The sequence below is a fragment of the Lissotriton vulgaris genome, chromosome 1_1, assembly GCF_964263255.1.
Source record: "Lissotriton vulgaris chromosome 1_1, aLisVul1.2, whole genome shotgun sequence".
In the NCBI taxonomy this organism is placed as follows: Eukaryota; Metazoa; Chordata; class Amphibia; order Caudata; family Salamandridae; genus Lissotriton; species Lissotriton vulgaris.
In genome coordinates, this window is record NC_141685.1 from 38590633 (window position 1) to 38878990 (window position 288358).

The 288358-nt window shown below is 46.6% G+C and overlaps 2 protein-coding genes across 2 annotated transcripts; both read left to right on the forward strand.

The window, feature by feature from the left end:
• The first annotated feature begins 18251 nt into the window (after window positions 1-18251).
• On the forward strand, window positions 18252-161353 carry LOC147737100 (uncharacterized). The gene is given in 11 exon segments (XM_086922841.1): window positions 18252-18383; window positions 60669-61667; window positions 64572-64726; window positions 67608-67667; window positions 67823-67882; window positions 157550-157650; window positions 157653-158995; window positions 159081-159412; window positions 159414-159517; window positions 159520-159861; window positions 160836-161353. Coding segments are annotated over 11 exon segments (4146 nt in total).
• Window positions 161354-279449: 118096 nt separating this feature from the next.
• On the forward strand, window positions 279450-281566 carry LOC147737101 (uncharacterized). Its single transcript, XM_086963589.1, has 2 exons — window positions 279450-281170; window positions 281255-281566. The coding sequence occupies exons 1-2, from the start codon at window positions 279465-279467 to the stop codon at window positions 281496-281498; spliced, it is 1950 nt and encodes a 649-aa protein (XP_086819715.1). The 5' UTR covers window positions 279450-279464; the 3' UTR covers window positions 281499-281566.
• Window positions 281567-288358: the final 6792 nt, after the last annotated feature.

Consider the following 288358-nt stretch of genomic DNA (forward strand, 5'->3'; position numbering starts at 1 on the left):
GAATCAGTGCAAATAACATGGCCAATAGGTTCTCGGTGCAATAGACAATTAAAATAGTAAAGTACAGTGCATATGTATCATAGTTGTATTCCTAAAGGTACTTGTGCCCCTTATATGTTTATCACAGTAACAATTAAAAAAGGAAATAAGAACTACTATAAACAAAATACATTATAAAATATTAAATACTATATACAATAAAACGTTTCGGCGATTCAGTCCTGCAATACTCAATTAATGTTCTTTTATCCTCTACTGCAGAATCCTAGTTAAAATTTCAAACCCTTCTTCATTCTTATATAGTTGATAGCCAATAAAAATCTAAAAACTCCAAATACAGTAAGCTGGGTGTTATCTGTTTTTAAAATGCGTAACATATCATTATATCTTCTGACACCCTTATTCCTGCCCTACGGCACAATCCATTTTTGTCTAGCTCTCAGGTAAGTGGGGCAGAAGAACAAAACATGTCCTATATTTTCCTGCATACTCAGCTGGCACATTTTACACTCACTATCTTCCCCCCCTTTTCGGCAATTTTCCCATTTGGTTGTAAAGGACTTAACACGGAGGGTCCCATACCTGAATTTCAAGTGCAATACTTTCGCCAATTGGGGTTCGATTTGGTCTAAAAATGCCTCAAAGCGGGGTGTTGGTTTAACTATCAGAATATTGTTTGTGAGTGAGCCAACTCACTGTGCACAAATTTTGTAAAACTTTGTGCACAGTGAAGTTCCAGTAGACCCTTCAGAGTTCCCTTTTTGATTCTGCGGTCAACCTTTCTGGGTGGTGCCGGAACTCACTAAGCCCCAAGGTCAAAAGCCATCTACGTATATTAGCCAGCCATGGGAAAGTAACATGGGTATCTAGTGCGATAAGTTCACTTAGTGTCTGCCTGTAGATATAGAGTTCATCAGTGGCCCATAACCTAAACCAATATGACAAAGTCATCCACACAGCCCTATGCTCGATGCATTTTAACCCCAGATCGTACATGTAGGGGATCACCAGTGTATTTTGGGGGAGGGGGACCATGGCTCTTAAAACCCTGTTTTCTCCCACGGTTAAGGTGGAGATTTGCTCTCCGCTCCACAGCTCTGAGCCATAGAGAGAAGCGGTTTGGGCCCTAGATTCATATACCTCCAATGCTGGGGTGATTGACTTGGTACCAGTTGCATGGAGCTTTTTCAAGATGGGCACTGAATTTTGCATTAAAATGGTCCCAGATTTTCTGACATGCGGGCACCATGAGAGCTTAGAATCTAGGGTCACCCCTAAGTAAACAAAAGTGTGAACCCTCTCTATCACTACGCCATTCAGCATCATCTTTTTCTTAAAACTTTTGTGCGGCCTGATGGACATGTATTTTGTTTTTGATGGGTTTATTTCCAATCCTTTTTGTTTACAGTACACCACCAACTTATTCAGAAAATTTTGCAGTCCCATTGGGGTCTGTGAGAGGAGGATGGTATCATCCGCAAATGTCAGAGCACATACATGAGAGCCACCTAACTTTGGGGAATCGTGGTTTGTGTCTAATAGGAAATCCACCATATCATTAACATAGAGGAGAAACAGGGTAGGCGCCAGGACACAGCCCTGGCGGACCCTCTCCTCACCGGTATCTCCTCTGTCAACTCCCCGCCCATACCCCAGCGCACTTTTGCAAAATTATCTTCAAGTAATTTTATGAGTTGCACCAGTAAGTTTTTTGGGACCCCTTGATTTAGCAGATTTATCCACAGCAGATCTCTTGGAATTGAAACGAAAGCGGCCTTTAGGTCAATAAAGGCCATATACAAGTTGTCGGATCGTAGTTTAGTATACTTCCAGGCAATGGTTAGCAGCCTAAACACCTGATCTATGGGGCTGATTCTTTTTCTGAACCCTGCCTGGCATGGGGATAATATGTCGTTGTCAACTAGCCAGTTGTTTAGCCTGTCCAGTATCTGCTTTGAATAGACCTTTTGGGTAATGTCTATCAAGCTGATAGGTCTATAATTAGCGGGATCGTCCCTACTGCCCTTTTTGTATATATGGACGATCTCTGCGCCCTTACATGATATAGGGATAGGCTGCCCTCTGCTAATTGCATTGCACAGTAAGTTTACGTACAGTGCCCATACCTCTGGGTCATGTCTAAAGAGGTCTCCCGGGATGGTATCTGGGGATGGCGCTTTGGGCGGCTTAATGGCGGCTATTGCCTACCTAGTATCTAAGATACTAAAATATAGTGGTTCAAACTCCTTGGACATTGTCAGCTCTTTAATTATGCATAAGTTCTCGCTTGAAGGGGAACCCGGACATGCATATAAATGTGCTAAGTGTCTGAACCATGTTTTAGGATCTAGATGGTAGTCCTGGGCTGGCTTGCTCGACTTATTGCAGTTTGCAACAATCCCCAAAAAAGTGATTGATCTCCTGCCCTTGCTGCGGCTAGCAAGTCTTCCCAACCAGAGTCCTCCCAATTTCTACGTTCTAGTACAGTCTGTGCTTGAGATTGTGTTCCTTTTGCCTGCTATTTGTATTTGTTCCATCCTGTAACAGTTCTCTCATGTAACGTCACTGGTTCTATTGGTTCTATTGTACGGTGCTGTGACACCTTCGGGTAAAGTCCGCGCTTTATAAGAATGCATAAAATAAATGACTTCACCTGGGGTTTCATGTGGGTGCTGTGCTCTCTTGTGGGTCGGGTTAAAAGAGGACCTGTGGATAAACAACTGCGCATGCGCCGAGGACAGACACTGCTTCCCACAGCGTGGGCTAAAGAGGCATTGGATTAGGTGCGCATGCGCTGAAGACAGACTCACCTCCCGCTGCGGAGCGAGGGTTAAAGAGGGCCTGATGGATGAACAACTGCGCATGTGCTGGGGACAGACACAGCTTCCCACAGCGCGGGCTAAAGTGACATTGGATTAGGTGCGCATGCGCTGAGGACAGACCCACCTCCCGCTGCGGAGCGAGGGTTAAAGAGGGCCTGATGGGTGAACAACTGCGCATGCGCTGAGGACAGACATCGCTGTTACTACAATTCAACTCCAGAAGTCGATGCAAGAAAGATTTCTTCATGTAGTTCACAGCACAGGCCCCGACAGCACGGAGCGCAGTAAAGGACTACAGCTCAGAGCCAGCACAGGTAGGACGGGGTCCGAGCAGAGATACAAAGAAGCACAAGTATAACAGTGTCCGCGCAGGGACACAATGAATGAGATACACCCGCCTGCCGCCGCGGAGCGCGAGGCGCCTCGCGCCACAGCACAGGGTGAGAAGTATTTAAATGCAAAGCTCCTCGGTCCGCTCCTCTGAGGGAGGTGTCTTTCCTCTGCGCATGCGCAGTGAGGCTGAGTGTTCTCTGTCCAGGGCGGTTCACAGTCCGTACCCCGTGCTAGGTCCTAACTCGGCGATAGGACGTAGTGTCTTCGCTCCGCACGTGCGCCGCTGTGACGCGCGGTCCTGCGCGTGCGCAGCAGTGAGACGCTTTGTTTTATTTTGTTGAGCTTGCCCGTCACTCGGTGGGGAATAACACACCGGGCCCCACTCCTCACAGGCAGCCGGCCCCCGGTGCCTCCCTCCCCCCAGACCCTGCAGCCCCCACTGAGCGGGGCTCCAGCAGAGGTGAGGGAGGCCTCTGACCCCAGGGTGACTCTCGAGCATCTTAAGGACACTGAGAGGCAACATTCAGGGCAGGGGCTGTGCAGTGCTTTCCAGACTCTGAACTGTCTCATACATGTGTGAATTAAGAAAAGAAAGTGCATTCACAATGAATAGTTCCACCATCTTTATAAGGCAATGTACATATGCAAGCATAGAACAACTGTATGTAGCGTTTTCCTACTATGCTTTCCTGTGTGTGTGTGTGTCTGTCTGTGTGTGTGTGTCTGTGTGTCTGTTGGTCTCTGTGTGTCTGTCTCCCATTCCCTGTAGGGAGAGTATGTAGCTTCCTGTTGTAGAAGAGTCTGTCAAGAAGGAGCACACTGCATTGAATAATTTCTTGGTATGCACTTTTTATTAGTATTACAGGAAATCACAATGATTGATTGTCTCTGTTATATTCTTCTTTCCCACAGGGTCTTCCTCTTCAGTCCCTTAGGTGAGCCTCGGCCGCCGTCGTCCCTCGGACAGAAGGAAAAGACACAGGTAAGTGTTTTTGCTTTATGGTTTGGTCATGGGAGGATGTGAGGTTAGAGCAACCATAAAAAAAAGAGTAGCCGATGATTTCTGCTCTTGTAATTTATGGGAAAGGGGCCAATGAACCTAGGTTTTAGTTTCTTGGGGCCTTCAATCTGGATATTTCTGGTTGATAACCAGACGAGATCCCCTACTTTATAGGGTGGTGCTGGTGCTTTGTGTTTATCGACTGATAATTTGACCTTTTTGTTTATTTTTGGCTAAACTACGCTTGGCTTGTTCTTGAAATCTCGCAATTCTGTTAATCTTTCGGTCATAGCAGGCATAAATCTGAAAGGATGGCAGGAATAGATCGTGGATGTAAGCCAGTTATAAAAAAGAAAGGGGAACAGCCTAAAGCTGCATGATAGCTATTGTTGTATGAAAACTCTGCCAATGGTAGGACCTCATCCCAATGAGCCAATATAATGGAGGTTAGGCACCGTAGACTTTGTTCAAGGTATTGATTAACTTTTTCTGTCTGTCCATCAGTCTGTGGGTGAAAAGCGGAGGATAATGCTATTTCAATTCCTAAATGTTTGCACAACTGACTCCAGAATTTTGAAATAAATTGAGGTCCCCTGTCGGAAATTATTTTACTGGGAAGGCCATGTAGTTTTACGATATGGTTTAAGAACACTTCACTAAATTCTGTAGCTGTTGGTAGTTTTTGTAAGGGAATAAAGTGCCTCATTTTAGACAACAGATCCACAACTACTAAAATTGCAGTAAAATTATGGGATTTAGGCAAATCTGTGATGAAGTCCAGACTGATAGTATGCCAGGGAAGCATAGGTATGGGCAATGGTTGTAGAAGACCTTTAGGGGATAAATGGGAGGACTTTTGTTGTGCGCTCACTGGGCAGGCTTTTATATATTGTTGGGCGTCCTGTCTGATGTTTTTCCACCAGAAATGCCGCTGACATAACTCTAAAGTTTTATTGACCCCTGGATGTCCTGCTGTACTAACATCATGATTCCAGTGTAATATCTGTTGTTGCAAGTTTTCCTGAGGGATAAACAGTTTATCCTTGTGGAAGAAGTAACCCTCAAATATGGTGTTTTGTTTCTGAGCTAGCCATTGCTGTTCATTTAACGTCTGAACACTCAATTTAACTTGGTCTAAAAAGGTGTCCTCTTGTGTGACTGCCACTATTTTTTCAGAAAAAATGATAATTTATGAATTCTTTGTTTTGCTAACATCCTTTTCACAAACTAATCTAGACAAAGTGTCAGACAGCAGTTGCTTTTGTCCAGGGCAGTATGTTATGATAAAACCGAATTCACTAAAAAAAGTAACCAGCGCATCTGTCTGGGAGCGAGTGCCTTAACTGTGGTGAAAAACTGGAGATTTTTATGGTCTGAAAATATGGTAATTGTATGCTTTGCACCCAATAAATGGTGTCTCCATTCAAGAAAGACTGCTTTAATTGGCAACAACTTGCTTTCTGCAATGGTATAATTCTGTTCAGCTGGTAACAGTTTGCGCGAGTAGAAGGCAATTGGATGTAAATGTCCAGTTGCAGCACCGTTTTGCATTAACACGCCTCCCAATGCAGTTTGGGAAGCGTCAGCCTTGACAAAGAATGATTTATCAGGGTCTGGTTGAATCAAAAAAGGTACTGATGTAAAAGCTAGCTTCAATTTAAAAAAAGCTTTTCCAGCGTCTGGGTTCCATTGAAATTTCTCACACTTTCAAAGTAATTGAGTGATAGGTGTCACTATCTCAGAAAATTTAGATATGAAGCTCCTATCAGAATTAGCAAAACTTTGTACTCGCTGCGTGTCTTTTACAGAAGAGGGAGTGAGCCAATTTAAAATTGCTTCAACCTTTTTTGGGTCCATGATTATTCCTTCGGGAGAAAGCCAATAACCAAAACATTTGACCTTCTTTGTGTTAAATACACACTTTTCAAGTTCCACATACAAAGAATTGTCTCTTAATCTTTGTAGAACTGAGAGAACATGTGTAGTATGCTCTTCCTCAGTCTCGGAGAAGGCCAGCATGTCATCAATGTATACGATGACACAGATATCAAGTAAATCATGTAGGACTTCATTGATGAAATTCTGAAATGCTGCCGGGGCGTTACAGAGACCGAATGGCATTACTGTATATTCGAATAGACCATATTTCGTGCGAAAGGTGGTCTTTCATTCCTCTCCCTCCTTAATACGAACAAGGTGATACGCACTACGTAAACCCAATTTAGTATAAATACTTGATCCTTTGATTTGATTTAGAAAGACTGAGCTAAGAGGTAATGGATAACGATTTTTAATCGTTGCCTTTTAACTGCGCGGTAATCTATGCATGCACTCAGATCGCCAGATTTTTTAGCTCCAAAGAAAAGTGGCAAAGAGACTGGTGACGTAGAGTGTCTTATAAAACCAATCTCTAACAGTTTGTTTAAGTATGTTCTCAAATATTGGTTTTCAGGCTCAGTTAAGGCGTATATCCTACTACAGGGTAAGACTGCACCAGGGATCAAGTCTATCCTGCAGTCGTACACTCTGTGTGGTGGTAATTTAGTTGCTCGGACAGGATCAAATACATCAGCATAGTCTTGATATTCGCTGGGTAACCGTGGAGAATCTTGTTGTAAGGCTGAACTAAATAATGGAGTTATGGGATCTTGAGTTTCCAAATAAAAACTGACTGGAGAGTATGTTTCGATTTAGAGGACTACGTCATAGGAACAAGGTGACTGTGCCTCTGTCTTGTCCTGTTTTATTTATACGCAAGGCGTGTGGTCTTTATAAGCACCCCTGCACTTTCCTCCCTAATGTATGACCATATATTCTGTAAAATGTTCCTATGTACCTTTTCACCCCCTCCCTCCTTGCACATACCCCTATGACTCCCTGCCTACCATATGACCCTTGTTTCAGTATATCCCCCCGATTTATTGCTATCATTTGTCAACCGATCTTTCTGTATTACTCTTTGAACCTGTAAAGCACTCTGATACCCTCACGGGTCAAGTTCGCGCTCTATAAAACTTTAAAATAAATAAATAAACACTGATTCCTGCAATAGGAGGAGTCTAAAGTGACAGTTCTTTTAATCCAATCTATTTTCAGATTATGTAGTTCTAACCAAGGAACTCCCAGTATGACACCAAAAGTGGGTGTATCAATTTGATCGAAACAGTTTCTTCAGTGTGCCCATTTTCTCCAACTGCGGCCAAAGGTTTGATATGAAACTTAATTAATCCAGAGGCTAAAGCTGAGTTGTCTACAGCTCTGACTGCTTCTGGTTCAGATTTTGCAGCTCGAGTTATTCCTGATTTACTAGCTAATTCCAAATAAAAAAAATTGCCGGTAGCCCCAGAATCAATCAGAACAGCCAAGCTGTGTCTTTCTTGAGTTGTTATAATAAAGGTTACCCTAATTGTAAAGTGCTTCAGAGTACGATTAACAACATTAGTGGCATACTGTGAGATCTGTACTGAAGTTGTTCTCAAAGAAACAATCTCTTTTTTTTCTCTGGGAAATCTAGTTTTCCGACTCGCTCAATGGTTTGTCTGTTATTGCTATAGTTTTCATTTTGTTAGTTTTAACTGGATAATCCTTAGCAAAGTGACCTGCCTTGCCACAATGAAGACACAAATTGGTTCCACGTGTGTGTTCTTTTCTTCTGTTTCTTTTTTCTCAACTCTAAAATGCCAAGTTCTTAAATCAATTCTAGGTCTTTTACTCTATCGCTCTCCCAATCTGTGATCTAACTTAACCACTAGATCTAAAAATTCTGCGTAGTCCTCAGGCAAATTAACAATGTGTGCCAAAGAATCTTTTAATTCATCTCTAAGGCCCGATGGAAAAAAGATATTCTTTTCTCCTCCGGCCAGTGTGTTTCTGATAACAATCTGTTGAAATTGGTTGCATAGGTTAAAAGATCCTTGGACCCCTGGCATAGATTTAAAAGCTTGTTATCAGATGCTTGAATAAAAACATGTTTGGCAAATAAACTGGACATGGCTGTTTTAAAGGCAGCTAGATTGTGCAATAAAGTATCATTTGTGTCAATCAAAGGCACAGCCCAGGTGTCCGCTACGCCTCCTATATAAGAGATGATGAAAGCTATCTTGGAAGTGTCAGTGGAAAAAACCTGCGGGTTACATAAAAAATGTAACTGGCATTGCTAAGGGAACTGGGGTTCGAGTTACCACGGTGACTTGCAGGTTCTGATCAGTGTTTGGGCCTTGTGTACTAGGGGAAAAAAAGATGATGGACCAAATTTACCGGGAGCAATGATAGGTTAATTTTCTCCTGGTTGTGGGTCTCTCCAATTAGTAAATTCTGTTTGGGTTCTATCCAGCTCTTGTCTAAGGGCCTGGTTTTCCTACCTTACTTCCTACATTTCTTCGGTTAGCTCCCATACTGAAAGGGTTAACTGAGACGAATCCATGTTGTCCTGTAGTATAGTTCCAATATTTCCAATAGGCCGACCATGATAAACTTAAGGACAGAGTGAAGTCCGTGGAGATCACAGTTAAGGAATTAGCCCCGGGCCATGCAGCGGTGAAGGCGCAGATGTCGGAGGTGATGGACCGCTTGAAGGTGCTGGAACGGAGGGCCGAAGATGCGGAAAACCGGAATAGGCGCAATAACGTACGCCTCGTGGGCCTGCCGGAAAAAATTGAAGGCGACGATATGGTGGGCTACCTCGATAACTGGTTGCGGACGGAGGTGGCGCCGGAGGGACTGTCCCCCTTCTTCTCCCTGGAACGGGCACATAGGGTTCCGGCGCGCCCACCGGCCTCAGGCCTCCCACCTCGCCCAGTGGTGTTCAAGTTGCTCCATTACCGGGACAGGGACTGGCTTTTGCAGAGGGCGAGAGAGGCAGGGCCCTTTCAAGTGGACAATAGCAGGGTCACTATGTTCCCGGATTACACGTTTGAGACACAGCCGGTCAGGGCGAACTTTCTATCCCTTAAGCGAGAGCTCCGCGATGAAGGTATCAAGTACTCTCTGTTGTTCCCCGCCAAGCTGAGAGTGGTGGTGGATGAACAATCTCTCTTCTTTACGTCCTCTGCGGACGCTTGGACCTGGTGGGACACTTATAAAGCGGGAACGGACGGTGCTAAGGCCAGGGAGGAAGAGGCTAAGGTGGCGCAACCGGTCAGGAAATCCCAACGGATCAGGAAGAACCGCAGGAGAACCGGCAAACCATCGGTGTCGCAGACTGAGGCGGAGAGGCAGGCGGCCCTACAGGCGGTAGCGGACTTATCCAGGACCAGGAGCCAGTCCGGGAAGGGTACGGGCTCGGAGGACCCCGGCACGGGCTCGGAGACGGGACAATCGGAATTTGGTGGAGCCCGGGGCCCTATTGTGACGCCGCAGACTTCGGAGGAGATACTTGAGACTTGTTGAACTGAACTACTGGAGTGGACTCGCTGGTTGGACACCGGGGCACTGGGCCCGTGGCAGAGGAACGCTGCTACTTGAGGTCTTGGGGCGCTATAATGTGGGGATTGTGGGGTGGAGTGCGCGGGGTTGATTTGCTTTGAGGATCTAGAACATCGAGCCACGCCTTACTGGCCCCTAAGGTCACCGCAGTGGAGACTGCGGCCATTACTGCCTTTCTTTGAGGGGTGGTTGGGAGTGTTGGTTTGGATGGGGGTACTTCCAGTTGCGGGGGGACCTGTCCTGGGGGGGTGGGCGTTGCGAGCAGTTGGGGTTGCTCAGGGGGTAGTTGTTGTTGGAGGGGTTTGGCTTCCAGTTTGGAGAGGGTGGGTGGGGTGGCCCGTGGTCGCGGGACATGCGAGGACATTGTTCTTTGTTGTCTGGTCCAGTTGTGTGGGGAGGGATGGCTAATACCGGGGCATTGAAATGTGTGTCCTGGAATGTGCGGGGTATGCAGTCAATGACACGCAGGCATAAAGTTCAGGCATACCTCAAGCGTAGAGGGGTTCATATAGCGTTCCTGCAAGAAACGCATCTTAATAAGCAAGAGGGGGCTGCTCTGCAGAGACGCTGGAGGGGGCAGCTGTTTTACACAACGTTCTCAGCTTTTGCAAGGGGGGCACTGATTTGGATACGGGCGGGGGTCCCCTTCCAGGTGACAAAAGCATTGGTGGACCCGGAGGGCAGATATGTGGCGGTGGAGGGGAGGCTGAGAGGCAGGGTGATATCTCTCTGCAATGTGTACGCCCCTAATGTAGATCTGCCCGAATTTCTGTCTACAATCTCGGGCAAACTGGCGGGTTATCTAGCAGGGCCGGTCCTCTTGGGGGGGGATTTCAACTCAGTCGAGGATGTGTTATTGGATAGGTCCCATCCCCCACTGCGCGCGTCCCCAGTGCATAGAGTCGCCAAGCGCAGGATGGAATGGCAGGAGAGCTGGGTCCCTCAGGGATGCATGGAGGGCGTTGCACCCCACTACTAGGGACTACTCTTTTCACTCGCCCCTGCATGATCTGCACGTAAGGCTAGATGCGTTTCTTTGTTCGCCGTGCGTGCTCCCTGCAGTGGGTGGGGCGGAATACTTGGCCAGGACGCTATCGGACCACAACCCATTGTTGATATCCCTGAACTGGATGGTGACTGTTCACTGCGTGCCAACATGGCGCCTGCAACCCGACACCCTGGATGATCTGCTGTTTAGGGAGGCTTTGGGAGAACGCATTGAGAGCTACTTTGAGGAGAACAGTGGTTCGGCCTCCACGAGGGCGATAGAATGGGATGCGTTTAAGGTGGTAGTGCGGGGACACTGTATTGGGCATGCGGCTGGGGCTCGCAAGACTTTGATGGACGATTTGGATAGGGCGGAAACACGGCTGAGGGAACTGGAGAAGGGTCGCCCGAATCACCCTGAGTTACAGGAGGGGCTTAGTGGGGCACGGGAGGGGCTGGCTGTAGAGCTGGAACGGCTGCGCAGCTTTGACCATAAGGCGTACATGACTAGAGCGCATGCGGAGGGCGATAAGGCGGGGTCTATGCTGGCATGGCTCGCTAACCCAGTCGGGAGGGGCATGCCGATCATGATGATCCAGGAGGTGGGGGAGGAATTTGAATTTTAACATATTTATTAAGCGCGCTTATACCGGGACGGTTTCATGGCGCTAAACAGCGGCAGACCCGTGGAGGCAGAGAGAAAGGCTAGACTGCTAGGGATCTGGAAAATAGAAAGGTCTTAAGATGTTGGCGAAATTCCAGATAGGAAGCAGAAGCTCTGAGGGCAAAAGGAAGCGAGTTCCAAAAAGATGGAGCTAGAACCGCAAATCTCGTTCCCCCGGACCTCTGCTTCCTGAAGCGAGGAACTGACAAGAGAGCTAGGTGAGAGGAGCGGAGCTCTCTAGCCGGAAGGTAAGAAGATATAGCTTCACAGAGGAAAACGGGGGCAGTCCCTGACCTAGCCTGATAAGTGATGCAGCCCAACTTGAAAAGAGCCCTCTCCTTCACCGGTAACCAGTGCAAAGATTGCAACAGAGGGGTGGCATGGTGAAATTTAGGGAGACCATAAATCAGGCGGGCGGCCTGATTTTGGATCAGTTGAAGTCGGCGGATTAGGTAGTCCGGGGCGCCATTGTAGACCACATTCCCATAGTCAAGGCGCGATAGCACCATGGCCATGAGGATGAGTTTAAGGGCGGGAACAGAAAAGAAGCGGGAAACCTTGCGAATAGTGCGAAGGGAAAAGAAACAAGAAGACACCACGGAGTGAACCTGCGTGTGAAGAGAGAGGTGGGAGTTGATAAAGATGCCTAGGGTTTTGACCTTAGGAACCGGGAGGGGAGGGGGACCAAGTGAATGGGGCCAGAAAGAAGGGGACCAGGGACTGCAACCACTCCCAGTCAAAACCAACTCGGTTTTGTCTGGATTCAATTTAAGGTGGTTGCAGTTCATCCAGTTTTGTATAAAAAGCATCACCCTTTGGAAGTTCTGGGCAGAGGTGGGGGAATGGGAGAGGTTAAAGATGAGTTGGAGGTCATCGGCGTAATTAAATACCGAGACCTCCATCTGCTGTAAAGAAAAAATGAGGGGTGAGATGTATAAATTAAACAACAAGGGAGACAAGGAGGAGCCCTGGGGAACGCCGCAAGTCACTCTGCGAGAAGGGGCAGCAAAGTCTGCCAGATGGACGGCCTGCTCCCTGTCCGTTAAAAAGGACCGGAGCCAGGCAAGGGCCGTGCCCCCGATGCCCGCCGCCTCGACACGGGTCAACAGAATGTCATGGTCCACCGTGTCGAACGCGGCGGACAAATCTAAGAGGACCAGAGCCTGAGGGAGGCAGGTGTCAATGCCCTCCCTCAATTTGTCCATCACCGAAACTACCACCTTCTCGGTTGAGTGCAGCGGGCGAAAACCAGCCTGACAAGATGAAAGGCGGCCAGTGGACTCCACAAAGGAACTCAGAGTCCCGGTGACATGAGCCTCTGAGACCTTCGCCAGGTAAGGGAGAAGGGAAATGGGACGGTAGTTAGCCGGCAGGGTTGGATCAGCACCTGCCTTTTTTAGAATTGGAATAATGACAGCTGATTTGTGGGCCTTTGGAACAATACCAGTTTTTAGGGAGTGATTGATTAATGTGAGAGGAGGGGAGGAACAGCTGGAGAAGATCTCTTTCAGGGCAAATGCCGGCCCGATGTCCTGGGGTGAACCTGATTTTACCCGGGCCAGTAGGGGAAGGAGGGTTTCACGTGTCAAAGGGGGGAGCTGGGTGAGGGAAGGAGCAATGGGGGGCGAGTGAACAGTGATCGATGTCGGGGATGTGGGAGGAATATTGGCCTTAATGAGGAGCCCTGCCATACTCAACCCGGGATCCTGAATAAGTTTCGAACTTATTACGAGGGGCTCTATGAGAGTGGTGAGACAGGAGGGGCGGATGAACTAGGAGAGTTCTTGGACGGCTTACAACTACCTAGGGTGGAGGACTCAGAGGCGGAAGAGCTGGGTCGGCCCATCACTCTTGGAGAGATAGGGTGTGCAGTAAAGCAAATGGCCAGAAATAAGACCCCGGGACTTGACGGGCTCCCGATCGAATTTTACAGTAAATATCTGGAGTACCTAGCTCCGCGGCTGCGCGAGGTATACAATGAAGCTCAGACGAAGCGTAGGCTCCCGACCTCCATGAGTGAGGCCCTCATGATCCCGCTCTTAAAACCGGGCAGAGAGGGTGCGGCTTTGTCCTCGTACCGTCCGCTGTCCATGCTGACGACGGACTACAAGATCCTGAGTAAAATTCTTGCCAACAGACTGCTGGTGCACATGACGGGCCTTGTTCATAAGGACCAGTGTGGTTTTATTCCGACACGCAACACTACCCACAATATTCGTAGGCTTACGAGACTGATGGGTGCGGACTGGCCGTGCGCCGTTTCCCCATTTGTCCTTTCCATTGACATAGAGAAGGCCTTTGACAGCCTTGAGTGGGGTTACCTGTATGAGGTGATGCGACGCTTCGGACTGGGGGACGGATACATAAATTGGACTAAGGTCCTGTACACTGACGCGGTAGCGAGAGTTCGAGTGGGTTCTCTGATCTCGAGGCAATACCCGGTCAGGCGTGGCACCAGACAAGGATGTTCCCTGTCTCCGCTCCTGTTCGCCTTGGCGATGGAACCCTTCGCCGTGGAGGCCAGGCAGGGCCGCCACTATGCCGGATTATCATTTAGGGGCAGGCCACATTTCATTTCTATATACGCAGATGACCTGCTGATGTTTCTGGCCGATGCGGGCCCCGAGCTCGAGGGGGCACGGCGACTACTAGGGCGGTTCGGCCGGTTGTCGGGCCTGAGGGTCAACTGGCCTAAATCCTGCCTGTTCCCCCTGAGGTCAGGAGAACCATGCCCACTCACTGCGCAAGAGCTTAGATGGGAGCCGTGCTGCCTGCATTATTTGGGGGTCTATGTTTACCATACCCCGGCTGATTTACTGGAAGGCAACATCACCCGCTGTATTAATGCCCTACGGGGGTCCATGGACTTCTGGTCGACCCTGCCATTATCCCTGGCTGGTAGGATCTCCCTGCTCAAAATGGTGGCCCTACCCAGACTTTTGTATTATTTTAGGACACTTCCGGTGTGGATCCCGAGCTCTGTCTTTAAACGCCTGAGATCTCTGGTCATAGCGTTCTTATGGGGCACGGGAAGGAGGCGCATAGCACTCGACACTCTGCTACGCCCCAAGGATGAAGGAGGGATGGCAGTGCCGGATTTTGAAGGGTATTACCTGGCTGCGCAGCTCCAGATTTTTACTCAGGAGGTTGCGAGAGTGTATAGAGGCCCTGAAGACGCGAGAGAGGATGGTACCCCGCGGCATGTTCTGGCGTACATCACTCTGCACCAGAAGCTCCGAGTGGGGGATTTGACGGTCGAGGAGCAGACGTTTCGACTCTGCTGGGACCGGGCCCGTAAGCGGGCGGGAGTCCGCCGTATGTATGCCCCTGAAATTCCGTTGGGAATGGTCACGGCCCTCCCGCATGGAGGGGACTGGTCGCGCTTGCTAGGTTGGGAGGAGGCGGGGATACAAATGCTGGGTGATCTATATGAAGATGGGGTGCTGCTGCAGTTTCAGGATTTACAGGAGCGTTTCGACCTCCCGAGGGGCGACTACTTGTTGCACGCAGCGGTAACAGGCGCTATGCAAGCCCACTGGGGGGAAGGGTTGCAGGAGCCGGGCGTCTCTATGGCCTGTGAATACACGATGATGGCGGCGGGGACCTTTAAGGCTGTCACTTGCTTGTACTCTAGGATGCAGCGGGAAGCCTTGCCACCATTGACGGCCCTGAAGGCCAAGTGGGAGCTGGACCTGCAAGTGGAGATACCTGACACGACCTGGGGCCAGTTACTTAGGCGAGCGCGGAAGAGCTCGAGAAACGCCAGGTTCCAATTAATCCACTTCTATGTCATCCACAGGGCATACCTCACACCTGGGAAAATACAACAGTATTTTGGGGTAGACAACGCTGCTTGCCCCAGATGTAATACAGTCGGGGCGGACCTGGGTCACATGCTATGGGACTGCCCCTCTCTGGGAGACTACTGGCAGGAAGTTGGGCGGGCCCTCAACAGCGCGACGGACAGAGATATCCAGTACACTAAAGCGGTGGGCATCCTCCATTGGTTCCCGCACACGCCTAGAAACAAGAATACTAGCAAATTTATAGACCTAGGACTTATTCTGGCCAAGCGGGAGATTACGAGGAACTGGAAGTCGAGAGTGGGGCCCACATATAAAAGGTGGTATGGGGAATGTCTGAGGTGGGCCGCATGTGAAAGTACCTTGAGATACCAGGTGGCATGGAGGATGAATGACGAGAAGGCTCTGGAGAGGGCAACTGCATGGGAAATGATGGTGCAAGCGCTCCGCGACATGGACGCTGAGGAGTTGGAAGGCGAGGGTGAGCTAGACGGGGCAAGCCCTGTCACTGTACAGGAGAGCACACCTTAGCGAATGTTTGGTCCTCCTACGACGCACCAGGCGCTTTTATACTGCTGATACGGCGCAGAGCGACCACGGGGGAGGGTGGGATGGAAGCTGGAATTGGCGGGCTGTTGGGGAACCGAAATTGGGGAAGGGGGAGGGGTGAAAATCACAAAAGCGACCCGGAAATGCTTGCTTACTGCCACTGACAGACAATGTAAGGTGATACGAGGAGCGCCCATGGATATGGCCACCCGCACCGGTGGAAAGGATGGACCTCCCGGATAACTGAAAGACTAGTTATTATTACCCTTGTACACAGTGAATTTATATTGCTGCTTATCTTGACTGTACAATTATATTGGTGTTGCAATAAAAATGATGTTAAAAAAAAAAAAGCAAAATAGTATGTACATCGAGCTTCCCCACTGTAGTGTTGTTACTATCAGGTGTAGGCGTAGGTATGGACGGTTTGTTCAAGTTTTTTATCTTGGCTAACCCAAGACAAGAAGTCTGTTGGACAGTGTCATTCAAAAACATTATTTGCTCTGGGATGATGCAGGCTCTAAATAAGGCTTCCAATCCCTGCACTTACCAGTCTTTTGTGCCCCAGACAGTTTTTATTGTCTCAATGTTGTCTTTCCAAAAGTCAAAACCTAGTGAAGACAGTTGAGCATAAAAGGCAGCAGAATACATCTGCTTGGTATTTTTCAACATACTTTTCATTCCTGTCTTATTAACATTTTTAAAGTAAAATGATTCTGGATTTGAAACATTAAAACCTGAAAAGTATGGAAATTTGCCATAAAATGTTTTTGAGCTACCCTTTGGTGGCGTAGGACAATGTTCCTATTGGTTATAAGTTAATACATTTCTAGGATTTTCAGATTTATGCAAGAAATGATGACCATAGTCAGACCCTCCAGCTTTTCGCGATTTCGCGTTTTGCGAAATCAGCTGAAGGGCGCGATGACTGCGAAATTGACCTTTTTGGCCGCGAAAAAGGTCTTCGGCAGGCAGCAAAAAAGATGGTGACATCTTATTGGCTGAACGTACCTACGTCACCACATAAGCGCGGACAGCCGTAATAGCCACACAACCAGCCGAGTTTCATTTATCTGTGCTCTCACCAGCACATGAACGGATGTATACACACAGCACACGCTCGACTCGGGCCCCCTGTTCCTTGGAAAGAAAGGGCTCCCGACGATACTGAAAGCAGAGCGTATTGATCGTGCAGCACGAGAAAAACTGGCAATTAGATGGCGTACTGGAATGAACCTATGTTTAGGCTACGGTAATAAGAGACTCTATTGTCTCTTCACACACGCTGTGAGGGAGGGAGACGTGTCAAATGAAGAGTTCTTGTGTTTCCCATCCTACGAAATAAATATCTTCCGACCTTTTCGCTGTGAACAAGGTAAGAAATTCATAGCCTGGAGAAAATATTTCAGACGTGACAGGCGGAGGCCTCAAAGAAAGGCAGAGTGTCTGATGCAGGGAAATTACTCGCAAAGAGATAGAAAGATATTTTTAAACCAAGGGTGAGATTGCTTGGTTTGTTTGTCTTTAGGTTTCACTACTGCTTCTCCCTCCAAACGCCTTGTCTTCAGCCACATCGAGGCGTTGTATATTTAACAAGCACTGGCGTTGCCAATAGGTCTCGCAGTAGGAAAGTTGGAGCTATTACAATTGCAAATAACAATTCCTTTTATTTTTGTTTTCATTTTAAAAACATAAAGGGCTTTGTCATTTACAAAACCAATAGCTCCAACTTTCCTACTGTGAGACCTATTAGCAACGCCAGTGCTTGTTTTATTAGTCAGGTTGAGAAATTCATGGTATTAATCATGACTGAAGATGTTATTTATCACCTGCCGGGTGCAAAATAATAATTTTGGCACTAGTGGGACAGCGGCCCAGAGGTACCAAATTAAGTAAAACATCTCAACAGAAGCAAGGATAATTTTTCTGATTAATGAATTGTTATAAAGTGAAAGTGCTATCATTATCCTGTCTTACCTATACAAAGGGCAACCTATGCTATCCATTGCTGGCTACCATTGCCCGGTTTTCGATGGTCAATTTTTAATGGGTCGTGTGTGTTCATGACACTTTTTCATTCTGATTAGATGCCTATTTGTTTCACGAGTGAAAACACTGACAGGACAACCATACATTTATTTTTAAAACCCTTATATTATCCGAAAAATACCTATCCATATAAAGAGTTATTTTTAATTTGTCGATTTGTTTTATATAAATTATGTGTTCTTTTAATTCTGCGTTTTAGCCAAATATTAGCTTGTCTTTCTTAATATGATGTAATAATTGTTAAAAGACTACGTATGGATTGATTGCTGTTTAATTCCATATATACTGACTTACTCCTTAACTGCCACGTTGGGGTCTCAGTTTTTATTGCGTACAAATGGCTTACCAAAAGCAGCTTGACTAGCGTTGCCACAGACTAGTGGCATGATTTTTGTAGGAATAAAAAAAGATACATCGTTTCGCGGATCTTCGCAAGCCTGATGCAAGCAATTGTGATCCATTTCTGCGAGGCGGGGACGGGGTGCAGGAGCGGTTGGGGTGGAACAAGAGGCAGCACCAGTGCCCTTTCCACCCCTCTCACAAATGCATTCATTTCTCGGGATTAAATTGCTCTTTGGTGGTATGAAATCTCCCCGCGCACCAATCCCGCCAGGTCGGGAATGGCGACCCTGCTCGTAGCAGAGCTGGAGCCAGATATTCGCTGCAGAACGCTTACGCCCGGCTGCCCGTCAGAAGCCATCTTGCTGCGAATCTCTCACACGGCCGGGAGTGCAGCTTGTGGAACTGATGAGGTGAGCAGCACTGCACAGCCGCGCGCTGCTGCTAATCACGGGACTGAAGAAACACATACATCATCTGCCACATAGGTTGGCATTTCAAGTAAAAAACCTTCACATTGTGTAAGATGTTGGACAAATGATGACCATATGCATGTTTGTCTCTCTGCAGATGGCTCGGCCTCCTCGATTGGGGAAAAGCTGAGTTAGCCTTTTCTCCCCCTCTCTCTCTCTCTCCACAGACACAGTTTAATATCGGTGACACAGTTTATGTCCTCTGCAAAAACAATAATGGAGAGTAAGGTGACATAAATTATTTGCAAATCCTTTGACATATGCAGGGCATTGTCCTTGCAATAATCACCCGCAGTCTGTCAGTTTAAGATATGAACCGTGCCACAGCCGCTTTGTGTCATTGTGCTCAGCTTTCACATGCTGTATTTTCACAGATTTGTCCTTTTGAGAACTGCTGCAGCACAAATCAAATTGCATTATGTTTAGTCATATGCGGTGCACATGACCAAGAGAAAAAAACAAAGCAAAGGAAACTGCAAGCAGACGAACCTAAACAAGCACAGACAGAGGAATGCGGATTAAATAAGAAAGTACGGCTGGCCACAGGCCAGCCATGAATAATTAGGGGAGGAGAAGCCGCACAGCACACGCTGGGAGAAGACGTTTGATGTGCTGTGCGGGCGTGAAAAAATGCAATTAGGAGGGAGGGAGGGAGGCTGATGCGCGTGCTTGTTTGGTCACGTGATTCACGTGAACTCAAAGAAAACCGCACGAACGAAACCCTTGGTTTCACGAGTATTTTGAGCACTTGAATTCTCGCTCCGCTCAATGCGCTTGCGCCCATTGATAGGTTGCGAGACCTAAAAACAGTTACTTAACAAACGCAAACGCAGTCATGCATGTAAACAAATGCAAATGCACAAAACAATCAAATACAGAAAGACAAACACACAAAGGTACACACGTAGGAACACCAACCCTCATTTATGCACACACACGAAAACATTCAGATGCAGGACAGGCACATGTGCAAACACACTATAATTCAAACCACGTAAAACCATTACGGTCTACAGTGTGCACATATGTGCTCCAACCTTCACACTACCAATTAAGAAAGAAGTGCACTTGACAAGTTTGCCGTATTCAACAGTAGACCGTAGCTCAGATTGACTTCCAAATTTATAAAGTCGCAGGTTTATGAATGGTGCAGATTGTATGCAAATGCGTACACTGAAAAACATGTTACATATTGTGACGATGCACATAATGATGACAGCGTTTCACCAATGTACAATATTTACACCCCTCCTCCCCCACGAGTTAGATTCCCACCACCAGGAAACATTTCCATAATATATACTCAGAAAAGCACATAAACCTGCAGTTGAATGCAGAGTTTGTATAGTTACAGAACCAGTAACCAGGAAACAGCTTCCGGAATCGTCCCTGCACGAGGCCATGCTGTGGACATCCCCAGGGTAGAGCTTAAATGCAATTCAACACCCCCCTCACTCTACAACCAGTCCCTGTGCCTAGTTCAAACCTTCATCGATACTGAAAAGAAATATCAAATGAAGGGGTTTTATGGCATAAAAATGATCTCTTTTTACACAATTACTGTCGCAGGGTGAGTAGGACACGGGAAACTCCTCCTCCCCCCCCCCCCCACACAACACACTCCAGCCAAACGGTCTACTAATTGATCCTGTAATTCAGGGAATTGTACCCAACTCTGAAGAATTCTACCTAGGCAGCTATCAAAGTCAGTGTCTGATAGAAAAAGAAAGTGTCCTGCCTCTGGTTATAAGGAGAGTCACCCTTGTGCACACAGAACATAGACAATTCACTTGATAACATCAAGTAGAGTCATAAGTGGAGACCGGCGTGTTCTCTACCTTTTTAGGTCTCGGCGTCAACGCGCGGAAGCGCGTCTCCGCCGGAGATCTTTTGTCAGGGACTGTGCTTCCCAGGAGACAGCCTCTGGCACGCGCATTGCCTCTTCAAGGAGGCGATTTCCGCTGGCCACGCGCTCGCGAACGCGCTCAGCTGCTGTCTCCTGGGAAGCAGCAACACCACACGCGCATGCGCAGAAACAGCGACAGACACACACACGAGCGCTCATGCACGCATGCACCCACACATACAGCGAACCCACCCCCGCCGTTGCATGCATACACACACACACACGTGCACCGAGCATCCCCCCCACCCCTCTGTTGTCGCACCCCACCCCTCCCCTCCGCCGTCTCACCCCGCCCCCCACCCCTCCCCTCCGCCGTCACACACACACACGCAGACATACAGGCATTCTCTCCCCCCCCTGCCCCGCTCACCGGTCAAAGGCCCTCCGGACACGCAGACATACAGGCATTCTCTCCCCCCCCCCCCCCCCCCCCCCCGCCCCGCTCCGCTCACCGGTCAAAGGCCCTTCGGACTTGTGCAGCCTCCGACCGCGGGGCTCTCCCTCGGTGCTCCTCCAGGCACTCCGTGGGCGCGGGCTTCACAAAACGGAAGTCCCGCCCCACGATAGGTTTCGTTTTGTCAGTCCCGCCCCACGATAGGTTTCGCATGCAGCTCGTCTGTCTGCTGATAACGTGAACGCACACGCATTTCAAAGTTCTGAATGGCAAAGACGATATCAGACAAGGAAGAGTTTCACTGACACAGAGCTCTAAAGTGTTCCCTGATCCATAAGTAAGTATATAATCCTTTCGGGATATTCGCGGTGGACTATGGAGCTTGTAGTTGTTCTCTTTCTCCCACGATAAACTCAAAGCTACGAACACGAGGATATACATATATTAGTAGTAGAAAGCTATATTATATATTAAACCTGACTGGCATTGCCCTGGAAGACTTGAGAGTTCTGCTATTATGCCGATTGCCCATGGGTGAACCGTGCCTTCTCCTCAGGACTTGTTGTGACACCGACTCGCCTAACATATCGGTCGGAGAGGTCATCGGAACAGCCCCGTATTGGTCAGTTTCGTTCCCAACTCCCGGAGCTCCCAGCAAAGAGACCTGCACTAGAGTCACCGACACATCGCCTCATCGGCGCAACATATTGCTTTGCCAATGCTGTTTTCCATGACAATGTTTCTGTAGTTTTTTAAAAAAAAATACATAGCTTATTGCTGTTGTGTAGTGCCTAATGCATTCTGCACTGCAGACCATATTGTTTTGGGGTTCGGACTTCCAAACTTTCGAGGTGCTCGTGCTGTGGAGACTCTTTGCAGAGCTGGTGTTATGAACCTAAGAGCAGACCACCCTTTATACTGTGAACAATTTACAATCTAAAAATGCACACATTGGGTTTGTGAGAAGCGGGTGTTTGCCATCTTTTCAGCGTTTCCACCAGCTCAGAGCAGGCGATACCTGTTAATCTACTCTAACTCTTCACCAAAGGTACTAACGAAAGCCAAAGCCTTTTATTTGTCTTTTTGTATTTTGCTGGGCATGCGAATCGGAATGGCTCAGTTAGGGTTTATGTAAAAAGTATGGGGGAATTTAGCAGTAGATGATAACAAAACTAGTATGTAAGGCAGGGCCGGCATTTCCATAAAGCAAGGTAAGGAAGCAGATGTAGGGTGCTACACCAGACAGCGCTAAATCACAAGATCAACACATTGCTTTTTTATTAAGTGACAATGATTGCTGCAACAACAAATTGCTATTTTGTGTGCAACAAAGACAATCCTACAACTGGTTCTGGCTTAGGGAGGTGGACAAGCTTTTGGTAAACATGTATACATATTACATGAGGTGCAATATATTAACGTCCAGGAGTGATAAATGCACATGAAGTCAACTTCACAGGGTTGTAAGTGCTTGATGATCATTTTGACAATGTGCTGTAGGACGTTGCAGATCTTTAGTTGGCAGGGCGAGAACAACAATCCAGAGCAGCCCTGAGAGACGTCATAGCAGCTTCGGATTGCACTTAGCACACTAAAGCTTCAATAGCAGGGAATGCTGGATACATTGGGTTTAAATGGTGCATTTCACAGCAATTTTCCAAATATTTGCTTTACAAAGCTGGTTATAAATGGTTCTCATCAGTATTCCCAAATGTGAACTAAAGAACATTAGTTTAAGGTTTAGCAAAGTATGCGGGAGCAATTTTTCTCCATGACAGCAGATCATGTATGCACCTTTTAGAAGACTGATTTCTCAGTCCAAAACGCTGGGGGCACAGCAGGCAAATGTGTGTGCAAAAAGAGAAGCACTGCTAATCTGATGCAGTGTGCACCACCTACAAATGCACGCTGAAAATCATGTCACATTTTCATACAGTACTAGGAAATAATGGCCAGCACTTTTCCTGAGCCATTACATATTCCATCACCATTTTTGTACCAGAAATTAAAATATCACAAGAATCAATCCCACTACAAGCCATGTTGCTGCTATTGCTTATCGCGAGTTGAGTGCAAGCTGCACTCACTTCGGCACGTGAATAGGGAGGGGGCATGTAGGGAAAATGTTTGCCAGCAACATTGGGCAAAGTTGGAAAATTCATTTCAACGGCACCAGCTTAAGTTATCCGGCATCATCCTAAGGGAAAACACTGTGCCCTGCCTGCTGCAAACCTGGATCTCCTGTTGTAAATATCTCATGGGCAGAAATTCCGGCACCAGGAAAGCTTTGCTTGATGGCAACTGTGAGGGGGTGCAGGGGATCAGCATGGAGCCTGGAAAAAAATGGCACAGTAGAAAGCTTGGATGGTGGATCTCCTGTGTGTGTGTGTGTGTGGGGGGGGGGAGGGGCTGTGTGTGTGTCTAGCTTTTTTTTGTAGGTGGCTGTGTGTGTGGGTGGCTCTATGTGAATGACTGTGTGGGTGGCTCTGTCTGAATGACTGCGTGAGTGGCTCTGTCTGTGTGTGCGCGGGTGGCTCTGTCTGTGTGTGTCCGGGTGGCTCTGTCTGTGTGTGCGCGGGTGGCTCTGTCTGTGTGTGTGTCTCTGTCTATGTGTGTGTGCGTGGCTCTGTCTATGTGTGTGTGCACGGCTCTGTCTATGTGTGTGTGCACGGCTCTGTCTCTGTGTGTGTGTGTGTGCGCGGCTCTGTCTGTGTGTGTGTGTGTGTGTGTGCGCGGCTCTGTCTGTGTGTGTGCGCTGCTCTGTCTATGTGTGTGTGGCTCTGTGTGCTCGAATACTCTCTACTACTCTCTAATGCTCACCTATTGCCATTGTAAATAACAATGCCATTTATTTATGTTTAAAAAAATGTAAAAAAAAAAAATGTCATGAGCAATGCCAATAGCTCTACCTTTAATAATGCCAAGACCGTTGCATTGTAAATGCTTGTTGTTTTTTTTCTGATCCAGAGTTGAAGAGGACAAAAGAGGAATACCTGGGAGACAGCATAGGTTTTTAAATCCCTTGCCAATCCCCCAGATGAGACACCACCCAGACAGAAATGACACTTTCCATAAGGTGATAGGGCTATTTAGGAATGGCTTGATGACCTATGGGGCTTGGGGGAATGCAGACTCCCTGCGCTCTGGATCCACTTCAGCTCTTTAACAGCAACCCTCTGCTCTCGCCATACATTCAGGAATGCAGACAAAGGCTTTCTACCCACACCCGGGGCACAATGGTCAGTTTTTGTGTCAGAGCGGCAAAAAAACTACCTACAGAAAAAGTTACATAGTGTTCCCCTTAATGGGTTGCCAGGGTGCACTGTCTCCCAAAACCTTACGCAAGGGAGTTCATAGTATTGTAATTGCATTTATATAGCACTTACTACCCCTGACGAGGCGTCAAATCGCTTTTTTGGTGCGTAGCATGCTACTCTGGAACCCAAGAAGGATTAGTGTTGAATTAGTATAGTGAAATATGAAAATAAATTGAGTGGTGGATAGGTTAGTCAGTTATTTGGATTCAGAAGGATAGCGGAGGGATAGAAGAGGAAAAAAGGTTTGCAATTATATAGCGCTTGTTACCCCTGCAGGGATGCACACGTGGGCAGTAGAACATCCCAGGGAGAAATACAGCTCTCTCCCACGAGGTTAGGACTGGAGCTGTGCTTCCGTAGAGATGCAATTGCAAACAAAACAGGTGATGGACAGAATGTGGATCAATCTCACACATTCACCCCAGTCCAAAGATCTGGGCCCAAATCCATCGTTTTTTTGCACTCCACACCACCCTGGGTTAGACAATGGCGATATGCAAATCAGCTCTGACTCTGTGCCCCATGGGAACAGTCCAGTCCAAACTACAAAAGCCATGTCCTTCCCGGAACGGAATCAAGCATCCGAGGACCGGAGCGGTTTCGAGGTAACACCTCTCATCAGCCCGGCTAGCTTGACTCCAGTGGTGTGGAGTGCCTGGGACCCACGTCTGAGCATCCCCAGCGCACTAATGGCGGCAATTGCAAACAAAACAGGTGATGGACAGAATGTGGATCAATGTCACACATTCACCCCAGTCCAAAGATCTGGGCTCAAATCCATCGTTTTTTTGCACTCCACACCACCCTGGGTTAGACAATGGCGATATGCAAATCAGCTCTGACTCTGTGCCCCATGGGAACAGTCCAGTCCGAACTACAAAAGCCATGTCCTTCCCGGAACGGAATCAAGCATCCGAGGACTGGACCGGTTTCGAGGTAACACCTCTCATCAGCCTGGCTAGCTTGACTCCAGTGGTGTGGAGTGCCTGGGACCCACGTCTGAGCATCCCCAGCGCACTAATGGCGGCAATTGCAAACAAAACAGGTGATGGACAGAATGTGGATCAATGTCACACATTCACCCCAGTCCAAAGATCTGGGCTCAAATCCATCGTTTTTTTGCACTCCACACCACCCTGGGTTAGACAATGGCGATATGCAAATCAGCTCTGACCCTGTGCCCCATGGGAACAGTCCAGTCCGAACTACAAAAGCCATGTCCTTCCCGGAACGGAATCAAGCATCCGAGGACTGGACCGGTTTCGAGGTAACACCTCTCATCAGCCTGGCTAGCTTGACTCCAGTGGTGTGGAGTGCCTGGGACCCACGTCTGAGCATCCCCAGCGCACTTATGGCGGCAATTGCAAACAAAACAGGTGATGGACAGAATGTGGATCGATGTCACACATTCACCCCAGTCCAAAGATCTGGGCCCAAATCCACCGTTTTTTTGCACTCCACACCACCCTGGGTTAGACAATGGCGATATGCAAATCAGCTCTGACCCTGTGCCCCATGGGAACAGTCCAGTCCGAACTACAAAAGCCATGTCCTTCCCGGAACGGAATCAAGTATCCGAGGACTGGACCGGTTTCGAGGTAACACCTCTCATCAGCCTGGCTAGCTTGACTCTAGTGGTGTGGAGTGCCTGGGACCCACGTCTGAGCATCCCCAGCGCACTTATGGCGGCAATTGCAAACAAAACAGATGATGGACAGAATGTGGATCAATGTCACACATTCACCCCAGTCCAAAGATCTGGGCCCAAATCCATCGTTTTTTTGCACTCCACACCACCCTGGGTTAGACAATGGCGATATGCAAATCAGCTCTGACCCTGTGCCCCATGGGAACAGTCCAGTCCGAACTACAAAAGCCATGTCCTTCCCGGAACGGAATCAAGCATCCGAGGACCGGACCGGTTTCGAGGTAACACCTCTCATCAGCCCCGGTAGCTTGACTCCAGTGGTGTGGAGTGCCTGGGACCCACGTCTGAGCATCCCCAGCGCATCCCCTGTTACCTCGAAACCGGTCCGGTCCTCGGATGCTTGATTCCGGTCTGGGAAAGATATGGCTGTTGTAGTTCGGACTGGACTGTTCCCATGGGGCACAGGGTCAGAGCTGATTTGCATAAAGCCATTATCTGACCCAGGGTGGTGTGGAGTGCAAAAAACGATGGATTTAGGCCCAGATCCTTGTACTGGGGTGAATGTAAGACATTGATCTACATTCTGTCCATCAAATTGTTTTTTGTAATTTTCTCCCTGAGTGTACTGGGGTAGCTCAGACGTGGGTCCCAGAGCCTCCACACCACTGGAGTCAAGCTAGCCGGGCTGATGAGAGGTGTTACCTCGAAACCGGTCCGGTCCTCGGATGCTTGATTCCGGTCTGGGAAAGATATGGCTGTTGTAGTTCGGACTGGACTGTTCCCATGGGGCACAGGGTCAGAGCTGATTTGCATAAAGCCATTATCTGACCCAGGGTGGTGTGGAGTGCTAAAAACGAAGGATTTAGGCCCAGATCCTTGTACTTGGGTGAATGTAAGACATTGATCTACATTCTGTCCATCAAATTGTTTTTTGTAATTTTCTCCCTGAGTGTACTGGGGTAGCTCAGACGTGGGTCCCAGAGCCTCCACGCCACTGGAGTCAAGCTAGTTGGGCTGATGAGAGGTGTTACCTCAAAACCGGTCCGGTCCTCGGATGCTTGATTCCGGTCTGGGAAAGATATGGCTGTTGTAGTTCGGACTGGACTGTTCCCATGGGGCACAGGGTCAGAGCTGATTTGCATAAAGCCATTATCTGACCCAGGATGGTGTGGAGTGCAAAAAACGATGGATTTAGGCCCAGATCCTTGTACTGGAGTGAATGTAAGACATTGATCTACATTCTGTCCATCAAATTGTTTTTTGTAATTTTCTCCGTAGAGATGCAGACACTTTAAACAGGCCTATTTCAAAGTGGAATACTCTGCTAAAACAGTTTCCGTTGGTTTTAGGCTGAAAATGAATGATTATTTGTAAAATAAAGTGCCGCAAAAATGCCGCTAAATTTCAATATTTGTGCCGCTAAATTTCCATTTTTGTGCCGCTAAATTTGCTAATCCATGCCGCTATATCCTGGGGGGTCTGTAGTGATTATAACAATACACTTGCTCCTAATCCGATGAACCTTCTAAATATTCATGATTTGTGAATTTTGCAAACATTTCTACATCTGACATCATATTATTAACAGTCTCGAAGTCCCAATCATCAGAAAGGATACTAGATGAAACAAAGTCACTCAAGGAAATCTTGAACTGGTGTGGAATCTTCAACAGCTCCGACGGGCCAAAAATGTCATAATCAGTTCTGTCCCAAGCTAGTAACTCCTGAAAGCCACCTAGATGATCCCGGTAAGGTGGGCCATGGAGACAGGGTAGCAAAGTCTCAGATAAATACCGACTCTGATACCGACACAGGCAATCAGCTTTCCACTAAAAATCCATGTAGCCTAGTCCCTATCTCTGAAGACCTCGCACAGGGCCCTCACCACCTACAGATGGAGGACTCATCTGTTGGAGCACCCTTAGCAGTATTATCAGTGGAAATCAAAAGCAGGTTTGAAATATCAGAGTCATATCAGTTGGAGATAAAGAAGGCCTGTGAGGTAATGGAAAGAAAGATAGATGACCTCAGTAGCGGAACTACAGCATGAGAGGAGGAGGTCATAGAGCTTAGGGAAACCGTACAGGCAAACTGCGCTGAAATAGACAAACTAAGGACTGCAGAGAGAGAGAATTTGGACAGGGTGGAAAGGTTTGAAAATTTCCAGAGACAAAATAATTTGAAAATCCTAAAAGTACCTGAAGGCAGAGAGGGTGATGATATTAAATCATATATAGTAAAACTGATTAAGAATAAGCTTCAGATAGAGGAGTCAGAAGAGGACATAGCAAAAGATTGGATCAGATGTTTCTGCTACCACCTCAAATAGGCAGTGGGAGATGGGACAAAGGATCGATAGGCTGTACAGCTGAGATTTTCAGCTTTTTTAAAGGTTATGTTAAATAACAAGATCCACATCTTCCATTCTGTAGAAACGTTGGGCAATTTTATTAAAAACTTACAACCATGGGGCTAGACCTCTCTCCTGAATTGTATCACATTATTACTACACTACTACATTATAACTACACTATTGTGATAGGGCGTAAAATCCTTTGATCTTATCCTAAGGGTATGAATTTTGCAAGCTTAATAAAAAGGTAATGGCAAAATTCATGTAGATATAATTTTTTAACACCTTATATCTACTTTCAAATATCACGTCCGCTCTGGGGGGACACCCATATGGCCTTGGTTCATGAAGAAATAGGGGAGGGTTTCCCATGGGGAGTGGGGTATTGGGAGAGCACAGGATGGGGAGCAGTGGGATAAAAGACAAAAAAAGATCCTCTATTGCCTCTATAAAGTTTTTAGTATTGATTAGGTGTTTGGAATTTTGGTGCTGGTTCTTTGATCCCCTAGAAAGATGGGTGAGAAGGGAGGGAAAGCAATAAAAATTAAAATCCTGTCTTGGAATGTCAATGGTCTTAGAGTCAAGCGAGGCAGGACAAAATTCTACAGTACCTGAAGGATTGTTCAGCCCAGATGATCATTGTGCAGGAAACCCACCTATCAAAGGAGGAGGCCTTGGAACTTTTCAGGGCCCAAAACTGGATCTCTTAGGTAGCTTGCACATCCCATACGACTGTAACAAAGGGGGTGGTGATTTTAGTAAAGAGAGGGGCACATGTGGTTCTTAGGGCACAGATTTGTGACAAAGCTGGAAGGTGGCTAATCGTTAAAGCTAAGATCTTGGGGCAGGCCTTTACTCTAGCGGGATATTATGGTCCAAACAAAGATGATGTCCCTCCTTTAGGAGATTTGCTAGCAGAATTAATAGAATCTCCGGATCCAATCATTATGTCAGGGGACTTTAATGCTGTTGTAGATCATTCCCTAGATAGAACTTCACGCAGCAGAGCATGCGTCAATCCAAAGATGTCCACATTTATCAAGCAAATTATGGCTCAGCTGGGGCTTTGTGACATCTGGAGACAGAAGGTAGGGAAAATAAAAGGCTTTACCTTTTATAATAAAAAATAATGCACCAGTCGAAGATTGACTACCTCTTATCAACAGTAATCTGGTAGATTGGATCCAGAAGGTTGAGCATGTGGGAGTTCATCTGTCGGATCACTTAGCTGTGGTCCTACATTTGAAGTCACAGGAGAGAATCCCCCACTCCAGATGGACTCTAGACTGCACAATTCGGCAAGAAGAATAAGTTATGGCAGCACTATCTAGGGAGACAGAAGAGTTTTTCCATCTCAATCACGGGTCAGCAGCACACAGAATAATTTGGGATGCTTATAAAGCCTTTCTGAGGGGTAGATTAGGGGCTTTGGCAGCTGAAAAAAGACGCAGTTACTACAAAGAGGTGTCAACAGTTGAGGTACAGGTTCTGGCCCTAGAGAAAGATCTGACTGATCCCACGATAGACGAAGAAGCCCGGGAAAGTCTGCTTCAAAAAGTGCAATAAGCAAAAGGTAAGATGGCAGTAATCCTACAAGAAAGGGTGAGGAAGAAATAGGACGCCAGTAAATTGGCTCATTTCGAATATAGTGAACGCTGCAGTAAGCTGCTGGCCTGGAAGGTCAAAAAGGAGCAGGTGAGAAGCAGTATGGACCAGGTTAAATGTGAACAAACTGGCGACCCTATTAGTGACAATAAGAAGCTTGAGCATGTTTTTCACAGCTATTACAGCAGGGTATGCCAAGAAGATCTAAAACCCACCCAAGATGAGGTCGAAGCTTGGTCGGGACAGGGCTCAAGTAGCACCCTCACAGCAGAGAAGAGCAGGCAGTTGAATCAGGAGATTGGGGAAGGGGAAATAAGACAAGGTAAGAAAGGAAAAGCCCCTGGTCCCGATGGCATGCCTCTTGAGGTATACAAAGTACTGGCTAGTGTACTAAACCTATCTTTGTAGAATTCTTTAATGAGTTCTTTTTCAAGGGGGCTAACAGACCAGTCTCATGGGATGAGGCTAACATCTCTCTAATCCTGAAGCCAGGCAAATGCCCAAACAATTGTGATTCGTATCGGCCAATATCTTTGCTGAACTGCGATTATAAGATCTTAGCAAAGATATTGGCCGACAGGTTAAATGGACAAAGTTGTCATGTTTATGCGGTTGTCAGAAACTAATCCCTTCTTGGTCATTCGAGAAAGTTTCTAGTGACCTCTGAGTTAGCTAGCACACACAAGTAATTAAGTTTAATGTACTCAATAAAGACATCCTGACCTCAGTCCTATGTCAAAACTATAGTGTATATTATTCCAATGCGCAGAGCCTATTAGGGATACAGGAACTACACTACAAAGACTGCTGTGTGCAGACCCGATAGCTGCTAGCACCCTGGAGTATGTATGTATAAATCAGATTATGTTGGAAGTAACCTGCAATACAGTGGAATGCAGCACCCTGCCAACCATTAGGATTTCCCATAGTATTTTATTTCCTGGCACATTAATGGTGATAGTCTTTTAACTGGCAGAAGAACAACACTGACCATACATTTCCTGGCACCGTCTTTAAAATGACGTACACATTAGGAATGGCATTTCGTTCTGCTGGAATAATAACGCAAGTTATCTTGTACTCTGCGATGATGTTACATAGCTTGTTGCCTGCAATGCATTCCATGTTTCATTCAAACATGCTTTCTACAGGGCACATACATGATTTGCTGCTGTAGAGAAATAATGCTCCTGTGTACTGTGGCAGACTCAGAAATATTGAAATACTTCACGAGTTCTCTTTCAGCACTTCATAGTAAAACCTTTCAATTTTTTAATCAATCATTTGGCAGGAACATAACTTAGTACCATTAAAATAGTTGTGATGGGGAACATTCATGTGGTGTTAGGACTGGCTCGACCAGAGTGCTTGCTGACTTGGAGGAGTATGGAGTTGACTACTTTGCCTGGTCCGGTGTGGAACCAAGCCAGCAATGCTATGCTGCAGGCTCATTTGCCCTGATAGCTAGTCAACAGTATGAGGAGGAGGAGGGGAAGAGCTGGCTAAGTGTGCCATGAGGCTGGCATTTCAGTACATCCCTGAGAAGTGAGCTTTGAGTCAATGTAGTGTTCCTCTTATACCACGTGCAATTCACCCTCCAAAGACTGAATAATTCCTTGGTGTGAAGGACGGCTGATTCTATTAGGGTGCTTGATAGTTTTCCAGAAACTCATGTTCTTGAATGTTCATGTTTGTCTATTTTTTTTTCTCTACGATTTGACTTTTTCCAAAATTGAAAAAAAAATTTGGACCACAAAGTAATCTGCTTAAAGTAGAATTATTCATAGAGAACAAGAATTCTTTGAATTGCTTCCAAGAGACAATATTTTAACTTGTCCTTAAACCGAAACAGTTTATATATTCTGCTATGAAAGGGTCTCGACCCTTTCTTCTGTATTTGAGCCATTTTTCATGAAATGTCATTCAGTGATTCATTCGGTAGCATTGCCAATGTCAAACTATATGCTTTGAATATAACCATTGCCTTTACAAATGCGTACAGTACAAATGCTCATTTTTCGCGTGCAACCATTTCAAGGGCATTTTATGTATTTTTGGTGGGATTGTAAACACATGCCTTAGATATGTTTTAAATGCCTATAATTTAGTAATGTTGAACATATTAAAGTGCAGTGGGTGTTGTATAGCATTTTAGAACCCTAGTGATTCATGCCCATATATAGATATAAATCACCTTGTCCTTATATAGGCATAGAAATCATAACCATAATTAGACTTAGCCTATGCAGTACAAATACAGCATGGCTACTTCCACTAGTTCCGAAAATCCACACAGATTTCTTGGAAAACCCGCCTTCAGCAGTCAGGGACTTCCCCCTGCTTGAATATTGATTTGTCCAAGAACTCATGGAGTTTTAAAAGAACTGCGAGTCTTTGATGACGTTATTATGTCCAACCTTACGTCAAAGTTGGCATCCTTCATGGTGTAAATATGCCCACACTTGCCCTAGCAAACACACAGTGGTTTGGAGCAGTTCGACTATCTACCTACCCGACACAGCTCGCCGCAGCAAGTGCCGAAGGAAGCCAACCTTCCAGCAGACGCACTGAGAGAGACGCAGCAGTGTTTCCAAGCTCCCCTTGTGGGGTGTTGGGAAATAGAGTCCTGAAACCGAGAGATACCAGACTTCCTTCATTTTAAACCAAGGTACGGAGCTGATTAGACCCTAAGAGATCTTGGATAGATTCTTGGCAAAGAATACTAAACCTAGTACTACGATTGTAGCAGTTCATTTCTTCTGCATGAGAAAGAAGACTGTTCAATAAATACCTTTTATTGAAAACGCTCGTCTCTCTATTTCTCTGCGCCTCTGGTGAAACCAAGCATGCACGATTGACTGAGTGAAATATCTATCTATTGTTTCACGACTCTAGTGATACGTTTATCTTGGGGAAACAAAGTTGTCATGTTTATGCGGTTGTCAGAAACAAATCCCTTCTTGTGAATTCGAGAAAGTTTCTAGTGACCTGAGCCAACTGACACTCACAATTAAGTCTAATATATTCGATGGAGACCTAGTCGACCTAAGCCCTACGTCAATTCTATAGTATACATTATTCCAATGGGCAGAGCCTATTGGGAATATAGGAACTACACTACATTGCGCCCAACGTTTGGTAAGGCACTAATTTAACGCTAGATACTAGAGTAACTCAGTCATGCTTTTCACAGAGACCCCTTTTTCACGTAAAATACTCCAACAGATGTCTGGAGTGGGTGAAAGGATAAAATATCCGCCATAACTGAGTAGGACGAAAAATTCTATGTATTAGTTTTGGTTTGTTCAACGTTGAAGGATACAGTGTTACAAAAATATTGTGCACCTTATCTTTGTTTCCTTGAAACTTGCTTTGCAAACTTTCGGTCAACAAAATGAGTGACAACGAAAGGGCTAGAGCTGCAGTAAATGCAGGCCAACCGATTTTAGATACTACAGGCTTTACTGAAGCCGACCCGGATGCCATAATCATCCCCGTAAATGTAAAGAAAGCCATCACTATAAAGCTTATAACAAATGGTGTATCATCAAGAGGTGGTAAGGTAATATTTGTTATAGAGGCACATGAATATCGGCAGACAGAGGTATTCTATTCATGGATTCTGTTTCCCACAGCAAATCCAAAAACACATGAGTTCCACTACTACAAAGTAGAGGAACCACCAGTGTAATACATTCCTTTCGAGGATATTGAAATTCCATTAACATGCCAAGAGCATCAGCTCTGGTTTAAAGGCGCCCTACAACATCAAAATCACATTACCAGGCTCGGTCCACTAGGTAGACCAGGAGCAACTTGGCCGGTACTAGCCAGCTATACACCACATCCCGACATTGAGAAAATGACAGGTCCAGAACTATTAGTTCAGCTAAAACAGTTAATCAAAATATATAGACAATTGGTTCAATATGTCATGCAGACTTTAACAGTCCAACCTGCTATAAGGATTCCACAGCACATCCCACACCAGGGGAACACAAACAAAATTACACCACAGACTATACAATCAGTCATTGGTAAAATACCCACAAAAAGGGAACAAATTCCGTTCTGGTAAGCTCAAAGAATTACTCAAATTGAGGCAGTATTTCCCGATAGTACACCTCATGAGAAACACAGGATTCTAACAATCTGTTTACCAATGGGGATCGCACCATACCTGGAGGAGTGGGACACTTGGGGTACAGTCTTTGCTGCAATCTACACAAAAACACATGGCGTTCCGTCTATGGCAGTGATACCAGACGTCCTGAAACAGATTCAAAATGAATACGGACCAGAACCTGCCTTAAATCTTGGTATGAAATTACTAAAAGATTTCACACAGGTCTCGGCTATATTATTAGCTAAAATTAAAGGTGAAGCAGCATCCGTGGCAGTCTGCCAAAAACTAAAAGAACTTGATATTACTGAGCAACCATATGAACTTGTAAGAATCATTTAAAAAAATCCTATGAAGAGTTAGGCAGAGACAGTTTGGGTGGTAAACCAGTGAAACCTGAACTGACTGTAAATCCTGAAAAAGTCTTTATTAAAAATAATCTCACTAGTCCTAAAAAGAAGTGGGAAAACACTAAACAGACACTTCCTAAAGAGAAGCGTTCTCAGTCCAGAGGTAGGTCTCCTCAAAAGGAGCCCTCTGAAAAGAGGTATAACCTCAGGAACAGGGATAATTTGAGAAAACCTGATAGATATCAAGATAGTGATACACGTTCCTCTCGTACCTTTCACAGAAATCGGAAAGAAAGAAGAGGACGGTCAGAACACAAGGAAGAACGCGTGAAGTCCAAAGACGATCAACACGTTCAGAAAAATAAAACTCAATTCACCGAAAAGAAGGTAGCAGGTATAAAAATCACACATGCCGAGGATCTTGAGGACACAAGTCAAGAACGGGGAGTCGGCTCAGACAATGCTAGACAGTGCAGCAGAAGTCACCATAGCTCGCAAGATCCTGAAGGAAATAAAAGCACTCTTTTGGGAGAAGCCATCTAAGGGTTATGACATTCTTCTAGCTGAAAAAGACTGGCCACCTGAATTTGTCAGGGAGTGCCCACATGGCGAAGAAATCATTATGCCAACCTTCTCAAATCATGTTCTAATTCATAAAAAATACACATATGCCTGCCAGAAAATGGGCTGTTGCCCAGGCTCCAGCATTATATAAAAATCATGTAAGGTGATTTTAACCCATTCCCTCTTCATGTCTGATAGTGATTGCCAATCTTCCGATTGGCTTCCTGTTGCGCCATTACTGTTGAGGCCCAGAATTGAGTGGGTCCTAAATATTTCTACTGCTTAGTCCTCACCATAACTCAAAACCTGGCCTTTCATTGCCTGGTTGGGAGGGTCTAGTTTAGGTGAATAAAATACACCCTCATTTGGAGGGTGACCACTCAAATATAGTGGTGTATAATCCAAATTTGAGGGGGACAGACCAAATCTTACCCACCGAAAATAAGTCCCACGGGGTTTAGCCGTGCAAAGAACTGTATACAAAAAGGAGGAACTTTCGGGCTTTTTCCACTCACGAGGGAGTGGGAGGTCCAGCATAAACGGGGGCCCCGTCACAGTATCCAAGAAGTAGAGTTATGCCGGTCATCTAATTGCAAAATCACAGACGGGCTCCCTAAAAAATTGCCCTTTACTGATGATCTTTTATCCAAAAGCCGTATGGTGAAGTGCAGGTGTGGGGCCAGAATTTTGTAGATGGACAGTGGTGAGTTAAAATAGGATTGGGAGTATCTAGCAAAAATTGGTGTTCATTCCCTGTGTGTTGGCTTCTTTATTTGTCTGAATGCAGAGAACTGTTGTCTGAAGGCCAGTATTAAGGGCTAAATAAAATAACTGGACCCTGCTGTAGCGCCTGGAAGCACCTAGATATGGGTGTGTAGGTGTGACAAGAATCACCTAACCCTCTGATACTTTGTCTCTTTTAAATACCCAAGAAATTATTGGCATACATTCCTGTACCATGTAGAAGCGATACAAAGCTTGCCTTCGAGGGCCCCTTGGAATGACTGAAGGCATGACTGACATAAGTGTACATTGAATGTGTGAATGAGTGTGCCTTACAGCATAAAAGAACCAACTATAGTATCAAGCCTCTTGGGAGGACTTTCGATTTGCTTTTATCACAGTTTATCCCTTAAGCCTTATCGCCTGCTTCTGAGGGCGTTAACAAACAAGATTAACGCCCTGCAAAGGATGTTAACTGCTGTTAAGTGAAAGAGCCAAAGGCGAGGGAATGCAACGAGGGGACAGACAATTAACAAATGTTAATGCCAGACGGCATGTTAAAAACAAGTTTATATCCTTTCTCCATCATCATACCATACCCAGAAAGGCACACTCTTACTTTCCGGTCGATGTCCATGCTTCTCACTCTCACAGGGTCTATAATGCAGACAAATGACAGTATTAGTGGCAGAATTCTAAGCATGCTGATTGGTTGAGCCGATCTCTTCACAGTGATGGCTGAAGAGCATGTGCTGATTGGTTGAGCCGATCTCTTCCCAATGATGGTGATGGCTGAAGAGTGCGTGCACTGTGATCATGCTTCTACGTGCAGGAGAATCGGGGATAAGTTATCAAGTGAAGTACAGGTGTTATTTCAGCTACGTTTTCATTATATGAAATGAAAATATAATTATGTAAAAAGAAGTATATTTGGGGTTTAAATAGGGCAAGCCTGTCTCTGTATCGCCAAGGGAAGGGAGGCTGAGACGTGGGGGGAGGTGAGACTTCACAACTTATGTCTAACACAGCGCCTCATCGGAGCACTTGGCAACTTGTAACCCGGCTCAGCTTCATGGGTAGAGGGGTGCATGCCTCGGTGTTAGTCAGGGTTTGGATAATTCTGTCCCCTACTCACTGCCTTCCAAAGGTGAGCCCTGCCACTGCCGGGGGTCTCTCATGCCCAGGCGCTCTCAGTTCATTGAGTTATTTCAGTAGCCAGAGCATATCTCTACCACATGTAGCGTTCTGTGGTTTTTTCGGAGTCTAGGCGCCATTCACGGTTCTGTATTTGCCTTTAACCAGAGTCATTGTGAGCTGTGGATAAAGCTAGAGTGATCCCTCGCTCTGGTGCCTCAGGAGAGACATAGCATTCTGCCCAGCGCAGAAAAAGGATATTGAGGTGGGCAATCTTTGATTATCTAAAATTATTTGTAGCCCATGTGAGCAAACTCCAGAACTATGCGATTTACTCTTGTCAGATGTTCCAAGAGGTCATCATCCATCAGATATAGGACATCGACACAGGACAATACCTGGTCATTAAAATCTTTTACTAGCTTTGTTACTCTGGCTGAAAACAGCCCGGGCTATTCTCATCAAAATCTAAATTGCGATCTTGGCAGTAGAGCTGAGGAAGAACACCCATTCAAGTAGGCCAGTTTTGGGGACCCCAAAGATCTTTATTCTTCCCCAGAATCAGGACCTTAGTTTTCTCTCCATTGAGTTTGAGAAAATTGGCCTGCATCCAGTATGCAATTTTACTCAACCCCATCTGGAGAGCAGATGTCTCAGACACCCTCTCCATAGAGAGAGAGAAGACTATCAGGGTGTCGTCAGCATAGGAGAACAGGGACAGCCCGCCTCCTCTGCAATGTCAGCCAGAGGTCTGACACTAACGTTAAATAACAAAGGGCTAAGAATGGAGCCATAGGGTTCCCCGCAGGGAGAGGAATGAGTAACAGAACTGGCCGTTGGGGCGAAGACCTGGAACGTTCAGTCGGTGAGAAAAGAGATAAGCTCGTGAGGAATCTATGTTGTATGTTGTGTGCGGAAAATAGTGAAATAAGAATTAACCTGCAATGCAATCTAATCCTACATATACATAAATGAATAGTTTACTACATGTCCTGGTAGAGCCGAACCGCATTTCTGCGTTTTTGTTATACCAGGGTCTTCGCCTTTTCAATAGTGAGAGCTATTTCTGATCTACTGCCTTTATCACGTGGCTTAGCTAAGGGTAGATGAATGCCAAACAACCTAATTGCACACCTAGAACGCCCAGTCCTGCTGCAGTGAGTACATAGCATTTGTAGCACTGGGTTAGGAAAGGTTTACCTGTAGGGCCCCTAAGCCTTTGTAGCACTGTTAGGTTTACCTGCGGGACCCCAAGCATTTATAGTACTGGTAGGAACGGTGTATCTGTGGGGTTCCCAGGAACCCGTTTTGTTCATTTTATTCTTATTAACGAATCACATCTGAGAGGTGAGTGTTTCACTGAGGGTTGTGGTCTCTTTCTCATGCAATGCATGGGATGGCATTGTTCTCTCTAAGTGAGTGTGAAGACAGAAGACTTCTATTATCTGGTGAGTTGCCCTCCTGTTCATTGGCTCCTGTCCAGATCCTGGCCCTGGTTTAACAATTCAAGATTAATGTTCAGTAGTGGCAGTCACAGTATAAGGACTGTGAGCAAGACCTGCTGTATAGTTTTCGCTGTCCTAGGAAATATACCTGCGCTGATTGCAGTGTCCGATTTATTAAAAATTGCACACAGAGTACCCCTTAGAGGGGTCCCGTAAAATCTACCACTCCTTAGTGTGGTCACCGACTGGCCTGAGCCAGCCTGCTACCACCAGAGTGTATTCTGTCCTCGTGGGGAGAGTGCCTGTGCACTTCGAGGTCAATAACAATGCCTTTCCTGGGTGGAGGTGCTCACACCTCCCCCTAGTCAGGAAGAGCCATCTTTGGTAAGGATTTTCAAACGCCTTGCCGCCTTTGTAATGCGACCCCAACCTCTCCTGTTAGAGGGAGCAAGCGATCTTCCTGTCCTCACCCCCTTTTAGGTGCAAGGACAGGTGGGAAACCTTAGATACAACAGAAGGTGTGCCCCCCGCCCCCTCTGTTAACTCCATCCCTCAGGTGCTAGAGGCGAGGTGAAGAACACTTTGTAGTGCCCACCATCTTGAAGATGATGGGACTTATCCAATCAGGGCTAGGACTATGTCCCCTTCCCACAGGAGGTGGGCATGATAGAGGGTGTAGACACCCCAGGAAAGGGGCCCATTAGCCTCTACCTGTCACTCCCTTGTAACATCCTTAAATCAAGATTTTAGGTGTCATCCCCAGACCATGAATTTCAGTTCTTGGCGACCTAAGGGCACTGCAGCCTTCTCTGCTGGTGAGGATCTGTAGAGAACTATTGTCTTGGTCCCAGTCATACTGGCCTGTCTGCATCCCTGGATGATCCAGAACCAAAAGTTAAGTCGTCTTGCAGCCCAGCGACCTCCAGTACCTTGGGAGGACTATCTGCCTTCGATAAAGGGCAATCTAGTTTTATGTAGTGGGATTTGGCCAGGGAGTGTCAGGACAAGCCAAGCTATGCTACTCACTCTATATTTGCAGACTTTGTGTTTTTGGTCTAATCACTCTCACTAATGTGCACCGTACTTTCGGTGTCAACACCATCGATTGAGCACTTGTTCAATAAAAAGAGATTTACAAAGTACCTGTGTCTTGGCAAGATAAGCAGTGTGCTGGTCATTTATTCAATCGAGTCTGTTGTTGAGCTCTGAGTTCAAGCTGCCCTTTAATGTAAACAGGGTCATTGATTTGGCAGTATCAGTATCTGCAGTTAAATTAGACAAAAATGAGTTCTAATTGCCAACTCCCTGACACCCTGAATGACCTCAACCCAATCGCCATCGCCAAGCGGGCCTAGATCCCTCTCCCACACAGCTCTCCGCGTCCCCAAGGCATCCAGAGAATTGTAGATCAACTTCCTATAGATGGTTGAGATTGCTTTTTCGGTCAGGAGATCAATTAGTAGCTGGTCCTCCAGTAGGGGTGCTTCAGGCAACTGCCCCCCTTCCCGGATGTGACTTTGCAGAGCGTGGCCACCTGCAAATGCCAGAACTGTTTTTATTCCCCTAATTTATACTTTTGTTGTAGGATCGTGAAGGACACAAGCGCCTGTCCCCCCACACATCGCCCGGCCGCTCTAAGCTAATCAATCCCCATTTTGTGAGACCTGCAATACTCCAGCTGCACCTAAGAGATCACCATCATACAGTGGAGTCATTTCAGTCAGCTTACCTTCACAGCCTAAATACCTGGTAGCCTCTTTCCACACCTTTACCAATGTTTGGGTATGAGTAGGTAGGGTGCACTCATACTTTCTTCGATACAGCACCAGGGTGGGGTAACCTCTCATGCCCATGGCCAATCTATCTACCCGGTAAGCAGGATACTCACAGTCTGCAAAAACCCAGTTGTTGACTGCCACCAGCTGCGAGGCCCAGTAATACTTGTGAATACTCAGGACCGCCAGTCCATCTTAATAAATTCCCCTCTGCACCTTACTCAGCGCGAAGTGCCACCATCCCACAACAGGAGCCGAAGTTCTCAGACTATCTTTTGAAAAAAAATGTCTGTAGGATCTTAAAGGACATTTATTGCACAATGTACAGGAGACCCTGGAGGGTCATCACTTTAAATAGGGCCACCCAGCCCAGTAAGGAGAGCGGGAGCGCCTGCAATTGTGGGGTATCCCAGCGAAGACGGTCTAATTTCGGGAGTATGTTCCTGTAGGAAGGTACCTCCTGACTATGGTTGCCCCCAACTTTTTGCCCTGTGTTTTAGCTGGTTTTTTGACATAGTCGACCTGGGGCCCTGCCAATCAGGACCCCAGGCCTACTGCTCTCTCTCTAAAATGGATTCCATGTACCTTAGGTACATTTCCAATTGGTACTGGGCCACCTTATCAGACCCTGTAACTCAGGGCATAGGTGTACCCAGGGCCTACCAGGGGCTGAAGCATGTATTATGCCGCTGGCCTCCTAAAGTTGACACAACTGGCTGCATGACAGCTGGGGCAAAGTCGTGTAATCACCCTTTGCTGTAGATATAGTATACCTATATCTAACCCTAAAATGGACACACAGATTCCTATCAGTCACTCCTATGGCAGGCCTTGACAATCCTGAAGGCAGAGTGCTTGGAATCGTGTGAGATGGTGCTCTGGCATGAGCTGAGCCTGTCTGCAGCTTGCGGAACCAAGTCCTAATAGCTGTTCCATGATATCGCATACCATATACTCTTAAGTGCATTATAATCCTCGCGGTTAAATGCTATCTTTGGTATTGCTTTATCAAAACATGTCGAGTAAGGTGTCATACGAATTGGAATACTAACCCCTCGCCAATTCTGGCGACGGGGTTAGCATTCCACCCTTCTAGAGGGACACGACATGTATGTAACTGTGAACCCCGGTTAAAGTTAAACGAAGCCTCAGCTCCACAAAATGGATTTTGCCACCACAGACACGAGTCTGACCCCCTGAAGCTGGGAGTCCTTCCAGCGAGGGGAGCCTGGACAAAGGGTTTCCTGTCAGGGGCGGTGCTAGCACCGTCCCAGACATGGTTTTGTGTATCCTGGGTAGGCAGGGCTTTACAGGAAGGTGACTGCTGAGTGGCACCCCGGTGCTCACTACGCATAGGCCGGTCAGAACCAGTTCCAGGGGCACACCAGCCCCTGGCCTGGGGAAAGTCCGGCATGGCAGAGGGGTGTAACCACCCCCCTCCTAGTCCCACCCATAGGCAGGACCTAGTCACCGGGTCAGCTCCCTTTTTTAGTATAAAGGTGGGAGCGGGCCCCCTGTTCAAATTAGATCATCTTTGGAATCAAGACACGACTTTCTGCGAAAGACATCAAGATTTCCTTCTTCAAGATTCTCCCTTGTGGCTAAGGAGTAGTCACCCTGCATCCGCAGGCACCATCCTAAGAACACTGCGGTCTGCTGCAAGTCCTTCTTCACGAATCCGACGACCCAGCTCGACGAGACCCGGCTTCCCTGGCACCTCTGACCTCTACTCACCTCTACAGCAAAGCTGAGAACTGTGAGTGCGACGAGACCTCGAGGGACCGACGATCGCCAAGACTGCACGACTTCTTTGCAACAAGCCCACCGTGTGCTCCACTGGTGAGTGCTTTGGGGTCCGAGAAGCCCCAACCCTGAGCAGCTCCTGCACCGAAGATCAGCCCTCCAGCATCTCCACGATCTGCGTGGGGCCCTTCTGCTTTTGCGTGCTCACCGCGCTGTGTGGCTACTAGCCGACTGGCTTGTGGCCTTCTTCACGACGCCCGACGACATCACTGCTGCTGGTCTGGTTGCTCCAGACTAGCCCTTGCTTCCTTCTTCAAGAGAGGCACCCCGGACCCTCCTGGTCCACTCCAGACGCCATTTTGAGTCCACCGCGTGGGCTTGAATTTGCCAAGGCTTTGTTGCCCAATCCTGGGTCCAGCGACGCCAACAGCTTCATCCATCGTGGGACAGCTCGCTCCTCCATCCTGGTCGCCGACAACGCCTCCTGGTCCATGAGATCTGCGAACACAGCGTCACCCACTCACCTAGTCGAGGTGGCTACCATCCGGTGCCCTCCTGGTGCCCACTGACTACTGGCTAGTAGTCTCGAACTTGGTCCCCTCTGCTTTCAGGTGTCATCTTCCTTCGATCCAGGCTTGGATCCATCGAACTTTCTTCACTGGTCGCCTGCCAGCAACTTCTTTCTTCCAGGCTCCTGGTCCGTCTACGAGGATTCCCGACGTCTTTTGAGACCTATGCAGCTGCAGCCCCTGGGCTAGGTAACTTCGGCATTTCGGTGCCCCAGCATAGCCTCACTATCCAAGGGTCAGAATCCACTTTCGTTTTCCTCCTACCAGGTCGGGTTCGCCCGAGAACACTAACTTTGTCATTACTAGCTACCATAGACTTTGTCCCGCATCACGCGTGAGAGTGCACACTCTGCACCCGAGTCCCCTAGGCCTCCTAGAAGTAATCTGAAGATTCTATAGTCAAGTCCTAGCGATTCCTAAGCCTATTAGTACTGTACTTACCTGCTAGTAATTTCGCATTCCACTTTCAGAGTATATGGTTTTCCGTGCCCCTCGGGCATTTGTATATACTGTGCTAACTTAAGTATTTTCGTAAGAGTTTTGTTTTGTGCTTAGTACCCTGTCCTCATAAAGAGTACAGGGCTGTTGTGATTCTTAATAAATATCTTGTTTATTTTCATAACACTTGTGTGGTGTCCTTTCACTTGGTATTCAAGGGGTATATGTGTGGTAAACAGCTGGCTTAACACGCCCTCTCGAGTCTTTAGCCTTAGACTGCTCGTATCCATGCTACTAGGATAGCTGGTCTATAAGGTTGACTTACAACCAATCATCAATAAGGGTTGCTGGACTGATACATAGTGTTCACTAGAATAGTGAGCACTGCATATCAGGCCACCTTCTCACATTGGTGAGCAGCGGTTGGGATTTGAGCTTGCTGTTGTTTTACCACACGTATCCTAAGAATATCTTGTTGAAAGATCACATAGGTACTTCAGGTACATATAACTTAGCTTAGAATACTCTGAGTTCTACTGAACCAGCTGTTGCAGCTCCTCAAGGCTTAGCACACCTTGGCTGCAGCTCTTAGCAAGGGATCAGTAGGCAAACACATAGTGTAGGTAGGTGTATCACTTACACCACACTAGAATCAGCATGTCAGACAAAGGAGGAAACTCTGAGTCTCCCCTTGTGTCAGTGGACCCTCCACAGGTCCCCACTTCCAAATATGCTGCTCTTAGCTTCCAGGAGATGAGACAAGTGTGTACCTCCAGGAAGCTAAAACAGGGGTCTAACCCCACAATTCCCTTTCTGATTGGTCTCTTAGAGACTTATGATGCCAGGAAAGCTGAGAAACTTCTTAGCTCTCCTAATCCAGATGGGAGTATGCCCTCCTTACAGAGTCCCTTTGATAACCATGACCATCCCCTCCAGGAGGCAGATGATGCTGAGGATGAGGATGAGTTGTCAGGGGATGAGGCAGATAAGGGACAGGTAGAAGTCAGCAGACTAACCAGGTCCAACTTAAGCAGGCATGAGATTGGTACTGGGGGAACCCTGGGGCCACTCTCAGGTCAGCTTAACATTGGGAATGGACGAGCTAGATCTCTATCAAGAGGCTCTGGCAGATCTATTCAAACCAATGGCTCTCAAAGCTCTTCTCACAGAGGGATGACTTCCCCTCAGAGAAGAGTGTATGAAGCTAAAGAAAGGGCAGTCAATCTGAGGATTGAAAGGGAAGAACTTGCCCTGGCCAAAGAGAGGCTTGCCTTTGCTAGAGAGCAACAGTTGAGTGGGGTAGTCCCCACTGGTGGCAGCAATATACCTAGCAATAGGGAAAGGAGTTTTGATACAAAACACCTGAATAAGATAGTGCCCCCCTTTAAACAAGGGGATGACATCCACAAATGGATTACTGCTTTGGAGAGGGCCTGCACTGTGCAGGGTGTTCCCCAAAGTCAGTGGGCAGCTATCTTGTGGCTCTCCTTTGAAGGTAAAGGTAGAGATAAGCTCCTCACTACTAGAGTGGAGGATGCTAACAATTACCAAATCTTGAAAAATACACTGGTTGATGGGTTTGGTTTAACCACTGAACAGTACAGGTTGATGTTCAGAGACACCCAGAAAACTCAGTCTCAAGATTGGTCTGACTTTGTTGATTGTGCCACTAAGGCTTTTGAAGGCTGGCTACTGGGTAGTAAGGTTACTGATTTTAAAGGATTGTACAATCTAATTATGAGGGAGCAAATCTTAAGTAATTGTCAGAACCAGTTATTACACCAGCACCTGGTAGACTCTGATCTGACCTCTCCACAGGAATTTGGTAAGAGGGCAGACAAATGGGTCAGAACCAGGGTCAGGCCTAAAAACCAGGGTGGTGACCAAAAGAAGGAATCAACCAAGCCTCAAGAGAAGGGTGGGGATAAATCCACAGAGAAGACTTCCCCAGGGCCCCAAAACTCCAACAAGGGTGGTGGGTCCCAGAACACTCCTTCAGAACAGAAGAAACCTTATTGCCATACCTGTAAACAGGTGGGCCATTACAAAAGTGATGCCAGTTGCCCTAAAAATGGCAATAAGGGAAATATACCCCCAGGTAATACTCCTAAACCTCCTGTTACCACTAGTGGTAATCCCCCAGGTGGTGGGAGTGCCCCCAAGAATGTGGTGGGCATTACTTTGGGCAGTCAGGAGGACTATGGCCTAGCCAGGTCCCCTGACCACACTCTTGTCTGTGAGACTGGCATGGGGTTTGCCAACTTCACTACTGGACCCCACATTTTGGGAAAGTATAGACAAGAGGTCATAGTGAATGGTCAGAAAGTTGAGGCATTCAGAGACACAGGGGCCAGCATCACCATGGTGATTGACCATCTGGTCCCCTCTTCTCAACTGACCCCTGGTTTTACTTATCAGGTGACAGACATTCATGGAGTGAAGAGAAGGCATCCCATGGCAGTAGTCAAGCTCAGCTGGGGGAATGTCACAGGGCCCATGAGAGTGGCAGTGACAGATAACCTACCTGTAGATTGCTTACTGGGGAATGACCTGGAACTCTCAGCATGGGCTGAGGTGGAGCAAGAGACTCACTCCAGAATGATAGGCCTATCCAGACAGGTTAGTGGGGCAGTAATAGCTACAGCCCCAGTCCAAGCACCATTCCTCCCTGAAAAGGTTGGAAGGGCAGTGGTAGCCACTGCCCAGGCTCAGACAGACTTTCCAGAACAGGATAGGAGGGCTGTGACAGTCACAGCCCAAACACAAACTGAGTGCCCTCCTGAAAAGGTTGGCAAGGTTGAAATGGTCTCAGCCTCTACTCAAACAGATAGTGAGGGTGTGAAGCCTGAAACAATGGATCACTCCACTCAAACAGAGAGCATTGAGGAGGAAGAAGAGTCTTCCCCCTCCCAGACACTAGGTGAGAGCCAGCCTCCCCAGGGAACTGACTCTACCCCTGTTGAAGGAACTGCCCCAGACGTAGTCAGGCCTAGCCTGGCAGAGCCCCTGATGGCAGTGGACCCTTCCCAGGTGGGACCCAGTCTGGAGCAGGTAACCTGCACCTCTCTACCCTGCCTCAGTCAGCCCAGGGCTGTGGAGGTCAGGGAGGCCAGTGGTGGACCCCAAAGGGCCCCCTGTCCAAAAGAACCCCTTAATCAGCAGATTAGGATCACTGAAGCTGGTAAACCTAGCCAAGTGAAAATAAAACAGACTCCTGAGGGATCCCCCTTAAAAGTAGTTAGGGACCTCCCACAGCTGGACACTGTTGGGCACAGCCAAACATGGGGCCTAAAAACCCCAGACCTGACCTGTCCCTCCAGTAAGCCAAACAGAAGGACTCAGCCTCCAGCTTTAGGTAGCCAGAGGCTGACCCTGAGAGCTCAGTGCATCTCAGCTAAAGAAAGAAAGGCACACATGATGAATGGTGATTGGAGGAAGTTGAGCCCAAAGGTAGAGGAGCCTCACTTCAGTACTCCATCCCAGCATCAGCCTTTTTCTTTCCCAAGACACACCAGAGACAGAGATTCCCTATGGTGGAGACCCTCAGATACCCTTAGGGTGAGGGGTTGCCTAGTGGACCATGACACAGGGGGAAACCAAGCCAGAGCTGGTCCTTCCTTATATGGGCACTTAGGTAATAGAGGCTTACCTGGACAAGGATAGCCTTATCTCCTTTCGTTTGGGGGGGGGGGGTTGTGTAGGAAGGTACCTCCTGACTATGGTTGCCCCCAACTTTTTGCCCTGTGTTTTAGCTGTTTTTTTGACATAGTCGACCTGGGACCCTGCCAATCAGGACCCCAGGCCTACTGCTCTCTCTCTAAAATGGATTCCATGTACCTTAGGTACATTTCCAATTGGTACTGGGCCACCTTATCAGACCCTGTAACTCAGGGCATAGGTGTACCCAGGGCCTACCAGGGGCTGAAGCATGTATTATGCCACCCCTGGCTGGCCTCCTAAATTTGACACAACTGGCTGCATGACAGCTGGGGCAAAGTCGTGTAATCACCCTTTGCTGTAGATATAGTATACCTATATCTAACCCTAAAATGGACACACAGATTCCTATCAGTCACTCCTATGGCAGGCCTTGACAATCCTGAAGGCAGAGTGCTTGGAATCGTGTGAGATGGTGCTCTGGCATGAGCTGAGCCTGTCTGCAGCTTGCGGAACCAAGTCCTAATAGCTGTTCCATGATATCGCATACCATATACTCTTAAGTGCATTATAATCCTCGCGGTTAAATGCTATCTTTGGTATTGCTTTATCAAAACATGTCGAGTAAGGTGTCATACGAATTGGAATACTAACCCCTCGCCAATTCTGGCGACGGGGTTAGCATTCCACCCTTCTAGAGGGACACGACATGTATGTAACTGTGAACCCCGGTTAAAGTTAAACGAAGCCTCAGCTCCACAAAATGGATGCTGCCACCACAGACACGAGTCTGACCCCCTGCAGCTGGGAGTCCTTCCAGCGAGGGGAGCCTGGACAAAGGGTTTCCTGTCAGGGGCGGTGCTAGCACCGTCCCAGACATGGTTTTGTGTATCCTGGGTAGGCAGGGCTTTACAGGAAGGTGACTGCTGAGTGGCACCCCGGTGCTCACTACGCATAGGCCGGTCAGAACCAGTTCCAGGGGCACACCAGCCCCTGGCCTGGGGAAAGTCCGGCAGGCAGATCGCCAGGGCGTTCGCAGGGACCTTAGTCTCAATATGAAGCGGGGAGATAGGCCTATAAGACCCACACTCAGTTGCTGGTTCGTCCTTTTTAGGGCTCGGGCCAACCGTCCCACTGCGTCAGCAGTGGGCGTGGCCTAAGAGTCATTTTCTCAGGGCTTCCGAAAACGTACCTAACAAATTCCTGGCTGCTCGTGGTTTTTCGTGCTTTTTTTTGCTATGTGCATTGCTATTGGCCTTCGTGTGCGTGTGCTTTAGAAATAGAACACGCAATAGGCCATAGGCGGTCGAGTAGCTCCACCTATGGCCTATTGGTGTCTGTTACGCGCACCAGAAGGCCATATATCTTCAATTATCTCAGCCGTCACGGCAGAGATAATTCAAGACATATGGTGGCAGTGGCTTGCGCGCGTGCACCACTCGCCGGCGGTTTACGATTATGTTTCTTTCTTTTTTTTTGCGGCTTCTGTTTTTTGTGGCGAGTTGCTCTCGTATCGGGCATACTAATATCTGTTATGAGATCGAGTAGGCAGGGGTGCTGAGAGATAGACTTGTATATTATATTTAAATTATATTTAAAACTTTTAATTGAGAGACTGGATACATTTCATGCCCATGATTTATGTCAGCAAATGGGGCCGCTTAGCTGTCTATGAACTGAATAACCAGAGCATTTGGGGCCGGCGCTTGCTTTCCAGCTGGAGTTGGCAAACTGCAAAAATTCCAAATATGTATTTAGAGCAAGGAGCTCTCTCTGTCAGCCTCTTCTCTGTGTCTACGCTGGGCTTAGACAAGGTCAGTCTGCTCCCAGGGCATGGTTCTTGCGACACAGAGGGGCGCTGGGCTGGGGCAGGGTCAGTCAGCTTCTAGGGCATGGTTCTTGCAGACACAGAGGGGCGCTGGGCTGGGGTAGGGTCAGAGAGTGTTGAGTGCAGAGAGTGTTGAGGGCAGAGAGTGTTGAGGGCAGAGAGTGTTGAGGGCAGAGAGTGTTGAGGGCAGAGAGTGTTGAGGGCAGAGAGTGTTGAGGGCAGAGAGTGTTGAGGGCAGAGTGTTGAGGGCAGAGTGTTGAGGGCAGAGTGTTGAGGGCAGAGTGTTGAGGGCAGAGTGTTGAGGGCAGAGTGTTGAGGGCAGCGTGTTGAGGGCAGAGTGTCGAGGGCAGCGTGTTGAGGGCAGCATGTTGATGGTATACAGAGTGTGTGAGTGCAGAGTGTTGAGGGCGTGCAGAGTGTTGAGGGCGTGCAGAGTGTTGAGGGCGTGCAGAGTGTTGAGGGCGTGCAGAGTGTTGAGGGCGTGCAGAGTGTTGAGGGCGTGCAGAGTGTTGAGGGCGTGCAGAGTGTTGAGGGCGTGCAGAGTGTTGAGGGCGTGCAGAGTGTTGAGGGCAGCGTGTTGAGGGCGTGCAGAGGGCAGAGTGTTGAGGGCAGCGTGTTGAGGGCAGAGTGTCGAGGGCAGCGTGTTGAGGGCAGCATGTTGAGGGTATACAGAGTGTGTGAGTGCAGAGTGTTGAGGGTGTGCAGAGGGCAGAGTGTTGAGGGCAGTGTTGAGGGCGTGCAGAGGGCAGAGTGTTGAGGGCAGTGTTGAGGGCGTGCAGAGGGCAGAGTGTTGAGGGCAGTGTTGAGGGCGTGCAGAGGGCAGAGTGTTGAGGGCAGTGTTGAGGGCGTGCAGAGAGCAGAGTGTTGAGGGCGTGCAGAGGGCAGAGTGTTGAGGGCAGTGTTGAGGGCGTGCAGAGAGCAGAGTGTTGAGGGCGTGCAGAGGGCAGCGTGTTGAGGGCAGCATGTTGAGGGCGTGCAGAGTGTGTGTGAGTGCAGAGTGTTGAGGGCGTGCAGGGGGCAGAGTGTTGAGGGCAGTGTTGAGGGCGTGCAGAGGGCAGAGTGTTGAGGGCAGCGTGTTGAGGGCAGCGTGTTGAGGGCAGCGTGTTGAGGGCAGCGTGTTGAGGGCAGCGTGTTGAGGGCAGCGTGTTGAGGGCAGCATGTGAATGAGTGCGGCAGAGTGTGAGTGAGTGCGGCAGAGTGTGAGTGAGTGCGGCAGAGTGTGAGTGAGTGCAGCATGCCACCATTGCTACAATTCCAATCCAACCCACATAATTCCACTACACACCACCTGCATACACTCCATAGCACATGGCTAAAAGACATTGCCATTGAAAATGCCATCAGCTCTAACTCAAATAAATCCGAGACCTATTGCATTTCTAATGCTTGTTGGGATGACCACCACCTCAGATGTTCTTTGGTGCTCCGGGAGACACCCTTATTTTCAGGCAGTCTGAAACCTACTCTGGAGGTACTCCCTGATTTTATCCATCGTGCTTTTATATAATTCTAAGGGTAGCTCATCAGGCCCCATCGCTTGCCCTGTTTTCAAGGTTCCTATTGTCTTATTTATTTAGTCTACTGTCAGGTCTTGGTCTAGTGCGTCTCGGTCCTCATTCGTTAGCATTGGCAGGGTCAGGTCTTTCAGGAAGTCTCTCCCAGTATTTCCGTCCCCTTGTTGTCAGTGTCCTCAAGGATCCAGTTCTGTCCTTTGTCTTGTCTCTCCAACCATGCAAGCAACTCATTGGCTTTATCACCGACATCATAGAGACAATGCTGGGTAGCCAGCGCATGAGTGCACGCTATTTTCCATTAGTGCTCTTGATGTGCTGCTTCAGTTGATGGTGTAATGGGAGAGAAACTGATTCCCCACTTGCCAACCAAACCTCCAGGAAAGCACATTCCCTGTCCTGAGCCTCGCACTTCTATTTACATTCCTTTGACATTCCCCCGATCAAGACTTGTATCTGGCCTCGAATCACTGCCTTGAATTCACCCTATAGCACGCAAGCTGATTCAACAGGCCGCCTGTTCTCCTTAAAATAGAATTCTGCTCAATCTCTCATACAACCTTTGAACGTCTTGTCTTTTAAATATCACAGATCAACCCTTGGGGGTAGCATGAAGTCCCCAACCGGACCATCGAGTTGCACCTCCACCAGCGAATGGTCTGAGATTCCCCCTGCTATGTGCGTAACAGCTCTAAAATCAACTTTATGGACAGTCTGGGTGAAAGGATGGTGCAGGCATGCCAGACTACCATGTGCTGCAGATAGGTGCGTCCGGTTCTGATACCCTCTTCCCCTCTAGGGGAAGAGGAGAAGTGTGGCTCACCGATTAGAGCGGCAGACCCTGAGGTAGAGGTCTGGCCCGGGACCAGGGTTCAGTTCCCGACGCGGCAGGGTCTTGGGCTCAATGTCCACGGACTTGATAATTCTCGCCTAGGTGCCTACTCTAATCCTGGGTCCCACTCTGAAACTCTGGGCAATAGCTTGCTTAATCTCCACAACGGGCCCGAAAGCGCTAGGATGCCTGGCCTCACCGTGGAGGTGCCCAGTAAGGGGGCATCTCACAGGGAAAGCCAGGAAGGGTTCCACAGCGGTATACAGCACCATGATACCTTTCAGGTGATAGTGCGCTTTACAAGTATACCCACATTTACATTTACGTTTAGGAGTATCATGAATATAGTATAGGTGCAGTTCTGTCACTCCAGTCACTCCAATGCGTATATGCTCTGTCGTAAGCGTTTTATCCTTCCACAGGATAAGTCAGTCTTTTCTGGGTCTCTTTCCTGTTTCCCGGCACTTGAATGGCACGCCCGAACACTCGAGAGAGCAGTGACCCACCAGCAGGCTTTTGTGGAGCGCTTTTGTCCTGGATGTAGGGCTGCATACAGTAGGACATCCACTCTGTCTTTTCTTTGCCTTTGCCTGAAGATCAGCAGTCCCAAGGTAGAAGTCACACCTGGCCTGTCGGAGCCCCTCTGGAGGCCCGACTGTCAGCAATTAAGCCCACACTGTGGCCGGCTGGACCACAGGCGTAAGTTCATACAGGGTGTTCGACACTGCCGTAGTTTTAGTCACTCATGGGCCTCTGACACAGAGTAGTCAGAAATTCAGCAGCTAAAAGCCCAACACAGGCTCTCCAGGAAGCCAGTAGATTCAGACCCTTTTGTGTTAGGAATTTGGCAAATGCAACCTTGAACGGGGTGTTGCCAGCACACAATCGTCCAACTGGGCCTCAACAACCACTTTGTGGTAGAGTTTTATTTCCTGCCTTGATCTGTTGGGAGAGTCTTGGCGGGGGAGGAGGGGGTCCCTCAGACTAGCTGGTCCTGCTGGATGGCTTTCCGGCCCGCCCTACAAATAACGAGGATGTGTCGGACCTTGCTTCTTCCAGGACAGCCTTGTCCTCCTGCTGGATAGTCAAACTCATTTCCCTTTCTTACCAGAGTATAAAAGAGGGATAGATGGTCCCACTTGTATAAACAACTGGCAGGCAGGAGATGCAGTTTACTCTGTCGCACTCTCACATTGCTTTTATGCTACGCACACCAACACCCTAAACACGCGCATGATGTTAGCGCAAAGTCTGGGCACAGGCATAGAAATGGAGCATTACATGGGTGTGTCATCTATTCCAGGTGTAGCAGTTCTGAATAAACCCAGGGCATTTTCTTTTGACCGGAAGCTTCTCCTGGATGAGCAGTTTATTGTAAATGTGTAAATGTATTGGCATTTATATAGCGCACTACTTACCCGTAGGGTCCCAAGGCGCTTCGACCGCTGCGAAACCCTTCCTGGCTTCCCTGAGAGATGGTCCCTTAATGGGTATCTCCAGGGTGACACCAGGCATCCCCGGCGGTCTGGTGGGGCCGTTAGTGAAGATGAGGCAAGCTAATGCCCAGAGTTGCCGAGTGTGATCGCTGATCAGAGTGGGCACCGAGGCGAGAGAATTATCGAGTCCGCTGACCCTGGTCCAGAAACCTGCCGCGCCGGGAATCGAACCCTGGTCCCAGGCCGTCCTCTGCTCTCGGGTCTGCCGCCTCTAACCAGTGAGCCACACTACTTCACGTAGTGAGCCACACTACTTCACGTGTATATGCAGGCTTGGATGGCTGAATTCCTTCGTATTAATCGGGGTAGTACTGATCCTGAGTATGCTTGGGATGCATTCAAGGCTGCTTTTAGGGGAGAAACCCTTAGTTATGGTTTGTATAATCAGACGCAACAGGCATTAAAGGAACATGAGCGATATCAGGGTCTGGTCAGAGCTGAAGAGGCTCTAGTTCAGGGTATTCATATGGGTAGGGACATTGGGGCATTTGTAGTATAGAAGTGTCAAAGATCAAGGCGAAAATAAATCTCCAATGGAGCCAAGAGGCTGCTAAAAAATATGTAGTAAGACAGCGACTTAACTATGAATATGGGGAGGCCAGCGGTAGGTGCTTGGCGTAAAATTTAAGGATGAAGGAGGCAGCTGAGAGAATCAATTACATTTGGGATAGTAATGGCCAGTGTGTTGAGAATGAGAATGGTATTCTGGAGGTGTTCAGAAGTTTTATATGAAGCATTATACACGGATGATCAATATGATGTCCGGAAAGTCAAGGAATTTGTATCTCAACAGTGTGAGCAAGATATTGGGGAGGAGGACGTAACGAGATTAGAAGCTCCTATTACAATGCTGGAACGCGAACAAGCTATTAAGGAACTTGCAATTGGTAAGGCTGCGGGCCCTGATAAATTACCATTGGAGGTATATAAAGCTTTCTTCGAGTTTATAAAAGATGATATGTTATTAATATTTAAAAGAGCACAAGGTGGATTGGCACCGAAATCACGGGGCGAAGCCAGTATTATTGTGTTTAGAAAAAAGGTAAACCAGCGTAGCTTCCAGCATCGTATCGCCCCATATCTCTTTTAAACGCGGATGGCAAAATGTATTCAAAAATGTTGGCCACTCGGCTTGCCACCGTAATATCGCCACTTGTGTCTATTAGACAACATGGCTTTATCCCTAAGCGTGGCACTACAAATCATGTTAGTAGAGTTATTGCATTATTAGATAACGCCAACGCTACTGGGGACCCGCTGAGCCTTATTTTGTTAGATGCCAAGAAGGCGTTTGACCGAGTGTCTTGGTGTTTTTTATGGGAAGTAATGCGGCAGCGGGGTTTTGGGCAGCAATATATAGTAGCAATACAAACGCTATACTGCCAACCTGTCGCTAGGATCTGTACCCTGGGCCTCGAGTCAAAAGCAGTGGTAATAAAGTGGGGTACTAGACAGGGCTACCCCTGCTCCCCATTATTATTTGCCCTGTATATAGAGCCTTTTTTGAAAATGCTTGACCATAGCCCACAAATACAGCCTGTTATTGTTCAGCAGCAACAATATCGGGTTCTGGCTTACGCAGACGATGTTGCGGTGCTTTCTGTTAAACCTGCAGCAGCAATACAGGCAGTAGAACATCTCGCTGCAGAATATGGGTCTGTCTCGGGATATAAATTAAACACCGCCAAAACGCAAATCTTGTGCCATAATGTTAGGGGTTTTAATGACCCAAGGGTCTCACAGGAAGTAACATATCTAGGAGTGCTATTAAGGACCTCGGCACCAGCATTAGTTGGCGCTAATTGTTGGAAGCTTGTACAAGGGGTGTGTAGACAGCTTGATCGGTGTGAATGCTTGCATCTGTCATTAGTTGGCAGGTGCAATATGCTGAAAATGATGATTCTGCCAAAAATACTGTATTTTTTAAGATGTGTTCCACTTGAAGTCTCACGCACTCATTTGACACAATTACAGTCATTATGTATGAACTTTATATGGGCACGAGGGAAGGCCCGCAGAGCTGCACGGTTTATGGTGTTACCTAGAGTGGTTGGGGGGTGGTCTGTACCGGACTTTACACTCTACTACTATGCATGCATGCTCCAACATATGAATATACTCTTTACTGGAATAGGGCCAAGTGTGGCTGCTGAATCTCCTGCTATATATCATATGTTGCTGGGGTCAGATGCAAAAAACTGTTTGTTCATTCACCTAGACTGGAGCTATTAATAGCGCACAAGATTCAAGACTGTATTAGCAGCTTGGAAGGTTTGGAAAGCTATTAAGAAAATGTTCATGATAGAGAAAGTCTCCTGGTATACCCCATTAACTGTTGTTATTTGCTTTCCGAGTGTATTTTGGGATAGGACAGTGCAGAACTGGCAGAGAAAGGGTATAAAAATAGTGGGGGGTTTGTATATGGAAGGGGGTCTGAAATCGTTTAATCAGATCATGGAACAATACCATATACCCGGGCAGATTTTTAAAAATATTTACAAATTAGGAACTATCTCCTCACTGCCCGGTGGAATATTCAGACTAATTATCTTATTGAAGCTAGCCGAAAAGCAGTAAGAATAGGGGGGTTATATAGTTGTATGTTAGAAACAAGATCCAATGATTTGGAAGAACATAATCGTAAGTGGGAAAGCAGGTTAGGATGTTCTGATATTAGTTTGGAGACCTCCATTGAATTAGCTAGTCGATTATTTATGACTGCTAACCTGTCTGCCCAACATTATAAAACTATTTTTTTTTATATATGACACCTCATAAGATTGCCAAATGGGGTGGTGGACAGGAGGGGAAATGCTTTCGCTGTGATAACCCTGATGTAGATGTGATGCATATCTTCTGTACGTGTCCACTATTAAAAGAATTATTAGAGCATGTTGATAAATTTCTAACTGCTATTTTGGAAACACCTATTGATTTGTCGCCTACGCAGCTTTTGTTGGGTGTAGAGATGGGGGTAAATGCTGATAGTGTACCAAGGAATGCTATATATTTGAATTTTTTAGCAACAGCAGTATTAAGGCTATGTATAGCTTCAAGCTGATAACAAAGGGATCCCCCATAGTTTGAGGCTTGGAGGGCTAGGTTCTAGGCTAAATTTAATTTAGAGTATAGTTTGTATGCATTAAAAGGTAGGCGTAAGCGAAAGCTGGGCGTACAAATTTGGGGTCCTGTTTTATCTTATTTGGATTTTTGAATGGCAATTTTTTTGTTGTTGTGTTTAATTCTATGTACTAAAGTTGGGCATACCAGAAGAAGTCGATCTGCTATGGAACTGTCCGAGTTAAATGTATATGCTTAAATGTGGTGTGATGGTTAAGACGCATGTACTCACTATACTTTAATTTGTTTGTACTCTTGTGAGTTGAATACTCATGTATTGCTAATAAAAAACAAAAAACAAAAAAAATAAACATAGGTGTGTCAGCAGGACGCCACTCCACTGACCACGATGCAAAGATCTCAGGCTATTGATCCTTACAACAGGGTGCATTGCCATCACCGCTCAAGCTGTTAAACCCATGATAGTCCTCTGGCTTAAATAAGGGAACACTTGGTGTGACCCTCCAGGTCACAGGGCCGGTCCAAGACCGCTCATAGTCCCTTGTTAGAAGTTGCACAGTGCTGGAGTGGCAGAAAAATCTCATGTTATTGTTTTTATTAAACTTTGTGGTATATTTACCCCAGCAACATGCAGTCACAAGTTTGACGCCATGGACAGGGGAGTTGCCACGAGGAACAGATTCGTCTGCCTGTCAAACCACATGCCATTCACTATTTCATAGTGTTTTTCTGCTTTTATTTACCACTTGATTTAAGCAGGTGGTAGATAAATGCATGTGGTTGGTTCGGGGGCGATGGGTGAAGCAGGGGAGGGGAGGGTAAAGAAATGTCTAACAAAGGGAAGAATTGTGTGTTTCTCCCAGTTTGTATAAAAACAGCATAAGTCTTGGCTGCTTCTGCTGCACCCAGAGTCTTGTGCGTCTTTTCAGTCTTATTTTCCTGTCTGGAAAAAAATGGTGTCCTGTTTTTTTGCACCCGGTACATCCAGGTGCAGAAAAACCTAACAACTGATAATCAGGTGGAATAAAATGAGCACATGAAAGTACTCCTTAATTTCATTGCCCTCGATTCATACTCTGGACCATAGTTGAGGGATATGTCTAGGCATAGTCCTCGCAGCAAACAATAGATTTGTGTGCGGCAGAGACCAGAACTCAAAAGTCAGGATACCAGATACAAGTAGGTGGTAACTCAGGGCAGGGGAAACGCCTGTTGTCCATGGAGGGGAAATTCCCGTCCCAGAAATCTACATTAAAAATTAATTAATAGTATCCTTTTTAAAATATCTGTTTGGTGCCAGTGCATATGACTTTAATTTCTGCCTTTGGGATTCAATGTTACAAGTCCATAGGGTGGACTTGTAACATCAAGCGGGCCAAGGCGACTTTTATACAAACGTCCCTGCTGCAGGCGCCTAATAAATCTCAAGCCCTGTTCAAAATTGTCAAGGACTTGTCTCATCCGGTTTGTGCGGCTAATTCGGTCCGGGCGTCACAGGCTCTGTGCGACTCGTTGGCTCTTGCCTTCGAGGAGAAGACCGCTAAGATTCTGGAGGGCTTAACACATCCCGTATCTGCGGAGGCCAGCCTGGGAATGGCCTGTCTAGTCGATCTTGTATTAGTGTTGCCGACCGGGGGCTGGGAGCTCTGGCTAGCTCACCCAGCCGACCGCAGACGATCGGGGTGGGAGCTCCGGAGGAGCAGCCCAGTCGACCCCAGACGTGCATTGTTGCCTCTGATCTGGGAGCTCCGGGCAGCTCACCCAGTCGACCCCAGCCGATCGGTGTGGGAGCTCCGGTGGAGCAGCCCAGTCGACCCCAGATGTGCACTGCTGCCTCTGATTTGGGAGCTCCGGGCACCTCACCCAGTCGACCCCAGCCGATCGGTGTGGGAGCTCCGGTGGAGCAGCCCAGTCGACCCCAGACGTGCACTGCTGCCTCTGATCTGGGAGCTCTGGGCAGCTCACCCAGTCGACCCCAGCCGATCGGTGTGGGAGCTCCGGTGGAGCAGCCCAGTCGACCCCAGACGGCTACCGCTGCCCTTGGGCCGGGAGCCTCGACCATTTTACCCAGGCTATCCCGGCTGAATTTCCCCCCCCCCCCCTTCCTTTGAAGAATTTTGTAAGATTGCTCATTCGGTGTCATCGGGGTCTCCGCTTGATCCGCTGCCCCCCAAGTTTTGGAAGGCCTTTCATGCAGAACTTCTTCCGCCTCTGTTTTCGATCTGCCTCCAATCCTTGGAATCGGCGTCGGTGCCAGAAAGCTGGAAGTTAGCAGTGGTGTCGCCTCTGCTAAAAAAGCCAACTTTGGATCCGGCCTGTTTCTCCAACTACAGGCCGATCTCCTTGCTTCCTTTTCCGATCAAGATCCTGGAAAAGTGGGTAACTCGCTCTCTCTCTGGCTTCCTGGAGAACATCGGGTGGTTCGACGAGGCCCAGTTTGGCTTCCGCCCTGGACATGGGACGGAGACCGCGCTGGTGACCGTATTGGACAATCTGCGTTCGCGTGTCGACAGTGGTCGGGCAGCCTTTTTGGTGCTGCTCGACATGTCGGCCGCGTTCGATACGGTCTGCCATCGGACCCTGGTCCGGAGGCTGGAGGAGTGCGGGGTCACCGAGGGGGCTAGAGACTGGCTGATTTCATATCTTGGTGGTAGACAACAGTTGGTCTCACTTCCGCCTTTCAGCTCTGAGCCAAGGAAAATAGGACAAGGGGTTCCACAAGGCTCGGCCATCAGCCCGATACTGTTCAACCTGTACCTCCGCCCTTTAGTCCAGCTAATAAAATCTTTCGGTGTCTCGGCATTTAATTATGCCGACGACACCCAGCTGGTCTTCTCCTTGGAAGGGAATAATGCGGTCTCGCTGGGCACCTTCCATCGCTGTATGGCAGCCACAGCGGACTGGCTACGAGCTAACTCTCTGCAATTCAACAGCTCGAAGACGGAGGTGCTCCACTGTTCTACTGATCGTATTCCGCGGGCACTGCCCGAGAACTTCTGGCCCAGTACCTTTTCCGAACCAGTGCTGGCATCGGAGTCAGCACGCAACCTGGGGGTAATGTTTGGCCCTAATTTACAACTTGACATACACGTCAACAAAACCACTGGAACGTGTATGATGCTGCTACGCATGTTACGCAGAGTCCTGCCTTTTCTCCCTGTTCATGCCAGGCCGGAAGTAGTCCGTGGGACCATATTAAGTCGGCTCGACTCCTGCAACAGACTTCTTTTGGGGGCCCCAAAAAATTTGATAGGGAAGCTTCAGCGGGTGCAGAACATGGCCGCTAAGCTGGCCCTTTCCCGGCCCAGGTCTAGCTCTTCCACTCTTGCGCTACGAGATCTGCATTGGCTTCCGGTAGATCTACGGGTTCAGTTTAAAGCGGCATGCTTGGTGTTTAGAGCTGTACACCTTTTGGGCCCTATCCCTCTGCAAAATATGTTTGCATGGTACTCGGCCCCACGGCTTTTGCGGTCTTCGTCGGCTCACCTCCTGGTGGTGCCAAGGTTTCAAAGAGTGAGGATGGGTGGTCGCTCTTTTAGCGTGGCTGCAGCTAAATTATGGAACTCCCTCCCACTCTCTCTAAGGAGTCACAAGGACTATCTTCCGTTCAGGAAGGCCTTAAAAACGCACTTATTCCCTAAATAATGGTTGCGCGACTACTTCAGTCAAAGTGCACGGTTCTCTGATCAAAGCGCCAGGATGCCCTTTGGGTGACAGGCTTGCGCTCTACAAATATATTAAATAAATAAATAAATAAATAAATAAATAGGGTGCATGTATCCTTTGTGAGCTTAATAAAATGTTGAAAATTCTATAAATCCTCACTCCTACATCCACGTACTCTCAGGCTACAATTCTACACTCTGCTCTGTATGAAAACCAGCTCAACATTTTCAAAATTCTGCAACTCTGCATTGATTTGGCTTGTAAATTATATTTTGGGAAATTTTCATGTATTAACTATTTAATTTTAATACTATAGGTGATTGAAATTACTGACGAAGAAAGCAAGATTTAGCACCAGGCAACTGAAGTCTGTGCCTTAAGAAGGATTATTTTGAAAAACTGAAGGACATCCAGCATTCTATGTTTAAACAATTTCCAAAATCTAAGTGTGTCGAGGAAGTGGGAGCTGAGGAAAGTACTATACTGTAAGTGAAGTCTCTAATTTAGCATTTCATTAACCCAGAGCAAAGCCATATCTGTGTACAGAATAACCTTCATCTAAAACATCATGTAATTCTAGAGAGGAAGCACACACTGCATAAAAAGAAAGTTATAACAAAAGGTTTCTTCTGCAGACCATCAAAGAAAAGACGCTGAGAGAAGAATCTGAAGCTGACACGTTAACAACCGAAAGATTGGAAAATCACCTTTGTTCAACAACTGTTTTTAACCAGTTACACAAGTTTGAGACTATCTGACTCTGGGTAGAAAACCACGACCCACTCTGCTCACTCTTGCGAAAACCTTAAAAATTCACCACTTTATTGTGTTAATGACCATCTCAGATTGTTTATTTTTTATTGTGTACTGTTCTGTATTTCTATGTAAATCGCCTCAACAGTATCTGCTGTGAATGAGTGATATGTAAAACTGTTAAATATAAAAATGGATTAAATGAGCACAGTTGCGATATAGGTAATGTAAATAAATCCTCGTCTTCAGAACTACAAACCTTAACCTTACACCAAACATAGAAAGGGTAAAAGGAACTGATGTTCTGAGACTCGTGATCCACAATAGTACTGTGCACGTTCTAACGCTCTCAGTTACTGCCATTACGTCAGTGCAAAAAGGTACTTATCAGTTTAATTAATAAATATCAGACTAACACCTTATCACTGCATTGCTAAGAACCTATACAAATAGATTTGAGAAAATCTTCAGTCACAAAATAAGTTGCTGCCGGATAGGCTATAACCTAAAGACTATTATCTGCTAGAAATATTTCGACAGGTGTTACAGGGCTGCTTCCAGACATAGTTTGCTCAATTCAAGTGTTAAAAAGATTACACACAATTTCTTTTAGAGATAAATGCTGAACATTATCTAAACAAGCCTAACTCTAAAATCGGGTTCACTCTTACTGTGGCATATAAGCAAGAGAAAACTAAACGTAGAGATATTAACTCTAGGAATACACCTTATAAAAACACGGACTGTGAGAACAAATTCAGTGTTCAAAACCGCCTCAATCAAGGCAAAATAACCTAAGTCGGGGGAAAAAGTTACATGTGCCAAAAAAGATACAGCCATAAATCTTATCTCACAGAATTTGACACAATGCACACTGGGGGAAACCACTCTCAGTGCAAAGTATGCCAAAAAAGTTTCAGGCGTAAATCTTATCTCACTGTGCATATGAGAATCCACACTGGAGAAAAACCTTATCAGTGCTCTGAATGCCAGAAAAGGTTTAGTGTCAAAGCGAGTCTATATCTACATGCATTAACCCACTCTGGGGAAAAACCTTACCAGTGCGCTGAATGCCAGAAATGTTTCAGTGACAGAAGAGGACTTACTATACATACAAGGACCCACACTGGGGAAAAACCTTACCAGTGCTCTGAATGCCAGAAATGTTTCAGTGACAAAAGAAGACTTCCTGAACATACAAGGACCCACACTGGGGAAAAACCTTACCAGTGCTCTGAATGCCAGGAAAGGTTTTGTAACAAACAAAGCCTTTCTCAACATGCAATAACCCATTCTGTGGAACAACCTTATCAGTGCTCTGAATGCCAGAAATGTTTCAGTGAAAAAAAGAGTCTCACTCGGCATACAAGAACCCACACTGGGGAAAAACCTTACCAGTGCTCTGAATGCCAGAAATGTTTCAGTGACAAAAGAAGACTTACTGAACATACAAGGACCCACACTGGGGAAAAACCTTACCAGTGCTCTGAATGCCAGGAAAGGTTTTGTAACAAACAACGTCTTTCTCAACATGCAATAACCCATTCTGTGGAACAACCTTATCAATGCTCTGAATGCCAGAAATGTTTCAGTGTAAAAAGTAGACTCACACGGCACATACGAATCCACACTGGGGAAAAACCTTATCAGTGCTCTGAATGCCAGAAATGTTTCAGTGTACAAAGTAGACTCACACGGCACATAAGAATCCACACTGGGGAAAAACCTTATCAGTGCTCTGAATGCCAGAAATGTTTCAGTTTAAAAAGTAGACTCACACAGCATACAAAGATCCACACTGGGGAAAAACCTTATCAGTGCTCTGAATGCCAGAAATGTTTCACTGACAAAAGAACTCTTTCTCAACATACAATAACCCACACTGGGGAAAAACCTTATCCATGCTCTGAATGTCAGAAATGTTTCAGAGACAAACTCAGTCTCACTCAGCATATAAGAACCCACACTGGGGAAAAACCTTATCAGTGCTCTAAATGCCCAAAGGATTTCACACTTAAATCACTTCTAACTGGGCATGTGAGATTCCACACTGGGGAAAAACCTTATCAGTGCACTGAATGTGACAAATGTTTCAGGGTAAAAAGCAATCTCACTCAGCATATAAGAACCCACACTGGGGAAAAACCTTATCAGTGCTCTGAATGCCAAAAATGTTTTGGGCAAAAAAACAGTCTCATTAATCATATAAGAACCCACACTGGGGAAAAACCTTATCGGTGCTCTGAATGCCACAAACGTTTCAGTGAAAAAACCAGTCTCACTCAGCATATAAGAACACACACTGGGGAAAAACCATATCAGTGCTCTGAATGCCAAAAATATTTCTGCCAAAAAAACAGTCTCATTAATCATATAAGAACCCACACTGGGGAAAAACCATATAGGTGCTCGAATGCCAGATATGTTTCAGTAAAAAAGGCAGTCTCACTTACCATATAAGAACCCACACTGGGGAAATACCTTATCAGTGCTCCAAATGCCAAAAATGTTTCAGCCTTAAATGTAATCTCACTAAACATATGAGAATCCATACTGGAGAAGAAAAGTATCAGTGCTCTAATAGTCAGAAAAGATTCAGAGGTAGAGATAATTTCAAGCGCCATAAGAAAACACACCATCAAAATATTTTAGTGCCAGAAAAGGATCAGTTTTAAACACAATCTCCCTCTACATGAGCAGACGCACACAGGGGAAAAACATTACCAATGCTGTGAATGCCAGAAATTCCTATCTGATAGGCACAGCCTCACTAATCATAAGCGATTCTCCATACTGATGAAAAACTTTATGAGTGTTCTGAATGCCAGAAGAGCTGCAGAGAAAAACGCTATCTCACCATGAGAAACTCCACACTGGAGAAAATCCTTATGCCAAAAAAGCTAGTATCTGAAAGACAGAATCTGAAAGAAACACGTTAGTGTTAGATTCCTTACCTTAGAATTACCCCCAGGCGTCAGACTGGATACGGAAAGTTTTTCGTCAGCAGTACCCCTGCGCGTCGGTAGGCGTCGTCTGCGGCTCCGTGTCCGTCGTCGGTGTCGTGATCGCCGGAATGATGTCGCTGGAGTACTTAGACGCCGCCCTCGTGCGCTGACGTCAGTTCTTCTTTTTTCCGCGCCAGCTAGCGCAGATCCGGGAAGAGCACGTACCTTTAGTCATTTTTTACTAACTTTTTGGACATTTTTGTCTATCTTTGTCGAGTCGACTCGACTCCTGGTGCCAGTAGGGATGCCCGGTTTCAAGCTGTGTGACGCCTATCACCGACTGATGTCTGTTACCGACCCCCTCCGCCGGTGTTCCTACTGTTTGGGGGCGACCACGATGACAAGTCGTACTCCGACTGCCGGGCCTTGACGTCGAAGGCTAGGCGGGAGCGTTCCCGTAAGCTCCTCGAGCTCCGGCAGTCGACTTTGTGCCGCTTGAGGTCCCAGTCGGGGATGAAGTCGAGGAACTGGTCGCGGAGCCGCAGTCATCACCGATCATCCGGATCCAAGTCCTCGCACTCGGGTAAGCCGAGGCATGTCAAAAAGAAGCAGTGAGGACTCCCCTCGCCACTCACGCGGCTCAGGAGTCGCATCCTGTCCCACACCCTCTGGTTCCTGGACTGAATGCGACTCCGGGCGATATTAGAGACTTCCTCGTAGCCAAGAGGACTCTCTTCCCGCCGTCGACACCTGCCGGCGTGGCTTCGGGCCCGCGGGTCCGACTGGGAGTCCTAACTTGCTGGCGGCTTCGGCCCCGGTGCCGTCAGCAACTTCGGTCTCGGCGTGCAGGACCCCGTGGGATCCAGGCCTGGATCCCGGTCGACGCCAGTTGACCTTATGACTCCTCCGCTGGTGCTGACCCCGGCGCCATCCTCGGACAACACCGTCTCAGGTTTTAGCCCCAGTCCCGGTTCGGCGTCGGAGCAGTGCCGTCCCCGATGTCGATGGGTGTGAGCCCTTCACCTATGACCCGGCTCTGTCATTTATGCAAGTGTGGCTCACTGGTTAGAGGAGGCAGACCCTGAAGCAGAGGTCAGACCCGGGACCAGGGTTCAATTCCCGACGCGGCAGGGTCTTGAGCCCAAATGTCCACGGACTCGACAATTCTCGCTTCGGTGCCTACTCGAATCACGGGTTCACACTCTGCAATAGCTTGCTTAATCTCCACTACGGCCTCCCAGCGGCGGGAGGCCTGGCTTTCACCTTGGGGATGCCCAGTAGGGATAATCTCACAGGGAAAAGCCAGGACGGGTTCCCAAAGCAAGCGCCTTGAGACCTATCGGTGATAAAGCACTATATAAGAACCTTTGACATTTGACATGCCTGTTAATCAGGACACGGATCAAGGGGAGGACTGGGAGGGGTCTGAGGACCCTCTGGGTCAGCAGTGCCGTTTAAGTCGGGACTGGACAGATGAGCTGGGGGATGCCAGTGGTCTAGCCACTTCGCCTGACACTGGTTTTCTCTCTCCTCCCTCCGTGACTACGGAGGAGGGGGCTACTTATGCTGTGGTGTTGCGCAGGGCGGCCAAGGCCCTAGCCCTTGAGCTCCCTGCAGCAGCGTGAGGACTAACTTCCTCACCGAGGTGCTTCAACCGCCAGTCGTATATATATGGGGGGGGTTTACCCAAAAATAGTCACTGGGACCTGGGTTGAATGAGTACTGAGAGAAAGGGGTCCCAGTGTGGAAGCAACAATGATTTTACCATTTCACACAAAAAAAATTCAAAAACAACAAATGAATCCACATTGTTTTAATTCACAATGAGGATGGGTATAACGAATATACAAAGTATCGTAGGTTGTACAGTGCCCAAGTGGGGGGGGGGAAGTGATTGAGTGAGGATGGTGTGGTACGGGAGTTGTGACAGTAAAATCAACCTGAGTAACAAAATTACATTTGTATGTTAATTCAAATACAAAAATAGGACCAATGGTTCAATGCAGCAGTATATACATGTCATACTCCAGAAGTGCAATTAATGTCAAATTAGGTATGGAGTTGACAAATATCGGGACAGTTGTCGAAGTTTCGACCCTCAATGTAACGCAGGGATTAGTGCAGCCCTTGCAGCAGGGTCTTCATCAGGACATGGAACTGGGCGGGCAACCTAATGAATATATATAAGTTCTATTAATAGTTCAGGCCCCAGTCCCTTTCTTTAATTATCAAAACTACGGCTACCAGCAACATCATTATAACCCTTTTTTAGGAAAACGCCAAGCACCATGGCGTCCATCCCGTGGCAGAGGCAACAACTGGCGAGGTGGCCAGCAACGCGGCCAACAGAATACGAACAATTGGGACGGAGGACGAGGCCAGGCCCCGAAGCAAGTGCACTTTCAACCGGAACAGCATGGGGAGAGGGTAACACGCAACAAAACCTACCGATGGTATACACTCCTGAGATCCTGAGCCCCGTTATCAACATATCTCAACACAACTTGAACGAGGATGAAATCAAAGTTCTAAACAAAGGGTTATCATATGTACCGACCCACAGACCTGATAACTTTACAATACGAACTGAACTCTTCAAGTTCTTTCGAAAAATACGGCTGAAATATTTTTTTCGCAATTCTGATGCACGGTCCAACCCTTCATTGACAGGATTACGAACACCATCTACCTTTGTACCGCATGCCAGTGCCATGTCACACAAAATAGTGGCCTATGAGACCGTTGTTTGGAGAGATGTGCAACAAATTCTGGATACAAAATCATTCACAAAGTACAACATCTGTAAAACTGAAAAGTTGGCCCTGCAATCACTCGCCCGCAACAACGATGTGGTGATTAAGCCAGCGAATAAAGGCGGCGCAATTGTGATCCAAGACATGTCCGACTACGAGTCCGAGATCTTGCGCCAATTAAACGATGGGACCAGTTACCAACTACTAAGATCGGATCCATCAAAAGCCACCACCATCGAAATTCAGCAGCTGACGCAAGCTGGCCTGGACCAGGGTTTTCTGTCTGAACACGAATTTTTATATCTTAATCAAAAACATCCACGACTGGCAACCATTTATACTATACCCAAAATACACAAAAGCATGGACCACCCCCCGGGACGCCCCATAGTCTCTGGCTGTGGGTCCATACTGGAACCACTTGGGAAGTATATCGATTTCTTCATTAAACCTCTCGCAGAGTCTACTCAATCATACCTGCGTGACACCATGCACACTATAAACATTGTCGAGAATCGATCCTTCGACCTACAGTGTCAAGTACTAGCTACATGCGATGTGGTATCGCTCTACACCTGCATCCCTCAACAGGAAGCTTTAGCTGTGATAACCAGGTGTCTAAACCAACGACCTGCTCCAGTGCAAGTTCCAACAGAGTTCATTGTAGCTCTTCTGACGATTGCAATGACAAAAAACCTTTTAATATTTAAAAATCAATTCTATCTTCAGATCTCTGGCTTAGCGATGGGGGCTCCCTTCGCCCCAGACGTGGCAATTCTATACATGGCGGCATTTGAAGATGATACTGTACTAAACAACTCCAATCCATTCAGAGACCAACTCAGTCTCTGGATGCGATATATTGACGGCATACTGTTAATCTGGAGTGGCGACACTGAGGTATTATCATCGTTCTTCATATGGTTGAATCAACAATCACCCCATCTCAAATTCACAAGCCAATTGGACAACAAAACTATCAATTTTCTGGACATTACCATCTACGAGGAGTCTGGAACCTTATTCACTTCACTCTATCGCAAACCTGCTGAGAGGAATTCACTGTTACAATATACCAGCCATCATCCTCGCGCACTCCGTGACAACTTGCCATTCGGACAGTTCCTCCGTATCCGGAGGAACTGTTCCAACAAAGATCACTATTTCAAGGAATCTCAGGACCTTGCGAACCGTCTTCAAGAACGGGGCTATCCTAGACGGCTAGTCAAGAAGTCAAGGAAACGTGCCTGGTTTTATCTAAGAGATGAACTACTCACTCCAAAAGACAGGACAGAGGAACAAAATAACAGGATTGTGTGTGTGACAACGTTTTCGACTAAAAGCAATCAAATCAAACGCATTGTAAACCAACATTGGCAATTGATATCCGACGATGTCAATCAAATGGCTACACCATTACATGCTTTCAAAAAAGCCAAAAGTGTGAAGGATTATGTAGTGCGGTCCTTTCTACCAAGTCCTGATGACCCCACCATTACCTCATTATGGAATCTTCCACCAGTTGTTGGCCACTTCAGGTGTGGCCACTGCAAGGCCTGTGACACCACCATACCAACAAAGGAATTCGTACATCTCCAACACAGAATCAAACTCAAATTCCACAGCAATTGCAATACATCTAACATCATCTATGCAATAGTATGTCCATGCAAATTGATTTATATTGGCCAAACCCAACAAAAGGCTAAAGTAAGAATTCTCCAACATATGAGCAGGATCAGATGTATGGTCCAAGGCGCCCCACTTGTAGACCATTTCAAACTCGCGGCACACCCCCCAGATAGTCTCCGGTGGGTGGTACTAGAAAAGGCAGTTTTGGGACCACGAGGTGGTAACATTGCTAGTATTCTAAATGTACGCGAAGTAAAGTGGATGCTTCTTTTTAATTCTATCCATAATGGACTCAACGAACAGGATAGCTCTTTTTCCCAGTTAGCAATATTACCCTAATATGTTCCTATGTAACTGACTACCCTGGGGTGGTAGCATAATCCTGAACTGATCTGACTCAGAACTGGCCTATACCCTCATGTGAGAGGTACGCCAAAAATAGCTAAAATCGGTTAGAATTAGTTAGATCCTTAAAGATGCTCCTCTTTGATTGGTTGTTACACACTGCAATGGCTTCACCAATGTGTCTGGGGAATTCTATATCTAATCCTTTTTGCAACTATTGTCTGTGGTTTTTCTATGTCTGATTAATCATCATTTCATCATGTCAATGACCTTTTCGGCTATTATAGAGCACTTCAAACGAACTCCATTAATTGCCGCTAAAGTATTATAATCGTACTAAACGCGCAGTCTTTTTTCAATGTCTATTCATGACCCATAGTCACGTGACACCGTTCCCTAGTTACTAACCTAACCAGGAAGCTCGTCTTGCGATTGCAGACGCAGACACGAGCGGGAGTACATGCCCGATTAAGTCGGCGTTCGGTGAGTTCCATCCGCCCTGCCACTCCAGCTTTTGAGATCGTGATCTCCGATGAGATCCTCCATTCACGATAATTTTTTTACTTATTGCCTCACAGATACCACGGAGTGATCCCCTTCAGACCACCTCTGGACTTATTGCCGAGCTACCGCATTAGGTAAGCGCCCTTTTCTCCACACGTCTCTGGTGTCGAGTCACTCCCACGGGACGGTGCTCGGTGAGCCTCATCCGCCCTGCCACTGCAGTCTTTGAGATCGTGATCCCCGATGAGATCCTCTATTCACGATCATTTTTTAACTTATTGCTTCACAGATACTACGGAGTGATCCCCTTAAGACCACCTCTGGACTTTTTGCCGAGCTACCGCATTATGTAGGTAAGCGCATGTTTCTCCACTCGTCTCTGGTGCCGAGTCACTCCAACAGGACGTTGCTCTGTAAAGTCTAACTCAATGTCTTGTTCCAGATACGGCCAAATCCACCGCCCGCGGGCCGGTCTCGACCTCCACCGCTCTCTCAATTTCACAAAGTGAGTACACAACGCTTGTGTATATGATGACCGGTAATCCATTTTGAGCCTCTGAAAAGAATAACAGTATGTTTATTCTGCTGCTCTCAGAACCTTCGGTTCCCACAATTCTAATTTAATTTGTCTCCCACCCTTATTGATGAATATGACCCACGGCGATGAAAGCCCCTCACAGGAAGAGCAATAATCATAACGGTATGCTCTTTGTTGATGTGTGCTTTTTGTTACATCTCACAATTAAGTTGTGTCCCACGATTATTTTGAACTATTAATAGAACTTATATATATTCATTAGGTTGCCCGCCCAGTTCCATGTCCTGATGAAGACCCTGCTGCAAGGGCTGCACTAATCCCTGCGTTACATTGAGGGTCGAAACGTCGACAACTGTCCCGATATTTGTCAACTCCATACCTAATTTGACATTATTTGCACTTCTGGAGTATTACATGTATATACTGCTGCATTGAACCATTGGTCCTATTTTTGTATTTGAATTAACATACGAATGTAATTTTGTTACTCAGGTTGATTTTACTGTCACAACTCCCGTACCACACCATCCTCACTCGATCACTTCCTCCTTCCCCCCTTGGGCACTGTACAACCTACGATACTTTGTATATTCGTTATACCCATCCTCATTGTGAATTAAAACAATGTGGATTCATTTGTTGTTTTTGATTTTTTTTTGTTTGAAATGGTAAAATCATTGTTGCTTCCACACTGGGACCCCTTTTTCTCAGTACTCAACCCCCAGGAAATGTAAATGTAAATTGATACTTGTATAGCGCACTACTCACCCGCAAGGGTCTCAAGGCGCTTGTACGAATACCGCTGTGGAACCCATCCTGGCTTTCCCTGTGAGGTGTTCACTCCTGGGCACCCCCAAGGTGGAGGCCAGGCATCCTTAGCGTTGTGGGGGCCGTTGTGGAGATTAAGCAAGCTATTGCCCAGAGTTGCAGAGTGGGACTCCATGATTGGAATAGGCACCGAGACGAGAATTATCAGGTCCGTGGAATTTTTGAGCACAAGACCCGCCAAGCGGGGAATTGAACCCTGGTCCCGGACTAGACCTCTGCATCAGGGTCTGCCGCTCTAACCATTGAGCCACACTTCTCTGAGCCAGTCAGCTCTACGAAGCCTCTGCTGCCGTTTATTGAGGCCCTCACTGACTTTCTGATGGGCACTTGGTCCAAGCCCTCCACAGTTCTCCCTGTGGATCAGTACGTGGACCGACGCCAACGCCCGGCTCCGGGCGACCCCTGCTTTCTGTCCACCCACTCCACCCCCGGGAGTCTGGTTATCCAGGCCTCCACGTCCCAGACCGCATTCCCGACCGCTCTGCCATATCAGGAATCCAAAAGGCTAGATCAGTTTGGCAAGAAACTGTTCTTCTCGGTCAGCCTAGGATTGCGGTCCATTAACACTTCATGCCTTTTGGGCTGTTACACGCTCTCTCTGTGGGATACGGTGGCGGACGTGCTACCCCAGTGTCCGGCGGAGGCCCAGACACAGCTCGCCCAGGCTGTCGCTGACGGCCGAGACGCAGCACGGTATTCCATCCGATGTGGACTTGACACCACGGACTCGCTGGGCAGAGCAAATTCAACGACTCTGGCGATTACTCGTCACGCCTGGCTGAGGTTCGCCAGTTTTTCAGGGGATGTCCAGAACACACTCATGGACATGCCCTTTGATGGCCGTCTCCTCTTTGGCGACAAAGCAGATAGCAAGCTTGAGCACTTTAAGGACTTCAGGGCTATGGCCAAGTCCTTGGGCCTGTCGGGCCAGCGCCAGCAAACTTCTGCTTTTCGTCTCTTTCGTGGCCACGGAAGGGGCACCCCCACACGTTTGTACAGCCTCAACGCGGTCGCGGACGTGCTGCCCGCCGTGGTGGAGCAGGGGGTCAGAGAGCCAGTCAGTCCACATCAGCTCCCGCAGCTTCTGCCTTAAAGCCTTCCTAGTCTGAGCTTTCAGGCTCATTCCACGCCAGTCGGAGGCAGGGTTTACCATCACGTACTCCACTGGCGTTCCATCACTTCGAACAGGTGGGTGCTGCAAATCATCCGAAGGGGCTACTCCCTCCCCTTTGAGGCGACCCCTCCAGCCATGCCACCACAGTACCATGTCGGGGGATCACTTGCAACTTCTGCGAGAGGAAGTTACGGCCCTCTTGGCCAAGGGGGCCATCAAGCGCGTTCCTGGTCCAGAAGTAGGACGTGGTTGTTATTCCCACTACTTTCTGGTTCCAAAGAAGGGCAAAGGGGGCCTGTGCTCTATCTTGGACCTCAGGAGCGTCAACGGCTCCCTCCTGAAGGAGAAGTTCAAGATGCTGACTTTAGCTCATGTTCTGGCTGCCGTAGACCCTAGAGACTGGATGGTAGCGTTGGACTTGCAAGACACCTATTTCCATATTCATGTCCTGCTGGCCCACCGGCGATACACGCGGTTCATGGTAGGCCACGAGCACTTTCAGTTTACCGTGCTCCCCTTCGGCCTTACCAGTGCACCCCGGGTATTCACTAAAGTGATGGCAGTGGTTGCAGCTCATCTGCGCAGATTAGGGGTTCCAGTCTTCCCCTATCTTGACCACTGGTTGTTGAAGGCGGGCTCGCCCCAGACAGTCATCTTCCACCTCCAGAGTACGGCCGGCCTCCTGCACTCGCTGGGGTTCTCCATCAACGTGCCGAAGTCACACCTGAGTCCCTCTCAGAAGATCCTCTTCATCGGAGCGGTTCTACACTCGGCGCAGTTTTGGGTGTATCCCCCCGAGCAGCCGGTTTGGGATATTCAGGCTCTGTTTCCAATCTTTCAGCCTTTATCCAGAGTTTCGGTCAGAATGACCCTGCGGCTCCTGGGGCTGATGGCCTCCTGCATCCTGCTGGTACATCACGCCAGGTGGCGGATGCGGGCTCTCCAGTGGGACCTGAAGTTCCAGTGGGCACAGCATCAGGGCAACCTGACTAACCACGTTCTGATCTTGAAGGGCACTGCGAGACAGCTGCAGTGGTGGCTCATGGACTGCGATTGGGCCAGTGGCAGATCCCTCTCCCTTCCCCAACCGGAGCACACAGTGGTGACGGGTGCATCCCTCCTGGGATGGGGTGGCCACATGGGACAGGCGGAGATCCGAGGCCTCTGGTCTCCGGCTCCATATCAACCTTTTGGAGCTGCCGGCGATCCGACTTGCACTGAAGGCATTCCTTCCCTCTGTCCGGAGAAGTGTAGTGCAGGTGTTCACGGACAACACCACCGCCATGTGGTACTGCAACAAACAAGGCGGGGTGGGGTTGTGGACCCTATGTCAGGAGGCTCTGCGCCTCTGTACATGGCTGGAATATCAGGGCATCACCCTGGTGGATCAACACCTGGCAGGTTCACCGAACACCAGGGCGGACGAACTCAGCCGCCGGTGCATGATAGATCACGAATGGCGTCTGTACTCGGACGTGGCGCAAGGTCTCTTTCAGCAGTGGAGAGAGCCTTGGTTAGATCTATTCGCCACCGAAGAGAATGCGCAATGTCTTCAGTTCTGCGCGTAGGAATTTGCAAGGTGGCACTCGCTCGGCGACGCTTTTCGTCGCGAGTGGAGTTGCGGTCTGTTGTACGCCTTTCTACCTATCCCACTTCTGCCCAGAGTGCTGAAGAAGATCAGGCGCGACCGGGCCCAAGTCATCCTTGTGGCTCCGGATTGGGCACAAAGATGCTGGTATCTCGAGCTACTCAGAATGTGAATCGATTCCCAGATTCGACTGCCTCTTCAGGAGGACCTTCTGTCGCAGCAGCAGGGAACGTCCACCACCCGAACCTGTCCAGCCTCCACCTTCATGCGTGGAGATTGAGCAGCGACAGTTGAGGCCATTTGACTTGCCTCCTGAAGTCTGTGATGCTGTTCTGCCAGACAGGCTTCCCCCCACAAAAACGGTATATGCCTGCAGGTGGAACACATTTGTGGCATGATGCACAGCAAAGGCTGTGGATAATCTCTCTGCCCCTCTTTCAGAGGTTTTCACCTTTCTTCTTTCTGTCGCCCAGCAGGGCTCTGTCCTGGGCACTATCAAGGGCTATCTTTCGGCCATTTCAGCCTCCTAGTGGCTTCCTGGTCAGCCTTCTATTTTCAAGTTCCTTGTTGTAAATAGATTCTTGAAAGGCATCACGCACATGTTTCCTCCTGTTCCTTTCGTGATGCCTCAGTGGGACTTGAATCTGGTTATTACCCTTTTGATGTGCGCTCCCTTTGAGCCACTTCATAATTGCCCTCTCCGTCTTCTGACCCTAAAAACTGCTTTCCTGGTTGCCATCACCTCGGCCAGAAGAGTAAGTGAGCTCCAGGCTCTTAGCCTGCTTTCCTCTCTGTCCATCCGCACAAAGTTGTTCTGAGGACTCGTCCTTCATTTCTACCCAAGGTGGTTACTGCCTTTGCTCAAGCCTGAGATTGTGCGAGTTATGTATCATTGGTGAACTGTAGCTGCTCTCACATCTGTGGTCTTTCTATCACACCAAACAGACCGGTTCCCTTCCTGTAGTTAGTAAGGTTACTGCCTTTCACATCGGACAGACCATTACCATGCCCACCATCTTTCCGCCTCCACATCCCTCGAAAGAGGAAGAGAGGCTCCACTGTCTGGACCTAAAACGTGCGCTCTCCTTTTACCTGAACCGCGCACAACAGTTCCAGGTGGACGACCAAGTCTTTGTTGGCTAGGTGGGAGCTAAGAAGGGACAGGCAGTGCACAAGCGGACCATCTCTCGTGGGTCGTTTTGTGCATCAAGATCTGTTATTCCTTGGCTAAAAAGGAACCTCTTGTGGGGCTGCGCGCCCATTCCACTCAGGCTACAGCGGCTACTACTGCTTTGAGACGGGGAGTCCCTTGCAGGACATTTGTCAGGCAGCTACGTGGGCCTTGCTGCACACGTTTGCCAAGCATTACTGTCTGGAGAGCCAAGGCCGGAGAGACTTCTTCTTTGGCCGTTCTGTTCTCCAGGACTTCCTGGTGTGATTTTGGTTCGCAGACCCACCACCGGGGTTGGTATTGCTGGGGTATCTATTCTAAGGTAAGGAATCTAACACTAACGTGTTTCTTTCAGATGCACAATTTACTTACCATCGGTAACGTTATATCTGTAAGAAACATTAGTTAGTGTTAGATTCCTTACCACCCCACCCATCCTCCCCGTTTCTGCAAACCGATATCTAGGGTTCAGGAATTTCCCTGTCAGGGCCCTAGTTTCATGGTACCAGTGTCTGTTTCTTGCATGGCTCTGCGTTCCTGGCGCGGAAAGCTATGTACAGAACTGACGTCAGCGAGGGTGGCGTCTAAGTACTCCAGTGACGTCATTTCGGTGATCACGATGACGGACGCGGAGCCGCAGACGACGCCTACCGACACGCAGGGGTACTGCTCACGAAAGTCAAATTCCACCAAGCAGTTCCAGCGCCTGTTCGTCGTACCAAACAACTGCAGCCAATGAATCCTGGGCTCGCTGTCAAACAAGTTCTAATGTGACTCCTGATGAGCCCATCGCCATTGACTGTCTTGTCTGTGAGAAGCTGCTCCAGCCCTCCTGTGATGGTGGGCCGGAAGACCTTCACCGCCAAGTGAAATGCTCGCAACTCCAACAGCTTGATTTGGAGTTGGGTATCTGCCGCTGACGAGGGTTCCCTAATCTCTGTCTCCCATTCCAGAAGAGATACATGCGTCCCTGTGCCAGAAGTAGGTCGTGGTTGCTATTCCCACTACTTCTTGGTACCCAAGAAGGACAAAGGCCTGCGTATTATCTTAGACCTCAGGGACATCAACCGGTTTCTCCGGAAGGAGAAGTTCAAGATGTTAACCTTGGCTCAGGTCTTGTCTGCCCTCGACCCTGGAGATTTGATGGTAGCGTTGGACTTGCAGGACGCTTACTTTCACATCCGCGTCTTGCCTGCCCACTGGCGCTACCTACGGTTCATGGTAGGCCACAAGCTTTTTCTGTTTACCACGCTCCCCTTTGGCCTTACCAGCGCCCCTAGGATGTTCACGAAAGTGATGGCGGTGGTTGCAGCTCATGTGCGCAGATCAGGGGTTCCAGTCTTCCCCTATCTCGATGACTGGCTGTTGAAGGCAGGCTCGCCCAGGCTGTCGTCTCCCACCTCCAGACTACAGCGGACTTCCTGCATTTGCTGGGGTTCACAGTTAACGTGCGGAAGTCGCACCTGATTCCCTCCCATAAGGCCGTTCTGGCACAGCGCAGTTTTGGGTCTATCCTCCGGAGCAGCGAGTCCAGGATATTCAGACTATGATACCAAAGTTTCAGCATCCATCCCGGTTTTCTGTGAGAATGACCCTGAGGCTGCTGGACCTCATGGCCTCCTGCATCCTGCTGGTGGATCATGCCAGATGGCATATACGGGCTCTGCAGTGGGACCTGACGTTCCAGTGGGCGCAGCACCAGGGGAATCTTTCCGATGACGTTCAGATTTTGGAGGGGACTGCAAGTCAGTTGCAGTGATGGCTCACGAACCAGGATTGGGTCAACGCAGATCCCTCTCCCTTCCTCAACCTGAGTTCACAGTAGTGACGTATGCTTCACTCCTGGGATGGTGCGGCCATATGGGAGAGGCGGAGATCAGAGACCTCTGGTCTCCGGCGGAGTCCAGGCACCACATCAACCTTCTGGAGGTCTGGGCGATTCATCTTGCACTGAAGGCATTCCTTCCTTCTGTTAAAGTAAGAGTTGTGCAGGTGTTCACGTACAACACCACCGCCATGTGGTACTGCAACAAACTGGACAGGGTGGGGTTGTGGACCCTATGTCAAGAGGCTCTTCGCCTTTGGACATGGCTGGAACATCAGGCCATATCTCTGGTGGTTCAACAACTAGCAGGTTCACTGAATGCCAGGATGGACAAACTCAGTGCCTCATGGATCACAAATGGCATCTTCACTCGAAGGTGGTGCAAGGTCTCTTTCAGCAGTGGGGAGAGCCTTGGTTAGATCTATTCGCCACTGAAGAGAGCACGCAATGTCAGCAGTTCTGTGTGTTAGAGTTTCCAAGGCGGATCTCGATCGGCTACCCTTTCCGTCGCGAGTGGAGTTGTGCCTGTACCATTTCTGCCAAGATTGCTGAAGAAGATCAAACTCGACAGGTCCCAAGTCATTCTTGTGGCTCCTGACTGGTCACGAAGAGTCTGGTACCCCGAGCTCTTGAGCATGGCCATCGATCCTATTGTTATCAGATTTCTGAAGTGCCTTACTCCTCTCTTCCCTCCTTCTCCTTTCGTAATTCCCCAGTGAACTTGAATCTTTTCCTCACTTATCTTATGTGTGCTCCCTTTGAGCCCCTACATAATCGTCCACTTTGCCTCATTGGAAGACTGTTTTTTTGCTTGCCATCACCTCTGCTTGCAGGGTGAGTGATCTTCAGGCTCATCTTCCAGACCTCCCTTTCTTGCTGTCCATCCGGACAAAGTAGTCCTCCATATAAGCCCTCTTTTCTGCCCAAAGTGATTGCCTCTTTCCACATAGGTCTCACCATCGCTTTGCCTACCTTCTTCCCGCCTCTGCACCCGTCCAAAGAGGAGGGAAGATTCCACTGTCTGGACCCAAAACGTGCGCTGTCTATCTACCTTGACCGCACTAATGACTTCCGGGTGGACGATCAACTCTTTACGGATTATGTGGGCACCAAGAAAGGTCAGCAGTGCACAAAGATGCCATCTCTCGATGGGTCGTCCTATGCATTAAGATCTGTTATTCTTTGGCTAAAATGGAACCTCCAGTAGGACTGCGCACCCACTCTACCAGACCAACGGCAGCCACTACTGCTTTGGGACGTGGAGTTCTGCTGGTTGACATCTGTCACACAGCCACGTGGGCATCCCTCCACACGTTTACTGTGGATTACTGCCTGGACAGCCAAGTCCGGAGAGAGGGCTTTTTCGGCCATTCTGTTCTCCAGGACTTCTTGGTGTGATCTTAGTTTGCAGACCCTCCTACGGGGTTGGAATTGCTGGGGTATCTATTCTAGGGTAAGTTATCTATAACTAATAGTCTCTTTCAGATTAACTAGTTACTTACCTTCGGTAATGATGTATCTGTAAGAGACATATATTAGTTATAGATGCCTTACCACCCCACCCACCCTCCCCATTCTGCACACTGACTTATAGGGATAGGGATTCCCTTGCAGGTCCCTAGTTTTGTGTACCAATTGCCAGTGTCTTGCATGGGTCTGCGCTTCTGGCATTGAACGTTGTGTCAACACTGTGGTTAGCGCTCAGGAGTGGTGTCTAAGTCATCCCGGCAACCACAACGCCGATGACGGATGCGGAGTCGACCGATGCCACCTACCGACACGCAGGGGTACTGCTAAGAAAAAATTTCTTCGGATCCAGTCAGACGCCTGGGGGTAATTGTAAGATAAGGAATCTATAACTAATATATGTCTCTTACAGATGCATCGTTACCGAAGTTAAGTAACTTGTTCGTTTTGTGCCTGCCAGGTATGGTGCATCAATTGAGGGCAGATAATGAACAACATTAAGATATAAAGAAAACTGGGTGGGTGCCAGGGCACAGCCTTGGCAAACACCTTAATTGATAGGAAATCGTTCAGTCACCTGGCCCTGGGTTCTCCAGCGAACCTGGGCATAATCGTGGATATCTTCTACCTGAAGCCGGTCTGAAAGGAAGATACGTTGGCCATAGCAGCAGTCCATTCCTCAATCTTTGCACAGTTGATCAAGCTGATCAGCCTGTAATTGGCTGGATGGAATCTATCCCCCTTCTTATATAACGGGACGACGTCCGCTCCCTTCCAAGAGTCTGGTACTGGGGCACCACTGATAATGGCATTAGTTAAGAAAAGGTTATACTAAGACAATTAATCTCTTTCTAGACAAAGGATATATGCTGCAATGCTGTCTAATCCTGGAGCTCTACCTCTGGTTATTGCATCCAGAGCTGCGGATGTCAGCCAGGTCAAGGAAAGGGCCAGGTACAGCTATAAAGTAGTCTGTTTACACAGTCCTCAGCACAGTGTTCGGCTCATTAAATGGAGTTACTGAATAAAGATTGTAGAAATGATCTTCCCAGGTCTGGGGAGAAATTTTATTTTGCAGAGGTGAAGCAGAGACTTTGAGAAGTTGGCCTGATATATGATAAGGGCTCCCGGTTTTATGGTATTTATTTTTTTGCCATTTCCGTATGTATTTATCCATATTTATTTTTGGGACATTATTTCTGTATTTATCCACATTTATTTTTGCCACAAGCAAAATACAACGGTACAGCTAGTATTTTTCCACATTTATTTAAAGTGACACTGCACTCTAACTACACAGGGAGAGCATTGAGTAACACCAATATAGTAACAAGCATATGATCATCCTTCAGTGTTAGCAAGTTTTTAGTTTTTTTTAGTTTTTGTGGCATATATATTTGTATTAAAAAATAAAAAAAATCTGTTGCACCAGTTTGCCAGAGTCAGACCTATTGACTTTGCCAGTGCTTGTTTTCCTTCAACGTTATATGTTGCAGTAAATAGCTGGACTGCAAGTGAAGTGACATAATCGTAGTCTGGCCAGGTGTGGTTTTGAACTGTGGATGACAGATGCAGTCAGTAGGACCTAGCCAGGTGTGATCTTGTTCACTTTTTATCCTGCCCAGCCCGTTCTGGGGATTGAGAACGTCGTGGTGAAAAATGGCTGCATTCTTCGGCTGCCATGCAGATATTTGCAGCCAAGGATAATACATTATTAAAATACCCTCTGATTCCCTCACGTCCTTGCTGCTGAAATAGCTCATACGGTTAAGCGCCAGCTGCTGAAATCTATGTTCACACTGCTATTACGGGTTCCTATCCTGGCTGGTCCACTCAGCCTTTCATCTGAGTGAGGTCGATTCAAGCCATTGAATTTGACAACAAAGCATCTATTACAGTGCAGATGCCTGTATGTTATGCTTTCTGCTGCCCCAGCTGGAAGTTGGTCTTATTGCGTGAGGACCAGGTGCTGCGTAGTATGGCACATGCCATGTGTGATCGTGTTGTCTGACTGCCATGTGTAGCCTGGTTGGAGGTTACATCAACAGGGTTTACCTTGTTCCCCGGATAAAATGTGTGGCCAGCTTGAAGGGGGCTTGCCCCGTTGCAATCGTCCTGCCTTCTGCCAATCGTAACTGCATTAAATTGGGCACGCCAGGTGTGATCATGTTTCCAGACTGCCACAGGTTGCTAAGCAGGTCACGTGCCAGGTGTCAGCGTGTTGTCTCTGACTCCTCGTGGTGAGGTAATTCCAGAGAGAGCCCCCCCTCCTCCGCCCCACTCTCCCCCTGCCCCCTCTCTATGTGGTCCCTCGACTTGCTAAGATCAGAGAAGAATGCTAATAATCACACCTCTGCTGCCCTCCCGTTTAATCACACCTCTGCTGCCCTCCCGTTTAATCACACCTCTGCTGCCAGCCACAGGAGTGAAGTGCAGACTAGAGCATTTTAACAGACTTCGTTGTGCAGCCCCAGAGGAGAGAGATCAGAAAAAACTCTAATGGGACACAGGGAGAGTGTAAGAAAATGGTAAGTAAATAGAAAATATTTTTTAGCAGATTATTACAATCCATGATGTCACGCAGTCTTTATCCTCCACCGCAGTGGTCTCAGGCTTTCCACGCGGGTGCTCATGGTGTCCCAGGGTATAACGCACTCCCTCCAAGAGACTTCCTGGAGCGAGCTGCGTTTCTTCAGTCTCGCAACAATGGTGTAAATAGAGGCTCCTAATCTGACTCTGGCTGGGCCTCTTAGAAGGGGTGAAAGAACAACAAGGACTCATCAACAAGTAAACGGTCTTTTATAGACCTGTGAAGTACTCGGGTGCGGCTGGCAGCTCTGTGTGTGCCCGGAAGCTGTCTCAGCCTGGGCTGACACCTCTTAGCCCACTAGTATTTTCCCGTTTTTATATATAAATACAGATAAAGGAAAAATTGTTTTCCGTCTGAATTTATATGTAAAAATCTGTAAAAACGGAAAACCGGGAGCCCTATATATGATGTTCTCTAGTTCTAGTGACCACCTTGTATCAGTCCAAACAACCCTTATGGTGATTGGTTGTAAGTCAACCATATAGACCAGCTATCCTATTGGTAGCATGGACAAAGCAGTCTTAGGCTAAACTCTTTTGGCATGTGAAGCCGGCTGTATTACCATATGTAACCCCTTGAACAACAAGTGAAAGGACGCCACACAGGATATATATAGAACATATATATGTATTTATTTACTACAAATAGTCCCCTGAACTCTTTATGAGCACAGAAGCAATCACGTTAAAACAATTCAATTGATAAGTATACAAAGTTGCACAAAATATGGATAGGCCCGGGTGGCCCCTAAAACCTATACTAAAGAAGTGGTATAAGTACCACAAGTCGAAAGGAAGTAAGGCCTAGGGCCTTGGGAATCGCTGGGGCTACGAGGATCTAACTAAGGTTAGGAACTAGGAGGCCCACGGGATCTGGTTTGCAGTGCGCAAAGTTAGAAGCAGTTCACATTGAAATCAATGGATGTGTAAACGTTTTAAAGTTAAAGGTAGGAAGTCTTCCGGTCAGTCTAGAACTTAACCCTTTGGAATCTGGACACTAGGAGAGTGGAACTACTCGGGAGCACCGGAGTGCTTGCGTTACCTCACCCGCAGGAAGCGGGTGTAGTGGTGCCAAAGTGTGTCGGGATTCTGCAGGAGTTCAGATGGAGCCTTGGAGTGTTGATGCTGCAGGCGACCTAATGTGAAGAGTTCCGGTGGATCCAAGGGTGGATCTGAAGAGGTGAAGACCTGAAAGCAGAGGGGACAATGTTCACAGTCACTAGCCAGTGACCGGCGTGGAACCAGGAAGGAACCAGGCGTTGTCGGGTGCAAACAGGTGATGTCGTGAAGCTTTTCTCTTCAGCCACGTGGACCAGGTGACGATGACGACGACCAGGAGTCACTCACGAGCTGTCCCACGAAGGCTCTAGTTGATGGCGGTGTCGGCTTCTTGATCGTAGCAAACAGGCCTTGGCTAATGCAAGCAACACAGGAAACAAAGAAGGCTTCTCTCTCGGACCAGCAAGGTCAGAGGGGTTGCTGCTTTTAGGAGCAGCAAGGGCCAGTCTGGAGCAACCAGACCAGCGGTGGAAAGTTGTCGTTTGGTTGCCAAAATGGCCACTAGCCAGCGGGCTAGCAACCGGGAAGGCGCGTAGAGTGGAACAAAGCAAAAGGGCCCCACGCAGATCTTGTTAGAGCTGGGGGGCTGGTCCTTGGTGCAAATGTAGCTCGGTGGTGGGGCTTCTGAAGACCCCAAGCACAGCGGTGAGGGTGCCTCAAGTGCTGCGCAGTCAGCTTCTCGTGGACTTTCCAAGTGGTCCGGTCCCACGTCTCAGGTCGCCTCCACTCGTCTCAGCTTTGCAGGGACTGTGGATCGGGCTGGTAGATGTCTGTGAGTCTGGTTCTTGTCGGGCTCTGGCTCGAGGCGGCGGCAAAGCAAGTCATTGATCGCTGGATGGTGCCTATGTTCACAGGGTGGTCACTCCTTGGCCACAAGGGAGATTCTTCAGTCTTCTGAGCAGCAGAATGTCGAAGGTCCAGAGTTTCTTCTTCTTCAAGCGTAGTTCAGGATAATCTAAAGTCTGGGGACACAGCTCCTACCTTTAAACCAAATCAAGGGGCTGGATTACCTACTAGGTCCCTCCTATGGGTAGGACCAGGAAGGGGGGTGGTTACACCCCCTTTCCATTGTCCAGTTTCGCGCCAGAGCTGGGGCTGGAGTGCCCCAGCACCGGTTTGAACTGGCATATGCACGGTGACACCTTGTGTGCCCCGGGCATGTCTGATTCTATTCAGCCCTCTCTAACCCACTACACAAAATCCTGTCTGGGGTGGTGCTAGCACCTCCCAAGGCAGGAAACCCTTTGTCCAAGCCTCCCTCGCTGGAAGGACTCCCAGCAGCAGGAGGTCAGACTTGTGTCTGTGGTGGCAGCATCCATTTTGTGATGCTGAGGCTCTGTTTAACTTTAACCGGGGTTCAGGTTCTGTACATGTTGTGTCCCTCTAGAAGGGTGTAATGCTACCCCCGTCACCATAATTGGCGAGGGGGTAGTATTCCAATTCGTATGACACCTTACTCGACATGTTTTGATAATGTCAAACCAGAGTTAGCATTTAACCGCAAGGTTCATAATGCACTTAAGAGTATATGGTATGACGCTATCAGGAAACAGCTAAAGGACATTCTTCCAAAAGCTGCAGACAGGCTCAGCTCATGCTAGAGCACCATCTCACACATAACTAAGCACTCTGCCTCCAGGATTGGTAAGGCCTGCCATAGGAGTGACTTATAGGTTACTGTGTGTCCTTTGTATGTTAGATATAGAGATACTATACCTAAAGCAAAGAGTGATTACACCACCTTGCCACAGCTGAGTGATCAGCCAGTTGTGTCAAATAGTAAGGCCAGGCCAGGGGTGGCACAATACGTGCTGCAGCCCCTGGTAGGCCTTGGATGCACCTATGCCCTGGGTACCTAGGGTACACTGTACAGGGGCGTACAAGATGATCCATGTTCCAATTGGTAATGCACCTAAAGTGCATTGGCATACATTTAGAGAGAGAACATGGTGAGGAAAATCCTCTTTTTAAAGGGATATTTCATCTTAGCTGGGTCTTAATTTGCAACAGTAATCCTCATAAACCCAAGGGTTTCTTGATTGTGGTAGAAATACATTTTTACCCCTTCATTGTACGTTTAAGCACAGACCATTGCTTGAAATGTTGTGATCAATGTAGGAAAAATACTCTGTGCACTGAGGAAATGTGTTAAAATAACGGAAAGTTGATAATCGCAGTTAATACCTTCTCAAACCTGGATTTATCTAGAAGAGAAGTCTGTTATTTCAAGCAGATTTTTAATACCACAAGGTATAAGAAATTAGGGGATCTTTATCTGATATCTTTATCAGTAAATTATCTGAAATTATTTAATATAAATGTTTGCAAGTATTATTTCTAAAGATAAAGGAAGGTCAATATTTGTCTTTTTACAACGAACCCCAGTGCATATGACTACAATAACCACCTCTCAAATCAATATTGTGCTTGTTTTAGTGAGAAAGCTAAATGATCTAGGAGAAACCAGGACTACGCATCTGTATTTTTTGTCAGTATTGTTCTTAGGAAGCTTTAAGTTAAAGAGTGAAAACACTTTTTAGAATGCCCCAAAAATTGTGATAAAGATATTTCAATATGTTTGACAAAAAGAATAGGTACATTTCATGACAATATGGAAATGGGAAATAAAATAATAGAAACAAATATTTACACCACATGACAAAAACATTAGAGACTACATTTCAATAATATATAGGAAATACTGAGGTTCATGTATTAATAATCCATTTGGTAAAAAGTGGTTGCTTGTGGAGTCAGCACACTACTGTGTCTGTGATTGCTTTTAAATAAAGGCATTTTTTAATGAACCCCATTTTACTTTCAGATTCACAAATGTCCCCATGGGTTACTACCTCCTGTTACTGTTTTTGAGCCCACGTACGGTTTCAAAGCTTAATACATACCTTAAGGATGTATTACAAAGTCGGAAGGGACACTATTAAGATTCCCCTTCCAAATTCTGAATTGTTAAATGGGCTTAATACATTTCAAAAAGCGGTTTAGCATTTGCAAACTCTGTGAATTACCGAACCAGTGGATTTTTGAACAATAAAACCCTTGGTACATGAGGCAATTTTTCTCAATTCCCTCCAAATTAAGTTTGCTAATTATGTTAGTTGAATGATAACCTGTGCACATAGCTATTTTGTGATGGTGTTGCTTCAGATCAAATAAAAACCATCACACATGACTCTTACACAATGCTTAAAGACAGAATTTCTGACATCCAGCTTTAATGTTTTGTTAAGTATATTTGCAAATGTTGTCACTTAAACAGGAAAGCATCTAAAGCGGTCTCTGGACATAAATTGGATGTAATCATAATCTTTAGATACATTTTCGGAGTTTTAGGACCAATGTGTGTCTTCTGGGTTTACTCTAAGCCACTATAATAAACATATTCAATCCTTTTAGATTTGATCTGTTTGTACTGGTTTCTATTGCAGACAATAATCTACATTTAGACCAAGGATCAATTCTACCCATGGCTTTTAAAATCTATTTTTCATTGATCTCTTTTAGTGTTATTGCAAATAAAACGGTAATAGAACTGATCTGAGAGATGGACCTTCAAGTATTATGCCTAGTCAATTTATTGAAAACACTATGGAGTTAAAATCTGAATAGATTAGATCCACAAACATTGCCTGACCACTGTATTTTACATCAATAGATTACTAATCCGCACATGTTGTCTAAGTACAATTCACTCATCTTCAATTTTTCGCGGAGCTCGTGCTGGGTCTGTTTGAACTCTTTTAAAATATGACATTTAAATGTCCAAACGTTCAGGAACTCTAATTTCAAGCCTGGTCAAACCTTAATGAATGCTATACCTAAAAATGCCCTTCTGTTACTACATTTTATTGTGCACCATGATTTAGAAATGGCATGTTTTTCCTTTCGGAGGTAAAATTCTAAACATATTTATTGTTGTTGCCATCTGAAACATTATCACTAATTGGGAAGATAACAACAAGTGGTCCTGTGATGCTTGCGGAATGGGCAGTGTTTAATCAAAAGGTGGATTGAATTCAAGTTTAGGTGACAATTTTACAAAAGTGTATGGATTTTGTATATATTTAAAATTGCTGATTTCCAAAACGGCCTAAATCAATTAATTGAATTGAAATTCAAGTTTATCATTGTAATCCTATTGTTGGAAAATATGTGATTTTGAACCCCATGAGGCAGTTCCTTTCCAGAAAGCATTCAGTTTGTAATCATGAGTCAAATAATGCTGAGGAGGTTAAACTATTCAAATTGAATTCAAATTTCACATGAAATGTTCATTGTTAAATATATTTCTCTTAGTATTTTAGTGTGCAGACATTATTGCTTAAGGAAAATAATTAATTTTGTTTTTCTATATGTAGGAAGCATTACATCAATGAAATTACTGTATCCCACCTTCTTTCTTTCCTTTCCTGTTCTTTATGAACGTGTCTATCGTTGAACTTTAAAGATTGCCTAAAATTAGGAATTGTGCTCTACATAACTTTGCAGTGTTACAGTATGTTGATTTTTATGTACAATTTTTGTCTCTTTTGAGTATGGCAACTGATGTTCTGTTTTGCTTTAATAATCAGATTATGTTTATTAGGTTTTATTATTCAATAAAATGCTTCAAACACAACAAATGGTAGTTGATATGTATTTACAAATGCAGCATTTTTATTGTATGGGCAGTTTCAAAGAGGCCAAAAATGTGGTCTGTGGGTTGACGGAGGACCACATTGGCATCATCAGGGGAAGGTTTGGGCAGGTGATTAGGGGTATATGTAAGGTTGGAAGTATAGGGAAATAAGCATGTACATTGTGTGGACTGTGACTCCTGGAGTTATTGTGAGGGATACCATGCTACCCTGTAAATGAATCCCCTAGTGATTATTATCAACAAACTTTATTCGGTTTTACAAAGGAAAACCATAAAAGTCATACAAAAAATGATAAAACATCTTCCAAATTGCAGATTGACAAATAAAATATGTCCAAGTTAATCAAAACATAAAACAAAAATTCATGAATTACAGTACAGAAGTTAATCGCAGCTTGACCGGAGTCTAACAGCGACCCGTAAAAAGTAAAGCGTATGCGAAACAGTGTCAGAGAGGAGTTGTAAAAAGATAAGAGCTGGTCTCACACGCCTAAAACCCGCTTTTTTGAGAATGGGAATAATAAATACCTTTCTAGGGACAGCATAAAAACTACAAAACATTATAAAGTGCATCATGTCTTGAGGAGACTCACTGTTGCAGCCACAGGGCAGGAGGCACTGGCCTCTGTGGAATCCGCGAGGGTGTGCCATGAGGTAATGGAGGAGGTTGAGCCGAAACCTGGTCAATAGAAAATGACTATGGATGCTTTTAAGCCCTAGAAGATAAGGTTCGCTGGTTGGTACAGTTTTTAACACGGTGTACTTACACACTCGGCTTACGCGCTTGTTAGCAGTACCAGCTTGCCAGTCACCTCCTGCTCTACCGGTGTTGCCGTGAGGGGTACGGCTCCGGGAGTCCACCCGGCTACTTAGCTGCCCTTGTTTGTTTCCTGCCACGGACCCTGCACTCCCGCGCCCGCAGCCCCCGTGACTACACCTCCCAGGGGGCTGCGTGAGGCGCGCGCTGCTGTCGTCATCAAGAGGGCGCCGGGGGCCTTGAAATTCGTCCCGGCCCTCCCGCAGCGCGGGACGCGCTTGTTAGCAGTACCAGCTTGCCAGTCACCTCCTGCTCTCCCGGTGTTGCCGTGAGGGGAACGGCTCCGGGAGTCCACCCGGCTTCTTTGCTGCCCTTGTTTGTTTCCTGCCACGGACCCTGCACTCCCGCGCCCGCAGCCCCCGTGACTACACCTCCAAGGGGGCTGCACGAGGTGCGGGCGCGCCGGGGGCCTTGAAATTCGGCCCGGCCCGCCCGCAGGGCAGGGCTACCCCCTAACTCTGGATTTTACGGACCCGACTACAAGGTCTATAAGGACTAAAAGGTACTGTGGGGTCATTGAGGGGGTTACTTTAAACAACAAAAGGTGTGTTTATCCTCCGACTACGTCGAACAGTGCGCAAAGAACCATTGTTTGCGTATAAAAGCGATTGAGAGTGCCCGTTCAAATTTATTTGATTAATAATGGGCAAAAGAAAGTCTTTGGAGGGGGGGAGCTCAATTGTCACAACCAAAAAAGGGGAAAAAGGCAAAAAGTGCTTTGCATGCAGCCTCTAATTGTACTTTGACAAGAATTGAAACCATTGTCAGTGAATGTGAGGAGGTCTTGGCAGGAAATTCCTGTAATTATCGGGTGGAAACCCCGGATCCCCTCTCTGAGGTGTTAAAACAGCAGCGAGGGAAAGTGATCCCTGCAATTTTTGCCAAAAAACCCCCATAAACTATCACGACGTGTGAAGTTCATAATTCATTAGAAGGGCCCTCTACGGTAGACTTAGCAGAGGTACCAAAGGGGGCTAATCCGTCGAGTAAGATGCTGGAAAATTTGAATTATGGTATGCCAGAGGAAAATGCATATGAAATAGGCATCAACTGTTCTAATAGATTTCCAGTCTTAGAAGAAGAAGCTGGGGACCTAAATGATACTACAACACAGGTAACCATCAAGGCTCCTAGGGCCCCAGAGCCATGTGGTGTAGATGCTGGGGAATGTGTGAGTTGCGCACATTCCAACAGGGCACTCCTCAAGAGACTAGAGAACGTGGAGAGGGAAATGATTGCGATTAACAAATTGTTGGAGTCAGCTCTGAAAGGAAATACCTACAGCATCAATTCCCCCCCAAACCCCAAAACCCGCTATAGTACCAGCACTAATTAATGTAAGAGAACCCTTACTCTCGAATCCAGCGATAGAAGGTGGGCCTAAAAAAAAAGGATCCCAGGATCAAAAATCAGATGGTAGGGATCTGTCCACTTGCCAGCATAGCCTTCGGCCTTACGCTGAAATGATGAAAGTACGGGGAATAGCAGGTGGAATTAGGGTTGCTCACTCGAGTAATTTAACTTCCAATGGTACTCGTGAGGGCAAAAATGGAAAACACAAGGTTGACCCCTCAAACACTTCATCAAAAGGCAAAATTCCTAGAAACTCCACTGCAACAGTTTACATGACCGGAGTCCCAAAACTCAACAGGAACTCCGGCCATGAAACTAGTGAATCTATTCACAACAAAACAATTCACTGGCTCCGCCATGTAAGGGGGTGCAGATCCATCATCAGGGAGGACATGATTAGCGTCAATAGATTATCCCTGTTCAGCTCCCACACAGATTGTATTGAAATCCAACTATGTAATACAGTTTTCGCAGAAAACCTAGTGGCTTTAGAGTTTCGGACGTGCCCACCTAAGCACTCCAGCATACAGATTAGACATCTCCCCCTTTGGTCCATAGCAGGGGTAAGGAGGATTCAGATTTAAATCATATAGATTGACTATCCAATGCTAATTGTAGGTCTTACCCGGTAATAACACCTAACGCAGATGACGTTAGGAACACGCCTTGCGTAACCAGCCCAACGGCTAGTTCGTTGGGCAGGGAAATGTCGGGTCTGGAAATTGTAGATTCATACAAAGAGGGTGAAGGAAACCCAGGGATGATTCGATTCCTCTCATGGAACATTGCAGGCCTCGAAAAAGAAACTGGTAATGCCAGAATGGAATGATTTCATCAATAATTTTGAGGTCTGCTTGTTCCAGGAGACTTGGAGCACGATCCCCCTAAACAAGTCTCAGTATTCCACCTATTTTGCACCGGCGACAAGCTCGGGAAAGGGTCGCCCATCGGGGGGGCTTCACGTTTGGGTCAAGGTGGCCCTGAATTGGGACATCACCGTCCATAATTCAGCTTCAGAGGATATTCTACACCTATCACTTAAAGGTCCCTTGAATGATAGCAGAGTGGAGTTGTTTAATATATATGCTAGAGGAACACCAGGGGCTCAAATTTCGCATACAGTATCACTACTTGAATTAGCCTTGGAAGGTATTCCCCCTCTCTCTAATATTATTGTGGGAGGAGACCTGAACTGTACGTATGAACCTTTAAGCGAAGAAGACCTTTTGGGAAATAATGAAGAAGACACAAGACATTCCATCCCCACATTGAGCTTGAGGCCAGTTAAAAAATGGTCTACTAGGGCGATACAAATCAATGCCCTAACAATGGAATACAACTTACGTGCATTGAATGGTAGAACAATTTCGGACCCACATGGGGCTATGACTTTTAATAGACTTAGTGGCCCCTCGCGAATTGACTATATTTTGTTGGATACACGACTATGGGGGAATGTAGTCGACATGGAAGTTAAACAAACACAGGATAGTGACCATAATCCCCTCTGCATGAAAATTAGATGGGAATGTAATAGGAGGACATTAAATGTACCGCTATTAGCAACAAAATATGTAGTGCCATCTAACTCCAATCGCAAACTAAAATGGCCTAAGGTGGCATGCCAGGAGAATGTCCTAACTAGCATAGGTGATCTAGTAGAACAAAAAAGTGCGGAACGCTTATTGCTCATTACTTCCCAGGATAACGAGCAGGGTTTTCAATTGAGTGAATCCGATGGGAATTTTATAGTATATCCGGGTACTTATTTTATGGTTAATGATTTTAGTGGACATAAAAGTAGAGCACTTAAATGGGGCAACTTATGGTATACAGCAGCATGTAAGAAAAAGAGAGGCCATCTCCGTAGCCCTCCGTAAAAAGGACCAGGTAGCCGCTAGATTGGCTAGAAAGGAGTACAATAAAACCTTCGAATCTGCAAAGCGGGATTGGGAGGAAGAACACTGGCAGGAACTCAAAATGGCGGCCTTTCTAAAAGACTCAACCTTATTTTGGGAATTGATCAATAAACTAAACAGAAGGGGAGCAGACCCTCTCCCAAACCACATAACTGAGCACCAATGGCACTCCCACTTCTCAAGCTTATATTGAGGTGAGGTTGAATTTGACCAAATACAAGGTGGGCACTTGAAACTAGAATCAGACCATGAGAGCCTTGAACCAGTAGAGCCTTTACATTCCAAGAGGTTCAATCTGCCATTAAGAACATAACCCCCGTGAAGGGCGTCGGTCCGGATGGGCTCCCAGGTGATTTATTACTACATGATCTCATGCGGTGGACTAATTTAATTGTCCTCCTGATGAATTTGCTGGTTCAGGGCCATTCAGTCCCTGAATCGTGGAAAGGGGCAGAAGTGGTAACAATATACAAGAAGGGCGCCAGAGAGGACCCTGCCAACTACAGGCCGATTAGTTTAATCGACATGGTACAGAAGGTAGTTGGCAGGGTCATCATCTCCAGAATTGGGTCATGGCTGGAGGGAAATATCCTGACGCACCTACAGGCGGGATTCAGGCAGAAAGTGAGTACGATGGACCAGGTTTTCAGATTCTTTGCGGTGAAATCTGTGTCCATCGCGAAAGGCTGTTTGTACTTAGCCTTTATTGACCTGAAAACCGCCTTCGATCTGGTCCCTCGCGCCAAACTTTGGCAGGTGCTGCAGGATATGAGTTTTCCACGATATCTCCTGGAGCTTATAAAAAGACTACATGAGGGTAACTATGCAAGAATCAGATGGGGATGCCAGGGTCAACTGACCAGGAGGGTACCAGTGAATAGGGGGGTCCGCCAGGGTTGTGTGATGGCCCCCAACGATGTTCTCTCTCTTTGTAAATGATGTGGCAGACCATTTGAGAGAGGACCCAGCTGATGCCCCCACCTTGGCAGGCGAGAAAACACCAACCCTCCTCTTCGCAGATGATACCCTCCTGATGTCCAAAATCCCCTCTGGTCTGCAGAAACTACTAGATAGGTTTAGTCAGTTTTGTGAAGAACGAGGTCTAACTATCAATACTACTAAAACAAAACTGATGGTATTGTCCCGGTCTAAAAAATCTAGGAAGATTAATGTTGCCCTCAATGGATCTCTGCTAGTGGTGGTGGATGCTTTTGAGTACCTGGGGGTCAGGGTCAACAGCAGAATGAAATGGGACTCCCATGTGGCAAAAATGCTCCTAAATCATAACAGAGTCTCGGGAGCCATCTTAAGAGATCATCGGGCCTCAATTAGTAGACCTATAGCCCCGGCTCTAGCCGTGTATGAAGGGAAGGCACTGGCTTCTGCAGTCTATGGGTCAGAATTGTGGGGATTCGATAACACAGCAGAGCTAGTTAAAGCCGAGAATAAGTTCATGAGAGACCTAGTTGGGCTCCCACTCTTAAACCCCCTAAAACCTCTTTTTCATGACCTGGGTCAACGTTCTATTAAAGACCTAGTTCGCCTGCGCCCATTACTATACTGGGTACGCTTGAGAAGAACACCGGAATTGGCAATCTATGCAGCAGTGTTTGACGAACGTATTAGTTTGAACAGCTCAAAGAATATCGTATGGCTGAACAAACTAAAAGAGTTGGTCATAAACATAGGGTTGGGTGAATCGTGGTCAGCCCATTCCCCCCCCCGAAACAAACAAACAGTTAAGAAAATCTACTGGGAGTGGGTGCAGGCTGAGGAACTAAAAGACACTAAGTGGGGGACTTTAACCGACCATTTTCTGGAGCATAAACCGGCCAGGAAGCTTGAACCTTTTTTAGATTTTATTAAAATACCCAGTGATAGAACTCTCTTTTTTAAAGCTGAGGTATGGGACACTCCCATTGAATGAATTTACTAGGACCTGGAGGAAATTCCTTGTCCCATCAAGCGACCTGTCCAGGTTGTGCAAGCCCCACTGAGTCCTTAGCGTACTTCCTGTTCGCCTATAGCGCCTACAGGGGGGCTAGGAAAAGGTGGTTAAAACAAGTATGCAGGGAGTTAGGAGTTAGGCAGTATACGATGGCCTTGCGCATACTAACAACAGACACAACATCTCTGACGATTGTTTGCGGGGCTGCCAAGTATCTGGGGAAGGCATGGCAGTTACGCTCGAAATTGTTACAATCTAAAATGAGGTAGAAAATCTGCAGACTAATGAAATTGGTTGAATAAGACATGAATCCAACAGCACATTAGGGCCATTGGCCTTTTTAATTGGTTGTATAAGACATAAGGTCACAGTATTTTATGGCCATTCACCTTTTTATTTTTTATTTTGTATATATTGGTTTTTTATTGCATTGTTTATTGGTTGTATTTGGGACACAAGAATATTATTCCTTTTATGATGGAAATTGTATCTACTTTTGTGATAAATCTTTTATAGAATAAAGTATTACAACACTAGGCTTACACCGCTCATTTTTCCTCTCTATCAAAGTGGCTCATTCTTAAAAAAACACTCTTTGACCAGAGAAAGGTCCCTCTTACATCTGCACTCAGGGTTAGCGAATAGTTCCTAAAGCGGTACAAAAGGGGGTGGTGATGGACGGAGCATCTGAATCAATCAAACACTCACACCCAGTCTAACGATCTGGGTTTAATCTGTCACCGTTCTTTAGCCCACTCTGCCACCCCAGTTCAGACATGGCTATATGCAAATCAGCCTGACCCTGTGCCTCATGGGAACAGTCCAGCCCGAACTGCCAAGCCATGTCTTCCCTGGACCGGAAACAAGCTTCTGAGGACCGGTTTCTGGCATTCAAGCCGCCTTCAGCCCGGCTTGCTTGAATCTAGTGGCAAAGTGAGCAAGGGACTCACGTCTGAGCATACCCTGCCACACTTATGGCAGCCAAAAGCGGTACAAAAGGGGGTGGTGATGGACGGAGCATCTGAATCAATCAAACACTCACACCCAGTCTAACGATCTGGGTTTAATCCGTCACCGTTCTTTAGCCCACTCTGCCACCCCAGTTCAGACATGGCTATATGCAAATCAGTCTGACCCTGTGCCTCATGGGAACAGTCCAGCCCGAACTGCCAAGCCATGTCTTCCCTGGACCGGAAACAAGCTTCCGAGGACCGGTTTCTGGCATTCAAGCCGCCTTCAGCCCGGCTTGCTTGAATCCAGTGGCAAAGTGAGCAAGGGACTCACGTCTGAGCATACTCTGCCACACTTATGGCGGCCAAAAGCGGTACAAAAGGGGGTGGTGATGGACGGAGCATCTGAATCAATCAAACACTCACACCCAGTCAAAATATCTAGGTTTAATCCATCACCGTTCTTTAGCCCACTCTGCCACCCCATTTCAGACATGGCTATAATCAAATTAGTCTGACCCTGTGCCTCATGGGAACAGTCCAGCCCGAACTGCCAAGCCATGTCTTCCCTGGACCGGAAACAAGCTTCTGAGGACCGGTTTCTGGCATTCCAGTTGTCTTCAGCCCGGCTTGCTTGAATCCAGTGGCAAAGTGAGCAAGGGACTCACGTCTGAGCATACCCTGACACACTTATGGCGGCCGAAAGCGGAAAAAAGGGGGTGGTGATGGATGGAGCATCTGAATCAATCAAACACTCACACCCAGTCAAAAGATCTGGGTTTAATCCATCACCGTTCTTTAGCCCACTCTGCCACCCCAGTTCAGACATGGCTATATGCAAATCAGTCTGACCCTGTGCCTCATGGGAACAGTCCAGCCCGAACTGCCAAGCCATGTCTTCCCTGGACCGGAAACAATCTTCCAAGGACCGGTTTCTGGCATTCCAGCCGTCTTCAGCCCGGCTTGCTTGAATCCAGTGGCAAAGTGAGCAAGGGACTCACGTCTGAGCATACCCTGCCACACTTATGGCGGCCAAAAGCGGTACAAAAGGGGGTGGTGATGGACGGAGTATCTGAATCAATCAAACACTCACACCCAGTCAAAAGATCTGGGTGTAATCCATCACTGTTTGTACTTTTCTTTATTAACAGAGTTATAATCTCTTCTCCGTTGTCTTTCTAGCTTCTTGCACAGGCTTTTTTCTTCTTTTAGTTTGTCCGTAAACCAGGGAGCAGGGGATTGCATGATTTTTGTTTACTTAAGGTCGGGGGGGTGACGGTCAAAGCAGCGTCCGATAGCCAGCTATTAGTTCTATTATGGTCCTTGGTTGTGATTTTATCTATATCAAAACCTGGGCTGGATCTGATTAATTGTTCATCAAGATCCTTTATGTGGAGTTTTTGCCAATTTCTGAGCCACACCTCTGATTTTTTAAGGTTTCTATGAGCAGGAGCCCAGATGATAAATTTGCTGAGAAAATGGTCAGACCATACAATTGGTATTGTAGACTCCCATTTAATACGATCAAAGTTAGCAAATATAGGATCAAGTAAGTGGCCGGCTTGATGCGAGGAGCCAGAGTTCCACAGATATTTAGTGCCTCAAGGTCTGAGAGAAAGTTTGCAATCATAGGGCAGTTAAGGTCTTCTAAATGTAGATTTAGATCTCCTAGGATGGTAAACATGGAGGCCTCTAACAGAAGAGGTGCTATAAAATCAGGTAGGGCAGCCGCCCATTCTCCTGCTGCCCCCGGGGGGCGATATATCAGGAGTCCTGAGAGTGTGATTTGAGGAGTTAATGTAAGTTTAGAAAGTCCTGCTTCGGAGTTGCCCAACTTAATATCTGTCCATTTACATTGAAACAAGTTTTTAAAAATAATACATATGCCACCACCTCCTTGGTTAGCATGGTCTTTTCTAAATATAGAGTAGTTGGGAGGAAGGGCTAGAGCTGTGTCTGGCCCGGAACTATCGGTTAGCTAAGTCTCCATGAGAAATAGCGCATCTGGCTTCTGGTCAGTTAAAAGATTAAAAATATAATTTTTGTGTTTGGGGAGTGATCTGCAATTGGTACTGAGGAAGGTGAATTGAGTGTCTTGCTTACTGGGCTTATTTCGATAAGAAAGTGTGATGGCTCCAGATTCACCAGTGATTCCCAATTGGGAGTGCGAAAAAGGAAAATTTACATTTCTCACAGCAACTAGTGGGAATCTCCGGGAGCAGTGTCATACAATTATCGTAGCGTCTTACTCTAATTGCTAGCAGGGTGTCCCTTGAATAGCTGGGAGCTGTAGGATTTTGAGCAGGGGGGTGGCCCCTGGTCCCGTCTGGTCGCGGACGGGCTCAGATGGGCCTGCCTTTGGCTCACCTTCGGCGCGCCGCCAGTGCGCCCGCTGCGCTCACCCGCTGCGCGACGAGCACATTGCTGTCTAAAGTAGTGCTTCAACAGGGTAGTTCCCGCCCTCCGACCTCTGACCTGTCACTGCCCCGCCTTCGCTCCCTCCACGTCAAGCGGGACGAACCTGTGGTGGAACGGGGAGCCGGCGAGCAGAATAACGGGCGTCAGTGAGGCGGCTATAAGGTACAACACGTATATTTAAAAGAGGCTAAAAGTATCACACAATTACACACAGTTATTAAAATCCTTCGGTCTATTTAAAATATCTGCAGGTTCAGTGCAAAAAGCAATGTGCAAATGTGCAAATCGGCGATATCTTTAATCATACCACCGCTTAGCCCTACAGTGCGACTGATCCCATATCATCGTCAGGCACTCTAAAGTGCGTCAAATGACGCCGGAGCGCTGCGTGACTATGCTGAGCTATATCAATGTCACCCATAAGGACACAGAGAAGAAAAACAATGTATATAAATTGTAGCACATAAAGGGTAGTAATTCAAAACGTGAACCTTTTTATAAATCTAAAGCTTGAATGAACCTATAACACATTCGTAAAGGTAGGTTAATCCGTCACTCCTTTTAACCGGAAACAGTAGTGAGGGTATTGTGGACAGATAAAAGCACTAATCAAGTGTCTCGAATATAAGACCAAACGTCAGCATTGTTACAATTCCATAAAATACAAAGGGAGAAATCATATTATAATGATAGTGGAACCAGGTCTATAGTGCCTTGTGTACCACTCTCCCTTGGCTAGGAGCTATGTATTATAATAATAGAAGATCTCTGGGTTTCTTCCAAGTGCCTGAAAACATGCCTGCAATGTAATATTAAAGGCACTTGAGTTATTTGCAGCTGTGTGCGTGTTGTGTCTAGAGCGTGGGCCAATCAACCTGGATCAACAGCATACATTGGTATTATGACCTTGAAGACTTCTGCACGCAGTGTACAGACTTGAGGTCGCAGTGTGAGTCTAGAGATGTGAAAAACATACTGTTCTCATGTGAAGGAAAGCAAGCAGTTTGTCTTTATAAAAACTGAGGCTTGTAGTGCTTTGTGCAAAAGCAGCAAAAATGGCGTTTGAACAACTAACTCACTTATGCTACCATTGCAATGTGTGCAGGCCGAACCGGATCCGCACTACAAGAGTTCTGCCAGGAGGTTCACAGGTAACGCTGGTGCCCACAGGATCCAGGTGTTTCTCCACACACCAACGAACCCTTCATCTCCAAACCACTTAGTACCTCCTGGTAGTTCCTGGGGTCAACGCCTGCTGGATGAGGAATTCAGCCCCTTGTGAAAGTCTGACATCCTGCCAGTGTCGCCTGAAATCCGCCATGAGATGAAGATGGCCCTGGAAGACCAGCGGGTGTGGCTGGCCCAGGTGATTTGTCAAGATCTCGGCAATGGTTGGAAGACGTACCGGCGCGGCCCATGCAAGCTCCAGAAGGGAGGGGAACCATGCTTGTGCACGCCAAATCAGAGTGATCAGCACCAAAGAGGCCCATTGACGCCTGGCTTGGGCCACCAATCGCTGGATAAATAGGAAAGGAGGGAAGACATAGACTTGAGTTGTCGACCAGTCTTGCAGGAAGGCATTCACCGCCTCCGGATCTGGTCTCCAGCTGACATAGCGCACAAGTTGGGTGTTCCATCTGGAGGCAAAGAGGTCCACCTGGCAGGGACCCCAAAATTACATGAGAGCCTGAAACACTCTGGCGCATTGAGGTATCTGGAGTTCCAGTCTGCCTCTAAGTTCATTGCTCCTGGAAGGTATTCCTCCATCACCGAGATCTGTAGTTGGAGGCAGTAATGCCAGAAGACCTTGGCTAATTCTGCCAGAGCCCGTGAACAGGTACTGCCTAACCGCTCAACAGTACGCAGCAGGATATCCTGTCCCTAGTGAGGTATTGTATACCAAACAAGCCTGCCAGAAGCTCGAAGCAATTGTTGTGGAGGCTCAGTTCCTCCTCCGTCCATCTGCCTCCCATGGAGATCGAGCCGCATTTGGTTCCCCAACCCAGACGGCGGGTGTCCGACTTTTTCACCAGGTCTGGACGTGAGCCAAAGATTGCCTGCCTGTTCCAGGCTTCCATGTGGTCTATCCACCTCTGCATCTCCGTCCTGACTTCCATCATCAAAGTCACCATCTCTGAATAAGTAAGGCCCCTCCGAAGGTGAGCTGTCTTCAGCCTCTGAAGAGCCCAGTAATGTAATGGGCCCGGGAAGATAGCTTGTATTGAGGACGATAATAAGCCAGCAATCTTGGCCAGTTGATGCCGCGAAATCCGCCCCTCCGGAGTACCTTCCTCAGTTATTTTTTGATCTTGATTATCTTCTGGCCGGGTAAGCTCAGGGTCGCCACCCTGGAGTCTATACAGAATCCTAGAAAGGTCATAGTCTTTTGGGGCGTCAGATCCAACTTCTATTGGTTTATGTCAAATCCCAGTTCTTGCAGGAAATGTATGGTGGTGTTTGGGTGGGCTATTAGGTGGTTCCGTGATTGATCCATCAGCAGAATGTCGTCCAGGTAGATTATTAATCTGATGTCCAGAGTCCGGAGGTACTTCACTACTGGCTTAAGGAGCTTAGTGAAGCACCAGTGTGCTGAAGGTAGGCCGAACAGGAAAGTCCGGAACTCAAATATTTGCCCTCTCTGTTCAAATTGGAGATATCTGCAGTGAGGTGGGAAGATGGGAACCGTCAGGTAGGTGTCTTTTAGATCCAGACGTGCCAAACAGTCATCTTGAAGCAGCATGTTCCTGAGGTGGTTAATACCCTCAATTTTGAAGTGGCCATAGACCAGCCACTCGTTGAAAGACCTGAGGTTGATCACCAGGCGGAACCCCCGTCCCTCTTCTCTACCAGAAACAAGTTGCTGAGGAAGCCACTGGGATGAAGGTGGGAGAAGCATATCACACTCTTGGCCAGAAGGTCCTGTACCTCTTGTTTTATTAGGAACATCTCCTGGGTGGAAAAGGCCAGAAAGTGAGGTCTCTCTGTTTGTGACCGGGTTGCTTAGAATTCTGTGTGGTACCCTTGCACGGTCTTCAGTACCCACTGGTCCACCGTTATCTCTGCCCATTTGTGCACGAAAAGACGTAAATCCCCCCCCCCATACAGAGAGGTGATAACAGAACAGGGCTTACCGTTGTATCCACTGTTATTGGATTCTCCTCGAGGTTGATTAAGTTTCCCTCGACTGCCATTACGGGAGGGATAGAAGGTTCTTAGACGGCCATTGAGCCATCTCTTGTTCCTCTTTGTATGGGCACTGTTAGGGCCTTGGTATGATTGGCTTCCAGAGGAGCAACCTCTGCCTCTTCTGGCCCCTCCAAAAACCCTCACCAGGAAGATCTTTTTTTATTGAAGACTGAGCTTTGTCAAGGGCTGAGAACGTGGCGACTAACTTTCCTAGTCCTTTGACGAAAGGGTCGCCGAACAGGGTGACCTGTGCTATCAGGCCTGCCTCTGAGGTTGAAAGTTCTCCCAGCTTAGTGTTGATTTTGATCAGAAGGGAGCAGCGTTGCTATGCTGAGAGAGCGCAGTTGGGGTTGCCCAGGAGGCAGATCGCTCTCTGCGCCCAGCATGCAATGTCCTCTGAGGGGAGAGGATTCCCTGACTGTCTAGCCTGTTCCGCTAGTTTGATGATCTTGGTTAAGGGCCCCACCATGTCCAGGAGCCTGTTCTGGCAGGCTCTCCATGACCTGTCTACCCCTTTCTTAGGATGCCTCATGTACTTGGCGAAGAAGGTGCATCATTAGGGAGTTATCTCCGGGGTCGCCGTCACCTTATAGCGAAGGGAAGGTCTGGGGCATTCCACCCTTAGGCTTGCCCTAACTTCTTTACTGAGAGGCTGGCGGATCTTGTTTGCTACACACACCTCCAATTTCTGCTCCGGGACCCACTCTGCAGAGTGTGGTTGATAGATCCCGTCTGGGTTGAACATGTCACTAGGGGCATTTTCTCCCTCAGCAGAGTCTGAACAGGTTGAATATGGGTGCCAGAATCTGCCTGAGTCTTGTGCCTCATCGGAGGAGGCTTCGTCATCCTCAAATTCACCCTCATATCGGGGAACCCCTCTTTGGGATTGAAATCCATTACAAAGTCATCGCCCATTACTTCAGTGAAACGACTAAGGCCTTCCAGGTGCCCCGTGTTACGCTTGCTGGCCTTGCGTGTGGGGACTGAGGTCACCCCACTAGACCCAGCCCCACTGTCCCGCAGAATACCCCTGTATACATGGGCCGTTAGTTTGGCAGAGGGGAAGCGCTTGAGAAATGGCTTGGGGAAAGAACTTATCCATCTCTTCAGGAGGGCATCGTTGGGGGGCCAAACTTCCTCATAGGCACATGAGGGTGCATAGTCGTGTTCCCTATAGGATTACATCTTCTTTAAGGGTAAGAGCACCAATACGTCCTAAGGTATATAAATGGGCAGACCCCTCACTGGTGCTCAGAAGTGGTGTTCCAGGCAGTAACCAATTTCAGGGGTGTACGCTGCCTGCCAACTGCACTTGCTGTGTGTCACCACACAAAAGTTTTAATTGGGCTTAGCCCTGTTTGTCTTACCGCCTCCGTGGTGTCGGGTGAGGGTTGGAGAGAGGAGGCACACAGCGGGAGTACACTTCACCTCTCTTCAGCGGTACGTGCTGCCTGAATGCTGACAGAGCTGCTCCACGGTGCGATGAATGGGTTGGGAGGCGCGAAAGAGTTCCACGTAGCGCACCAGCGCGGTACTAGCTCGACCCGCTTGGGCAGTTTGCCTACTGCGCGTGGAGCCTGAAGCAATGAGGCAGTATCCAAAACAAAGCGGAGCGAAAGCTCATGTAGCAAGACAATCATTTTTTTTAATAAGCAGTACAATCAATAACTCTACACCAGAAATGCCCACTATCCCTCTAACTATAGTCAGGAAGGAATCTAAAGGCGACTTAACTGACATCGTGCAGTGAAGAAAGAGGAAGGCCTGCGATGTGTTGTGTTATATACACTATCGGAGTATCGTATCGTATCGTAAGGGGAGCTTATAAAGCGCACTGACACCATGGGTTTCCTGGCGCTGGTTGGGAGTACAGAGGGCAGAGAGACTAGGCAGGTTGGGGGAAGAGCCAGGTTTTTAGAGACTTACGAAAGAGGGTTAAAGAGTTAGAGGTTTTGAGAGGGAGGGGAAAAGAGTTCCAAAGCTTGGGGGCCAGGTAAGCAAATCTCCGGCCTCCAGATCTACAGAGCTTGAAAGAGGGAACAGTCAAGAAATGGAGATGAGAGGATCTCAAGTTACGGGATGGGCAATAGGGGCTGATGAGGGATTTGACGAAAGCAGGGCAGGGGCCAGTTAATGACTTAAAGACAAGGCAGCCGATCTTAAAGGCTGCCCTGGAGGCGACCGGGAGCCAGTGGAGTTTAACAAGAAGAGGCCTGGCGGATTGCCACTTCGGAATCCCTAAGGCCAGTCTCGCCGCCTGATTTTGGACCACTTGTAGTCTAGCCATCGATGTTTTGGGCAGGCCGTGGTAGATTGAATTAGAAAAATCTAGGCGGGAGAGGACGAGGGCCATGATAACATGCAGGAGGGCATCGGGTGTGAAGAGGTATGCCACTTTCCTGATCCTGCGCAGTTGGTAAATGCAGGACGAGACCACGGTCCCTACCTGCAGCCCTAGGGATAAGGCAGAGTCGATGGTGACCCCCAGGCTCTTCACCGAGGCTACAGGAGTGGGGGAGGGGCCCATATCCACCGGCCAAAAATGAGGCCCCCAGAAGGTGGCACTCTTGCCGGGGAGGAGGAGCTCCGTCTTTCCGGGGTTCAGCTTTAACTGATTATGGCCCATCCACTGGAGAATGTGGGACATGACTGCTTGAAAATTGGGGATAGCGGAGGGGGAGTTAAGAGAAAAGATGAGTTGCAGGTCGTCCGCGTAGTTGAACACGGTGACGTCCCACTGCCTCAGGGAAAAAAGAAGGGGGCGAAGATAGAGATTGAAAAGAAGAGGGGACAGAGAGGAACCCTGGGGGACCCCACAGAGCGAGTGCTCTCTGGGAGCCCTGAAGGAACCCAGGCTGAGGGTCTGGGACCTGCCTGTCAGAAAGGATCTGACCCAGGCCAACGCCAGGCCCTGGATGCCAGCCTGTTCGACACGGTGGAGAAGGATGTTGTGGTCCACCGTGTCGAAGGCGGCTGACAGATCTAATGGATTGGACTATTGGTGACCATGGTTACTCCCTGTGGTTCATGGGAGTTGTAGTATTGTTGCTGTGTTGCTTTTACTTTTACCTTTGAACTTGCTATTAATAAAAAGTGAAGAGAGATATGCGTAATTCTCACCTCCTGTCCTGCGATAGAAATGTCTGGAAGAAAACTGTATTTATGGCCCAGGTTGTATCCACGCTAGGTTAGACTCTTTAGAGGCTTCGCCCTCTCTGCAAGGCTGTCCATACAGTCTATACTCCGTGACAAAATCCGATACTCCCACAAGAACTGCTATAGGAAGAATGTCTTTTTTACATGCATGCACAACTGTGACAAGTTGTAATGCGCAGTTGTAAGTGGCCTTTACTACACATATGTCATGTTCCACGCATGAGCACTTGTGATTCATCATATCTTGCAATGCGCAGTTGTTCATGATCAAGTTCCTCTTGACCGATGCACGTGCTTCAGTCCTGCGTGTCCAGGGGAATAACAGTATCTGAGGTCACTGCTGTGCCCTCTGTGCCAGACTCACGCAGGCTGGCCCCGACAGTCTACACTCCGTGCCTCGCTCCTCCCTGGTTGTGTTCTCTCTCTTTATTCATGTATGGGTTGCTATATAACGCAAACTTTACCCAGAGGTGTCGGCGCACTTTACAATAGAGCAAAGCAAATTGCATAAGGCAGGAGAGTAGCATGGTAGTAGGTGAAACTACTTATAGAACAGTTACTCTCACTGCCAAACCGCCCCTCCCTTTCCACCAGCTGACTACCCTCTGTGCCAGGCCACCCCTTCTTTAGGCTGTCTACTCACTCTGCCAGAATGCCCCTCCCTCTCCACAGGCCAACTGCCCTCGGTACCAGGCTGCCCCTCCCTCTCCACCAGCTGTCTACCCTCTGTGCCAGGCCATCCCTTTCCATTGGCTGCCTTTCCTCTGTGCTAGGCCGCACCTCTCTCAGGTTGTCTACCATCTGTGCCAGGCTACCCCTCCCTCTCCTCCAGCTGTCTACCCTCTGTGCCGGCTGACCCTCCCTCAGGCTGTCTACCCTCTGTGCTAGGCCGCCCCTCCCCTCAGGCTGTCTACCCTCTGTGCCAGGCTGCCCCTCCCTACCTACAGGCTGTCTGCCCTCTGTGCCAGGCCGCCCCTCCTCTTCGGCTCTCTACCCACACACTTTTCATTCTGGGGCGCACTATAGACTCTCCCACCTGTACTACTGTTTGGTACCTGCGGAACAAGCCGCCTACATCCAAAAAATGAAGCACCTAGCTAGGGGCATATCTGACCACTCCCCAGATTGGGTCCACATAGTCCTTAAACAGACCAAAGTGGGGAGGATAGCGCTGATTAACTCTTGGTACCTACGTGATCCGACAATCCGCAAAACCCTTATCAAAGCCACAGACAATTTATTTTCCTACAAACTGCGGTCCGTGTCCTCCTCCCAGTCCTTATGAGAAGCATTCAAGACTGTAATTCGGGGTCAGGCTTTATCATTAATTACTGGAATGAAGAAAGATCAACAAAAAAGAGGTCCTAGACATTGAGGCTGAAATTTATAGGTTGGAGGGCGATCTAGTGAGCCTGAAACAACACGACTACAAAGCTCTAGTTATGGACAGGCCACTACACTGGGTAGGGAGCGACAGGATAAGGTTTATGACCTGGGAGATAAAGCAGGGAAACTCATAGCATGGCTAGACAGGAGGGAATGGGCAAGCAGACTGGTCCCAGAACTCCGGGTTGATGGGGACGTCGTTCTCACTGAACCACAAGACATAGTTGACCGATTCGCCAGCCAATTCCAGGCCGTCTACAAGATAGTCACCACATGCTCTGAAGAGGACCCTCAGGAATTGTTGAGACATTAAGCTCCCCAGACTCTCCTCAGAAGACCGAGATTTCATGGATAGTGACTTATCAAAAAAAGAGATAGCTCAAGCAATCCGTTCCTTAGATTCAGGGAAAGCCCTTGGTCCCAATGGCATCACCATTGAGTTATACAAATTGCAACCAGATAAACTTGCACCTTATCTAAAAACCATGTTTGAAGAATCCAGAGAAATCAGAATACTGCCCCAGGAGCAGAGCATAGCCACCATATTCACCATACATAAAGAGGGAAAACCAAAGACTGACTGCACCTCCTACAGGCTAATTTCTCTTCTAAACATCAAGCCTAAAATCCTGGCCAAACTTCTAGCCAATCACACCGATCAATCCGGCTTCATGCAACACAGAAATACAGCTTTGAACCTGCGCAGAGTCCACAGGGTTTTGGATAGGCCACACACTATCCAAGGACCAACTGTGATCGTATCCTTAGACGCAACCATCGCTTTTGACACTATTGAATGGCCATACTTCTGGGTGGTCCTGGCCAAGATGAGTTTTGGCCCAACATACATCCAATGGGTACTAGTCTTATACCAGGAGCCCATGGCCCAAGTGGTGGTCAACAATAAATTATCAGTGACATTCCTACTTGGTCAAGGCACCCATCAGGGTTGCCCACTTTCACCACTTCTCTTCGACCTTGCCCTGGAACCATTGGCAGCCTGGATCCAACGGGATCCTATGATGCAAGGTCTGCGATGGTCCCCAGACTTAGAAGATCGCATCTCGCTTTATGCGGATAACATTTTGCTCTATTTGGCTTACCCCACAAAATCGCTCAAAGTAGTATTGGATATTCTAGCTGTGTTTGGCAGATTCTCTGGTTTTACGGTCAACTGGAATAAGTCCCTATTCTTCGCTCTCCGGGAGGGATCCACCCATCCCCCGAGGGACTGCCCAATTCAAATTAACACTATGGGCTTGAAATATTGGGGAATTGTTATCTCTCTTGATCCTACAGTCCGTTACGCTCAAAACCTTCTTCCGCCCCGCGTAAGCTTAAAACAGACATTGCCAGCTGGAAATTCACCCCCCTCTTACTCCTGGGCAGAGCCGCCCTATTCAAAATGATGTCTTTACATAGGTTTCTCTATGTATTACAGAACACTCTAGACCCTGTACCGACACACTACTTTAAAGAAGTTGAACATCTCCAGAGGGACTTGTTGTGGGATGGCAAACCTTGCAGCGCCCTCAATAAATTGACATTAAAATGATACGATGGGGGCATTAGCCTCCCAGATATTAAAAAATATTCCTGGGCTGCACATTTAGCGGCCATCATTCATGGAACATACAGCCGTATTGATGATCCCGGCTAAGCTATGGATAGATGGCATCTTCCCAGAAGCAACAATAACAGGGCATTATATTCACGAACCAACAGGAACACCTTGACGGGCCCCACCAATCATGACGTCCGCATTTGGCATGTCGCCACTAATTCTCTCGGATGGGGACAGAAAATGACTTTGGCCACCCCGCTTTGGGATTCTGAGAAGCTGGACAGTCTATGGAAGTCAAAGGGATTCAATAGGTGGGACCTTATTGGCATTTCCCATATTAGAGACATTTGGGGAGAGGGAGGGGTCAAATCCTTCCACACACTACAGACTGAATACAAGCTGGCAGGCACCAAATGTTTCCGATATACACAGATCTTGCATTCACTCCTATCTCATCTTCTTAAGCGGACCTCACTTCCCAAAGCCTCACACTTAGAGGACAGAATTTTAGATGCTCATCTGCCCGAAAATACTATCTCCTTAATATACGAGAAACTAATTAATAAAATGCCAGATCCCCTCCAATCACTGCGGGAGAAGTAGAGGCGAGATGGGGTTGAAATAGATGACGAGGACTGGCAAGAGGCTGTGTCCTCCCCTAGAGTGGTTGCCATTCCAGGACGCCTCAGGTTGGTGCAGCTTAAAATCTTCCATAGACTATATATCACTGGGCCCCAATTGGTACTTATGGGAAGATCCGATAAAGGAGAATGTAAGTGGCGCTGTGGCAATATGGGGACATTCATGCATATCATCTGGGAGTGTAACTATATCAGCTCCTACTGGAGCAAGGTCCATGACACAATCAACGCGGGGCTACAGGTCCAACTTCGCCCAGAGGTGCGTAGGTGCCTCTTGAATATATGGAAACCCACGGACCTGAACACTCATCAGACTCAGTGGGTTACACTAGGGTTCTTGATTGCTAAAAGAAACATCACACAATTATGGGGAGCAGCCAAATCGCCCACACTTGAAGCCTGGGAAAGAGACCTTGATTTGTGTATGTATAGAGAGAAAACGGTGTACTCGGCCAGAGGATGCCCCAAAAAGTGGTCCTGTATATGGAGTCCCTAGAATACATACCGTGGAGAGATGTGTGTGCCACCCCGATGTGCTGAACAAGATGTCTCTCTAATCCCGTAGCATTCCCCTCTTATACAATGCAATGATATGAAAATTCTCCTCCTGTGCCTCTCTACAATGTATAATTTGATTGATACCGCTGTATTGTTTATTGAAACCGATGTATGTTTAATAAAATGATTTATTAAAAAAAATGTGATTGATACCTCTGTATTGTTTATTGAAACCGATGTATGTATAATAAAATGATTTATAAAAAAAAAGTATTAAATCATTTTAAATTAGTCTTTAAAAAATGTAAAAGGTTGATGTTTGAATTGCCACTCGGGCAAAAAGTCCAATTTGTCCATTCATAGAAGTTGCTTTACTACAAGCAGAAGATGGCCATGTCTTTTTCAGTGAAAGTGTCAATGTAGCAAATGTTCCAAATGTTGTTTGTTTATTTATGAGAAAAGGAAGAAGCCAAATTCTTTTCCAGCACACGATTAGCCAATTTTAGATTAAGTGTCCTAGCTGGGAGATGCAACAATATCGGTGTTTGCTACTGTGTACTTCGGGGCGGAAGGTCACCCGTTTCTGCTGCTTGCCTCGGTTGGGACGGCAACCGAGGCAAGCAGCAGAAACGGGTGACCTTCCTCCCCGAAGTACACAGAGAAATCTCGACCAGGAGGAACATATGCAGGTGGTAAACCCTGGATCCACCCCGGGCCTTTCCTTCTGCAGCAGGGTCAATCCTAACTCCGTGATCAATATCTCAAACTACAATCTGCATGAAGACGAATTCAAAGTCCTCAGCAGAGGCCTCGCTTATGTTCCGACAGCCCCGGTAAACAAATTGACTCACATAGATTGTAATATAGGCAGTTGTGTAAAAAGTTTGCCATCATAAACTATCTACAGAGAATAACATACATATAGATTGTATATAGGCAGGGTTGTCTTCTAATTTTTTTGGGTAATGGCTAAGACAATGAGGAGGAATTTTATGTGAATAGGTTATTTTATTTGAAACAGACTGTATTTTTTCACCATATGAATACCAACTAAGGGGTCAAAAGTTCAAATAAGTTCACTTCCGTATCTACAATATATGTCTGATTAACTTTCTCGATTCATGACGTTTTAAATAGCTACGTCGATTTGCAAAGATAATAGACCTAAGCAGGAAATTCATGTTTTTAATTCAAATGCGTCAGGATATCCCCTTCAAACAAAGCTCTGACTCACAGCTATGCATATTGCAAGGGAAAGTTCGCTTTTTTCTAGAATATCGACTTTATATTCATATACCCTTCTCTCGAGTTGTTATCATTCATTGAATGATGATCAGTATCTGTTGACTATGTGTAACGTTCGCCAGCATAAAACTCACGTTAAGTCGCATAAAGTTGTTATTTTCGAATTAAAAAGAAAAAAACTTTCCAAAGGCGTGCATCGTCTAAAATCCGCTGTCTATTTCTATGCACTTGGTAGCATGGAAGTCATTGAAAAAAACTTTCCAAAGGCGTGTATCGTCTAAAATCCGCTGTCTATTTCTATGCCCTTGTTAGCATGGAAGTTAAAATGAAAGTAGGACTCGCGTTCAGTTCCCAGTCGGCGAGATAGATGCCGGTTGTTTGTTTGGATAAGGAATAACCAAAGTCGAACGGTAAGCTTAATTAAAAATCCCGTATATGCTTAACGAAAGTTGGCATAGCAGATAGAATAATAGGCTTATCCTTTCGTTTTTTAGTATCGTGAACGAAAAACAGCGGCGAGACCGAAGTCTTAATCACAAGGCTCGCAGGTAAAGGCGTAAATGATTTCCCACCTATAATTCACTAAGATCTTGAAAGTAGATTGGTATACTGACGGGCGTTTTTTGTTTATGTAGGTTTTCTTTCACGTATGCAAGACTCTGAAATACGCAGGTGAGCCCACCATTCGAGTCTTAACAAGCGTTTAATTTAGTTTTGGTCTTACAATAAGATTGTCTTTATAATATGCGTTCCTCCCTTTATTTGTAGATAACGCAGCACGAATCAAACTACAGGTAATTCGATTCGGTACCCCTCACCTTAAAATATTTTTAATCTTAGTGATACGCAAGCAACTTTTTACTTAATCATGGTTGAACCCTCCTTTTTTCAGAACACCGCCAAATAATCAATACAAGCCCACACGAGAACCCAATTATTCCTACGTATTTTTGGTAAGAAATAGTGGCGTAACTATAGATCATTGAATTAAACACTCCCATAAGCAAAGAAGTAATATTCTCCTTGTTTGTATCTTGTTTCAACAGACCCCTGACGAAGGGGCGGGAGCCCCGAAATGCATTGGGTTTGCTCTAATTTTGTGTTTTGGAAACTTTATTGTTTGATTGTATCTATAATGCTGTAACAATGAAATAATTACTGATTTTACAAGTAAAAATGCATAAAGAAAGAATGCAAATGTGATATTCTAATGATGCTGAAATGCTGATGAAAATAAATATAACGGTGTAAAGGAGAATTATAATTTTTTGTAGTGCGTACTAGAGTCCTGGTGATTCATTGCACCAGGCCTTATTCACATAATTTACATGGACCATTTTGAACAACAATATATTTTTTCATCCAACAATCCATTCCAGGCCATGTTAACATTTTGGGTCAGATATATTGACGATGTCCTGTGCATCTGGGAAGGCAATAAAGATTAACTGGGAGCATTCCATGATTGGCTCAACTTAAGAAATCCCCACATACAATTCACGATGGAATCCAGCAATACTACCATTCCGTTCCTGGATATCTCCATCTATGTAGAGGGTGACCATTTACAAACCACCTTATTTAGGAAATCGACCGAGCGAAACTCTCTGCTGCAATACGGTAGCCACCACCCTAGAGGTCTCAAAGACAATTTGCCTGTTGGGCAATTTCTCCGGATCGGGAGAAATTGTTCCACCAGAGCTGACTACCTCAAGGAATCTGAGATACTAAGTGAGCGTCTTGTTTCACGGGGATACCCAGCCCGGATGGTCAAGCGGGCCAAGAAACGCGCGTGGTACAACCCGCGGGATTCCCTGCTGAACCCAGCACCCTCTGACCACACGAAGGCATACCGCATCATTTGTGTCACAACTTTTTCGACACGTAGCAACGAAATCCAAAGAATTATCAATCAGAACTGGTCCCTAGTGGCAGATGTGATCAAGCAAACTGAACTCCCTCTTCACTCTTTTAAGAGAGCCAAAAATATACGGGATATGGTGGTTCACTCTTTTTGGAACCAGTGAGTCAACCGACTCTGACAACCCTATGGAACCTGCCTCCCCTGGTAGGACATCATAGATGTGGTACATTCACCGCATGTGAGACTGCTATTCAGACAAAAACTTTCGATCATGGTGGCCGTATTTACACTCTAAAACACTATACGAATTGTAATTCGACTGGTGTCATCTATATCATCCAGTGTCCATGTAGTCAGGTGTATGTGGGACAAACCCAACAGAAAATTAAATCACGAATTTCTTCCCACTGCAGTAGATTACGATGCAAGGTAGTGGGCGCACCACTGGTGGAACATTGGCAGACAGCAGGACATGTGGTATCAGATTTGAGATGGCTAGTAATAGAAAAGGTATCCCTGGGCAGAAGATGGGGTAACCTCCCGATAGTATTGAATACACACGAATCCAAATGGATGTCCCTTTTGGACTCGATCAAGAATGGTCTCAATGAGCAGGATAGCAGTCTAGCACAATTGGCTTCACTTGGCTAATATGATTGTATCACCCCTTTCCAAGAATGCTTTTCAATATTGATACATGACTACCTGTCTCAAGAATTATCTACTGTTCAAGTACATCCCATGCCTTTCGCCTACAACCTCATGCTGGAGAGTTGCGCGAATGTCTTCAGAAATAATGTGCTTTCAACATCTCCTCATTTTTATCATGTCATCCATTGCATAATGCATACTTCCTTGTTTTTGACCACTCGTTTACAACCTCCTGCGAGTGAGTTGCACGAGTGTTTTGTTTGAAATGACATGTCACAATGTAACCAACTTGAGTGCCTTTTCCTTTGGACCGTAATTTGGTTATTTTCGAAGTGCCTTATTTATCCTTCACTTTTGGACCGCTTACAATTTTCTGTTAATAAGTAGCTATAACTAGTAACCCTAAATAACCCTTCGCTTTCAATACGTTGACCATTGGCCACCTCTATTAATGAATTGGCGTGACTCCATTGTGTATTTCGAGTAGTAACTCTTCACTTTTCATTCCTTTAACTTCTATCGACTCCGCCCCCAACTCCGCGTAGCGGTTCTCGCGGAGTCCCTGCCTGATTTGATCACTATTGTGAAAACAATCTCGCGTGGTCTCGCACGCCATTGATTTGATTTTTCTCCTGTTTATTGCAGGATTAAAATTTATCTAGGCTGTCGCAACGATTGTGCGAACCTGCCCTTGGCTACGAATCGAAGACAGCAGCCTTCACTTCGGCACTGCCAGCGTGGCGTAGACGGTCTCGTTGGCCTGGGCATCCGTAAATTAATTCATATTCACTTCCTTTTTGGGATTAATTTAATGAGGTTACGCTCTCCTTTGACTATCCTCGTGTCGATTACAGGTTTTCAAAACCAATCTAGGCTTTTGTAACTATTGGACGAGCCTAATTAATGCTACGGATCTAGGACAGCTTTTTTGACGACACTTGAACTTTCGACCATCTTCTCAACCTCCCGTTGATAACTCGGAGGTATGTTTTAGACTTATGATATGGCTTTTATGCTAGATTGATCACGTTTTACCGAGCACCTAATTGGTGATATTTCACTACTGTAACGGAGGTGTTTTTGCAGTGTGCCCCTTTAAATAGTGCTGTTTTAACACGCTAATGACACTGACTTTTGTATTATATACCACAGTGATATATTCTACAACCTGTCCGCAACTTAATTCAGGGTTGCCGTTTTTTAACATCTTAACATGTAAGTGGTCTAGGATTGTCTTAATGTAACAAGGTCCCTGATGCTGAGACCACAATTGGGGATTTTACAGTTTCTTCGTTGAGGAACGTAAGGAATTGTGGTCTATTTATAACTCGTATCTGATTTAATGTAGACTGTGGTTTAACTAATCACTACCATATGGCCGGGATGCCCGCCACCCCCTCCCAACACCTATCCCCAAGGATGGGAAGTCAGAAACTGGTTGAACTTTTGGAAGGCGGGAGGGAGTCACCCTCCCGGCCGTATTTATTAAAATATGAATTAAAATTTAAAACATTAAATAAAAGTTTCATCATTATGCATTATGTACAATTTTACATTTATTACATTCCGATGTAGACATGTACTTTAGCTAACCTTAACAGATCTCTAATACAAAGGTTTCCTAGCCGAGTCTAATATCCTGCAACTGCATCATACATTCTAAATTAAAATTGTACATCCTAGCATTACGGGCCAACGGCAAGGTCTTAACCGGTGTCAGATCCCTACTACCAGACTCTCGCCCTCACGGTGTGAGCGGCGCATGCGCAGAGGACTCTACCCTCATCGCCAACTGTAACTTCCCTTGTCGCGGTGGGGGCCCTCTTACTACTCGACGCCATCTTAAAGGTCGTCCGAGTTCCCGTGTGAGGTATCTGTAGGAAGGACAGCGTGGACTCCCCCCCCATCCCCACACTCTCTATCCGCCGTCGCGGATATCCGGCCCCCGGGAAATTATCAGGAGGGGCATCTAACCGCCTCCCCCCCTTTTGGGAGGGGCCTATGGCCGTCTCCCCTTAGGCGACCCATCCTTAGTGGGTGCCGCCTCTCCGTGGGAGGGGCCAATGGCCGCCTCCTCTCGGGCACTCCCATCCATTCTGGGTGGCGCCCCCCTCTAGGGTCCTTGAAATTACTGCTCACCGATCATGACCTTACCGCCCGACCAAAAAATAAATACGACAATTGTTTACCTACTAAGGAAGAAAATTCTGACATAGCCTTGATATATCATCAACTGCTCCTCCTTTAAAAACAGCTCCTGCAATGCAAAAGTCAAATCCTTCTGAACATTCCTTTATTCTATACTCAAAAGGTGAACAGCCTCTACTTTTATTACTTCAACAAGACTTTATTCACACAAACATCTGCCATAAGGGGCTGGTGGGTGGGTCAAAAATGCCTGCTTGTTCCGTCGAGGGCTCATGAGCAACGAGTGGGTGCAGCCTTCAGAGCCGAGGAACAAGAGGTCGCTTCTTCGGATTCCCGCTCTACTTATTCTTCTGCGGGAGGGCGTGTACCCTCGTCCTGTACGCCTACGGGGCGTGGTCATCTATGGAGGTGTCTAGGACAACCCCTCTTGAGCGGGAGAAGGCGCGCCCCGGCTACGCCACTTCGGGCATACCAGCCGGGCCACGCCCCTCGCACAAAATGGTTTCCCGGGGGATCGGGGCACCCAACCATACGTTCGGGGGGACCGAGTGGTCGCCCCTTTCCATATGGCCGGGATGCCCGCCACCCCCTCCCAACACCTATCCCCAAGGATGGGAAGTCGGAAACTGGTTAAACTTTTGGAAGGCGGGAGGGAGTCACCCTCCCGGCCGTATTTATTAAAATATTAAACAAAATTTAAAACATTAAATAAAAGTCTCATCATTATGCATTATGTACAATTTTACATTTATTACATTCCGATGTAGACATGTACTTTGGCTAACCTTAACAGATCTCTAATACAAAGGTTTCCTAGCCGAGTCTAACATCCTGCAACTGCATCATACATTCTAAATTAAAATTGTACATCCTAGCATTACGGGCCAACGGCAAGGTCTTAACCGGTGTCAGATCCCTACTACCAGACTCTCGCCCTCACGGTGTGAGCGGCGCATGCGCAGAGGACTCTACCCTCATCGCCAACTGTAACTTCCCTTGTCGTGATGGGGGCCCTCTTACTACTCGACGCCATCTTAAAGGTCGTCCGAGTTCCCGTGTGAGGTATCTGTAGGAAGGACAGCGTGGACTCCCCCCCATCCCCACACTCTCTATCCGCCGTCGCGGATATCCGGCCCCCGGGAAATTATCAGGAGGGGCATCTAACCGCCTCCCCCCCTTTTGGGAGGGGCCTATGACAGTCTCCCCTTAGGCGACCCATCCTTAGTGGGTGCCGCCTCTCCGTGGGAGGGGCCAATGGCCGCCTCCCCTTGGGCGCTCCCATCCATTCTGGGTGGCGCCCCCCTCTAGGGACCTTGAAATTACTGCTCACCGATCATGACCTTACCGCCACAGACCGGATAGTTGACCGACTATCCGGTCCCCCCACATCCTCCTAAAGGTCATGCTTCCTCAAACCCCTTAGCCATGCTATGAAGTCTCCTATGAGTAAGTCATTCCCCTCCCTGGACAGGTGTACCCCATCATTCAGATACATTCGATCACCCCGAATACAGCCATGAGGAATGCTATGCAACTGCGCAGAGCGGAACAACTTACCAATCTTGTTATTGACACGTTTCACTGAATGGTTCAGTGCTGACACTGAACGGCCCCCGCCACACTTTCCTCGGAATCATGTGGGACCAGGCAATCGTGCACCCCGGGACTCTCTTAGCCAACCAGCTAACTGCCGACAAGATGTGTTCCAATAACACCCGTCTACCCAGTGTCACCAAGTCGTTGCCCCCCAGGTGTACTATGATTATAGATGGCGGTGACCTATGCCGCCCTAACAAACCCTCAAAAAATTACTCGAATTGGTCAAAACAGAGCCCACCCTTCCCATGGAAGGTCACTCTGCACCCGTATTCCCCAGGTGCGTGAATCGCGTCACCTGCTTTGAATACGTCCCCGGCACGCCTCACGAATGAGTGGCCCACGACCCATACCATCCTCTCTCCAGTCGGTGGTCTTTGACCGCTGGCCTCCCAATGGTGGGTCGACTTCAAATTCCGCCCCGCGTGACAGGCTCGCGAAACTGCAAGAAAACAAAAGACAAGAAGCATAAGTGCATGTCAGTTGATCTCTACAACATGTGCAATCGCACATACCTCTTGAAGCAATTCGAGGACCAACGGCCCAACTGTTCCAGCAATACTACCATTCCGTTCCTGGATATCTCCATCTATGTAGAGGGTGACCATTTACAAACCACCTTATTTAGGAAATCGACCGAGCGAAACTCTCTGCTGCAATACGGTAGCCACCACCCTAGAGGTCTCAAAGACAATTTTTGCGGCGCGCGGCGTTTATCATCGTTTGCCGAGTTGTTTTTCTCGATAGTTTGCGAGTGCTGCGCCATTTTGGATCTTGCTGTGTGATCCCGCGGGAATTGGCGAGCGCGATTACGTCATCGCGGCTTGCCAGCGATAGTTTGTCAACGTGAGTACGGCGAGATCACGTCTCGCGGTACTTCGCAATTGCGAGATTTAAGATGCGGCGAGCAGCAAGAATCTCGCACAAGCGAAAATATAAAATTTGCAATTCTGCACAAGAAATCCACCAGCAAGCAGCATAAACCTTCTTGAAATGATGATTTTTATCTGAATAACTCCTTAGGTTGACATTTGCCTGCACTTTTTTAGCGAGGAGTCTATTTTGGGGAGGGGGGAGGGGGGTGGGAGGAAGGAAGTGCCCCACAGTCTTCAACTTCCTGTTCCTGTTCAGCAGGCTCCTCCCAGTGCTTTGTCCATCTCCTGGTCACTTTTCATTTGGATCTGGAGCTGGAAGGATTACTTTTTGTTGATGCTGCTGGATCTTTGGATTTGAGGCCTTTTTGACTTCAGTTGCTGCAACTAAAATTTTGGAATTTTCGATTTTTGGGCTGTTTTGGGGCCTTTTGCCCAGGGGTACTCAGTGGTGGGTGGACTGAGTCTTTCTGTGGGCTGTCTTGAACTTAAACATCATGGAGGCCATGGATGGAATGGGATTGTGCTGATTTTTCAGTGATTTTCGTTTTTTGGGCCTGTACTTGTGGCCTTTTCACCAGGGGTATTTGAGTCTAGCATGGGCCTAGTCTTTCTGTGGGCTGTCTTGAACTTAAACATCATGGAGGGCATGGATGGAATGGGATTGTGCTGATTTTGCAGTGTTTTTCGATTTTTGGGGGTGTTCATGGGGAGGGACAGGCCATGTGGCTGGTGGCCATTTTGAGTGCAGCTACAGGCACTGGCCATGTGCTGGCAGGCAAGTGGCCATTTTGAATGCAGGCTTTGTTGTTAGGTCTGCAACCATTTTGCCTACTTTTCAACCTTTATTTATGCCCAGGGGTAGTGAGTCTTGCATGGGCCTAGTCTTTCTGTGGGTTGTCTTGAATTTAAACATCATGGAGGCCATGGATGGAATGGGATTGTGCTGCTTTTTCAGTGATTTTCGTTTTTTTGCCTGTACTTGTGGCCTTTTCACCAGGGGTATTTGAGTCTAGCATGGGCCTAGTCTTTCTGTGGGCTGTCTTGAACTTAAACATCATGGAGGGCATGGATGGAATGGGATTGTGCTGATTTTGCAGTGTTTTTCGATTTTTGGGGGTGTTCATGGGGAGGGACAGGCCATGTGGCTGGTGGCCATTTTGAGTGCAGCTACAGGCACTGGCCATGTGCTGGCAGGCAAGTGGCCATTTTGAATGCAGGCTTTGTTGTTAGGCCTGCAACCATTTTGCCTACTTTTCAACCTTTATTTATGCCCAGGGGTAGTGAGTCTTGCATGGGCCTAGTCTTTCTGTGGGTTGTCTTGAATTTAAACATCATGGAGGCCATGGATGGAACGGGATTGTGCTGATTTTTCAGTGATTTTCGTTTTTTGGGCCTGTACTTGTGGCCTTTTCACCAGGGGTATTTGAGTCTAGCATGGGCCTAGTCTTTCTGTGGGCTGTCTTGAACTTAAACATCATGGAGGGCATGGATGGAATGGGATTGTGCTGATTTTGCAGTGTTTTTCGATTTTTGGGGGTGTTCATGGGGAGGGACAGGCCATGTGGCTGGTGGCCATTTTGAGTGCAGCTACAGGCACTGGCCATGTGCTGGCAGGCAAGTGGCCATTTTGAATGCAGGCTTTGTTGTTAGGCCTGCAACCATTTTGCCTACTTTTCAACCTTTATTTATGCCCAGGGGTAGTGAGTCTTGCATGGGCCTAGTCTTTCTGTGGGTTGTCTTGAATTTAAACATCATGGAGGCCATGGATGGAACGGGATTGTGCTGATTTTTCAGTGATTTTCGTTTTTTGGGCCTGTACTTGTGGCCTTTTCACCAGGGGTATTTGAGTCTAGCATGGGCCTAGTCTTTCTGTGGGCTGTCTTGAACTTAAACATCATGGAGGGCATGGATGGAATGGGATTGTGCTGATTTTGCAGTGTTTTTCGATTTTTGGGGGTGTTCATGGGGAGGGACAGGCCATGTGGCTGGTGGCCATTTTGAGTGCAGCTACAGGCACTGGCCATGTGCTGGCAGGCAAGTGGCCATTTTGAATGCAGGTTTTGTTATTAGGCCTGCAACCATTTTGCCTACTTTTCAACCTTTATTTATGCCCAGGGGTAGTGAGTCTTGCATGGGCCTAGTCTTTCTGTGGGTTGTCTTGAATTTAAACATCATGGAGGCCATGGATGGAATGGGATTGTGCTGATTTTTCAGTGATTTTCGTTTTTTGGGCCTGTACTTGTGGCCTTTTCACCAGGGGTATTTGAGTCTAGCATGGGCCTAGTCTTTCTGTGGGCTGTCTTGAACTTAAACATCATGGAGGGCATGGATGGAATGGGATTGTGCTGATTTTGCAGTGTTTTTCGATTTTTGGGGGTGTTCATGGGGAGGGACAGGCCATGTGGCTGGTGGCCATTTTGAGTGCAGCTACAGGCACTGGCCATGTGCTGGCAGGCAAGTGGCCATTTTGAATGCAGGCTTTGTTGTTAGGCCTGCAACCATTTTGCCTACTTTTCAACCTTTATTTATGCCCAGGGGTAGTGAGTCTTGCATGGGCCTAGTCTTTCTGTGGGTTGTCTTGAATTTAAACATTATGGAGGGCATGGATGGATTGGGATTGTGCTGATTTTGCAGTGTTTTTCGATTTTTTTGTGCTGTATAACTGAACTGATGTTCCTCTGTCTTCCATTGTTTTTAGGTGCACAAGACTCAAGAGAACCACCAGTGCCAGGAAGAAGTCCTGCAGCGGTGTGTGTGTGCAGCATAACGTCACGCGACGTCATGTCTGGCCTCAGACAACTCTACAATTCGTGCAACTGCGGCCTGCTGTCTGACCTGCTCTGAAGAAGATGGCCCCAAAAAAAGGTCTCCGTAGCTCCTCTAGCAAGAAAGTTGCTAGTAAGGAGCAGAAGAAGCAAGTTACCAAGGAGGCTGGTGTGCCACCCGCCACGTTTTTTGGGAGAAAAAAAAAAGTACGCCTGCAGCAGCAGGATCTGCTGGGGACCAAGCTGGGAGCAGCACCCCTGCTCCATTGGGTTCAGTGCCTCCACCACCAAGCCAACTTAAGTCAAAGCCCTTGAGTGCTTCAGAGGCAGTCAGTGTACTTCTCCAATCACCATCGACCAGTGATGTTGGCTCATCGCAAGAAAGTAGCAGCAATGTCCCTGAATCAACACAGGTTGTTGTAACTCATCTGACAAGTGTTGAACAACCACAGCCGCAACAACAACACCATGTGCAAGTACACGCCCAAGTACATGTGGAAGGAGAGGCAGCAAAAGGAGATGCGCAAGCAAAGGTGCATGGAGGTTCACAAGTGCCCACAATAGTTGTTCCTCCCGAAGTAGGGGCACATCAGGAAATCGACAATGAAGCCGAGGTATCATTGGAAGCCACTCCTCCTGATGATCATTCATTGTCTTCCACATCCCTAGCAAGGAAAAGATCAAGGGGGGTGTCTACATCTTCTTCAAGCCCACCTCGTTCTGATGCAAGTGATCTGTCTTGGGAACCACAACTGCGGTCTGACAGTGAGGCACACCATGATCTGACACAGGTACCTAAGCGTAAAAGGAAGGTCGTCGAAAAACTCATACCTATGGAGTGTGATGAGGCTCAACAAGAAGTGACAGATACTGCTGGTGATGAAGCCTCTCACGATGACGACGAGCCAGTCATCACAAAGGTCACTGCAGCCCCACCGGGCATGCAGCAAAGAGACATTTTGACCCTATCCCGAGAAGCTGCTGAGCGTGATGATGATGTCGGCGAGGAGGCAATGGAAATGGAATCATTAGATTTGAGTTAAGTAGTACACCAAAACCTACCGCTTCCATATTTCTTCCTCGCAAGAAGGTACCCACCTCGTCCTTGACCTCAATTCGTGGTGGTGAAAGTGCAAAACGTACTGAAGTTCGGCAATCCACATCCTCCACTTCATCTGGCATTAGCAGCAGGACCACCACCACCAGTATCGCTGCCTCCTCCGGCCCCCAAAGACATTTCAAGTCTCCAGTTTGGGACTTCTTTAGTGTTTGCCCAAAAATGGAAAACGTAGCCATTTGTAGCCTTTGTAAGGTTCGAGTTGGTCGTGGTAAGCTTGGTTCTAACTATGGTACCGGAGGCCAGAGAGGTCACCTTAAGAGAGCGCACCCTGTCCAATGGTTTCCGCACCTAGAGGCGTTTAAGCAAGCCGGAATAGCACGTAATGAAAACGTTGATTTTTCTTCTGATGATGACGAGGAGGAAGAAGACGATTCAAACACTTCACTTACACCCAGTACCCCTGTCAGCAGCACACCCCATGTGAGGCACACTAAGAGTGTGGGAGAGAGTGAGACATCAATGCGGAAAAGTTCATCAGCGAGTGTAACTGGGTCGAAGATATCATCATCATCCTGTAAATCCTTGGTCCAGGGCAACATTAAAAAGATGTTGTTTACAGAAGCGCAATATGAACGCAACCACCCACTGACGCGTCTGTATAATTTATTTATTTATTTATTTTATTTCTGGCGATTTTTAGAGCGCGCAAATACCCTGGGGTGTCTCGGCGCTGTAGTTGCAGAACTCTCCGGAGGAAGAGGGGGGATTAGGCAGGGAACAACCATGTCTTTAATTGCTTTCTGAAGCTAAGAAGAGTCGGAGCGCTCTTGATGTTTAGAGGAAGTGCATTCCACATTTTGGCCGTGGCCACAGCAAAGCGTTTGTCGCCCCAGTTGGCCCTTCTTGTACGGGGGACCGTGAGTAGGTGCGCTGAGGATGACCGCAGAGTTCTAGTATGTTCAAGCGGTCGAAAGGCTTTTCTTAAGAATAAGGGTCCTTGGTCGTGAATGGCCTTATATGCAATGCATAAAGCCTTAAACTTAATGCGGCTCCTCACCGGTAGCCAATGTAATTGTCGGATGTAGGGGGAAACTGATGCAAATCTTGGGATAGATAGCAGTGTTCTGGCGGCCGCGTTCTGGACAGTTTGCAGTTTATTAAGAACCTTTTGTTGTGCATTGAGTAACAATGCATTGCAGTAATCAGTTTTGGAGAATACTAATGTACTGACCAAGGTTTTACCTGCATGTGACGGAAGGTATGGGATTAGTTTTTTTATCCTTTTTAGTACGTGGAAGGAAGAAGAAACCACGGCATTGACATGTTGCTGGAATGTCAATTTGTTATCGAAGATAACGCCCAAGTTGCGCACCTTCGTCACAGGTTCTGGCGGTTGTCCCATCTGGTGAGGCCACCATTGAGGGGACCAGGTGGGTTGGAGCCTCCCGAATGTCATCACTTCTGTCTTATCCGAGTTGAGTTTAAGACAGTTGGATGACATCCAGGAGCTTATTGCCTTCATTCCCATTTGGAAATTAGCTGCTACTGAGATTCCGTCATTATGTATTGATAACACCAATTGGGTATCGTCAGCGTAGGTAGTGAGGGAGATTCCACAGGATTTTATGACCCTCGCCAGGTCCGACACATAGATATTAAATAGTGTCGGACTTAGCGAGGATCCCTGTGGTACTCCACATGGCAAGGAGAAGGTCTGGGATGTGAAATTGCCTAGTTTCACTGTTTGTGGACGGTTCGACAGAAAAGAGGCCAGGAGGTTTTTTGCTTTACATGTGATTCCTATGGCTTCGACACGGTCGATCAAGGTGGCGTGGTCGACCGTGTCGAAGGCCGCCGATAGTTCCAGGAGTACCAGAACTGCGGCTCCTCCATTATCCATCGTAGACCTAATCTCATCTGCTGCTTTCAACAGCGCCGTCTCTATTCCGTGGCCCTGTCGGAACCCAAATTGGGTGTCATCCAGTAGATTATTGTGATGGATGTAATTTGACAGCTGGATGTTCATGATCTTTTCAAAGATCTTTGCAGGGAATGGGAGACAGGCAATGGGCCTATAACTGGCAGGAAGGAGAGGGTCTAGACTTGGTTTTTTTAGCAGCGGTTTGATTATTGCTTTTTTCCACTGCGGGGGGTATACACCGGATTCAAACATTGCATTGCAGATGGTGGTTAGGGGAGGGGCAATAACCTCCGAGATGAGGTTGAGGATATTAGGAGGGCAAGGGTCCAAAGGTGAGCCGGATTTGGTTCGAGCGATCAGTGGTTGGATGAATTCACAGGAGGTAGGTTCGAAACCTGCGAATGAGGGGCCGATGTCAGCTGTGGGATGAGAGGGAATGGTCGCTACCTCAGGTGTAAATGTGTTAAAGATGGCTCTGACCTTGTCCTCGAAAAAGTTGGCTAATGCATCAGAAAGGGCTTGAGACCCTTCTGACTGAGGAACAGATGGATTGGACAGGTAGGTTACTACTTGAAATAGTTTCCCTGAGGAATTTTTTGCCTCATTAATTTGGCTTGTATAGTATGTAGTTTTTTCTGTTTTTATGAGTTTTTTATAGTTAGTGAGAGCGCTTTTGTAACTAATCTTATCAGATGTGTTAAAGTTACGGCGCCACTGCCGTTCAAGGTTTCTGCAATACTGACGCTGAAGTCTGAGCGGCTCAGAGAACCAGGGGGCTGATGGGCGTTTTCTAGTACGATGGGAGGTTTTAGAAGGTGCTTATTTGTTGCAGGCTTCGATCAGAATCTCCGTATAAGTGTCTGACGCTGCTATGGGATCATGCTCATTAAGTGATGGGCTATCCTGAATCATCTGAGTGAGACGTTCAAGATTTAAGTTCTTCCAGTCTCTGAATGTAGTAGAGTGGGGAAGAGACAGCCGAGGGGGCGTGGGTTTAGTTGGGATAGAGAAGCATATAGCAGAATGATCAGTCCAGATTAGAGGAATGACCTCTGTGATGGAGATTTCGGGATTGTTGGTGAATACTCCATCCAATGTATGGCCTGCTTTATGCGTGGGTTTATTAACAATTTGTGTGAGGCCGGCAGTCTCTAAGTCTCCAAGTAACAAGCGCTTAATCCGCTGTGAGCCAAGAGCCCTGCCCAAGAGTGTCTGGTGCCAGGAGCAAGTAAGTGAAGTATTTAAAATAACAAGGTCTGTGCTTTAAAAATCGGAAATACGAACAATTCTACTCCCGGCTGTGCCTCAGGAGGTTCCACAATTATAATCAATCGTCGCTAGTGTTCAGCGCGCTTTATATCTGTCACGGGGGGCGTGGCCTCGTAAGTGGGCGTGTCCCGTGCCTTAGCGAGGAGAATGGCGGCTGGAATTGTAGGAGGTTTCCCTTTACAGCGCTTAATCCACTGTGAGCCAAGAGCCCTGCCCAAGAGTGTCTGGTGCCAGGAGCAAGTAAGTGAAGTATTTAAAATAACAAGGTCTGTGTTTTAAAAATCGGAAATACGAACAATTCTACTCCCGGCTGTGCCTCAGGAGGTTCCACAATTATAATCAATCGTCGCTAGTGTTCAGCGCGCTTTATATCTGTCACGGGGGGCGTGGCCTCGTAAGTGGGCGTGTCCCGTGCCTTAGCGAGGAGAATGGCGGCTGGAATTGTAGGAGGTTTCCCTTTACAGCGCTTAATCCACTGTGAGCCAAGAGCCCTGCCCAAGAGTGTCTGGTGCCAGGAGCAAGTAAGTGAAGTATTTAAAATAACAAGGTCTGTGCTTTAAAAATCGGAAATACGAACAATTCTACTCCCGGCTGTGCCTCAGGAGGTTCCACAATTATAATCAATCGTCGCTAGTGTTCAGCGCGCTTTATATCTGTCGCGGGGGGCGTGGCCTCGTAAGTGGGCGTGTCCCGTGCCTTAGCGAGGAGAATGGCGGCTGGAATTGTAGGAGGTTTCCCTTTACAGCGCTTAATCCGCTGTGAGCCAAGAGCCCTGCCCAAGAGTGTCTGGTGCCAGGAGCAAGTAAGTGAAGTATTTAAAATAACAAGGTCTGTGCTTTAAAAATCGGAAATACGAACAATTCTACTCCCGGCTGTGCCTCAGGAGGTTCCACAATTATAATCAATCGTCGCTAGTGTTCAGCGCGCTTTATATCTGTCGCGGGGGGCGTGGCCTCGTAAGTGGGCGTGTCCCGTGCCTTAGCGAGGAGAATGGCGGCTGGAATTGTAGGAGGTTTCCCTTTACAGCGCTTAATCCGCTGTGAGCCAAGAGCCCTGCCCAAGAGTGTCTGGTGCCAGGAGCAAGTAAGTGAAGTATTTAAAATAACAAGGTCTGTGCTTTAAAAATCGGAAATACGAACAATTCTACTCCCGGCTGTGCCTCAGGAGGTTCCACAATTATAATCAATCGTCGCTAGTGTTCAGCGCGCTTTATATCTGTCGCGGGGGGCGTGGCCTCGTAAGTGGGCGTGTCCCGTGCCTTAGCGAGGAGAATGGCGGCTGGAATTGTAGGAGGTTTCCCTTTACAGCGCTTAATCCGCTGTGAGCCAAGAGCCCTGCCCAAGAGTGTCTGGTGCCAGGAGCAAGTAAGTGAAGTATTTAAAATAACAAGGTCTGTGTTTTAAAAATCGGAAATACGAACAATTCTACTCCCGGCTGTGCCTCAGGAGGTTCCACAATTATAATCAATCGTCGCTAGTGTTCAGCGCGCTTTATATCTGTCACGGGGGGCGTGGCCTCGTAAGTGGGCGTGTCCCGTGCCTTAGCGAGGAGAATGGCGGCTGGAATTGTAGGAGGTTTCCCTTTACAGCGCTTAATCCGCTGTGAGCCAAGAGCCCTGCCCAAGAGTGTCTGGTGCCAGGAGCAAGTAAGTGAAGTATTTAAAATAACAAGGTCTGTGCTTTAAAAATCGGAAATACGAACAATTCTACTCCCGGCTGTGCCTCAGGAGGTTCCACAATTATAATCAATCGTCGCTAGTGTTCAGCGCGCTTTATATCTGTCGCGGGGGGCGTGGCCTCGTAAGTGGGCGTGTCCCGTGCCTTAGCGAGGAGAATGGCGGCTGGAATTGTAGGAGGTTTCCCTTTACAGCGCTTAATCCGCTGTGAGCCAAGAGCCCTGCCCAAGAGTGTCTGGTGCCAGGAGCAAGTAAGTGAAGTATTTAAAATAACAAGGTCTGTGCTTTAAAAATCGGAAATACGAACAATTCTACTCCCGGCTGTGCCTCAGGAGGTTCCACAATTATAATCAATCGTCGCTAGTGTTCAGCGCGCTTTATATCTGTCGCGGGGGGCGTGGCCTCGTAAGTGGGCGTGTCCAGTGCCTTAGCGAGGAGAATGGCGGCTGGAATTGTAGGAGGTTTCCCTTTACAGCGCTTAATCCGCTGTGAGCCAAGAGCCCTGCCCAAGAGTGTCTGGTGCCAGGAGCAAGTAAGTGAAGTATTTAAAATAACAAGGTCTGTGCTTTAAAAATCGGAAATACGAACAATTCTACTCCCGGCTGTGCCTCAGGAGGTTCCACAATTATAATCAATCGTCGCTAGTGTTCAGCGCGCTTTATATCTGTCGCGGGGGGCGTGGCCTCGTAAGTGGGCGTGTCCCGTGCCTTAGCGAGGAGAATGGCGGCTGGAATTGTAGGAGGTTTCCCTTTACAGCGCTTAATCCGCTGTGAGCCAAGAGCCCTGCCCAAGAGTGTCTGGTGCCAGGAGCAAGTAAGTGAAGTATTTAAAATAACAAGGTCTGTGTTTTAAAAATCGGAAATACGAACAATTCTACTCCCGGCTGTGCCTCAGGAGGTTCCACAATTATAATCAATCGTCGCTAGTGTTCAGCGCGCTTTATATCTGTCACGGGGGCGTGGCCTCGTAAGTGGGCGTGTCCCGTGCCTTAGCGAGGAGAATGGCGGCTGGAATTGTAGGAGGTTTCCCTTTACAGCGCTTAATCCGCTGTGAGCCAAGAGCCCTGCCCAAGAGTGTCTGGTGCCAGGAGCAAGTAAGTGAAGTATTTAAAATAACAAGGTCTGTGCTTTAAAAATCGGAAATACGAACAATTCTACTCCCGGCTGTGCCTCAGGAGGTTCCACAAGTATAACACTAAGCTGGCTAAAATGCTAGCTCTGGACCTTCTCCCTTTTTCTTTTGTAGAAGGGGTTGGTTTTCTAGAATTAATGGCAGCGCTCTGCCCTAAATGGAAGGTTCCTAGCCGGTTCTATTTTGCCCGAGTTGCGGTTCCAGCACTACATGAAGATGTTCTGAAGGTGATTGGGGCAGCTTTGCAGAAGAGTGCTGTTCACACTATACATCTGACAACAGACATGTGGACCAGTGGCGCAGGCGCTGATTACATGTGCATCACTGCACACTGGGTCTCTTTTTCAGGGGCTAAAGCAAAGCTAAACGCAGGTGTTGACGCGGACATTGTTTTTAAAGCTGCTCGGAAACATGCAACACTAGCCATGTTTGGTTTGGAGAAACGTCACACAGCAGAAAACATTTTGGATGTCTTTAACACAAAGGTCCTTAACTGGCTGTCCCCACTAAAACGCCAGGTTGGTTATGTTTCCACGGACAATGGCGCCAATATAATTAAGGCCATGAGGGACGGTTACTATTTCAGAGTGCCGTGTTTGGCGCACTGTATAAACCTGGTTGTCCAAAAATTCTTGGGTAATAAAGGCAGTGCAGCGTACAGTGTATTGGACACCTGCCGAAAAATGTGCAACCATTTCAGCCATTCTTTTAAGGCCCGGAAGCAGCTGAGGAGCCTGCTATATCAACGTAAAATGCCAGTGAAAGCACTCATCCAGGAGGTGGTAACACGTTGGAACTCAACCTTCTACATGCTTGAGCGTCTGTATGAGCAGTATACGGAACTCGATCAATATTTCCTTACAGAGGGTACAGAGGAGCTGAGGATGGGTGCGGCGCAATGGAACATAGTTCAAAGCCTGACACGCATGCTTCGTCCTTTTGAGTTCTTCACGCATGCAGTCAGCAAGGAGGACTCTAATTTGGGAAAAGCTATCCCATTGTTGTACATGCTGGAGGACCAACTGAAGGAGGTGTGTTCTGTGTTTGAAAAAGATGACAAAAACCAAGACTCTTTGCTTCTGGCTGAGAAATTATTAGAGCTCCTACAAGGTGATGAACGTCTTAAAAAGATCCACTCAGAACAGCATTACATTTGTGCTACTATTCTGGATCCACGCTACAAAAGGCGCTGGCAGGCCAAGCATTCTTTCCTTTTGATGATGAACATGTTTCAAAGTACAAACGTTGGCTAGCCTTGTCAGCCAAGAGGTTTGAAACAGAACGGCTGAAAATTGAAGGAAATGGCAGTACATCAGCAGGCCATCCCCAGTCAAAACAATCCACTTCTGCACCTGTGGCTGTGGCACAAGTGACCTCTCAGCCGTTAAAGACACCGGCAACCGGATCATCTGCACGAGACACAACAGAAACATTGGAGGCTGAAGAGGATTGGCTAGCTCTGCGTGGGTTTGGTTCTCAAAAGGTCAGAGGCACAGCAAGAGCTAAGCAAAGTGGAGGAACCTTTGATGAGGACCTTGAGTCGATGGTGAAGGACTATCTGAATGACTCAACAGAGGTCTATGTTAATTCTGACCCATTGGCGTATTGGCATGGGAAAAAAGAATTGTGGCCACAGCTCACCAACCTGGCTTTAAACTACTTGTCTTGCCCACTCGCAAGTGTGTCTTCTGAACGGGTTTTCAGTGCTGCTGGTGGCATTGTAACTCCCAAACGGAGCCGCCTCTCGCCCAAAAATGTGGAGAGGTTAACAATGATCAAGATGAATCAGCACCTCATACCACCAGATTTCAGAGTACGAGAAAGCGTGCCGGATGAAGAGGAGGTGGCCAGCAACATAGATGAGGGAATTTCTACTCTGTCAGGTGACACTGAGCTCACCCTGCCTGAATTCGCAGAGTATGATGACGAAGCCTTATTCTTATTCCTGGACCGTGATACCGAGCCCTGAAAATGAGACAACGAATCAATAACTTTCTTTTTCATCCTTATTCACTTTTATTCCTGTGTGTCTGTCTTTCTTTGTTGTGCACAGTTAATATATTTCAAACTTTAATCAGATAATCACAAAATCAAGCCCATCAGCAGAACTGTCTTCACTGGTTTGCTAATTGATTTGAAGTTGCCGCAGTCTGCATTCCTCAGGTTCACAAGTTCAGAAGAACATGCTCCTCTATCCTCCTCCTCCAGACTCCTATTTCCATCAAACCAGAGGGCTGGTTTACGCCCAATGAAGAAAGACTCAGCACTTGTGGGGGTGTTGTTGTACCTCTTTGCAGGTGAGTTGACGGCTCTGGGGCCATTGCTGGGAAGCTCTAATACCGGATAAAAGTGTTTTGGACCAAATCCCAGGCAGAAATTTTTTTGTGTTTTTGATGACTTGCTTGCCTTTGAGGTGCTCTTAGGGGGGGTTCCGTCTGTTTGTGGGTGAGTTTCGGGGTCTGGGAGCACTGCTGGGACACTCTAATCTTGATTGCATTTGCTTTTCAGGAAATCCGTCGTGGCAACCCCGACTTATGGCCTAGCTACGCAGCGCGTTTGGACCGAAGGCCGAGAAATATTGCAAGTATGAGATTTTGCTTTTGGCCTGTTTGGGGGTGTTATGCTTCTTGGCGGGTGGGTTGGCGGGTCTTGGGGCATTCCTGGGAAGGTCTAATACCGGCTAGAAGTGGTTGGGACAAAATCCAGGCCGATTTTTTTGGGGCTATTTCTGACATTTTGCTCAATGTAGCGTTTTCGGGGGCCTGTTTGGGGGGCTTCCTGGTGTTTGTGGGTGAGTTTCGTGGTCTGGGAGCACTGCTGGGACACTCTAATCTTGATTGCATTTGCTTTTCAGGAAATCCGTCGTGGCAACCCCGACTTATGGCCTAGCTACGCATCGCGTTTGGACCGAAGGCCGAGAAATATTGCAAGTATGAGATTTTGCTTTTGGCCTGTTTGGGGGTGTTATGCTTCTTGGCAGGTGGGTTGGCGTGTCTTTGGGCATTCCTGGGAAGGTCTAATACCGGGTAGAAGTGGTTGGGACAAAATCCAGGCCGATATTTTTTTGGCTATTTCTGACATTTTGCTCAATGTAGCGTTTTCGGGGGCCTGTTTGGGGGGCTTCCTGGTGTTTGTGGGTGGGTTTCGGGGTCTGGGCGCACTGCTGGCTATATATACTTTACTTTGCAAGAGGTTTGAAGCAAATCCATGGTGGCAGAGGGGAGTTAGGGCTTAGCTGCAGAGCGCGCGCGGAGTGATTTGGGAAATTTGTGAAAAATTGACTAAGTCCCCATTTTTGTACTTTTGCTCTTTGGCTGTTTGGGGGTCTTCTACTCGTTTTCTCCTGGGTTGACGGCTCTGGGGCCATTGCTGGGAAGCTCTAATACCGGATAAAAGTGTTTTGGACCAAATCCCAGGCGGAATTTTTTTTGTGTTTTTGATGACTTGCTTGCCTTTGAGGTGCTCTTAGGGGGGGTTCCGTCTGTTTGTGGGTGAGTTTCGTGGTCTGGGAGCACTGCTGGGACACTCTAATCTTGATTGCATTTGCTTTTCAGGAAACCCGTCGTGGCAACCCCGACTTATGGCCTAGCTACGCAGCGCGTTTGGACCGAAGGCCGAGAAATATTGCAAGTATGAGATTTTGCTTTTGGCCTGTTTGGGGGTGTTATGCTTCTTGGCGGGTGGGTTGGCGGGTCTTGGGGCATTCCTGGGAAGGTCTAATACCGGGTAGAAGTGGTTGGGACAAAATCCAGGCCGATTTTTTTGTGGCTATTTCTGACATTTTGCTCAATGTAGCGTTTTCGGGGGCCTGTTTGGGCGGCTTCCTGGTGTTTGTGGGTGAGTTTCGTGGTCTGGGAGCACTGCTGGGACACTCTAATCTTGATTGCATTTGCTTTTCAGGAAATCCGTCGTGGCAACCCCGACTTATGGCCTAGCTACGCAGCGCGTTTGGACCGAAGGCCGAGAAATATTGCAAGTATGAGATTTTGCTTTTGGCCTGTTTGGGGGTGTTATGCTTCTTGGCGGGTGGGTTGGCGTGTCTTGGGGCATTCCTGGGAAGGTCTAATACCGGGTAGAAGTGGTTGGGACAAAATCCAGGCCGATTTTTTTTGGGCTATTTCTGACATTTTGCTCAATGTAGCGTTTTCGGGGGCCTGTTTGGGGGGCTTCCTGGTGTTTGTGGGTGGGTTTCGGGGTCTGGGCGCACTGCTGGCTATATATACTTTACTTTGCAAGAGGTTTGAAGCAAATCCATGTTGGCAGAGGGGAGTTAGGGCCTAGCTGCAGAGCGCGCGCGGAGTGATTTGGGAAATTTGTGAAAAATTGACTAAGTCCCCATTTTTGTACTTTTGCTCTTTGGCTGTTTGGGGGTCTTCTACTCGTTTTCTCCTGGGTTGACGGCTCTGGGGCCATTGCTGGGAAGCTCTAATACCGGATAAAAGTGTTTTGGACCAAATCCCAGGCGGAATTTTTTTTGTGTTTTTGATGACTTGCTTGCCTTTGAGGTGCTCTTAGGGGGGGTTCCGTCTGTTTGTGGGTGAGTTTCGTGGTCTGGGAGCACTGCTGGGACACTCTAATCTTGATTGCATTTGCTTTTCAGGAAACCCGTCGTGGCAACCCCGACTTATGGCCTAGCTACGCAGCGCGTTTGGACCGAAGGCCGAGAAATATTGCAAGTATGAGATTTTGCTTTTGGCCTGTTTGGGGGTGTTATGCTTCTTGGCGGGTGGGTTGGCGGGTCTTGGGGCATTCCTGGGAAGGTCTAATACCGGGTAGAAGTGGTTGGGACAAAATCCTCGCGGAAAAGCCTTTTGGCACTTTTTGTAACTTAGGGTTCGTTAGGGTTAGCCCTAGCAGCAGGATTGCATGTGTTTCGGGGTGTTCTAGATTTTTGCAACTGAGTTCTGGGGTCTTAGAGCACTCGTGAGAATGTGTAATTTTGGTTGCAAGTCATTTGAAGAAAATCCATGGTGGGAAAGGGGGGATTTGGCATAGTTAAAGAAAGCCTTTGCCACTATTCTTAACTTAGGGTTCGTTAGGGTTAGCAGTATTTCTATTGCATGTGTTTGAGTGGGGGGGATTTCGAGTCTTGGAGCGATGCTGGCTATGGCTAATTTTGCTTGGTTGCTTGCAAGTGGTTTGAATGCAATCCACGGTGGGTAAGGGGTAATTAGGAAGGGGGTACTTCGGCCTACTTTTACTTTCAAAGTAAGTTTTGTCACCAGTTTTCTGCTAGGCCTCGTTTTTTGAGATTTGATTGGGGGTCTTCTACATTTTTGCGACTGGCTTTAGTAAGGGTCTGGGTGGGAGCACTGCTAGGAAGATCTAATTTTGTTCTAAAACACAGTTTACAGTACACCTAGCTTGAGGGGAAAGATCCGCTACATTAATTTGCCCATACTTATTTATCCTTCAAAAGGTGACTCAGACAGAGTACGCACTTTCAAAAATATTGTACTGTCTACTAGGAAAATCAAATTGTGACTTTTTGCACTCCACAGCCTACATACCTTATATTTATTTATCAGTGGTGTTGTAATATTAGATCACTTCCTGTTTTTCGTTGAATAATTACAGGCCGGGTTTCAGTCTCTGCAATGGGGAAAAAAGGATGGAGTCAGGCTTCACAGTAGCGAGCCACAATTCAGCATCAGGCAGGCAGTGGACAGGGTGTCTTCTGGTGACCAACATCGATGGACGAAGCGTCGGCTGCAATGGAGGAGTGCCGCTAATAAGAGGATTTTTTTTCTGCAGGCAACTTACTTACCACTTCCAACAGGACCACTACAACCACATAGATACAGTATCCCTTGCCTTTTTCTCTGACTGTGACTGCATTTCTTGGATCTCTCTCTGCTTCTAAATTGATCCCTTAACACATCACTTAGTCCACTCCACTATCACATCTGCACCACACATAGTCATTTGTAAGTGCTCCTACGTAATTCGCAAGTCGCAGCACGCCCCAGGCCGTAGAGGACTGGGATGGCCCCAATGATGAAGCATGTCACCAAGGGGCAACCCTGGTGAGTGAGGGGACACCTAGAAAAAAAGCAATTTCTCCTTTTCTATCTACTATACCTTCCAGACCAACCCCACTGAGTGTTGTTGTGAATGGATTTATAGTGACCAGCAAGGCTCTCGGGTATCTGGCTACAGAGACCTTATGTTGAATATCGTTATCAATAATTCCACACAGGCCCTGTATTGTCGCATTCTTTCTTCCACAGTTGTCGAAAGTACTACTTACTTTTCACTGACATGCATGCAGTAGTGCATGCACTTTCAAAGATTGATGGATAGGATTGTACCCAAAGAATTGTTTATGTTCAATTGTTTGTCTATGCTGTGCTTTTTTTTACAGGGTGTCTTCTGGTGACCAACATCGATGGACGAAGCATGGGCTGCAATGGAGGAGTGCCGCTAATAGGAGGATTTTTTTTCTGCATGCAACTTACTTACCACTTCCAACAGGACCACTACAACCACATAGATACAGTATCCCTTGCCTTTTTCTCTGACTGTGACTGCATTTCTTGGATCTCTCTCTGCTTCTAAATTGATCCCTTAACACATCACTTAGTCCACTCCACTATCACATCTGCACCACACATAGTCATTTGTAAGTGCTCCTACGTAATTCGCAAGTCGCAGCACGCCCCAGGCCGTAGAGGACTGGGATGGCCCCAATGATGAAGCATGTCACCAAGGGGCAACCCTGGTGAGTGAGGGGACACCTAGAAAAAAAGCAATTTTTCCTTTTCTATCTACTATACCTTCCAGACCAACACCACTGAGTGTTGTTGTGAATGGATTTATAGTGACCAGCAAGGCTCTCGGGTATCTGGCTACAGAGACCTTATGTTGAATATCGTTATCAATAATTCCACACAGGCCCTGTACTGTCGCATTCTTTCTTCCACAGTTGTCGAAAGTACTACTTACTTTTCACTGACATGCATGCAGTAGTGCATGCACTTTCAAAGATTGATGGATAGGTTTGTACCCAAAGAATTGTTTATGTTCAATTGTTTGTCTATGCTGTGCTTTTTTTTACAGGGTGTCTTCTGGTGACCAACATCGATGGACGAAGCGTGGGCTGCAATGGAGGAGTGCCGCTAATAGGAGGATTTTTTTTCTGCAGGCAACTTACTTACCACTTCCAACAGGACCACTACAACCACATAGATACAGTATCCCTTGCCTTTTTCTCTGACTGTGACTGCATTTCTTGGATCTCTCTCTGCTTCTAAATTGATCCCTTAACACATCACTTAGTCCACTCCACTATCACATCTGCACCACACATAGTCATTTGTAAGTGCTCCTACGTAATTCGCAAGTCGCAGCACGCCCCAGGCCGTAGAGGACTGGGATGGCCCCAATGATGAAGCATGTCACCAAGGGGCAACCCTGGTGAGTGAGGGGACACCTAGAAAAAAAGCAATTTCTCCTTTTCTATCTACTATACCTTCCAGACCAACCCCATTGAGTGTTGTTGTGAATGGATTTATAGTGACCAGCAAGGCTCTCGGGTATCTGGCTACAGAGACCTTATGTTGAATATCGTTATCAATAATTCCACACAGGCCCTGTACTGTCGCATTCTTTCTTCCACAGTTGTCGAAAGTACTACTTACTTTTCACTGACATGCATGCAGTAGTGCATGCACTTTCAAAGATTGATGGATAGGTTTGTACCCAAAGATTTGTTTATGTTCACAATTGTTTGTCTATGCTGTGCTATTTTTTCTTGTCTCCCAAAACCTTTCCCAAAAACCCCCGTACCCATCCATTTTTCAAGCCCTAACCCTCTTCCCCCGGGCTGTGTGGTTTTGATTGATGTGTGACTAAATTACAGCAATAAATCCACACACTTGCTGGGGAGGATAAGGTGATAGCAACAGGCTGGTGAAGAAATCCGAGGATATATTCTTACTCTGCTTGACAAAGAACCATTGCTAATGTGAAAGAACTTCAACCGAATTAGTAGTTATACTTTACCATTTGTTAGGCTACAATGTGGCACTGTTCTACTGTACTTCTGTCACCTGCTATATTCTCAGTTGTACCGTTGAATTGCTCAGGAGGGTACTCACAAACTTTCTCTCAGGGGCTAAATTTACAGTGTAGTTTGTGGCCGAGGGCCGCACTGGTGGGGGCGGAGTCAGAGGGGGCGGGGCTAAAGCAAAACGATAACTTGTGACCATGAGGTTGCACACAGGTCCCTGCAGCAGATGCCCTCATCCACTGAGCCACCAGACCCAGCATTTACATACATCTCTCTCCCTCCTGCTCTCCCTCCTGCCCTCCCTCTCCATCTCTCTCTCACTCCTGCCCTCCCTCTCCCTCCACCTCTGTCATCTCACTGTGTGTGTGTCTATCTGTGTCAGCCTTCAGCGTGGGTTGAGACCGCTTCCTCAACGCGCACACACAGACAACAACACCAAAGTACTTAACAGGTCTTTAAAAGACCATTAACATATTATTGAGGCTTTGTTTGTTGTAGCGCCCCTGCTTCTCCACCCTGACAATCACTGCTTGCCCGGCCCCACAGAGCAGAGGCTTTGTTCTATTTCACCTCTTTGTGGCCTTGCATCTCCACTCTGCTCTGTGGGGGCCGGGGGAGCAGTGATTGTCAGAGTGGAGATGCAGGGGCGCTAACAGGTGAAATACAAAAAAGCCTCTGCTCTGTGGGGGCCGGGGGAGCAGTGATTGTCTGCAAGGTCTGCGCACCGCCAAGGAAGGCTTGCCGGGCCACCACCGGCCCGCGGGCCGTACTATGAGTACCCCTGCTCTAGATACACATATGCTATCTAAGAGTCAGATAGTAGCATGATCCAGGTATATGGACACATACAGTTTCTGTGTCACCCACCCAGGCTGTTGTCCTTCCACCCATCATTGCTTCATCATTCACCCAGCCATGCATCTCATATTCTTGCCTTCCCAGCTAGTCTTCAATCTCAATAAGTAAGGAATATATAAGAACTTACCTCTGGCCGCCACCACCACCGTCTCAACTCTCACAGCCGCCGCCTCCTCCCCTGAAGAATCGCCCTCCGCCTCCGTGTCGAGCACCACCACCTCCACACTGGCCCCGCCACCTACAAAGTACATTTAAGAATGTTAGAATAAAGCACTCACTAGTCTTTGGTCTAGGAATGAAGACAGGTGAAAACAATGTAATTTGTGACTGTCTAGTTTAAAGTTAAAAAAAATGTCCCTTTTTCCAGGGAAGGTTGTCTTGCTGCACTTTTTGGCACAACTGATGAAGGCTGTTTTTTTAACACGCACCATTTTTCTCCACACAGACAGAAGATGGACTTCTAACAACAAGATCAAGTTGAAACCAGGTGAGAGCTCGGCTCGACCACAAGAAATGTCTTCAATTAATCGTCAGCACTAACCACTTTTCCATTATCAGTTAAACGTTTAGTTTTATTATGACTTCATTTTAATAAATGTGTTTACTTTTAATAAAGCTTTTAAACTTAAATACAATCTGTGTTTTTTGGTCCAGACTAGAGTGACTGAGCGAAAGGTTTTGCAATTTTTGCAAGCATGAGTCCAGATAGAACACTTCAAAAGACATTATGGACAATCCCAGAGGACTGCACTAAGTTGATAGAGCTATTGCTGACTAGAATCATGGGAGTTTCGCCAACCGTGCAATCTTAGTTAGCTACACAGACAGACTAATAAGAATAATCTAGTAATACCACAGGGAGTCATAGTAGAGGCAGGATAAGAATTTAGATACAGTCTACAAGAAGATCAAAGACAATTTTGAAAAAAGTCAAATGAGGAACGCTAGGAAAAATAGGTACTAGTCTAAAATGAAAACTTACTGGGGCCAGCAGAGGAGCCCTCGCCTGCCCGATCCTGGCCCTGTTGAACAGCATCCACCGCCTGCTGCTCCTGTGTCCTCCTCTCGCCCCTGGGGGGAGCTGACGTACAACATGAAAGAAAGAACAGAAAACATGGATGATTGTTGCTTGTCAATGTCAACCAAATCAAACATTTCAAAAGAACAATAACAAAATATTTCCGCGAAATTATATTGATTAGGGTTAGTTTTCATTTATTTGCGGACCTGTGACTTCGAAAGTCACGTAACTCACTAAACAAAGTACTGAAACGTTCACCTAGGACTGGCAGGCAGCAGTCCGCAGGCAAGACGCAAAGTGACAGACAAACTCCATTGTGATTTCAGTCAGATCAGTGACAACACTAACAGTTGCCTGCTACATTACCAGTCATTTAAATAGTCAAACTATCAATCCACCGCCACTATTTTTCTTATTGTCAGGGGTACAAAGGAAGGGGCAGATTTAAGCCCCTTGCGGCTCTTTTGCGCCGTTCTTGCGTGACTTTTGTGACGCAGCAGCTAAACAAAAAAGGGCGCCATGGTGCGGCGTATAATATTATAACAACGTGACGCATTTGGGAGATGCATCCCGTTATAAAGCCCTGCGCCATCAGGGGGCGTTCCGGCGCTAGGGAGGGCATTCCTGCACTGGAACACATCCTAAAAGTGGCTGAGGGAAATCTACAAAATTTCAATCAGTCACCTTTAGGACAATGATGCGTCACACAAACCCTGCACCTGCTTGAAGCAGACGTACGGCTTGACCCAGCATTGGGGAGATAGGGTACCCCAGAGCATTGCTGGAGCTGCGCCATCGTTGCGACGCAACTCCAGCAGTAAAGCTTCGGTGACGTTTTGGGCCCATGGTGCGCCGCATTGCAAATACGGCGCACCATGTTTGGTGGTGGTAGCGGGCCGCACAATTAATGGCGCATCCCTGCTACTTTGCAGGGATGCGACGGTAATTGCAATTCTGCCCCTTAGGGGCATACTTACTTACGCGTTCTGGCGCATCTCCAGAGATGCGCCAGATCAAATGCGTCACGCAAAACTACCCTTGCGACACGGCAGATGCGCCTCATTTACAATGCGGCGCGCCCTGGCGCCAGGGTAGGCACTTGCGTGACGCATCTCGTCACGTAAGAGCGGCGCATCGCTGGAGTCACGTCGCCAACGCAATGCAACTCCAGTAATGCTCAGGGCCACCCAATACTTAACATGCTGTGTCAGTCCTTTCGCCTGCTTCGAGCAGACATAAGGAATTGAATTGACGTAGCAGCGTCGCAGAAGTGCCTGCGTTAAATCTTGTAGATTTCACGCAGGCAATTTTGCGAGGCGCACAGCCGCCGGACCGCCCACCCTGCGTACTAGGAACGCACCCATTGTGGTGCAGGCCCATGACTTTATAACGTGACGCATCTCCCTAGATGCGTCATGCTGTAAATGACTCGCAGGGATGCGGCACGTTTACGCCGCTGTTGCGTCACGCAAGGCAATGTAAACGTGGCGCAAGGGGCTTGTAAATGTAATCTGCCCCCTAGTGTCTAGCATTACGCAGTTCTGTAAAGTACACTCATACATAATAGTTACTCAGGCCAATGAGACCACGAAATAGAAAACAAATAAGCATAGTAGCAACGCCACTGAGAAGGAGAGCAGTGCACCTGAAATGCACAGAAGATTTTGAAATATAATTTAACTACAATGTAATCGTCATCAGCGGCATTATTGGCTTGCTCCATGTAAAAAACAAATATTTGCAATACAACAACACAGAGCAGGAGAAAACATCATAGTAGTGAGTGATTAAATGGCTACTACTACTCACCAAGCCCGGGGATCTCCAAGCCGAGCTGGTCCAGCAGGTCGCGCTCGCGGTCCAGGAGGTCCGTCCAGCGATGGGTGACCTGGCTGTAGGTGCGCTGGACCCCGTAGAGGTGGGATATGGCCCAGCACACCTTCTCCCACCGCTTCCGGCGCTCCCGCATGTTGTAGCCGCCGGCCGCGATCCTGCCGCCTCCCGCGATGGTCCTGGGCAGGCGGCGCTGGATGAAGTAGACCAGCGCGCCCACTTCCTCCGGGCTGAATATCTCCCGTCGCGTCACCTGCTCCCCCCTCAATCTCCCGCATGCTGTCCTGGCACTGGGTCCAGCACTACTCCCCGCCGCCGCTGCGGCCCTCAAGTGCCTGGGCAGCTTCACGGCACCTGGCTTGACCATGGTCTGGGCAGGTAAGGTAGGAAGAAGTAGAAAATTAAGAAAGAATAGGATAGGGAAGAAGAAAAGAAAAGAGTTTAAAAAAGTAGTTTAAAAGTAAAGAAAAATAGCAGAAAAGACAAAAATATACAGCTAGGAAAAGAGAGGGATAGATAAGAAGCAAAATCGTAAAAAAAAAACTGAAAACAAGCAAAGGATGGCAAAGATACCAAGAGGATTAAACACCATGCCCAGACACAGGAAATGAATGAAAAACAAGATGGCCGGCGCCCGTTCACGAGCGCGAAAGTAAGTTCGCGCGAGATTTTCCTCGCGATCTCGTGCGAACCTCTACTCGCAATGCGCTTACTGCGCGAGATTATACATAGCGGGCGGAAACGGAAATACGTCACGCAAACAAAATGGCCGCGCCCGTACTCGACCTTGGGGTAAATTCGCGTGTTGCGCTGCAAGCGGCTCGCGAATACTGCAAAAAAACTCGCGAAACAACAAGCCGCAAAAAAATAAAATGCTCATTCGCACGAATTGGCGGCTTCCGCGGTCGGTTTCGCACGACGCCGCGCCCCGCGAATAGCGCGAAAAAACCGAAAAACGATTTTAGCAAAAGCAAAAGCAATGAGCAGGTGCAAAAGGTCAACCTCATGATTTGTAACGATTCTCTGTAGTGCTTCCTGAGGGGGGCCCTCCAGAATTCGGTTGCCTGCTTGCAACTATTGTGTGACCCTGCTCTGACCTTAACTGTATGCCACAAAGGTCCTGATTTACAGCTAAAGGAGCAGACAAGCAGGTGCCAGGCTGGAACTTGAAATTCTTTCAGTGACACATTAATTAGCCCCTAATTCATTATTGTCAGTTGGGGCAGGGCAGGTGTTGTTAATAAACTAACCCCAAATTAATTCATGTCAGTTCAAGCAGGGCAGGTGGGCTTGCTTTTCCCCCCCATCTTCTACAGTGATGATGAACCAGAGGGTGGCATTGATGTAACAGAGGGTGGCATGGGTCAAAGAGAGGGTGCCAGTGGTGAAACAGAGGGTGCTGGGAGGCTGTGATGATGAACCAGACGTAGAAACAACATAGTCGCGACCGTTGCGAGCCGACAAGTAAGTTCGCAATTGCGAACTAGTACCAAATCCTCGCGAACTGGCAGAAACACTTGCGAACACACAAAAAAAAAATCCGCAAATTCTCGAGAATTCGCGTATTTTGCGGATTGCGACTTCGCAAATCCGCAAAATTCGCGAACGCGAGATTCGCAAAATTCGCCCATGCTTACCTCTGACCACACGAAGGCAGACCGCATCATTTGTGTCACGACTTTTTTGACACGTAGCAACGAAATCAAAAGAATTATCAATCAGAACTGGTCCCTAGTGGCAGATGTGATCAAGCAAACTGAACTCCCTCTTCACTCTTTTAAGAGAGCCAAAAATATACGGGATATGGTGGTTCACTCTTTTTGGAACCAGTGAGTCAACCGACTCTGACAACCCTATGGAACCTGCCTCCCCTGGTAGGACATCATAGATGTGGTACATTCACCGCATGTGAGACTGCTATTCAGACAAAAACTTTCGATCATGGTGGCCGTATTTACACTCTAAAACACTATACGAATTGTAATTCGACTGGTGTCATCTATATCATCCAGTGTCCATGTAGTCAGGTGTATGTGGGACAAACCCAACAAAAAATTAAATCACGAATTTCTTCCCACTGCAGTAGATTACGATGCAAGGTAGTGGGCGCACCACTGGTGGAACATTGGCAGACAGCAGGACATGTGGTATCAGATTTGAGATGGCTAGTAATAGAAAAGGTATCCCTGGGCAGAAGAGGGGGTAACCTCCCGATAGTGAAAAACTGGAAAGGGGTTTTTAGGAGATTCAGAGCTGGAGGGCGCACTGCCTAAGTTAGTACGTTACAGTGTGTAATAAGGATTGTAGCTGTGTAGTGCGTGAAGAGCAGACGGACAACACCCTTAACCGTCTAAACAAGTCAACAGACCAAACAATTATACAAAGCAAAGCTCTCGCAACTACAGTAAGATGGCATAGATAAAGTACAATGACTGGTGAGAATTAATAAACAGAAGCAGATTCTTTTGTGTGTTTCTTGATAACAGCAAGGTGTTGGTTTATTCTCTCCAGACTTGAGGAATGTCACAATCGCCGACACGTGTTTCGTCGTGTGCGGTTGAGTCAACACGACTCTTCAGGGCTTGAATTTCAATTCCAAGAGTAGGAGTTGAAGACAGTCTGGACCTCGTAGTTGGATTCACTATGTCTATTGTAAACCGAATCCAAATGATAACTGGTAAGCAAAGGTCAGTCCTGTAGATACGTATGGTGGACACTTAGATTCGGTAATTATTGCCTTACAGGTCGGTGTTTGGCACCGAGTGTGAGCACTCTGAATACGGTTGCGTTTCAGGTGAAAGCCGGGAGGGGATCCAACAATGGTACTGCTAGAAGGGGACGGGTGCGTCTCTTCTTAGGCGTGTACACGAGAGACAAACCGCCGGGAACCACCAGAGGAGGGATACCTAATTACGGCATACCGCCTAAGAAGAGACGCACCCGTCCCCTTCTAGCAGTACCATTGGTTCGTTCAAACAAAGTCTTACCTTTTGGTAAGAAGTGGACTGATAATGCCGTGAACCAAACAGGAACACGGATCCGGACGCATTACACGCCGCGTCTTCGCTTTAACAAGCGGAAAGCGCCTGATATAGCGGACGCGTTCACGGCATTATCAGTCCACTTCTTACCAAAAGGTAAGACTTTGTTTGAACGAACCGTTTTTCATCTCTATACTCGATAATCCTTGGGAGATTGACTAACCGATATTACGCATAAATTCCACAGAGCGTTAATTGACTCGCCGTGGGCAACAAATAAAGAGGAAAATATAGTAACAATCTTGATCTTCAAGCGGGAAACCACTAACATAATAATTGATTTCATATTGAATACTCGGACTGGGTATTTGCGGTCAAGAGCCCGGCTGGGTTGGAAGTATCACCAGCTGAGCGACCTTCTGACAGGAACACAGCCTTTTAGCCCTGAGGAATCGCGAGTGCGATGAAACACGTGTCGGCTGGCTGTATGCAACATTAAAGACTCCAAGATTTACCTATCGAGAGTTCTTTTGTTTGGATAATTCTGTCATTTTGTTAAATGTGAATTGCTTTTTGTTACTTAACATTGTTTACACCGTCTTGAGTGCAACGGCAACCAATTTCACCTCTATTAATGAATTGGCGTGACTCCATAGTGTATTTCGAGTAGTAACTCTTCACTTTTCATTCCTTTAACTTCTATCGACTCCGCCCCCAACTCCGCGTAGCGGTTCTCGCGGAGTCCCTGCCTGATCGACGGAGACGGTTCAGCTCGTTCGGGCATATTGTAAGTAACCACACTGCTTTGATCACTATTGTGAAAACAATCTCGCGTGGTCTCGCACGCCATTGATTTGATTTTTCTCCTGTTTATTGCAGGATTAAAATTTATCTAGGCTGTCGCAACGATTGTGCGAACCTGCCCTTGGCTACGAATCGAAGACAGCAGCCTTCACTTCGGCACTGCCAGCGTGGCGTAGACGGTCTCGTCCGCCTGGGCATCCGTAAGTTAATTCATATTCACTTCCTTTTTGGGATTAATTTAATGAGGTTACGCTCTCCTTTGACTATCCTCGTGTTGATTACAGGTTTTCAAAACCAATCTAGGCTTTTGTAACTATTGGACGAGCCTAATTAATGCTACGGATCTAGGACAGCTTTTTTGTCGACACTTGAACTTTCGACCATCTTCTCAACCTCCCGTTGATAACTCGGAGGTATGTTTTAGACTTATGATATGGCTTTTATGCTAGATTGATCACGTTTTACCGAGCACCTCATTGGTGATATTTCACTACTGTAACGGAGGTGTTTTTGCAGTGTGCCCCTTTAAATAGTGCTGTTTTAACACACTACTGACACTGACTTTTGTATTATATACCACAGTGATATATTCTACAACCTGTCCGCAACTTAATTCAGGGTTGCCGTTTTTTAACATCTTAACATGTAAGTGGTCTAGGATTGTCTTAATGTAACAAGGTCCCTGATGCTGAGACCACAATTGGGGATTTTACAGTTTCTTCGTTGAGGAACGTAAGGAATTGTGTCCTATTTATAACTCGTATCGGATTTAATGTAGACTGTGGTTTAACTAATCACTACCATTTGTCTCAACGCTTTAATTTTTTGTCTCAGTAGATAGTCGTTAATAATAGTATATCTGTCGGACAGCACTGTGAATCCACCACTTTTGCGTTCTTTTGATTTTATGTTGTCTCCTCTGTAGATATGAATTTGTACATATGAGATCGACCACGACTAATTGCGTGGCGGACCCTGTTCCCCGGTTTAGAGCCCAGTTGGGCCTTTACTCCATGGTAATGCATGATATCTAATATTACCATTTAAGATTAATCTCACCCCTATTATAAATTACAGTGCCAATGCCTGTTTTTAATTGTTTCAGAAAGAATTGCCCCACTGCTTCCCCTTCCCCGTGTAGATGTCCTGATGAAGATCCCGACAAAGGACTCAACATAGCCTATAGATAGGGGTCGAAACGTCGACTGTTGGTTTCTTTTTGGACCTCCGGCACATGCCCCCGATAACATTTGATTGTTGTATGTGACCGTTGAATGTCAAGTGTTTATTATTCCTTAATGTATGCCTTTATTTTGGCTATGTGTATTATAATGTCTATGACTTTATTTCTAACACTGTAATCAGTATTTATTTGGAACTTTGTGTAATTTTTCTTGACCTTGCACTCCTATGAGCACTTCACCTCCCTCCCCCTCTTTCCTTCCCACTTTGGGGCTGGAATTTTTATGTGATTGTTAAATGGTATACTGCTTTTGGTATTAATTAATAAATGACAATACCGTAAATAACTTTGTCACTGGTTCTTAAATCTTGAAATTCTCTAGTGTATGTAGTTCTACAATACACTTCCATTGCGGGGACACCCCTATATATGTACCATAATATGCCCAGGTCCCCGCGACTATATGGGTTAAACCCCCTCTTTTTGAAACGTGGTAGCATTCCACAGCAGCCTTGATCGTTCAGCATCAGGTAACTCCCATTTGAAAGTAGCCGGAATGCTGGAGTAATCACTGCAGCCGGGGAACCGTTCAGATGGCAGGACAGGTCCGCTACAGAACCATAACAAGCCCCGTGCAGCAATATGTCCTGGCATATGAGTGATCCACTTAAAGCACTCTCACAGTTTGTACCGCTAAGAAACACTTCTCAATTCCCACACCCGCATCGAATTCTGTTAACCCCTTCGACGCTGATGACGAGCTGGGCTCGTCATGGCGTAGCCCGCTCGCACGCTGATGACGAGCCCAGCTCGTCACGTAACATGCGTTTTCTCAAAACCCAGCGTGCGAGCGGAATTCCGCTAGCGCGCATGCGGTTAAAAAAGATTATTGGTCATTTCCCTTTTTTGCAAGGAATAAATACATCAACAATCAGATATAAACAAACAAAAACTATGCAAGAAAAAAAATCAAAAACAGCAGTGATATACAGTTATATTTACCAGAAAGAAAGCAAAAACCTAAATATAAAAAAAAGGACAAAGCCACAAATACAATGATTGAAGAATAAGCAAGGAAAGAGACTACTGTAATAAAACAAAGATATCTTTTAAATCCAGTCCGTAATGGGTCTCCAGATTTTAACTCCCATTGCCCTTTTACTCCTCCCCTTGGTCTTATAAATAGCCATTTCTAGGTTATACATTGATAATAATCTTGCCCGCCAGGTAAAAAAGGATGGTGCTTCAGGGTTGATCCACTCCTTCGTGATACAAGCTTGCGCGTGTGTGTAGCAATGTCAGAGCTCAGCCCAAACAGCACAAGTTCTGCTGTGATGTCAGTTGTTACTCACAACAGGGAATCCAAAACATGCTCTATGGACAAGAAAAGTTCGGCTAATTTCGGGAAAGAGAAAAACATATGAACTGTGTCTGCAGTAAACAACCCACACCTGTTACATTTAGTCCCAGCAGATGTGGCCCAGTTAGAGATCTTTTTTGGTGTATAATACAGGTCGTGAATAGCCATATAATGCTGGCTTCGCATCATCCCTGTCTACGAAACCTAATTTGCAAGACTTAATGAGACTAGCATGTTAATCCCTCCTTGCGCAAGCTTTAGAGCACACTTGTTTTGAAAAGCCTGTATATCATCAGGGAGTACCATCAGTAGAGTATACCGATGACCTATGGAAGCTTTACCCAGTTTCTCAATAAGCGGAATTGTTCTCAATTGATTTTCTCGCCCGGGATCTAAAGAATTTAAAAAACTCCGGATCTGAAGGTACTTGTAAAAATCGTGCTTAGGAAGGCCATATTTAGTTTGGAGCTCAGTACATGATCAAAGCTGGCCTGCCTTACATAGATCTCCGAGTGTAACAATTCCCTTTAAGCACCATCTAAAAGAGATTTGATCACAGAAGATCAAAGGCAGCAGCCCGGCGGCAGAGAAGGGAGTATAAGCGCTAAGGTTGGGGATCCCCAGATGGCGCTAAACTTGTCTCCAGATTTAATGATCTTGAATTTAGTTTTTTTTAAATAACTAGGCTCTAGGATTTTAACAAGACACCCATTAGCCTTCTCCCCCAGACCCAACGTAAATATTACTGAACTATGACAAACCAAAATTTCAGCGCCCTCAACCACTACTAATGGACTTATAAATTGCAGAACAGATGCCCAATAATAAAACAAAAAATAAGGAATACCCCAGCCACCACGATTTTTGGGCAAGACCATCTTCCTATAAGCCCTTCTCTGGCATCTATAACCCCATAAAAACCTAGAGCTAATGCGCTCTAATTTTTTAAAGCAAGAACTCGGAAATTCTAGGGGGATTGTTCTGAACATGTAAAGTAGTTTGGGAAGTACGAGCATTTTTAAAATGTTTGATCTCGCATACAAGGATAAATGCAAATGGTCAAGTCTCTCCAAAGTGTTATTCAATTTAGTAAGAACTGGTTCCATATTTCGCGCAGGTATCTTATTAATAGGTGTTGGAACCGGCCTCGTGGCGTGGTCCCCCCCCCCGCCCGCAGGGCGAGCTCTGGACGACATCGACCCCTGTCCCCCAGCCTAAGGCGATCCCCTCCGACCTGCACGAGAGCCGCCACCCATGGCAACCCCGGCTCTCCCCCTCCAGAACATGGCGACCCCTACTCGCCCCACACGGCTGGTCCGATCCCTATCCCAGGCCACCCTCTCAGGCCCCGACTCCATCTTGGGCCTTCCCCGTCCAGGCCCATGGCCTCTGCCGCGGCCCCAGCAAAGCCCCGACATCGAGGCACCAAGATCCGACCAGGTGGTAAAACGGCCACTTGACGAGGAGGGGAGTTTCGATGGCCCTCCAGCCGTCCCCGGACGCCTGGTTTCGATCGCCCTCCGGCCTCCCTGGGTGCTGGCTCCATCCTCCTGCTGGGTGTCTGGAAACTCTCATCCCGGCCCCTCTGACCCCCAGGTGCGAGGGTCCGGACATCAAAGGACTCCAGACCTATATCTGGGGCAGCCCCGGAGCGGGTCGGCAGTTGTATCCTGGAGTCGAGAGACACCGAGAAGAACTCACCTACTACGAACCCTGTAACCATCTTTGGAGCCCTGCTGGCGCTGCCGCGGCCCAACCTCGCTGAAACCATCTTTGGAGCCCTGCTGGCGCTGCCGCGGCCCAACCTCGCTGAAACCATCTTTGGAGCCCATCTGGCGCTGCTGCGGCCCAACCTCGCTGAAACCATCTTTGGAGCCCTGCTGGCGCTGCTGCGGCCCAACCTCGCTGAAACTATCTTTGGAGCCCTGCTGGCGCTGCCGCGGCCCAACCTCGCTGAAACCATCTTTGGAGCCCTGCTGGCGCTGCCGCGGCCCAACCTCGCTGAAACCATCTTCGGAGCCCTGCTGGCGCTGCCGCGGCCCGACCCTGAGGAACCCCCCAGCTCGAGGATTGAGAGCTGAGCGCAGGGTATCCCTGTACCAAACCGGTACCAAGACTGTCCCGCTACCCCTTTCCCACAGTTACTAAAGACCTTACGGATCCTTCGATCCTTTTGCACCTGTATTGCTGAGATAACCTGCCTTGATTGCTGATAAAAACGTTAAGAATCTATCCTTGTGTGGTGTCCATCTGTAGTGGTGTGATTGCTCAACCTGTACGATCCTAGGAGAGGAATCTCGACGTCGCTCGGACAGTTCTAGAAGGAAAGGTGGGTCTTGGGGTGGTCGGTCAGACAGCCTCTGCCTCCCCCCTAAGATCGCCTTTCTAACATTGGTGGCAGGCGGTGCGATCCGAGCCGACGCAGATCGTACAGAGAGTGACTCGCCCACTACTAACAGAAGCACTGCGACCATGACTACCAAGGAAACCAGACCGACCGCAGAGTTCCAAATGGAACGGTTAGAAAAATATAACCACAAAGAATTGAAACAATTCTGCAAGGACCTAGGCATCGCTACCACTGGGCTAAACACCAAGGACGATTTCAAGCAGGCCCTGCAAACGTGGGTGGAGACAGGAGCGACGCCACCCCAGAACGAAGATATCACAATTCCAGATATGCACCCGGAAGCCATCACAACCCCAGTGGAGGAAAGAAACACCAACGTAAACACGGGCCTCTCCCACGAAGACGCCGGAGAGCGAGAAAGGAGCCGGCTCCATGAATTAGAGCTGGCCCGACTTCGTCTGGATGGAGAACTACAGCTGGCCGAGAAAAAGATAGCCCTTGAACAACTACCGCTGCAAGGGGACTTGGAGGAGAAACAAAGACAAAGGGATTTAGAGGAGAAGAAGCTCGCATACGAGCACGAGCGTGGCTTAAAAGAACTTGAGATCAAGGCCAAAAACGGGGAGGCGGGCGCCTCCGGGAACCGGAGTCCACCTCCTCCTGCGGACACCAAGGTCCACATCCCCAAGTATGTCATCAGAGAGTACTATAAAAACAACGACATCCAACAATGGTTTAAGGCCTACGAGGTAGCCATGACCTCGCACCGGGTACCGCAAAAAGACTGGGGTGCCGGCTTATGGGGAAAGTTCGTCAACGAAGGGAGAGACGCCCTACTACAGCTCCCAGACGCCGAGATGACCTCGTACGAACACATGAAAGCCGCCCTCCTTACCCACTATGGGCTCACCCCCGAGATGTACCGGCAGCGATTCCGCGACTGTAAGAGAATCCCAGGTACTACCTGGGTGGAGTATGTGAACTTCTATAGTAGAGCCCTAGATGGATGGATCAAAGGCAGCAAGGTCACCACCTACGAGCAGCTGTTCGACCTCATTGTATGGGAGCCCCTCTCCAACAACTGTTTTGTCGAACTCAGGCAGCATCTCCTGGACAGCAAACTGACCGAGCCACGAAAACTCGCCATCGAAGCCGATCGATGGGAGAGCACCCGGGTCCCCCGGAACTCAATGGGAGACCAAGGCTGAGTTCACCAGAGGTCCCACCATCAGCGGGGTGGCGAAAGAGGCCAGGGCCGGAACAGGGACGCGCCCGCAGTGCCTCCCCCGACCAGCACTTTGCCTATCTTGACCAGAAGAGGAGCCCCCCCAGCACGGCCGGGGCCCCGCTCGAACGTCATCTGCCACAAATGCCAGCGACCCGGCCACTATGCCAATGACCCCAACTGCCCCATGAACCAGCGATCCAGCCCCACCGGTCCGCCAAACCGCCAGATCACCGCCGCCTCCCTGGGAGAGGAGCGGGGCGAAGAAGAGGACTATGACCAAGACCAGACCGAGTGGGAGCCCGCCGCCATGTCCCTGGTATGTCTGGGCGAAAGAGACATGGTCCCCCGGGCCCCAATCCTGGCCAACACTCAGAAGTACAGCCAGTGGGTCACCATTAATGGACACCGGGCCGAAGCCCTCTGCGACATGGGAGCCAGTGTGACGGCCGTCCGTTGCCACCTGGTGACCTCGGACCAAATCCTACCCAATGTACTGTGCCCAGTACGGTCCGCGGACAATTCCGAGAGCCTGTGCCAGATGGCCCGCATCCCCTTTGAGTGGGGGGGAGTGTCGGGCATGCTGAAAGTGACCGTCCGGGACGATGCCCCCGTAGACTGCCTCCTCGGGAACGACCTGAGAGTTCCCCCTGGGCCGACGTCGAACGGAGAGAGCATCTAGGGATGCTAGGCCTCCCTGAGTGGGTCTGCGCGACAACCCGATCCATGGCCACCCGAGCCGCCAACCCAACGGAGGATCCAGAGTGGCCCGAGCCTCCACCGGCCGCCGTCTCTGAAGACACCGACCCTGGGCCCGGTCCACTGGGGCCCTGCCGTGAAGAAATTGACCCGCTCAGCGACCTCCCGGAACTGGCCCAATGGCGCCAAGAAGGTGGCCCCACACGAGAACAGTTCCGTCAAGAACAGAAAACATGTCCCTCCCTTGAGGGGCTTCAACAGCAAGCCGCCGCTCAAAGCACCGGAGACCCTTCGGGGTCCCACTGGGTTTATTGGGACAACAATCTCCTCTATAGTGAGCAGAAGATTGCCGAGCTGGGGGCCAGCCGGGTACTGGTGGTCCCCCTCCGGTTCAGAGACTTCCTCCTGAATCTGGCACACGGTGTGCCCCTCGCCGGGCACCTGGGGCAGGACAAGACGTACAGCCGCCTGGTAACCCATTTCTACTGGTGTCGGAGCAAGATCTACTAAGGTAAAGGGTGATCACAAGGCAAGGAGGACGGGGAGGACGATAAAACATGCCAATCCTAATCGCAGACAGTGCACCAATAAAATAATAAATTATAAGGAAGTAGGTGTAAGGGAGAGGCTGCAGGGATCAAATAAGGGGAGATCAACATGATGTCTAATCCATGCCATCTGCCGGTGCAGCTCCCAGCCCCACCGTCGGCAGGGGAACAGATAGCATGAACAGGAGGATTTACATCATACTTTGGTACAATTGTAAAGAAATTATGCATTCTTGAGGTCCCAGAAATAGTTCCTTCATGGTTGTCGAGTATAGTTCTTGGCTTCTAGGTTAAGGATATACATATCCCAGTTCCCCTCACACACTCTCTCCACTCCTCTAGTGAGTAGCATATGTAGTGTGTTGGCCTCTGCTCGTGCACAGTGTAGGAGAGTATGCAGTCGCCTCTTAGTGTCCAGCACAGAGGCTGCTTTCCAGTGCATTTTTATTTGGCGCTTGAAAAGTACTTATGCAAGGTCTGTAAACTGGTGTAAGTGTTTGCCCCCCTTTGCTTTAGGGTCTTCAGGCTCTTCGGTCACAATGCAGTAACAATCCACTATCCCGCTGCCTCACCTATCACTCGTTGACTCTTGGACACGATAGGGAGCTGAGCTGCTTTTAGGTTAGGTTTGTGCTGTACAAATACCACATGCATAGCACCTTTTTCAAAGGAAGAACACTTTGGTGACAGCAATTTGTGCTGTTGTGTAACGCAGCTGAGATAGTAAATACCCTTGTGGCCTGCGGCATGCTTTGGATCATTTGCTGGTGGGTTTCACACTGTGAATTAATTTTATTTTACATTGTTGAGCTGTGCCTATGGCATTTTGTGTGTTTTTGAAAAGCAGTGCTAAGCATGTGGGCCTTTGTAAAAGCTGTGTAGGGGCTATGTACTTGCCGGGCATGTGCGTGAGTCGCAGAAGGCCCTTTATATTTGTGTTATGTGCAGCATGCACTGTTGTGGTGCATTCTCCATCTTGTGTAAACAATGAGCGCACCTCAGTAATGTTCTATTAAATGTGGCCAAGGTTTATTCAAGTGATGTTGCAAAGCGTGAGTAGGAGGAGAGACCTATGGAAAGTCAAGGGAATTACAGGGTCCAAAAATCTTGCTTGCAGGTTTTGTGCTTGAAAAGTAATGTTGACAGCAGGGCTATGCATGTGAGGAGCAGGTGAATAAATGTAAGACCCGGACCTAACTTTATGGTTGAAAGCGTGGAGGGCAGCCGAGATGTAGGAGGTAAGGACAGAGCCATTTGACTTAAGAGGGGATTTTAAGAGAGGGGTCCGGGTGCTGGGCATGGTCCAAGAGTGAAAGGATGCTAACAAGCTTTAGGGCACCATCATTGCACTCGCTGCACAGACGCACCACATCCCGTAGGCAGCCAGGCTGGTGTGCTCTCTCAACCAGCACTAAAGGTAGAGGTGGGACAACTAAACAGACTGTAGCTCAGCGTCAATAATGGCAAACTGTAAATAGCAAAAAACATTTGAGAAAAGTAAAACCAGAAAGTAAATAAAATCATTAAACTGCTGCTCTACAGCATAATGTGGGAGTAATTGATTTATTTAAAGTTTTACATAGCGTGAACATGACACAAGACAGTATCAGAGCGCTTTACAAATTATCAGGGTGAGAGAAAGAGGCAAGGGCGACAATAATAAACAATACTAACAATTACAGGAACAATACAGAAAGTAGCAGAATCCAAGCGGGGGAAGAGCTCCTATTAGTCCAACAAAACTTGGATTATCCAGTATTTGGGTGTCTTTCATAGATTCACATGCCTGAATCATTCCCCGTCGCCGAGACGGGAGCCTCCGGTACATAAAAAAGTAATGTCCTAAGGACATACATAGAGAATATAGGCCGAAGGGCCTCCCCTTTGGGGCCTTTCCACGTCCTTATGTAAAAAGGACCGAACTCTCATCGTTAGCCAATCAGCTCCGACCTGAAATTCCAGATTCTCGGGCAATGCCAGAGAAGGCTCGATTGTAAGTTTTCTTCTTGAATTTCTGCAGTTTCAACAGTAAAGACGTGGTGCTTCTTGAGGCTCTTGAGCCACCAGGCAGCTTCAGTTTTTGTGCAATGTACCTCGGGGTGTTGGAGTGTATGGCTTTGTGTGTCATGCAGGCAATTTAAAAATTAATTTGAGCCTCGTAAGGGAGCTAGTTTAGTCATTTCAAATAAGGTGTGATGTGGTTATTCCATTTAGATACAGTAATACGCCTTGCAGCTCAGTTAAGGGAAGCCCTAAGGGGGGGGGCTTTGACCTAGGAAGGCCACAAAGGGTTCAATTTCCATAGTCCAGCCTGGAAAACACTAGGGCTTGAAAAACTGACTTGAAGTCATTGAGGGGGGATTTGATTTTACCTCAGATACCCATTTGGAAGTAAGCCCAATCCTGCTTTCCAGTAAGTCATGGAGGCTGTCATGTTTGACCGTATCAAATGATGATGAGAGGTCAAAAACGCTTAAAAGGCAGGATTAATTGTACCAAGACTCGGAGTCTTTGGTGGATACTCTTTTTAGTTGGAGGGGTGCCATAGAGTCTGGAATGTTTGTCATTGAAGTAGTGTAATGATCATTAAGGCCTTGGACATCTGACGTGTTCTCGGGAGGGGGTAGGATGTAATTGCTGATAGATGTCAGTTCATTCAGGTTTATATTTCGAGGGTTCGTTTTCCAGTGTCCGTTTTTTTTTTATTTGAACCTTTTTTGAGGACAGCGATTCAGTGATGAGCAAAGTGATGCAGTGGTGGTCTGTCCAATGACATGGAAGGATAGATTCAAGTTGAATGGAATTAGCTTTAGAGATAATTAGATCCAAGGTCGCTCCCAGGTTCTGGGTAGGACTTTCGCATATTTGGATCAAGTTTAGGTCAGCTAGGAAGGATTTTAGGCTAATCACTGATTGGTCATTTGGGTCATTCCAGTAAAGGTTGAAGTCACCAAGAAAGATTTGGATGCAGTATACACCGGAGTTGGTTGTGATGATTTCCATAATTTGTTCAATGGATGGGAGGTTATCTCCTGGAGGGTGGGAAAATGCATGCAGTTCGTATTGAGGCGTATCTTAACTCAGGATATCGATGCCTACATATTCTCACAAGATGAGAGTAACGTTTTGTGCTTGCTTCACAGAGAGCTTATTGCAGTGAGTACAAGGTTTACCTCCATCAGGTCTGTTTGGTCTATCTAATCTGATGATGTCGTAGCTTGGCGGTAATAGATGTAGAGCGTTGGTGTGAAGGAGTAATTTAGCCAAGTTTCAGTCAGGACTGTGTGTTTAGATACCGGTCTGCAATTCAGTAGCGTACATTTCAGGTGGGGTATGGCGACAGCGGAGGCAGCCTGAGTGATGGGAATTTTCTTGAAGTTGGAATTGTTACCTGCTCTGGGATTGGTCCTAGGATCTCAATGTCGATTTGACTGAAAAAGGAGGAAGTAAATATTGTTGTCCAATAGAGTATCTTTCATCCTGATTGGTCGGGTGGAGGCGTGGGGGTAGGGAATTGTCTTCCAGGTCAAATGAGGAGACGTTGCGATTGCTGTGATCCCATTGGATGTGCGGGGTGACATCCGTCTAACATGATTGTTATTGGATTGCTAAAGGGAGGGTCTATTCTTACCCATCGGCCTGGTGGCACACCAATAATTAGCGAGCTCAGAGGTGAAGGATGTTAGGCTTTAAACCTCAGCCGTAAGTTGATGAAGCTCCTGAGAGATCTCAGTGAGTTTGGCATCATTAGTAATGTGGGAACAGGAGGTCGTGATGTGGGCCAGGAGGCCAGGTGAGACTGCTCCGGTTTATGGTGTTAGGGAGAAGCTGAGTTGGGAGAACCAGGGGAGGGGGGAATAGAGATGGAGTCATGATTGAGGAGTGGGGGTGTGGGACTCATAAACTGATCGATGAGTAGATAGGCGCCATGTTATCGGTCATGTTAGGGGGTTCCGAGATAGCAAATGTCAGGGTTTTTCCAGAAAGGGTGTCACAGATGCATCAGTGCTGACAGCGGGGGCTCAGCACTTTCACCCATTCTTTTTAATCTTCTCATGGAGCCCCTGGCAAACGCATTGAACTCAGCGAACATTCTATATCACCTGTATGCGGACGACACCCAACTGTATATGAAAATCTCCTCACCAGAAGACTTCATCTCCCTCAACGCTATTCCGCAGAATACTCAAAGTTGGCTCACTGGCAACCACCTCTTGCTTAACACCAAAAAAACGGAATTCCTCCTAATCTCCCCACCCAATCACACACCCAAGATAGACTTATGGTTGAAACTTCTAACTTCCTTTGACTGTGCTCTGCACATCATTGACTCCGCGAAATCCCTGGGAGTCACCATAGACAAACACCTGAACATGCAGGCACAAATCACTAATGCCGCCAAGGGAGCTAATCACCAGATGAGTATACTAAGGAAACTTAAACCCTTCCTCCCACAGACCGACTTAAAAATGGCAATACAAGCCCAAGTGCTACCAAGATTAGACTATGGACGCACCACTCTATGCAGTCTCCCCAAATACTGGCCGGCCCCGCTGAGGGCATCGCTAAACGCTGCAGCCAAACTGTTATCAGGAACTAAAAGAAATAACCACATCTCTCCAACCTTGAAAGTTCTGAACTGGCTGCCCTACGAGGCAAGAATACACCTAAAGATAGCTTGCATGACCCATAAAGCCCTGCATAGCAAAACCCCCAGTTACTTCACTCTAAAGCTAAAGCGATCAGGAGGATGCAGACGACTGCGAAGTGCGAGCTCACTACTACTGAAACCACAATCCTTCCTTAAAAAGAGAACGGGCTGCAAAGCATTCTCACGGATTGCACCGAAGATTTGGATCTCCCTACCTCCAGTGGTACGTGGAATCTCTTTCTTTACCTCCTTCAAACAAGCATTGGCATAGCCAATAGGTCTCACCTTTGGGACCTTATAAGTGTTTTGCAATGCAACAGTTGATGTTGTTGCACCAAGGATATTGTACTGGATAAGCAAACACTTATAAGATCCCAAAGGCGAGACCTATTGGCTATGTCAATGCTTGTTCTTACTTTGCCCGGCTTATTAGAGTTATTGCCAGAAATGGCGCCTTCCCATCTTTAGGATTGGGAAGACAGGAATAGTGGATTTTAGAAGATCTCTGAAATATCGAAAATTGGCTCCTTTTTCTGCTTGTTTTATATGTGTAGGAAGGTGGAATCTGACTATATGGTTGCCCCCACTTTTTTCCTGGTGTTTTGCTGGTTTATCGACTTAGTTGGGCTGGGACACTGCTAATCAGGGCCCCAGCCTATCTGCTTTTTATTTAAAATGGACTCCATGTACTTTAGGTACATACCAGATTGGGTATTGTGTCCTTTCTGTGAGTCCCTGTCTAGTGACCATAGGTACCCAGGGCATAGGTGTAGCCAAGGCCTACCAGGGGCAGCAGCATATATTATTCCACTCCAGGCTGGCCCTCCAGACTGACACCACAGGTCTGTTCACACAGCCTGGGTAAGGTGGTGTAATCACCCCTTACCTATATATAGTATCCCTATATCTACCTATATATATAGACACATAGACACCTATAAGACACTCCCATTGTACGCCTCAACAATCCTGGAGGCAGAGTGCTTGGTTTTATGTGAGAGGGTGCCCTAGCATGAGCTGAGCCCCTCTGCAGCTTTCGGAACCATCTCCTTATATCTGTTCCATGATATAGCCATACCATATACTCCTAAGTGCATTATAATCCTCATGGTTAATGCTAACTTTGGTGTGGCTTTATCAAAACATGTTGTGTAAGGTGTAAAACACTTTGGAATACTACCCCCCCCCCCACCAGTTCTGGCAGCAGGGGTAGCATTCCACCCTTGTAGAGGGAGAAGACATGTTACTACTGTTAAACCTGGTAAAAGTTAAACAGAGCCCCAGCATCACAAAATGGATGCTGCTGCCACAGACACGAGTCTAACCTGCTGCTGGATGAAACTCCGGCAGGGGAGGCCTGGACAGTAGTTTTCCTGCCTTGGGAGGTGCTAGCACCTCCCCAGACAGGCTTTTAGTGTATTGGGGCAGGGAGGGCTGCAATTCTAGATACTGCCTGGGCACACAATGTGCTCCATGCATAGCCCGGTTCAAACCAGTTGCTGGTGCACTCCTGCCCCGCTCTGGCACGAAACTAACTGGACAAAGAGAAAGGGGTGTAACCACCCCCTTCCCAGGTCCACCCATAGAAGGGACCTAGCCAGGTAGTTCAGCTCCTAAGATCAGTATAAGTATATGAGCTGTGTCCCTAGGACTTTAGATTATCCTGGACGAATCTTTGCAAGACATATCCTGGACCTTCGACTTTCCATTCTGACTGGAAGATGGAAGAGATATCCCTTGTGGTCAAGGAGTGACCACCCTGTTCAAAAAGGCACCATCAGCAACTTTGCTGCTCTGCAGTTTCAAGGCTCCCATCGGATCCCGAAGAGTCTGCGACTCAAGAACTGGATTTGCAGACTTCACTGACCCTGACCCACATCCACAGCAAAGCTGAGACACGTGGTGGTCATGAGAGAAGTGGGACCGGACACCTTGGACATCCTGAGATTTGCTACCTGCTCGACTCCTGAGGCATCCTTGAAGTTGTGCATTCGAGTAAGAGAAGCCCCAGCCCCGAGCACCCTTTGCACTGAAGCTCAGGCCCCTCCACTCCACGAGTGTCCTGTGGGTCCCGCCTTTGCATTTGTGCTTGATGCATCTTCCCAGCTCCTTGCTTGTTGGCTAGTGAGTCCCACAAAGACTTTCTTACAACTTTAACTTGCTGGCCTGGTTGCTCCAGGCTTGCTCCAGCTTCCCTGAAAAGGAGACGTGCCACAGACCTTGCTGGTCTGCAACAGAGTGAATCTTGACATCCTGCATGAGTTGCGGTTGCCAAGGTTTGTTGAGTTCAATATGGATACCGACACTGCCGTCAGCTAGATCCATCATGGGGCAGCTCGAATCCAGCGCCTGGTCATCGTCAATGTCTCCTGGACCTCGTGGCTGAATAGACAAACTCATCTTCTTCACCTGCAAGCACCCGACATCGCCTGGTTCCTTCCTGGTACCTTCCTGGTCACTGGCTAGTGACCCAGACTCTGTCCCCTCTGCTTTCAGGTTCCTCACATCCTCGATCCACCCTTGGACCCACCCGGACACTTTTCCTCTGGTCGCCTGCAGCACTTCTTTGCAGCTCTCCATAGAAAACGATGACAAAACCCAACATCAAAAGCTACCTATGCACCCGGCTTCCCTGGGTGAGGTAACACGAGTACTCCAGTGCTCCTGTGGGTCTTGACTCTCGAAGTGTCCTAGTCTAAAGGGGTTTTGTTGTAGTCCGTCCGGAGGTGTCCTTTAACAGTAACTTTGTGACTTGTTCATTCTCCATTATAAGTCAATGGTAACCCGCGTCTGTGTTTAGACACTGCACTCGTCTCCCGGTGGCCTCCAACTTCCTAACCCTTGGTTGTTTAGTGTAGCCCCAGCTATTCCACAGGCCCTAGGCCTACTTTCCATTTCAGTCGTGGTTCTTATACCACTATTTTAGTATATGGTTCATGAGGCCCCTAGGGCATTACTGTATATTGTGCAACTTATTGTATGCTAATTTAGTAACTTGTGATGTACTTTTACCTCTGACCTCATCAAGAGTGCAGAGGGGTTGTGTTTAGATTAAATACACATATATTTGATATATACCTGGAGAGGTGTCCTTTCATTTGGTATTCAAGCCATTATAATTGGTAAAACAGCTGCTTCACATGCTCTCTGAAGTCTTAGCCTTTTGACTGCTGGTCCATGCTACCACTAGGATAGCTTTCTATAAGGTTGACTTTATAACCACCATCAATAAGGGTCGATTAGACTGGTGCAAGGTGCTCAATAGAACTAGTGACATCATATTCCAGGCTAACTTCTCACAATATGTAGTTTGCACATATGGGAACCCTGTCTGGAGAAGGTGCACTACATTGATAGCATGTCTCTTGGTGGTAAAGCAGCGGGCTGGCTTATGAGGCCCAGGACACCATTTGCATTTATTGAATTGCAGAAAATATTACTAGCGTAAGACGGTAGTCTTATATTTCTCCTTTCCTGGCTCTTGTTTCAACAATGTACATGCTGTTTATGATATCCCCAAGTAAATCTGTGTTATTGTGATAACTCTCGGCTAACCCAGTGAGTGGGTTAAGATAATTCAATCAACTATTAGATTTAGTGCAATGGAACACTACATGCTGATTGGTGGTGCCTCCACTCTGCATCTTTGTGTACATTGGTCTTTTGTCTGAAGGCCACTGACGTAAGTTTGATGTTATTGGTTAAGATTACAGTTCGTGTAATTGAGCACTGCGCATTGATTGGTGTATGATTTGCATGTTCATGTACTTTAGTCTTCAGCGTTAAGGTCTCTGGATTAAGTGTTGGCTCATTGGCTAAGATCAGAGTTAGCGTCATTTTGATTGGTGTAAGCCCTGCATGTGTGTATACACTGGTCTTCAGTGTGAAGGTCCATGTTAAGTGTTACATCATTGGTTAAGATAAGATTTGATTGACAGGCCAGGGGTACCCAGGCAGGGGGTGAGGCGCACAGCCATGACCTTCAAGGGTCCCAGCTAACACGGAGGCGAGGGCTATGACCTATGGATCCCTCATGGTGGAGAGAAGGGAACAGCCATGAATCCAGGAACAATGAAATCAATCTCTTTCAAAGCTGGGGTCAGAGAGTTGTCAGGCCGCATTGTACTGAGCAGGGTCTCTATCGGGCTCTGTTTTGTGCCCTGGTACAGATGGTCCGTTTTTTCCCGGACCGAAGTGACAACAGGCACATCGATGTGCGCTACTCACACTGCTCACTTCTCACTAGTGTGCGCTGCTCACACTGCTCACTTCTCACTAGTGTAGATGTTACGTCATGTCATGGGAACGGTGTAGGAGAAGGGAAATCAATTAAAGAGAGTTATTTTCTCTCTGGATTTCCCTTCTCTTTTTGAATCTCAGGAGCAGCAACATTGTCCTGGTGTCACCAGGGCTTTAAGTGGAAGTGTTTTCAATAATGTATACAAGCCGTAGTTGTTGCTTATTTATCTCATGCAACTAACAACCATTGACAGAGCCAATAGGCCTGACTTGTAGGTATGATGTGACTTGTATCATATATCTGGATGCAATGACAGGAACAGCAAAATACAAGCCGGGCAGCACACTGTGCTAAACACAGATTTTTAGCTTATGTGTTTTAAAGCCACACCCTTAATTACATTGACCATGTCACTTTCAGAGACCCCCCCAGTTTTTTCATCCCACTTAAAGCCCTGGGTATGATGTTACTTGTTGTATCATATCTAGATGCAACACAGAAACCGCAAAATACAAGTCAGGCGGCATACTATGCTAAGCACAGATTTTAGCTTACGTGTTTTTAGCCATGTCCTTAATTACATTGGCCACGCCCCTTTTAGAGACCCGCCAGTTTTTTCAGCCCTGACTACATCACATTGCTCTGCCTTTAGCACATTGTGTTTGAGATGCTGTTTGGATATGTTCTTTAAAGCGCTTTCAATTGAATCTTGGCCCTATGTCTTGGTGACCTTCCGCTTCCTCGCCGGCCGGGCATTAATGAACCCTGGTCCGCAAGCTGACCCTAATCGCTGAACCCTGATCCACAGACTGATCGTACTAACAGTTCCAGGGCTGTGGATGTCTTCCTACAGAGCCCACTCTCCTCCGGTCCATACCCGGACAGCCCCATCCTCCGCTGCAGTGACGGACGGGCGCCCACAAGTGCGCTGTAAGTGCTGGCTGCCTCTTGTTGCCACACTCTATGTCCTGCTCCATTAGTCTCCGAGGCGTCTCCGCGGCCCCGGCTCCCCATGCAGGACGGCTTCCCGGGAGCAGCGGGCCTTGACGGCAGCCGAGGCGGGCAGCGCTGCGCGGAGCGACAGGGGAGAAGATCTGATGGCGGTGCTTAGCATTTAATTAAACCCGCTAGGACCGTGGCCCTCCCAGGCGCCCATGAGGAGGACAATAGGGAGGGAGCAAGGAGAGGCGAGCGGAGGGAGAGGGCTTCAGGGAGAGGGCCGTAGGAGGAGAGGGGAGGGAAAGAGATGCTGAAAGGAGGACGAGAAAGAGCGAGGCAGAGTGTGTCGGAGAGATAAACTAAAGGAGAAGAGGGGAAAATGAAGGAGGAAACGGTGTGGTGAAAGAGTGTCACGAGATTTTAGAGAGAACAAGAAAAAAAGCACTCGCGTGGCAGCAGGGGGGAAGGATTCACTCGTGGGCCGTGCGCTTCCGAGAGTGAATGTCCTGACGAGCACGCGTTGCCATTGAGGGCAATGGAACGCGTGCACTTGCAGTGATCCGAAGCAGAGAGCAAGGGGTTTTCCTTCATTGTACTGGTCTTTTAATGCAAAAAATAAGGTCATTTATGGTAGCGCCTTTGTTCGTGAAGACCTAAGGGTTTCTGGGAAAAATTTGAGAAGCCTGTGTTAGAAGTTCTTGAACACACTTTTAGATAGTTTATGGGGTATATGATAGTGTAGAAATACCAGGTGTCTTCGAGAAAGGGAATCCATGGCTAAGGGCACCAAATTTCCAGAGTGGAAAGAGGGGAGGGACCGGAGTACTACATGCTCATGTGGGGGAAGCTGAGGGGAGTTGAAGAGAAGGGGGTATGGTCAGATGAAGGAAGGAAGGGATGGAGCAAACCATGGGTAGCTGGCGGAAAGTTCCATGACTCCGTTCTACAAAAGCAGCCCATTAAACGGCAGACTCATGACAGAAGGTGTCCAGAGAGAAGAAGGTACTCTTTCTGTTTTGGGCTTCCCAGCGTTATATGCATGCGATTACTAGGTGGAAATCGGAAAATCCTGAAGAAAGGGCCCAACTGTGATTATAAGAAAGGGAAGTTGGAATACATTAGGGCAAACTAGATTATGCATTTAGGAAGGTAGAATCTGGATCAGAGGGATAGGGGGGATGAGGTGAACAGTGGCCTAGGATGAGCGGCTGAGCGGTGAGTAGAGATGCACTTGGAAATTCGATAGACTGAGCCAGTCTGGGAAGCCAAGCAGAATTAGTAAACAGCATCTTTCTAAGATGGCTGCCACCCTGGTAACACTTAGAAGCTATAGAACAAGATAGTCTTTTTTTCATGTCCTTATCTAGATTCCGAGAGTCTTAGAGGCGCCGCCATTTTAGATTGGACAGGCACCTTATACAGGGGACTCAATACATGATGCAGGGCCTATAAGGCCGAAATAGAGCCCCCTTACGCCACAAGGGCCCCAAACACAATCAGCGCACAAAAGGCCCTCATGATCATGCCTTGAGACAACAGCGAGGGAAATCCTCCTGAAAAAAAGAGTTAGTAGTGAATGAAACCAGGCACCTCCATGAATAATAATATTTGATGTTTGGCACAACATCCTGATGTCTACCCTACTGTCTTGAGTCTTCCTGATCCATCTCTTACTCCAAGAGCTGTTCTTGTTTTGACAAAACCTTCACCATTTGCATCTACCTAAAGCTGTAACTAGTATATGTGTGCTGTGTGAGTGCCCTTTTTTGCAAAGTTACTCTATGAACACCTTTGTTGAAATAAATAAGATTGTGACCTGTTCTAAAGAACTTGTATGCAAATATCTGTGTATGGTTAAATATGCCTTCATAATTTTCAACAATAGTAATAAACTAGATGGTTTTTCAATCAATTAAAAATTGTGTATGCACATTCCTGTATTTTTCATTTAAGTAATTTAAATCTCTTTACATCCAACAGAAAACAATCCTTGATTGTACAAAATGTTTAAGAATAATGAAGATGATACTGTAAATCTGCAAAAGTAAAGTCCGAAAAATTGAGTTCCAGTATTAAGGAAAACATAAGTGCTGACAGAGAGAGCGGTACCTGAACATAAACTGACAGATCTTGGAAGTACCGTCAAGGGAAATTCGGTGGTTCTACGAGTATCAGCTGTGCACCTCTGTGCCTCAAGATGGAGAAAGGACCTCTAGAAAATTAAGGAAACACTGATCAACCACTTCTTGTGTAAACATGTCATATACCAGCTCTGATCATGAGGTGATTACAGCAGTACTCTGCTTCCTAAAGTGATATCAGACCACCATTCAGTGCTAGAGGTGTATTATAAACTCCCTCCGGCCATTCCACAGCAACCAGCAAAAAGCACAGTTAACTGAAAGTTAAAAGAAATGGGGGTTCTGCTATATACTACACAGAGTATATTTACCAAGCCTAAAACTGCATCAGATAACACACACAGGGAAAAAGCCATACAAATGCAATGAATGTCTGAAGAGCTTTAGTCAATTATCATGCCTAAAAAACAGCAGCAAATACACACAGGGGAAAAACCATATTGCAGTGAATGTGGAAGTAGTTTTACGGAATCATCTAAACTCATGAGTCATCAGCGAACACACACTGGAGTAAAACCATTCAAGTGCAATGAATGTGGGAAGAGCTTTATATATTTATCCCACCTAAAACGGCATCAGAGAACACACACTGGAGAAAAACCATATCCTTGCAGTGAATGTCTGAAGAGCTTTAGTCGATTATCACACCTAAAACGGCATCAGAGAACACACACTGGAGAAAAACCATATCATTGCAGTGAATGTCTGAAGAGCTTTAGTCGATTATCTCTCCTAAAACAGCATCAGAGAACACACACTGGAGAAAAACCATATCATTGCAGTGAATGTCTGAAGAGCTTTAGTCGATTATCTCTCCTAAAACAGCATCAGCAAACACACACAGGGGAAAAACCATATCATTGCAGTGAATGTGTGAAGAGCTTTCCTAAATTATGGTACCTAACGCAGCATCAGAAAACACACACTGGGGAAAAACCATTCCAGTGCAATGAATGTGGGAAGAGATTTTTTCGCTTATCAGTCCTACATATACATCAGCGAGCACACACTGGGGAAAAACCATACCATTGCAGTGAATGTGGGAAGCGCTTTAGTCAATTATCATACCTAAAACTCCATCAGAGAACACACACAGGGGAAAACCCCTACCACTGCAGTGAATGTGGAAGTAGTTTTAGATCTTCTTCAGGATTGAAGTATCATCAACAAACACACACAGGGGAAAAACCATATCATTGCAGTGAATGTCTGAAGAGTTTTTATGAATTGTCGCACCTAAAGCGGCGTCAGAAAACACACACTGGGGAAAAACCATTCCAGTGCAATGAATGTGGGAAGAGATTTTGTCGCTTCTCAGTTCTACATATACATCAGCGAACACACACTGGGGAAAAACAATATCATTGCAGTGAATGTGGAAGTAGTTTTAGTTACTCTTCAACATTAATGATTCATCAGCGAACACACACTGGAGAAAAACCATACCATTGCAGTGAATGTGGGAAGAGATTTTGTCACTTATCAAACCTAAAACAGCATCAGAAAACACACACTGGGGAAAAACCATTCCAGTGCAATGAATGTGGGAAGAGATTTTGTGATTTATCAAACCTAAAACGGCATCAGCAAGCTCACACTGGGGAAAAACCATACCATTGCAGTGAATGTGGGAAGCGCTTTAGTCAATTATCATACCTAAAACTCCATCAGAGAACACACACAGGGGAAAAACCATATCATTGCAGTGAATGTGGAAGTAGTTTTAGTGACTCATCAACATTAAGGGTTCATCAACGAACACACAGGGGAAAAACCATATCGTTGCAGTGAATGTGTGAAGAGCTTTCCTAAATTATGGTACCTAACACAGCTTCAGAAAACACACACTGGGGAAAAACCATTCCAGCGCAATGAATGTGGGAAGAGATTTTTTCGCTTATCAGTCCTACATATGCATCAGCGAGCACACACTGGGGAAAAACCATACCATTGCAATGAATGTGGGAAGCACTTTAGTCAATTATCATACCTAAAACTCCATCAGAGAACACACACAGGGGAAAAACCATACTACTGCAGTGAGTGTGGAAGTAGTTTTAGATCTTCTTCAGGATTAAAGTATCATCAACAAACACACACAGGGGAAAAACCATATCATTGCAGTGAATGTCTGAAGAGTTTTTATAAATTGTCGCACCTAGTGGCATCAGAAAACACACACTGGGGAAAAACCATTCAAGTGCAATGAATGTGGGAAGAGATTTTGTCGCTTATCAGTCCTACATTTACATCAGCGAATACACACTGGGAAAAACCATATCATTGCAGTGAATGTGGAAGTAGTTTAAGTTACTCTTCAACATTAATGATTCATCAGCGAACACATACTGGAGAAAAACCATACCATTGCAGTGAATGTGGAAGTAGTTTTAGTGAATCTTCAACATTAAGGAGTCATCAGCGAACACACACTGGAGAAAAACCATACCATTGCAGTGAATGTGGGAAGAGATTTTGTCACTTATCGAACCTAAAACAGCATCAGAAAACACACACTGGGGAAAAACCATTCCAGTGCAATGACTGTGGGAAGAGATTTTGTGATTTATCAAACCTAAAGCGGCATCAGCGAGCACACACTGGGGAAAACTGTAGTATGGCCCCTACGGCCACGCTATTCTTTGCTAAAGTTAGCCTCAGTTAGCAACTATTTTAACTGCGTGTATTTTTATTTTTGCACACAACACTCTGTATCTTCTTGTGCAAGACGCCTTTCTGCCCACATGAGCTCATATTGTTATAGTTTGCTCTCAGTGTACAAGGTCGAAAATCAAGCCACTGTGCTTTCCATTTCTGGTCAGTCCGTACTACCTAGACATAATATTAGGCACTTCTTGGATTGAGAAATGCTTGCATTATACTAACACGCAGCAGCTTCCTCAAGACAGACAGAAGATTTCCTTCTACGAACTAGAGCCTTGCTGAGCCTATGATGTAACCTTACTCCTACATTCTACGGTGAGGGTTTCCCCAGAATTGGCCCAGAGATCTTCTTTTATATAATATACATATTCCTACCAGGGGAGGGTGGTCTCGGTGCTATAGCCGTAATATCCACTGGTCAATCAGAATGATATCCCCCTTCTTATTTAATGGTATTGTAACTTTGATCATTGTTTTTATCTTATGTATTATTCTGCTGGTGATAGCTCATTTACTGCATTATTGAACAACGCTCAGTTTGTTAGTTGAAAAATAAACGTTTTAAACTTTACATAGACTCTGCATTATTTGGTGTGGACAAGCACGGGTGAGTGAGCAAAAGGGTGTGTAATGCATTGCTACCGCGACTGAGAGGTCGGGAGGTCCGTGTTCTGTCTTTGTCTAAGCATTAGGTATCTTCGGAAGGTCTGGGGAGCTAATGAGACACTCTAGCTAGTCGGTCTAGGGATTGTGGGTTCTTAGGTGTAAGTGCGGTACAACCAAACTTGCACTAAAGGCCTATTTTCTTGTGCATAGTTCTGTATGTGCAGAATCTCCACAACAAAACCATTCAAGTGCAGTGACTGTGGAAGTAGTTTTAGTTCCTCTTTAGGATTAATGTATCATCAATAAACACACACAGGGGAAAAACCATTCCAGTGCAATCAATGTGGAAGTAGTTTTAGTGACTCATCAACATTAAAGGTTCATCAACGAAAACACACTGGAGAAAAACCATATCATTGCAGTGAATGTGGAAGTAGTTTTATGGAATCATCTAAACTCATGAGTCATCAGCGAAGGCACACTGGAGTAAAACCATACCATTGCAGTAAATGTGGAAGTTGTTTTAGTTCCTCTTCAGGATTAATGTATCATCAACAAACACACACAGGGGCAAAACCATACCAGTGCAATGAATGTGGGAAGAGATTTTGTCACTTATCAGTCCAACATGGACATCAGCAAACACACACTGTAGAAAAACCATACCATTGCAGGGAATGTGGAAGTAGCTTATGTGATTATTCAATATTAAGGATTCATCAGCGAAGACACACAGGAGAAAAGACATATATTGGCAGTGAACGTGCAAAAAGCTTTTGTCAATCTTCAAACCTAAAAATAAATCAGCGAGCACTCCACCATCACCATCAATGAAAGTGTCTATTCTCTGCTATTGTTTATGTCCGTATAGCTAGGAAAAACATGAAATATCATGAAAACTATTGGGAGACTAGCACAATGTGAACTAAAAGTAAAGAAACATTGTTGGTTTTTATTCTGTGAGAGTTTTAACTAAAGAAATCCAGGCACACCTGACCATGCTACCTATAAAATCAACACCATGAACAATGCTTGGACTAACAAGGGTATTTTCAGCTAATTTTAGAGATTAGTACTAAAACATATAAACCTAACACACTCAAAACAATTTAACAAGCACAAACTGACGATTCTTCAGAGCTTGCTGTGGTTTTGGTCATTTTATGCATCATTATTGGTTCTGTGACAGCGGCCAGAGAACTGTGTAGAAAAGAAGAAGTGAAAGCAGGAGAATGTGGGCTGCAGCTCTCTGGGTTAACCCTCGCAGTGCATGGCATTTACCTCTGTAGCAGGAGAATGTGAGCTGCAGCTCTCCGGGTTAACCCTCGCAGTGCATGGCATTTACCTCTGAAGCAGGAGAATGTGAGCTGCAGCTCTCTGGGTTAACCTTCACAGTGCATGACGTTTCCCTCAGAAGCTCTGATGTAGAACAAATGAGGACACGAAATTCTTCAGCCATGAAAATTATGATTACGTATTAACTGTGAAACTATGTGAGAACAATTGAATTGATGTTACTCTTTTGGTCTGTCCTTACGATGTAGCAATTCTTATACAATTATGTTAAAAATTAGACAGTGCATCTATATAGAAATAGGCACTGGATGAATGTGGAAGTATGCCTGTATATCTTCAATAGGGACCATGTACCAACTATGTGCTGAATATTGATCATCTCCTTCGCAATTGCATTGCAAATACTTTTTTGATAAACGGTTGGTGCAAATAAACATATATTTTTAATAACTCATTATACTTGGTTGTTCACAATTTGTCTTTTCCTAATTCAAAGGTCCACTTTGTTATTAAATTTCCTAAATGGTTTTTTCACACCTGAAGAACAAATGATGATTATTTGTCCGAATTTCCGTCTACGAGCTGTACTTGTCAGCACATAACACAACCTCGCATTTCATTAGCGAAAAAAAAGTTAAAATCTCAAAGAAACCTGGTCCTACGCTTGGCTACGAAAAACCCAGGCAACAACTTGTCTCTGGTCAGGTCGGGTAGGATCTCCTTTTACGCCGATGATATTCTCCTGTACCTGGCCAACCCTCGATCCTCAATTCACAGGTTATTGCATAATCTTGCCCTCTTTCGTGAGTACTCGGGTTATATAAATAACTGGGACAAGTCATTGATGTATGTCCTCAGTGGAGAGCCCCCAAGTCTTCCCCCGGGCTGCAGCGCCGATATAATCATGGGCGGTTTCCACTATCTGGGCATTTATGTCACGAGGAACGATGACGTTTTCTATCAGAAGAATCTCCTGCCTCCCCTGCATCGCCTCCAGGCTGACGTGCAGCACTGGAAGACACTGCCCCTTACTCTATTGGATAGAGCTGCCCTTTTTAAAATGAAGGCACTCCCCTGTTTCCTTAATGCCCTGCAGAACACGCCATATCCCGTCCCTGCCCTCTACTTCCAGACGGTTGATTCTGAGGTCCGCTCGCTACTATGGAATGGCAGCACGCCCGAAGTGCCCTGACCAAACTTACACAAAGTTGGTATGATGGGGTATTGCTCTCCCGGCGATTAAAGAACATTACTAGGCCTCACAATTAGTGGTCCTCAATCACTGGGCCCACCGTCCTCTTATGGATCCAGCATACAGGATGGACAGGCTTAATATATCTGCGGGCAATTACCTACGAGCATTGTATGGAGGGCTCGGACATCTACCCGACATATACTCCGAACTCTACCACAGTTTCGACCTGGCACACTGGGTTGGAAGGGGAAAATTATGCAGCTAACTTAATTGCTGGAATCATGCCAATTGGGTATGCTCTCGAGTCATCCAGGGTTTGAAAAATGGGATTTGATTGGTCTCTCCACGGTTGAAACCTGTGAGCAAAAGATGCGGTGGATCCACTCGGCGAGCTACAATTGAAATACCAACTGCTTGAGAGGGAAACGTTTTGTTATCTTCAGGCATGTAGTGCATTGTGTAAGGCAATTCCCAAGGGCTCCGATCTACCTGTCTCCTCGCCTCTGGAAGATAGGCTTCTAGACGATTATGTCCCGGATAAGGCCATCGCCCCGACCTACCGTAAAATACTTAAAAAATTCACCGGAGACTCTCGACAAACTACACACAAAATGGTGCTATGAAGTGGGAGACTTATGTGACGAAGATTGGAGGGAGGCCCGGACTTCTCCCCGGGAGGTGGCTGTCTGTTCCCGCTTCAAGCTCATACAGCTTAAAATACTTCACAGGGCCTATTACTGCGCAGTACTTGTTGAAATGGGTCTCTCTGATTCCCCATTCTGTCCCCGAGGCTGCGGTTCCACAGGCACCTTCTTACACCAGTGGTGGGACTGTCCTGTTCTTCAACAGTACTGGAGTGCGATTTTGTCCACCATGTCCCAAATATGCCATAAACCTATAGAAACCTCTCTTTGACTTTGTCTCCTAAACATTTGGGACGCCACTGACCTCTCTCAAACTGAACAAAAATGGGTTTCGCTGGGCTCTCTAATAGCAAAACTCAACATAGCCAGAACCATTCCTCCAATGGTGCCCCAAAACAGGGACTGTGCTGCCGACATGGACTGGTGCATGCAGGCTGAAAGAGTGGTATAAGATAGCAGGGGATGCCCAGGTAAATGGACAAAAATATGGGGCCCCGGGAACGAAAGCAGAGGTCTTCTGCGCACTCCCTTTGGTGATGGTTCCCCATTTAATATTTATAATGAGACACTTTAAGGTTTAATACCAGTATGTGACCGAAATATTATCAGTGAAGCTTCTTTCTATTATATTGATTATAGGTACCTTGTGTTTATTTCATGTGATTCGACTATCTTGACAACTGCTCTCTTTTTATGTTTTTGTATTCTTTTTATATTGTTTTTCGTTGTTTCTCTCAATAAAAAAGATTTATCAAAAACATAATTATGAAGGTCGTAGAGGAGCAGCCCTGTGAGAGGCAGGCCGTGCACGCAGCTTTATTTCAGAAGAGTGCAGGATCAATAAGGAAGTAGCAGCTGTGTGATAGCCAGGCCGAGCACACTTCAGGAGATTGCAGGATCAGTAATGAAGGTCGCAGAGCTGCTGCTGTGTGATAGCCAGGCCGAGCACACTTCAGAAGAGTGCAGGATCAATAATGAAGGTCGCAGAGCTGCAGCTGTGTGATAGCCAGGCTGAGTACTTCACTTCAGAAGAGTGCAGGATCAATAATGAAGGTCACGGAGCTATAGCTGTGTGATAGCCAGACCGAGTACTTCACTATAGAAGAGTGCAGGACCAGTAATGAAGGTCACAGAGCTGCAGCTGTGTGATCGCCAGGCCGAGCACACTTCAGAAGAGTGCAGGATCAATACTGAAGGTCACGGAGCTATAGCTGTGTGATAGCCAGACCGAGTACTTCACTTCAGAAGAGTGCCGGATCAAAAATGAAGGTCACAAAGCTGCTGCAGCTGTGTGATAGCCAGGCAGACTTCTGTTCACCATAGATGAATTATTAACAAAGTCTCCAATCCACATGCTGTGTGATTGCCGGGCTGAGCACAGGGCTTCTCTGCAGAAGAGTGACGGATCATTAACAAAAGTCACAGAGCCTCCCAATGTCTGATAGCAAGGCCAAGCACAAAGTGAACATTTGTGGGTGACAATGGTAGATGGCAGACGGCTGATGGAGCTGCATTTTGAAATGATTGTTCTAAAAGGAAGCATTGGCATAGCCAATAGGTCTTGCCTTTGGGACCTTATAAGTGTTTAGCCACGCAACAGTTGATGTTGTTGCACTAAAGATATTGTGCTGCATATCTAAACACGTATAAGGTCGCAAAGGCGAGACCTATTGGCTATGCAATTGGATGCAATTAATTGATTACTGAAACCCACGGATTATTAAGTATTATAAACATCCATTTTACATAAATGCACATCCTGGATAAACAGAAATGTGGCAGCGAACATGATATGTCAGTGCTATGTTTGCCAGAGGCTGGAGTTTGGGTGTAATGGGGTCCATGCACAGCTTCGTGGTACGGACACATTGCACCTGACATTATCTGTTTACTTATGTTTACAGAATGTTGTACTTCAGAGAGCCAGCCTGCCTTCAGGCTTCTGTCATGCCTACATAGTCACATTTTTCATTCAAGGCCAAACTCCCCTCATAAAGCACAGCGCACTTCAACAAGTACGTTTTTAGAAGAGGAAATCACAAAATCCAACGTGTGTAATGAGTTCTGGAAATCTAAAATGTTGCTAGCAATTGTTCCCCCTTGACAAAAAAATAAAGAAAAAGAATGCTAAAATCCATCACCCACATTAAAGATAATCGCAAGGCTGCATTGCTGGTAGTGATATTTTAAACACACTATGGCCAACCAGTGTCTTTCCGGTTCCTACTTATAGAAAGTAGATTTATTTCAAGAAAACACTTCCAGGCTGTGTTTATCGGAAGCATTGCTAAGTGCTATATGTTTAGAGCATTTTCAAGCTGTGATCAGGCCCCAGACGTGAAGGGGGAGGGAGCAAGTGCGAACCGGAGGAGGCACAAGAGATGGGGGTGGAGAGAGAGGGAAGGGATTGCAATAGAGGAGAAGGGAAGTGGGAGACAGGACGAGAGGGAGAGTGTAGATGAGTGACATCTGGGCACACACCTAGCGCCTCTAAGCCAGCAGCAGCTCAGTGCTTGGTGATGGCTACACTCCCACGAGTGCTCAGCTGATACAGTGTGCTGTACGTGTGCTGCCTCTAGGTACTATATCTAGTGAGTGTTGCAGCTTCCATTACACACCGTGGTAGTGAGGCTTTGTTTTGTTGCCGAGAGAGCAGCTGTTATTACTGCAAGGCGCTGTCCAAACCTCAGTGGGGTCTCTGAGAGGGTGCCACGAAGACTGCCTTCCATGCACTGCACAACTGTAACCGATGCCAGCATAGTGCGCTCTGCTGCAGCCTTTGTGCACGTGAACATACATGACCTCCACTGACCCTCTTCACAGGTCACCGCTGTTCTTTAACTCCAAAGACAGCGTAGATACATTCTAACACAGCAAGAGTTAGAAAGAGCGCACCAACTCGGCCCTCGCAGCGCTACAGGCTGGCAGCCTGATTCCGAGTTTGCTGGAGGCGGTTCATGCACCAAGCAGAAGTGACTGGGCCTCTGGGCGCTATACATAGAACAGATAGGACATCCGCTACCGTTTGGCAGACGCCCAGGTCCCTGCTTTCTGCAGTCTCCGCCTAAAAGACAGACCGGCGCTTTCTAAAGTTTATACCAGAGAGGAAAGGGAAACAGCCCGACGCTCAGTGTTCTGCTGAATCCAGAGAGACATAAAAAAATGGAGAAGAGAACAATGAAGGAGCAGAGAGAGATTTACACAAGGTGAACTAGGAAGAGGAAGAAAAAATGGTAGATGGAACAAGCAATAGCCGCGTGGCCGTGAAAGTGACATGGCTGCATGGCCTGAAAGGGAAATGAAGAGCTAACGAGGAGGGAGAGGGAGGGAGTAGGTAGCCGCGCGGCGCAAAAGTGAAAGGAAAATGAAGAGCTGATGAGGGAGGGGGTAGGGAAGGGGAATCAAGCACGGACTGTAACACTTGATGAGCATTACAGAAAGCCACATGGCAGCTGTGCACGCCGTACACGCTTGTGCGTGTGACAGCAAGCTGATGGCTCGCAAAAGTAGCACTTTTAAAAGCCAGCTTCTAAATGTCTCGCTGACAGCGCATGTGCGCTGACTCAGGGAGACCTAAAAAGAGATTGATTGCACCATACTAATATATAGTTGGAACTAATCATGACACTATAGAATGCACATAATAATTACTAGATTGTACATGGTAACAAAATTGTATGTTTTTGGATATGTAATAAAACAAAAAATTATTTGGATTTATAGTATTTGACTGCTGATTGTAAAGAATGAGATTGCTCCCCTACACTATCAAGATACTTTGTGCTGCCTGCAGGGAGTCTACAGAAGACACACAAATGATGGAGGGAATGCAGAACAAATCAAACATTCATCCACAGTCAGGAGATCTGATTCAAATCCATTGTTCCTTTGCTCATCATGCCATCCCAGTTTAGATCCAGCCATATGCAAATCTGTCTTGACCCTGCTCCTCATTGGGAACAGTCCAGCCCAAACTGCCTAACCAGGTCCTCCCTGGACCAGAAACGAGCATCCTGAGAATGGTTTCGGCGTATCCCCACTCATCAGCCTGGTCAGGTTCAATTCAGTGGCACAGTGAGCCCGGGACTCATGTCTGGCCATACCAGGAGCACTTAGGGCAAGAAAGCTGAAGACTCACAAATGATGGACGGAATGAGGAACAAATTAAACATTCACCCCCAGTTAAGCGATCCTGGTTCAATCCATCCTTCTTTAGCTCACAATGCTATCCAAGATTAGACCCAGCCATATGCACAGTAGTCTTGACCCTGCTCCTCATTGGGAACAGTCCATCTCGAACTGCCAAGCAAGGTCGGTCTTCCCTGGACTAGAAACAAACATCCTAGGACCAGTTTTGCGGTATCACCCGCCGTCAGCCAGGCTAGCTTGAAACAGTGGCACAGTGAGCCCGGGATCCAAATCTGGGCATACCCGGCTCACCTAGAGCAAGAAAGCAAAAGACACACAAATGCTGGATGGAATGAGGAACAAATAAAACCCCCAGTCAAGAGATCTGGGTTTAATCCATTGTTCTTTTGCTCACCATACCACCCCAGTTTAGGGCCAGCCATATGCAAATCAGTCTTGACCCTGCTCCTCATTAAATCAATCCAGCCCTAGCTGCCAAGGCAGGTCCTCCCTGGACTAGAAACAAGCATCCTAAGATCAGTTTCGAGTTATCACTCCTCATCAGCCAGGCTAGCTTGAATACTGTGGCACAGTGAGCCTAATACCAATATCTGTGCATAGCCGGCATAATTAGGGCGAGTCTGGCACAGATGGCAGTTGTAGGGGGTCCAACTTGACAGTGTGTCCCTGGACTGACAAGGTTTCTTTGGTTGGGATGGTACTAGCTCTCCTGTGTTGCTGGAAAGAAAAGTGCTACTGGTAATATAGAATCTGTACTAAAAAACTTTTAATTCAGTCATTGTTACCGAACCAATGGATTATTTTTTAGGAACGCTAACAATATGTCTGTTTCCTGGCACTTCGCTTGTTAATAATCCATATAAATGCCACAAAATGTTCAGTACTTGAATGTATTTTGCTACAAGAGGGATGTAAACATACATTTGTCGTATTCAAAAAATACTTTTTTTAAGGTTCTTATTTAGTGCAGCTTTATATACTGGGTGTTAGATCATAATACAGTAGACAAACGGTATCTGTGATGGATGTGGAATGAAGGAGCCGAGTACGAAGAGTTTCTCAGAAAGCTGTGAGCACCTTGGAAGGGTGAACAGTTATAAAGCTAAGGTTACTTAAGGATTGGGTTTCATATCTAGAATGTTGGTCTACCCATGTCCCGGACTAACCGTGCATTTTAAACTTTTTTCTTAGCATGTAAGGCTGTTTTTCAAAGTCCTTGTGAGAACATACAGTGCTAAAAGTATAGCAAAAGCAATCCTTGGCGCCCTCCACTGGTGTTTCTGAGTCGGACCTGCTTGAGCTTCTGTTGTATAGAAAATTCTGTGTATACCAACTCACGATATCAGAAATATGTACGAGATGTGTTGTGACCATTCTTGCATACACAACTGTTTTGTCACCAATAACCTGAGTGCACCACCCGTGACCACCTAGAAGATTCTAACGCCAGAAGCAGCTTGAGCATACCAACACATTACTCGCCTTTAACACTACTAGCTACATTCACTAGTGCTGAAGCACAACGTGCCATGACATAACTACAGTCAGCGCTGAATGAGCATGCTTGCAGCTGGTTGCTAGGAGACCGGCCCCGCAATGCACGTACGACGTCCTCGCGGCTGGCGGACTAGAACAGACTGGTTTCGAGAGCCTCAGGGCATAGGATCAAGTAATTACGACCTTGGGCTGTCAACGAGAAGGAAACGAATCGTTGCAGCGTAAAGTGCAGGATTTTCATCACGAAAGGTGATAGATTGATCGCCGAAAGAGACTAGCATAAGGGGAGCCTTAGTAATTCTCCTAATTTTTCTTAAAATGATCGCATGACTCATCCCTGAGTCGTGAACTCCTTGTCTGCCAGTTAAACTTTTACGAGGGCATTTCCTAGATGGTACAGAAAGATTTAATTATGCACAGGGCAATGGTGAAAAAGTGTCTCTCGCACGGTGTTGTGATTGCATGCACTTTGAAAGTAATCACAAAGAGGGCATTATTCCACAGTTTAACTTGCCACTCAAATCTAGCGCCATGATAGCACATATGAGCGCTTTGAAAGTAATTGCTAGTGGGACATTAGTGTAATTTTGGATTGATAGTAAATATAGACATTAGTGTAATTTTGGATTGATCGTAAATATAGCGCCATCATTTTAAAGAATTCTAGCAGCAGATGTTTGCACGCCTTCGGCGAATATCGGGATGGGTGGACTGAACTAATGGATGTTCCCCCCTATTTCTTTTCTTCAATGTGCAGAGGAGATGCACTAGAAGAAATTGAATAATCGATTCTTCCTTGGATTAGGGTAAGCAAAGTGCTTAATCAATACCTTGAGCTATGCAAAAGGTGTGAATAGATCACTCATTTGTACGCCCATATATGTTTTCATAGATCCATTCTCCACTGGAATCTGAGCACACTGCCTTCGAGATTCAGCAGAAGTCAAGTATGGGTGCGAACCCCTCTATGTCCCCAGAGGTGAGTCTAGAAACATGAACCACTATTCTTCTTGACCCACAGATAGTGCAAATCCTTACCTGACGCCATATTAATTAACCCAACAGGCGACATCACTGATTCCCACCCCCCAGTCCAGATGAAGACCCGCTCTGACCCGTGAATCGGGCGTCACTAGGGTCGAAACGTCGACAGAAAAAACCCTTGGACCAACAGAGAGTATTCCAAAGAAATCGCCAACTACAGTGGCACAGAGGAATAACTCCAATTGAATACCGCTTTGGCCAACATTCTACCCCCTCTTTTCCTTCACTTGTATATAAGTCACTGGTTTTATATCACCACTGCACGATAGATCACTGCACTCAATATCACGTCCACCTTAGTCTGATGCGCCGTTTTGTAAGATATACCTAATTTGTAATGCACATATTGAATATAGGGTAATTATGAATGCAACTAAATTCATAAAATAATTTGTTTATACCTTACCAGTTGTTTTGGATTTGCATTTGGCTTTCACAGAGCAAGTAATATTGCAACTTGACAAATCATTGTGTGAATTAAATTTTGAAAGCTTGAATTACTCGTTCTTACCCGACAGAACTATTGTTTATGTAAAAAAATACCAACCTAGATTGAAATTCAGTTATTTCAAGTTCCTACCCCAATGGAACTGGACGCCGGAGTGGATCTATAAAGCACATACGTCAGACGATTCCAAGTGCTGGAGGTGCTGAAGGTGTGGCGCACTCACCTGTGACATTTTACATTTCCTGTGGACTGTACAGTGCTTTGTGCTACTGGGGCTCCATTTGGGATACCTTGATGACCAACCTAGGGGTGGCACCGCAATTGATGGCCCATCTCACCTTGCTTCACAAAATGTCAGTATTCCAGGATTTAACCCACCATTGTAAGAGTTAGCTGACTATGGCCATCGTGGTGGGAGTTGGCTTTTTGGGGGCGACCATGGGGCCTGGCACCCTGACATTTTTTTTCCTGTTCCCACGTCCATTCCCCTCGTGTTCTCCCTCATCCTCCTTCCCTGATCATCTGCGTGATCTTCTGAGCCACATCACCTCTATCTAAAGGGTTTATTTCATGTATTGCTTTTCCTGTTTTCAATGTCTTCTCACAAGTTCTAGTTTACACAGTATCGTGGACTCTGCTGAATCGATAAACTTCCATCCCTGTAATATGCTCATTGTATATGAAAAACCAATAAAGAATTGAGGTATTTAAAAAAAGACACAGGGAATGGTGTCATTTAACATTTGACTTTGACAATTTCAAAGGAAGAAACATTACTGAATTTATAGACATGATCAGCACAAATGTAAAGTGTTAAAATGTCAGGCCTCCCAACAATGCTACTGGACACACACATGTTGTGTGTGCCCTGAGGACTAAGATCTGCTGGTCCCAAGTTAAGGTTTCAGCATGGGGTCCTTGCTGGAGTTCCCTGACTCATCAGCGGAATCTCAAGATGGCCTCTGACTTTCTAGACGAGTCAGCGGTCTAGTTGTTTGCTTTCTCCCCAGCTGTCAGCCCCTAGGTGAGGCGCACGCTGTAAATCGAATGCACACTTCACCTGAGGAAATAGGTGAGACGGCAGTGTTTCACAGCAGCTCCCGACTTTGTCCCTTATTCTTTCCTTCCCCCTTGCGTCACGTATAACCTTTCAGTCCGAATTAGAAGTCGGACCTTCCTTTCCCTTCACCTAGCTTTTTCCAGCCAGAGTTCGTACCATAGTATTTCATTGCAGTGAGCACCCAGAGAACAAAGGTACCTCGCATCCACTGAAGCGTCTAGGAGTTGGAGTTTGTGTGGCGTCTACAGAGTTGGAGAGAGAGAGGAGACAGAAAAAGACAGATAAGTAATTCCTGTGCTTTTGAGAAGACGAGTGCATGGAATATTAAAAACTGTGACAGAGACTATGTTCTTTACAAATAAGGAAGTACGCAAATACAAGTAGTAAGGAGTAAATAATACTTACCAGTCAGTCTCCATAGAACCTCAGTTGGAGAAAACGAAGAGTCCTGAAAGACAAAAGAAGACGTTAGGATAAATAATAAAGTGCAACTAGTAGAACCCACTAAAAACAGGAGATTTAGGGAGAAGAATTCTTAGATGAGAGTGATCAAGTTCTAGAGAAGGTAAGAGTAGAAGAAAAATAGAGAGACTTGTAAAAGCACAAAATTTGTGAAAAGGGACAAGAAGGGCACACACAAAGCTTCAAAAGAAAATGGCTTTATTGCCAATAAGCTGCAGCTGAGACAATTTGCAGGAGTGCAAAAAGATCTGGTTTTACAGAAAATAAATCAGTCTTTATATATGTTCATAGACTCTTGACACATTATTCATTAACTATTACATCATGGTGTGACCATGTTAGAATTAGGTCCACGTGTACTGTAGCAGGGTTTCCGTTCTCCCACAGAACTGTGCATAGAGATCTAGAACCTCAGTGAGTTAGGATGATCCAAAACTCATCTCAGTGTCAGAAATCCCCTTACCTAGCTAGCTACAGTGTCTCATGGATCATTATGGAATGATACATGTCTTAGACAAACCAGAACATGATCTTTAGAATACCTCAGGAATCGTGGAACACATGAACACTCTTTCGTTATATAATCATTTCAAACCAAAACTGAGAGTCAAAGAACACAAGTGCAAGTTTGAAATATTTATTATTCAATGCAAAGTTCTCAAACGCAGTATCTTGTATAATACCAAAATGCAGATTATAAAAATCAGAGTCAGCAGCATAGTCACTAATCCATAGTAAGCAAAAGGTGATAGCATGTTATAATGCAAAATCTATAGAAATCTATATCACCTAATTTAGCGCACCCTATTAGCATATTATTTTATATCTAAGAAGGTCTCATTCGGGCTTTAGCAGGGCGGCCCCATACCTCTCAATGTCAGTTGGAGCAGCTCACATCAACAGCTACCAGCTCTCTTCATGCACAGCACCAAGTGTGTGCGTTCATTCCGTGTAACTCTATCTTAAACCCGCGTAGAGCCCAAAATGTTGGCATCAACATTATTTGTGTTATGTCTAATGTGGTGCGAGGATCAGGCCTCCCAGCAACCTTGTGTTAGGTTAATCTTAGAGTGTGCAGCTCTCAGTGTGCAGACAGTTGTACCAAGTGTACCAGGCAAAGCTGATAGCATAGAAATAACATATTATTCTCAAATAAACCACCTCACCGCTTCTAGGGTGAAAGCGACAACAACAAGTATGTGTCGTGTGCAAAACTGAAGCCAAAGGCAAAACGGCTGTTTAAACATGTAATACACTCATGCTAACTTAACGCAATATATGTAATGAAGTATCCATATGACACCCCCCCATTGGTCCGAGCACCGCCAAACATAAGGGAAAAGGCAATACTAAATCAGATACAAAAATTGAAAGCAAAGTTCAATAATCTTGAGCTAAAATAAGCTAAAAATATGTATGAATGAATATGTATGAATGCCTACAGTGGCCTCAAATCTAAAAATAAAAACAAAACTTTTGAACCAAAAGTCATCCGCCAGGTCTCAAAAATATGAACTGTAGGACCAGGTCGCATCAATTCAAATGTTTGTAAGAGAAGAAACAAGGCACTTATCCGATATCCAAAGTCATGTGCCACATTGACGTTATCCTCAGCGACATCACGTGATTGAACTCTCCATCAGCCGAACATAGTTCATCCCTCCAATTCAGCGAGGGGAAAGTCATATTTCACAACAAAGCATTCCTCCCAGGCATCTCACGATTGGAAAGTATATGCAAAGAAAGTCGCAACAGCCTCCAGTATGAAATCACTGCCATCATCCGAAAATAGTTCAGCAATCCAATTTAGCAATGGGAAAGAACATACGTGCTCCTCCAGCATCGGATCCTCCTGTAACGTCAGAGGACAACTCGGTGGGTTCACCAGATCGCTGTGTGTCAGAAAGGCATCCGCCGCTGCAGAGATCTCCCATTGGCCCAGAACTCCATTTATCGCTGCCAAGGCCATAACTCTCTCGCCAGAACAGATCAGCTCGTGAGCCACCACGGGACGCATTAGCTGATCAAAATCGACGTCAGGAGCAGTCCTCAAGCATAGGCACAAATCAATGGCCCAATCGAACTCGCAGCTCAGGCAGTGAAACACAGGTTGGACACACGTGAAGTCGGTGAACCGAAATGACAATCTATAGGCCGTGCTTAATGCTGCAAGCGGCAAAGTTCCATAGTAATTGAGCATCCGATTACGGCACAGTGTCAGGAGGCTTTGAACGGCGTCTTGCGCAGGATGGGCATCCATGTTTTATGAAGAAAAACACCAACAGAATGCCTGCGGCTACAGCCAGCAACACAGGTAGTCCACCAAACAAACTCGAAAAAATAGTGTGGAAAAACGTGGGAATGATACCAAAAACTTTTTCAAACGTAGTCACGAGGCCACTGCTTACTAATTTAAAAAAATGTGCAAGCCCAGTCGTTGAAGAAGCATTAAAAATCTGGTGTACCAGCTCGCAGAAATGAAACGGCAAATCAGTATTTAAAAGCGCCTGCACCTCTGTGCGGGTGTTAGCTATGTGAAGGACATAAGTTTCCAGGGCCGAACTCAGGGTCACTTGTTTTTGAGACAAAAGGGCCCTTATTCTGCTTAAACCATTGAATTTTGCTTCCAAGGTTGGAATCCGTGGCCAGATGGAGACATCTGAAGACCCATGCGTGGGTGGGTATAGAACATTCTTGCAGCACACCACACGCTCTGATACAGTTACCACATAAGCCACACCAAATAATAAACCACAACATAATTCGTTGTTTAAAAGCAAATAACTACCATTAGCTAATAATGTAAACGTGGGAACCACTGCTGGAACTGGCGTGCCTTTTAAAACACATGCTAAATTTGGGCGGTCCTGATTACAAGAACCGTGTACCTGAATGTGTCTGCATATTAATGAATGGTCAGGTGACTGTGTGCATTCCTCACCATTAAGATTCACTTCTTTTCCATCCTTCAGACATCTGTATGTGTATGGTAATGACCAAGCCTCATGTAGGAATGCATTGCCTAGTGGTTCATATCGTCCTATAGCAATATACCGCATACAGTTAGTAAATTTATATAAAGGAAATGGTAATGTAATTAAACCATGAATAAGCCACGTGGCAGTAGTGGTTTCAGCAACAGAGAAAGGCAAGGATTCTAGCTTCTCAATATGTAACATAGAAAATGATGCATCACGCATTGAAAGCATGCGCTGTTTTTCAGTAAGATTAAAAGGGGCGAAAAGGGATGAAACGTTCAATGAGGTCCAGGGAACTCGACCAGCCTTAAGTGTCTGTAGAGTCCAGGCAAACTGCATTACAGAACGTAATTGATTTTGACCATGGTATAACGTGGACACTTCATCATGTACAATATCAACAACAGAAGAAACAATATTATCTAACGTGTAAATCCTGGAAGAAAGCATGTTAATACTGTTATCGACTACTGCAAGCACTTTTTCTAAATTTGCTTGATCAATAGCTCTCAGGCGTTTAGCTGCCTCAACCTGTGAAAATTTCCAAATTTCATTGTATACAGCATAAAGAAAGCGTTTAGATCTACCCCTAGCCGGGCCTTTGATAAAATCATTTAACTCTATATTCTCATTCAACTGGGACAGATGCAGTTTAACTGCAGCCAAAGTGGAATGTTGTAACCAGTTCTGACACAATTTGCCTACTGAATAAGTAGTGACAGTGTGATCTGTTTCAAACCTGGGATCTGGCCTGATGTGTGTAAAACCTTCAGACAAACCCAAAAAACGACGTTGGCAAGCATCAGAGCTTCTTTGCCACAAAAGCCACCCCTCCCCCACGTTGGGCGCCATGTAGCAGGGTTTCCGTTCTCCCACAGAACTGTGCATAGAGATCTAGAACCTCAGTGAGTTAGGATGATCCAAAACTCATCTCAGTGTCAGAAATCCCCTTACCTAGCTAGCTACAGTGTCTCATGGATCATTATGGAATGATACATGTCTTAGACAAACCAGAACATGATCTTTAGAATACCTCAGGAATCGTGGAACACATGAACACTCTTTCGTTATATAATCATTTCAAACCAAAACTGAGAGTCAAAGAACACAAGTGCAAGTTTGAAATATTTATTATTCAATGCAAAGTTCTCAAACGCAGTATCTTGTATAATACCAAAATGCAGATTATAAAAATCAGAGTCAGCAGCATAGTCACTAATCCATAGTAAGCAAAAGGTGATAGCATGTTATAATGCAAAATCTATAGAAATCTATATCACCTAATTTAGCGCACCCTATTAGCATATTATTTTATATCTAAGAAGGTCTCATTCGGGCTTTAGCAGGGCGGCCCCATACCTCTCAATGTCAGTAGGAGCAGCTCACATCAACAGCTACCAGCTCTCTTCATGCGCAGCACCAAGTGTGTGCGTTCATTCCGTGTAACTCTATCTTAAACCCGCGTAGAGCCCAAAATGTTGGCATCAACATTATTTGTGTTATGTCTAATGTGGTGCGAGGATCAGGCCTCCCAGCAACCTTGTGTTAGGTTAATCTTAGAGTGTGCAGCTCTCAGTGTGCAGACAGTTGTACCAAGTGTACCAGGCAAAGCTGATAGCATAGAAATAACATATTATTCTCAAATAAACCACCTCACCGCTTCTAGGGTGAAAGCGACAACAACAAGTATGTGTCGTGTGCAAAACTGAAGCCGAAGGCAAAACGGCTGTTTAAACATGTAATACACTCATGCTAACTTAACGCAATATATGTAATGAAGTATCCATATGACAGTACATTACAGTATCAAGGTGCATTTCAGAAATATGTCTACGTTCACATTTTACATTATTTGTGACGCATCTGACCATGCAGATACTGGTTAATCTTTAAACCACTACCTTCTGACTTGCAACCTTGCCTTGGCCGGTTATCTTGAAATGCCAATGTGCACTGTTTGAACTAATCAATAGAGGTCTGTGTTTTCTGCTTTCCCTTTACAAATTATGCACTTGCTATCTGTGCTGAGCAAACACTTTACCCTTTCACTTGACCAGGCAAGGATAGAGCAAACTTGGCCAAATTGGCTCGCTGGACTGGCTCTATACACAGGTGAAGGCTAGTGAATCATTAAACAAGTTGGAGTTACAGCGGAATGGACACGTACATGTTAACTTGCAATTCTTTTTGGTTTCAGCTGAATTTCAGACAACTTAATGTTAACCATTTGTGTAACATGGAGCTATCTTCCATTATAATTGGCTCATATCATTTGTAGGCAGCTGGCAGACATAAATGAATGTAAACTACGGTTCATTTTAATGTATTCATTCAACAAAGGGCAAACTAATTTTTTCATCTTTTACAAAACGACCCTTTGAACCTTAGTTTAAAATAATTTCATCACGAAGCATATCACAATTCAATAATTACATTGTCCATTCTTATCATTGTCAGAAATGTCTATGTGCATCAACTCAGTAGTGACTGTTTGCATCAGCATTCTTTCTTTTTCCTTTACTCTCCTCACTTGGCATTTTGTCAGCTTTCCCAATAGTTGACAGCACATTGGCAGGCAATTAATTATTAGACAACAGCCTATTATTAGTAGGAAAATTGTTATGAACACCATTCCTATCTCCCAACCCCATGCGCTCAACCAACTCCAAAGTGAACCTCCTATATCCCATGTACCAGAATCCTGATGTGCTTCTACACCTATATGATGCAGTCTTTTTATTGCTTCCCTGACAGTAACAGAGGAGTCAGGGACATAGGTGCAACAGGACGCCCCTATAATTGCACAGACTCCTCCCCTTTCTGCTAGCATCATGTCAGGAATCATTCTATTTTGTAACAAAACTAATCTCACAGCTTGAAGCTCTACTGTAATATTTTGTAGTATACTTGTAGTTTCATTTATTGTTGCTTCTAGTAGTCTGTACAATCTACGTATATCCCTTGAGTTGATAGCTGGACCAATCCATGGTATCACCCCCTTAAATATATCACCCGCTATCTGTGATTATGTATCTCTTTGGTCCACACTTCTCCTGCCTCGCCGTGGTGCATGTCTTTGCATGTCCCTTCGTACTTCCTTTGTGTCTTTTATTGCTATAGCAGGTAATACAAAACCTAGGTGACAACAACCACTCCAACTTGCTGGAAGCCAAGTATAAGCCTTGTCTCCACAAATGAAATAAATTGAGTCACCTACGTAAAGTGGAATGCTATTATTTCCGGCCGTCATTTCAAATGTCATGTTACAATTTGTGCTATTTCCCACCTGATATGTCCCATTACTTTTAATACAAATACTCCCTATTGCGTTGTGTTTTCTTAATTTTAACTTCAAAAATGGTATATTCTTGTTTGCCTCTTTTGATGGGCCTGCTATCCCAGTGCTTGTATTCTGAGTTGGAAAGAGCAGAGTAAAGATGTCAGACAGGGGGAATGTTGCATTTTGTTCTATTACCTCCGTGCAGTTCCCCAGTGTCAGAATATCTGCCATATATTTGTTATATAATGTTCCAGCAGGTGGAGCCATAGTTGCCCCTGCACCAGCAGTACTTTTCTTTAAATTCTGCAAAACAGCTATTAGCTCTATTTTTACTATTGTTATGTAAATGGCATAACAGGACGCTGCAAAAGGCAGTGGGACTTGAACCAGGGGCTAACTTTGGTCTACCGAAGCTGGGAATTGCAAACATATCCAGCAATTTCCCCTTGGTAATATCTTATTGGTATGATGCAACAAAGTCACAAAGAAATTGTGGTGCATATCTTCTCTGTGGGCTATTTCTTCAGGTGACAAAGTGTATGCAGGTATTGTAGCAGGGGTTGTTGGTGTTGGGATCAACTGTTCCATGGAATAGAACACATCCAATAGATATACAGTAATTAATGCTAGCAATAACAGACAGAATATCACCCCAGGTATGCACATTTTAGACTTGTACCATTTTTTCTTCATTTTTAGAGCTGTATATTTCCTATCCATACCTATCTATTCTTATAATTTCTTTAATTGGATGTAGTGCTATTGATGACACTATGTTGTGAATTATTACTGTGAATCTTTACTATAATATAAGCTAAACACACAAAAAGCATGAACATATATAAGGTGAGGCTGTAGTACAGAATATATTGCGAACAGCTAATCGTTAATATTTCAGTTGGCCTCAGAGAATTTCTTGGTACTTCTCGCCTCCCAAAGACATGCATGTAATTCTTGTAATGCACGACCCTTTGGTCATGTATATTAACCTTTAGTGCAGCCTTACTTAATTTTTACAATATTGTCCACTGTACCTCGCCCTAAAGGTAGCTTTTTAAAGCAGGCTGTCTTTCCAACCTGTGAAAAGTTATTTGCTGGTTGCTGCAGCAGCACGGGTGCTCGCAGTGACAGGAGGACTCGCAAATACCTTCCGGATCAGTTCATCTACTAATTGCTGCAGTGGCACGGGCACTTTGCAGTAACAGGAGGACTCGCAAATACCGCCTGGATCAGTTCATCTACTAATTGCTGCAGTGGCACGGGCACTTTGCAGTAACAGGAGGACTCGCAAATACCTCCTGGATCAGTTAATCTACTCAACGTTGTACTGGCCCTCTTTTTTTTTTTTTTCTAAGAACTCCCTGATGAAGTGTGCTAAACTTTTCTTGTTCTGCAACTGAGCTATTACTCCTGGTGGTAGTGTGCAATATACCCTAGTTGAATTTTCTCAGTCAGAAAGTACTCTACTCAAGGCTTCTTGTAATGCTATACTATTTAAATCTCGCATTAGTTGGTATTCTAGCTGCTCAAATACTTCCTCAAGGTGAATGAGTGCGTCTTCGCTGTCTTCTTCACTGCTATTCTCAAAGTCAAAAATTGTTGTCAAAATATCTGTTAGGATAATATCTAGTAGTAGTACTTCATCTATTTCTTGCAGAAGACCAGTTACCAGAATTACTGACATTTCATCTCCTTCTTCTTTGTAGACCTCACATTGTACCTTTTTTCCTCTTTGATCAGTTCTGGTGTTGGCATGTGCTGCTGACCTGGGTCTTGGCTGGATGCAGTCTCAGGAGGTGCCCTCTTGATGTTGCTGGCGTGGATCCAGGATTTGTTGTTGGTGCACTTTACCGCAGTCTTCGTGGCGAGCAGGACTTGCTGTGGACCCCTCCAGCGAGCTTGCAGACAGTTGGACCTCTGGAATGCCTTGATGAGCACCCAGTCCTCAGGTTTAAACTTGTGTCCTTCAACTTGCAGTGGCTCTGGAAGGGCCCCCTTCACGTGCTGGTTGATAGAAGCAAGAGTGCGTGTAAGTGACATGCAGTAATCATTCAGCAATTCATTCGTCATCATAGGCAGAGCATTTTTGTCTGGAACTCCCCAAGCTACCATTGGCAACTCAGTGACAATTTCATGAGCGCTGAGTTTTGTCTTGGCATCTGGTGTGCTCCTCATGCTCATTAGGGCAATAGGTAAGGCATCCATTCAGGTCAATTTTGTGTCAGCACATATTTTTGCTATCTTGCTCTTGAGCACGCCATTTTTTCTTTCTACTGCACCAGCTGCCTCTGGATGATAGGCGCAGTGTAGCTTCTGCTGTATTCCCAAGGCTTTGCATGTCATTTTTATTATTTCATTACAGAAGTGGCTGCCATTGTCTGAAAATATTGTGTTTGGGACCCCAAAATGTGGGATCAATTCCTTTATCAAGCACTTGGCTGTTGAGATGGCATCATTGTGTTTTACTGGGTATCCCTCTATCCATTTTGAATATATGCACACCACCACCAGGATATACCTATACTTATTTGTAGGTGGCATCTCCACATAGTCTATTTGCAGGGCTTCAAATGGCATTGTTGGTTTTTGAAAGTGGCCTTTGGGTACTGGAGCAGTCTTACCCACGTTGTACTGTGCACATACCATACATCTTTGACATATTTCCTGTGCTATTTTCCTTATATTCTTGTTCACCCAGAACTTGTCCATACAGTTTACTATGGCATCCCTGCATATGTGTGCCGGGCCATGCATGGCCAAACACATGGAGTAGACCACCCTGTCTGGTAACATATATTTCACCTTGGTGTCATTCATCCAACATCCTTGAACAAATGACCCATTCTTCCACCAACCCATCTGTTCTTCTGTGGTTGCTCCTTGTTGCATTAGTCTTATACCTTCAGTTGTTAGATCTAGTGACTTCACTTCATCTGGTAATTCTTGGGCCGTTAGTACTAGTGCTGAATTATTTCTTGCTGTCTGTTTTGCTGTTATGTCAGCAAATGCATTTCCCTGGCCTATCTTGTCAGTAACCTTCTTGTGAGCACTGCATTTAATTATGGCCAATTTCTTTGGAAGTGCCAAGGAATTAGGTAATTTAGTGATCAGCACTCCATGCTGTATCTTTGTGCCTTGTGAGATAATAAAACCTCTTTCTTTCCAGAGTCTTCCAAAGGAATGTGCCACATTAAAGGAATATTGCCTGTCTGTGTATATGTTAACACACCTCCCTTCAGATAACTCACAAGCTCGTGTGAGTGCCACAAGTTCTGCTGCTTGTGCAGACAACTCAGGTATCTTACAGGACTCAACCACATTTTTATTTGTTACAACTGCTGCAAATAAACAGATCTCATACTGCGTGAGCCTGGCATTTGTGAGGTGCTGAGTACGTGTCTTATTCAATATCAGCTCCACTGCATGTGGTACATAAACATCAACTTCATGTCCCATTATTATGCTTTCTGCACGTTGTAGTGATAAGGCAGTTGCTGCAACAGAACGTATACAGGAAGGTAAAGCCTTGGCTACAGTATCCAAGGTGGCAGGGAAATATGCGCATGGTCTTTTGTGGTCACCAAACTACTGGCATAGAACCCCAAGAGCACTCCCGTCAGACTCATGAACATAGAGTTGGAAAGACTTAGAATAGTCTGGTAGGCCTAAAGCAGGAGCAGAGCAGAGAGCTTGCCAAATGGCAAGGAAGCTTTGTTCATGTTCTGGCAACCACTGAAGGGGTTCGGGCGTGTCCTTGTGGGTCAGGGCCAATAAGGGTTTTGAAATCAAGGAAAAGTTAGCAATCCAATGTTGACAATAACTAGCCATACCTAAAAAGGCTCGCACCTGTTTTTGGGTGCGTGACACTGGTGTCTGTAGAATCAATTTAAGGCGCTTATCATCCAATCTTCTCTGCCCTTTCGACAGGATGTGTCCTAGGTAGGATACTTCCTGTTGAACACATTGTATTTTCTCTGGTGAAACCTTGTGACCACGTTCAGCTAAGAAATTTAACAAATTAATGGTGTCAGTTGTACATTGTGTCTCAGAGATGCTACCAATCAGTAGGTCATCTTTGTATTGTATTAACACAGAATTGGGTGAAAAATTGAATGTGTCTAGTTCTCTTTTCAAGGCCCCATTTTTAATTTCCTCTGAAATATCTTCTCCTTGTTCCCTCTTGTCTGTAGTTATATCTTCCCATTTTATCTTTAAAAATTCATCATCCTCTCTTCTTATTTTTCCCCAAATGTCTGGTGGCAATATTATAGAAAACATTTGTTCTATATCATCCAGTGTGAGAGTGCCAACTCTTAATATTATTTCCGTCTGTCTATACCATTCTTCTCTGTCTTGTCTAATATCTGGAAACTGAAGTGCAAATCTATGGAATTCAACATTTGACCATGGTGTGTGAATTTTAATAGTGGGCTTCCCTTCCTGACTTCCTGGTACCTCTCTTAATGGCATGTTGTGAGTAGGAGAAAGAGTACTAGCTTCCTCCTCTTTACTTTTTTTAAGTTTTGTACATTTTTGTTCTAGTATCAGTAGTGTATCTATCCATTCAGCTAATATCTGGACAGCATCTAATATTTCTGTGCTTGTTGCCCCTACATCGTCCATTACTGCTGATATTGTGCCGTTATGAACACGGGACAACCTGTCAGGTTGGGGTTAGCCGTTTTCCTCAGGCCAATATTTGTCCCAGTCTTTAAACCAGCTGTAACTTTTCTTGTCCAACTTTTCTAAAGCACTGCGTTGAAGTGCAGGCGTGAAATCAGTCGGGAAGCGGCTTTTTGCACTACGCCATGTAGAAGTACCATTTTTCATAACCTCCATCACCCACTCGTGTACCACTTTCTGTTCTTTGTCTAATATTTTTATCCGTAACCCTTGTCTACCTGAGCCAGAAACAGGCGTACCTTGAAGTTGTATAGGTATGGTCTTACTAGTTTGTGGTGTAACTTGTGGTGTGTGTGTGTGTGGCGTGTGTGTGTGTGGTGCTGGTTTTTGTGGGCTGTATGGTGGTGGAGTTGTCAATAAACCTTTTATTACAGGGTCTTCTGAATCTTCCTGTTCTAAGGGAGCATTAGGTAGAGTTGGGAAAATATCTGGTATTGGTTTGTGAACTGTGAAGCATTTGTCTACTTCCATTTCCTTTTCCCTACAATGACTTACATGTCTTTCTTCTCCTTTCTGCCCATCATGTACCATAGCTTTTCCTCTCATACTTTTAGGTTTGCATGAGAATCTTGAAGCTACATATGATCTCCACGCATGGAAAGCATCCCACTGCAACAAACGTACTTTCTTCCCTTTCTTTTCACGTTCCCTTAAACAATCTTCTAAAAAAAGCATTTTAGCTTTATCAAACGTGCCATATTCTGGCCATTGAAATTCAGTATTTTTCCTGGTGTAATGAGTCCATTGATCTAGATGGACAATTGTAGAGTATCTCTTTTTCTTTGACACGTACCACGCTGGGGTACCGCGAGGGGCTGTATGTTGAGTGACATCTAACGCTGCCCTGCGGCCTTTAGCTGTGCTCAAAAATAATTTACTAAGCATTTTTATTTTTATTTATTTACTAATTTATTTATTATTATTTTCTTCCTTTATCACTTTTTATTTCTTTCCTAGAAATACACTGTTGTACACCCTATTTCAACACTTTTTCAACACACGGTTGTACAACCTATTTCAACAATATGCATATATATTTTCTTTTTTTTATTTTTAGACGTCTTTTAGAAGCATGCTCTGTCTTGAGGCAACCTCCCACGGTCCCTCTGAGGTAACCTCTCACGGTCCCTCTTCTGTCCTTGGGATCCTTACGATCTTTCACAGATTGGACAGTCCTCCTCAGGCACTTATGTTAAAGGTGCCCTCAGACCTCCCCTAGGAATTCCTAATGAATTCCAGTGTCTACCCTTTGAGGTATCAGTAGAACAACATTCTATTTATAAGTCAGTTCAGTGCATTATGCACTGCCTACCTGATCATCTGATCAGTAATGCCTTTGTATGCGTCCTTCTTTTTGTGGCAGAAAACCTCCTGATGGCTCGAAGGGAGCTGCAGGTTCCTGGTGTCAAAGGCTTATCAACGGGAGCCTTGTCGTCTCGGTGTGTCAGGAAACAAGTCCTCTCAGTAGCTGCGCAGCATACACCAAGACTGGAAGGCCCCTGAAGAGTCCCGAGACCGCAGTACTTCATCCCCTGCAGGAACAAGCAGTCCTCAGCGAGTCACGGCGCCATCTGTAAAAGCACAAAATTTGTGAATAGGGACAAGAAGGGCACACACAAAGCTTCAAAAGAAAATGGCTTTATTGCCAATAAGCTGCAGCTGAGACAATTTGCAGGAGTGCAAAAAGATTTGGTTTTACAGAAAAGAAATCAGTCTTTATATATGTTCACAGACTCTTGACACATTATTCATTAACTATTACATCATGGTATGACCATGTTAGAATTAGGTCCACGTGTACATTACAGTATCAAGGTGCATTTCAGAAATATGTCTACGTTCACATTATACATTATTTGTGACGCATCTGACCATGCAGATACTGGTTAATCTTTAAACCACTACCTCCTGACTTACAGCCTTTCCTTGGCCGGTTATCTTGAAATGCCAATGTGCACTGTTTGAACTAATCAACAGAGGTCCATGTTTTCTGCTTTCCCTATACAAATAATGCACTTGCTATCTGTGCTGAGCAAACAATTTACCCTTTCACTTGACCAGGAAAGGGCAGAGCAAACTTGGCACGTCCTAGGTCAGCGAACCCTTTCTAGGAATTGGCTCGCTGAACTGGCTCTATACACAGGTGAAGGCTAGTGAATCATTAAACAAGTTGGAGTTTCAGCGGAATGGACACGTACATGTTCACTTGCAATTCTTTTTGGTTTCAGCTGAATTTCAGACAACTTAATGTTAACCATTTGTGTAACATGGAGCTATCTTCCATTATAATTGGCTCATATCATTTGTAGGCAGATGGCAGACATAAATTAATGTAAACTACGGTTCATTTTAATGTATTAATTCGACAAAGGGCAAACTAATTTTTTCATCTTTTACAGACTAGTAGACACAGAAGAAGATAGAACCTAACCTATGTGTAATTGCAGGTATAAAATCTCTGGAAGTAAGGTCTTTTAAGACAACAAAGATATACCAAATGAAGAGTAGGACTAGTCTCAGGAGATATTAGGTAAGAATAGACAGCACCTATAAGTAAGGGTAGAGCTTAGCGAGAGGAGGAGCAGAAGTCATTATTTATTTCTTTTGGTGCATTAGGACTTCAAGGCTTCAACCTTTCAACAGAGAAAGACAAGAGAAGCAGAAGAATAGATCCTGAGCAGTCTCTTCATGTTTATTATTCTATCCAATTTCCCCCTTCCCCCTCTAGGAGTTCTTGAGGGTTAAGCATCTACAGTTGACCCCAAGTATTCTTGAAGTGGAGTCGGGAAACAAGCAACATCTAGCTCCTGTGCAAGTTGTGGTAAGAGTTCACTTTTAGTCTTTGACAGAGTGAAGTGCCCAGGTATATATAAATAGCACCTGAGCGGGATGGCGGAAGGTATTAACCTACAAACCTTGGATTCCGTTTTAGAGGCCATACAAAAAGAGCTGATAGCTGTTAGAGAGGAAAATCAAAACCTAAAACAGGTAGTAGTAAAATCCAGGAAAGAAACAGCTGAACTGGCTCAAAGAGTGGGACAACCATTTAGTGAGGGAAGAGAAAATTTAGGAGCTTATGCTGAAGGTTCAAATAGATTAATAACACAAGATATACATTCTCTATCCCCGGTTATTCCTTTTGCCCCTCCCGAGCGATTTAGTGGAGATCCCCAAAAGGCTCAAATATTGCTCACACAATGTTCCCTTCACTTTATGTGTTGCCCTTCTATTTTCCCTGATGCGCAGTCTAGAGTGGCGTTTGCCCTGTCATATTTAAGTGGTGACGCAGCATCGTGGTCGATGCCCTTGGTCTCCAGAGACGATCCAATCCTGCAAAACTATGATGAGTTTAAGAAAGAATTCCTTTGAATATTTGACAGGAGAAGAATATCGCAAGCAGTGGACAACAAATTACTAGAACTACGACAAGACAACCGAGACTTAGTCGCCTATTCATCACAATTCAATAAGTTGGTAGTAGAGACCTATTGGCCCGAAAGCAAACGAGCAGCAGTCTTTTACCGGGGACTATGAGACGAATTGAAGGATGTGCTAGCCCAGATACCTAACTGACCAACAGAGATCTCTGAACTAGTAGATTTAGTGCTAGAAATTGATTTCTGTCAAGGATTGAGAGAGGAGTCTTGCAAAAACGTAGAGAGAATCGACTATTTGTCAAACTGGAAAAATGTGCTTTTAACGTTTCCAAAGTGGAGTTTCTGGGATTTATACTTTCTTCAACCGGAGTGAATATGGATGAAAGCAAGGTTCAGGCAGTGGTAGATTGGAAGTCCCCCACCAGTGTAAAAGAGGTACAAAGCTTTATTGGTTTTGCAAATTTTTATAGGAGGGTCATTGAGGAATTCTCCAGGAAGATCCTGCCACTCACCAAGTTGTTAAAAAAAGGTGTTTGTTTTGAATGGACAAAAGAAGATGAGCAGGCCTTTAAGTCGTTAAAAGAAAGTTTTACTTCAGCTCCAGTACTTTTACACGCGGATCCATCGGTACCATTCTACGTGGAGACGGATACTTATCTCAAAGACACAAAGAGATTGGTCAACTACACCCGGTAGCTTACAGGTCGTGAAAGTTAACGCCTGCTGAACAGAACTACACGATTACTGAGAAGGAATTGCTAGCTATTAAGGACGCCTTTAAGGAGTGGCGCCACTATCTTATGGTGGCCCAAAACCAAGTAACGGTCTTTACCGATCATCAAAATTAAAAAAAATTAAAATCTGCTAAGACCTTAACGCCAAGACAACTGCGTTGGTCCTTGTATTTTGCTGAATACGATTTTGTGATCACATACAGACCGGGTACACAAAATGGAAAGGCGGATGCCTTATCAAGGATTGGAACTGATGTCCATAGATCTGTAGAAGAAAATCAAAACATTAAACCCAATTCAAGGATAGTCCGTGCTACTACACCTATCACCTTTGGTGAACAAATTACTCAAGCTTTGAGTCTGGAAGAAATACAAGAATGGATAAAAGAAGAATGCAGAGAAATTAAGCTTCAATTACCTTACCACAAAGGAGCATTGTATATTCCAACCAAAGAATTTGAAAACCAGGTGCTATATGAGTGGCATGATAATCTACTGGCCGGTCATAAAGGAGAAACTAAGACCAAGGAATTCGTGAAAAGGCATTACTGGTGGCCCTGCATAACCACGGATATAGGAAAAATATGCGAAATCGTGTGAAATCTACGCTCAGGGAAAGTCAGAACGGCAAGCCCCACAAGGATTGTTGCAACCTATTCCCACTCCTCCTGGTTCATGGCATACAATCACAATGGACATAATTGTCGATTTACCTCCCAGTCAAGGCTATGATACAATATGGGGGTGGTAAATGCATTCACGAAAATTTCACACTTTGTGGCCTTAAAAGGGATACCAACTTCTAAACAACTGGCAAATCACTTCTGTACACATATAGTCAAGGCAAATGGAATTCCCAAGGTCATAATCTCAGACCGGGGTTCCCAGTTCCTGTCCCATTTTTAGAAGGCCTTTTTGGGTGCGTTGGGAATAGAGGCTAGGTGTTCCACCAGTTTCTATCCCGAAACTGACGGACAAACTGAGAGAGTTAATGAAGAATTAGAGCAGTATTTAAGGTTGATCCTCTTTAAACAGGGCGGCAGGATTTTCACACAATAATTCTAGGAATGTCTCAACAGGTTACTCTCCATTTTATCTGAATTATGGCAGACACCCAAATGCTACTGTAAAACACACAGATATTTCAGTTCCAGCAGTCCAAGATTTAGTTACCCATTTGAAAAAGATCCAGGAAGAGGCATCCCAGAACTTAGGACTGGCAAAAGAAAGATATAAAATTCATGCAGATAACTAGAGAAGAGAGAGTCCCAGAAGGAGAAGAAGTATGCCTAAGTACAAAAAATTTAAGATTGAAAGGAAATAGGAAGTTCCTTCCAAGATATTTCGGTCCTTATCCAATTGAAAAACAGATAAATCCGGTAACCTATTGTTTGAAATTGCCTGTCAAAATGAAAATCCACCCAGTTTTTCATGTTTCTTTGTTAAAAAAGACATCACCGGGGGGGCGTGGCTTAGCCAGCGAACATGGCGGTCGTGTAGAGCCGGAGCTCCAGCCAGCTGATCATCATCCTTGCTTAAATATCCTAGCCCTGGTCGATTAACGCGGCTAACTATGCTTTGTCCTAATCCCGAATCCCGGGACACTTGAAATCCGCAGCCGGGGCCTCCTGCGTTGCTTCCTGAGACGGTGAGGCGCCCCGGAGAAGAACCGCAAGGCGGGCTGGTTGGTGCGGCCTGTGAAGCCGGGGCCTCGATTTTCGGAGTGTCCCGCCGGGCAGGAGGGGCCGCGCTGAGGTGCCCGAGCCAAGTGCTGCTGGAGTGCCGGCACTACTGAGGGTCGATGGCTCCGGGCGCCTGGAGAGGCGATCCCCGCCGGACGACGCTGCGGGCGGCAGCTGCAGAGTGGGCTTGCCGGATCCCTGTAGTGAGGAGAGCCGGGGAGCGCGGCCGCCATTTTCGCTGCGAGGAGAGCCGCCATTGGTATGGAGAGAGCTGCGGTGCCCTGACGAGTGACTGTCTTGGGCCAGCGAGGGTTTGCTGCAGAGCCAGGTCAGAGTGGTGCCCGGCGGGAAGTCGGGCGGGGAGATTGCAGCAACACATTGCCCTATCGGGGGTCTGGTCGGGCCCCGGGCTCTCCTCAACCCGCATCCCTGAACGACGATCCGCCGCGAGACCCGGGCCCACCTAGGAGGAAGGCACTACCGGAGCCTGCAGGCGGCCACGGTGGGTCTTGAGTAACCCAGGGTCCACATATTGCTGATTGGAGTTCCTGGGGAGCTGGTTTGGGGACGAGGCTGTTCTTCACGAATCGCAGAGAGTGAACTATTCCTGTGAGTCGCCATTTTGTCGTGAGGTACCCGGTGGCGGGTGGCACCGTTTGAGCGGCCTTAACTGAAAACGGCAGGTGAAAGGCCCCACGTCACATCGCCATGACACGGGGTGGAAGTGGAGCCAGGGCAAACAGGGCCCCATCGACAAGTTTACTGAAGCCGCTGGCGCGAAGGGGGCGCAATCTCCGGTGCCGGACAATGCTGCACTCTTAGCCCCGATCACGCAGTCCAGGGACGTCCTGGATGCCAAGATTGGGGCAGTGGGCTCCGACGTTATGCTCCTTCGGCAGGACCTGCGAAACGCCGTGGAACGCATAACGGGCGTGGAAACGCGCATCTCAGCCGTAGAAGACGACATGACTACCCTAAAGAAGAGGGTCGTTGCCCTTGAGCGGACGCGGAAAGGGTTGGTGGCGAGAGCGGAGGAGGCGGAGGGTCGTGCCAGGCGCAGTAACCTTCGCTTCCTGGGATTTCCAGAGGACTGTGAAAAGGGCAATGCTGAACGTTTCCTAACACAATGGCTGGAGGGGTGGATGCCGGCCGACACTCTCTCACGCTGCTTCGTGGTAGAGAGGGCCCATCGGGCCTTGACCCAGAAACCTCCAGTGGGAGAACGCCCTCGCCCCATGATCGCCAAACTGCTGAACTATGCTGACAGGGACGCTATCCTGAAACAGGCGAGGTTGAAAGGCCAACTTATGTTTGAGAACTATCATATCCATATCTTTCCAGATTACACAAAGTTGGTGCAGCAGCAGAGACAATCCTTCGCCGCGGCAAAGGCCCGCCTTCGGGGCCTGAAACTACCCTATGCATTGCTATACCCGGCTCAATTGCGGGTTGTCTTCCAGTCCCGAACTTTCTTCTTTGACACCCCGGAAGCCGTCTTTCAGTGGACGGACAATACTGTCAGAGTGCAGGTCAACACGGCAAGAGGCGGAGAATCGGACTCCTCGACAGGGGGCCCCTCGGGTAGGGGTCCTGAAGACCAGCGTAAGCGCCGAGGCAGATCCCGATCGAATCGCAGTTCACAATCGAGGTCCAAAACACGCAAGGACAAGGAGTCACAGGAGGCTGCTGACGAGGTGCCCTGACTGTGGGGGGAAAGGAACAATTGCCCATTCATTTGACTGTTATCGTTGACCAGGGCGCTTTAGCTTGTCTGGGAGCCACGCTTGCTCTAGTTTGGGGGGGGGGGGCACAGCCTAGTTTGGCATGGGTTTTGCTAAGGGGATCCATTGGAGGGGGTGCTCCCTGGCTCCCAGTTGGGGCCGGGAACACGCCCCGACCATGACAGGTGCTTCCATGTTTGGGAGGTGCGGGGTGGGGGGGAGGGTGGAGGGGGGATTGTTGGGATTTGGGGTTGTTCTGGTTCAGGGGAAGGGTTTGTGCTTATTGTGCTGCTTCCAGTCCGTGATGAGTGCTGCTGTTGTTGCCAGTGGCGCGCCACGTCTAAGTTATATGCCTTTACACAAATGTGATCTGATGCTGGGGGTTCAAGACTAGGTCCCTGTGGGACACGCATACTGAGCTGGAATGTACGAGGAATGTTGGACAAGGTGAAGAGAGGGGCTGTTTTTGCCTGGGCTAAGAGAAGGGGAACTGACATACTACTACTTCAGGAAGCCCACCTATTGGGCACTAGGGCCTTATGTCTTCAGCGCAATGGCTTCACGCAGGCCTTCCATTCAGGCTTCACGAGGGGGTCGTGAGGGGTGGCCATTCTGATACATCGTAGAGTCCCCTTTACTCATAGACGTACGTGGCTGGATGCGCTGGGCAGGTATGTGTTTGTGCAGGGTGAGATTGGAGGTGATGTGGTAATCATAGGTAGTGTGTATGCGCCACCCCCGCTGCAATGGGCCCTAGTGGAGAAGCTAATGTCCCTATGGGTGGATATGCCTACAGCGTTATCTATTGCGGGGGTGGGGACTGGAATTACGTAATGGGCATATCGAGTGATAGATGGCGGAGCGCTGCAGGCGAGGCGACTGGGAGGGAGGGGCAGGTGTCTCGACTGAAAGCCATGGTCATGGGATTGGACTGGATTGACTCCTGGAGGAACAAACGAGGGGCGAGCAGAGAATTCACTTATTTTTCCTCTGCGCGAGACTCGTTCTCGCGCCTGGACTACATCTTCCTTCCGCGGGCAATGGCCAATAGGCTCATGTCAGCGGAGATCTTGCCCCGGGCACTGTCGGACCATTCTCCGATCTCTGTCTTGATCGACACGGGCGCTCCAGGCAGCCATTCAGGTGGTGCCTGTCGCCTTGGAAGTTAATGCAGCCCTCCTATCATGCCCACATTACCTGCGAACTTGCGCACTACCTGTCCACCAATGTGGGTTCGGTGGCATCCCCGGCAGTACTGTGGGAGGCCATGAAGCCCACTATGCGGGGCATTGATATTTCGTGGTGCTCAGCGGCTCGAAAATAGAAGCGTAGAGCCCTGGTGCGGCGGAAGGCGGAATTGGTGGATCTAGAGCATAGGAATCGGGGGGCAAACGGCGAACGAGAGAGACGCCAGCTAGTGTTGGCGCAACAGCAATACATTTCGATACTGCTGGGCGAGGCCCGCCAGGCTTGGCTAGCCACGCGAAGCTGCATATACCAATGGGGAGACAAGTCCTGTAAAATGCTTCATCGCCTGTGTCAGGGCATTATGCACGCACAGCAACTACCCCAGATTGTTGCCCCGGATGGGGAGTCGCTGTTGGAACCCGGTGCGATAGCGGGTAGCTTTGCCTCCTACTATGAGAATCTGTATGCGCCCGGGAGTGCCTGGATGTCGAAATGGTACAGCGGTTCATAGATGATCTTCCACCAAGGGCCGTTTCGGATGAGGTTCGCGATATACTGGACCTGCAGCTGTCGGACGACGAGCTGGCCACGGCCCTGGGCGAACTGAACCCAGGCAAAGCACCGGGTCCGAACGGGTTTCCGGGCGAATTCTTTCGACAATATGCGACACAGTTGACACCACACTTTCGACCAGTTATCGAAGAAGAGGCACGCGAGAAGGGTAAGCTGCCTCCGGACTGGAGACATGTGGAGGTAGTAGTCTTTTTGAAGCCAGGGCGCCCCCCGGAATGACACGAGTCCTACCGACCAATTTCGCTGCTTAATACCGAGGCCAAGATACTGGCGAAGGCCCTGGCTAACAGACTCAAGCCCCATATCACGGACCTGGTCCACCCAGACCAAGCCGGCTTTATGCCCCAGCGAGCCACTCGGCATAACATTAGGCAAGCTCAAGTTGCGATCTCAGCCTGGCGGGGTCTGGAGGAACGAGCTGCGCTGCTGCTGGCGTATATGGATAGGGCATTCGACTCTTTGAGCTGGATGGACGTATTTATTCACCCTTTTGGGCCGTCTGAACTTGGGCCCCCGCTTCTTGGCACATATACGGCTCCTTTACACGGACCTAATGGCAGCGGTACATGTGGGCGGAGGAATCTCCCGTTCTTTTAGTATTCAGCGGGGAACTAGGCAGGGGTGCCCCCTCTCCCCGTACCTTTTTGCACTCGCAATGGAACCCCTCGCGGCATGGGTGCGTATCGATGCCCAATTGAGGGGTTTTTAGTGGTCGACTGGTGTGGCGGATAGGATAGCCCTATACGCCGATGATGTGCTATTTTTTCTCACCGACTTGGATCGATCGGGGCCTCACATTCTGCGGATCCTCCAAATTTTTGGAGAAACATCTGGGCTTTATATGAACCCCGGAAAGTCCACCTTCTGGACTCTGGGGGGCCCGCAACCAATTGGTGAGTGGGCCGACGGGATTTAAGTGGCTGTGGATGGAGTGAAATATCTGGGGGTGTACCTCACGGAGGATGCCTCCATGGCCATGGAGCGTAATATTACCCCTGTCTGGGAACGCACACAAGAAGATTTTAAGGCATGGGCCAGGATGTCGCTCTCCATTCAGGGCCGATCTGCCATTTTTAAGATGGTCGCGCCCCCGCCTGTTATATTAATTACAGAATGACCCGGCGTTGGTTCCACAATCTTGGTTCCGGCGCCTGAGCGCGCATTGAGTGTCTTTCTGTGGGAGGGGGGAGTGGTGCGGGTCACGTTGCGGGCCTGCTTTCGCTCCACTTATACCGGAGGCCTTACTACGTCGGACATACTGTCCTATTACCAGGCATCCCACCTTCTGGTATTGATCGACTGGTGGTACGCGGACAGGGGAGATCCTGCTTATGCGGTAGAACGAGCCGTCATGGGCTCTGCCTCCCTACACATGCTGTTATACTCTGCATCTCTTCGGAGATCCCTGCCATCCGTCACGCAAGTGGTCTTTCAGATATGGCGACAGGCCCTGCACAGGATAGGTTGGTGGAATGTCCTGACGCTGGAGACCCCTTTGTGGCAAAATGGTAGATTACCTCAGCTAGTAGCCCTGGTGGGCTTCCGGGGTTGGGATGCGATAGGCATCTCCACATTGGGTGATGTCATATCGGGGGGTGTGCTCAAGTCCTTTGCCATGTTGCGGGAGGAGTTCGAAATGCCACACACTCAATTCTATAGATACCTCCAATTCCGTCATGCTCTGGCCCCGTATCTCCAGGGAGTGGAAGACATACCAGAATTTAGTCCTATTGAGGCCAAAGTCTTTATGGGAGAACTGCCAGATAAAAAGATATCTCGCATATACCAAACCCTTGTACGACACAGTGCTTCAGACCTTGCCCATCTCAGGACCCAGTGGGAGCAGGATGTCGGGGAGCTAGACGAGAAGGATTGGGTGGAGGCATTGGAGGGACCCAGAGGAGCGGCCATCTCCACGCGCTTGCGACTGATACAATTCAGATACCTTCATCACACTTACTACACTAGACAGCGCTTGTGGAGAGCGGGATTGATAGCCTCCCCTGATTGTATTAGGTGCAGCACAGAGGTGGGTACGCTATTACACACAGTGGGACTGCAGGGTTCTCCAGAGGTTCTGGGACAGAGTGTTTCAATGTTTGAATGAGGTTCTGGCCTGGGAGCTACAGAAAGACCCTAAATTGGCTCTCCTTCATGTGCTGGCTGGAGTGGGGGTAATCGATATAAACGCCATTTGCTGCTGTTGGGGATGACCTCGGCCAAAAGAGACATTGCGAGATCTTGGAAGGCGCCCCGTGCCCCTTATTTCATTGCTTGGCAGAACGGAAAGGACTTTTGTATGGGCCTGGAACAGCCTGTGTATGTAGCAAGGGGGTGCCCGCTCAAGCATTACAAAATATGGAAGCGGTGGGCGGACTATCGGGGCCTGGACCTGGACCCGCCTCCAGAGGAGGATGTATCACAACTAATCTAACAGCCGGATGGCCTATGATATGGCGGACATTGCAATGCGCCTAGCACGACACGGACGGAGTGAGCAGCGGCACACGCGGGAGGGAGGGGGAGTTGAGGGTAGGTGAGGGAGGGCAGGGGGTTGTACAATAATGCATTTCTTTGTTTCTTAACTCGACTGCCTATTTGCATATGAAAATGTCTGCATGTCAAAGCCCGTGATAACTTGTTCTAGTGATTGCCTCTGGATGTCAGAGGATTACTTGATGTGTTCCTATCATGCGACAAATAAAATCTGTTTAAAAAAAAAAAAAGACATCACCAGAGTTGCGAAAGAATTCACTACCAAAACCCATCCAATTAGAATCTGGAATAGAGTTTGAAGTAAAGGGAATTTTAGACTCTAAGTTTAAGAATGGGAAACTGTATTACTTGGTGGACTGGAAGCTATGGTCCAGAAGAACAATCATGGGAGGTGGCTTCAGGTGTCCACGCCCCTCGGCTGGTGAAATCTTTTCATAAAAAGTTCCCAACGAAACCAAAGGTGAAAGGACCTCCTTTGTTGGGGGGTACTGTCAGGCACCCCAACAATGCTACTGGACACACACATGTTGTGTGTGCCCTGAGGACTAAGATCTGCGGGTCCTAAGTTAAGATTTCAGCACGGAGTCCTTGCAGGAGATCCCTGACTCATGAGCAGAATCTCAAGATGGCCACCGACTAGCGAGACGAGTCAGCGGTCTAGTTGTTTGATTTCTCCACAGTTGTCAGTCCTTAGGTGAGGCGCGTGCTGTAAATCGAATGCGCACTTCACCTGAGGAAATAGGAGAGACGGCAGTGTTTCACAGCAGCTCCCAACTTTGTCCCTTATTCTTTGTTTCCCCCTTGCGTCGCGTATTCCCTTTCAGTCCGAATTAGAAGTTGGACTTTCCTTTCCCTTCACCTAGTTTTTTCCCTCAATCCAAAATTTCCAGCCAGAGTTCGTACCACAGTATTTCGTTGCAGTGAGCGCCCAGAGAACAAAGGTACCTCGCATCCACGGAAGAGTCTAGGAGTTGGAGTTCATGTGGCATCTACAGAGTTGGAGAGAGAGAGGAGACAGAAAAGTAATTCCTGCGGTGCATTAGGACTTCAAGGTTTCAACCTTTCAACAGAGAAAGACAAGAGAAGCAGAAGAATAAATCCTGAGCAGTCTCTTCTTGTTTATTATTTTATCCAATTTCCCCCTTCTCCCTCTTGGAGTCCTTGAGGGTTAAGTATCTACAGTTGATCCCAAGTATTCTTGAGGTGGAGTCGGTAAACAAGCAACATCCAGCTCCTGTGCAAGTTGTGATAAGAGTTCACTTTTAGTTTTTGATATAAAATTATAACCAACTCTCACTGAAATAGACATTCAATTTAACATTCTACTGAACTGTATGCAGTACTCATGGTGAAATATGAGAAACATTTTGCCACCAAAATGCGGGACAGAGGGTCTGCTCTGTGCCGAATAGTCATGTGTGAAGTTCTAGTTAATCCCCATAGTTTGGAAGAATGGGCCAGGTTTGTGTGAGACCTCAGCACGACCTCCAAATGTGTTAGTGTCACTCGTGATGAGTGACGCTTGAAGGCTCTGATATATGCACATCCATATTAATGTCGCTGTCGGGGTACTCAAGGCTTCTTGCATGACAATGCTACAAAGAGTTGACACACTCACTAATCAGCTGTGTATTGATGACGAGCGTACTATTATATAGGAGCCTATGTGAAGGAGTACAATATTTTCGAGTAATGAAATGCCCCTCCCCTGTTCTTCAGACCAGTAACACCCACTCATTTTTATTATACAATGCAAACTGTGTGAGGAATTTCTGGTTCATACTTGGTTGCCCTATCTTAGGAATTAATTGTTTCAATGATATATTGCTTTATTTTTTGTCAGTGTATCTTTGCTGAGAGAGGATGGTGGTTACTGTAAACAAAACACCAAAGCCTGGAAGAGACAGCTATCTTAATATTGTAGGAGACAGTTGTGCTCTTAAACCAGAAACTCAAAACCTAATTAGAACATACAATTCAGTCTTATTCGAGGATATAAAACCGTATTAAATATAAGGAATAAGCCACAAACACAGGAAATTAGAAATAAGCTGTTCCTTCAATTGTCGCTTTGACACATGACCTATGCCTCATTGTCAATGATCTGGTGTTTAAAACTCCATGGTAGTTTCCTCTGTTTACTTTGCTAGCACGTTGTGGATTTGAAAAAGTGCAAATAAATTATTTAAAAGAATAAATAAGCTGCCCAGTTTAATTGGAAAACTGACCAAAATGCTCATATATTCTTTGAAATAAAGATATATTCATTGAAATACAGATATATTCATTGAAGTACAGACTGCCACTTCCAGTTGTCACCTTTCTGTAAATACTCTTTCTGAAGTGAAGCTATAAATACTTTTTTTACAGCAGCAGCCAATTGTGAGGCCCTGTACTTGAACTGTCTGACCCTTAAAACCATTCCCGTCTGTGACATCTGAAATCCCAGGTCTTTACAGGTATAAATGCTTGTTTGTGTGAAATGTATTCTCTGCTGGAGCCTGGAGGCGGCGGTTCCGGCAGCGGCCATCAGAGGGCGCTCCTCGCCTGCTGATAAAACCCACTGAGCTGCACATTGGAGGAAAAAGAGAAGGGTTTTCTCTTCCGGGTCAGCGGTGGCGGAGACAGCACAAACAGCTGTGGTGACATCACTTCCTGTCTCTCCTGGTGTGTGCAGCCTGCTGCAGAGGAGGAAGGAGCCCTGTCTGGTGGGCAGTTACCGCCATCTACAGACCTCAGATCTGCCCCCAGGAGGAGAGAGCCTGGACAGGTTTCTGCTCAGGTAGGTGAGCTGCCAACTCTCTTGGCTGCAATGTATTAATCCATGGATCTCCCTCCTGCTGTGCCTGAGTGGGGAGCAGAGGAGCGGAGGCCTGTCCAGGGGTGCAGAAGGGGGTGAGGCCTGTCCAGGGGTGCAGGGGGTGTGTGGCCTGTCCAGGGGTGCAGAGGAGGAGAGGCCTGTCCAGGGGTGCAGAGGAGGAGAGGCCTGTCCAGGGGTGCAGGGGGGTGAGGCCTGTCCAGGGGTGCAGGGGAGGAGAGGCCTGTCTAGGGGTGCAGAGGAGGAGAGGCCTGTCCAGGGGTGCAGAGGAGGTGAGGCCTGTCCAGGGGAGCAGAGGAGGAGAGGCCTGTTCAGAGGTGCAGAGGAGGTGAGACCTGTTCAGGGGTATAAAAGATGTGAGGCCTGTCCAGGGGTATAGAGGAGGTGAGACCTGTCCAGGGGTGCAGAGGAAGAGAGGCCTGTCCAGGGGAGCAGAGGAGGTGAAGACTGTCCAGGGGTGCAGAGGAAGAGAGGCCTGTCCAGGGGTGCAGAGGAAGCGAGGCCTGTCCAGGGGTGCAGAGGAGGTGAGGCATATCCAGAGGTGTGCAGAGGAGGAGAGGCCTGCCCAGGGGTGAAGAAGAGGCGAGACCTGTCCAGGGGTGCAGCAGAAGTTGGGCCTGTCCAGGGCTGCAGCGTAGGTTAGGCCTGTCCAGGGGTGTAGAGGAGGAGAGGCCTGTCCAGGGGGCAGAGGAGGGGAGGCCTGTCCAGGGGTGCAGAGGAGGAAAGGCCTGTCCAGGGGGCAGAGGAGGAGAAGCCTGTCCAGGGTTGCAAAGGAGGTGAGGCCTGTCCAGGGGCAGAGGAGGAGAGGCCTGTCCAGTGGGGCAGGGGAGGAGAGGCTTGTCCAGGGGAGCAGAGGAGGTGAGGCCTGTCCAGGGGTGCAGAGGAGGAGAGGCCTGTCCAGGGGTGCAGAGAAGGTGAGGCCTGTCCGGGGATGCAGAGGAGGAGAGGCCTGTCCAGGGGTGCAGAGGAGGAGAGGCCTGTCCAGGGGGGCAGGGGAGGTGAAGCCTGTCCAGGGGTGCAGAGGAGGTGAAGCCTTTCCAGAGGAGGGGCAGAGGAGGAGAGGCCTGTCCAGGGGTGCAGAGGAGGAGAGGCCTGTCCAGGGGTGCAGAGCAGGTAAGGCCTGTCCAGGGGTGCAGAGGAGGAGAGGCCTGTCCAGAGGTGCAGAGAAGGAGAGGCCTGTCCAGGGGTGCAGAGGAGGTGACACCTGTTCAGGGGTATAGAAGATGTGAGGCCTTTCCAGGGGAGCAGAGGAGGTGAGGCCTGTCCAGGGGTGCAGAGGAGGAGAGGCCTGTCCAGGGGTGCAGAGGAGGTGAGGCCTGTCCAGGGGTGCAGAGTAATAGAGGCCTGTCCTGGGGTGCAGAGGAGGCGAGGCCTGTCCAGGGGTACAGAGGAGGTGAGGCATATCCAGAGGGGTGCAGAGGAGGAGAGGCCTGTCTAGAGGGGCAAGGGAGGAGAGGCTTGTCCAGGGGAGCAGAGGAGGTGAGGCCTGTCCAGGGGTGCAGAGGAAGAGAGGCCTGTCCAAGGGAGCAGAGGAGGTGAAGACTGTCCAGGGTTGCAGAGGAGGAGAGGCCTGTCCAGAGGTGCAGAGAAGGAGAGGCCTGTCCAGGGGTGCAGAGGAGGTGAGACCTGTTCAGGGGTATAGAAGATGTGAGGCCTGTCCAGGGGAGCAGAGGAGGTGAGGCCTGTCTAGGGGTGCAGAGCATGAGAGGCCTGTCTAGGGGTGCAGAGGATGAGAGGCCTGTCCAGGGGTGCAGAGGAGGTGAGGCCTGTCCAGGGGTGCAGAGGAATAGAGGCCTGTCCAGGGGTGCAGAGGAGGCGAGGCCTGTCCAGGGGCGAAGAAGAGGCGAGACCTGTCCAGGGGTGCAGCGGAAGTTGGGCCTGTCCAGGGCTGCAGCGGAGGTTAGGCCTTTCCAGGGGTGAAGAGAGGGGAGGCCTGTCCAGAGGTGCAGAGGAATAGAGGCCTGTCCAGGGGGCAGAGAAGGGGAGGCCTGTCCAGGGGGCAGAGGAGGAGAGCCCTTTCCAGGGGTGCAGAGGAGGAGAGGCCTGTCCAGGGGTTCAGAGGAAATGAGGCCTGTCCAGGGGTGCAGAGGAGGTGAGGCCTGTCCACGGGTGCAGAGGAAGTGAGGCCTGTCCAGGGGGATACAGAGGAGGTGAGGCTTGTCGAAAGGGTGCAAAGGAGGTAAGGCATGTCCTTTTCAGGGGGAGTTACAAAGAAGGTGACGCCTGTCCAAGAGGTGTAGAGGACGTGATGCCTCCCCAGGGGGAGGAGAGGAGGTGAGGCCTGTCCATGGGTGCAGAGGTGATGAGGCCTACGAAGCTGGTGCAAAAGAGTTGAGGCCTGTTCTGTGGGGGTGCAGAAGAGGTGATGCCTGTCCTGAGGGGTGCAGAGGAGATGCCTGTGCAGGGGGAGCAGAAGATGTGATGCCTTTCCTGAGGGGTGCAGTGGAGAGGCCTGTCCAGGGGAGCAGAGAAGGTGTGGCCTGTCCTGGGGCGTGCAGAGGAGGTGAGGCCTGTACCGGGGCATGCAGAGGAGGTGAGGCCTGTCCTGAGGAGTGCTGGGGAGATGCCTGTCCAGGGGGAGCAGAGGAGACAAGGCCTGTCCGGGATGCAGAGGAGGTGAAGCATGTCCTGTCCATTGGGTTAAGAGCAGGTGAGGCCTGTCCAGGGGTGCAGAGGAGGTGGTACCTGTCCTGAGCTGGGGGTGCAGAGGAGGTGAGGCGTATCCGGGAGGGGTGCAGAGTGGTTGAGGCGTTTCAAGGAGAATGCAGAGGAGTGGAGGCGTGTTGTCTGCTGGGATGAAACATGCCCTGTAGGGTAGGAGTTGACGCCTGTCTTGTCCTCTTGGTATGAAGAGTGTGGACCGCCTCAGCTGCTGCTCTCACCGGCCAGAGGTGCTCCTTTCCAGATATATCATTTTATTTTAAGAGCTCATAATCTGAGTTTTTGAAAAGTATCTGGAGTTACCATTGAGCCGCAGATGGCTCCTGACAAAGGCACACACCTCCTCCATGCATGAAGTTTATTTTTTAAACCACTGTCTTTAGTGAAGTAACCAAGACTACAACTCCCAGAATGCACTTACGTATCACATGAAAGTACAGTTATAAATATTCAGGGGATCACTGTACAGAAATATTTGGTACCTCCCGGGGCTTCATGGCAGAGACGAGCAGAACAGTTCATGTGCAAGGACGTTCATTCTTAGCCTCTTTCTGCAGATTGTGAGCCCAGTGAGATCTGGCATAATATGAATCTCTCTCAAGGAGATTTCACTCAGTTTTATCTGTTTCATGGAGAAATACAATGAAAAACAGGGGGTGCAAGTCCAACGCCCCAGTCTCTAGTGTCCTTGGATCTCTGGACTGACCCTTCCCTGGTCCTGCAAGAGAGGATGAACCAGGTTTTTAGTCTGGCCTCTCAAAGGGAGCAAGAGCTGGCTCAGTATCCTGGTCCAGCAGGTCCCGTCTGCCATCCTGGTCCTCACAAGGCATCTGGCTCATGTCCTGGCCCACCAGACCCCAGCTCACGTGCTGGTCCATACCATGCCCAAGTTCAGGTCCTGGTCCTCACAAGGCCCTGGCTCACTTTCTGGTCCACCAGGCCCTGGCACACACCCTTATCCTCACAAGGCCCAGGCTCATATTCTAGTCCTTACAAGGCCCATCCCACGTCCTGGTCCTCACAAGGCCCCGGTTCACATCTTGGTCTTCACCAGGCCCTGATCGCATCCTCATCCTTACTAGACTCTGGCTCACATCCAGGTCCTCACCAGACTCCAGCTCACATCTTTGTACTCAGTAGACTCCGGCTCACGTCCTGGTCCCTACCAGGCTCCAACACACATCCTGGTCCTCACAAGGCCCCGGCTCACGTCCTGGCCCTCACAAGGCCCTGATCACATCCTCATCCTCACTAGACTCTGGCTCACGTCCAGGTACTCACAAGGACAAGCCGGAGAGGGAGATCAATTGGTTGTTGGCCAACAATGCCACCTCAAACAGGAAGCAGACATATGCAAATCAGCTTTAGACTTCTTCCAATAGGGCAGTCCAGCCTGAAGAGCCAATCCAGATCCTTTCTGAACCGGAACACAATCAACCCAAGACCGGTTTTAGCCTATCTGGGCCTTGACTGTAGGGTGCGGCTTCACTCCAGTGGTGCAGCGAGCAGAGGGCCCACATCTAGGCTCTGACTCTAGGGTGTGACTTGATTCCAGCGGTGCAGTGAGCATGGGACCCACATCTGGGCACACCTGGAGTATTTATGAATAAGCAAAATGATGGGTGGGATGTTTGAGTTTATCTCTGCCACTGGTAATTACTCTGGGACACATCCAAGGACCAACCTTCTTGTTCTTGCCCTCCGTTGCACCCCAGCGTGCAGCCAATCAGAGTGTTTTAGACAATATTACTTCCAGATGTCTGCTCCAGTAGTCACAGCAGTTCTAACTCTAAGGATCTGCCTGTATCTCTGTTCCTGATGTTCACCAAACTAACTGAGGCCACGGTGAACAAGCAGCTCACCAAATACCTTAAGACCCACCAACTTCTGCACAAAGTCCATCCAGGGCTCCAAAAGAGCTAAAGCCGCGTGGGATATTAGAGATATTATGTAGGGGGGTGGGGAGGTGGGGCTCTGATCTGATTAGATCTATTAAAAGCCTTTGACACATCTCCCACTCCACATTACTACAGAGATAGGAGATGGTGGGTCTTAGGGGAAAGTTCCAGCTTGGTTTTTATCCTTTTTGAAAGATATAACCCAAGCGTTGGTATCAGCTCCCTTCAGATCAACCCCTAAGACAATTCCCCCTCCCCCCGGCTGGTTTTGAGCCGCAATCTTTTCAACCTTTACATGGCCCACTTGGCCAGCCTGATCGAGTCATTCGATATCACCTCTACTCTATGATACACAGATCATTAGATTAGAAGAAAATACACCTGATCGAGCCATTCGATAATTGATATCACGTCTACTCGATGATACACAAATCAATAGATTAGAAGAAAATACACCTGATCGAGTCATTCGATAATCGATATCACCTCTACTCGATGATACACAAATCATTAGATTAGAAGAAAATACACCTGATCGAGTTATTCAATAATCAATATCACCTCTACTCGATGATACACAAATCAATAGATTAGAAGAAAATACACCTGATCGAGTCATTCGATAATCGATATCACCTCTACTCGATGATACACAAATCATTAGATTAGAAGAAAATACACCTGATCGAGTTATTCAATAATCAATATCACCTCTACTCGATGATACACAAATCATTAGATTAGAAGAAAATACACCTGATTGAGTCATTCGATAATCGATATCTCCTCTACTCTATGATACACAAATCATTAGATTAGAAGAAAATACGCCTGATCGACCAATTCGATATCACCTCTACTCGATGATACACAAATCATTAGATTAGAAGAAAATACACCTGATCGAGTCATTCGATAATCGATATCTCCTCTACTCTATGATACACAAATCATTAGATTAGAAGAAAATACGCCTGATCGACCAATTCAATATCACCTCTACTCAAATGTACACAAATCATTGGATTAGAATTAAATACAGATGAAATGCCCAGTAAATTCAGGAGCTGACGCCAGGAAGTTGCTGATTGGATGAGCTCAAACTCCCTAGACTTAAACAGTGAAAAAAACGGAAATAGTGGTATTTGAGACCGGAGCCTCAAGGCACAAGGGTAGAGCCCGGTGTCGTTGGGAGATCTGTCCACCCCATTCCATCAGGTCAGCAAACTGGGAGTTTGGGTTGACTTGCATCTGTCCTTAGAAGGATACATTAAAATCACCTGCTCTACAGGCTTCTGACTGCTGAAAGTTATCAGAAAAATACATCCATTCATCCCTGCTTCATCTAGGAAGGACCTGGTACAGGTTCTTATCCTATTGAGAATGAATTCCTGCATTTCTTTATATGTAGGCATATCTGAATTTCGCTTACATAGATTGTTGCTGCTACAAAAACAGCAGTTGGGCTGGTTCTGAGGTTAATAAAATCAAGGTCGATATCCAACAAACTGGTCAAATTGCACCAGCTTCCTGTCCTGAAAAGATGTCAATATAAAGCACTTCATGTCATACACGCTCTTCAATCAGGGAGTTCATTCTTATTTGTCCTTGCTTTTTTGCCTGGTATCATCTGGCCGAAGGATGAGATCCCATCATGCTTTGCTGACTAAAGTCTCTATGTTTACGAAAATCAGAATAGATGGCTGCTCTCTGCCTGTGGTGACTGCAGGTACCTGGAATGGAATGCCCTCCCACCTGCCCTGTGCACCCAAGAAAACATGAGTTCTTTCAGGAAACAAATCAAAACCTTTCTGTTCATGTTCAGAGGCTGTGGGATTTTGACACTTATGTGCTTATACTACCGCCAGGACACTTCTTTCCCGAACTAGCTGTGCAGGGCTATATAAATTGGATCTCACAGTATGCCATAAGCCATCGATCTCTGGGTAACAGATCGTTGCAGCTATAGACGCCCAGGAGGAGGAAAGACTCCGGGATCTGAAGGTCAGGTGTAGAGTTTTACAAAGCTTAGAAATAAATACCGGCCGCATATCTGCTGGAGGTGTATACCGAGGCATTAAAGGGTGGTGTGTCGATGCCGTCTATAAGTGACACCATTTTTTTATATTTTATTTCAAAGAGTTTTATATAGCGCTGGCTATACCCAGAGGTATCAGAGCGCTTTGCATAAGATTCCACATAGTTGCCAAATGACATCAGTCATATCAGCGCTCCCCAAACTTGGGACAGACCCGGCTAAGTGTACCTCTTATCGCCCTCTGTCACTGCTTCACTGTGATAATAAATTCCTGCCTGAGGTGATGCGACTCTGCTATCCCTCCTACGAGAGAGAATAGTTTCCCCGGTACAGTTGTGATTTGTCCCACATGAATCCATATCGGTTCATCTACGGACGGTATTCGCAGTGCTGCATCGGGAAAACACACACATGAAGGCTGGTGAGGCCAATAATGTATTTGACTCCTTGGAATAGCCTTTTATGATTGAGACATTTAGGCTCAGGGGGTTTGAGATCACTCATGAAGCTGCTGGACACACAGCCTATGGCCTGAGTTTACGTAAATGGGCTCAACTCAGACGCCATTTAGATCGCCTGGGGCACTGGGCTGGGATGCCCTCTGTCATCCGTTCTTTATACCAGGAATGAACGGTGAACAACCTTTACAACGAAACTTTTACAACGCACTACCATTACAACGTGGTCATTACAATGCAAACCATTACAAAGCATTGCGCTGGGGGGCGCACTAGGATAGGGAATAAGTTTAATTTTCTATCCAACACCTTCCCTAGTGTCCACGGGGACTGGAGTTGGAATAGAAAATTACACTTTTCACTATCCAGCACCTCTAAGCGCTATGCATTGTAAAGGTATGCGATGTAAAAACTGCGTTGTAAAGGCAGGCGTTGTAATAGCCTGCGTTGTAACGTCATACATCCGGAATGAACCCTTAGGCCTGTGAACTCCAGGAGAGGCATACCATAACCATAGTGGGCTGACACCTTTTAGACACTGAAACCAAGAAGAAAACACATCTTTAAAAATTGACAGGTTTATAGTCACGGTGGCCAGGCCGGGAGGTGGGTTGAGAGTTGAGAAGGTCAGACGACGGAACTTCAGAGTTCAATTGTTCGAAATCTTTGAAGTTAGAGGTTTTCTGGACAGGTCCGCTGTCCTCTGGGAATCTGATCTTTATTGAAGAAAATAAAATAAAATATCCTCTTGGAATCAAAAGTATCACCAAATAGGTATAGCCACCATTCAATCCACTCTACTCAATCACATCTTCACAAGATCCGTTAATTATACATATATATACCACCAAGAAAGAAATTTCACATAATAGCTTTGATATAAAGAAATACAACTCATGTTATTTCCTTTGTACTTAAAAAGGAGATTATATATGTGACTCCCTATAAACAGTTCTAATTTTAACACCTTCGCAGCGGCGAACATTCAGCGCCCAGTGCTGAACGTTCGAATAACGAATGCTGGCCCGTCGGCCAACGGTCGTGCGCAGCACTGGGGAGGTAGTGCTCGTGACGACCGTTGGCCGACGGCAGCACTTAAAGGGTTAATCCCCCAGTACAAAATATAATTTGGCGCACTAAAAGACTTCAGATAAAAATACATGAGGTACTGGCATCAGTGTGGGTTTAATGTGCTGAGAAGTTTGATACCAAACTTCCCAGGTTTCAGTGTAGCCATTATGGTGTTGCAGAGTTCATAATGACAAACTCCCAGCACCATATACTCTTAATGGCAGCACTGCACTTACAATGCCCAAGAATGGACTTGGGCACTATAGGGGTACAGGGCTCATTCTAGGCCAGAGCAGTGGGTTGTAGGCATGGCTCACAGGGATGTGTAAACAGGTCAGATGAAAGGATGCACACCTAGTGTCACCATATTTTATTCTTCTTTCACATCTCATCTGAATTTGCGTGCAAATTGGAAAAGGTGCCTTGCCCATTTGGCACCGCTTTAAACTGATTCATCAATCCTTGTACTCCTCTTCTTTCATGTATTCGTGTATTGATATCCCCACACGCCAACATTCGCCTATTTTCCAAGTTTCTACTGTTCATTTGCGCCCATCCGGACCTTTCAAAAGAACATGACAGATGCGAAGTTCGTCTAGTGGCAGTGTTTATTAGATAAAACCCAATGCATTTCGGGCAGAAACATGCCCTTCTTCAGGGTCACTGTGAACAACAAGTAAATGACAGCCAATCAGTATTCATCATAAATATTACTGTGTATTAAATTACTCTGGTTATATTGCAATTTTATTACAGGTAGTGATGATGCTGCCTCCATGCAGGTATACTTACAACATGAGCACAGTAAGTGTGAACCTTCTAAAAGGCGGTCCTGACTCCATCCCTCCACCCTTGTGTCCAAAGTTACACCCTTCTCGTCTGGATTGCTGACAATGTTGCCTATCTTGTGCCATGTTAGATGGTGGGCAATCCAACATGGATGTGACTGGTAACAACATACATACACATTTGTAAACAATATAGAGCCCTGCTACCTTATATTATAAATACACGTCTCGAAATTCAAATGGGATGCCAATGCGAGGTCTGGTCATGACACGTCAATGTAACTTTACTCAATGCCCTCCAAGCATCGCAGCTGCCCTCTGACAAGTAAAGTGACTAGTTCAGCTGGTGACCTCTAAGAACATGGTACGCTGCTACCACTACTCGCTGTACATAGCCAGGGACACAGATCGTAGTCTTTGCCCCACCAACAGAGTGGTTGTAGTGTCCGTCAACGTCCCCAGAGCCAGGCTCTGGGTCTTCGGGTCAATTTTGGGCCTAGTCATGCAGTGCGCACACAGTATCTTCTGCCTGCTGAGGCCAAAATAAAACCAGGATACCAGAGTCACCTGCAGTTCCGTCTCTCATGGCAAGGGTGCACGGGCTTTGGCCAAGGTGGGGGATCGGGTGACCAAGCAGGGCTCAGCCAGTCTATATTGTTGTCTTTCCCTAACACAATTGGCCTCTGATATTTACATTTGTTTATTTTAGCCTTCATTTGTAAAATCACAATACACTGCAGCAGAACTTTGAGCTGGACGAGGGTCCTACCAATCAGGGAGGAGTGGGAGGAATTGTAATCTAATGTACACATCTAAAATGAAAAGAAAATGCAAGTTAAACTATTCTGTATGAAGTGGTCAATTGCTTAGTGTTATGATTTCTGATGTCTTCGTCTCAAACGGGAGGGTCGCTAATTTGAATCCTGGTTGGTGCACTAGGGAATAGTGACTTGTATATTTACAGTGCTAGGACATCCCTGCCTGTGAGAGACAGCACTTTGAATAGGAAAGCCAATGGTTTAAAGAAAGAATTAACAACATAAAATACGCTACACAAATGATAGGATGGGCTGTAGAGAGTATAAGAACAGTCGAGCATATTTTGCAAAAAGAGAGAACATGTAAATGCTTATCGTGATATATTGTGGCGCTCCATTTTATGCGTGAAACTCTCACGCCAGTGGCCTCCTCAGCATGGTGCGATGTTTGGGTGACATTCGTTCCACGAAGTCGTGAAGCGTGCATAAAGCACAAGCCCAAAACCCATCAATCTATATCTTTCAGGATCAACACCTAACGAGAAGAACAAACGCAGAACTCAAATGTTTTGATAGATCAATATCATAGTCACAGTTTGATGCGCTGTAGTCGTTCACTGTATTAGCAGGTCTTTTGTAATTAGGCGCTCCGACCTGGAGACGGTTGTTATGTGGTCAGTATTAATAAGGGTTTATTGTCCGCCATTGTGGATTCACTGTCTACCTTGATACTTCTGCTTTTCGTTAACCTTTGCGTCGTTCTAAAAGTACCAGTAACCTTTATAAGACAAGTTGGTAAGCTTTATAATGTTGTCTATCCATTGTCGCTTTATTGCCTGTGAATTGCCCACCTCGTTAAGGGTTGTGTCAAGGGTTATTTTTACATCATTTTTCTACATGTATTGAGCATATTTATAAGTGCCTTCCCACCAATATTTTCATTTATTGGAAAATGTCAGAAGAAGGTTGAGACCTTTCTTTTAGCCGTGGAGTAAAAGCTGCTTGTTGTAGGGGACTGCCGTCCCCACAACCAGCCCATGACACTACTAATTAGAGTAGTCAGTTTCTAGTAACGTGTCCCTGAACACCTACTAGCTCTTCTTTCTATGTTTGTGTTCTGAGCCTCTCTTCTCCCCTCAGACCCACCAAGGATGTTTGGTCTGCTGTGTGTCAAAATGCTTTCGTGTACTGGATTCATGTGAGGTGCAGAGCCCATTTCAGGTGTCTCCCTGTATCTAAGTAATTTAATTATATCAAATTCAATAATATTTTTATTAAATATAAATAAATTTTAATAAAAATGTCCATTTTAGTATTAGAGCGGGTTGTAGGTTTATAGGGGAATAGGGTGGGAAGTAATTAAATTATATTAAATATTAATTTTTATTAAATATACATACATTTTAATAAAATATTGTGTTTTAGTTATGTTGCGGTTTGTGGGTTTCTAGGGTAATAGGGTGGTAAGTAATATAATTATAATTATTTATTTAATATTTTTATGAAATTTTATTTATTATTAATGTATTGTTAATTAATAATTGGCAATTCATTTTTATGACTTTATTAAGTAATACATATATTAATTATACATAATTAGTTATGACTTTTAGTTATGGTGAGAAATAGCATCAGAGAATGAAATAGGGTAAGAACCAGAGCAAAAGAGAAAAAAATTAACACGAAAGTGACTGCAAAATCAAGGGAATTATAGAATAGAGTGAAAAAGTCAAAGGTTAGCATTTAGAATTTGTGAGATGATGGATATCAGCCAGAGATTGTCAGATATGATGTCTCCTTATTCAGAGTGCTTAAAGGTGCACACTCTGCAAGTAGGGTGGAGAGTGAGAAAGATGAGAATGGAGAGCAAGAGGAAACCCAAAGGTATCAGAGAACAGAGTGAAAAAGAGGAAAGACAGAGGGTGATGCAGGCAATGGTTGAGAAGAAGAGCAAATAAGGCAAAAATAAAGAGAGAGATAAAAGGAGACAAAGATGAGGATGAGAGAAGAACAGAGAGATAAAAAGAGCAGCAGAGCTAGAAGAGAACAAGATCAAGAGAGCGAACATACAACAGACAGTGAGACATAAAAAGTAAAAGCAAGAAAAAAAAAGAGTGAGAAAAAAACAAGATTGAAAGAAAAAAAGGCTGTTGAAAAAGAGGAAGAGAGTTAAAAGAAAATAGTGAGATAATTCGGGAGAAAGAAAGTGAGAAGCTAGAAAGAGAAAGTAAGAGATAAAGTAAGAGCATGAAGGTCCACTTGAGTGAGGGAATGAGAGGCTTAAAAGGATAGAAGAGGGACCACATTCGTGGGAGACATGTAAGGAGAGAAAGTAAAGTGGACTGAGAAGAAAGGCTGCAGAGAAGGAATTTGTGATGTTAAAGGTTTTTTTCTCATAAATGGACGTACTTTTCATAAATACTATAACCAGGCGCAGGTAGCAATGTCTTTTGCACGGGTATTTACTAATGAAAATCAAAACCATTACACCACTTGTAGGTGGTGGGAATAAAGAACAAGCATTTGCAATGCAATAGGTCTCGCATTTACACGAGTTTAAGCTATTGGCATTGTAAATGACAATACCTTTCATGTATGTTTTGTTTTTCAAAACATAAATAAAAGGCATTGTCATTTACAATGCCAGCAGCTTAAACGCACATTCATGGGAAACCTATTGCATTTGCAAAGGCTTGTTATAGCTTTGGGGGACTTGAATTGTCACACGTTCAACAGAGTGATGATTAGTAGTGTATTAGTGCTGTCATTGTCCCAGCAAGAAACTCTGAGAAGATCTTAAAACTGCTGCATAGCACCAGACATGGATGGGCACTGTGGTATCCGGCTGTACCAAACAGGGTTTGATTAATTGCTTAATTGTTTGCAATATTTTTATTACATAGCAGCAATTGAGTACAGCTTTGAGCTTGAGGTTGAAGAAGCTCTTGACCACTTGAGCGTGTGTGCTGTCTAATAGACTCGACCATAAACACACATTCACAAATTAAGATATGGTAAAGGCAAAAGATCCACAGCCAACACCAGACCTAATGGCTTTGCCAATTCTTGCTTTACAGCATTGACATGAGGTTACACAGCTGTCCTGTAGGGTATGAGCTTAACTCTGTGTGGTATGCAGAGCACCAGGTTACTACTTGTTTATTTGGGAGCTGGCCACACTTAGGCTCAGCAGACCCATTACAGTGCGCAGAACAACTTTGTGAAACAGGGACCTGAGCACTGATAATCAAAGTAAACAAACCAGCACAGCACAGATCTGTGCATATCTTCAAGTCTGTTTTGTAAATGACCACTCACAGACATATTACGTCACAGCTGCCACAGAATCAAAGAAGTAGTAGTGGGACACCCAGTGGGTTTGTTGTGTGATGTCTTAGCGCCAAAAGATCATTCGCATGGCGAAGACAAACTTTAGCATAGTCGACTCGCAGCTCTAGAAAATGCTGCTTTCTGCCATGAAGCATTCATAGTGCAAGGCTAACAAGTAAGTCAGAAAATCAGGGGGTCTGTGTGAGTGAGACATTCAAAACAGAAAAGGTGAGAAACAAAAAGATGAATGCACTGTGATGTTATTCTTACTTACAAAGCGCACAAATAGTATATAGTTGTCTCTTGGTGCTGTGCCCAATTGAATGGTGATAACAACACTGGCTGCGGCAATCCAAAATAAATGGTTATTGCACCTGCCCCCAGTGCTTGAAGTGGAAAAATAGAAGTGCAGGTTCTCTGTAACAGAGTGCCTTCTTGGTTCTGAGAAGTGCCGGCACTCTCCAATTAAAAGTATTACCTGTTTCTTAAAGTACAGGTACTCTCCCTCTCAAAAGAAAAAAATGCTGGTGCTGCGCACTGGACAGCACCAGCCCATTTAAAGCACCGCCTGCACCCACCTATAAAAGCACTGGAAATAGGAATGAAAAGACAAGCTAGACAGACATGCCTACAGACAGATACGTGGGTTGCCTGTCGTGCGAAATGGAGGAGACAGAGATAGAGAGAGAACATGCATACATATGTGTTCGACACAAGCAGAGGTTTCCTTTCGAAAACACATTTACTTTGCACTGTAAGGGTAAACAGACCTTAGCACGCCCCCACTTCCTCACAGAGGAGAAGCTTGCATTTATCTAGCTGAAGGGATGTGTTTTTTTAAGATAATGGGGCTGTTAACACAGCCCAGGAGCGCAGCAAATGGACGTGTTATCCAGCCTAGCGTGAATATATAATAAAATTACACCACCCAGGCTGACAACCGTAAGTGCATAAAAAAGTGAGAAAACGTCCAGGAAATATTAATATAGAACATTAAAAAGCTTTTGACTCTTTCATCGTGCGGTTCTGAAAATCAATCAGTTTTAAAAGCATGCAGGAAGTAGTTATAAGTCTAGAAGTAGTGTTAAACCCATTTAAAGTGATGTTTTCAGTAGAACTTGCTGGCACTGTTGTCCAATCTAATTAAACTAATTTTTTCAACCCCTGACGTATGATAGTCGGAGTGGGCTTGTCCGAAATTTGGATCAGTGACCTATCTGGTGAGGTACACATTTCTGTACCAAAAGCACAAACCCACCGAGCTACCTTAAGTATAACAACTATCCTTTTGATTTAAAATTGCAGGCGTCTTGCATAAAAACATACAACTGTACAAAAAGTAATGAAACGCTATGTGGCTCCCTCGGTGCACTAACTGGGCGAGTGTATACCTTTCTCTAATATCGAGATCAATATGTGGTTGTCCAAACCAAAACAGTTTTAAAACAAGCCGTGAGCGTGCACTCTCCCGAACTTCCGGTCTCGGGATGTGCACGCTCACGGCAGTCGTGGGGCGGGACTTCCGTCTTTTGGAGAAGCCCGCGCCCACTCTCACAAAGTGGATGGCAGCAGAAGTCAGGAGAGGCGGCTGAGGCGGTAAGTGGGGCTTGGCACCTGTGTGTGAGCGTGTGTGTATGCAGTGTGTGTGTGTGCGCGTGCATGTATGCAGTGTGTGTGCGCATGTGACTGGAGAGGCATGGCTGACCCTGGCAATCGGCTTCTGGAGATGTGCACGGCTGGGGGGGGCGGGGCATGCGCGTCCACGAGGAGCAATCCGCGCTCGTTCACCAGTTGACCTCCCTTGAGGAGCCACTCGCTGACAATAGGTCGAGACAGAGCTCGACCTAAAAATCAGCAATATTGATCCATTAAAAAAATTCAGGATAAACAGTTTTGAAGTTAACTCACAATAGAATGGTACATCGACTTTCAGTGCCAACTAGTTCTCACAAGGAAATACTGTCTGTATACTGCTGTTTTAGGGAAAAAATATGCCACAGAGTAATTGCAGGCACATCTGTGAAGTATAAATAGTCCAGTAATCATGATCGATACAAGACTTTGATTGCCAACGTGCTGCACTCCAAAGAGTAGGCAGTCGAAGCAGCTACAAATGGAGGCTGCATAGATTGAGAGAGAGAGAATTTACTAACTAGCCTATGGCTTAACTGGAAGATCCTATTATAAATTGATATCTTTGAGTGTAGAGGTAAGGGTCGAGGAGCACATTGGTGTCAGTGAGTACCGGAAAGTTGATAGGATCACTCATCAGTGAGGCAGTAAAGCCAGAGTCTCAGAAAATGCAGATCACTGCCATATGGGGATCTGGGTTCGAGTCTCGGTAATGACGCCAAAATCTTCTGTGATTCTGGGCAAAACACTTAATCTCCCCGTGCCTATAATGAATGTGTGTCTGTCCTCCTGTAACGTAACTGGTGCTATGTAAAACGCTGTGATACTCGATTCGGTTCGGGTCTAGTTCACGCTATATAAAAATCTGCAAAAAAAATAATAGTCACATGTGAGTTTTAATTGCGACAGTGCCTTGTCCCTCAGGGCCAACTAGCCCTCCTGTTACCTCCAGTAAGCCAGCTGGATTGCTGAGAGTGTTCAAAGGCCATGCCACCTTTTTACACCTTCTGCAAACGCGACTCCTGGCGCACTGCTGCTCAGGGGATGAAGTTCACTTTAGTCCTGAGGGCCTCAGGACACAACAGGACCTCTTTGCCCCATCAGCAATGCGCCACAAGGCGCGTTTGCAAAGTGGTGTTAAAAAGGGCGTGGCCTCAGACCTCCTCTCAGCAATCCCACTGTGTGGTGCTTGCTGGAGGTACCTGGTGGGCTAGTTGGCCCCTAAGGACCCATAAGATGCGAGGGGACTTCATCCCCCAACCCAAAACGCGCCAGAAGGCGTGTTTTTAAGTGGTGCAGGGAGGGGGCGGTTCTCCGGCGAGATCCAGCTTCGGTTTTCTTTTTTGTTTTTTAGGAGCGGGCTGTGTGGCCCGCCCTCTCTTAACATTTTTTGGGCCCAGGGGACCACATCCCCCGGGGCCTGGCCTTGTTTTATTTATTTTTTTACAGGGAGGGGGTCCCCATGCCCCTGGGTCACTTGTGACCCCGGGACCTTGTGTAAAAAAAAATTGCCGGGAGGGGGGCAGCGTGGCCTCACTCCCCTGGGCCACTTCTAGCCCCGGGGACCACATCCCCCAGGGCTGCCCTTCCATTAAAAAAAATCAATAAACTAAAGAGGAGGGGGCTTTGTGGCCCCCTCCCGTGCCATTTGTGGTCCCAGGGACCCCATCCCCGGGGGCCGACCCTCAATTTGGGAGGAGCCCCAATGCCCCCACGGTCCCTGCCAGCTCCTCGCCTCCTGCGGGAGCCATAATTGCTTTTGGGTAAGGGGAGCTGCTAACATGCAGCTCCCCTTGCCCAAAAGCAATTCTGCTTTGCTTCTTGGAAGCGAGAGCAGGTTTCCTGCTCTTGCTTCTAAGAAGCAAAGCAGAGTTTGCTATGGCATAGCGGGAGACATTGCAGCTGGCTTTAGGGGGTGATGGTCCCCAGGCCATCAAGGGCTCTAGAATGGGGGCTGCGCGGCCCCCCTCCCAACGAGTACAAAGCCCCTTGGAGGTGGTGGTCCCCTGGGCCCAGGGTGTCACAAATTCACCCACCTGTACTCTGGTTTGTTCCTTCGTTGATGCTTCTATTACCCAACTCCCTCTGAACTCCACCAGAGAGGCAAGGGTAGGATTCACTTACCGCCCTGATCGAACTCCTGGGGAGGGGGGAATAGGGACGAGAGGAAAGAGAAGACACACTGGATTCTTGTAGACCGACTTGACAATTCAGTCGTGTAGAATGTCTCTCGAGAAAGGCAAAGTGTTACTGGGCTTCAGTTTTCAGCTCGTGTATAATCTGATAAATGTACCCAATTAATCTGAACACCCTAAATCACTTCTTTAGGTCAAACATCTGCTTTGGAACTCTTAATTAGGTATACCTGAATTACCCTTGACCTTTTCTCAAAAAGATTCTTGAAACTAAAAGAAAGAATAAACAAAAAAAACACTACAGGTGCACTAATAATCTGTGATTGCTCAAATTATTACAAGAGTTACTGATTTCCTTTACAATATTTGCTCCATAATTTCACATTAAATATATATAAATACTAATAACAATCGAGCTCTCTGTTCCCTTTCAGTCTTCTAATCAGACTCAAGGTATTTACACAAATGTCTGTTTTACTTTAACCTTCTTCACTTACTCAATGTCCTTAAAGTCCTTGGATTGTTTTGGGAAGAGTTTCAAAACGTTCTCTTGATTTATAGAAGGTCAAGAGGTCTGCCACAGTTTTCATAAAGTTTAAATTCTTACTGGTATGTGTTCAAGCATGCTAACGCTTTACCATTCAGAGCGAGGTGTTGCTTGGCAACCCTTTGTTGATTCTCTTTTCTTTTCTCTTTTTCAGGAAATCGGAAACCGTGCTGGGAGAGGATTTGGAGCCGGAAATTCAGAAACAGGAAGGGACGTCTGAAATGTGATCCGGGCAGCAAGAACAGAGCCGAAGACACTGAGTGAAGACAGGGAAGGAAGCAGGGTGGAGCGCTGAAAAGCTTCGGATGATCTGCCACCCAGGTCCGGAGTCAGGTGAGTGTTTAGGCACAAAGCGAAACATCGGGAACCAAGTGAGTGGGGTTTAAATAGCTTTGGGTCTCAGGTTTTCTCACGTGTGCATGTGAAGGTGATTTGGGCCTTAGATCTTTCCCAAGTAATTCACGTGTACATGCCAAGACCGTTTACACATGCAGGAAATGCCTCCTGCCCCCCCAAAGGTCTTCTATGTGACAGGGTTTTTCCGGATGCAAGGCATGGAAAGATCTGACCAATCTTGGAGTATGTACATGTGTGTCTGGTTCCCAGGATCTCTCTGACGCATCATAACCCTCATCATAACCCTTCCAGTCAATTAAATACTGTAATCGACCATTTATACGTTTTGCATCTATAATACGATTTACTTCATATGCAATATTGTCTCCAACTACAACAGGTGGAGGAGGGTTGTCTGTTCGTGTGGACGGATCATTTGGTTTGAGCAAAGATACATGAAAAACTGGGTGGATGGCATATTCCGAGGGCAAAGTTAATCTCATTGAAACTGGATTCAAAATGTTATTTATGGGAAAGGGGCCAATGAACCTAGGTTTTAGTTTCTTGGGGCATTCAATCTGGATATTTCTGGTTGATAACCAGACGAGATCCCCTACTTTATAGGGTGGTGCTGGTGTTTTGTGTTTCGACTGATAATTTGACCTTTTGTTTATTTTTGGCTAAACTACGCTTGGCTTGTTCTTGAAATTCTCGCAATTCTGTTAATCTTTCGGTCACAGCAGGCATAAATCTGGAAGGATGGCAGGAATAGATTGTGGATGTAAGCCCGTTATAAAAAAAGAAAGGGGAACAGCCTAAAGCTGCATGATAGCTATTGTTGTATGAAAACTCTGCAAATGGTAGGACCTCATCCCAATGAGCCGATATAATGGAGGTTAGGCACCGTAGAATTTGTTCAAGGTATTGATTAACTTTTTCTGTCTGGCCGGCAGTCTGTCGGTGAGAAGCGGAGGATAATGCTATTTCAATTCCTAAATGTTTGCACAACGGACTCCAGAATTTTTAAACGAATTGAGGGCCCCTGTCGGAAATTATTTTACTGGGAAGGCCATGTAGTTTTACAATATGGTTTATGAACACTTCACTAAATTCTGTAGCTGCTGGTAGTTTTTGTAAGGGAATAAAGTGCCCCATTTTAGACAAAAGATACACAACTACTAAAATTGCAGTGAAGTTATGGGATTTAGGCAAATCTGTGATGAAGTCCAAACTGATAGTATGCCAGGGAAGCGGAGGTATGGGCAATGATTGTAGAAGACCTTTAGGGGATGAATGGAAGGACTTTTGTCATGCGCACACTGGGCAGGCTTTTATATATTGTTGGACGTCCTGTCTGATGTTTTTCCACCAGAAATGCCACGGAAATAACTCTAAAGTTTTATTTACCCCTGGATGTCCTGCTGTACTAACATCATGATTCCAGTGTAATATCTGTTGTCGCAAGTTTTCTTGAGGGATAAACAGTTTATCCTTGTGGAAGAAGTAACCCTCAAATATGGTGTTTTGTTTCTGAGCTAGCTATTGCTGTTCATTTATCACCTGAACACTCAATGTAACTTGGTGTAAAAAGGTGTCCGCTTCTGTGACTGCCACTATTTTTTCAGACGGAATTATACTTTGTCTAGATTCGTTTGTGAAAAGGATGTTAGCGTAACAAAGAATTCACAAAGTGTCAGTCAGGAGTTCCTTTTGTCCAGGGCAGTACAGTATGATGAAATCGAATTCACAAAAAAAAAAGTAACCAGCGCATGTGTCTGGAAGTGAGTGCCTTAACGGTGGTGAAAAACTGGAGATTTTTATGGTCTCATAATATGGTAATTGTATGCTTTGCACCCAATAAATTGTGTCTTCATTCAAGAAAGACTGCTTTAATTGGCAATAACTTGCGTTCTACATTGGTATAATTCTGTTCAGCTGGTAACCGTTTGCGCGAGTAGAAGGCAATTGGGTGTCACTATCTCAGAAAATTTAGATATGAAGCTCCTATCAGAATTGGCAAAACCTAGTACTCGCTGCGTGTCTTTTACAGAAGCGGGAGTGGGCCAATTTAAAATTGCTTCAACCTTTTTTGGGTCCATGATTATTCCTTCGGAAGAAAGCCAATAACCTAAAAATTCGACCTTCTTTGTGTTAAATACACACTTTTCAAGTTCCACATACAAAGAATTGTCTCTTAATCTTTGTAGAACTGAGCGAATATGTGTATGCTCTTCCTCAGGCTTGGAGAAGGCCAGTATGTCATCAATATATACGATGACACAGACAACAAGTAAATCACGTAGGACTTCATTGATGAAATACTGAAACGCTGCCGGGCATTACAGAGACCGAATGGCATTACTGTATATTCGAATAGACCATATTTCGTGCGAAAGGTGGACTTCCATTCGTCTCCCTCCTTAATACGAACAAGGTGATACGCACCCCGTAAATCCAATTTAGTATAAATATTTGATCCTTTGATTTGATTCAGCAAGACTGAGCTAAGAGGTAATGGATAACGATTTTTAATCATTGCCTTGTTAACTGTGCGGTAATCTATGAGCGCCCTCAGATCACCAAATTTTTTAGGTCCAAAGAAAAGTGGCGAAGAGACTGGTGACGTAGAGTGTCTTATAAAACCAATCTCTAACAATTTGTTTAAGTATGTTCTCAAATATTGGTTTTCAGCCTCAGTTAAGCCGTATATCCTACTACAGGGTAAGACTGCACCAGGGATCAAGTCTATCCTGCAGTCATACACTCTGTGTGGTAGTTATTTAGTTGCTCGGACAGGATCAATTACATCAGCATAGTCTTGATATTCGCTGGGTAACTGTTGAGAATCTTGTTGTAAGGTAGAACAAAATAATGGAGTTATGGGATCTTGAGTTTCCGAATAACAATGATTTCTGCAATAGGAGGAGTCTAAAGTGACAGTTTCTTTAATCCAATCTATCTTCAGATTATGTAGTTCTAACCAAGGAACTCCCAGTATGACACCAAAAGTGGGTGTATCAATTAGATCAAAAACAGTTTCTTCAGTGTGCCCATTTTCTCCAACTATGGTCAAAGGTTTGATATGAAACTTATTTAATCCAGAGGCTAAAGCTGAGCCCTTTACAGCTCTGACTGGTTCTGGTTCAGATTTTGCAACTCGAGTTATTCTTAATTTACTGGCTAATTTGAAATTAAATAAAATTGCCGGTAGCCCCAGAATCAATCAGAACAGCCAAGCTGTGTCTTTCTTGAGTTGTTATAATAAAGGTTACCCTAATTGTAAAGTGCTTCGGAGTACGATTAACAACATTAGTGGCATACTGTGAGATCTGTACTGAAGTTGTTCTCAAAGAAACAATCTCTTTTTTCTCAGAGAAATCTAGTTTTCTGACTAGCTCAATGGTTTGTCTGTTATTGCTATAGCTTTCTTTTTGTTAGTTTTAACTGGATAATCCTTAACAAAGTGACCTGCCTTGCCACAATAAAGACACAAATTGCCATTTCGCCTGCGTTCTTTTTCTTCTGCAGAAAGTTGTCCTTTCAGACCACCAATCTGCACTGGTTCCACGTGTGTGTTCTTTTCTTCTGTTTCTTTTTTCTCAACTCTTAAAATTCTTCACTTCTGGGTCTTTCACTCTTTCGCTCTCCCAATCTGTGATCTAACTTATCCACTATATCTAAAAATTCTGCGTAGTCCTCAGGAAAATTAACAATGTGTGCAAAGAATCTTTTAATTCATCTCTAAGGCCCGATAGAATAAAGATATTCTTTTCCCCTCCGGCCAGTGTGTTTCTGATAACAATCTGTTGAAATTGGTTACATAGGTTAAAAGATCCTTGGACCCCTGGCGTAGATTTAAAAGCTTGTTATCGGATGCTTGAATAAAAACATGTTTGGCAAGTAAACTGGACATAGCTGTTTTAAAGGCAGCTAGATTGTGCAATAAAGTATCATTTGTGACAACCAAAGGCATAGCCCAGTTGGCCGATACACCTCCTAAATAAGAGATGATGAAAGCTATCTTGGAAGTGTTGGTGGAAAAAACCTGCGGTTTACGTAAAAAATGTAACTGCCATTGGCTCATAAAAGTAGTAAAATGACTACTACCACCAGTAAATCGTTCTGGGTTTGCCAAGGGAACTGGGATTGGAGTTACCAGGGTGACTTGCAGGTTCTGATCAGTGTTATGTACTAAGGGAAAAAAAAGATGAAGGACCAAATTTACCGGGAGCAATGATAGGTTAATTTTCTCCTGGTTGTGGGTCTCTCCAATTAGTATATTCTGTTCGGGTTCTATCCAGCTCTTGTCTAAGGGCCTGGTTTTCCTACCTTAGTTCCTGTATTTCTTCGGTTAGCTTCCATACTAAAAGGGTTAACTGAGATGAATCCATGTTGTCCTGTAGTGTAGTTCCTATATTCCCAATAGGCTCTGCGCATTGGAATAATATATCCTATAGATTTGACGTAGGACTGAGGTCAACTAGGTCTCTATCGAATATACTAAACTTAATTGTGTGTGTGCCAGCGAACTCAGAGGTCACTAGAAACTTTCTTGAATACACAAGAAGGGATTAGTTTCTGACAACCGCATAAACATGACAACTTTGTTTCCTAAGAATAAGAATATATCTCTCAGAGTCGCGGAAACAATAGATAAGTATTTCACTCAGTCAATCGTGCATGCTTAGTTTCTACAGAGTTGCAGAGAAATAGAGAGACAGGCGTTTTCAATAAAAGGTTTATTGAACAGTCTTCTTTCTCATGCAAGAGAAGTGAACTGCTACAATCGTTAGGCTGACTTCAAAGTATAATGCGTACAGCGTAAATAGTAATATACAATAATACTGTAAGAGCATTATATGGTTTCTAAGCCATATAAAAAATACATACATAAATACACAGGCTAAAATACTCCCTGGTGCTTCTAAAATACGCCTACCCCTATGTACCTAACCTAAGTCTAGTACCCTCGAAGAAGTAGGTATTGTGGAGCTTAGGTTTTAGTTTTCTTTGCCAAGAATCTACCAAAGGTTTCTTTAGGTTCTAATAAGCTCCATACCTTGGTTAGAATGAAGGAGGTCTAGTATCTCAGTCTCAGGACTCTATTTCCCAATATCCCGCAAGGGGAGCCAGAAACACTGGAGCTGGATTCTCATCAGGAGCAGGGCAGCTTCCTGGTCAGTGTGTCAGCTGGAGAGTCGGCGTCCTTCGGCACTTGCTGTAGCGAGCTGCGCCGGGCAAGTAGATAGTCGAAATGCTCCGAACTGACGTAGTTTGCCACAGCAAGTGAAGGTATATTTATACCTTGAAGGTGTTTAGGAATGCCATAGTTTGACGTAAAGTCGGGCATATGAACGTCATAATGAACCCCTGGGGAATAGTTGTTCATTGTAAGTAACTGAGTTCTTGGAGAAATCAATATTCAAGCAAGGGGAAGTTCCCTTACTTCTTAAGCCGGTTTTCCAAGAAATCGGTGTGACGTTTGGTACGGGTGGAAGTAGCCATGCCTGTATTTGGGTAGCATGGGCTTTGCCTAAATAAGGGCCTGATTTCTATGCCTATATAATGGCAATGTGAATTGTACCTATATAAGGGCATGAATCGGGAAAATTCACTCAGGGCCAAAAACACCACACAACACCCACTCCACATTTTTAAATAGGACATTACTAAGTTCTAAACACCTAAAAACATATCTAAACATGATATGTTAAAAACCCACCCAAAATACATAAAAAATGCATTGGAATTGGTTGTACACAAAAAGAAGCATTTGTGCTGTACGCATTTGAAGCAATGTTTCATTCAAAGCAGATCATTTGATACTTGAAAATGCTATCCGAATGAATCACGAAAATACATTTATGAAATGGCTCTTTAATACAGAAGAAAAAGTCAAGACCAATTCATGGCAGAATATATAAACTTGTTGAATGTTGACAAGGTCAAATATTGTCTTACTTGGAAGATTTTTTGAGGAATTCTGGTTCTCTATGAATAGTTCTACTTTAAGCAGATTACTTTGTGCCAAAAAATGAAAAAGTACAAATTTGGATAAACAAAAATTAATCATAGAAAAAAGAGTTCCAAAGTTAGAAACTTTGTTTTGAAAAAATGAAGGTCGAATTCAGAGTCTCTCAGACACTGTGTGTCAAATCAAAAGTCAGTGTTATTGTTTGGGGAAAACATCATTCTCTTCTAAGTCTGTAAAGAATGTGTCTACCATTGTAGGTGAAAGTGGATTACCTTGTTAAGAAGATCAATCGCACATAGATGTGAAGCATCGCCGTCCACGTTGGTAGCATTAGCAATGTTTGAATTTGAAGGAACCTGTGTAACGCTTTCCTCTCGTACCTCAGTAGTAGCATGGTGCGTCTGTGAGATCTCAATGAATGCTGTCATCAGGATTGGTAGCCGTTGGAGACAACTCAGTGCATGAGCCTTTACTGGTCCAAGCAAAGTATCAACATCCGTTGGCAGGACTGATGGGAGTGTGAGACAGATGTCTAACACACATTCTTCTCCGCATAGCAGGTATCGTAGAACAAGTAAGATGCAATCTTGCCAGATTGGTCTAAATGACGTAAACCATCTAGTATTCAACTCTCTTAAACAAGTTAATCCCAAAATTTGGACTATGCGCTCACAACACTTCATCACCAGTAGAGTGTTCTCCACGGTGAACTGGGTATCGCTGGTGATTTGGCTTGCCATATCGGAGCAGTAGGAGCAAAAATAGTATCCCTGCTGCGAGTCCCAGAACGAGAGGCAGTCCGCCAAACACAGAGTGCACAAAGTTTGGAAATATGCCTAGGACTGCTTCAAAAAGTACTAACAGTCCCAAAAAAACTGTCTTAAATACATGTACAATACTGCTCGTATCAGACATGTTTAAGATACGACTTAACATTTTTGAGAAATGTATAGGGCAATTTGTTGTTGAAAGGGCATGTATCTCTGCAGAAGTCCATGCGACTTGTAGATCATAGGTCGCTTTGGCCGAGGTCAATGACCCAGTTTTTTGCAAAAGAATGGCTTTCATTCTGCTTAACCCCTTCCATGCTCATGACGAGCTCAGCTCGTCATGAGGCACAGTTGAGCTGTGCTTATGACGAGCTGAGCTCGTCATGAATAGAGAGATTCAAGGAATGTCAGCGCAGGAAGGGAAAACCACTAGCAGCCAAGGTGTTAAAGTATCAATTCGTATAGAAGAGATGTTCAGTGAAGGCCAAAGTTGCGACTCCCAGTCTGTCTTGGTTTTTGGAAACAATACTTGCAAACATTAAGTGACCCTGGCTGACACAGTTACGAGATACGGTAAACTTGGCAACGTGCCACAGCAGCTGTGATCATTCAACATGAGGTAACTTCCTTTAGAAAGTTGTCCAAAAATTGAATCAATCACTGCAGCTGGTAAACCTAGCAGGTGGCAGGATAAGTTGGTAGAGGAACCATCGCAGGCCCCGTGTAAATAATACCCTGGCAAAGGAGAGAACCGCTTAGTGCGTTTTCACAATTTCTATCACTAAGAAACACTTACTTCCCCCCACTCCAACATCTGTGTGTATATGGTAAGTCCCATGATGTCTTGATGTATTCTTTACTCAACCTTTCATATGTGCCTGCTGGTATATGTTTTAAGCAATACTGAAAATGGAAAATTGTAACAGGCAGAGTGATTGTTCAGTGTATTATCCATTCTGTGGCTGGTCTTTCAGAGACAGTTAATGGCAATCTTTCCAGTTTTTCAATGCGCAGCACCATATAGTCTGCTCCCCTCTGTGCCAGTTTGATCTATTAAATGCTGAAAACAGTGACGTGTTGTTGATTAGGCGCCAAGGCACATAGCCTGAATGTAGGTTTTGTAACGTCCAGCCTCATAGCATTATAGAACGTAGTTGTGACTGACCATGTTGCAACATGACCGAGTCCTGTTCTATGATGTCTATGGCAGAGGATACTATGCTGTCCAAATAATATATCCTGAACGACAGAGTTGTTAACCCATTGTCAACTACAGAGAGATATTTCTCTAAATTAATCCGATCAATTTCTCGTATTCGTTCTGCAGTCTCTGTTTGTGTAATCTTCTATGCTTCATTATACAATGCATTGATACCGGCATATATAAAACGTTTATGACGTGGTTTAGTAGGTCCTTGTAAGGAGTCCCTCAGATCAGCACCATCTTTAAGTAAAGATAAGTGTTGTTTTACTTCCTTTAGTGTAGATTTGTATAGCCACCCAAGGCTCAGTTTCCCTACACTTAATGATGTTACTATTCCTGGATGCTGTCTCTGAACATATCTCAGATCTGGCCTATTGAATGTGAACCCTTGTGTCTTGTTCAGGAATCTATCTTGACAGGTGTTTGTGTCTGTGGGCCAAATTAACAATTTTTTCCAATCAGGATCTGTTCTGTTGTGAAGCGAAATAGAATGTACGTCGACCTCCCCCACTGTAGTGTTGTTACTATCAGGTGCAGGTGTAGGCATGGACGGTTTGTTCAAGTTTTTTATCTTGGCTAACAAAAGATATTGTATTGTATTGTCTGTTGGACAGTGTCATTCAAAAACATGATTTGCTCTGGGATGATGCAGGCTCTAAATAAGGCTTACAATCCCTGCACTTGCCAGTCTTTTGTGCCCCAGACAGTTTTTATCTTAATGTTGTCTTTCCAAAAGTCAAAACCTAGTGAAGACAGTTGAGCATAAAAGGCAGCAGAATAAATTTGCTTGGTATTTTTCAACATACTTTTCATTCTTGTCTTACTAAATTTTTTAAAGTAAAATGATTCTGGATTTGAAACATTAAAACCTGAAAAGTATGGATATTTGCCATAAAATGTTTTTGAGCTACCCTTTGGTGGTTTAGGACAATGTTCCTATTGGTTATAAGTTAATACATTCTAGAATTTGCAGATTTATGCAAGAAATGATGACCATAGTGATTATAACAATACATTTGCTCATAATCCGATGAACCTTCTAAATATTCACGATTTGTGAATTTTGCAGACATTTCTACATCTGACATATTATTAACGCTCTCGAAGTCCCAATCATCAGAAAAGGTACTAGATGAAACAAAGCGACTCAAGGAAATCTTGAACTGGTGTGGAATCTTCAACAGCTCCGACGGGCCAAAATGTCATAATCAGTTCTGTTCCAAGCTAGTAACTCCTGAAAGCCACAGAGATTATCCTGGTAAGGTGGGCCATGGAGACAGGGTAGCAAAGTATCGGATAAATACTGACTCTGATACCAACACAGGCAATCAGCTTTCCGCTAAAAATCCAGGTAGCCTAGTCCCTATCTCTGAAGACCTCGCACAGGGCCCTCACCACCTACAGAAGGAGGAATCATCTGTTGGAGCACCCTTAGCAGTATTATCAGCGGAAATCAAAACCAGGTTTGAAATATCAGAGTATCAGTTGGAGATAAAGAAGGCCTGTGCGGTAATGGAAAGAAAGATAGATGACCTCAGTAGCGGAACTACAGCCTTAGAGGAGGAGGTCATAGAGCTTAGGGAAACCGTACAGGCAAACTGCACTGAAATAGACAAACTAAGGACTGCAGAGAGATAGAATTTGGACAGGGTCGAAAGGTTGGAAAATTTCCAGAGACAAAATAATTTGAAAATCCTGAAAGTACCTGAAAACAGAGAGGGTGATGATATTAAATCATATGTAGCAAAACTGATTAAGAATAAGCTTCAGATGGAGAAGTCAGAAGAGGACATAGCAAAAGACATAAAACGAGCCCACAGGGATTCTTTTAGACTTAATACAAACAGGTCTAAACCCAGGAAATGTTTTATTAATTTTCTAACGTATTCTCTGAAAGAGAAAATACTGTCAAAAGCCCTGGGGATGAAATCTTTTGAGGTGGATGGTGCTAGATACGAGATTAGATCAGATGTTTCTGCTACCTCCTCTAATAGGCAGTGGGAGATGGGACAAAGGATGGATAGGCTAAAGAGCTTAGGAGCCTCTGTACAGCTGAGATTTTCAGCTTTTTAAAAGGTTATGTTAAATAACAAGATGCACATCCTCCATTCTCTAGAAACGTTGGACGGTTTTATTAAAAACTTACAACTAGGGGGATAGACCTCTCTCCTGAATTGTATCACATCCTTTGATCTTATCCTAAGGGTATGAATTTTGCAAGCTTAGTAAAAAGGTAATTCTAAATTCATTTAGATATCCTTTTTTATACCTTATATCTACTTTCGAATAACACGTCTGCTCTGGGGGGACACCCATATGGCCTTGGTTCATGAAGAAATAGGGGAGGGTTTCCCATGGGGAGGGGGGTATTGGGAGAGCACAGGGTGGGGAGCAGTGGGGTAAAAGACATAAAAAGATCCTCTATTGCCTCTATAAAGTTTTTAGTATTGATTAGGTGTTTGCAATTTTGGTGCTGGTTCTTTGATCCCCTAGAAAGATGGGTGAGAAGGGAGGGAAAACAATAAAAATTAAAATCCTCTCCTGGAATGTCAATGGTCTTAGAGTACAAGCGAGGCGGTATAAAATTCTACAGTACCTGAAGGATTGTTCAGCCCAGATCATCATTGTGCAGGAAAACCACCTATCAAAGGAGGAGGCCTTGGATCTTTTTAGGTCCCAAAACTGGATCTCACGCAGCAGAGCATGCGTCCATCCAAAGATGTCCACATTTATCAAGCAAATTATGGCTCAGCTGGGGCTTTGTGACATCTGGGGACAGAAGGTAGGGAAGGCTTTACCTTTTATAATAAAAAATATAGGCACCAGTCGAGGATTGAATCCTTCCTTATCAACAGTAATCTGTTAGATTGGATCCAGAAGGTTGAGCATGCGGGAGTTCATCTGTCGGATCACTCAGCTGTGGTCCTACATTTGAAGTCATAGGAGAGAATCCCCCACTTCAGATGGACTCTAGACTGCACAATTCTGCAAGAAGAAGTAGTTATGGCAGCACTATCTAGGGAGACAGAAGAGTTTTTCCATCTCAATCAGGGGTCAGCAGCAAACAAAATAATTTGGGATGCTTATAAAGCCTTTCTGAGGGGTAGATTAGGGGCTTTGGCAGCTGAAAAAAGACGCAGTTAACAGATGAGGTACAGGTTCTGGCCCTAGAGAAAGATCTGACTGATCCCACAATAGACGGAGAAGCCCTGGAAAGTCTGCTTCAAAAAGTGCAGGAAGCAAAAGGTAAGATGGCAGTAATCCTACAAGAAAGGGTGAGGAAGAAATGGGACACCAGTGGATTGTCTCATTTTGAATATAGTGAACGCTGCAGTAAGCTGCTGGACTGGAAGGTCAAAAAGGAGCAGGTGAGAAGCAGTATGGACTAGGTTAAATGTGAACAAACTGGCAACCTTATTTGTGACAATAGGGAGATTGAGCATGTTTTTCACAGCTATTACAGCAGGGTATACCAAGAAGATCAAAAACCCACCCAAGATGAGGTCGGAGCTTGGTTGGGGCAGGGCTCAAGTAGCACCCTCTCAGCAGAGAAGAGCAGGCAGTTGAATCGGGAGACTGGGGAAGGGGAAATAAGACAAGGTAAGAAAGGAAAAGCCCCTGATCCCGATGACATACCTCTTGAGGTATACAAAGTACTGGCCAGTGTACTAAAACCTATCTTTGTAGAATTCTTTAACAAGTTCTTTTTGAAGAGGGCTAACATGCCAGCCTCATGGGATGAGGCTAGCATCTCTCTAATCCTGAAGCCAGGCAAATGCCCAAAAAATTGTGATTCGTATCGGCCAATATCTTTGCTGAACTGTGATTATAAGATCTTTGCAAAGATATTGGCCGACAGGTTGAATGGACCAATGGCGGAGTTAATCCATATAGCTCAAAAACGGTTCATTTGGGGTAGGTCCTTGAAAGAGCTGACCTTCTCGCTGATAGGCTCGATTGACCTGACATCCGTTTATGAGCTTCCACTTGCGGTAGTAGATTTAGATGCCACTAAAGCTTTTGACAGGGTAAATTGGGCCGTTTTGCAGAATCTGTAAATCTTGGCCAAACTTTTTGCACATTGGAGGCCATTTACAGGACCCCAAAAGCTAAAGTGCTAGTTAATGGCTCCTTGACAGATCCTGTTCTTATCAGCAGGGGAACGAGACAGGGGTGTCCTTTATCGCTACTCCTATTCAATTTATACAGTGAGCCCCTCGCCAGGAAAATAAGGGAGGATATGAGATTGTACCTTTTCAGTACGAGGGCTAGTGCAAGAAATTGGGCGTCTAAGCAGACGATATTCTCATGTTTTCGAATAACCTACAAAACACCCTGAGTCGCATTACAACACTAACAACAGACTTTGGGAAAATCTTGGGTTAGGAAATAAAAAGTAATAAGACAGAGGTCATGACCTGGAATTTGGAAGCAGGGGAAGCACCTAATTAAGGATGCAATGAGGTATCTGGGAGTCATGATTCCACAAGACATCTCCAAATTTACCAAAGTCAATCTGGAGAAGGCAGAAAAAGAGATCAGTGGGCTCTTAACAATCTGGGCACACCTCCAGCTCACCTCACTAGGCCGGGTAAACCTAGTAAAAATGATGATCCTCCCAAAATTAACTTTTTTTTTACACCATTCCCGTCCGGTTTGATAAGAAAGCACTTAAAAAGCTGCGAGGTCAAATCGGTAGCTTTATTAGGTCAAGCAAGGGTCCCAGAATAGCCTGGGAGAAATTGAGAAGGAGGGTGGAGAAAGGGGGCTTAGCACTACCAGACCTGGTTTTTTATTCATGGGCCTTTTTATAAAAGATGGGAAAATTCTGCTGAACACACCCACAATTTCAGAGATTAGGAGATTGCTTGGAGTAATGTCAAGGCCGGAGCTAGGTGGTAGTGTCGGCTTTATGTTCAAATACGAAGACCCTAATTATTTTAAGAAAGTCAGGCAAAAGATCGTGAGAGGTCTGGCTGAGACCTGGTATAGGGTCAGAAAAGCCTTAGAAATACCATTCTTCAATCAAATGGCTTTTATTTGGGACTCATCTGGTTCACCTGCCTGGACAAAAGGTGCACTGGCTCAACCCCTGAGAGAGGCTGGCCTAATGAGATGGAATCATATTACACAGGATAGTCTTTTAATAAGCTGGGAATAGTGTAACCATCTATCGGAACTGCAAGTGTCCAGATTTAAATACATTGTTGGTTTCAAGATCCAGGCACAGTGATAGGAAGATCAAATGAATTGGAGGACAGACTTTTGGATGAGGCTGTACTTAAAAAGGAGCTTGCAACAATATATTGGCTGATGGTGGAACTGGAAGATGGGGCGTTCACATTGCCAACGGAACTGTGGGGATGATGCTTGCCGGAGTCTTCGCTGGAAAATAAGTGGCAAGTATCAATGTCTATGTTGTTTAAAATAGTAAATCCAGCACACCTAAGAAGAAATCACCATTTCTCCATCCATAGAGCCTACTGGACGCCTCAGAGGTTGTCAAAGTTCGGGAGCAGAGGAGACGTGGTTTGCACTAGGTGCGGTAGTCGAAGAGAGGATGACGTACATATGTTTGTGGAATGTCCTGAGATTCAGCCTTTCTGGAATGATGTGAGTAGGGTTCTGTCTACTGTGCTGGATATGGATATTAAGTGAAGCGTCTTGGTGATTATTTTTGGATGTGAAGATTCCCCCGTAAGATTAATGGATAACAAAGCTTTTTTACTCTATTCTGTTGGCACGCAGAGAAATTTGTAAACGGTGGATAGCTGTATCCCCTCCAATGCTCATTGACTGGCTATTCTCTATTAAATATGTTGCTAGCTTGGATATGAAGGTCTTTAAAAAGCATGATTTTTGGTCTCCCTTAATAGAGTGGTGTGAGCAATAAATGAACAACGAAGTCCGATGATTACGCCTTCCTTGCCTCGTCTGGCTATCTGGTCCCCCTTGCTTCCCATTCTATGCTTCGGCTCATGGGGGATACCATGGGAGTGATAATAAGAGAACACAGGATGGAAGACGGTGCTTCAAATAAACGAGGGCGGAAAAGGTTGAAGCCAGTGTCTCCCTTTCTTATCTCTGTCTCCCTGCTTCCAGCACAAAAGGCCATGATACTCAATTCACAGGTGCAAATGGAATGGAGCTTTTAGAGGCAAAAAAAAAAGTTGGAGAGTTTTAATGAAACATGGGGGAATATGTTAACATTAACGTTTATTGGGCAGAGCAAGTTTCCAGTGGGAGAAAGCTAAAATATTGTAACGCATGATATAGAATGAATATAGTCCTCTCTGAACTGGCATATCTATGCATTGCAGAGATATTCTAGGCAGTAGTCTCTTATTCTTTTCCATTTGTATAATAGCGTGTATTACAATTAACTTATAGATGCCAGTTTTTCAGTTATTTAATTTACTTACGGGGAGAATTTTAATTTTGGTGCCTGTGAATATTCCCTATCTCAGTGCGACCCTGATAGTTGGCAGCCCACTACCGATTCCTTTGATATTTACTAAATACCAGGCGGTTTGGGTATACCTGCTACTTGCTACCAAATGGGCGTTTGGACACATAAAGACCTGGAAAAATGAAATTCGATGTGTTTTCACTAGAATAATTAGGCTGATTGTTGGTGTCTCATCATTTCCATTTGTCTCAGTTGGAAATTTATAATATTTACAATTTTTTTTAGATTCTCATGCTAGTGTCCAACAGGAAGTTTTGCAGCGTGAATCGTTCTGGATTTACTATGCTGTGCATTATCCACGGTCTAGTGGTTGGGTCCGGAATCGTAGTCTTTTTTCTCTTTTTTTTTCGTAGCCCAGGTGGGCGTCGACGTCCCACCCTTGGGTGTCCTTCCGGTGACGTTGGCACGCTTCCTGTGGAAGCTCCAACATTTGTGCGCCATCTTCAGATTCTTTTTTCTGCCGTTGGGTCTGGATCGCCACTGAGAGGTTCCGGAGTTTTTGGAGAAGAGAAGAGGAAAAAGACTGAAATCTACCGAAAAAGATTGGAGAATACATCAAGGAACAAGACCACTGAGCGAGGATGATGGAGAAGGAGGAGAACATCGAAGACTTCGACGTCCGTCGGAGAATGTGGACACAGTTGCCACCACAAATACGCTCAGAAGGACCAGCACCTGATTTGCAACCTCTGACTGTGGGTCGACCACGAGAGCAAAGATTGCAACGCCTGTTCCGTCTTTACCCCAAAGACACTCAGGGTCAGAGAAAGACAGAGGAGAGCCAACTACAACATGCAAGGTCAAGGTCAACCTCCGTCGCTTCGAGACTTGGGCCTCTCCAGTGAGGAAGAGGACAACATCGCCGAGGGACCAGATGACTACACGATCGTAGAGACCGATAAGAAAACATCAAACGAGGTAGGAGAGACATCGACCCCTAAAACCCCGACAGACTCTCGAAAGCCAGAGTCAGACTCTCAAAAAACAGAGTCTAAGTCCACGAAAGGAGCACCGGCGCGAACATTTTGACGGCCGCAGCTGCATCCAGGGACAAACAGCCCAGCGGATCCTTTGAAAAAAACTCCCAGGTGGCGAAAACACAAGAAAAGCCTAGGTCGTCGAAACACGTCCCTGAAAAGGCGTGCTCGACGCCGAAAGAAAATGACCCGAAGGCTACTTCGATGTCGACGTCGACATCAAAGAGATCGTCCGAAACACTCGACGCCGAACAGGCCGCCGAGATGGAGAGGAAAAAGAGAAGGCTTGAGGCCGAAATGGATAACATCCTGCAAAGGAAAAGAGAATTCAACGAGCAGATGAAAAGGTTCACCATTCCGTCGAAGCCGACGACGACAATCGTCAAGGATGAAGAGGAGTTCGATGTTGAGAGCCGCTGAAAACTCCCGAACCCCAAGAACACCAAGAGGAAGAGGGCCTATACGATGAAGAGGAAGGCGAGGAAGGTGAGGAAGACCAGCACACAAGTTTGGGATCGGCATCCTCAGTGACGCAGGACCTGGATTGGCAGGACCTAGATGCCGAAAACCCGGAAGAGGCCGTGGAGACGTTTCCTTCGAGGCCTTCACCGCCAGATGACATTGATATATACAACATGGTAATCAGGAATCCGGCAACAGCTTTTGGAGTGAAACTGGAGGAAGAAAAACCCAAAGCCTGCTTCCTCTTAGAGACCCTGCTCCCCACTCAAACCAGGAGTCAATTCCTCCCCATGCTACCAAGTGTCCTGGACCAGGGGAGGGAGGCATTCAAGGAACCAGCAAGCTGCAGGTCACATCTAGGACAGAGAAGAAATACAAACACTCCTCCTAGGATCCTCCCTACATCCAGGGATCCTTCACGGCTGACTCCATAATTGCAGCAACAGCCAGGAAAAGGGCCAACGTTCCCACAAACTCAGGCCCACCACCAGACAAGGAAAGTAAGAGGAAAGACCTCACTGGAAGGACAATAGAGAGGAATGCAGCAGTACACTGGTGCATTGCCAACTCTAATGCCCTACTCAACAGACATACTTACCATCATAGGGAGGAGGTCGGACAGCTGCTCAAACACCTCCCTGAGCAATACCAACAAAGAGCAACACACCTGGTGGAGGAAGGCAAGAACATAGCACACTCATGCCTGAAATCAGCCATGGATGCAGCAGACACATCCAACAGGCTCATGATGATCGGGGTCACAGAAAGAAAGCATTCCTGGCTGAGGATCTCAGGCTTCAAGCCGGAAGTACAGATTAATATTCTGAACACCCCCTTCAATGGAGAAACTCTTTTCGGAGCGCCAGTGTATGAAAAACTGACCCAACTAAAAAAGGAAAATGAAAATGCAAGGTCCATGGGGGCCTTGCAATTCAGAGGAATGAGAAGAGGCACCCTGAAACGGAGACTAAACAGAAGGAGGGGGGGAATCCGCCAACAACGTCACATCAGACATTCCAGCACCAAGGCAACACCTAAGCACAGCAGGGTCAGCATCAAACCTGGCAATACCAGCCCAGGGGCCAGTCCTTTCACGGGAGGGCGAATAGTCGAGGACAAACGAGAAGAGGTGGCCAGCAACCCACCTCAAAGTGACTCCACTACTCCAAAAGTGCCCACCCACACAACACCGCTAGGGGAGAGGCACAACAAAGTAAGCTATGACGTTTTACACAGTCTAAAATCAAGGATCAACGAACATGTAACATCAGTAGGAGACAGATAAAGACACTTCTTCCAGGAGTGGGAGAAAATAACAACAGACAAATGGATACTGAACATCATACAGTACGGATACTGCATAGAACTGGAAAAGAAGCCTCCAAACAGAAAACCAAAGAGAAAGGCGCTCTCAGCAAAAGAACTGGCGCTGCTCCTAAAGGAAGCACAGGAACTCCTCCTCAAGGAGGCCATAGAAACAGAACCATTCAAAGAAAGAAACAAGGGGGTGTTCTCAAACTGCTTCCTCGTACCAAAGGTGGACGAGACGTTAAGACCCATCCTGGATCTACGGTTCCTAAACCGATACATAAAAACACAAACATTCTAAATGACATCCCTACAAGAAGTCATCCCTCAGGTAAGGGACGGAGACTTTATGTCCACCATAGACCTCAAAGATGCCTACCTACTCATTCCCATGAACAGACAACACAGACATCTACTGAGATTTGCCATCGACAAAATGCAGTGCCAGTTTACAGCCCTGGCCTTCGGACTAAAATCCGCACCAAGGTTCTCCACAAAATGCCTCGCTGCTACCGCAGCGCGCCTACAAAGGGAAGGGATTCCCATATACCCCTATCTAGACGACTGGCTAATAAAAGCAAGTTCCTAAAAAGAATGCAAAATGCATGCACAGCGGGTCACAGAAGCGCTAACAGAACTGGGAATCTCAATACACTGGGGGAAATCCTCTATGGAACCAGAACAGGTGAAGATCTTCCTAGGCGCACAGATCAACACCATACAGAACAAAGTGTTCCCCAGCGACAAGAGAACACTCGCCAAGCTGAAGGAGACACGTCAGTACCAGAAGGGGCGAGCTCTGACAGTGAGGACTGCAAGCAAGATCATGGGGATGATGGCGTCCTGCATACAACTAGTCCCCAATATTCGACTCCACATGAGACTATTCCATGAATGGCTGCAACAACAATGGTCACAAGCTACAGGAAGTTGGGAAGATCTAGTAGTTGTAACGCACGCAGTGCAGAAGGAAATAGCGTGGTGGAACAAGGAGAACATAACAAAGGGGAAACCTTTAACACCACCAAGCCCAACAGTGACCATCACCACAGACTCATCTCAGAGGGTATGGGGAGCACACATGAACCAACTCAAGGTGCGGGGTCTGTAGACTCCAGCAGATGCGGTCAAGCACATCAACTACCTGGAACTAAAGACTGCGTTCCAGAAACAACTTACAGGCACAGAGTGTTGATACAAACCAACAACACCACAGCGATGTACTACATCAACAAACAGAGAGGAACACAATCAGTAGCACTATCCAACCTAGACCAGGAGATATGGAGATGGGCCATTCCACTGGAAATAGACCTCCTGGCAATACATCTACCAGGAAAGGACAACGTGGAGGCAGAAAGGCTCAGCAGACAGACATCAGCATCCCACCAGTGGGAGCTCAATGCACAAGAAATGAAAAAACTATTCAGGAAGTGGGGAGCACCAACAATAGACCTATTTGCAACACACCAGAATACAAAATGCTAAAACTTCGCATCCAGGCAACCAGGGGAACAATCTCAGGGTAATGCCATATGGATAAGCTGGTCAAAAACATTTGCCTTCGCTTTTCCCCCGATACCACTGATACACAGGGTACTCAGCAAATGCAGAACCAGCAATATGACACTGATTCTGGTGGCACCACAGTGGGCCAGGTAGTCCTGGCTCTCACAAATAGTGGAGATGGCGCAGGGACCACCTCACAAGTTCACAAAAAGGAAGGACTTACTCTCCATGCAAAACGGGGAGGTACTTCACCCAGCGCCAGAGAGCCTATGCCTAGCTGCATGGCTCCTGAAGATGTAGAGTTTGCACTCCTGAAACTCCCAAAGAGCACGCTGCAGGTGCTACGGGAGGCAAGGAGACCCACCACATGAAGGTGCTGTGTGGCAAAATGGAAACGATTCACTATATGGTGCATCAGGGAAAAACTCCACAAGATGACCAAGGAATCAACTGTGCTAAAATATTTAATACATCTGCTAAAAGAAAACGTGAGTTCTACCTTGCTGAGAGTACACCTAGCAGCGATAGTAGCCTACACAAGAGGAGAGACGGGAAAGACCTTTTTTACATCCCAAGTAGTAAAGAGATTCCTGGAAGGAGCAAAAAGGATCGTACCACCAAAAAGGGTGCCGCCACCGGCATGGAACCTTAACTTAGTCCTAACGGAACTGATGAAAGCGCCTTTTGATCCCATTCATAAAGCCTCACTACAAATGCTCACAATGAAGACAGCCTTCCTAGTAGCAATCACATCGCTACGCAGAGTAAGCGAGCTACAAGCACTGACGCTACAAGAACCCTACATTCAAATACACAATGACAGGGTGGTAATAAGAACAGAACCATGCTTTATGCCAAAGGTGGTGTCAAGGTTTCACATGAATCAAACAATACAGATACCAAGCTTCTTTGAGAAACCATCCACAAGAGCAGAGAGGGCACTGCACACCCTTGACGCTAGAAGGGCAGTAATGCATTACATGGAAAGAACTAAGGAGCACAGGAAAACAAAGCAGTTTTTTGTATCCTTCGCAAGCAGTTTCCTGGGCAGGCCAGTAACCAAGGGGACCATCGCACAAATAATACAATTCTGCCACAAGCAGGCAGGTCAAGAACTAACAGGGGGCACAAGCCCACTCTACAAGGAAAAAGGGAGCAACAATAGCCTTCCTGGCTAACACACCCATTCAAGACATATGTCTGACGGCAACATGGGCTTTAGTGCATACGTTCACTAAGCACTACTGTGTGGATATACAAATGAACAATGAAGCACAAGTGGGACAGAAAGTGCTCCAACGTATATTCAACAACCAATGCTCATTTTCCACCCAGCCGCCTCAAACATAACAAACCGCTACAGAGTCTATGCACAGCATAGTGAATCCAGAAAGATTCACGATACAAAAAGAATAGTTTCTTACCTAACGGTGTAGTTTTGCAGCTTGAAGATATTTCTGGATTCACTAGCAAACCCACCCACCTCTGCCAGAAAGATGAGGCAGGAGAAGGTGGTGATACAAGAACAATATACAAACAGACACCTTTAAGAGATAAAGCGGAAATTCCTTACATTAAGGAAGAACTTAAAAAGATAGGAAAAGGATTAACGGACATGACACGAAAACAAGAAAAAAAAAGAATCCGATGATGACGCCTAAAGAATGGCGTTGAGTGACTACGATTCTGGACCCAACCACTAGACCGCGGAATAATGCACAGTATGGTGAATCCAGAAAGATCTTCAAGCTGCAAAACTACACCGACAGGTAAGAAACTATTCGTTTTTGGCACATGAAGTAACAGTAGATGGTGTAGCACCCAAGATAATGTGCTGCATGGCTAAATACTTATAAGATCCAAAAAGCGAGACCTATTGGCTATGTCATAGCTTGCTTTCAGTAATTCCACTAGGTTCATTCAGTTACTTCTGCTCTTCCATAGGAAAAGTATTTTTTGTCTTGCCAATAACTTTGGGACCGGGGTACGAATCTCCACGAAACTTTCCAAAGAGGTCCTCCTTTTTGACTAGTTTTTGCATAGAAAGTTGGGGGATGATTCATCAGGGGATGGCTGAGAAAAAACGGGGGTCCCAAAATGCAAAATCCCCTTTATTTTCCATAGACTTCAATATAAACTGCTGATTGAAATTGCCTTAGGTTCGGCAGGAAGCTAGACCATGGTCCGCAAATTGTGTTTTTTGTGATTTGGTGTAAATCTGTTCAGTAGTTTTTGTGAAATTAGGGCTGTAAAATAATTGTATATCTGGACTGTTAAGAAGAGCAATTTAAAAATGTTTTCTGATTGTCCCAACAAATTTTTCATTGGGCTATCTCTCTTCAACGGGAGACAGACTCCTGCAAGAGAGAGCTCTGTGATTAGTTACCAGCAACATGGGAAAAATGTTGCTTGCAGCCATTGCAGGAATAAGGAACTTAGTAACCTTCCCTGAAGTAAAAAATAATAATATAACGGGGCAGGACAATTAGAAAAAAAATCGTAAAAAAATACCACAATCCCTCGAGACTCGTGGTAACAGGAAAAAGAAAACACAAAATGGTAGCCGGCGACACGCGGATGTACTCCTCGTTTCGCTACAAGGTGTGACGCAGTGAAGAGGATTGAGAGTGGAACCGGCAGCAGCCAGGGTGATACAGAGGGACAGCGGGAGCATGGAACTGGGCAAGGTGAGGGTGATGAGAACCTAGACTCCCGAGGCCCACCAATGTGACGCAGAGGTCTAGAACCACAGGAGGACTACTGCGACAGGGTGACACTGGGGAATGGAGACCCTTGAGAGACACTCGCCTAGGTGGTCCCTGGAAAGGCCGGTCGGCAGAAGGAAGGCAAAATACCCAAGGGGAGTGGGGCTGGCAACTCCCCTTGGGTTAATATAGTCGACTGACAGGAAGCGACAAGTGGTGGATTGGGGGTTGGTCGGACAGGAAGGAGGTAAACACCCTGGTCTGAGGAAAGCAGCTTGGAGGAGCGTATTTCAGCATATTACAGGAGGGACTCCGACATCCGTGTAGTGGCAACTACAAAGGAAATGGCAAAACCAAAAGGCCCTGTGATAAGTCAAACAAATAAAATGGATAAATACACTGCCTCAAAATCAGCAGACATGGGAGCCTAGATTGCAGAAACAGGGGCAGCAGAACCATCACTAACAACCATCATGGCAGCGTTAGCGGACCTAAAAGGATCACTCAAGCCTAAAATAGACACTGTCACTGTGGAAGTAAATCTCTTAAAGGCGGACTGACAGAAAGTATCTGAAAAGTAAAAAATGCAGAAGGAAATATCACACAGTTGCAGAATGTCACGCAGAGTCTTGAGGAACACGTTCAACACCTCAAGCGACAAAAGGACGTGTTAGCACCAAAACCTGAGGACCAAGAAGGGTGAGCGCACCGAAAAATCATAGGAGTGTTGGGTGTGCCAGAAGAGATGGAAGAACCCAGTGTGGAACTCTTCCTGGAGGACCTCATCCTAAACCATCTGCGCCCAAAACGGATGTCAAACTTTTTCACCCTTGAAAGGGCACACAGAGCCCCGATCCCAAAACCGAGACCAGGAGAGCCTCCCCAAAAAATAATCACCAAGATCCTTAATGATAGGGACAGGGACGTGATAATGCAAACAGCAAGAACTCATGGAGACCTTAAATACGAGAATGCAACAATCTGCTTTTTTCCCAATTTACACTCCAGGTTCAAAAGTTGCATCACAGCTTTGAGGCAGTGAAGAAAGAGCTGCGGGCCAAGGATATAAAATACATGATGTTCTACCCGGCGCGGCTGCAAATAATGGCAAATGGGAAGTCTTGGCACTTCTGCACGCCGAAAGAGGCCTGAGTGGCTGTAAGGATGGCGAGTAGTGAAGCAGAAGACTGCAAAAGTCAAGGACCAGCGAAGGCCCCCGTGCTTGTGGGAAGCAGAAAGAGAGGGGAGAACCAGTCTGGTGGAGAATGGCGTTCAGTGACTACGCGGGAAACAAGACTGGCTATAGGATGCGTCGCCTGCCAAAGGTTCCGAACAGGAAGCAGCAAGGAATGGACTTCACTCCAGTGCCCTTGCGGTTGGTGGGTTGGTGGGGGGAGCAACGAAATATAGATGACAATGGGAAGAGATCTTTTAACCAAAATACTTTGCAATGAAACAAAATGTTATAAGTTACAGTGGGCTGGAAAAGCAGGCGAGAATGGAGCAGATGAGACTCCAGCCTACCCTAGCATTAAGCAAGTTCTACGGGGCGACAGGCAATCTGCAGGTTAGGGAGGTGGGTAGTTTTAGACCGGTCAAGCAGGGAAGCAGGGTGGGGGGTGCAAGTTAGAGGGATATAAACCCATCAAGTGGGTGTGATTGTTACAGTAGTTATTATTTTTGTGCTTGGAACTAAGAAACTCAGTAATACAGGAGGGCACATCAATGAAAGCTGTCAGACACATGAAACTATTCCATGGAGGTGGACGCCGGGCGCTGATGAGATGCACTTAATCCGGGCGCGGGGGTTTGAGAGTTCTGACCCACCATAACATGACCAACTCTCCGTGATGGCACTTACAATTTTGACGTGGAATGTCAATGGTTTGGTCAGTAAGGTGAAGCGAACGCTTGTGCTCCACTACCTTCGTAGGCATGGCCTAGGCGTGGTGCTGCTCCAGGAGACCCACCTAAGAGGCAATCACTGAAAAGCAATGGATAGATATGGGTACAATTTGCACCTGCACGTGAGGTATACCTCAGGCTCACGGGGGCGGAGATTTTAATTAGGGCTTCTGTCTCACTGTTAGTGATTAGGTGTTGGCTCGATAAGCTAGGATAGCAATCACCGGCACTTGGGTAGGAAAACTCTGAACCTTTGCTAAGTATACATTCCTCCGAGTCTGCATAGTGATACCCTTACACTGCTGGGAAACACCATACTTGAGTTGCCCATAGGCACACTCATTCTTGGGGGTGATATGAATGCTGTCATGGACCCGCAGTTAGATAGACTGACAGAGGCAATGGGGACACTCGGAAGAGAACCACTACAGGGAGTTATAGCAGTGATGGGCATGATTGACCTGTGGTGGGCTCATAATCCATCGAGTTGACAGTACACCCATACCTCCGCAGCACATAAAAGCCACTCCAGACTAGACTACATCTTCACATTCAAATCACAGGTGGGACAATTTTGGGAGACTGCACACAAAGCGCGTGCTATATCCGACCACTCCCCAGTCACAGTGCAGGTAAAGGGACCAAAAAGAAACACTACACTTCCCACGAGAATAGACCCATGACACTTCATAAACAAACAGTTTTGCAAAAGGTACACAATACTTTCAAGACAATGAGGGCTCGGTGGAATCGGCCTCCACTTTGTGGGAGGCTTGCAAGACCGTGATCAGAGGATATGCACAGGCACAAATAGGCAGACATAGATTACCATTTACAGTGGCAGAAAAAACTGCTACTGAATGGATAATGCATGGATCACTCTGCCGGTTACAATTTTCCATTTTCAGTATTGCCTAAAACACATACCAGGAGCAAATATGAAAGGTTGGGTAAAGAATACATAGAGACATTCTGGTTTCTTATCAGTTCAAACTGTGAAAACGCACTAAGCTGTTCTCTCCTTTGCCATGGTATTAATTTACACGGGCCTACGATGGTTCCTCTAACAACTTATCCTGTCACCTGCAAGGTTCACCAGCTGCAGTGATTGATCCAATTTTTGGACAACTTTCAAATGGAAGTTACCTCAAGCTGAACGATCACAGCTACTCTGGCTTGTTGCCAGGTATTCCATATCTAGTAACTGAGTTATCCAGGGTCACTTGCTGTAGGCAAGTATTGTTTCCACAAACCAAGACAGCCAGGGAGTCGCCTCTATGGCCTTCACTGAACATCTCTTCTATACTAATTGATACTCTAAGCAGAATGAAAGCCATTCTTTTGCAAAAAATGTGCCACTGACCTTGGCCAGAGAAACCTATGATCTACAAGTCGCAAGGACTTTTGCTGAGATAAAGGCCCTTTTGAATAGAAACTGCCCTATACATTTCTCAGAAATGTTAAGTCGTATCTTAAACATGAAACTAGTGGTATTGTACATGTATTTAAGACTGTGTTTTCCAGACTGTTAGCACCTTTTCAAGCAGTCCTCGGAATCATTTCAAACTTCGTGCACTCTGTGTTTGGCGGACTGTCCCTCCTTTTGAGACTCGTTGCAGGGATATTATTGTAATTGTAAATGTATGTAAATGTATTGGCATTTATATAGCGCACTACTTACCCGTAGGGTCCCAAGGCGCTTCGACCGCTGTGAAACCCTTCCTGGCTTCCCTGAGAGATGGTCCCTTAATGGGTATCTCCAGGGTGAGACCAGGCATCCCCGGCGGTCTGGTGGGGCCGTTAGTGAAGATGAGGCAAGCTAGTGCCCAGAGTTGCCGAGTGTGATTGCTGATCAGAGTGGGCACCGAGGCGAGAGAATTATCGAGTCCGCTGACCCTGGTCCAGAAACCTGCCGCGCCGGGAATCGAACCCTGGTTGCTCCTTCTGCTACGATATGGCAAGACAAATCACCAGCGACACCCAGTTGTCCATGGAAACAACTCTACTGGCGATGAAGTGTTGTGAGCACATCATCCGAATTCTGGGTTTACCTCGTCTAGAGAATTTAATACCACATGGTTTCTGTCATTCAGACCAATCTGGCAAGATTGCATCTTACCTGTTCTACGCTGCCAGCTATGCGGTGAATAATGCATGCAAGACATCTGTCTAACACTCCCATCAGTCATGCCAACGGATGTTGATACTTTGCTGGACCCCGTAACGGCCCATGGTCTGTGTTTTCCCCGGCGGCTACCAACTCTGATGACGGCATTCATTGAGATCTCACAGACGCAAAATGCTGATGATGAGGTAAGAGAGGAAACAACAGGCGTGCAGGTAACAATCAAATCGAACATTGCTTATGGGACCAATGCTGAAGGCGATGCTTCACAACTATGTGCAGTTAATCTTCTAAATGAGGTAATCCAACTTTCACCTGCAATGATCGATGACTTTTTGTCTACAGACATAGAAGATTTCATGTTTTCTCCTAGCCCTAACACTGACTTTTGATTTTGGCACACAGTCTTCTGAGAGACTTTGAATTTGACCTTCATTTTTCAAAACAAGAAACTAACTTTGGAAACTTTTTCCTATGATTATTTTTTTTTTCCACATTTGTATTTTTCACTTTTTGGCACAAGTTATCAGCTTATAGTAGAGCTATTCATAGACAACAATAATTCTTTGAATACTTTCAGAGACAATATATGACCTTGTCCACAAACAAACAGTTTTACGTAATCTGGCATGGGATTGTTTTGGCCCTTTTCTTCTGTATTTACAAGCCATTTCATAAATGTATATTTTCATGATTGAACGTTGAAAATGGATAGCTAATGGGCAGAACGGTATGCAGTAAGATTTATTTGTGACTTGTTTAAAAGGCTGTGAAGGAAATCTAGCTCCACAGAGAGCAAGGTATGCGGGCGTCGACAATGAATGACGTGCCTTTGCACACAATGTTACACGGATTGAATACACATTACGGAGAAAAAACACTTTGACGCTGGTATGGGGTAGTAAGCGCTATATAAATGCAATTACAACACAATAACTCCAGAGTGCAGGACTTTTTGTGTTTTAGTTCATACACGAATCATGTGTGTCAGTGCCATACAGCTGAAAAGGCTCACCACAAATCAAAATGCTTAACAGGAGTTTTGTTTCTCAAGCTTGTACACTCTCGGTGTCTTCATGAAAAGACACTCACTTCTATTCACCATGTGCACGTGGAACCCTCAATCCAGCACGACCCTGCATCATACCCCATGGGGCTGTGGGATGACCTGGGTCAAGTTTTATAAATAACTCAAAGAGGCGCGGCAGAACTAAAATGTGTAAGTGCTCCATTGTAAGGTATCCCCAACGTCTGGCAGGGTTAATTCAACACCCTGTATTTCAGCTGGACCTTCGAGAGATGTAAATGAACGTTTTGTATTTGAAAGCCTGCTCACCCCAGTGTGCAAAAAATACCAATGTACTCGTGATATTCCTATCGAAGAAATCGAGTTTAATTCTTCGCTATTTCATACCTAAAATGCGTGAAGTAATCGTTGTCTTTTCTAATCAATAAAATACCCCCGTTTCTGAATGTTAAAACAATTTACGGTAGACCAGCTGTGCGTGCAAATGACTCTGCAGGACACATGCCACATCTGAAAGAGCTGGTATGATAGTGACATTTCCAGTGACTTGGAAGAATGCTTTCAGCAGCACTCGGTGCGCCCTCTTCTGGCTGCTGCACAAATGACGCCTGCAAACAAAACAGGTGATGGACCGAATGTGGATCAATGTCACACATTCATCCCAGTCCAAAGACCTGGGCCCAAAGCCATAGTTTTTTTGCACTCCACACCACCCTGGGTTAGACAATGGCGATATGCAAATCAGCTCTGACCCTGTGCCCCATGGGAACAGTCCAGTCCGAACTACAAAACCCATGTCCTTCCCAGAACGGAATCAAGCACCCGAGGACTGGACCGGTTTCGAGGTAACACCTCTCATCAGCCCGGCTAGCTTGACTCCAGTGGTGTGGAGTGCCTGGGACCCACGTCTTGGCATCCCACAGCGCACTTAGGGCGGCAATTGCAAACAAAACAGGTGATGGACCGAATGTGGATCAATGTCACACATTCATCCCAGTCCAAAGATCTGGTCCCAAATCCATCGTTTTTTTGCACTCCACACTACCCTGGGTTAGACAATGGCGATATGCAAATCAGCTCTGACCCTGTGCCCCATGGGAACAGTCCAGTCCGAACTACAAAAGCCATGTCCTTCCCAGAACGGAATCAAGCATCCGAGGACCGGACCGGTTTCGAGGTAACCCCTCTCATCAGCCCGGCTAGCTTGACTCCAGTGGTGTGGAGTGCCTGGGACCCACGTCTGGGCATCCCCAACGCACTTAGGGCGGCAATTGCAAACAAAACAGGTGATGGACCGAATGTGGATCAATGTCACACATTCATCCCAGTCCAAAGATCTGGGCCCAAATCCATCGTTTTTTTGCACTACACCACCCTGGGTTAGACAATGGCGATATGCAAATCAGCTCTGACCCTGTGCCCCATGGGAACAGTCCAGTCCGAACTACAAAAGCCATGTCCTTCCCAGAACGGAATCAAGCATCCGAGGACCGGACCGGTTTCGAGGTAACACCTCTCATCAGCCCGGCTAGCTTGACTCCAGTGGTGTGGAGTGCCTGGGACCCACGTCTGGGCATCCCCAGCGCACTTAGGGCGGCAATTGCAAACAAAACAGGTGATGGACCGAATGTGGATCAATGTCACACATTCATCCCAGTCCAAAGATCTGGGCCCAAATCCATCGTTTTTTTGTACTCCACACCACCCTGGGTTAGACAATGGCGATATGCAAATCAGCTCTGACCCTGTGCCCCATGGGAACAGTCCAGTCCGAACTACAAAAGCCATGTCCTTCCCAGAACGGAATCAAGCATCCGAGGACCGGACCGGTTTCGAGGTAACACCTCTCATCTGCCCGGCTAGCTTGACTCCACTGGTGTGGAGTGCCTGGGACCCACGTCTGGGCATCCCCAGCGCACTTAGGGCGGCAATTGCAAACAAAACAGGTGATGGACCGAATGTGGATCAATGTCACACATTCATCCCAGTCCAAAGATCTGGGCCCAAATCCATCGTTTTTTTGCACTCCACACCACCCTGGGTTTGACAATGGCGATATGCAAATCAGCTCTGACCCTGTGCCCCATGGGAACAGTCCAGTCCGAACTACAAAAGCCATAAGTGCGCTGGGGATGCTCAGACGTGGGTCCCATGCACTCCACACCACTGGAGTCAAGCTAGCCGGGCTGATGAGAGGTGTTACCTCGAAACCGGTCCGGTCCTCGGATGCTTGATTCCGTTCTGGGAAGGACATGGCTTTTGTGGTTCGGACTGGACTGTTCCCATGGGGCACAGGGTCAGAGCTGATTTGCATATCGCCATTGTCTAACCCAGGGTGGTGTGGAGTGCAAAAAAACGATGGATTTGGGCCCAGATCTTTGGACTGGGGTGAATGTGTGACATTTATCCACATTCTGTCCATCACCTGTTTTGTTTGCAATTGCCGCCATAAGTGCACTGGGGATGCTCAGACGTGGGTCCCAGGCACTCCACACCACTGGAGTCAAGCTAGCCGGGCTGATGAGAGGTGTTACCTCGAAACCGGTCCGGTCCTCGGATGCTTGATTCCGTTCTGGGAAGGACATGGCTTTTGTAGTTCGGACTGGACTGTTCCCATGGGGCACAGGGTCAGAGCTGATTTTCATATCGCCATTATCTAACCCAGGGTGGTGTGGAGTGCAAAAAAACGATGGATTTGGGCCCAGATCTTTGGACTGGGGTGAATATGTGACATTGATCCACATTCTGTCCATCACCTGTTTTGTTTGCAATTGCCGCCATAAGTGCGCTGGGGATGCTCAGACGTGGGTCCCAGGCACTCCACACTACTGGAGTCAAGCTAGCCGGGCTGATGAGAGGTGTTACCTCGAAACCGGTCCGGTCCTCGGATGCTTGATTCCGTTCTGGGAAGAACATGGCTTTTGTAGTTCGGACTGGACTGTTCCCATGGGGCACAGGGTCAGAGCTGATTTGCATATCACCATTGTCTAACCCAGGGTGGTGTGGAGTGCAAAAAAACGATGGATTTGGGCCCAGATCTTTGGACTGGGGTGAATGTGTGACATTGATCCACATTCTGTCCATCACCTGTTTTGTTTGCAATTGCCGCCATAAGTGCGCTGGGGATGCTCAGACGTGGGTCCCAGGCACTCCACACCACTGGAGTCAAGCTAGCCGGGCTGATGAGAGGTGTTACCTCGAAACCGGTCCGGTCCTCGGATGCTTGATTCCGTTCTGGGAAGGACATGGCTTTTGTAGTTCGGACTGGACTGTTCCCATGGGGCACAGGGTCAGAGCTGATTTGCATATCGCCATTGTCTAACCCAGGGTGGTGTGGAGTGCAAAAAAACGATGGATTTGGGCCCAGATCTTTGGACTGGGGTGAATGTGTGACATTGATCCACATTCTGTCCATCACCTGTTTTTTTTGCAATTGCCGCCATAAGTGCGCTGGGGATGCTCAGACGTGGGTCCCAGGCACTCCACACCACTGGAGTCAAGCTAGCCGGCCTGATGAGAGGTGTTACCTCGAAACCGGTCCGGTCCTCGGATGCTTGATTCCGTTCTGGGAAGGACATGTCTTTTGTAGTTCGGACTGGACTGTTCCCATGGGGCACAGGGTCAGAGCTGATTTGCATATCGCCATTGTCTAACCCAGGGTGGTGTGGAGTGCAAAAAAACAATGGATTTGGGCCCAGATCTTTGGACTGGGGTGAATGTGTGACATTGATCCACATTCTGTCCATCACCTGTTTTGTTTGCAATTGCCGCCATAAGTGCGCTGGGGATGCTCAGACGTGGGTCCCAGGCACTCCACACCACTGGAGTCAAGCTAGCCGGGCTGATGAGAGGTGTTACCTCGAAACCGGTCCGGTCCTCGGATGCTTGATTCCGTTCTGGGAAGGACATGGCTTTTGTAGTTCGGACTGGACTGTTCCCATGGGGCACAGGGTCAGAGCTGATTTACATATCGCCATTGTCTAACCCAGGGTGGTGTGGAGTGCAAAAAAACGATGGATTTGGGCCCAGATCTTTGGACTGGGGTGAATGTGTGACATTGATCCACATTCTGTCCATCACCTGTTTTGTTGTGCACAAATGACACCGGCACGCAGTAGAAGACGCTGTTCAGCTCTATAAATACATGCACCATGCCCCCCGCCAGAGATTTCCGGGGGCATCTCAAAGGCACGCCCACCATGATGGGACAGGTCACCAGGAAGCGCATGTACACGGATTCCAAAGAATCCTGCTCACATCCAAAAGAAAATCCAGCCTCAGAGTCCAACGTTATTCACACCTTTAGGTGGCACGAAAAGACGTTTAGGTTTTATTTTTATTTTGCTTATGCATGCGATCGCACCCATACACAAGCATGTAAGAAACAATTTAATTTCTAAAACCAGTACTTTATGCTCTAGGGATAATAATACTAATCGGAAAGCAGAGAGTGAGTTGTAAGCAAGCCTCCTCTCGACCAGGCCCACTGCGGTCACTCCTCTCACCTGTAAACCCCTCCTGGTGGACAGCGCTCCGTTGATCTGGACCAGGCCCTACTGCCGTCACTCCTCTCATCTGTAAACCCCTCCTGGTGGACAGCGCTTTGTTACTCTGGACCAGGCCCACTGCGGTCACTCCTCTCATCTGTAAACCCCTCCTGGTGGACAGCGCTCCTTTACTCTGGACCTAGTTTCATACAATAGGAGGTTACAGGCATAGATGGAAGTTGGCCTGGGGTGGTAGGCCTGTATTTGTATTAGTAATTCTCTGCATACCCATACTATAGGCGCACTCTGGCAAGGTAGACTCTGGACTGACCCTGTTTTCATGACTGACTGGGAGTTGCGCCCGGTAGTGCTTTAGGCTATATTTGTTTAATTTAATCCCCTTTCTTCTCAACATGTGCTTCACTATTTATTATTTTGAATGTACACTTTCCAGCAGAGCAGTTGGATTATAAACAGCACGGCTTTTAATATAAAATAGAGTTCTACTTAATCATGGCTCTCTGAATACATCTGCCGTCCCCTCTACGACAGGAATGTCCCTCCTTTCATCTTGCACAGAGGCAAGGGTGCAAGGCGCTCACTCCGCATGCAGCGCTTTGAAGCAGATAGCGTTCTCTCCTTTGCATATTAGCTCATGCATGACAGCTTCATGTTCAGTTCACTTCACTGCACGTTGTGAATCAATGTCAGGCTTTCTGAATCCATGGTGGCAGCCCATAAAGATGAAAAACAACATTTGTCAACAACTGGGTTCCCGTGAAGCCACTGAAGCGATAGTAAAATGCACTCCCGCCAAGATCAAAACAAACTGTGCGTGCAGTAAGCAAACAGATCTTTCCCGCAATTCGATGCTTTTGGCAGAATATGAATGTTGCAGGCTACAGGCAGCGTCATTCGCTTGTGTTTTGGTAGCACGCTGTTTACATGCCACATAATTACACTTTAATCAATGCAACATAAATACACTCCATAAAATACCACTGTGCCACATAATTACACATCACATAATTACACTCTACTCAATGCAACATAAATACACTCCACAGAATACCATTCAGTGCAACATAATTACACACCACATAATTACACTCTACTCAGTGCAACATAAATACACTCCACATAATACCACTGTGCCACATAATTACACACCACATAATTACACTCTACTCAATGCAACATAAATACACTCCACATAATACCACTCAGTACCCCATAATTACACGTCACAAGTACACTCTTCAATGCAACATAAATACACTCCACATAATACTACTGTGGACTGGGGGTTGCTGCGGACCGGAATAACAGGCGTGGAGGCCGTATATATTTGGCTATGGTAGCTGTTTTTATTGTTCTGACTGACAAATAAACTGGAGTATGTACAGAGTTCAGGGGTGAAGCTGTAGTCGGCTCCCAGGTGTATACCGGCTGATGGATCTTCCGGAGGTCTTCACGTCTTCCGGGCGTTGGGATGACCTCGGAGGGAAACAGAGAAGCAGGGCTTAGTCCTTTCAGCACGGACTTTTCAAGTACCGGTACCAACACCAAGGCCGTGAGGGAACAGAGATGACCGTGAGGAGGGGAACGGACAGGGTTGTAGACGGGAGGGGGTCAAAGAGGTGGGGGGGAGGGTAGAAGAGAGGTGCTCTCGTGACGGGTTGGGGTGTACGGAGTATGATACAAGTTATAGGTGCAGTGTCTCTAAATTCTATTATATACAGTGCAAAGGTGCGCTATCAGTGCGTTCTAACTCTATACAAATATTTACAGTTATTCACAAGGGGACACGGAGACGGTAACAAGGTACTCACGTGCCCCGCCGTAACTCTCCCGCGAGTTACGGCCGCTCTCCAGCCACCTCCTGGGGACTCCACCACTCCTCGGTCCAGACGTCCTCCAACTCTCCGTCTTCGATCCTCACACTCCTTCCGCTCTCTGCGCGCTGTCTCCTGCCACGAGTCGGCTATCTGGAACGCTCTCTTCTCTTCGTCGTCGGCTTTTATAGTTCCGGGTCTGGGGTAGGGGTTGGGACTTCCGGTTTCCCGGTAGGCGGCTTCCGGTTCGGCACTTCCGGGTTCTAGGTGTTCGAGATTCTCCATTTCCGGGTGGGGTCTTTGTCCGGTCCTCTGGTCGGGTTCCTGTAGGGGGAACAAAAGAAAAGGACTCCTGGTCGTCAGAGACGCAGGAGGGTTAGAGGTCGTGGTATCCCCACTCGGGTGTCGCCCGGTTGAGGTAGGAGGCGTCCCCCTTCCACATCCCCTTTCCCTAGCTGTCTTTCTTGTGGGGGAGGTCGGTGGGGGATATCTAGACAGGTAATCAGCATTGCCCTGCTCAGCCCCCTTCCTATGTAAAGTCTGGAATCTGTAGGGCTGTAAGGATAGAAACCAGCGTAGTACTCTATCGTTATGTCCCCTATTGCGTGTCATCCACTCTAGGGGAGCATGGTCCGTATACAGAAGGAATTCCCACCCCTCTAGATAGTAACGCAGGCTCTCTACGGCCCATTTAATGGCTAGGGCTTCCTTCTCGACTACCGCGTAATTCATCTCACGAGGGAAGAGTTTCCTGCTGAGGTAGAGGATAGGTCTCTCTATGCCTGCCTGGTCTTTTTGTGAGAGGACTGCTCCCAGTCCCTGTTCTGAGGCGTCAGTTTGGAGAATAAAGGGTTGTGTATAATCAGGACTGATGAGAACTGGCTCAGACACCAGTGCTTGTTTAAGGTCCTGAAAAGCCTTCAGCATCGGAGGGGAGGGATGTCGTAACAAGGATTCTGTTCCAGAGTTTTTCTTTAGGAGATCTGTCAGGGGTACTGCAATCTGAGAAAAATTAGGGATGAACCTCCGATAATAACCTAAGAGCCCAAGGAAGGCCCGGAGGTCCTTTTTGGTTTGGAGGAAGGGAATTGACTGGATGGCCTTTATTTTATTATCTTGAGGTCGAATGACCCCCTTCCCAAGGAGGTAACCAAGGTACTTTACTGTTTGTGCAGCAAGAGTGGTTTTAGCGGGGTTAATAGTGAACCCGTATTCACCCAGAGAGGTGATCACTCGTTTTCAGGTGGGACAGGTGCTCGGGCCAGTCATTGCTATAAATGACTATATCGTCAAGGTATGCTCCTGCGTATTGGGCATGAGGTTGCAGGACAATGTTCATAGCCCGTTGAAAGGTTGCTGGGGCCCCGTGGAGTCCGAAGGGCATGACTCTGAACTGGAATAGTCCGTCAGGCGTGGAAAACGCTGTTTTCTTTTTATCCTCACTCTTCAGGGGGATCTGCCAGTATCCCTTGCAGAGATCCAGTGTGCTGATGTAGCGAGCTCGTCCAATGCGTTCTATCATCTCGTCTACTCTGGGCAGCGGATAAGTGTCAAAACTCAAGACTTTATTGACTTCCCGGAAGTCGATACAAAATCTTGTGGAGCCATCGGGTTTGGGAACAAGAACGATGGGTGAGTTCCAGCAACTGATTGATGGCTCGATGATGCCCATTTTCAACATTTCTTGGGTTTCCTCTTGGATGACTTTACGGAGGGCTTCTGGGACGCGATAGGGGCGTTGTCTCACGACCTTTCCGGGTTCTGTATGGATTGCATGATCGATGACCGTGGTGTGTCCCGGAGAAGTGGAAAACACCATCTGTACGGGCAACAAGACAGTCCTGAGAACTTGCCGTTTATTCGTAGGTAGTTCTGGATCTACACAACTTTCGAAGAGTGGGTTCCCTGGGTCTGTCATGCTGGATAACACTGGTTGGGGACCCTCCCATTTCTTGAGCAAATTTATGTGATAGATTTGTCTCTGGTTACGGGTATGGTCCAATTTGATTTCGTATGTAACAGGGGTTACCTGTCTCGTTACTGGATAAGGTCCTTGCCATTGTCCTAGAAGTTTGTGATCTGATGAGGGTAGGAGAAGTAGTACTAGGTCTCCGGGAGCGAATGTTCTGGGCTTGGCTCCTCTGTCGTATTGCCGTTTTTGTGTAGCCTGGGCGGTCAACAGGTTTTGCCTCACTATTTCCCATATCTGGCCCAGGTGAGTCTTGAGGTTGGCCACATATTCAGGCAGAGGTCGGGTACGGTCAGGCTCGGCTTCCCAAGCCTCCCGGGCCATATCCAGGAGTGTTCTAGGGGGCCTTCCGTAGAGGAGTTCATAGGGAGAATACCCGGTACTGCTCTGGACCTTGCAGCGGATAGCAAAGAAGGCCAAAGGAAGCATTTCCTCCCAGCGACGGCTTTCCAGACCCAACAATTTCTTGAGAGTGGTCTTCAGGGTCGCGTTATAACGCTCTACAAGTCCGTCGGTCTGGGGGTGGTAGGCAGAGGTCCTGATTTGTTTAATGCCCAGTTGTGAACATACCTGACGCATGAGAGAAGAAACAAACGGGGTACCCTGGTCCGTCAATATCTCTCGGGGAAAACCCACTCGGGTGAAGATGGTTACAAGGGCTCTCGCTATGTTCTGTGTGGTGGGATGTTTTAGTGGGACGGCCTCCAGAAACCGAGTGCCGTAGTCTACGAGAACGAGAGCATACCGACATCCACTCTTTGAGGGTAACATGGGGCCTATCAGGTCCATCCCAACCCTAGTGAAAGGGACATCAATAAGAGGGAGCGGCTGAAGGGGTGCTCTTGGGGGTCGGTATCGACTATTCTTTTGACATACAGGACACTCTTTGCAGTATTGGCTCACTTGTTTGTGTACCCCAGGCCAATAGAACTTTTCCAATATCGTTTGTCCAGTTTTGTCGTCCCCGAAATGCCCTCCTAACAAATGACTATGTGCCAAGAACAGTACTTTCTCGCGAAAGGGACCGGGAACGAGCAACTGTGGTTCTTGTTGGGGTCCGCCTTTCCTATACAACATACCGTTCCGTTTAAAAAAATAAGGACATACGTGCAAGGGATCCTCATTTTCCAGGGCACGTCCCCAGGCGTCTTGTAACACTGGGTCCTCTTGTTGGGCTGCACGGAACTCCCGATCAGTTTCCCATGGATGTGGGTCCACCTGAACAGGATAGGCAGTGGCATGTGTCCTTTTTTCTTTCTTCTTTTGCCCTCTGGTCTTCTGGACTTTGTTTGTGGGCTCTACGGGAGGAGGGTTTCGGGAAAAGGGAGCCTCGGACCACCATTTCTCCAAGGAGTATGTAGCATCATGTAACAATCGGGGTAGTCTGTTGTAATCACTACCCAGGATAACCTGTTCCGGCAGGTTGGGTACTAGGCCAACATTAAGGGGACTTCTTTCTCCGGAGGGCTGTTGTACCTGTACCCGGGTGGTGGGATATCTCTTGGTATCACCGTGTACGCATTGGATATCTACGGTGCCAGTCATAGGCCCCATCGGACTGGACATTTCTTGCGGTCTTAACACGCTCTGCCGACAACCAGAATCGGCTAAAGCCATCATAGGATGTCCATCGATCTTCACCGGACACCGGAAGGGAGGAGGACTGGCATCCGTGGTGAGACACACATAGTTCCGAGTCAGTCCGACCTCCATCGGTTCCTCCTGAGGACAGAACCGGGCTATATGTCCATATCCCCCACAGTGGTAGCATTGAAGGCCGGGAAGACTTGGTCTTGGGGTCACCGGAAAGGGAACCAAAGGGATAGGTTCCGGTTTTCGAGGAACTAACGGCCTCGGGGGTCGTGGATGACTTCCATGGGTCGTTCGTGCAGGATGTTTGTCCTTCTTCTGGAAGTCTTGTGCACGGCTGAAGGCACTTGCAATCTCGACAGCAGTGTCTAAATTGAGTCTGGAGTGCTGACGGACCCACTTCTGCGTAGCGGGGTGTAGGGAGGCCAAGAATTGCTCCAGGTATATCTTAGCCAAGATTTCCTCTTTGGTGGACGTGGCAGGCTTCAGCCAGCAGTTGGTTAGGTCTTGGATGCGGAACGACAAGGCCCTGGGAGTTTCCTGAGGTCCTTCACGAGCCTGTCGCAGTCGTACCCTGTAGGTCTCATCGTCAATCCCAAGCCGCTCAAGGATGCATGTCTTGATATCCTGATACGGGGTCTGCCCTTGGATGTTGGCCTGTTGGAACGCTGCCTGGAGTTCACCCGTCAGCAGAGGCCCCAGATAGTGGCTCCAGCGATCAACCGGCCAAGCAGCCGCCTGAGCCAGGCGCTCAAAGTTCGTAAAAAAGAAGTCCGGGTCCTCTCCCGGAACGTATTTTTGTAATACTACCGAGGGTAATGCAGTCGCGGGTCTCGATTGCCTCATGACGTCGACTAGCTTCCCCAGGGCTCGGTCTTGAGCGGTGCCCTGGTCTTTTAGGACATCGTGCAGCTGGCCTCGATCGTCCTCGGCCGTTTTGAGAAACCGCTCCATCATCTTCCCAAGGAGTTCTTGGCTTTCTGCGAGTTGCTTCACGGCGGCCTCCATGCTTCCGGATCCCACTTCTGACACCAGGTGTGGACTGGGGGTTGCTGCGGACCGGAATAACAGGCGTGGAGGCCGTATATGTTTGGCTATGGTAGCTGTTTTTATTGTTCTGACTGACAAATAAACTGGAGTATGTACAGAGTTCAGGGGTGAAGCTGTAGTCGGCTCCCAGGTGTATACCGGCTGATGGATCTTCCGGAGGTCTTCACGTCTTCCGGGCGTTGGGATGACCTCGGAGGGAAACAGAGAAGCAGGGGTTAGTCCTTTCAGCACGGACTTTTCAAGTACCGGTACCAACACCAAGGCCGTGAGGGAACAGAGATGACCGTGAGGAGGGGAACGGACAGGGTTGTAGACGGGAGGAAGTCAAAGAGGTGGGGGGGAGGGTAGAAGAGAGGTGCTCTCGTGACGGGTTGGGGTGTACGGAGTATGATACAAGTTATAGGTGCAGTGTCTCTAAATTCTATTATATACAGTGCAAAGGTGCGCTATCAGTGCGTTCTAACTCTATACAAATATTTACAGTTATTCACAAGGGGACACGGAGACGGTAACAAGGTACTCACGTGCCCCGCCGTAACTCTCCCGCGAGTTATGGCCGCTCTCCAGCCACCTCCTGAGGACTCCACCACTCCTCGGTCCAGACGTCCTCCAACTCTCCGTCTTCGATCCTCACACTCCTTCCGCTCTCCTTCAATGGTTCGCTGCGCGCTGTCTCCTGCCACAAGTCGGCTATCTGGAACGCTCTCCTCTCTTCGTCGTCGGCTTTTATAGTTCCGGGTCTGGGGTAGGGGTTGGGACTTCCGGTTTCCCGGTAGGCGGCTTCCGGTTCGGCACTTCCGGGTTCTAGGTGTTCGAGATTCTCCGTTTCCGGGTAGGGTCTTTGTCCGGTCCTCTGGTCGGGTTCATGTAGGGGGAACAAAAGAAAAGGACTCCTGGTCGTCAGAGACGCAGGAGGGTTAGAGGTTGTGGTATCCCCACTCGGGTGTCGCCCGGTTGAGGTAGGAGGCGTCCCCCTTCCACAACTACCCAGTGACGCATAATTACATGCCACAAAATTACACTCTATTCAATGCAACATAAATACACTCCACAAAATACCACTGTGCCACATAATTACACATCACCTCATTACACTCTACTCAATGCAACATAAATACACTCCACATAATACCACTCAGTTCCCCATAATTACAGGTCACAATTACACTCTTCAATGCAACATAAATACACTCCACATAATACAACACACTGCCGCATAATTACATGCCACAAAATTACACTCTACTCAATGCGACATAATTTCACTCCACATAATACCACTCAGTACCACATAATTACAAATCACATAATTACACTCTATTCAATGCAACATAAATACACTCCACATAATACCACTGTGCCACATAATTACATGCCCCAAAATTACATTCTACTCAATGCAACATAAATACACTCCACAGAATACCAGTCAGTGCAACATAGTTACAAGCCACATAATTACACTCTACTCAATGCAACATAAATACACTCCACATACCACTCAGTACCACATTATTACACATCACATAATTACACTCTACTAAATGCAACATAAATACACTCAACATAATACCACTCAGTGCCACATAATTACACTCCACATTTACTCTACTCAATGCAACATAAATACTCTCCACATAAACACACTCTGTGCCACATACCACCAATAAATATAAATGCACTCCATGCCATGACACAATTTCACGAAGCATAATTTCACTCAACACCACATTTCCAGGCCACACAATTCACCTCCACACATTTCCAATACACATCACATAATTACACACCAAACAACCTAATTCAACTCCACAACTCCACAAACCACAACGTACCTCCAATCCACGCCATATAGTGGCACCACCTGAGCACCAAACATCACTCATCACCACCATTTCGCATCAGCCCCCCTACCTAAGCATCACCTAAACATCGCCTAAGCATCACGTCAGTCTGCCCTCGGAATCTGGCATCTGTTGATTCTCCCATACTGTCTGTTCGCTGCTCGTTTTCTAATTAACTACTGTTTTACAACCTCCACTCCCATGTTGCTTATGTCCTGCTCCCCCATAACAAACAAAAATTATAAAAAAAGAAGCATGAGAACAGGCAGTAAGAAGTTACCAGCAGTGCAAGTATAAAAAAACTAGTAGACATTATTTATGTTAATTCTTCTTTTAATCAGGTTGTTCAGTTGTATATAATGCCTTCTTGGTTTGTATAAAGGTAACAAATATACTTAACTCTTTTTTTTATAACTTTTCAACATGATGCACAGCAGCCACAATGCTCTACAACCTAGCCAAAAGTTTTGGCTAAACACATAAGGTCCCAAAAGCGAGACCTATTGGCTATGCCAATGCTTGTTTACATAGGGCTGGTGTTTGAGGTGTCCACCTCTACCCAACAGCTGGTGTAAACAATTTACCAGTCAAATCCAGTGCTAAATACCCACTATCTTAAATGTTCATAAGTGTAAGTTTTGTCAGTCGACTCATTACAACAATACCCTCAACTGAAAGGTGTATAGGAAACTACAGAAAACTGTGGGTGAAGGTGAGAAAGTCCCTCACGTGCGCTACAGCAGAACAGCTACTGGCAGGTTCTCACCAACTTGCCCACGTTGCTCATCATTGGCAACTTTCTCACCTGTAGAAAATACATTGTGACCAGTATAACGATAAAAGGTGAAGATAGTGATATATGTATCAAAGAAAAAGACCCCGTGTTGTGCAGGAGATAATATTTATCTCTGATTAAAATTGAGTGAAGACTCACATATATGACGTAAACCTTTTATTCAAAATCGTGAGCTTACTCAAAAGTGAAAACCAACTGCATGTTACAGACCAATTCAAGGTGAGCCAACATGTTTCATTGCCTATCCTTCGTTACGGCAATTTCGTCAGGGCTCGAGGTCGACAATCACTTTACTGACTTTATACACAGAGTGACAGGTGGTAGCCAAGGGCCCTCGTACCAGCTCTCACCATGCCAATTGCCAATGGGTATTTTATACCATCAATATGGATCCCAAGGACCTAAACAACTTCCGACCCATCTCCCTGCTCCCTTTCCCGGCGAAGGTCATCAAAAAGGCTGTCAACAAACAACTGACCAGCTTCCTCGAAGAGAACAACATCTTGGACCCGTCCCAATCCGGATTCCATAGCAACCACAGAACCGAAACTGCCCTCATCGCCGCCACATATGACATTAGGATCATGCTCGACAACTGAGAAACAGCGCCCCTCATCCTCCTGGACCTGTCAACTGCTTTCGACACAGTCTGCCACCGCACACTAAAAACACGCCTCCACGACGCAGCAATCCAAGAGAAGGCACTGGACTGGACCACCTCTTTCCTCACCGGGAGACCCCAGGGCGTCCACCTCCTCCCTTCCGCTCCAAAACCACTGAGATCATCTGCGGCGTACCCCAAGGATCATCCCTCAGCCCAAACGTTATTCAACGTATACATGGCACCGCTCGCCCGCGTCACCCGATGACACGACCTAAACATCATCTCCTATGCTGACGACACCCAGCTGATCCTCTTACTCACCAAGGACCCCCACACCGCCAAAACCAACCTCCACGAAGGAATGAAGCCGTCGCCGACTGGATGAGGAACAGCTGTCTGAAGCTGAACTCGGACAAGACAGAGGTCGCCCCTCAGCCTGGGACGACTCCTGGTGGCCGACGGCACTTGGAGCACCCCCTACACCCATCGACCACGCACGAAACCTGGGGGTCATTCTCAATTCCACCCTCTCCATGACAAAGCAGGTCAACGCCGTCTCCTCCTCCTGCTTCAACACCCTCTGCATGCTTTGCAGGATCTTCAAGTGGATCCCCACCACAACTAGAAGGACGGTCACCCAGGCCCTCGTCAGCAGTAGACTGGACTACGGTAACAGACTCTACGCAGGAGCCCCAGCCAAACTCCTGAAACGGCTCCAATGCATCCAAAATGCCTCCGCATGCTTGATCTTTGACATCCCACGCCACAGCCACATCACACCTCACCTAAAAGACCCGCACTGGCTCCTGGTCAACAAGAGGATAACCTTCAAGCTCCTCACCCACGCACACAAGGCACTCCACGACACCATACCAGCATACCTCAGCCTCTACACCCCATCCCGTCAGCTCCGCTCAGCAGACCGTGCCCTCGCCACCGTCCCCCTGAATCTGAAGAGTGGCTGCCGGCAGCAGATCATTCTCCCACATCACCACCAAGACGTGGAACACCCTCCCCATCCGCCTACGGCAGACCGAAGACCTCCTAACCTTCAGGAGACTCCTCAAGACCTGGCTCTTCGAACAGTAGCAGCATTCCCTCCCCCAGCGCCTCGAGACCCTCACAGGTATGTAGTGCGCTTTACAAATGTTATGATTGATTGATTGATTGATCAATGCCCTTACAGCCCTATCCGTTACCTTGAATGCACCGCGTCCATTTCCGGCATCTGGAGAGTGCTACAATGCATTTATTGTCTATTTTGAAAAAAACTTCTCAATTATTTTCAAAACTGCTGGCCAGTCCAGAAGTGAATTGAGGTATAACAGACCCACAGGAGTTTAGCAACTTCACAATGTCTTTATTTTGCTTCAAGGTTCTGTAAATTCATTCTTTGATTCCTACACTTCTTGTTTGACTAATGCATAATTTTGAATGATGAGGTCTGATGTTTGGGTGAAGGAGTTTGCCAACTGATGTTTTACTGCAAGAAAATCCTTTTTTGACAACTAATTTTATTGATTTTGGAAAACAGGAATAACGACACAGCACTGATATGCACATGGATAGACGATCAGGAAATCCTATCCACCTTCCAAGCGGGTTTTCGTCCCCATGTCAGTACTATCGACCAAGTCTTTAGATTCATGATGATTTATTGGAGTACTGTGATTTTAGACAGGGGGACTCTACGTGCTGCATTCATAAACTTAAAATCAACATTTGACCTGGTGCCCGATACAAGCTATGGGATACACCAAAGGAAGCAGGGATGACCCCCGAGCTCTTAATTTTTATCATTAAATTTCACGAGTCTAACTATGCCCAGGTACAGTGGGAACAGCAGGGCAAATTAACGGACCGCTTCCCAGTAAGTAAGGGTGTACGGCGAGGGTGCGTTTTGGCCCCTTCCTTCTTCTCCCTGTTTATAAACGAGGTTATGTCATATGATGCTGCCTATCCAACTGATGCCCCTACTCTTGCCAGTTCGAGGGTTCCATTATTAATGTTTGCAGACGACACTTTAATTTTGTCTAAAACCCAATCCGGTGTGCAAAGTGCCCTTGACAGATTTACTGTTTTTTGCAACGATCATGAGCTAGTAGTTAACGTCGACAAGACCAAGTTCATGGTGTTGCACAAACATAAAATAGTAAAAGGCAGAGTAGAAATGAACAATGGGTCCTTGGAGCAAACAACACATTAACATATCTGGGAATAACAATGGGTAAGAGGATGAACTGGAAACCCCAGATAGATCTTTTAGTCCTCAGGCACAATCAATTAGCAGGTGCCCTTCTAAAAGAACACCGTCTCTCCCACACTAAACCGGTAGTGCCAGCCCTAACAATCTAAAAAAGGAAAATCAGGGCATCGATAATTTATGGTGCAGAGCTTTGGGGTTCCGAAAATCTAGCTCCCCTAGTCCTTGCTCAGAACAAGTTCCTGAGATCATTAACTGGTCTCCCTCAATCGACCCCTCTTAAACCCTTATTATTAGATTTGGGATGTACTTCATTTGAGGAGGCAGCGGGTTTTAGACCCCTGGCTTACAGGAGACAGTTATTGACAACACCGGAGTTAGCACCATATGCTAATACAATAAAGCATATTAGAGAAGCAGACTTGTCTTCAAAATGTAATTGGCTACAAAAGATTAAGGGCACATTACTTGATATGGGGCTTAGCCATCTATGGGAAGACCCAATAGGGAACCTGTCTCCAAACATAAACGACTACAAGCACTATATAGGGACATGGTTAGTTACAAGTCCATGTCATTGGTAAGCAGAACATCCCTGACCGGTATCTTTTTAGAACATAAGTCCGAATCGAGACCTGAAGCTATTGGGATTTCATCGCAAGACCCAGCGCTAGGAAATTATAAAACCAATTTAGAGTGGGCACCCTCCCCATAAAATCTTTTACTTCAAAGTGGCATAATATTTTAGACACCAAATGCCCCATATGCCTAACTGTGGAAGAGTCTATAGCCAATGTATTGTTTGTGTGTCCTGCATATAAGGGTCCTCGACACAATGGCTCAAGCCAAGAGTCTATAGCCCATGTATTGTTTGTGTGCCCTGCATATAAGGGTCCTCGACACAATGGCTCAAGCCGAGAGTCTATAGCCCATGTATTGTTTGTGTGCCCTGCATATAAGGGTCCTCGACACAATGGCTCAAGCCGAGAGTCTATAGCTCATGTATTGTTTGTGTGCCCTGCATACAAGGGTCCTCGACACAATGGCTCAAGCGGATCTGTTTAAACCTTGCCACAAGGTCTTGTCTAACAGCTCTGCGCATCTTAAAAACTGCCACACGTGAAGATGTAGCTATAGCTATGGCGACATTTCTGAACTGGACATGGGCCCTTAGAAGAACTAGTTTGGATGCTACCGCAGTTACTACTCTCCATTAACTAACTTGCATATATTTAGTGTGCTGTACCCTCTGTGTACCGTATCCCTGTGGGAAATTTGTTTTTATATATGATGTTTTAAATTTCTCTTTATTTTATTTTTTATAATAGATATTAATCCTAACTACCACTTTTACCATTACTGAATGATATTAAATCCCTTTTTACAGAACTGCACGATTTTAATGTAAAAATTCCTTTTACGATTCTTAAAAGGAATTTGAAATTGTAATGACTATTCTGTTCTTACGGTATTTTTCTATGGTATTTTATGACATTATGATATTGTATGTTCGTATTTATGTCTTTTATGATAGAAAATTATCGAATAAAGACTAATTTGAATTTGATATGCATTTTTAGTTCGATACATTGATGAACTATTATCAACAGTTCTGCACAGGCATACATTGTGACCTATACCAATCCACATTTCTGCTTACGAGCTCAGTTGACAAGGAGGGAAAACCTTCTATTCCATCTGGCCCAACCACTTGCCCCAGATCCTTCGGAGCTTGTCCGGACATCCCATGGCCTCGTATAGTCGTCTTTCCTGTGCCGTGCACCAGTCTACGCCTTTGCGCCATTTGACTAAACTCGGTGGGGTGGGATTTTTCCAGGCTGCTGTGAGATCCCGTTGGGCCACCATGATGGCAGTACCCAGGAGGAGCTTGTCTGCCCAGGGTCCGTCTAGGCCGTCCATAACCCCCAGGAGTAGATTCAGGGGCTTGTGTGGCACCTCCCAGCCCAGGATGCCCGTAAGCTCAGATTCTAATGCTTCCCAGTATGGGGTAAGAGGCGGACTCGTCCACACCGTATGGTAAAAATCAGCCACTTCCAACCCACAACGTGTAATGCAGGGGTGGCTGTTAGGCCCGCACGATGGATACGACCGGGAGTGAGATATGCTCCACGAATGTAGTAGAGCTGGACCAGGTGAAGCTTGGCTGAGGTAGTAATGGTTTTAGGAGCCATCAAGGCATCCCGCCAGTCCTCGTCTTCCAGCGAACCCACCCTGACCTCCCACTGGTGTCTGAGCAAGTCAAGTGTTGTTGGAGTGATAAGGGAGCAATATATCCTTGATACCCCCCTTTCCCTAGAGTCCCCATCCTAATCTGGGGTCCATTGGGCTGAATTCGGGAAGTGATGTTTGAATCCTTGTGCAAAGACTGGTCCATGGTACTTACCTATCCTTATTTTGACCTGTGGTTTGTTACATTTTATTATTCCTATAATGCATCCGTTCTACTTCCGTCACAACCATCCCTACTTGGTGTAATACTGAACCGTCTAGGGGCAGGCAGAAATAGACGGTCCCACATAAGCAGAGGTGGGTCATGATGGTAGACTAGAGCATTAAAACGCGTTGGGCTTCATAGAAAGACTACCGAGATGTTTCATTTCAAGGTCAAGGTTGGAAATCAAATTCAGGACCCATAAAGCGCCTCTCCCTTGTTGCCACAGCCTTACACAGCAACAGTAGTTGCCCATGTTGTAAGAAATGTTGGATACTATTTCATGTCATGTAGACTGAAAGCTCTTATAAGTAGCAATTTTCAAAGAAGAGCAACATTTTTGAAGGAGCTCCTGGCACATGTTGTCTTGGATTGTAAAAATCACTAGGTGGTACAGGTGAAATACGGAGCAGCGTGGCGAAGGGTACTGCTTAAGGGACGTCTGCCCAGTTAATCTTGGGACCTCTAAGTCACTCAAAGGCTCAGCACTGTAGATGTTAAAGAGAATGTGTACTATCAACTATCCGATAAGTGACCTATTGAGCATGCTTCATTCCTATGAACAATGTACAGGTGCTCTCCGATAGTGCACCCTGGGTGGAGCCTGGGGTCTGTATGATGGCGAGGATGAGGTGTTTCAGGTGCTCTCTGATAGTGTACCCTGGTTGGAGCCTGGGGTCTGTATGATGGCGAGGATGAGGTGTTTCAGGTGCTCTCTGATAGTGTACCCTGGGTGGAGCCTGGGGTCTGTATGATGGCAAGGATGAGGTGATTCAGGTGCTCTCCGATAGTGTACCCTGGGTGGAGCCTGAGGTCTGTAGGATGGCGAGGATGAGGTGTTTCAGGTGCTCTCCGATAGTGTGCCCTGGGTGAAGCCTGGGGTCTGTAGGATGGCGAGGATGAGGTGTTTCAGGTGCTCTCTGATAGTGTGCCCTGGGTGGAGCCTGGGGTCTGTATGATGGCGAGGATGAGGTGTTTCAGGTGCTCTCTGATAGTGTACCCTGAGTGGAGCCTGGGGTCTGTAGGATGGCTAGGATGAGGTGTTTTAGGTGCTCTCTGATAGTGTGCCCTGGGTGGAGCCTGGGGTCTGTAGGATGGCGAGGATGAGGTGTTTTAGGTGCTCTCTGATAGTGTGCCCTGGGTGGAGCCTGGGGTCTGTATGATGGCGAGGATGAGGTGTTTTAGGTGCTCTCTGATAGTGTGCCCTGGGTGGAGCCTGGGGTCTGTAGGATGGCGAGGATGAGGTGTTTTAGGTGCTCTCCGATAGTGTGCCCTGGGTGGAGCCTGGGGTCTGTATGATGGCGAGGATGAGGTGTTTTAGGTGCTCTCTGATAGTGTGCCCTGGGTGGAGCCTGGGGTCTGTAGGATGGCGAGGATGAGGTGTTTTAGGTGCTCTCCGATAGTGTGCCCTGGGTGGAGCCTGGGGTCTGTAGGATGGCTAGGATGAGGTGTTTCAGGTGCTCTCCGATAGTGTGCCCTGGGTGGAGCCTGGGGTCTGTATGATGGCGAGGTTGAGGTGTTTCAGGTGCTCTCCGATAGTGTGCCCTGGGTGGAGCCTGGGGTCTGTATGATGGCGAGGATGAGGTGTTTTAGGTGCTCTCCGATAGTGCACCCTGGGCGGAGCCTGGGGTCTGTATGATGGCGAGGATGAGGTGTTTCAGGGGCTCTCCGATAGTGTACCCTGGGTGGAGCCTGGGGTCTGTATGATGGCGAGGATGAGGTGTTTTAGGTGCTCTCCGATAGTGTGCCCTGGGTGGAGCCTGGGGTCTGTAGGATGACGAGGATGAGGTGTTTCAGGTGCTCTCTGATAGTGTGCCCTGGGTGGAGCCTGGGGTCTGTAGGATGGCGAGGATGAGGTGTTTTAGGTGCTCTCTGATAGTGTGCCCTAGGTGGAGCCTGGGGTCTGTAGGATGGCTAGGATGAGGTATTTCAGGTGCTCTCCGATAGTGTGCCCTGGGTGGAGCCTGGGTTCTGTATGATGGCGAGGATGAGGTGTTTTAGGTGCTCTCCGATAGTGCACCCTGGGCGGAGCCTGGGGTCTGTAGGATGGCGAGGATGAGGTGTTTTAGGTGCTCTCTGATAGTGTACCCTGGGTGGAGCCTGGGGTCGTATGATGGCTAGGATGAGGTGTTTCAGGTGCTCTCCGATAGTGTGCCCTGGGTGGAGCCTGGGGTCTGTATGATGGCGAGGATGAGGTGTTTTAGGTGCTCTCTGATAGTGTACCCTGGGCGGAGCCTGGGGTCTGTAGGATGGCGAGGATGAGGTGTTTTAGGTGCTCTCCGATAGTGTACCCTGGGTGGAGCCTGGGGTCGTATGATGGCTAGGATGAGGTGTTTCAGGTGCTCTCCAATAGTGTGCCCTGGGTGGAGCCTGGAGTCTGTAGGATGGCGAGGATGAGGTGTTTTAGGTGCTCTCTGATAGTGTACCCTTGGTGGAGCCTGGGGTCTGTATGATGGAGAGGATGAGGTGTTTCAGGTGCTCTCCGATAGTGTGCCCTGGGTGGAGCCTGGGGTCTGTATGATGGCTAGGATGAGGTGTTTTAGGTGCTCTCCGATAGTGTACCCTGGGTGGAGCCTGGACTCTGTATGATGGCTAGGATGAGGTGTTTTAGGTGCCCTCCGATAGTGTGCCCTGGGTGGAGCCTGGGGTCTGTAGGATGGCGAGGATGAGGTGTTTTAGGTGCTCTCCGATAGTGTGTCCTGGGTGGAGCCTGGGGTCTGTATGATGGCGAGGGTGAGGTGTTTTAGGTGCTCTCCGATAGTGTGCCCTGGGTGGAGCCTGGGGTCTGTATGATGGCTAGGATGAGGTGTTTTAGGTGCTCTCTGATAGTGTACCCTGGGTGGAGCCTGGGGTCTGTAGGATGGCGAGGATGAGGTGTTTCAGGTGCTCTCCGATAGTGTACCCTGCGTGGAGCCTGGGGTCTGTATGATGGCGAGGATGAGGTGTTTCAGGTGCTCTCCGATAGTGTGCCCTGGGTGGAGCCTGGGGTCTGTAGGATGGCGAGGATGAGGTGTTTTAGGTGCTCTCCGATAGTGTGCCCTGGGTGGAGCCTGGGGTCTGTATGATGGCCAGGATGAGGTGTTTTAGGTGCTCTCCGATAGTGTACCCTGGGTGGAGCCTGGGGTCTGTAGGATGGCGAGGATGAGGTGTTTCAGGTGCTCTCCGATAGTGTACCCTGGGTGGAGCCTGGGGTCTGTATGATGGCAAGGATGAGGTGTTTCAGGTGCTCTCCGATAGTGTGCCCTGGGTGGAGCCTGGGGTCTGTAGGATGGCGAGGATGAGGTGTTTCAGGTGCTCTCTGATAGTGTACCCTGGGTGGAGCCTGGGGTCTGTAGGATGGCTAGGGTGAGGTGTTTTAGGTGCTCTCTGATAGTGTGCCCTGGGTGGAGCCTGGGGTCTGTAGGATGGCGAGGGTGAGGTGTTTTAGGTGCTCTCTGATAGTGTACCCTAGGTGGAGCCTGGGGTCTGTATGATGGCGAGGATGAGGTGTTTTAGGTGCTCTCCGATAGTGTGCCCTGGGTGGAGCCTGGGGTCTGTAGGATGGCGAGGATGAGGTGTTTTAGGTGCTCTCTGATAGTGTACCCTGGGTGGAGCCTGGGGTCTGTATGATGGCGAGGATGAGGTGTATCAGGTGCTCTCCGATAGTGTGCCCTGGGTGGACCCTGGGGTCTGTATGATGGCTAGGATGAGGTGTTTTAGGTGCTCTCCGATAGTGTACCCTGGGTGGAGCCTGGGGTCTGTAGGATGGCGAGGATGAGGTGTTTCAGGTGCTCTCCGATAGTGTACCCTGGGTGGAGCCTGGGGTCTGTATGATGGCGAGGATAAGGTGTTTCAGGTGCTCTCCGATAGTGTGCCCTGGGTGGAGCCTGGGGTCTGTAGGATGGCGAGGATGAGGTGTTTTAGGTGCTCTCTGATAGTGTGCCCTGGGTGGAGCCTGGGGTCTGTATGATGGCTAGGATGAGGTGTTTTAGGTGCTCTCCGATAGTGTACCCTGGGTAGAGCCTGGGGTCTGTATGATGGCGAGGATGAGGTGTTTTAGGTGCTCTCTGATAGTGTGCCCTGGGTGGAGCCTGGGGTCTGTAGGATGGCGAGGATGAGGTGTTTTAGGTGCTCTCTGATAGTGTGCCCTGGGTGGAGCCTGAGGTCTGTATGATGGCTAGGATGAGGTGTTTTAGGTGCTCTCCGATAGTGTGCCCTGGGTGGAGCCTGGGGTCTGTAGGATGGCGAGGATGAGGTGTTTTAGGTGCTCTCTGATAGTGTGCCCTGGGTGGAGCCTGGGGTCTGTATGATGGCTAGGATGAGGTGTTTTAGGTGCTCTCCGATAGTGTACCCTGGGTAGAGCCTGTGGTCTGTATGATGGCGAGGATGAGGTGTTTTAGGTGCTCTCTGATAGTGTGCCCTGGGTGGAGCCTGGGGTCTGTAGGATGGCGAGGATGAGGTGTTTTAGGTGCTCTCTGATAGTGTGCCCTGGGTGGAGCCTGAGGTCTGTATGATGGCTAGGATGAGGTGTTTTAGGTGCTCTCCGATAGTGTGCCCTGGGTGGAGCCTGGGGTCTGTAGGATGGCGAGGATGAGGTGTTTTAGGTGCTCTCCGATAGTGTACCCTGGGTGGAGCCTGGGGTCTGTATGATGGCGAGGATGAGGTGTTTTAGGTGCTCTCTGATAGTGTGCCCTGGGTGGAGCCTGGGGTCTGTAGGATGGCGAGGATGAGGTGCTTTAGGTGCTCTCTGATAGTGTGCCCTGGGTGGAGCCTGGGGTCTGTAGGATGGCGAGGATGAGGTGTTTTAGGTGCTCTCTGATAGTGTGCCCTGGGTGGAGCCTGGGGTCTGTAGGATGGCGAGGATGCGGTGTTTTAGGTGCTCTCCGATAGTGTGCCCTGGGTGGAGCCTGGGGTCTGTATGATGGCTAGGGTGAGGTTTTTTTCTTGGGGTCCGTGGACAGTCGGAGGTTACAAGACAGCATCCCAGGGCCACTATACTCCGGCACTCTGATTCAGATAGCCATGGCACTCCCGTTTTGGGACTTGCCTCTGAGGGTACTCCAGACGCGATTCAATACAATGCAGTAGGAGCTCTCATTAGCTGCAATGTGCAATCAGTGGTTCAGTTTATAAAAAGAAAAACGTTTTTAACAGCAGACAAGTGCATTTAAAAATAAGATGAGCATTGTAAATCAAAGGTGCCTACGGTCAAAAATTACAGACCAGACACCTTTATTGCGCTCTTTCTTAGGCGCTGGATTGTTGGCTACTGTGAGGCATTTCACCAATTGTTCCTTAACGCTGAGTCCTATAACTAATGTCAATGTCAATCGACTGGAAGATGCTTCTGGTTAACTGAATAAAGTCCAGAAGGTCTTGGGTCCTTGTTGTTGAAAGGTAAGTATGTTTTATGGGATACAGCCATGGATTGTGGTATGCAGGCTGTATTTTATGTACTGCCTTGGTATGCAGAGTATAAAGCTGACAATGCTAAAACTAGTCCCCATCCTGGAATAAAAGAAGACACACCTAAAAATAGCTTATCCTAAAAACCCACCTTCCAAAAACATGATACCAAACAAAAGGAAAAGCTGAGCTGCTGCAGGTAATGTTCCTGGTGTCTGATTACCTGTGTTTGTTTAGGTTTACAGGAGTCCAGAGGTTACATAGCAAACCTTGTCTATGCATGCCGTGTATTTTTCATTCATTATTGTCGTATTTATGTAATCCACTCATCGCGTGTCAGTAGGTAGATGTGTGTGGCTAGAGTTGTTTATATAGCGCCAGACTTGATCTGGTCTGTGTCTCCTGCTCCACAGCTTGTACCCGTAAAAGTGCATCAATGTTTCCTTCCCTTGGAAGCAAATCCACTTGTATTCCAGTTTAAGCCTATTTATTCTCATAGAATCACTTTCAAAATCCACTGTTCCGCAAGTAAATTTAAATTCAGTCTGCCCAATTCATTTTGGGGGTTCTCCTTTCATAAGGGGGCGCTCGTGAGGAATCTATGTTGTATGTTGTGTGCGGAAAATAGTGAAATAAGAATTAACTTGCAATGTAATCTAATCCTACAGATACATAAATTAATAGTTTACTACATGTCCTGGTGGAGCCTAACCGCATGTCTGCGTTTGTGTTATACCAGGGTCCTCACCTTTTTGATAGTGAGAGCTACTTCTGATCGAGGAGAATCATCCTGGTCTACTGCCTTTATCACGTGGCTTCGCTAAGGGTAGATAAATGCCAAGCAACTTAATTGCTGCCCCTAGAGCGCCCAGTCCTGCTGCAGTGAGCACATAAGAAAGAAGAAACAAAGCGGGTCTGGCGTGTGGCACAGTAAGGCTACGCCAAACTTAGAAACCAACTAAACAAATTGCCAGTACTGTGCAATGATTTTGGAGTTTTTTTGAAGAGCTACTGATTGCTCTTACAAAGAATGACCACTCTTTCAGTCAAAACAAATTGATGAAAATTTATTATTTTTTGTTAATCTTTTTTGGGTCAAAAGTTATTCATTTATTTTTTATTTTAGCAGTATTTTATTCTAGCAGCATTTTTGTTTTCAGCTATCTACAACAATGTACATAATACGGAAGAGGAACAGGATTGTGGACACAGGAAATGATAAATCAAGTATATTTGAACAACACTTAGACAATGAACGTACAACATGGACAATAGACAACAGTAAACACTAATTCATATCTGATGGGAGTGGGGCGGTGGGAGTTGGTGGCGTTTTTCTTAACTGTTTATCAAGGAAAAAACAAAATTATCCTTTTTTCTATATACAATTTAGCCTATTTACAATCAAGTGGATGAATTTTATATAAAAAGTTCAATCTAGGCAGAATTATTAGAATTTATTATTATTAGAATTTTTGCATTTTTTGGACTATGTCAGAGGAACAGACATTTGCGTATAGTGAGGATCACATTAAAAAACTCCTGAAGGACCCTCCTTCATTCGGCTCCGCCACACTCAGTAACACAGCCCAAGTCAATAATGAATCAGATAAATTGGTCCGTCTGAAGAAAAAACAAATAAGGACAGACCTGCATGGCCACTACCTACTCCAACATCTTAGGTCAGGTACTATACCGTCTGGATTGATAGTGAAGAACATACCAGTGATATTCACTGAAGATAGCTTGTATAAAAAAGGCTTTAGTTTTATTGAGACTAAATGTAGCCGGGACCTGATGGTCTTGACTATTGAAACCGCGCAACGCTTATCAAAATCTCAACTTGAGGAAATCGAAAAACTTGAGTCTGAAATAAAAGTGAACCCCCTAATTCAAGACTCAAAGACATTACTTGATAGAGTCGAAAAGGAGATACTTGAATTTAAAGATTTTACTGTTCAACAGAAAGACAACAATTTCGAAAGAGACAAACGTAATTTCACGTTTGAAAAAGCTTATCCGTATCTGCAACAGGAATTTTACTCGAGACCTGAAGCAAGGCGCTTCCTCAACGAGAACCAGGGTAGATCTCGAACAAAGTATCTTACGTTCTCTGACACCTCATCTTCAGGAGGGAGTGACTCTGAACAAGGACCGTCCCGTCCGCAGTATAACCAAAGAGGTGGATACCGAAGGAATTATCAACAACAATATCAGTCGAATTATCAGCCCAATTATCAGAATCAACAACAGCAACCTTTTTTAGGACAGGACCAACAAAAGCCCCGTGGAAAAACAAGATTCAACCAACCATGGGAGATGTCAACAAGGAGGCAAAATTACAAGAATTAGTACCATATCAAAAATCTTCAGTGTTCAATCTTTCACAAACTGTGTTAACTCCATCTGAAATTAGCATCCTGGAAAAGGGACTCACCTTTGTACCATCTAGGTTCACGGATTTTGTCAGACTGAAGCTTGAATTTATTGAGTTTTGCCGAAAAATCCGATTGATAACCTTCTTTGCGGACAAGGAGGATACTCCCCAAATTGAGACAACCGGCTTTAAGAAGAAATCAAGCTTCTGCCCTCCTGCACATAAAGTTCCCAAGGAGGTAACATATTTTGAAAAAACCATACTTTCAGCCCTGGCTGCGCAAGAAAAGAAAAGGAACGGATATACTAAGTCGAATTTGTCTCAGGAACAGAAATCGGCCTTGCAATCTATTAAACAAAACGAAAATATTATAGTGAAGCAGGTTGATAAAGGCGGGTCGATAGTAGTTTGGGGAACAGATGAATACATCCTGGAAGCGACTAAACAACTGTCGGATCCTAACTGTTACCGGAAAATCAATAAAGACCCTACCTTGGAACTACAAAAAGAATTAAGTCACATCCTAAATAATGGACTGGAACAGGGTTTTCTTGGCAAAAATGAATTCAATTTCTTATCCAACAAACATCCACGGATTCCATTATTTTATGTACTCCCAAAGGTACATAAAAATGAAAAAAAAAACCCAGGACGACCCATAATCTCTGGATGCGATTCATTATTTGAACCAGTCTCAAAATTCATAGATTTCTTTTTGAAGCCTTTTACACTGACGGTCAGATCTTTTCTTTTGGATACCACGGATTTTTTTTAAAAATTGGACCAAATACCATTTAGTGAGAACCAAGACCTACTAGTAAGCATGGACATAGTCTCACTCTACACACAAATCCCCCAAGATCAGGCATTGGAGGTCCTAGAGATTTTCTTGAACAAACGGGATAAACCTTCAAAAATTCCTACTGAATTTATACTACAACTTGCCAAATTAGCCCTAACAAAGAACTACTTCAAATTTGGCGAAGACTTCTATTTTCAAATCAAGGGGGTCGCCATGGGCTGTCCTTTTGCCCCGGAATTGGCGATCCTCTACATGAGTCAATATGAAGAAATGTTTGTCTACCACAACAACCCATTCCTCCAATGGATAGGGGGATGGGTAAGATACATAGACGACATCTTTTTTACATGGTCAGGGACATCTGAACAGCTGAACGAATTCCATGTCTGGATCAATGACAGGACAACTGACATTAAATTCACACTACAAACCTCTAGGACCAGAATGTCATTTTTGGATGTAGAAGTTTATTGTGCGGATGGACAATTAGTCACTACTTTATTTAAGAAAGACACGGATCGGAACAAAGCTTTAGATTTCTCAAGCAACCATCCGAGGAGCCTCAAGCAAAATCTCCCAGTAGGACAGTTTCTGCGCATCCGCAGAAACTGTACCTTTAAAGACGAATTTATGGATCATGCCAACGTCCTAAAAGACAAGCTCCTAGCCCGTGGCTATCCAGCCAAATTATTAAAACAAGCAATCAAACGAGCATGGTGGACGCCACGGGAAGAACTACTTGTGAGAAAGAAAAAACATCAACAAAAACGCGTGGTCTGTGTCTCAACATACTGTCCATCATCCAATATCCTCAAAAAGTTGATTCATCAGAACTGGCATCTACTAAAAGACCTGAACAACCAATTCACAGAATGCCCCTTGTTTGCATACAAAAAAGACAAGAGTATCGCCAATTACATCGTGCGAGCAGCGATACCGAAACAAAAGACAATGTCGGTACGGGACTATGTTAATCTTCCACCCATCACGGGTCACCGGAAATGTGGCACATGCATTTGCTGTGCGTCAACGATAGAAGGAAACCTGTTTCAACATTCAGGGATATCCTGGAAGCACGATCAATTTACGAATTGTAAATCAAAAAATGTGGTATATGGCATTTTATGCCCCTGTGACAAGTTGTACATAGGAAAAACAACACAAGAAGCTCGACAAAGGATGTCCCAACATAAGTCTCGAATAAAGAAAAAAGTGGTAACCGCCCCATTGGTCCAACACTGGCTCGATGAGCTACACGGAGAACAAGACCTGAAATGGACTATAATATCCAAAATTGACCATGACCCGAGAGGCGGAGATGTAGAGGCCAAACTACGTCAAAGAGAAGCCATGCTGATTCTGAAATTTAATACGACGACACAAGGCTTGAATGAAATGTCTGAACTATATAGTCTATGAGTGCACAAACAATTGTCTGTTATCAATCAGCCTTGTGTAATCAAACCTCCTTTTATCAAAGATGCTCCCCCTGGCATCCGATTATCCAATCTGGTAATTTGTAATTTCTTAATGCATTGATTTCTATACAGTCCGGGAGTGCACCAACAATTGGTTGTCATCAATCAGCCTCGTGTAGCTATACCTCCTTTTATCACTTATGCACCCCCTGGCATCCGATCACACAATCCGGTAATTTGTCATTACTTAATATTGACTTGAATCCGGAATCTCGGCACCAGCGGACCATTCCAAAACTTCAATTCCCATGACTCATACTGCACAAACTACAAATCCCATGAGGCGTTGCGTATGAGTGCACCAGCAGTCTGTGAGTGCACCAGCAATTAGTCATCATCAAGCAGCCTCGTGTAGCTAAACTCCCTTTTATCTCTTATGCACCCCCTGGCATCCGACCACACAATCCGGTAACTTGTCATTTCTTAATTGATTTGAACCCGGAATCCCGGCACCAACGTACCATTCCGAAACTTCAATTCCCATGACTCATACTGCACAAACTACAATTCCCATGAGGCATTGCGTATGAACCCGGAAACATCCCGGACTTAAAACAACACGACCCGGTTAAACCAGCATCGCGTTACCAGTCAACCGCGACCCAGCCTGGAGGAGGAAGACGCACAACCTCAGGTAACCATACATCGCCGAGAGTCTAGATTAGCAGATCCCGCGTGCCGTTAAGCAACTACCCTTTGACGCATGCAGAACGGTGCCGATCGTGAACATCTAGGTCCCGCCATTAGTCTAAGCCAGTGTTTCTTGTGACCCGCCTAGGCAACGCCGCCTTCTGTTGTGCATTTAACTAGGAGTTCTGATCAGTACACTGAGAACCGCCGTTTGTGTTTGTTATCCCTAGATTGAGTCTCGAGGCCAGTTTTCTGAAGAAAAAACATACAAATAATGGACCGCCAGTCCGTTTGGATGCCTGCATAAAGTCTTGGATAGTGACACCTTTCAGTGAGTACCACAGACTCTAATCTCACCTTTAGCACGAGAGCATCTGATAGATTATGCCTGAAAAAGAATTATTTTTATTTTTTCAGCTCATTTCCCCGTTCAAGCAACAGTGATTACACTGACAGGTAAAATACTGAGTGCGTTTGGATGCTGAGTGAAAGTTGAGAGTCACTCTTCTGCTTTTCACTGACAGTGTTTTATTTATTTATTCCACAGATTGATTGTGTGTGGTCCTGAAGAGAATCCTATTAAATGCATTAGGATTCGAAACGCGTCGACCTATTAAGGTGTCTGTTGTTAGGTGGCACCACTGTTGTGGCCGGTTGGCCAGCATAGCGGCCAAACGTTTGATACAATTTGGAAAGTGTTAAGTTGGATCTAAAAGTGATTGCTTCGCTCTTTTGGTGAATGTAAAATACCCCCTTTTTTGGTTTGAACCCAACTGTTACTTGATTGTAAATAGGCTAAATTGTATATAGAAAAAAGGATAATTTTGTTTTTTCCTTGATAAACAGTTAAGAAAAACGCCACCAACTCCCACCGCCCCACTCCCATCAGATATGAATTAGTGTTTACTGTTGTCTATTGTCCATGTTGTACGTTCATTGTCTAAGTGTTGTTCAAATATACTTGATTTATCATTTCCTGTGTCCACAATCCTGTTCCTCTTCCGTATTATGTACATTGTTGTAGATAGCTGAAAACAAAAATGCTGCTAGAATAAAATACTGCTAAAATAAAAAATAAATGAATAACTTTTGACCCAAAAAAGATTAACAAAAAATAATAAATTTTCATCAATTTGTTTTGACTGAAAGAGTGGTCATTCTTTGTAAGAGCAATCAGTAGCTCTTCAAAAAAACTCCAAAATCATTGCACAGTACTGGCAGTGAGCACATAGCATTTGTAGCACTGGGTTAGGAAAGGTTTACCTGTAGAGCCCCTAAGCCTTTGTAGCACTGTTAGGTCTACCTGCGGGACCCCACGCATTTATGGTACTGGTAGGAACGGTGTATCTGTGGGGTCCCCAGGGACCCGTTATCTTAATTTTATTCTTATTAACGAATCCCATCTGAGAGGTGAGTGTTTCACTGAGGGTTGTGGCCTCTTTGTCATGCAATACATGGGATGACATTGTTCTCTCTGAGTGAGTGTGAAGACAGAAGACTTCTATTATCTGGTGAGTTGCCCTCCTGTTCATTGGCTCCTGTCCAGATCCGGGCCCTGCTTTAACAGTTCAAGATTAATGTTCAGTAGTGGCAGTCACAGTATAAGGACTGTGAGCAAGACCTGCTGTAGAGTTTCCGCTGTCCTAGGAAAAATGTCTCAATGTAGGAAAGGGCCTGTTTTGGACATGGTTAGCCTTCACTTTTTACCTGGAAAATGATATAGTATTTACTGGAAGTGCTCAGGGTCCCTGCCAACCAGGTCCTCTGAGCCCGATCTCCTTCGCTTAAGTGTACCAGTCGTTTCCACGGTTGTCACCCCATTAGCTTACATATAAGTCCCTAGTAAAAGATACCTCTGGTACCAAGGGCCTTTTTTCTTAAAGAGGGTCTCTAAAGGCTGCAGCACAAATTATGCCACCCAAAGGGACCCCTCACCAAGCACATATATACATACTACCACTGCAGTCTGTGTGTCTTGGTGCAGACACAACTGAAGAGTCGACATGGCACACATCCCTGTATGCGATGCCCATAGAGACTGTCTGCAATGTAGGTAAGACACCCCTCTAGCAGGCCTTATAGTGCACGCTGCTTTAGGGATATCTCCTGTGAGGGCATATCTGCATGAGCAGATATGCCCCATCAATATCCTTGTCGATTCCTGGATATTGCAAGTGACCAGGGAAGCTCTATAGTAAGTAAATTGGCTGGACACTTGTCATTACGAGTTCCACAGCTCCATGAAGGTTTCTCTGAAATATGGGATATGTGATACCAAACATCTCAGCATATTAAACCTGCATTGATTGCAGTGTCCGGTTGATTAAAAATTGCACACAGAGGGCCCCTTAGAGGTGTCCCCTAAGATCTACCAATCCTTAGTGTGGTCATCGACTGGCCTGAGCCAGCCTTCTACCACCAGACAGTATTCTGTCCTCATGGGGAGAGTGCCTTCGCACTTTGAGGTCGATAACAAGGCCTTTCCTGGGTGGAGGTGTTCACACCTCCCCTGGTCAGGAAGAGCCATCTGTGGCAGGGATTTTCAAAGGCCTTGCCGCCTTCGTAATGCGACCCCGGCCTCTTCTGTTAGAGGGAGCAAGCGTAAGTAAGTAAGTAATATTTATTTGAACATGATTAATTAAAATCTTTTCAAAAATATAAAATACCAGAAGCGACAATAAAAACCAAACTGTAATTAGGATTAAAAAGAATACTGCATTACTGTAAACAGATGAAAGATGTCCTCAGGTGCTAGTGAAGAACTTCAAACGATGTCAAGTCTTTTTTTTAATGAGTCAAAGAACTTCACGACCTGGCTATTACATTTTATGTTGCTAGAGGTAAAGCATAATATAACTGCCTGCCTACAGGTCCGTACAGCGTGTGACTTAAAAGATGGAAGCAGGAAATTGCGCCTCAGGTCCCTCAGTCTAGGGCATATACATATCACGTGGACAATATCCTCCATGCCAGACTTGCACAGGCAACACTGTTGCAATACGGGTGGTCTCACCCAGGGGGGCAGGTGTGGCAATATCGGGATTAAGCCAAGGCGCAGTTTTAAAAACTTTTCTTTGACTTTTATTTTCATCCCGATGTTAAGGTATGCTTGTGACTGTGTTTTGCCATATCCACCCAGGGTTGTCCATTCGTGCGCTCTGTTTGCTAAGACTTTCTTGTCTTCAATTGCAGAGATAATGCGTGCTGATTTTTTAGCCAGTTTTTTAAAGGACTGGAGGTCTGTAGATGTTTCCCAAGTGTCAGACAAAGCTAGGATTTCAATTGATTCAAAAAGATAAACTCTATGCAGCGACGTGCGGTGCCGTAGTAGCTCAGCCCATATGTTGGCATGTAGGGAGTCAGCCTCTGCATTGCGGATTTTGCGCCAGGTTGCTACGTACGCACTCCGCCTTTCTAGAGTTTGTCTGATAATGCCAAATTCCAAACGAATCTGGGCAGGGGAGACATATGTAGGAAGGTTGAAAATGGCCCTATAGGAGTTGGCTATGACTGTGTCCAGCAGTTCGGCATCCTTCCCATGAAGTGATTCACTCCCATACGTGAGAGTTGGTTGTAGTTTCGCACGCAAGATTTCAAGAAATGGTTTTAGTGTGAGATCAGGGAGTTTTGCCTTTAGAGATTTTAATGCCAGGTAAGTCATTGTGGCTTTCCCTCGGATGGAGTGGAGTTGAGGTCTAGAGTTGTTGTTTAAAACCAAGAGGACACCCAGATATTTATATGAGGCTACCCTATCAAGTTTTTCTCCATTCAGGTACCAGCAAGGATTCAGTTTTTTCCTGTAATTGACCGTCATGGATTTTGACTTATGAAGATTTATTTGAAGGGCGTTCTTTGCTGAGAAGGCATAGGTTGCGTTCAGGAGGTGCTGGAGGCCTACTTGGGAGCGGCTTATCAGCCCAAGGTCGTCGGCGTATAACAGATTTGAGAGGGTGATGTTCCCTAACTTGGGTGCGTGATTACGGCATTTCTCTAATTCTGCAGGCAGATCCGCTAAAAAGAGATTAAATAGGATGGGCGCTAGAAGGCAACCCTGTTTGAATCCCTTTGTCGTCCTGATCGGCTTCGAGACGTGTGTGCCAGCCCCAAGCTTGATTTTAATCCAGGCATTGGAGTGGAGCAGTATTAGGACGTCTAAGAGGCGCTTCGGAATGCCCCAGTTGTAGAGTTTCTGCCAAAGTTTGTTGCGATCCACGTGATCGAAAGCTGCAGTGTAATCGATAAATGTAAGGAATAAGGGTGACTTAGCTGCTTTTGCTGCACTCATCAGAAGGGACAGAGCCAGCGATCTTCCTGTCCTCACACCCTTTTAGATGCAAGGACAGGTGGGAAACCTTAGATAGAGCAGGAGGTGCGGCCCCCGCCCCCTCTACCAACCAGTATAGGTGCAGTTCTGTCACTCCAGTCACCTCAATGCGTATATGCTCTGTCGTAAGCGTCTTATCCTTCCACAGGATGAGTCAGTCTTGTCTGGGTCTCTTTCCTGGTTCCCGGCACTTGAATGGCACGCCCGAGCACTCGAGAGAGAGCAGTGACCCACCAGCAGACTTTTGTGGAGCGCTTTTGTCCTGGATGTAGGGCTGCATACAGTAGGGCACCCACTCTGTCTTTTCTTTGCCTTTGCCTGAAGATCAGCAGTCCCAAGGTAGCAATCACACCTTACCTGTCGCTAAGTGCAGCCTGGAGGCCCGACCGTCAGCAATTGAGCCCACACTGTGGCCGGTTGGACCACAGGCGTAAGCTCAGACAGGGTGTTCGACTCTGGAGTAGTTGTAGTCCCTCATGGGCCTCTGACACACAGTAGTCAGAAATGTAGCAGCTAAAAGCCCAACACAGGCTCTTCAGGAAGCCAGTAGATTCAGACCCTGTTATGTTAGGAATTTGGCAAATGCAACCTTGAACGGGCCGTTGGCAGCACACAATCGTCCAACTGGGCCTCAACAATCACGTTGTCATAGAGTTTTATTTTCTGCCTTGAACTGTTGGGAGAGTCTTGGCGGGGCGGGGGGGGAGGGGAGGGGGGGACGTCCCCCAGACCTGGTCCTGCTGGATGACGTTCCGGCCCGCCCTACAGATAACGAGGATGTGTCGGACCTTGCTTCTTCCAGGACAGCCTTGTCCTCCTGCTGGATAGTCAAACTCCCTTCCCTTTCTTACCAGACAGGCAGGCTTCTAAGCAGACTTCTAGGCTCTTCAGGACAGGTACACAGCTTCTCCATTAAGTAATTCAGCCTGCAGGTGATGTCCCCTAAACTTAGATAAACTGTCAGGCTGACACCGTCCCTGGTGGCAAAGCAGGCACCTGAGTTCTTTGTAGAGCACTTTATTCCTTGGTAACAGAGGACTTTGAACTAGGGTATAAAAGAGGGATAGATGGTCCCACTTGTATACACAACTGGCAGGCGGGAGATGCTGTTTACTCTGTCGCACTCTCACATTGCATTTATGCTACGCACACCAACACCCTAAACACGCCCTTGATGTTAGCGGAAAGTCTGGGCACAGGCATAGAAATGGAGCATTACATAAGTATGTCAGCAGGACGCCACTCCACTGACCATGATGCAAAGATCTCATCAGGCTATTGATCCTTACAACAGGCTCCATTGCCATCACCGCTCTAGCTGTTAAACCCATGACAGTCCTCTGCCTTAAATAAGGGCACACTTGGTGTGACCCTCCAGGTCACAGGACCGGTCCAAGACCTCTCATAGTCCCTTGTTAGAAGTTGCACAGAACTGGGGTGGCAGAAAAATCTCAAGTAAGTCTTTTGTGGTAGATTTATCCCAGTAACGTGCAATTACCAGTTTGACGCCATTGACTGGGGAGTTGCCACGAGGAACACATTCTTCTGCCTGTTAAAAGGCATGCCATTCATTATTTCATAATGTTTTTGGGCTTTTATTTACCACTTGATTTAAGCAGGTGGTAGATATATGCATGTGGTTGGTTGGGGGGCGATGGGTGAAGCAGGGTAGGGAAGGGTAAAGAAATGTCTAACAAAGGGAAGAATTGTGTTTCCCCCAGTTAGTAAAAAAACAGCACAAGTCTTGGCTGCTTCTGCTGCACCCACAGTCTTGTGCGTCTTTTCAGTTTAATTTTCCTGTCTGGAAAAAAATGGTGTCCTGTTTTTCTGCTACCGGTACATCCAGGTGCAGAAAAACCTAACAACTGATAATCAGGTGGAATAAAATGAGCACATGAAAGTACTCCTTCATTTAATTGCCCTTGATTCATACTCTGGACCATAGTTGAGGGATATGTTTAGGCATAGTCCTCGCAATACACAATAGATTTGTGTGCGGCAGAGGCCAGAGCTCAAAAGTCAGGATACCAGAGACAAGTTGGTGGTAACTCAGGGCAGGGGAAAATGCTTGTTGTCCATGGAGGGGAAATTCCCGTCCCAGAAATCTACATTAAAAATTAATTAATAGTATCCTTTTTTAAATATCTGTTTTGTGCCAGTGCATATGACTTTAATTTCTGCCTTTGGGATTCTATGTTACAAGTCCATAGGGTACATGTATCCTTTGTGTGCTTAATAAAATGTTGAAAATTCTATAAATCCTCACTCCTACATCCAAGTACTCTCAGGCTACCATTCTACACTCTGCTCTGTCTGAAAAACAGCTCAACATTTTCAAAATTCTGCAACTCTGCATTGATTTGGCTTGTAAATTATATTTTGGGAAATTTTCATGTATTAACTATTTAATTTAATACTATAGGTGAATAAAATTACTGACGAAGAAAGCAAGATTTAGCACCAGTCAACTGAAGTCAGTGCCATAAGAAGGATTATTTTGAAAAACTGAAGGACATCCAGCATTCTACGTTAAAACAATTTCAAAAATCTAGGTGTGGCGAGGAAGTGGGAGCTGAGGAAAGTACTATAATGCAAGTGAAGTGTCTAATTTAGCATTTCATTAACCCAGAGCAAAGCCATATCTGTGCACAGAATAACGTTCATCTAAAACATCATGTAATTCCAGAGAGGAAGCACACACTGCATAAAAGAAAGTTATAACAAAAGGTTTCTTCTGCAGACGATCAAGGAAAAGACGCTGAGAGAAGACTCCGAAGCTGACACGTTAACAACCGAAAGATTGGAAAATCACCTTTGTTCAACAACCGTTTTTAACCAGTTACACAAGTTTGAGACTATCTGCCTCTGGGTAGAAGACCACGATCCACTCTGCTCACTCTTGCGAAAACCTTAAAAATTCACCACTTTATTGTGTTCATAACCATCTCAGATTGTTTCCTTTTTATTGTGTACTGTTCTGTAATTCTATGTAAATCGCCTGAACATTATCTGCTGTGCGAGAGTGATATGTAAAACTGTTAAAGATAAAAATGGATTAAATGAGCACAGTTGCGCTATAGGTAATGTAAATACATCCTCGTCTTCAGAACTACAAACCTTAACCTTACACCAAACAAAGAAAGGGTAAATGGAACTGATGTTCTGCGACTGGTGATCCACAATAGTACTGTGCACGTTCTAACACCCTCAGTTACTGCCATGACGTCAGTGCAAAAAGGTACTTATCAGTTTAATTATTAAATATCAGACTAACACCTTATCACTGCATTGTTAAGAACCTATACAAATAGATTTGAGAAAATCTTCAGTCACAAAATAAGTTGCTGCCGGATAGGCTATAACCTAAAGACTATCATCTGCTAGAAACATTTCGACAGGTGTTACAGGGCTGCTTCCAGACATATTTTGCTCAATTCAAGTGTAAAACACACAATTTCTTGTAGAGATAAATACTGAACATTATCTAAACAAGCCTGATTCTAAAATCGGGTTCACTCTTACTGTGGCATGTAAGGAAGAGAAAATTAAATGTAACTAATGAATACACCTTATAAAAACACGGGCTATGAGAACAAATTCAGTGTTCAAACCCACCTCAATCAAAGCAAAATAACCCAAGTTGGGGAAAAAGTTACCTGTGCCAAGAAAGATTCAGCCATAAATCTCATCTCACTGAATTTGAGAGAATGCACACTGGGAAAAACCTATCTCAGTGCAAAGTATGCCAAAAAAGTTTCAAGCGTAAATCTTATCTCACTGAGCATATGAGAATCCACACGGGGGGAAAAAACTCTCCGTGCAAAGTATGCCAAAAAAGTTTCAGGCGTAAATCTTATCTCGCTGAGCATATGAGAATCCACACTGGGGAAAAACCTTATCAGTGCTCTGAATGCCAGAAAAGGTTTAGTATCAAAGCGAGTCTATATCGACATGCATTAACCCACTCTGCGGAAAACACTTACCAGTGCTTTGAATGCCAAAAAAGTTTCAGCCGTAAATCTTATTTCACTGACCATATGAGAATCCACTCTGGGGAAAAACCTTATCAGTGCTCTGAATGCCAGAAAAGGTTTAGTAACAAACAAAGTCTTTCTCGACATGTATTAACCCACTCTGTGGAAAAACCTTACCAGTGCTCGGAATGCCAGAAATATTTTAGTGTCAAAAGAGGACTTACTATACATACAAGGACCCACACTGGGGAAAAACCTTATCAGTGCACGGATTGCCAGAAATGTTTCATTGACAAAAACAGTCTCACTCGGCATAGAAGAACCCACACTGGGGATAAACCTTATCAGTGCACGGATTGCCAGAAATGTTTCATTGACAAAAGCCGTCTCACTCATCATAGAAGAACCCACACTGGAGAAAAACCTTTTCAGTGCTCTGAATGCCAGAAATGTTTTATTTACAAAAGCAGACTCACTGAACATACAAGAATCCACTCTGGGGAAACCCCTTATCAGTGCTCTGAATGCCCAAAGCATTTCAAACATAAATCACTTCTAACTGCACATGTGAGAATCCACACTGGGGAAAAACCTTATCAGTGTTCTGATTGCCAGGAAAGGTTTTGTAACAAAGTAAGTCTTTCTCGACATGCAATAACCCATTCTGTGGAACACCCTTATCAGTGCTCTGAATGCCAGAAATGTTTCAGTGAAAAAAGACGTCTCATTCAGCATATAAGAACCCACACTGGGGAAAAACCTTATCAGTGCTCTGAATGCCAGGAATGTTTCAATGAAAAAAGACATCTCACGCTGCATATAAAAACCCACACTGGGGAAAACCCTTATCGGTGCTCTGAATGCCAGAAATGTTTCAGTGACAAAAGAAGACTTTCTCGACATACATTAGCCCACACTGGGGAAAAACCTTATTCATGCTCTGAATGTCAGAAATGTTTCATAAACAAACTCAGTCTCACTCAGCATATAAGAACCCACACTGGGGAAAAACCTTATCAGTGCTCTGAATGCCCAAAAGATTTCAAACTTAAATCACTTCTAAATGCACATGTGAGATTCCACACTGGGGAAAAACCTTATCAGTGCTCTGAATGTCAGAAATGTTTCATAAACAAACTCAGTCTCACTCAGCATATAAGAACCCACACTGGGGAAAAACCTTATCAGTGCTCTGAATGCCAGAAATGTTTCTGTGAGAAAAGAAGACTCATTAAACATACAAGGACCCACACTGGGGAAAAACCTTATAAATGCTTTGAATGCGACAAATGTTTCAGTGAAAAATGCTATCTCACTCAGCATATAAGAACCCACACTGGAGAAAAACCGTATCAGTGCTCTGAATGCCACAAATGTTTCAGTGAAAAAATCAGTCTCAATCACCATATAAGAACCCACACTGGGGAAAAACCTTTTAGGTGCTCTGAATGCCAGATATGTTTCAGTCAAAAAAGACGTCTCATTCAGCATATAAGAACCCACACTGGGGAAAAACCTTATAGGTGCTCGGAATGCCAGAAATGTTTCAGTGAAAAAAGATGTCTCATTCAGCATATAAGAACCCACACTGGGGAAAAACCTTATCAGTGCTCCGAATGCCAAAAATGTTTCAGCCAAAAATATTATCTCACTGCACATGTGAGAATCCACACTGGGGAAAAACATTATCAGTGTTCTAAATGTCAGAAAAGATTCAGAGGTAGAGATGGTTACATGCACCATAAGAAAACTCACCATCAAAAATAATTTAGTGCTCCAAATGCCAGAAAAGCATCAATTTTAAATGCAATCTCACACTACATGAGCAGACGCACACAGGGAAAAACATTACCAACGCTGTGAATGCCAGAAATTCCTCTTTGATAGGCACAGCCTCGCTAACCAGAAGCGACTCCATACTGATGAAAAACCTTATGAGTGCTCTGAATGCCAGAAAAGCTGCAGAGAAAAACGCTATCTTACCATGAGAAACTCCACACTGGAGAGAATCCTTATGCCATAAAAGCTTGTATCCGAAAGACAGTGTTATGCTTCATGAGAGATCCCACTCTGGGGAAAAACCTTATGAGTGCTCGAAATGCAAGCAAAGTTTTGTTTACAAATTACTTCTCACTTGTCATGAGCGAACTCACATGGGAGAAAAAAAGCCTTATGTGTGTTCTGAATGTCAGATAAGGTTTAATCACGAATACAATGTCACTTAACATGAGAGAATTCACACTGGACTAAAGCCTTCTACAGGAGGGGAAAGCCAGAAACGTTATAATCAGAAAGGAAATCTCACTAAACATGAGAAATGCATCCAAACCAGGCGAAAAGTAAGGCGTATCTTGAGTTGCAGAAAAGCTTCTAACAACCTGACTACATGAGATAGCACATATTGTGGTTTAATCAAGAAACTCTTGCAGGATAACTTAGGCTGCCCGCATGCAACCTCCAAAGAAATTTCAGGCCTCGAAAATGTTTTAATTGCAACAAAATCCACAATTTGAGTATCTGAAAGTTTAAAAAATCTCAAGGTATTTATTTTACACAGAGAAGTGTTAGTACTTGCAAAAATCAACTAAGTACCAAAAAATTCACAATATTAATGTCTTACATTTTCTCCACCCAAAAGGTTTCTACTCACCCTTGTTTCTTAACATATGACTGAAATCTAGATTTTCATGATAAGATTAAGCCTAGGTGGTGGTCCTCAATGAAGAACTTTGCGAAGTGTCAAAAACTGCGCCGCACTATGCGGAGTTCTACGAGCAGCGGAGTGCGTTAGGGTCATGCCGTTCGTGGTGATTTTGATCTCCGATTGTTTGTCCCACCCTGAAAAATTAATCGTGAATGGCACCATGTGCAGCGCAAGAGGGTGCAGCTGCTTCTACTTGAGCGATTCAGAAAAGGGGGTGGTGATGAACAGAGTGTCTGAATTAAGCAGCCCACTCTTAACCAGTCCAAAGATCAGGGCTTGATCCATCACCGTTATTTAGCTCACTGCCCCATCCCAGCTCAGAACCTGGCTATATGCAAATTAGTCTGTCCCTGGCCCAGTGCATCATGGGAACAGGGCAGACCAAACTACCAAGCCAATTCTTCACCAGAAAGGAGACAAGCTTCCGGGGACCGGTTTCTGCCATTTCAGGCGTCGTCGGCCCGGCTTGCTTGAATCCTGATGAAGCAGTGAGCAAGGGACTCATGTCTGAGTATACCCTGCCACACCTATAGTGGCCAAAAACGATTCAGAAAAGGGGGTGGTGATGAACAGAGTGTCTGAATTAGGCAGCCCACTCTTACCCAGTCCAAAGATCAGGGCTTGATCCATCACCGTTATTTAGCTCACTGCCCCATCCCAGCTCAGAACCTGGCTATATGCAAATTAGTCTGTCAAATTAGTCTGTCCCTGGCCCACTACTTGAGCGGCAGCTTTGTCAATGCGAAGGAAAGTTTCTCAACGCAAGTGGTTGTGACCTGGCACGACCACTCGCATTGAGAAATCCGGCAACGAATCTCGCCAAGAAGTTGATTTTGATCACCAACTAGACCTTGGCGAGCATGAGCAAGGAAAAATCTCATCAGGAGGTGGATTTTCCTCGCTCCAATACATGACATTGAAAAACGCGAGCGTGGAAAAAACCTCGCTACGCTCCACGGTGCAGAGTTTTTAGGAACTCCGGGAGCTCCGTGGAATACGGAAACTCTGCAAGCGGAGTTCACCACCCAGAATTAGATAATATACAACAGCAGGAAAACATAACAAACCAGTTAGTTGCCTTCGGTAACGCTCTTTCTGGTGGATACTCCTTTGCTTACAGATTCCTCACCTTGTGAATATTCCCCACACGCCAGACTGGATCCTCAAACTTTAAAACAGCAGTCCTGCTGCACGCAGTAGGAGACATCATGCAGCTCAGTGTCGACGTCATTCTGCTCCAGAAGTGACAAGCGTAGACGCATAAAAGCACTTCCCAGAGCACTGTGAACAACTACAGAGGTCTATGAGTTCATTATCTCACAGGTCTGTATCACATATGCAGGCCCTGGGCAGATATTAATACACCTTTTTTATCATGATTAGAATTCAGATGAGGCCTTTTCATTTCCCAAAATTCTAATTGTATTCTCAGCAGCAAGTGTATATATAAATTGTTGAGTGATGACTGCGCAGTGCTCAAGATGAAAGTGATATGATGATAAAACAGTCCGATCCACATTTTGTACACAAAAGCAGGGCTGTAAATTACCATTGTACAATACAAGTTAAGCAAAGGCGATTCTCAGAAGACATAATCCCTGTATAGTCAATGTTTCTACCGTTCCAGTTAATTACCATGGTCTCATCAGGATGGTAGATCGCCGTCTCCCCCATATGCTTCTCAACTATATTCAATACAACAGAGTAAGGATTCTTCTGTATCTTGGGGCAGCGTACCTGGGAGGAAGTCAAATTCAACTAAGCAGTTCCAGCGCCCGTTCGTCAGACCAAACAACTGCAGCCAGTGAATCCTCGGCTCGCTGTCAAACACGTTTGTGTGACATTTCCTGATGAGACCATCGTCATTGACTGTCTTGTCTGTGAGAAGCTGCACCAGCCATCCTGTGATGGTGGGCCAGAAGACCTTCATCGCCAAGTGAAATTCTCCCAACTCCAACAGCTTGATGTGGAGTTGGGGCTCTGTCGGTGACGAGGGTTCCCTAATCTCTGTCTCCCATATGACCTTCCCAACCCAGAAGTGATACATCCGTCACCACTGTTAAGTCTGGGTGGAATAGGGAGAGGGGTCTGCCACTGGCATATTCTAATTCACTGGAGAAAATGCTGGATACTGCCTACAATAGGGTGAGTCAGTGTCTGGAAGGACACCAAGAGGTTTTGCAGCTGCACCAGTCGTAGCAGCAGGTCACTCAGTGGCATGATGTCTTGGACGTTGCCTTTGTGTGCCATGGCCATGAAAGAACTGGGAGACCTGTTGGGTTTGTAGCAGGGTCTGTCGCTGGCAGAGTTGAAAAACCCTACTGTAGCCAAAAGGGGATGAGATTTGTGATGAAATTGCGTGGCGGAGGCAGACAAACCCAAGGAATCTGTCTGGGGCCTAGTCCACTTTCTTGATTAAAAGGCGAGCGCCATCAAATAGCTTGTCCATTAACGATGCTCGGGTATCTTTAGAGAAGCATATAGACCTAATCCAGGCAATGCACCGAAGTTCCACACTCATGTCAATCGCCTGACCAAAGCAATTGGCTGTGTCCAAGTCACAACATAGTACAAACTTTGCTGCAACAGATCAATCCAGACAGTGTAGCCATGTATTGTTTTGAGGGTAGGTGGCAGTGTGGGGGAGTAGCTTTAGGACAAGCAGAAAGGGCCAGTGTTTTGTGGGAACAGATGACGGTGTTTTGGGGATAGGAGCTATGGTTTTCAAGGTTAGTGTGGTGGAGTTGGTGGCAGTGCTGTGGGGTAGGGTGGAATGGAAAAGGACTTGGTTATTCTAACTCCTTTTTATTCTTATGTAGAGTCTTGGAGGGTAGATTCTGCTCGTTCTAGAGCTCTTGAGCTGTCTGGTAACTACAATTTTTGCAGCGTGAATCTTTCTGGATTCACTATGCTGTGCATTATTCCGCGGTCTAGTGGTTGGGTCCGTAATCGTAGTCTTTTCTTTCTTTTTTTTTTGTAGCCTAGGTGGGCGTTGACGTCCCACGTTCTGGTGTTACTTCCTATGACGTCGGCCTGCTTCCTGCGGAAGCTCCCACCTTTGGGCGCCATCTTCAGATTCTATTTTCCGCCGTTGGGTCTGGATCGTCTCCGAAGAGCTCCAGAATTTTTGGAGGAAAGAAGACGCAGAAAAGGCGAATTTTCAACAGAAAATTTTGGAGAAGACAACGAGGGACTAGACCACCAAGCCGGGACGACGAAGAAGAAGGAGAACTTCGACGTCCAACGGAGAATGCGCACACAGGGGGCCCCCTGAGCACAGAATGGACAAGACACCCTTTAAATTCTGCCATAACTGCCACCACAAATACGCACAGAAGGAGCAGCACCCGGTTTATAACCTTGCCTACCTGTCGACCATGAGAGCAAGGACTGCAATGCCTGCCCCGCCTTCTCACCGAAGACTCTCCGGGTTAGAGAGAGACAGAGAAGGGCCAACTACAACATGCAAGGCAAGGGCCAACCGCCGTCGCTTCGGGACCTGGGACTCTCCAGCAATGAGGAGGATAACATCACCGGTGAAGCCAATGACTACACGGTCGGAGAGTCCGATAAGAACACTTCTAAAGAGGTAGGAGAGTCATTGACCCCCAAACCCCTGACAGACCCTTGAAGGTCTGAGTCAGACTCTCAAGAAACAGAGTCTTAAGTCCTCAAAGGGAGCACTGGCGCCGAAAATCCCGACGGCTACAGCTGCATCCAAGGACAAACAGCCCAGCGGATCCTTCGAAAAGGACTCCCAGGTGGCGAAGAACGGCGAAATGCCAAGGTCGTCGAAGCAAGTCCCTGAAAAGGACCGCTCGACGTCGAGAGAGAATGACCCGAAGACCGGGTCGACGCCGACGCTGATGGCGGCGAGGAAAAGGTCGGCCGAAACGTTCGACGCGGAACAGGCCGCCGAGCTCCAGGGGAGGAAGAGACGGCTCAAGGCCGAAATGGATAGCACCTGCAAAGGAAAAAAGAGTTTGACAAAAAAATGAAGAGGTTCACGGTTCTGTCGAAGCCGTAGACGCCGATCGTCGAAATAGAAGAAAAAGAGGAGTTTGACGCCGAAGGGCCGCCGAAGGGCCGCCGAAAACTCCCAAGCCCCAGGAACACCTAGAGGAGGAGGCCCTATACTACGAGGAGGAGCTGGACGATGACCAGCGGACAACCCTCGGCTCGGCATCCTCGGGGACACAGGACCTGCAATGGCAGGACCTCGACACCGAAAGGCCACAAGAGGCCATGGACATGTGCCCTTCGAGGCCTTCGCCGCCAGATGACATTGGAGCCTATAATATGGTCATCTGGAACGCGGCAACAGGTTTTGGTGTCAGATTAGAGGAGGAAAAGCCAAAGGCAGACTTACTCTTGGATACCCTGCTCCCCACTCAGACCAGAAGCTAGTTCCTCCCCATGCTTCAGAGTGTCGTGGACCAAGGGAGGGAGGCTTTCAAAGACCCAGTAACATGCAGGTCCTTCATGCCAAGGACGGAGAAGAAGTACAAGCACTCCTCCAAAGAACCCCGTACATCCAAGGATCCGTCACAGTAGACTCCAATATTGCGGCAACTACTAGAAAAAGGGCAACTGTGCCAACAACATCAGGCCCACCACCAGACAAAGAAAGCAGGAGGATCAACCTAACCGGGAGGAAGATAGAAAGAAATGCCGGAAACTGGGGAAGATATGGCTCCACGAACGCACACCGGACAACCATGCAGCTCACAAGCACGCCACCCGCAGACATCACCACCTCTACAGATTAGCCAAGAGATCCTCCTTCAAAGACCGCTTGGATAACAGCAAGGAGCTCTTCAGCATCGTAAAGGAACTCTCCAAACCCAGTGCCAACGACATCCCGCCCTCACAAGAACTGTGCGACTCACTAGCCATCTTCTTCCACAGCAAGATCGCTGACATCCACGACAGCTTCAACACCACGACCACCCCGACTACGCCAGACTCCACCTCCCCTGTAAACACTTCCAGCGCCAACCCCCTGATCTCCTGGTCCAACGTCAATGATGACGAGACACGCAAGGTCATGAACTCCATCCACTCAGGACCTCCGCAGACCCGTGCCCACACCACGTATTCAACAAAGCAGACGCAGCCATCGCACCCCAACTACGGAAGGTCATCAACATCTCATTTGAAACAGCGACATTCTCGTAAAGCTGGAAGCATGCCGAAATCGGACAAGACGGAGGTCCTCATCCTCGGACCCACCCCCGCAGCCTGGGATGACTCCTGGTGGGCGACCACACTGGGAACAGCACCAACACCCACTGACCATGCACGCAACCTAGGATTCATCCTTGACTCCTCCCTCTCCATGTCTAAGCAGGTCAACGCCGTCTCCTCCTCCTGCTACAGCACCCTCTGCATGCTCCGCAGAATCTACAAGTGGATCCCTACCGAAACAAGAAGAACGGGGACACAAGCCCTCGTCAGAACAAGACTGGACTATGTCAACGCACTATATGCAGGAATCGCAGCCAAACACCTACGTCGACTACAACGCATCCAAAACGCCTCCGCCCGATTGATCGTCAACGTCCCCCGCCGCAGCCACATCACCCCCCACCGGATAGACCTACACTGGCTCCCCGTCGACAAGACGATCACCTTCAAGCTCCTCACCCACGCACACAAAGCACTCCACAACGCCGGACCAGCCTACCTGAACAGCAGACTCAGCTTCTACACCCCCACCTGCCAGCTCTGCTCTGCCAGCCTCGCCCTCGCCGCTGTCCCCTGCATCCAACGAACGACCTCCGGTGGCAGATCCTTCTCCTACTTCGCCGCCAAGACCTGGAACACCCTCCCTACCCACATACGGCAGACCCAAGACCTACTCGCCTTCAGAAGACTCCTCAAGAACTGGCTCTTCGAGCAGTAGCAGCACCCCTCCTCCCCA

Bases quoted from the DNA above. Each gene is read 5' to 3' on its own strand.
- LOC147737101 (XM_086963589.1), top strand. From the start codon at position 279,465: ATGCACACTGGGAAAAACCTATCTCAGTGCAAAGTATGCCAAAAAAGT. The intron at 281,171-281,254 runs GTGCTCTGAATG...AAAACCTTATAG, and splicing joins ACTGGGGAAAAACCTTTTAG to GTGCTCGGAATGCCAGAAAT.